The sequence below is a fragment of the Pogoniulus pusillus genome, chromosome 13 (assembly GCF_015220805.1).
Source record: "Pogoniulus pusillus isolate bPogPus1 chromosome 13, bPogPus1.pri, whole genome shotgun sequence".
NCBI classification, from domain to species: Eukaryota; Metazoa; Chordata; class Aves; order Piciformes; family Lybiidae; genus Pogoniulus; species Pogoniulus pusillus.
The window spans coordinates 497516-785873 of NC_087276.1; the positions used below are offsets into that span (position 1 = coordinate 497516).

A 288358-nucleotide genomic window follows, 5' to 3' on the forward strand; every position below is an offset into this window, starting at 1 on the left:
TCAACCACCTCCCTGGGCAACCCATGCCAGCCTCTCACCACTCTCCTGCTCAACAACTTCCTCCTCACATCCAGCCTGACTCTCCCCACCTCTAGCTTTGATCCATTCCCCCTGGTCCTGTCACTCCCTGATAGCCTGAAAAGTCCCTCCCCAGCTTTTTTTGTAGACCCCCTTCAGATATGGAACTTGCCTTTCCTCTGGTGGTCAGATGGAAGAAATATGTTTTAACTGCCATTTAAAATGGCTTTTCACAGGAAAATTATCTCTGGGAAAGGCCCAAAATTGACAATCCTAGTGAAACCTGTGTCTTACAGCAAGTAGTTCCTATGTGGAAAATACTGTTGTAGACTAACAAGCCAGCGCAGTGCAGGTTCATCAAAATGGGCCCAAATATCTAAACCAATGACATTGACAAAGTGTTGTAACCTTAAGGTGCTTGTTCAGAGGACAGCTCTTTGAAGGTCTGGGTGAGCAGGTAGGAGCCTGTGTGTAGATGATGTGTTTATTCATGATCTATTGATATTTTGTGCATTAATTATTTAGGAAAGAACAGAAAAAAAAGAAGTATTTTCTTGAAGTTCAGGCACAGACATACCTCCCACAGGGCATTGTCACTTCTTTGCAGTTATATTTGCTCTTGTTTGATAGCTAGAATGGGTGCAACAATGCAGGTGTAGGTGCTCAGGCCACGAAGAGATTCAATGATTGCCCAAGATCCGCTGCCTTTTCTCCTGTTGTACCACTAGTAACTAAGGTTTGGGAACCATATTTATTCTGGTTTTACTTGTTTAAGTCTCCTGTTTTCAGGAAAGTTTGTGTACTGTCAAAATTGGTCTTGTACATCTTTTTGTCAGTGTATTGTGGAGCAGTTAAACGAGAACACCTTGCCCTCTGCTGGCAGAGAGAAAGGAGGCTGTGCTCAAGCCTTGCAAGAGCTGTTAGGAGTATGAAAAGCAGTCTGCGGTATTGAAATACTGAAAAGTCAGCTGCAGGCATCATCACAAAGCTACCCCTGACAAGGGTCGGGGGAGCAACAGAATTAACGAGCTTTGAACATGTTCCAAACACAACTGATCACATTATGCAAATAATTTAAACAGCTTTAAAATGTCCAAGAGAAAGGTTTCAGTAATCCCAGTAATTTTGCTAAAGTGTTCTTTGTTACAAAGCAAAAGGAGAGACTCATAACGACAAAGGGCCTTTAACCTATTCCAGAAACCATACAAGTGTGCTACAGCACTGTTGTAAACAGGTTTCAGACTGGAAAAAGACAAGTTTAGCCAAATTCTAGCCAAGAGATTTATAGAAGCTTCCTTTGAAAAGCCTCACTCTGTGAGATTAATATGCTAATTTAGAATAATGTTAATTCACTTAGTCGAGCTCAGAGCTCAGCTACTTTACACTAGAATCATAGAATCAACCAGCTTGAAAGAGACCTCCAAGCTCATCCAGTCTACCCTATCACCCAGCCCTAGCCAATCAACTAGATCATGGCACTAAGTGCCCCAGCCAGGCTTGGCTTCAACACCTCCAGGGACAGTGACTCCACCACCTCCCTGGGCAGCCCATTCCAATGCCAATCACTCTCTCTGCCAACATCTTCCTCCTAACATTCAGCCTAGACATCCCCTGTGTCCCCTTGTTCTGTTGCTGCTTGCCTGGCAGAAGAGACCAACACCTCCTGGCTACAACCTCCCTTCAGGGAGCTGCAGACAGCAATGAGCTCTGCCCTGAGCCTCCTCCTCTCCAGTCTGCACACCCCCAGCTCCCTCAGCCTCTCCTCACAGGGCTGTGTTCCAGGCCCCTCCCCAGCCTTGCTGCCCTTCTCTGGACACCTTCCAGCACCTCAACAGCTCTCTTGAATTGATGAGCCCATAACTGGACACAGCACTCAAGGTGTGGCCTAACCACTGCTGAGCACAGGGGCAGAAGAACCTCCCTTGTCCTGCTGCCCACACTGCTCCTGTTTCAGGCCAGGATGCCATTGGCTCTCCTGCCCACCTGGGCACACTGCTGGCTCTCATTCAGCTACTCTCTACCAGTACCCCCAGGTCTCTTTCTTCCTGGCTGCTCTCAGCCACTCTGTCCTCAGCTTGTTATCTTTTAATACCTCTTCACATAATCATAAAAGCATTAGAGAAGCTCTGGGATTACTGACGTGCTGCTTTGCTACTGATGATGCTTTTGGCTTCCACAGCACACATAATTACCTTTTGCTTGTTCCAAAATATTTTCAGGCTTGAACAAGTCAGAGAACTGAGTTCATAGAACCATAGAATCAGTCAGGGTTGGAAGGGACCACAAGGATCAGCCAGTTCCAACCTCCACTGCCATGGGCAGGGACACCCTACCCTAGAGCAGGTTGCCCACAGCCTCAGCCAGCCTGGCCTGAAACACCTCCAGCCATGGGGCCTCAACCACCTCCCTGGGCAACCCATGCCAGTCTCTACTCTCATGCTGAACAACTTCCTCCTCACACCCAGTCTGACTCTCTCCACCTCCAGCTTTGCTCCATTCTCCCCAGTCCTGGCACTCCCTGATATCCTGAAAAGTCCCTCCCCAGCTTTTTTTGTAGCCCCTTCAGATCCTGGCAGGCCACAAGAAGGTCACCTGGGAGCCTCTTCTTCTGCAGCCTGCACAGCCCCAACTCTTTCAGTCTGTGCTCACAGCAGAGCTGCTGCAGCCATCTGAGCATCCTCCTGGCCCTGCTCTGGACACACTCCAGCATCTCCACAGCCCTCTTGTCATCACACAGTATCACAGTATCATCAGGGTTGGAAGAGACCTCACAGATCATCAAGTCCAACCCTTTACCACAGAGCTCAAGGCCAGACCATGGCACCAAGTGCCACGTCCAATCCTGCCTTGAACATCCCCAGGGACGGCGACTCCACCACCTCCCCGGGCAGCCCATTCCAGTGTCCAATGACTCTCTCAGTGAAGAACTTTCTCCTCACCTCCAGCCTAAATCTCCCCTGGCGCAGCCTGAGGCTGTGTCCTCCTGTTCTGGTGCTGGCCACCTGAGAGAAGAGAGCAACCTCCTCCTGGCCACAACCTCCTCTCAGGTAGTTGTAGACAGCAATAAGGTCTCCCCTGAGCCTCCTCTTCTCCAGGCTAACCAATCCCAGCTCCCTCAGCCTCTCCTCGTAGGGCTGTGCTCAAGGCCTCTCCCCAGCCTCGTCGCCCTTCTCTGGACATGCTCAAGCATCTCAATGTCTCTTTTAAACTGGGGGGCCCAGAACTGAACACAGGACTCAAGGTGTGGTCTAACCAGTGCAGAGACAGGGGCAGAATGACCTCCCTGCTGCTGCTGGCCACACCATTCCTGATGCAGGCCAGGATGCCACTGGCTCTCTTGGCCACCTGGGCACACTGCTGGCTCATGTTCAGGCGGGTGTCAATCTGCCCCCGCAGATCCCTCTCTGTCTGGCTGCTCTCCAGCCACTCCGACCCCAGCCTGTATCTCTGCATGGGGTTGCTGTGGCCAAAGTGCAGCACCCTGCACTTGGAGCTATTGAACTCCATCCCCTTGGACTCTGCCCATCTGTCCAGGCAGTCAAGGTCCCGCTGCAGAGCCCTTCTGCCTTCCAACTCAGTCACATCTGCCCCCAGCTTGGTGTCATCTGCAAACTTGTCATAGGGGCTCTGGAACTGGATGCAGTACTCCAGGCGGGGTCTCACCAAGGCAGAGAGGGAGAATCACCTCCCTGGCCCTGCTGGCCACACTTCTCCTGATGCAGCCCAGGCTCTGCTTGGCTTTCTGGGCTGCAAGTGCACACTGCTGGCTTATGTTGAGCTTCTCATCTACCAACACCCCCAAGTCCTTCTTAGGGCTTCTCTCCAGCCAGTCACTGCCCAGCCTGGATTTGTGCTTGGGATTGCCTCGATCCAGATGCAGGACCTTGCACTTGGTCTTGTTGAACCTCTTGAGGTTGGCTTGTGCCCACCTCTCCAGCCTGTCCAGGTCCCCCTGGATGGAGTTGCTGAGCTGCTGGTAAGCTGTCTGGTCCTCGACCCTTTGGAAGGGCCATGCCAGCACAGAGACAGGAGCTGTGTCTAGAGAGCTCTTTACAAACTCAAAGGTTGTTTCTTTTATGCACAGCTGAACACTAGCTGGTGCATAAAGGAAATGGTGTAGATGCGGCATTGACAGTGCATGAAGTGGTTGCAGGAGATCACATATGTGGTCACATCAGTAATTTCCATTTGCAAACCTGGCAGCTTGTTTGCTGTGTACTTTTTTCTACTGACACAGGTTGTCCAGAGAGATGGTCACAGGCTCACAGGATATTAGGGGACCCTAGGAGATCATCCAGTCCAACTCTTCTGCCAGAGCAGGACAATACTATCTAACACATATCACAGAGGAACACCTCCAGACAGGCCTTGAAAGTCTCCAGAGAAGGAGACTCCACAACCTCTCTGAGAAGCCTACTCCAGTGCTCTGTGACCCTTACAACACCCCCTTGTGTTGAGGTGGAACCTCTTTTGCTGCGACTTACACCCATTGCTCCTTGTCCTATCCCAGGGAGCAGTGAGCAGAGCCTGTCCCATCCCCTCCTGGCAGCCCCTCTAAGTCTTATCTTCTCCAGACAAGCAGCCCCAGGTCCCTCAGCCTTTGCTCATAAGCCATGCCCTCCAGTCCCCTTATTGTCCTTATAGCCCTCTGCTGGACCCTCTCCAGCAGATCCCTGCCCCTATTAAACTGGGGAGCCCAAAACTGAACACAGTATTCAAGATGAGGTCTCAGCAGGGCAGAGGGGAAGGAGAACCTCCCTTGATCTGCTGGACACACTCTTCCTAATACACCCCAGGATCCCATTGGCCTTCTTGGCCACAAGGGCACATTGCTGTGCCATGGTGAACTTCTTAGCCACCAGAACCCCCAGGTCCCTTTCCAGAGGACTGCTTTCCAGCAGATCACCTCCCACATGGTGTATGTCTCATCTCTGGAAGCATTCAAAGCCAGGTTGAATGGGGCTCTGAGCAACCAGATCGAGTTGTAGATGCCCCTGGTGACCACAGTGGGATGGGGCTAGAAAGGTCTTTTCCAGCCCAAGCCATTCCGTGATTCTTTTCAAGAGGAGTACAGGCTGTTAGTTCAACACGAGTTCCCTCTTTCAGCGCCAGATCGTGCCGAGCCAGCCCTCTCCAAAGAGAAGACAGAAAGAAATACTCGGGCACTGCGACTTTGGAGGGAAGCTGGGCAGGCAATGTTAGAGGAGCTTTGCTTTGCCACCGTCGGGGCTTCTGGGGAGCGCTGTGCTGCGGAGGGCCCCAGCAGCCACAGGGAGGCAGCGCAGCCAGTGCCGGCTCAGCCAGGGAACGCTGCAGAACGCGCTGTCTGCGCCGGGCACATCCTGAACGACAGAGGGCTTGCTCCTGTGCCTGTTGGTTTGGTTGTACATTTAAGAAAGATGCAGAAAAAAGGCTAGAAGCAGCTGCTCAGATGCCCACTGAAACATTGCGAGTTAGGGTGGAGTTGTTTGATAAAGCATAGCTGAGCAGTAGCTGTTGGGCAAAGGAAATGGCACGGACGGAACGAGGTGATGTACACTACGGTTTTCTTGGAGGCCACATAAGCAATCCTACTTAGTAATTTTCATGCCGTGACCTTCAAAAGGGATTTAAATGCAAGGATATGCAAGGATAAGCAATTACAAAGGATACTGGAGGGTGGGGGGAACTGTTTTCAGTTTTGAAGCTCTCTGTTCGAGAGGGTTGGAGCAAACAGCAAGTTTCCTCTTCAAACATTATGTAAACAATGACTTTTAGAAGTTACAGTTTAGTATAGCCTCCTCTTAGCTAAATCATTTATAGTCATTGCATTTCCAGTTTTAAATTGAACACAGGCCAAGATCTGCAGCACTTTCCTCTGATGACACTACATCAGGTGCCAGCTTTTCCAGAAAAGCTTCTCTCAGTCTGTTCTGAAATGACACCCCCACCTGATATTTCTGAGGACAGTGCTGTTCCATATTACAGCAAGGGTTTTTGCTTGCAACCAGGTAAGAATTGAGCAGAATCCACAGTGGTCTTCAGTTGCTTCAGTTCCCGTTTAATTTGATTGTTGGTTTGAGAACATGTAAATGTTTGGCTGAGAAAAGTCACTCTCAATTATCAGTGCTGGTGGTTGTGACAGGTCATTTTGCCTATACAAATGCCATTCAAAGTAACTGTTCACTTTTTTTTTTCCCAGGCTTGAAATACAATAGGCTCAACATGTGGCACTTACAGAAGCTGAGATCTTTATCTCATTAGCTAGTTAATATTATACTTCTAATTTAACTTTACTCCCACTGAGTAATGGGAGAAAAGTAATGAACTGTTCCCATGAGAGAATCCAACGCAACTTCAAGTAATGGGGTAGGATGTGTTGCACAATTGGCAAGGCAGTTTTGTTGTACCAGAGGACTAAAGGAATTGCTCAGTTAAGTTTTTCTTATATATTCCATAGCGTTTACTGTTTTTCTAACCTCTTATCTTTTCCCAGGCCCAAAAGGACATAGAAGATGTTTCATAAGGATTGCTGTTACACAGTAGCAGTGTCCTTCAAATCTGGGGTTGTTAAGGGAATTCTCCACAACATCTGGATCCAAATTAGAGCACAGTCATTTAAGTGTTTGCACACACAGCCTCCGTTCTTTCCAATCTGGTAAGAAGTTTCGTGGTGGAGGTACAAGTTGAGTGACTTAGGTGTTAGGACTGGTTTTAAATCAAAGTTAATTTTGCTTTTTCTAAATCCTCTTTCCGAAGTTGGTAACTGACCTTCCTTTACATGCTTTAGCTACCTTGAAGGAAGCATGAATCCTCCCAGTCTCATTAGAAAAACCATCAATAAAACCCAGATTAACAAAGAACGAATATAACCTCTACTGCTTCTAACCTACTGTCTTTGAAGATGGCTATTTACCCCAGTAAAAAAAAATCTGCCTGTCAGAAGCTCAAAACTTCTTATAAAGACTGATGAGTAGATTTTTCAATATATCTTTACAGTAAATGGTCCTTTAAAGCCTTTTGATGCTGCATCATTTCATTCTAAAAATGCTTCTTCACAGCCACTTTTGCTTACAGCATTGAACACAAAATAGAGTTATTTTGTGAATAACATTTATTTTACAGTGAAATCACAGAGTATACCAGAGGGCTTCAGAAAACACTGCTTTCCTCACCTGTCCTTGTCTGAGGACTGTGAGTTTCATGAGGTATCTACAGATTTGCCAACTCCTAAAATAAAAGTTTGATGTGGGGTTTTTTTGCAGTTTCATGTTTCTTGCAAGCTCCCTGTGTGTGTTTTCCATGCTCTACTCCTTGCTTAGCTTGGCATTCCTATGGAGGAAGCTGTTCATGTTTTTCTCCACGGGTAGCAGGAAATCAGGAGTCACTGTGAGACATCCACCTTCACTCGTTACTAGAAATCCGTCATGTTCACAGGGCCATTACTCTCTCAAACAAAGACATGGTTAAACAAGGAGAGGAACTTCACAGGGCTTTTTCTGCTTCATTTTCCACTCCCCTACTCTCAGAGCAACTCTGCTTTACAAAAGCAATTTGCTCAAATTCAGAGTTCCTGTTTTCTGCTCTGTTGGCCCTCTGAGGGGCCACGACATAACCCAACTGTCATTTATCCTCCTTTCCAGCTTATGGTTCTAGGACCTTTCAGGTTCAATATTCACATTTGCCTGAAGTCATTACTGCATCTGCTAAGTAGTGAATAATGAGGTTGCCAATAGACCAGCACTTTATTTGTTTCATGAGGAAAATCTGCACTGGCAATTAGCTGGGAGTCTATTTTGCATTTTTCTGACTATTGATCTATGTTTTGAAGTGCACCTCAGACCTTCTGTCTCTTGACCTGATCATAATTTTAAGTCCTTCATTTACCATGAATTAAAGGATCATTTCCTGTAAACCCAAGCACACCCCTGGAATGTTGCCCAACTTGCTGTAAAGTATTGTAGCTGCTGTTTTCAGAAAGACATTTAGTCTGAGAGGCTGAAAACAGAGGCTTGGGGCCAAATACTGACTTCATTTACCCTCTGGTAAGTCTAATTCCCCTTGTAGTGAAGCCCTTCTCTCTTGTTATTTTCTCTTTCTTTGATGTTTGAAGAATATTTAGCAGGAGTCATAACAGTTTCCCATGAAAACATCACCAGCAGCAAATCTCACTTGATTTCCCCAGTCTGGTCAATGAAAAGACAGATAAGTCAAGTGAGTTATTGCTTGGCCTCTAGTATCTAATGTCTTAAGATCTGTGCTGAATCTAGCATTTCTCAGAAAGAAACGCTGTCACCTACCTAGCTCCATGTTTAGACTCTTTCCTCATCCTCATTAGATTCTTATTTCCAAGAGAGAAACTCTGCTCAGAGAACAGAAGGAAAAGGGAGAGTTGCTCCGGACAGATCCTTAGCTGCATTCGCAAGTATGGGGTAAATGCCACTGAGTTTGAAGGGAAGTAGGGTGCTGGTATAGAGGGCACTGAGAAGTCAATGCACACATTACAATTCAAAGCACTCTTGTGTGTTTTCTGTCCCCCGAGACCAGGCCACAGATGGCTTGCAAGACAAACCTCAGTGTTTCGAATATGAAAGCAGAGCTGCCAGATGATGCTTTGTTTCCTGCTGCTGGTCGCAGAGTCTGGCTGGTGGAGGTCAGACAATCTTTGAACGTCAAATTGCCTGATATGCCTCCACCACATGCTTGTTCTTTAAACATACCCTCAAAAGCTCTGGTGCAAAAGCATCCCAGGTATTCCTTGGGCTAAGTCATTGCAGTTAGTGAGCATGGGCAAGGGAGATTGACTTCTAGGGGTTTGTTTTCCGTGTCATAAACACCATTTTAATTATATCTCCTGTTGCCAAGAAGCACCTAGAATACTGTGTTTAAACAAACATGCCAACTGGGGATTTAAAACTAATGTTTGTTAGCATTTGGACTTGTTTTCTGGCTTTTAAGTTGAGGATTTGCTCTGATAATATTTCAAAGTTTTGCTTGAAATCCACAAAAGCTTGAAAACTTTAGAAATGCATCACCTAGCTCCAGAATCTGGAGGGCCCTGGAACGAGAGATCAGCTGTTCAAATTCACATTGCTGCCCATGGATGTAATAATCATCATCTTTAGAAAAATACAGCTTTCAGAATCAGATTTTAGTCAGAAATTGGGTTGAACGAGAAAGGAATAGAGTGGCAAGAATAAACCAAAACAAAACAAGGTATTCACACATAACACAGCAGTAGACTAAGAGAAAGAACTTGCTTTAGGAAGAGAGCTATGCTGAAGGGGGAAGAATGGGCAGAAGAACTTTTATTTTTCCCATCCATCATAGGAACCAATCTAAGCAAAAATCATCCCTGTCTGCTGTAGTTCTGGCAACAGCACAATGGTAGAAGGATAAAGCTGCCATAGATCTACCTCTGTTGCATCTCATTCCAACTTGGCGGAGGAAGAATACTAGTTGGTGGCAATCCCTGCATGTGTACAGACAAAACAGGCTGCCAGGTTAGCAGGTTTATGAGATTAAAAGCATTTTGGACAACACTGAAAAAGATCATTGTTCTCCTTCCACAGAGAATAAAATGGACCATACAAAGTCTTGGATCTCCTCTGTGTGCTTTGGACCTGCCCTGAACAGTGTTAGTCTGCACTGGAGGCCTGGTTGTGCCTGGTCACCTCCCATATGCTAATGTTGGTCTGAAAACCCCAGAGAGCCTCACAGGGAATCCTAGCTACTGTCTGCCTACTTGGTAGGGAGGGACAGTTGTTACATGTCCAAAAATCATTGTAGACTCTGAGTTTAGGTCAAGCTTTAAGTGAAAATTTGGAAAAAAACATTGTACTGGAGTTGCATAAGGGGAGGCTGTGCCAAGGGAGTACAAAAAGAGCAGCTGAACTTAGGCATTTGCTTTTACCAGACAAAGCGACCCAGACAGGCATTTGGAAATCCCAAACCAATGGACTAGTCCTGTTTATGCTTTGGTTGTTCGAAATTGCTGATCACTTCCAGATTTGCTGGCTTCAGTGCAGCACTGTGTGTGAGTTCACTGTGTGTGAATCCATGTGCAAATACCTGTCTCTTCAATCCTGGTTTTCTAAAGCCCAGTTCTGTAAAATCACTGCCTTAACGCTTTCTTTGCTATCTTCTTTCCCAACAGTCCCCTCAAGAGGATCAAAATGACAGATGAAGAGCAATGAAAAGGTAGGAGTAATTTCTAATCAATCTGTTACATTATCGTAGTGTGGAATCCAAGAGGGTTAAGATGCTGCTACTACAGCCTAAGCTTGCTGTAGACACCAAAGTCTAAACCACATTAGGCAGGCTGCCTGAAGGGGGACTGAGCCCCAGAAACACATTCTGCCCTTCTTTATTGCTTTTCTGGAAGAATTAAAATCAAGGCAATTTTGGCAACAAGACTAAATAGCTGCATCTGGCAATTAGGAGAATTAGAGGAATGGTGGAGGGTCTGAAAGAAAGCCTGTTTGATGGCTGCATTCTTTACTGTTTTCATTGTGTAGCTGTTATGGAGACGGAGGCACAGTTCTGCTTAGCACTTGTTTACCAACTCAGATCCATCTGGGAAAATGCAATCAGTGCTCCCATGAACAGGAGGTGAAGTCTCTGGGTTTGATACACATCTCGCTTGAAAAGCACTGAAACTCTAAATTTCCACCTCTCAGAGGTATTTTCTGCTTCTCAGGTGGATGACACTAGGTTCTGACATCCTTTTGAAGGCCTCCTGCAGGAAAGATGACATTTCAAACCTTTGTCTTACCTGAAGCTTGATCACATCTTGTCTGCTATTGATGTATATGTCCAAAATTGCTTCCTTGTGAAGTAGGCACTCATCATGCATTTTAACTTCCTCTGAGAAAATTATTCAGGCCTCTGAGTTGCCTACATGAGTTATCTTTTATTCATTAGAAGCCTAAACGTTATTGAAATGTGTTCTTAATTATTCCCTGCTGAAAACAGTAGTGTTCTTGAACAAGTATTTTGCATTCGTTACGTCCTGCTGCTAGCACAGCTAATAATGTATATAATAATCAAATAAGAAACTGTCAGGGCAGAATAAGAAAACTGGTTAATATGATTCAGTTTGAGAGAATCCTTACTTCTGGTTTTCACAGCTTATGAACAACGTTGTCTGAATACTCCAAGCATGCTGAATCTTTGCTATAGGTTTAGCATAGAAATAGCAACATTGCTGAAATGTTGCTAGGGGGCCTGTGAGAAAAATGGGGACAGACTGTTTAGCAGGGCCTGTTGTCACAGGACAGGTGTGATGGCTTTAAACCAAAAGAGAAAAGGGAAATCCTACACACTTAGGGTAGTGAGACACTGGCACAGGTTTTTCAGAGAGGTGGTAGAAGTCCTATTCTTGGAAACATTCCAGGTCAGCTTGCATGAGGCTCTGAGCAACCTGCTCTAGTTGCAGCTGTACCTGCTCACTGCAGGGAGGTTGGACTAAAAGACCTTTACTGGTTCCTTCCAACCCCAAACCGTTCTATGAGTATGTGAAAGAGCACCTGGAAGGACACTGCCTGCTGTCCCTGCATCCACACCTTCTAAAATTGCTTACTGTAGTTAGTACTTAACTTAGTGGAATTGATGTTGCCAAAAGCTTTCAAAAGCACTCTTAGGACATATTTCTGGAATTAATGGCCATAATTCAAACTGAAAATTACAGCCCCTAAAAGTACTAGCTTTTCTTTGGTGTTTTCCCTGTGTTTCACTTTTCTCCATTGCTCTCCCTTTGTGTGCACACACACACACACACACACACACACACACACACACACTTTTTGTTTGCTTTCTCTCTATGGGAAACCAAAAGGTTTTTAAGAATGCAGAAACTGGTTCTGAAAAACTGTACAATATTCAGAGATGCTCTGTGTTAGGAAATCTAGAAGTATCAAAAGAGACAGTGAAAATTACAGCCTTTTGTTGTGTTTCTTGTGCAGCTGCATCCTAGCCCTTTGACTCACCACACAGCGTACGGGTGGTTTGCCAGCGTGTCCAGATCTTTTGCCTTAGTCATTTCCAGCTGGCTGCAATTCCTTGAATATATGGCATTGCATGCTGTGCAATTAAATATCATCCAGTTTCTATGCTGTCATCCCCAAGATCTTTCATTTGATTCTGTAGGTTATTTCAGGCCTCTCTGGTGTTGGTAACACAGCCCATATTGGACATTGACAAATATTACCTTTCACTTCCAGTGGCAAAATGAAATATTAAAGAGGTACTCCCAATTTCAGACCTTGAAAAGACCGGGAAGGAACCAAATTTCAGCCTGTTTTTTGGCACAAATTATCAGCTCCTTGGTTTAATCAGGTTCCTTTTGCTGCTTTGTTCTTGCTGCACTAAATGTTTTCCACAGACTGAAAAACTTAAAGTGCTGTTTAAACACAGCAGGTCTAAACTACCTGGAATTTCTTATCACTGAAGGTAGTAGATGATCTGAAGGATGTGCTGCTGGTAATTTGGTGCAGCATAGCACCTTAGAGTTCATTCACCACTGGGTCTTTATCCTAGTCTTAAAACCTGTAGATCATAGACCAACAGGCTCGTGATTGTTTAGATTGCTTTTCTTCAGCAGCTCCCTGCAGCATTTCATTCTGTGTCTAGGAATTATAACATCATAGTTAAATGGGAAGTCCAGAGATCATCTAGTCCAATTCCTTGCTTAAAGCAGGTGTATTGATACTGAGTTGTGCCAGCAAGTGTCCAGCTGAGTCTCAGTGTCCTCCAAGGAGGGAGATTCCACAACCTCCTGGCCAGTCTTCACCATCATGTGGTCATTTTCAAGGTAGAAATATTAATAGATTCATAGCATTGTTTAGCTTGGAAGAGACCTTAAAGGTCATCTGTAGCATCAGCTGCCCTGCCATGGGCAAGGACATCTTCCAGTAGACCATTCAAAACCTCATCCAACACAATCTTCCCACCTTCAGGGAAAAGGTATCCATGACCTCCCTGGACAACCTGTTCAAGTGTCTCACTAACCTCACCGTAAAGAATTTCTTCCTGGTACCCTCCTCAAGCTCAAAGCCATCCCTTCTCATTCTATCACTACAAGCTCTTGTAAAAAGTCCCTTCTTGGCTTTCTTGCAGGCCCCCTTCAAACACTGTCTCTCTTATACTGTGGAAACCAGAACTGGACACAGTACTCCAGTTGGGGTCTCATGAGAGCAGAGTAGAGGGGGAGATGCCACCAGGAGTACTGCATCCAGCTATGGTGCCCCCGCTATAAGAGGGACACCGAACTGCTGCAGCAGGTCCAGAGGAGGGTTGCAAAGAAGATTAGCGGGCTAGAGCACCTCCCCTATGGGGACAGGCTAAGAGTTGGGGCTGTGCAGCCTGGAGAGAAGAAGGCTTTGGAGAGACCTTATAGCAGCATTCCAGCACCTGAAGGAGGCCTACAGGAAGCTGGGAAGGGACTTTTTGCATTTTATGTTCTATTGATTACACTTTTCAGATTTTATAGTCTCCCTATATCTATCACTTCCCTATGTTCCAACTTGTGTGTTGTCTATCATCTTGTTGCAGTGCACGTCCAAGAAGAAATCTGTCTCCATTTTCTCTATACCCTCTAATCAGTTAGCTGGAAACAGCAGCAATGGGTGCCTGCAAGGGCTTTCATTTCTAGGCTGAAGAGGCTCACTTCTTTCTTCCTCCCTCTTACACCATATAAGGAAGATATAAGGAAGAAATATTTTTTGATGAGGGTAGTGAAACACTGGCACATTGCCTAGAGAGGTGGCAAAGGCTCCATGCCTGGAAACATCCCAGGTCAGCTTGGATGGGGCTCTGAGCAACCTGATCTAGTTGGAGATATCCCTACATGATGCAGGGAGTTTGGACAAGATGACATTTAAAGGTCCCTTCCAAGCTAAGCCAGACTAATATTCTATGATTCTGTGATCATGTTCTCTAACTCCTTAACTGTCTTGGTGAGCACCCACTGGACTCACTCCAGCATGTCAATGTCTTTCTGGTATTGGAGAGACTGGTACTGGGCATAAAATCCCAAAAAGGTCTCAAAAGTGCCATGTAGAGAGAATGACCACTTGACATACTGGCTGCACTACGTCAGCTCAAGCTGAAGGTAGCCAGCTTTGATTCGAGGGCACACTGCTCATTCATGTGAACTCATCTACCTGGACCTTCACACGTTTTTCAGCAGCTGCTTCCCAGACAGCTGGCCTGAGCCTGTGGGTTGCAAGAAGTCATTCCATCCTAGATGAATTTGCTTTTGTCAAACCTCACAAAGTTCCTGTCAGCTCAGTCAGCTCATTTATGTAGCCTGTTCAGGTCCTTCTGACAAGCAGCCCTACCAGCCCAAGTGTGACAGTTCCTTCTGTGTTCTCTGCAAACTTGCTGAGAATACACTCTGCCCCCTCATCCAAATCATTAATGAAGACATTAGACAGCACTGATTCCAACTCTTATCCCTGAGGGACTCCAGGAGTTGCTGACTGCCAGGTAGACTTTGCATAAATAGGTGTTATTGAAGCCCTGAATATGCTTTGAGCAATTTCAGTTCTGATTCCACTGCAATTGTGTAAATTGGCAGTTACCAGTTAAGTTACAACTTAATCAATCCTGCCTTTTCCTCTGTGACCTTTATTGTAGCCATTATTGAAAGCTCAGACAATATTCATATGTTTTAATCAGATAATATTCAAAGCACTCTGTATTTGGCAAATCAAATCTAGAGTGGTATTCTGTGCACAGGGGCTGTTTGTACTGGGTTATTTCTCTCTGCACATGCTCTCAGGATGTAATAAAACATATCACAGTGGTCACAGCATGATTGCTGTATCCATGATAGGTTTAATTTAGCTAGAGTAGTTGGAGTGCAGCAAGGATTTGGTGGCATGCTCTCCAACACACAAGAGCATCCATGTTAGAGCTCGCAATTGTCGGAGCTGGCTGCCACGTCTTCATGGTGAGCATTAGCGTAAGCAGAGCCAGCAAGGTAAGTGCCAGTGTAATGACCTCCCTGTTTTGCTGTATAGACACACTTTGGCTGCTTCTGTCTGTTGGCATTAAACTGTTCAGCTGCACCCAGCCTACACATGCCTGATGTTAAGAAGTTTTACCTTGTATTTTGCAACTTTGTGGAAGTAGGACAAAGCAGTTCTTCTATTTATTCCAGAAGTAAAACAGTAAACAGAGTGGCTGCTAAGACCTGACAGCTGCTCATCAGGTTACCAATTTCTTTTAACACTTTAAATGAATAAAGACTGATAGTACAAGACAGTTAAATCGATCAGCAGAAAACAAATAAAATCACTTATGGATGCAGTGGAAAAGATCTTTGGCACAGTTGTGTTTTTTTGATCTGCTCACATAAGTTCTGAGCAGAACTCCTGTCATATACCTCACTTCTTTCCATCATAGAACAGTCCTCTTTATTTCCTCAGATATTACTCAGCTCTTAAGATTTATCTCTCAACATGCCAGAAGCCAGTAATTCTGAGAGAGGTTTCTGTATCTGACTCAGACTTCCAAGGACATCACCAGTGCACAAGACAGATACAGCTGTCAAAAACTACTGATTACCAGCAGTTTACCAGTCCAATTTAGCTTGAGCACAAAGCTTTGAGGTTGTACAATTGAAGTATATTGGAAATACAAGATATTGGCTCAAACTGAAAAATTTAAGACTGAAGAGCTCTTTCCAATAATTACATCTCATGATCCACATGTATATTTTTTTCCAAACAAAATATGTACAATTAAAACCATTTAAACAGAACCCATCTGGAGATTATGGAAAAGACCATCAAAATAAAATATAGCACTGGACTAAAATGAAAAATCTCTTTGTAATTGGTAATACTAAATTGTTTAATGAAGGAAACCGATAGATACAAAGCAAGAAGCAAAACTGAAAGCAAAGAATATTGTGTCCATTGTGGGCACACAGGGAGCCTGTTGAAGTTATTCACGGCCAGAATAAGCGGCTGAAGCTGAAGTATTTGTTTGATAGAGCAACAAGAATCCCTAACTGCTTTTTTTTTCTTTTAAAATCAGCATTATTGAGTATGGCACCAGTGTTCTGTCACTAGTTTTGACAAGAGAAAACATTTACAGAGCTGAAACATGTTTGTGATCAGTTGTCTTCGAAAATCTTCAAGTTAATATTGTTTGTGTGGCACCAGACTGGGAAAAATGGGAGTGAACTTTTGAGAGATGCTTATATTGCATAGGAATAAAAAGTAAGTTCAATTCTTTTCTTATAATACTCTTTAACTTAAAGAGGAGTCAAACTTATTCATATTTGATATTATGTAATATGGCTGCCCTTTGTCTATTAATGTGTTATCTGAAGATACAGTTCTGCAGGATGAAATAGGTATGGGGAGTTTGCTGTAGGATTCTAGGTTAATAAAATAATTTCTTGGCTGTAGCTGTGACCTCTATCAGAAGAGAGACACATACAAAGAGAATCCAAAATCATTAGAGGTAAGGCTGCAATATGCTGAATTCAGCCTTTTGTTACAGTCTTTTTGAGAGAAAAATCTGTAAAACAGCTGTTTCAGAGGCAGTACCTGGGACCACATAAGATAGAACAGCAACCTTATGGGCAGATCTGTCTGACCTCATCATTTTCAAATGTTTAGAGCAGGCAGACAATGAAGACATCTCTTCCTCTTCAGGCAAGAATTTCCTCAGTACACTACTGTTATTTCAGGCCATTGGAGTCTGAAGCTTCATCTGTGTTCTATCAGGGTGCTCATTAATTAATGCCTTTGTGCCTACGTTCTGTTGACTTTGAGGGAGAGAGCAGCACAAAATTGCATGTGACAGGAGGGCTGCAACTCTGACAGGAGCTGGTCCTGTAATAACAATGATATGCTGAGGACAGGCATTGCCTTTCAGACTCGTTGTATTTGACGGATGCAGGTCTGATCCTTCTTCGATCTCTCTTAGGATACTTTTTTGGGGGGGGAGGGATGGGGGGTGGGGATTGCTGGCTTCCACTGCATTGTGTGCCTTTAAACCCACTTTACCGGATTGCTAGTCTAATCTTTATGTGCTGCTGCCAAATGACACATAGCAAAGTCTTTCAGGGGAAGAGATTAAACACACCATGAGTCTCCGTCTCTGAAGAGAGCTCCATGGGAACACCACTGGGATCCCTGCTACTTTGCTGCAGTCAGAGTTGTCTGAGCGTATGTGCCATCCCTTTGTGAATAGGGAGACAGCAGTATCACAGACACAATGCAGTGTATTCTGCTTTCAGGCTTTAGGGCATTCATAGCAAAGAATAGCAGTGTTTGCCTCTTGTCCTTAAAGCCACTTCTTTACCTACCTTTTTATTTTTTTTTCAGAACTGAAATGTTTACCTTTAAAACCAGAGAGGACACCTGTCATTTTTTTGTTTATCAGCAGTAGAAAAGCCACACAAAATCACTTCTCTTTTAATAAGCTTATTTGTTTAAGCACCCAGAGTGTTAAATGAGCTTTCTTATCCCTGTGTGGTTCAACAGTGCACCCATCTATTGGCTGAGAACAAAACAGACCAAACATAGCAATGCCTCCTGTGACAAGTGCTGTGATTAATTGGATCTTAAAGAGATCACGTTATGAGAGCCAGTATCACAAGGTTCTGAAATCTGTCTAACCCTGTCCATATTTGTTGTAAGAGCATATAACATGAGAGAGAGGGAAATGCATTTTTTAGGAAAAAGTTATCTTTTATCCATTTTGATGCCTACTTACCATTTTCATTAAGAAAGCTGTTAGGATTGTTGCAGAGGGGGATTCTCAGTACCTATGCCCATTTGGCGGAGGGGGGAAATTAATTGGGGCAATATAATTTTATATAAAATATAGATTTATTAAATTCAATATGCTGAACTCCCATAGAATCATAGAATCAACCAGGTTGGAAGAGACCTCCAAGATCATCCAGTCCAACCTAGCACCCAGCCCTATCCAGTCAACCAGACCATGGCACTAAGTGCCTCATCCAGTCTTTTCCTGAACACCTCCAGGGACAGTGCCTCCACCACCTCCCTGGGCAGCCCATTCCAATGCCAATCACTCTCTCTGGCAAGAACTTCCTCCAAACATCCAGCCTAGACCTACCCTGGCACAACTTGAGACTGTGTCTCCTTCTTCCATTGCTGCTTGCCTGGCAAAAGAGCCCAACCCCACCTGGCTACAGCCTCCCTTCAGGTAGCTGTAGACAGCAATGAGGTCACCCCTGAGCCTCCTCTTCTCCAGGCTAAACAACCCCATCTCCCTCAGCCTCTCCTCACAGGGTTTGTGTTCCAGGCCCCTCACCAGCTTTGTTGCCCTTCTCTGGACACCTTCCAGCACCTCAACATCTTTCTTGAATTGAGGAGCCCAGAACTGGACACAGTACTCAAGGTGTGGCCTGAGCAGTGCTGAGTATGCTGAGGATAAATCTTCCCAGCTTGTGGGGATATAGGTTTTCTCTAACCTTTTCTCCTGGCGAAGAGGTGATCTCTGCCTTTGGTGCTTCTGGCTCCTTCTGGACGCTGTGTCCAGGAATTCTCAGCTGACAGGATCTCAGGAGCAGGAGAAGAATATTGTGCTGTCTCTGGCACGGTTCTGCACAGCTTCAGGCTGCATGTGCAGACAATCCAGAGTCTTCTTCCTGCTTATCTCAGCAGCAGTGGCTTTTACCAGGCAATGACAGGCAGCAGGCATGCAAAGTGTGCGCGGCTGCAATGGGGTCCGAGCTGAGCACGTTGCTTACCTGTGCACCCCTATTTAGTGAATGTGGGCCGAGATTAATGGGCCCTTTGGCACCTAGAATGACCAATCAGGTTGGCAATCAGCCAAACCTTACCATAATAGGCAGGAGCTCTTGCCTGGACTTTCCCAAATATGGAGATCACATGGGTTTACCCCAGGGAGACACGAGCTGGGTGTGTGGGGGCTTACACAACCTGTTTACAACCAGGGGTCCTGGCAGAAAGACATGTCCAGGCAAGGCAAGGCATAAATAAGCCTCTTTTCAGGCTTACGGGCCCTCCATGACAGAATACTGAAGGCTACTACATGTAGTCAACGAGTTACTTGGTGTAAGGGGTATAAGGCTTACTAAAACCTACTACACCTAAGTAGTTTCCTCCCTGCAGGGAGTTTCTATTTGGCTAGAGTACAAAAATCCAGAAGAAAACAGATTTTCAATGCATTTTAAATAGGAGCCTCTAAAAGTTAAACAGTACCCTGAGATAAATACAGATGTAGTCTGGTAAGAAACAAGCATTTGCTCCTCCTGTACAAGACATCAAATGAGCAAATACCCACAAACAGTACAATCTCACTTTACTCCCAGAAGCTTTAACCCATAAGCCTAACTCGGGCTCATGCAGTGCTTTCACTCTTTTAAATACAGGCAGACAGAAAAAAAGGGCATTTAAGTTTCACAGCACGTCTTGCGTAGTGCTGATTTTAGTTGTCCTTTATTCCAGTTGCAAAGCTCCTCCCTAAAGGGCTGTAAAGCCTTAAAGGGATTTACCTGAGTTACCTGGCATGGTTGGCCTGTCTGCTTTTGATTGTTCCTTTGAGGCACCTCAGCCCATCCTTGTAATTCCCATCTGGCTTGGCTTTATTTTTCAGGCAGGGAGGTGAAGTAAATCTGACACTAGCGTAGTTGAGAGTGGGAAATAAGAGGCAGCTTGCTTTGTATCTGTGCCAAATGAGAGGAATTTTATTCATTTTTTAAAATGGTCTTTAAATATGTACCTAATATTAGCAGCAGTTCAGTGGAACTCAAATAAGTATTAGACATAAGAATGCTTTCTTCCTTCAGAACTTGCATTTGACTGTGGGTAAGAGGCATTCATTGCTATCTGACTTCTAAAAAGGGCTAGTTCTCCTCCTCTTAGTCATGCTGATGTAAACCTGAAATAACCCCACTGAGCTCACTAGGGAAATAGCAGAGTCCTCTTTGTGTGTCTGAAATCAGTCTACAAAAATAAGCACAGATAATATAGGCTACTTTAAAAACTGTGAATCTATTAAGACTGCCAGTACACTCAGGGCATCACTTAAATGTTGTTTAAATTTCAAGTTAAAGTTTAGAAATCAGTTTTTGAGGGGAGGAAAAAAAGAAAGGACACATTTCAGTGACTAATATTATTTTTCCAGCTTCCTGAATGTAATATCAAACTATTGGAAGTAAGGATGGGTAACGAAAGTCTCAAAAAAAAAAACCTCTTTTCACTTAAAGGCTGTCAAGAAAATAGCTCCCTGGTTTCCTGCAGCTGTGAAAGCAGTGAGAGCTCCCGTTAATGACAGTGAGAGAGGCAAGCTGCTCCATTTTCTCCTTTCTTAGGCTAAAGCTCACGATGTGCACAAATGTTTGGTGCTGGGGTACAGATAAGATTGGAACCTCAGTTCTTCCATAGCAGAGGAGGTTCTAAACTAGCAGATATTTGTAGACCATTGAACAAATGACAGAGAGAATATTCGCCTCTGCCTGTCTGCCTAGCTGGCAAGGTCCATGGTGTGTATTCCTTACCATGCTACAGGTAAATAAGCAGTTTGATAAATCCCTCAGGCCTTGATCCCTAGGCAGGACCTTCGATCCCTCAAGTATGATCCCTAATTCATATTTAAGGGGTGCTGCAGCTTTTCTGGATAGCAGTAGTAAAATTCTTCCTATCTCTCTTGTATCTAAATATCTTAACACTGCTGCAGCTGGGCCACTCTTCGTTTGGGACTGTGGGATTAATCAGTTTCTTACTGACAGCTCCATTGATAGGACTGTGTTTGTTTTCAGGCACGTCCTTGAGCTAATATGCATTTGGGCCGTTGCTTGGTTGATTCTTTTCATTACAGGCAAAATGATGCTCATGCATACAATCTGTGTTATTTAGCTGCTCTCTGCAGCAACTATCATCAAATGGTCTCTTTTTCACATCGCACAGTGCATAGCTCATTTGTCTCTCTCACATTCCTGTCTCAGTACCCTCTTGTCTTTCCCTGATCTTGTCCTGCCCTTGAAACACGCTAGTTAGTTGTATGCAAAAACTAACACGACAGAGGGATCCGATTTTCTGAAAAAACAGCCTAAGCCCATGAGTTCTCACAGTGACAATGACAAATGATTTATGGTGGCAGGCACTCCTCATGACTGCTGAATGCTGACAGTCAGTATTTGTGCTAGATAGGGGTGACCTCTGGGGCCACCATTTGGCCTCTTTTTTGTTCTTCCCGTATTAAAAATGACAGTATTTTTCACTTACTAAAAATGCAAATATTACATTTGCCCTTACAACGTGCAATAGAGGGGAATCTCCGAGTAGCCTTTTTAGTCCCTATCATTTTACAGAGCTCTTCAAAAGTTACGGTTCTTTCCAAGCAATCGTCAGACCCAGTAAAGTAGAGCTTCGTGCCGTCCCATTGCATGTACTGGATCTTCAGCTGTGGGAAGGTGTCATTCTGATCTACAATCAAATTTCACCTTAGTGTCCTGGCCCTTTGTCTCTTTTGCTTGTGTTTGCCACAGTTCACATCTATCTAACTGATAATGCTTAGCGCAAACTGTTGAGAGCCAGTAATGCTATTACTTTAATGCTATTAAAAATGCTGATAATACACAGCACAGCTCACTGAGGAAGGTGTCACTGGGCATGGCTGTAAACAAGAAAGGTGGCTTACATGGGATGCAAATATGAGTTATGGCCCCGAGGGCACTACCAGGCTTTAATGGTCCTGACTGGCCTTAAGCATGTGTTGTGGAGGGTCTGTAGGCCTGAAAAGAGGCTTATTTATGCCTTGCCTTGCCTGGACATGTCTTTCTGCCAGGGCCCCTGGTTGTAAACAGGTTGTGTAAGCCCCCACACACCCAGCTCGTGTCTCCCTGGGGTAAACCCATGTGATCTCCATATTTGGGAAAGTCCAGGCAAGAGCTCCTGCCTATTATGGTAAGGTTTGGCTGATTGCCAACCTGATTGGTCATTCTAGGTGCCAAAGGGCCCATTAATCTCGGCCCACATTCACTAAATAGGGGTGCACAGGTAAGCAACGTGCTCAGCTCGGACCCCATTGCAGCCGCGCACACTTTGCATGCCTGCTGCCTGTCATTGCCTGGTAAAAGCCACTGCTGCTGAGATAAGCAGGAAGCAGACTCTGGATTGTCTTCACATGCGGCCTGAAGCTGTGCAGAACCGTGCCAGAGACAGCACAATATTCTTCTCCTGCTCCTGAGATCCTGTCAGCTGAGAATTCCTGGACACAGCATCCAGAAGGAGCCAGAAGCACCAAAGGCAGAGATCACCTCTTCGCCAGGAGAAAAGGTTAGAGAAAACCTATATCCCCACAAGCTGGGAAGATTTATCCTTTCCCCTCAAGCTGGGAGGATTCCAGTCTCCAAGTCCGTGGGTAGAGATCCTCTGAAGTCTGGACATTAGGCACAGGCTGTGACGCAGCCCTGGAGGGTGATTAATAATTAAGAATTGTGAATAAAAGCTTCAATGCCTCTGTAATAGAAGTTGTCTCTGCCATAGAGCAGAATCAGTTTCAGCCTGCTCTGCTGGGCAAATAGCATAAAGATCCCAAACGGCACTAAGCCGCAGGGAAAACTCCTCTCTCGGTTTATAGTTTGAATGTTTGCTAGTTAAATAACAAATCCCTGTACATATTTTATCCTGAATTGTTTTCATAACTGTGTACTGAACATTTAATATTAATATACAGTGGTTGGGGGTGGCGAGAGTTCAGAATATTGAATTTAATAAATCTATATTTTAATATAAAATTTATATTGCCCCAATTAATTTCTCTCCTCTGCCAAATAGGCGTAGGTACTGAGAATCCCCCTCTGCAACAGCATGGGCACAGGAGATTATTTCAGCTCAATCTGAGACCTTCTGTCCAGGATCTTCAGTTCTAGTGTGAACTGGGGCATTGTGGTGCTGGTCTCTAGTTCAGCTACAGTTCTGCCTTGTCATGGGCCATATTGTTCTGTGATAGAAGAGGGAACAGCCTCCAGTTGCACCTGGAGAGATTTAGACTGGACATTAGGAAAAATTTCTTCACTGAAAGTGTTGTCAAAGCCTAGAACAAGTTGCTCAGGGAGTCCCCTTCCACAAAGGGATTTAAAAGACATGTCCTGAGTGACACAGCTTAGTGGAAACCTGGCAATGCTGGGTTAATGATCGGACTTGATCTGGATGGTGTCCTCCAACCAGTACAGTTCTTTGATTCTATGATCTGGACTCTGGCTTGACTTTAGGCATGCCTCGTCACTGTAGAATTGCCAATCAATCACTTGGCTTGATTCCAACCTCTTGTTTTACTCCCTGGCTTGACTTGGGACCTACTTAGAATCATAGAATCAGCCAGGTTGGAAGAGACCTCCAAGATCATCCAGTCCAACCTACTTCTTTACCATGAACTCACCTGAAGGTGTAACCTCTTGCCTTCCTTGCTTGTGCTGCTCCCTTTGAAACTGTATTTTCAAAGGAGAGGAAGAGAGTCTTAAAAAAGGAGTATGGAGACAACTCTAAGAAATAGTCTTAGAGTTCAGGGAAGTGCGAACACTCATGACCTACAAGGCTGTAGTAAAGTATTACTAATTCATTACCAAAACTTGAACGGCAAGGCAGTGTAAATGCCTTTTCAAATCATGATCCTTGAACCTCCCAATTCTTCTTTATGTTCTAACAAAAACAAAGACCTCTCTAGGGCTGTGTTAGCCAGGATTAGACCTATCATACTTTTTCTTTTTCTGATAGGAAAGTGATGTTGGAAATTGGTGTGGGGATTCACATCTAGGAGAGTGATATATTTGATAGTTTCTCAGATGCCCTGGGCTTCCTAAGCAGTGCTGAACATTCTGGCCTGTCACCTCAGTATTTAGGTAAACTTACTGTGATCTAGAAATTGGTTTCTAGAAGTCCATGCACCTGGATGAGTGCATGTTTTTTTTCCCACAGTTTCTGTTATATTTCAATTATATTGTCAAAACCTTGTTTCTTGGGATGAAGCTCTGGCTTTAATCCTTGAAACTTCAGCTGTATAGTAGCTGAAAATTGTAAGTGGAAAAGCAAAGTGTTCTGGTCTCTTAATTCCTAATCCTTTCCCTGCCATTGTTTAACTGGATAAAGAGTTAGTTAAAAGAGGTTGGTTTTTTTTCTTTCTAAAATGCACTAGGTGAAGATCTTTAAGAATAGGGGAAACTTGAATGACCTGAAAGGAATCAGGCAGTGCTACTATTGCAGTTTCCATATCAAGATGTTCTCAGAATCTGTGTCTTGCCTGCTCATCATTGGGGTTCACAGTGATGTCATCCAGGCTCAACCAAATACTAAACCAGGCTTTTTCTCCTCCTTGTCTGAAGGCAAGTTCTTCTACAGTTGGAACTACTGAATTTGTTCTTTTAGCAAACTTTAATGTAGTGAGGAGGAAATGAATATTTGAAACACTCATCCTATGTGGGTGTGAAAACAGAGAAGCCCAGCTTAGCTATACTGACTGCTTTTCCTCTGTCACACTGAGGAAACACTACACAACTCATTCACTTTACATTCTACCCACTTATTTACTCCCACAGCACTGGGGAAGTGCCATCTGTATGTTAATGCAGAAGAACCAAGCCCTAAAAATGAGGTATATCCCTGACATGAATATTAAAGACAGATAGAAGTAAATTATATTGATGTGTCTGGCTTTATATCTGCTTAGTGTGTGACTATTCCAGCCTTGGAGCAATTGTAGTTATTTGTACTGGAAGTTCATCTGATAGAGCAGCATGTGCACGCACGTGTGCAGAAGCAGCCTACTGCTGATTCACAGTGTATCAGTCACTGTTCATTTTAAGCAGCACGGATGAAATGTTTGGGAAGGTGGGTCTTGCAGTACTATTAATTTTACTTAAGCTAGGGCCTAGCCCCAGACTGTACATGTTTTGCATTCTCAGCCAGTGGATTTGTTCACAAAAACAGGGAGATAAGATACTGGGACACTTAAATCATTTGATGTTGTTCATATTTCACAGTATCACAGTATCACAGTATTATTAGGATTGGAAGAGACCTCACAGATCATCAAGTCCAACCCTTTACCACAGAGCTCAAGGCCAGACCATGGCACCAAGTGCCACGTCCAGTCCTGCCTTGAACAGCTCCAGGGACGGCGACTCCACCACCTCCCCAGGCAGCCCATTCCAGTGTCCAATGACTCTCTCAGTGAAGAACTTTCTCCTCACCTCCAGCCTAAATCTCCCCTGGCACAGCTTAAGGCTGTGTCCTCCTGTTCTGGTGCTGGCCACCTGAGAGAAGAGAGCAACCTCCTCCTGGCCACAACCACCCCTCAGGTAGTTGTAGACAGCAATAAGGTCTCCCCTGAGCCTCCTCTTCTCCAGGCTAACCAATCCCAGCTCCCTCAGCCTCTCCTCGTAGGGCTGTGCTCAAGGCCTCTCCCCAGCCTCGTCGCCCTTCTCTGGACATGCTCAAGCATCTCAATGTCCCTCCTAAACTGGGGGGCCCAGAACTGAACACAGCACTCAAGGTGTGGTCTAACCAGTGCAGAGTACAGGGGCAGAATGACCTCCCTGCTCCTGCTGACCACACCATTCCTGATGCAGGCCAGGATGCCACTGGCTCTCTTGGCCACCTGGGCACACTGCTGGCTCATGTTCAGGTGGGTATCAATCAGCACCCCCAGATCCCTCTCTGTCTGGCTGCTCTCCAGCCACTCCGATCCCAGCCTGTATCTCTGCATGGGGTTGCTGTGGCCAAAGTGCAGCACCCTGCACTTGGAGCTATTGAACCCCATCCCCTTGGACTCTGCCCATCTGTCCAGGTGGTCAAGGTCCCTCTGTAGAGCCCTTCTGCCCTCCAACCCAGTCACATCAAGTAGCAATGACTTTATACTCTTATTTAAATGTTGTTTCTGCTACACTCACCCATGTTATCTGTATCCTTGTATCCATTCTTTCCTGATGGAATATCAGGTTAGTGTGCCAAATACAGCTGTGCCAGCTCGCTTAAGTGCAAAGCAGTGTTACTGGCTAAAGGCTAGGGAGAGTGACGTGGCTTGTTCCACACTATTTTTTTGCCTCTCTGGTGACAAATGATACAGTGTCAATAATATTTGTACATCCTCATGAGCTTCTGTTTGTGTCTCCATTATTCCAAGGCTTTTCTCCTCTTCAGATTTTGGACAGCAGTGCAAGATATATTTGCTATATGAGTGCCCTTGATACTGATTTTAATAGAAGGACTATGACTAAGGAGGAACAGCCATCCCTTTTTGTGTCTGTCTGGGTCCCTCATGAGCAGATTTGAGGCATATCAGAGACTGGGGTAATAAAGAAGCTGTCAATGATAATGTCACTGCTGAGAGCTTTTTTCTATGCAGGTTTCCCTAATTAGACTTTTAAAATTGGCACTTTCCCTGATAACTAAATGCAACAGGGAAGTGTTATACTGTGGTTAAATTTCACTCAGCTTCATGGACAGCTCTTCAGTTCTGCTCACCAGAAGGGTCAGAAATATTTCCCAGAAAGGTACCTGGGCATTCCACAGGCACCAGGAAGCATTCTGATACTTTAAAGCAAATTTTCCTGGCATCTGACCATCTGATCCCAACTCACCCAGCAACAGAAGGGCTAAAAAGCTATCACTCTGCATAACTTTACTGCCTACCACTTCAGCAAGTTGAATCTGAATTTAACTAAAATTACATCTTGTAGAAAGAATATTTATGATCTAGGAAACCCTCCTGTGAGCATATAAGGGCAATGATATACACACACACTGAGACATATATACATCTGTGTGTACGTATTTCCACCCCCTCCTTCCTCCTATCTCCATATAAGCCGCACAGCAATGCAGCCCCCCTGGTTGCCTAGGAAGCCAATTGCTGCTCCTAAGGGATCTGTTTAAAATTCCAATCCAGATTCTAGTCAGGTTTGTGAGACCCTGGGAATGGAGCTCTTGAAGTGGTGGGTACTTGTCATTTTCCCCCCTCTCCTCTGGACTGAGAAGGCAGCTGTGCTACTTTGCTAGACAAAGCAGCTGGACTTGGTTACCCCTAAAACAAATTAAATGCTGTAAGAATAGTTTGCCTTATTCCAGGGAGACAGAAAGAGCTGATTGGGATCATAGATGACAGTGGAGAGTAGTTGCGTATGTATGCAGCTATTTTAAGGGTTGCTTTCTAAGCACCTGCTGCCTTTTTGGGCATTTGTGCTTTCATCTGAGTTGTTTGAAATGCAAATAAAATCAATGGTACATATTCAGACAATCTGAGACCTGGGTTTCAGAGAACTGTGCTAAACATTTCATGGAGTTCCTTTTCAGATGTTAATCCTAGTGGAAAATTACTAAACAGAGTTTTAAGTAGGTGAAAGAATATACTAGCCAAACAGTGCACCTACTAGAGTGGCAAGGGTGGGTGCTTTTTTCAAGTCTACTTCCATGTCATAGCTGCTGACAATTTGGAAGTAGGATGACTGAAGAGCAAAGTTCCTAAATATTTAATTTTGGTTTAAGGCTGTTGTTCAAGAAGTTGTCACATCTCCTTACACATGCCATTCAAACTTAGGTGAGTGTTCAGGTAAACACCTGGGTATAAACCTGTGACTAGAATCAGAGTATGATAGGTGTTGGAAAGGACTTCCAGAGATCATCCAGTCCAACTTCTGTGCCAAAGCAGGATCACCTAGGGCAGGCCACACAGGAATGTATCCAGGAGGCTTTAGAAAGTCTCCTAAGGAGGCTCCATAACCTCTCTGGGTGGCCTGTTCCAGTGCTCCATCACCTGCACCATGAAGAAATGTTTCCTCATGTTGAGGTGGAACCTTCTGTGTTCTAGTTGATTAACAACATAACTGATACTCATTAAAAGAGATCTTTGATGGCAACAAAAGCTAGAGCATGAGTCACTTGTTTATGTTCTCAAGTGAGTGTAGGATCTTATTTAAAATTGCTTTGAAGTGTGAATTACAAACAGGAGCCCTTTGATCAGAACTGATGTATCATGAGGCATTATGCCAAAACCAACCAACCAAACAAAAACAAACCCAAAAAGTCACTTAATCTTTCTTTCTAATGGCCCTAGTTTAAATTAGAGCTATGGTTCTCATACTGTATCTTAGGCTACATGGCCACTCCAGAGAAATTTGGCTACGAAAATGACTGCTGAACCTCTGTGGTGTGGAAAAAGGTTTTGGGGTTTCTGCTGGGGAGAAACTAGCAAAGCATGGTCTGGGAATTTCCCTAGCATGCTCATAATATGTATTTCTACTGCACACATTCCTCCACTAGTGTGGCTCCACACAGACTTCCTCTTTCAAAACCTTCAGTCCCAAATGTAGTTTGTGGTTTCTGCTGCTTGCAGTAATTGCTCCATAAAGAAGTGATAACAAGCTCTTTTCTTTATAAGATGGCACCCTGTTTGCACACTTAGTGAGCACAGTTGGAATGTGATATGCAACATTGCTATTTGGTGATATCCATCCCATGAATTTTGATACTACCTTTGTAGGTAGCTGTATTGTCGAATGAGTCGATTAACTGGTCTCTGTTATTCTGACATACACTGGCACTTCTCTTGCCAATGCGCAGGGCTCTGCTGGGATAAAATGTGGGCCTGCTGCGGTGAGATGCCTGGATTTTAATCCTATGCTTGGTACACATCCAGCTGTGTGACACACAATAGGAAGGAGGAGGAAGTAGCAGGCTAAACTTACTATTCAAATTATATTTGTTCAGAGATCCTAACTTCTGTCAGGAAACCCTGCGACTAAATCAGACGATTTTGTGATGCTATCTGGAAGAAAGAGGGCTACTTGCAAGTGCAGTCAGAAAAGTCATCTTCTGCTGTGTCTGTTTAATGCCACCTAGAAACCATGGAGAATTTGTAATTATTATTTGGCGTTTAATCAACCAGTGAATGAGGAAAAAATAGTGAAATATGTGATAATGTTCCTAGTATGTACTTTAATTGCTGATTGCTTGATTACTGATGAAACTGATGAGGCTGAGGGTGATGATATTATCAGGGAATTAAACCTGAGGGCAAGAAATGAAAACATAACGTTTAACATGAACATGATATGCTGCAAAATAGCATGCTTGAGAGCTGAATTGAGTGACTCCTCACAGAGGCAACTTAAATCCTGTAAAGCCATATATGTAGAAATGTGGATGAACAAGATAATAGGCAGCCTGAGGAGAAAACAGAAGCTGCAATGGAAGAGTCACAGAAATTTGGGTGAGTGGCTGTGACACCACATCCAGACCAATGGTTACAGCATTTTAAAAAGATTGCAGAACATCCAATGAGACTTGGAGTGAGGTAATTTAATGGCTAACGATATTGTCATCCCAGGATGAAGCCTGTTATGGGAATATAAGCACAGAATCCCAGCATTATGGGGGGTGAAGGGATCCTGGAGATCTAGTCTATCCTCCCCAACTCCTTCCTAAAGCAGGATTAGCTGGAGCAAGTTGCCCAGGATTGTGTCCAGGCAGGTTTGGAATCTCTGCAGCGAAAGAGACTCCACAACTTCTCTGGGCAGCCTGGTCAAGCTCTCCAGTACCCTCACAGGAAAGAAGTTTTACCTTCTGTTCAGAAGTACTTGTTGTGTTCCAGTTTGTGCCCGTTTCCACTTGTTCTGTCACTAGGAACCACTGAAAAGAGCCTGTTCCCATTGTCTTGAAATACACACAATCTATCAAGGGGCTCAAAGCTAAAAAACCAGAGCTAACTTTGTCAGGCATTGAATAGATGCCATATGACACTTGGAATGACCTGGGAATACGCACAAAGCAACTGGGTGGCAGCACACTGTAGATACCTGGGGGCAAATAGTGGGTATAAATAACTGTTTTAAAAGGGTCTTCCATACAGAACTGTCAAGCAGATTCTTTAAATACTTAGAAGCAGTAGGACTGAGACACAAAGCCTCTCAGTTTGTAATTAGCCAACTGCAACCAGCACTGGCTACAAACAGGGTACTGTCAGAAGCAACCATTTGCTAGACAGAGTAAGGAGGTCTTAAAGCATTCAGGCGTTTAGCTGAGAAATCCAGTCAGAGTCCAATAACAGAACTGAAAGAATGATTCAGTCCACTGAATCCCTACAAATGTAGGTCCTGAAACTGTTTGAGTGCAGAAGTAACCCTGGAATTAAAATACCTTGTTCAGATATTACCTCGTGAAATACTTACATAGTTAAGATGTAACATTGCTTATAAGCGCGAAGCTTGCCTGCAAAACAGTGACATGCTTCTCTCTTCCTGCTCACTTGTCCTTAAGTACTGTACTCTATCACTGTCACAGCTTTTAGGAGCATTAGCTGGGGTCTAGCTGCCATTTTTGGTAAAGTCTCTGGGCTTACTTCCTTATTCTCATCTCATGCAAAAGTATTAGCTGTTGGATGAAACAGAAAATGGAATTAATTTATGCTGTGAACCATAACTGTTTGTGTATTATGTGCACTAGAATTTGTCTGCAGAAGAGCTCTGATCCACCTCTTCTCCTAAGAACCTCCAATACCTCTGGCATACAGAAGGAAAGGTGACTAGAAATGAAGGATAAGGAAGAGAAAACCCTTCCATGCAGCTGGAAACTGTTGGGTTTTTGTTTTTTTTTTTTTTTTTTTTTTTTTTTTTTTAAAAAAAAAAAAAAAAAAGCCAGGACTAGGATCATGAGCTTGGACAACTAAGTAAACAGAGAATTAGAACTGTCCTCCCCAGGCCACGGGGCTGCATTTTGCTGTGGCCTATCCTCTATAGTTCAGATGTCAGTTTACCTCTTGGGATTAAAATCAGGTAGAGCAACACAACAGTGTTGATTGTAGATGGTCTCAGTAGCAGCTGGTGAGTGTCAGCATGCAAGTTCTTAGTTCTAATGTCCATACCTGGGGCTACAGTTTGGTTAATGCAGCAAAATATTTGTTGCTTCATAGCTAACTCAGTCTTCTGCAAGGACATCCTCACAATACTCACTGGAAGAGCAAATTCTGGTGATGGGAAGGAGTATTGGCACTGTGAGAAGCCCACTGGGTACATAATGTTATGTATAGGACAAAGTAGATCCAATTGACAAGAATATCAAGTGAGGTGATGTGGTAGGACTGTGCATAATTGCAGGTCTCCTCCAGAGACTCCTCCAGAGCTGCAGTTGCTCTGCCCTGCTATCTGGTAAATCATTGTTGCCATATTGAGATGATGTTTTTGTAATGTATCTATTTGGTTTTCTGGACAGGGAAAGGGCAAATCTCTTTGTACTGCTGTTGATATTACACAATCCTAACATGCCCTGAGGTGATCTAGTGAATAGCAGTCCAAAGTCCCACTCCTCCACACCCAGGGTCCTATAATTTGTCTTCTGCTCTTCTGCCACCCATTATTTTTCAGATGGTTGGCACTGCTTTTCTAAAAAATAGGAAGATCCTGATGGTGGATTAGCTCTAATCTGGTGTGATTAGGTATCAGGGAAGAAAAGCAGACTCTGTATTTGATGTGTAGCTGTCAGTTGGCAGGCCAACTGCCCTGCTGCTGGGCATCTGGGACTGTTTATCCTGGACAAGAGAAGACTAAGGGGGGACCTCATCAATGCTTATCAATATCTAAAGGGCAGGGACAAAAGCACGGGGCCAGACTCTTTTCAAAGGTGCCCAGAAACAGAACAAGGGGCAACAAACTGGAACCCAGGAGGTTCCATTCAAATGTGAGAAAAAACTCCCCTGTGAGGGTGCTGAAGCTCTAGAACAGGCTGTCCAGAGAGATTGTGGAGTCTCCTCTGAAGAGATTCCAAACCCATCTGGACTTTGTGATGCTAGGCAAGCTTCTCTGGGTGACTCTTTAGCAGGGTTGGTTGGACTAGGGGATTTCCAGAGGTCATATCACTCCCCATTATGCTGAGATTCTGTGATGTATGGATATGTTTTTTGCAGAGCAGCAGCTGGTAAAGGCTCCAGTCTGATCTGCAGCTGAACAACTGCTTCCTACATTATTGTGCAGCCTCTCCATTACAACTAGACTAGTTCCTACTTGTAATACCAAATGGAAAGAATATGGAGAATCTCAGTACATTTCTGGGTGAAATCATACCAATCAAGCCAATGCTGTAGTCCAGCTGGAAAAAACATCCCCCATCTTTTTGCTGGCTATGTTGACTCTCTGGGTGTACAGTATCAAAGTGAGCAAATCTGGCTCCATGCTGCTATTTACTGGGCAGTCACCACTGGTCACCCTGACCCAAGCGTAGAGACAACATTGATAGGTAACTTTGCTGGCAAGGCAGCATGGCAGAGCAGTTGGAAGCTGGCAAAAGTGCCCAGGGTTGCAAGCGGAAGCACAGGAGTATGTGAACCGCACATGCTCTTCGAGGTGACTCTAGACTGCAACACAAAACTCCTGCCAAAGCCACAAACACTGGTGCCAAGTTTTAGTGTCTGCTTTGATCACCCAGATTTGCATAGGGTCTGCATGGACATGTCAGTGGAGGTGTCTGAAGGAAATTGGGGCATTCTGCAACCTGCAGAATTACTTTTAGAACCCGTTTTCGGGATACATGAATATTTGGTGTGTTTGAAAGATAATCAGTTTGTAAAATTAAGTTCTCCTGATGGGTGAGCAGGATGGGCCCCGATGAGAGGAACAGCTGGTAGCTGGGAGCTGCTTTGTTGGCAACAAATCCTGGCAAAGACTTCACAAGTCATGAAACAGCCTCATTTGCATCAGATAGATGAGGAAATAGGTTTGGTTTTTCTTTGTATTGCAATTTGTGAAATTCTTCATTGACAAGGACTTAAAACTGGGATCTGGGACATGACAGCTTCCAGATGTACTTCCTGGTAAGCTGAGGAGAATTTGTGAGCAGAGTCACCAGCAGCGATCACTTTGCTACAGGAGATGTTTGTGCTTTATCTCTGGGATACTGACATCCAGCTATGTAAGCGCTGGAATCACAGAATGATTTTGGTTGGAGGGGACCTTTACAGATCTTCTAGTCCAACACTCTTGCAGTCAGCAGAGACATCTGCAACTAGAGTAGGTTGCTCGGAGCCCTGTCCAACCTGACCTGGAGTATTTCCAGGGATGGGGCATCTACCACCTCTCTGAGCAACCTAGGGCAGTGTTCCACTACACTCATTGTAAAACATCTCTTTCTTCTTTCTAGTCTAAATCTTCCCTCTTTTAGTTGAAAACCGTCGTCCCTTGCCACAACAGGTGTGCCGAATGCAAAGCTGCTGAGGGTGCACTCGATCCCACTATGTCACTGATGATGACAACGTTATCACTGGTCCCACTGCAGGGCTGACAGCTGCAGGCAGTTAAGAGCAAGGCTGCGACGGCGGGAGCCCGCGCTCAGTGCGGGGCCGCTGCCCCGGAGCCTCTCGCTGCTCTCCCGCAGCTGCGGCCACGCAGGAAGCCGTCTGCAGACAGCTGGAGCGGCACGCGGCCTCGACGGGCGGCAGCGGGAAACTCCACACCTGCCTGCGAGGGCCGCCTTGTCTCCAGTCGCGGAGCCGGACAGCGGCGGCGCCGGGCCAGAGCGGGCCGGGGCGACTCCACACCGCCCCGCTGGGCGTCACGGCGAAGCGGCCCCCTTCTCCAGGGCGGAGGCAGCGGCAGGGGGCGCTCGGGGGCGGCTCGGCGGGCGGGGGCGGTGCTGGCAGGCGCCAGCGCTGGGCGGGCTACGGAGCCCTAGCCGTGGCGTGGCGGCGGGCGGCGGCTTCAACCCTGCCTGCTGCTCCGGTTTCGGCACTGGAGGAGGCTCTGGGCGCGGCAGGGCAGGTAAAGGGGTGGCGAGGCAGGCGGGCGTGAGTGTCCCCAGGTCGGGCAGGTGGGACGGTGCTCTGTCAGGGAGCGCTCGAGCTGCTGCCCCGCTACGACCCGGCAGTGTCCGCGGTCTTTCCCTCCCCCGCGGCTCTGGCAGGCGGTCGCTGCAGACGCCTCGGGAGAGAACGGGGGTGCGGGCCGGGGAATGGTCCGTTGCGGTCCTGCCTGTCCCATGCACCGGGAAGTGGGGCTCGGCCGGCGGCGGATTGCCAGGCCGGCCGCCTCCGCGGATCGGCGAAGGGGCTAACTTTGCCTCCGGGACCGTCCCCTCAGGCAGGCACCGGGGTCCGGACGCTCACGGCCGTGATCTGGTGTGTGCGAGCGGTCCGGGCGGCTCGGCGGGTTCAGACCGTGCGTGCACCCCTCCCTGCCAGGACGGAGCCTAGAGCCGGCTCCTCGGCCCCTCAGCGTTCCTGCGGTGGGCGACTTCGTGTCGAGCAGCCTTGGCTGGCGGATCACACGGTGCTGTGGCGGAGCCCCTGCACTTCTCCGGTGGACTGACGCTTGGACTTCTATTGTGGGCTGATACAGTGTGGCTGGAGTGTAGCAACTTACTTTTTTTGGATGCCTGTCGTCTTTAGTGTATCTGAGAGAAGTCCCTTTCATTGTGCTTAAATATTTTTCGGGCCTTGAACAGACTTAGTGTATTTCTGTACTACAGCTTTCTGAAGAACCATCCTAAACCTTTTGAGAAACGTGGACTTAACATCAGAAGTGTGTTCTGACCAAGAGACCCTCCTGGCCTTCTTGCAGAATGTTTGCACAGAAATAAATGGAAAAATCAGTGAAAGTTTCAAAACTCTTAGAGTAAGAGGTTAAAAAAAGTATTTGTAAATACTATAACCTGGATTTGTGGACAGATCAGTTCACATAAAGGCCGGGACAATGGAAATGACAGGATGGGAGCAGTGCGTGATGACCTTTTAAGTCTTTTATTTTGTCTGGCATCGCAGTATGAGATGAGCATCTAGTTCAGACCTTACATGTTCTCTTTTACAAATACGGTTTAATGTGGATGAAAACACTACAGAATGAGTGGCTCTATCCTTGACTAACTACAAAAGCTGTCACGTATAATAAGTTATTGTGTCGGTGTTACAATAGTAATGGGATATTAAACCAACACATTTTGGCAGTAAGTAGCTGTAATGCTTATGCCCTGTTTTGACGTCTGTAGAAGGAGGATTAGTTCAGACAGAATTTGTAGTGGGAGGATGTGAGCGGGATGAAAAGCAAAAGCGGCTTAATTTTAATCTTCTCAAAAAGGTAACTAAAAGTAGCGCACTTGGTTCAAACACATATGCTCCTCTCTCTAATGGCTTTTCATTGTAGTCTCTTAAATATTTTCTGTACTAGTGCTGAAAAATTAATTTTTATAAGATTCAATACACACTAAACAAGCTCCCTGTTCTGCAAAGAAAGGAAGTATTGAGGAACAGGAATGGGGTGTGAAGGCCTGACAACACCCACGGTGGTGTAGCTAAACCTGCATATCAGTGTACCTGAACAGAGGTAGCCCTCTGGTTAGGCTTGAGGCCTTTAGTTATGTTGTTTCAGTTTCATAGTTGTGAAGTTGCTTTTTTCTGTCAACCTTCATTTGGTTTATGGTTTGGTGTGGGGATTTTTTTGGGTTTGTTCTTTGTTTGGTTTTTTTTTAGTTTAAAAAGTGGGCATTCCAGAACGAGCACAGGCAAAAAGCAGTGCTTCAGGGTGTGCAAGCCTGCTGTCCCTCATGACGTTTGCTTCCTCCAGTGGTTTTACAATGGGGTGTATATCTTTAGATACTTATCTTCCCTTCTCAGCTGAAAGGAACCTCAATCATCCTAGGAGGTTTCTTATGTAGGTCTTTATTCATTTTCCTAACCTCACAGGAGGCTTTTGAAACTAGACTTTGGTTGAACTTTTATGAATATTTTTTGTGCTGAAGCTGCATATTATTTTTTTCGTTTTTTATTATGAAAAAAAAAAGACATGTATCTTCATTGTATCTCCATCTTATTGCCCAGAACATGAATGATGAATTCATGTGGTGCTTAGCGTGGCTTTTATCTGAATTAATGTTCAGTTCTAGTTGAGTAGGCCACATGGCGAAGACCTCTCTTCAAGCCTCTTATTCTTTTTTAACTAATTTTAAAAAAAGGCAATTAATAGGCAAAAAAAAAAAAAAAAGATCACAAGATGTGTTTTGCTCACAAACATAAATGAGCATAGGAATTATATATTTAAGCCACCTACTAACATATGGTTTAAGATTCAGATGTGATTAGGTTTATGGTTTATGATGGATGCTACAGAGGAGGTGGTGAAACTTTAATTGCTCTCTAGAGTGGACTCTCAAGTCTGCCTCTACCAAAATGATGAAGGTGATGTCTCAAGGAGTATTGGAAGCACACATATACAATGCAGTGATCACTTTAAGTGTTAAAGGAATCGTTTGGTGAAGGAAGTGTGAGAGAGTTAAAGAAGGTGGAGTTTGTTATGAGTTAACACAGGAAGGATTGGGGAGTTAACTGGTAGAAGCAGAAGGCAAGTTACTGATAAGATGTCTGAAAGACAACGTGACAGCTCAACTGTCCTGGCACACACAGGACTAGCACACACAATGCTGCTAGGCAGCAGTGTTAGGGGTGAGAAAGATTTGTTTAAAAAGAACCTCATGGTCCATTTGTTGGACGAAGAGTATGATTTGGGCCCTAACTATTCAAGCATTATGTTGAGTTCGGGAAGTGTTTGAATGTAGCTGCAAATCTGAATTCACTGGGAGAGGGAGGCAGTAAACTGCATTGTCTCACATTTAGAAGGTTGTATTTAAAAATACTCTAACTTGGGTGGTAAACAACATCTAAAAATCAAGATATAAATTTTTGTACAAAGAAGGGAAAAAATTCCCAGTGCTTGGGAGGAGATTTTAAATGTAGATTTCGCGCCCACTTGGGTTGCAGTATTGTAGTAATTCTACTAGAATTGTACTAAGATATTGCAGTATTCATTAAAAAAAAGGTTCTGCTTTAAAGTACTTTTTTTTTTGGTCTTCTTTGAAATGCTTTCTAGGATGCTTTTATAATGAATGCAGGCAAATATGTGGTATAAATTACACAGAAATAGAAATGCAAACAGTTGATCACAATGCTACATACAGGACAATGATTACTTAAATCTTACATAGCAACTTTCCAGAGAGATACTGTAAATGTTGTATTGTACGATTATATATGAGGTATAGGTGTTCTACTGTAAAGGTTGTAGTGTGGTGGGGCTTAGTCTGTTCTCCCAAGTAACAAGTGACAGGATAAGAGGAAATGACCTCAAGTTGCACCAGTGGAGGTTTAGGTTGGACATTAGGAGAACTTTCCTCACTGAAAGGGTTGCCAAGCCCTGGAACAGATTCTTTGGGGAAGCAGTTGAATCGTCATTCCTGGAGAATTTAATATAAGTGTAGATATGGTGTCGATGAACATATTTAGCAGCAGACTTGGTGGTGTTATGCTAATGGTTTTGAACAAAATGGTCTTAAAGGTATTTTCCAGCCTAAACGGTTCCATGGTTCACAGAACCACAGAATGTTAGGGGTTGGAAGGGACAGCTCCTAGCCAAAGTAGGCCACAAAGGAATGCATCCAGGTGGGTTTTGAAAGTCTCCAGAGAAGGAGAATCCACAGCCTCTCTGGGCAGCCTGCTCCAGTGCTCTGTCACCCTCATTGTAAAGAAGTTTCTCTTCATGTTGAGGTGGAACCTCCTGTGTTCCAGATTGTACCTGTTGTTCCTTGTCTTATTGTTGGGCACCACCAAAAAGAGACTGGCATCTTCATCTTGACACCCACTTCTCAGATATTGTAGACATAAGATCTCCCTTCATATTTCTCTTCTTAAGACTAAACACTTAGTCTTTATTCATGGGAGAGATGTTTAAGTCCCCCAGTCATTCCTGTAGCTCTTCTGTGGGCTTTCTCTGGTAGTCTACATTATGCAGACCATGAGTGCTTCATGTTCTGTTAAAATCAGGCTGTGCTTTTGGGGAAACCCAAATAGAACCTTAAGCAAAGTTTTGCAAAGTATTTAGGGCAGAAAGTTATTGGTATTTTACTGTCTAAAAATTGCAGGGGAGGATATACAGGTTTTATGTCTGTGCAGGAGCATGTGGGCTGCAACCATGAGCTCCAGCATCAGGTTTAGATTAGAATTGAAAATTAGCCTTCTGGTTTGTTTGAAAGTATTAGGCAGTGTTTGATTACATCTGGCTGAGACATTTTCTTGCTTGGTGAGAAATAAAGAATGGGAAGGTGTACTTCGAGAATCAGTGTTTATGACTCTTTTCAAAAAATCAGATAATGGCTTTTTTACTCTGTTCATATAATCCCTGAATCATCGGTGTAATGGCTCATCCTAAGCAACAAAAAAAGAGCAGTTTTTTCATTGTGTGAGATGATAATAGGAGCATCTGCCAGGAGGGCAGCAAAGGTGATTGTGCAATAAGTGGTTCTGAGGACAGGCTAAAGATTCAGAGCAAGATTGACAGGCTATTTTGTATTGATTACAGAGGTAAACTGAGCATTGATAAGCTAGATAGCTGGCTTATTTCTGCACTGATTTTGGAAGCTGAAATAATTTGGCTTATTTGTTTGTGCCACATGAGAAAGGCATTTTTCAGAAGTGATGTTTGGAAATAATCGTCAGTGGCTGTTTTCCAGCTGTTTCATCCAGAATTGAGGGGAACACTGTAACTGATGACCAAGAAAAGGCTGAGGTCCTGAATGCTTTCTTCACCTCAGTTTTCAACAGTGAGGAGGGAGAAGGAGGCAAGTGGCCTCTTGAACTGGGGGATGGGGTCGGGGAGCGGTGTGTTCCCCTGGAAATTCATGAAGAATTAGTTCAGGACCTGCTGAGCCATCTGGACACCCACAAGTCCATGGGACCAGATGGAATCCATCCCAGGGTGCTGAGAGAGCTGGCAGCTGAGCTGGCCAAGCTGCTCTCCATCATTTTCCAGCAGTCCTGGCTCACTGCAGAGGTCCCAGGAGACTGGAAAATGGCCAACGTGGTCCCCATCCACAAGAAGGGTCGGATGGAGGAAGCTGGGAACTACAGACCTGTCAGCCTGACCTCAGTGCCAGGGAAACTGATGGAGCAGGTTAGCTTGGGGGTGATAAGAGTGCACCTGAGGGATGGCAAAGGGCTCAGGTCCAGCCAGCATGGGTTTAGGAAGGGCAGATCCTGCCTTTCTAACCTGATCTCCTTCTATGATCAGGTGACCCGCTTGGTGGATGTGGGGAGGCCTGTGGATGTGGTCTATCTGGACTTCAGCAAGGCCTTTGACACTGTCCCCCACAGCAAACTGCTGGCTAAGCTGTCAGTCCATGGCTTGGATGGCAACACCCTGTGCTGGGTTAGGAACTGGCTGGAGGGATGGACCCAGAGAGTGGTGGTGAATGGTGCCACATCCAGCTGGTGGCCAGTCACTAGTGGTGTCCCTCAGGGATCAGTGCTGGGCCCCATCCTCTTTAACATCTTCATAGATGACCTGGATGAGGGCATGGAGTCAGTCATCAGCAAGTTTGCAGATGACACTAAGCTGGGGGCAGATGTGACTGAGTTGGAGGGCAGAAGGGCTCTGCAGCGGGACCTGACCTCCTGGACAGATGGGCAGAGTCCAAGGGGATGGCTTCAATAGCTCCAAGTGCAGGGTGCTGCACTTTGGCCACAACAACCCCATGCAGAGATACAGGCTGGAGTTGGAGTGGCTGGAGAGCAGCCAAACAGAGAGGGATCTGGGGGTGCAGATTGATACCCACCTGAACATGAGCCAGCAGTGTGCCCAGGTGGCCAAGAGAGCCAGTGGCATCCTGGCCTGCATCAGGAATGGTGTGGCCAGCAGGAGCAGGGAGGTCATTCTGCCCCTGTACTCTGCACTGGTTAGACCACACCTTGAGTGCTGTGTTCAGTTCTGGGCCCCCCAGTTTAGGAGGGACATTGAGATGCTTGAGCATGTCCAGAGAAGGGCGACGAGGCTGGGGAGAGGCCTTGAGCACAGCCCTACGAGGAGAGGCTGAGGGAGCTGGGATTGGTTAGCCTGGAGAAGAGAAGGCTCAGGGGTGACCTTATTGCTGTCTACAACTACCTGAGGGGAGGTTGTGGCCAGGAGGAGGTTGCTCTCTTCTCTCAGGTGGCCAGCACCAGAACGAGAGGACACAGCCTCAGGCTGCGCCAGGGGAGATTTAGGCTGGAGGTGAGGAGAAAGTTCTTCACTGAGAGAGTCATTGGACACTGGAATGGGCTGCCCGGGGAGGTGGTGGAGTCGCCGTCCCTGGGGCAGTTCAAGGCAGGACTGGACGTGGCACTTGGTGCCATGGTCTAGCCTTGAGCTCTGTGGTAAAGGGTTGGACTTGATGATCTGTGAGGTCTCTTCCAACCTTGATGATACTGTGATACTGTGAATTTCTATGGCCACCTTAAATTTTTTGGTGTATGGAAAATGAAGTTGTTTTCCCTAAGAAGGCTATCACGAGATTCATAGCTTCTCTTGTGAAAATGGAAAAAACAAATACCGTAACTTGGTCGTAGTGTCTGCTGTGATAAATTCTACAATCATGTAGTGGAAGACACAGTGCTATGTTTTCCTGATGCTAATAGTTCTGGTGATAAAAATGGAGGCTCATTGAATACAGTCTGTCGTTAATGATTGTTTTAAAAGGACAAAGCAATGCTGATGCTGCAACTTGCAATTTGCCATGTTTTTCATGTTTTGTTCATCTCACTCGCATCCATGGATATGCTAAAGCAAGGTTGCCAAGGGCAGATTGTTCAGAATTGCAGTGTCCAGCAATTCCAGGTGGGTTTGGAATCTGTACAGAGAAAACTCCACAAACTCTGGGCAGCCTGGTCCAGGACTCCAGTATCCTCACTGGAAGGAAGTTTACTCTCATGCTGAGATAGAACTTCCTGTGTTTCAGTTGTGCCTGTTATTGCTTGCCCTGTTACTGGACACCACTGAGAGGAGTCTGGTCCCATCTTCTTGCTTCCTGCCCTTAGATATTGCTAGCTGTTGACAAGATCCCCTCTCAATCTTCTCTAGGCTAAACAGCCTCAGGTCCCTCACCCTTTTCTCATCAGAGAAGTTCTTCATTCTCCTCTCATTATCCTTATAACCTGTTGGACTCTCTTTGGCAGTTCCCTGTCTCTCTTGAACTGGGGAGCCCAGAACTGGACATGGTATTCCAGATATGGTCTCACTAGGGCAGAGTTATCGGGGGAGAAGGACCTCCTTCAACCTGCTGGTCACACTCTTCTTAATGCTCATCATTTCCCTTCTTGCCCACAAAGGCACATTGCTGGTTGAGAGTCAACTTGTCCATCAGGACTATCAGGATAGGAAAAAGGAGATCTCACATTAGGGCTGTAGTCAGAAGGAAAAATATTTTGGGATGAGGGCCAAAATACAGTCTGAGCATAATGAGAGAGTGAAAATTTAATAAGAACTAGCTTTGAGCACATCCCTGCCATGTTTGCTTTCCAAGTTAGTGCCAAAAGAAGGTATTTGCAGCTGGATACAACACCTGACAGTGAAGCAGAGGGAGACATGTTCATGCTTAAGAGCCAAAAGTCTTTGTGGGAAATGAGTGCAGAGAGAAGAGTTATATTAGGAGAGTGAGTCGTTCAGACAATTAAAACTGTCAAAAGCAAAAGCTTAACTAAAAAGTGTAACAATTCAGGCCCCTTAACTGCTTTGTCTTTGCTGCTCTCTGGAGTTGTGGTGTTATCTGATCAGCCACTGGCTTTGATCTGTGTGTGATGTGGCTCTATGCTTGTACAACTATGAGCATATGGCATTATCATTTTAAAAGTTTAAGTTTAAAATAATTGCATTCTGGGGCTGTTTTTAAGAATTATTTAATTAATCTGTATGTTCTGAAATGTTTTTGTTGGCAATTAAGAGATAATTCTGGCCTGGAGCCACCAAAATCATAAGGTTCCTTTCAAGCTTCATAATAATGTTAAAGAGAGTTGCTCAGTTTCCTTTAAGGAAGTAAAAGCACTTCCTATGTTTTTGATTTTACTTTCCCTGCAGTTCAGAGAGGTGTATGACCTATAATGGCATAGAAAAAGAAGTAGGAATCTGGTGACATTCCTGAAGTGGATGACAAAAAGTGGGGCTTGAGACAGGTTTTTGTAGACACTAAAATGTTGTTTCTGCAGGACCTCCAAAATGTCATGCTGGACTGGGAGGTTAGCACTGGGGGGTTGTTAGTGACTTCTGCTTTTTTCGTGTTTCTACTAAGTAACTTACACAGCTATAGCATGCTGATCTTATTTCCAACCAGAAAGCCTTAATCAAGGCTGGATGAAAGCACTTGTTGAGAAGCTTGTTTGAATGGAAGGAACTTTTGAACAAAAGGTTTAAAGTGACCAAAAGAAAACTGAAGTTAGGGGCACCTGTTCCTTGAAATATTTCATGTTTCTTTTTACATTTACTGTTCAAATGAACTGAGACCTATAAATCATCACAGTTGAAAAACTAAAGCTCAAACCAAGGAAACTTTCAACAATTCCTAAAATGAACATGAAAATGAGAGAAAAAGAATTAAACTAGCAAAGGAATTGCAGTAGTCTCAGTACTTGTGATTTGGGTATGCTATGAACTCTGACTTTTCTAAGAAGGGGAATGTTTTATGATCTAAAGTTACTTGAAGACTGTCGCGGAGGGGTATTCTGCCGCCTACGTCAATTGTGGTGAAGGGGAGAAATTAATTGGTGCAAGATAATATTCTATAAAAATACATATTTATTAACTTCAGTACTCTGAACTCTCACTACCCCCAACCACTGTATTTTAATATTAAATAGATCTTACATGGTCATGAAAGACATTCTAGGATTAATATCCAACCATAACTTATTAATAACTAGCAAACAATTCAAACTTTAACCACAGAGAGGATTTTCCCTATGGATTAATGCCGCTTGGGGTCTATATACTATTTGCCTAGCAGGTGGGCTGAAAGCTCTGTCTGCCCTATGGCAGGAGGCAATAGATATTACAGAGGCATTAAAGTATTCACTTACAAATTCTTATTAATTATCAGTCATCCTCTGGGGCTATGTTACTAGTGTCCGAACTTCAGGGGAGTCTTTGCCCATGGACTTGGAGGATGGAATCCTCCCGGCTTGAGGGGAAAGGAGAATCTTTCCAGTTTCTGGGGAAATGATACAGTCTCTGACCTTGTTCTCCTGGCTTCTTCTGGGCGCTCTGTCCAGGGACTATTGGCAGGACCTCAGGTGCAGAAGGAGCACGATGCCATGCGGTCTGAGCATGGTCTCATGCTGGCTAGCAGGCCGATCATGTACAGACAAGTGGAGTCTGCTCCTGGTTAACTCAGTGGCAGCGGCATGCTTACCAGGCAATGATAAGGCAGCGGGTGTGCAATAGGATACATGGCTGCACTGGAGTCTGAGCTCTGTAGGTAAAGGCAGGCAATACAGGATCTGGTCCTGATAACTCACCGCAGTGGCGTGCAGGTGTGCACAGCTGGCTGGGAGACTGTGGGAGATACTGTCTCTGTAAAAACTGCAAAGCAAATAGGCATAAGCAGCGCTGGTGAGTCTAAGTCTAATGAGTGAGTGAGCCTGAATGTGAACGATCGGGCGAGTCCTGAGCATACGTGTGTGCCCCTATTTATCAAATGTGGACTGAGATTAATGGCCCTTTGGGCACTAGAATGACCAATCAGGTTATGGCAGTCAGACAAACAATACCATAATAGGCAAAAGCCACAGGCCTGGACTTTCCAAATATGGTGAACACACAGGCCTAGCACCCGGCAAGCATGAGCTGGGTGCATGGGTTTACACAGACATGTTTACACAATCAGGGGTCCTGGGCAGGCCAGACTTCATGGCACCAGGCCTATTGTGCCACTTTTATCCATTTAATGTGTTTACCTCTGGTTTGGGCAGAAAAACATGTCCAGTCAAGGCATAAATAAGCCTATTTTTGAGCCTTTGAGCCCTCCACAACAATGACTATTTAAAGCTTTGTAATTTGACAGATTTTCTTATAATCTGGATTTAACTGACTGATTTAACAGTGAGGCTTCTCTGTGGTTTGTAAGGAAGTGGTCCATGCTATACTGTGCAGCTTCAAATTCAAACCCACATTCATCTTTGGAGTATCTGCTGCACTCTGAGAGACCTTATGGTAGTAGGCAACCTATGGGTTTCTTTCTGTTGAATGAAGTGATCTTAGTCTTCATTTAGGTAATCTGAAATGGGTAGGTTCCTTAGAGGTGGAGACATTTTTGGATTCAGGATTCATTCCGTAGCAGGCATAGTATGAAATAGAATAGACCTGATAGGCTGCATTGAGGGGAAGGAGAGGGTCTGGGGAGGGAACAGCGAAAGAAACTGATTCTTTAAAGCATTACAAAAACACGGGTGGCAGGAGTGTGTTCTTTGTTTTAAAGCTTTTGGTAGTAGAACTTCTTTTGTTAATGAGGTGCAAGGGCACGTTCCGAAATCTTTACAACAGAGCATCGATCTGCAGCAAATATATTTCCATATGAACCATGTCCTCAAAGTAGTGGCCAAACTGGCCTGTGTAACTTAGAAATTGTGAAGTTTTCTATTTGCAGATATTTTCAGGCAGAAAACAAAAATACTCCAGTGTTTCTCCAATTTTTTTTTTGTTTGCTATTGAAGGGCACTCTGTTAATCAGCTGTCAAAGATGCTTGTCCCTGTTGTTTAGTAGGCTTTCTGTTCTTTCTTTAATGTAATATGACCATAATAAATCTTTATCATATATTCATAATGAGAAATACTGAAAGCTACTCCCCACTGACCCTAAATATTTTCTACCGAAGGGCATAAGTGTGAAACCCACGGGTATATGAAAACCCGTGTTTTGCTCTCACGTTTGTAGAAATTGGTTGTATATCCATTACAACTTGAAAATTGACAGCAGTGGCGTAAATTGATTGTAACAAGAGCCGTGTTGGGGGCGTATTTGGGCTTACTGCCTGATCTCTGTAAACCAGAGCACGAAAACCCGCAGCTGAAGTCTGCTCCAGTGTTTTTTCATTCCTATCTTTGGTAGCTTGCTCGGCAGCATGCTGGTTTAGAAACAAGCTCATCAGGATAACCCAGATATATCCTTCAGCATCACAGCACCCGTCATCCTTCCTTTCCTGGATGCATCCTATGAATACAGTTTCGTAAATCCTGTTTTGGATCCAAACTTGTGTTGTATTTAGTGCTTGCAAGCAGTTGCACAAATACGGACTTCTAGCAAAGCGTTTTGCTGACCAGAAGAGGTTAAGGCTTGTTCCCAGTTTATGCACTTGTGGTACATTTAGTGAGTAACCAAGGAAAGAGAAATAATCCACATGTGTGTGTATGCATAATATGTATATGTGTGTGTATATATATCTATACGTAAAAAAATATTTATATACACACTCTCCTTTGGATAGGGGCATATATATATGATTATGTAGGTTTTTTGTTGTGAGTTTTGGAATATGTTTTTGTGTGCTTTATTTTAATATACAGCATTTTAATGTATAGAATTAATATACAGAATTTTTTTATATGCAGAATTAAGGTAATCCAGAACTTCCTAGCAGAAGTGTAAGTTATCAGTTGAGTAGGTGGAATTTTGAAATACATAGACATGCGGACTCTGTAAAAGGGACTAGATTAAATAGTGGAGATGGTTTGCAATGGTAGATAACAGAATGTGTCATCCTCTTTTCCTCTGGAAAACATCAACGGGAAGAATTGTGTGGCACCTATGGAAAGTAGGGGATTGCTTCTCTACAGCTGATGGAAAATCAGATTATGGTGATATTTGTAATTCAGAATGGAAGGGCCTCATGGGAGGGCAAGCATGGGAGAAGACAGTACTTGGGGACTGCCAACAGATGTCTCTCTGAAGGCCTGGAGTTTGCAGGCTCTTGTAGGTGCTGTGGCCTTCATCTGTCTGCTTCTGTGCATGTGGAGCAGAATTCAGCAAGACTGTGCTTGTCCTGGCTCGGAGTCTCACAGAGAGAAGTGGTAGGACAGAGCATCAGTGACTAACAAGTTTGACTACAAGTGCTAAGCAAAAGAGAGAGGATGTATGAACTGTCAAGTGTGAATTTTAATGCTCACCATCACTTTGTCGTCTCATCTAAACAGATGTCGGAGTCTGGTACAAAGTAGAACATAAACTATATGTTTATACATATATATAAACATATATATATATATATATATAAACATAAACTATGTATATATATGAAGGTGACACTTCACAATAGATGTTCCATAATTGTTTCTTTATGCTGTCCTGCTTTTCCTCTTTGTTTACCGTCTCAGCTAATTTAGGCTCTTGCAAGGTCCTGCAGGCAGGGGCGTGTCACCTCCATGTGCTGGCTGGTGGGAACACTTCAAGTTCTTTATAAACAGACTAGAGAAGCTGGTAGCAGAAAAAAAAAAGCCTCTGCCATCGGGTGCTGCCAGAGCCTGAGCATGATGGCAGCAAACTTTTGAGATGAGTATCTAAAGGGTAAATGTTCTGGGGAGAGGCAGAAAGGAAACTACATGTGAAATGTCTGTATTTTTAAGGAAAGGATGTGCAGGACAAAGAAATTATATTTGAATTGCAGCTGGTCAGAACTTCTCTCACATACAATGATAATTCAAATAGTATCAGAGAGACTGGAGAAGGAGAAGAGTGGTCTAGGACAATGGCATTATCCCAAAGGAATTAGACGTTTACAGTAAATTGTATTTTGACAAAATAATTTCCTTCTTTCCTAAGTTAGTTGATGCTTTTAAAAAAATTATTATTAATGCTTTAGGAACTATTGATTATACAGAAATAACTGCAGTACTGATAGCCTTTAGTGACTGCATGGCATAAGTTTATAGTGCTTTGTTTTGGTGTTCAGGTTTTTTGAAGAGTGATGTTGATGTGTTACTGAATCAAAGATAAATTTCCAGGTTACAGTTATGCTATTTCTTTCAGAAGATCTTGGCTGAATTGTCAGGCTTTAAACATGATCGGTGGTCAAGGTCCAGAGGAGGTAAGCTGGTACACCTACATGGTATTCTGTAAAAGTCTGTAAAAGATAAAAGAATCAAACCCTTCCTGACTTTTTTCATGCTTTTAAAAAGATTCCATATTTCTTTTACTCTCCCCTGCTCATGTTGTCCTTGTTCAAGAAAATACAGCCTCATAGTTTTACCAGAAAACTGATGCAAGTCTAAGGAAATTCCAGAAAGCAGGAGATTCCTGGCTGTTGAGTAAACCAACTTCCAGTGCTGGGAAATACATAGGGAATTGCATAAAGTGCAGTTGTAATGTTTTAATGTTGTGTTATATTAACTGAAATATTTATGCACTAAACAGTAATACAAATGTCTCTGCATGACTGTTTATTGCCCTGTTTTAAGAGATCCATAGACTTGTAGTCTAAAGAAAACAAGTATTCTAAATAAATTGTAGAATCATTTTGGTTGCAAAAGACCTTTGAGATGGGAGTCCAACCTTCATCTTTCTCAACCAAGTCTGGTGCTAAATCATGTGCTTCAGCACTGCATCTCTGCATCTCAGACACCTCCAGGGATGGTGATTCAACCACCTCCTTGGGGAACATTTCAGATTTGGACTGACAAAAATCAAACATAAAGCTAAACTATGTAAAAACTTATTCTGCTTGTATATCTTACCTGATCATCTCATAAAGCAAGCAGCTTGTAGTGGTGATTTGAGTAGTACAGAACTGAAAAGGTGGAAATTGAAGGACTTAATCTGAGGTTATAAACTGTATGACAGTTATGCTCAAACCTGGAAGATGATTAGGAGAAAGAGAAATTTTAAATGTTCGCTGTGTTACCTGCCTGTGTATCTTGAGATTTCAAATCTCAGAGTTAAGTGAGTCTTTTACTTTGAGAACAGTGAATTATGTTCAAGGTGTGGTCCCATTTCTGTATGGCTAATGCTCTCTTCGTCCCTTCAGAATGCAAATAAACTCTTCACCTTTACTTACTAAATCCAGCAGTAAATTTGCTGCACAGTGAATATAATGAGTGCTGTAGAGAGGGACAAAATTGTTTGAGTATAGACTCTACTTGATGCCTTAGCTTTAATGAAGTGAGAGCTTGTCTTGCTTGTTTTGATGGGCTGGGCAATACTGCTGCGCTGTTCTCAATAGCTTTTGCATGTTTCAAGACCAGCCAGGATGGTATGAGAAAAATTTAGATATAGGTAGTGTCACGTTCTAAATACTAAAATATATTAAACTTTAGCAACTTATTTGTTACTTTTTAGGAGTTATTTGTTTGTTTGTTTTTAATCAAATACTGGCTTCTAAAATGTTGAGTAACTTGAAAATATGCTTTTTGCTTCAACTGTTTTTTATAACAATCTGCTTCCCACACCTTGAGTTCTGCTGTGCTACTCTTCATTTTGTTGTGAAGTCAGAAGGTTTTTGTTCTGATGTTAAGTTTTACTTTTGACAAGAACAATAAAAAAGTGTGACCATCTCTGTGGTCATCACATGTAAGGCCACTCTTGAGAGGTGTTTGTTTTGTTAAGAAACATGAGGCTTCACCACAATCACCTGTTATGCGCACTCTTACTAAGTAGATTTTGTGTGAAGGCTCCTGCTGTTTGTTCTGCCCACTCTTAGACCTGCTGTATCTCAACCAAAGGAGCATTGTCTCTAGCATTCAGGTTCTTTCCATAGATGCACCCAGACAATATCTGATCACGTGGGACATGAAAAACCTTCTGCAATCATAGAACAGAATCATAGATTATGAGTTGGAAGAGACCTTTAAAGGTCATCTAGTGCAGCTCCCCTGCAGTCAGCAGAGACATCTTCCACTAGACCAGGTTTCTCAGAGCCCACTCCAACCCAATTCAGAATGTTTCCAGGGATTGGGTATCTGCTTCATCTCCGGGCAACCTCTGACAGTGTCTTAACACATTTAGTGTGAAAAAGATCATCCTTGTAATTTTCCCTTCTTTCAGTTTAAACCCATAACTCCTTGTTCTGTGGTAACAAGCCCCGTTAAAAAAGTCTGCCCCCATCTTTCTGATAGGTCTCCTTGGAGCCTTCTCTTCAGGCTGAACAGCCCTCACTCTCAGCCTTTCTGCATACGAGAGGTGTTCCAGCCTTTGTATAATTTCCATGGCTTCCTGTGAATATTCCTCCACAGGTATGTGTCCTTGTGCTGAGTGCTCCAGATCTGGACATGGCACTGCAGGTGAGGTCTTACCAGAGTGGAGCACAGGCAGAATTCTCTCCCATGACCAATGCTGCTGGGGATGCAGCCCATGATACAGTTGGATTCCGGGTTGCAAATGCACATTACTGACTCTTGTGCAGTTTTTCATCCACCAGTACCCCAATTCCTTCTTTGCAGGGCTCCTCTCAGTCATATCAACATGAATAGGTACTGTTTCCTGCTGTTTCCCTTCATAACTTTACATGAAGTGTTGCATGCTGCTTTTTTTAACCACTGCTTTCTTTACCATCACTTAGATGTTTTTAATGAGGCTGCTGACCTGTTTGAACTTTCAGCCAAGTTCCATTTTTCCTGTGGAATAAATCAAGTAGCTTTACTGAACAGATTTAGCTTAATTTCTTTCAATGATGAACTGGCTTTATTTTATTTATAAATGTCTTTAAAAAAAGTATGCCAGGTGATGTGACCTATTTCTCAGAAATGTTAAAAAAAAAAAGAATGCTTGTTTCTTTCTGATGGGGAAAATGAAAAATTTTGACTAACAGTGTTGCAGATGTTTGCTACTTAGTGATGCTATGCAAAATGCAACTTCAGTGCTGCAGGAATCAAGTGTCCAGTTTAAACTGCCGACATTAATCAGCTGCAGGGGTTTTGTGAGGGTTTTCTCAATGTGATGATTGCAAGCACAAGTAACGAAGCAGGTCATGCTGACTAGAGAATTAGTTCTACTGAATGTTGGCATTTATTCTCTCTTGTGATGCTTGTCATAGGTTGTTGTAGCACCAATTGACTTGGTCATAACTACAAGATCTCAGCCACAAGTTTACATTCCTGAAGGAATAAAGAAAGTCCTTTGAAGCACAAAAGGAAAGATTTGGCTTGCACCGCTTGCTGACACAACTGTTTCCTGCAGTTTTCATTTCAAGAGTATTAAGTTCTTTAGCTGTCTGAGAATGGATGCTGGACTCCTGGGGTTTAGTGGATGAAAAATGTACTGTCTGGTTGTCTGCTGCCAAATGGCTGGGTAAGAATTGATGGAGCATCATGAGTTAAATGAAAGTTAAGGCAGAAATCTTCATTATAATTGTATCAGGAGCTGTCACTATTTCAGATGTCTTCAAAACAGGTTTTGTCAGAAAATAAGCCTGCAGATGTAGGTAGAAGATAAAAGATGCATCAAAAAGCAATTGTGATGAAAAACTTTTGTCTGCAGTGTAGAGACACCAGACTAGTGAGCCCTTGTGTTCTTCTGTGACTGTAAAACCATCTATGAATATTTCTCCAGATCAACCTTACATTGTAGACTTTTTGCTGTCCTCAAGCTCTTGCTACAAAATGCATGTCTATCTGCCTTTGGATATATAGTTAGGTACAGACTTAATGCTACCTTCCTTATTAGGCAAAGTCACCATTACGCTTTGCTTGTTTCATGGTGACCGCTTTTGCTTGTTTGTGTTTCGGTAGACAATGTCATTTTGATGTACCATATCAGATAAAGTGAGTGATTTTATTGAGGCAGACTTAGAAAAGTACTATTGATTATTTATGTAGACATGCTATTTTAATCAAGTAAATTCATTTAAGCTGTCATGGTGAGTCAGTGTAATAATGTGCTTCTGCTTCATGCTGGATAGTAGGTTTGTATTCTAAACGGGCAGGGCTGATTTAAAGGATGTAGCAGTATTACTTGATTGGCACAGATCTTTGGCAGGGATGGTTTAGTGTCATGTCCAACCACACAAGCACTTAGAAAAGCACTGATGTGAAGTTATTTTCAGGGTGTGAATTAAAAAAATAAAACCCCAGTTTAATTCACCCTGCACAAAATGTCATCTTTGTGTTTTGCAGAGGAGGAGGGGTTGCCGGGGGCAGGTTCCATGTGGAGCACTAGTAAGCAATACCTAGCCAGTGCTCAACAAAAAGTAGGTTAGTCATGCCAGCTGCTCTGCTGGGAGTTGTGTGCTCAGCCTATACTCTGCAGCCATTCCACTCTCCTGGCATTGCTAGGGAGTTACTACATTTTCCACTTCAATGGCCTGAAGTGGAGAGTCTTACTTGATCAGATTTTTCCAAGAGCCTAGCAGAGTCTTCGCTATAGTGTCCTGACTCCCCAGCCTGGCCTACAATCATGACACTGTTTTTACCCTTGTATAAATGTGCAGTAGCCTGGCATCTTACACCAGCACAGGTTGACACCAGCACAGGTTGGCACCATCTTGTGAGATGAAGTGAGAGCTGAGGGGGCTCTAAATGCTGTGAGTCATTCTGGTGTGTTTTGATGAGTTGAAACCTTTGGATCCTGAAAACGTCTGTGGGTAGGTGAGCATGCTGCAAAATGTGGTTCAGGAATGGCCTTTTATTCTAGAGGGCTTTAAACTAGAATGGAAGGGGGAGGGGGTTAAACATGACAGCACCAGAGATAAATCAAAGGGAATTGAGGATGGTAGGCTAGAGCTAGGAGTAAAAGCAGCAGCCCAGCTGAAGTGCAGTACACTAATGCACGCAGTATGGGTAACAAACAAGAGGAGCTGCAAGCTCTGGTGCTGGAGGAAAACTATGATATTGTCACCATCACTGAAACGTGGTGGGATGGCTCACATGATTGGAGTGCTGTGATCAATGGCTACAGACTCTTCAGGAGAGACAGGCAAGGGAGAAAGGGCGGGGGAGTGGCACTGTATATTAGGGATGCTCTGGATGTCATGGAGGTAGAAATCAAAGATGATCAAGTTGAGTCATTATGGGTGAGACTTAAGGCAAAGGCCAACAAGGCTGATATCCTGGTTGGAGTCTGTTACAGACCACCCAACCAGGAAGAAGAGGTTGATTTATTACTCTTTAAGCAACTGGAGGCTGCCTCAAGATCCCCTGCCCTTGTTCTGGTGGGCGACTTTAACCTACCAGACATCTGCTGGGACTTAAACACTGCAGAGAAGAAGCAGTCTAGAAGGTTTCTGCAATGTGTGGAAGACAACTTCCTATCCCAGCTGTTACGTGAGCCTACCAGGGGAGCAGCCCTGCTTGACCTGCTGCTCACAAATAGAGAGGGGCTGGTAGGGGATGTGGTGATTGGAGGCTGCCTGGGGTCCAGTGACCACGGAATTATAGAGTTTTCAATACATGGAGAAACCAGGAGGGGCATCAACAGAACCTCCACACTGGACTTCCGAAGGGCAGACTTCAGCCTATTTAAGGAACTAACTCAGAAAGTTCCTTGGCAAAAAGCCCTTGAAAACAAAGGGGTCCAGGAAGGTTGGACCTACTTCAAGAAAGAATTCCTGCAGGCACAGGAGCAGGCAGTGCCACTGAGCCGGAAGATGAGCTGACGAGGGAGGCAGCCCTGGATGGGCAGGGAGCTGCTGAAGGGATTAAAGATTAAAAAGAGAGTGTATCACCTTTGGAAAAGAGGGGAGGTGTCCCAGGAGAAGTTCGATGAGGTTGCTAGGTCTTGTAGAGGAAAAATTAGAGAGGCAAAAGCCCACTTGGAGCTCAGGCTGGCCACGCCTGTCAAGGAAAATAAAAAGTGTTTCTTTAAATATATGAATGGCAGAGAAGGGCCAAGGACAACCTCCAGTCCTTGTTAGATAGAGAGGGGAATAGTGACAAAGGATGAGGAAAAGGCAGAGGTGCTTAACACCTTCTTTGCCTGAATCTTCACTAGTGGGACAGGTTGTCTCCAGGACAGCTGGGCTCCTGAAGTGGTGGATGGAGGCAGGGACCAGTACAGTCCCCCTCTAATCCATGAGGAAGCAGTAAGGGACCTGCTGCATCATTTGGATCCTCACAAGTCCATGGGACTGGATGGATTCCACCCTAGAGTGCTGAGAGAGCTGGCAGCTGAGCTGACCAAGCCACTCTCCATCATTTATCAGCAGTCCTGGCTCACTGGAGAGGTCCCTGAAGACTGGAAGCTGCCAATGTGATACCCATTCACAAGAAGGGTCGTAAGGAGGAGCCAGAAAACTACAGACCTGTGAGCCTGACCTCAGTGCCAGGCAAGGTCATGGAACAGGTCATCTTGGGTGCCATCTCAAAGCACCTATAGGATGGCCAAGGGATCAGGCCCAGCCAGCATGGGTTTAGGAAGGGCAGGTCCTGCCTCACCAACCTGATCTCCTTTTATGATCAGGTTACCCGCCTGGTGCATGTGGGGCAGGCTGTGGATGTAGTCTACTTGGACTTCAGCAGAGCCTTTGACACTGTCTGCCACAAGAAGCTCCTAGTCAAGCTGGCAGCTCATGGTTTGGACAGATTCACTCTGTGCTGGATCAAGAACTGGCTGGATGGCAGAGCTCAGAGAGTGGTGGTGAATGGTGCCACATCCAGTTGGCAGCTGGCACCAGTGGTGTGCCCCAAGGATCAGTGCTGGGCCCAGTCCTGTTCAATATCTTTATTGATGGTCTGGACGAGGGGATTGAGTCCAGCATCAGTAAGTTTGCAGATGACACCAAGCTAGGAGCAGGTGTTGATCTGTTGGAAGGTAGGAGAGCCCTGCAGAGGGACCTGGACAGGCTGGATGGATGGGCAGAGGCCAATGGGATGAGATTTAACAAGGCCAAGTGCAGGATTCTGCACTTTGAGCCACAACAACCCCATGCAGCGCTACAGGCTGGGGACTGAGTGGCTGAGAGCAGCCAGGGACCTGGGGGTACTGATAGATAGTAGGGTGAAGATGAGCCAGCAGTGTGCCCAGGTGGCCAAGAGAGCCAATGGCATCCTGGCCTGCATCAGGAACAGTGTGGCCAGCAGGATAAGGGAGGTTATTATTCCCCTGTACTCAGCACTGGTTAGGCCACAGCTTGAGTCCTGTGTCCAGTTCTGGGCCCCTCAATTCAAGAAGGATGTTGAGGTGCTGGAACATGTCCAGAGAAGGGCAACGAAGCTGGTGAGGGGCCTGGAGCACAAATCCTATGAGGAGAGGCTGAGGAAGCTGGGCCTGTTTAGCCTGGAGAAGAGGAGGCTCAGGGGTGATCTTATTACTGTCTACGACTACCTGTAGGGAGGCTGTAGCCAGGTGGGGGGTGGCCTCTTCTCCCAGGTAACCAGCAATAGAACAAGGGGACACAGTCTCAAGTTGTGCCAGGGTAGGTCTAGGCTGGATGTTAGGAAGAAGTTCTTCACAGAGAGAGTGATTTCCCATTGGAATGGGCTGCCCAGGGAGGTGGTGGAGGCACTGTTCCTGGGGGTCTTCAAGAAAAGACTGGATGAGGCACTTAGTGCCATGGTCTAGTTGATTGGATAGGGCAGGGTGCTAGGTTGGACTGGATGATCTTGGAGGTCTCTTCCCACCTGGTTGATTCTATGATTCTATGATACAGGATGCTTTAGTAACGATGGTCCTTCAGATTGTCTGGACTGTGTATGTGACTGCCTCTTTGTGCTCCTGCGGGCTGCTTTCTTCTTTAGTGTGACCGCAGTATATTTGATGAACTGAGTATAGCATTGTGTGCTCTTTATTGATGGCAGTTCAACTGTTTTATTAAATATGATTCCATTGCAACCCATCAACTGCAAAGGGGTCACTGGGTGATAGGGCAACTGCTGTAGTTTAGCCCCAGATAGGGACTAAATGTAGATTGTGACAGTCGGTTATAGTAATTTTGTGGTTTTGTAGGTCTGTCAAGTTCTGCATTCATGGAATTGGTTTAGAAAAGACCTTTCTAAAAGTTCATCAGTTCTAACTATTAACCCAATCCTGCCAAGTCTACCACTAAACCATGTCCCTCAGCATCATACCTATACATCTTTTAACTACCCCAAGGGATGGTGACTCCACCACTTCCCTGGGCAGCCTATTCAAGTGCTTCCAGTGCAGAAACAATCAAATGTAAACTTCCTCTGGTGCAACTTGAGCCTGTTTTGGTCTTGAGCAAAAGACCTGTTCTTGGGGATTAACAAAAATCACAGCTTTTTGAGGACATGCTAGATGCATTGCCAGAAACCTGCTGCTTCCCATGCTGAGTTCCACCTCTTCTGCAGTAGTGTGGTGCTTACTCACCTTTAAAAGCAGTAACTACCTGCTTTTCTCTGAAGCAAGGGCGCATACCTGAATATCAGTGAGGTGGTGTTATCAGTTTGATAGAGCTGACCTTTGAGAATCATCGTGGAGATGGTGAGGCAGGGGCATGACCTGCACTCTGGCCTCTGGGCAGAGAAAATTGGTAAAGATCAGTGTTCTCTAAATGCCAGGTTAGCAGCAGTTGCTCTGCAACACTGCAACCTCTTACACTGTGGTAGCATATTCTGAAGATCCAAACTCTGCTTTGCTGTGTTTTTTGTGATCCATATAAGAATAGTGTTGTGGGGAGATGAGGTTGGTTAGCTTTTTATGTCAATCTCCCTCCCCCCAGGCTCAATTTTATCTTCTTTAGTGCACAAATGTGTGCTCACAAGTGTGTGCTCGCAATGGATATTGTACTGCCTGCGCTTGCTATGTGCTAGCTAGGTGCTGTTTGTCCCTGCGAGTCCCTCATGTGCCAGCAAAGAGGAGCAGAGGTTGCAGTACTGTATTGCATACCTTCATCTGATTCCCAGCAGCTTGATGTGAAATAGGAGCTAGTGACAGATTATATTGACAGGCTTTTATTTCACAGCTACTCAACAGGAGATAGTTCCTTTCCTTGTAACTTGCAATACAGCAACATTTTTGTTGCCAAAGTATATTTAAAAGAAAAATCTTCCCATTTTCTTTGTAGTTTCTTGAATGTTGCATTTTAAACATGCAATGTGTAGAATGTGTGGAAGACAACTTCTTATCCCAGCTGTTACGTGAGCCTACCAGGGGAGCAGCCCTGCTTGACCTGCTGCTCACAAATAGAGAGGGGCTGGTGGGGGATGTGGTGGTTGGAGGCTGCCTGGGGTCCAGTGACCATGAAATTATAGAGTTTTCAATACATGGAGAAACCAGGAGGGGATCAACAGAACCTCCACACTGGACTTCCGAAGGGCAGACTTCAGCCTATTTAAGGAACTAACTCAGAAAGTTCCTTGGCAAAAAGCCCTTGAAAACAAAGGGGTCCAGGAAGGTTGGACCTACTTCAAGAAAGAATTCCTGCAGGCACAGGAGCAGGCAGTGCCACTGAGCCGGAAGATGAGCTGACGAGGGAGGCAGCCCTGGATGGGCAGGGAGCTGCTGAAGGGATTAAAGATTAAAAAGAGAGTGTATCACCTTTGGAAAAGAGGGGAGGTGTCCCAGGAGAAGTTCAAGGAAGTTGCTAGGTCTTGTAGAGGAAAAATTAGAGAGGCAAAAGCCCACTTGGAGCTCAGGCTGGCCACAGCTGCCAAGGAAAATAAAAAGTGTTTCTTTAAATATATGAATGGCAAGAGAAGGGCCAAGGACAACCTCCAGTCCTTGTTAGATAGAGAGGGGAATAGTGACAAAGGATGAGGAAAAGGCAGAGGTGCTTAACACCTTCTTTGCCTGAATCTTCACTAGTGGGACAGGTTGTCTCCAGGACAGCTGGGCTCCTGAAGTGGTGGATGGAGTCAGGGATCAGTACAGTCCCCCTCTAATCCATGAGGGAGCAGTAAGGGACCTGCTGTGTCATTTGGATCCTCACAAGTCCATGGGACTGGATGGAATCCACGCTAGGATGCTGAGAGAGCTGGCAGCTGAGCTGGCCAAGCCACTCTCCATCATTTATCAGCAGTCCTGGCTCACTGGAGAGGTCCCTGAAGACTGGAAGCTGCCAATGTGATACCCATTCACAAGAAGGGTCGTAAGGAGGAGCCAGAAAACTACAGACCTGTGAGCCTGACCTCAGTGCCAGGCAAGGTCATGGAACAGGTCATCTTGGGTGCCATCACAAAGCACCTACAGGATAGCCAAGGGATCAGGCCCAGCCAGCATGGGTTTAGGAAGGGCAGGTCCTGCCTCACCAACCTGATCTCCTTTTATGATCAGATTCCCTGCCTGGTGCATGTGGGGCAGGCTGTGGATGTAGTCTACTTGGACTTCAGCAAAGCCTTTGACACTGTCTGCCACAAGAAGCTCCTAGCCAAGCTGGCAGCTCATGGTTTGGTCAGATTCACTCTGTGCTGGATCAAGAACTGGCTGGATGGCAGAGCTCAGAGAGTGGTGGTGAATGGTGCCACATCCAGTTGGCAGCTGGCACCAGTGGTGTGCCCCAAGGATCAGTGCTGGGCCCAGTCCTGTTCAATATCTTTATTGATGGTCTGGACGAGGGGATTGAGTCCAGCATCAGTAAGTTTGCAGATGACACCAAGCTAGGAGCAGGTGTTGATCTGTTGGAAGGTAGGAGAGCCCTGCAGAGGGACCTGGCCAGGCTGGATGGGTGGGCAGAGGCCAATGGGATGAGATTTAACAAGGCCAAGTGCAGGGTTCTGCACTTTGGCCACAACAACCCCAAGCAGCGCTATAGGCTGGGGACTGAGTGGCTGGAGAGCAGTCAGGAGGAAAGGGACGTGGTGGTACTGATAGATAGTAAGCTGAAGATGAGCCAGCAGTGTGCTCAGGTGGCCAAGAGAGCCAATGGCATCCTGGGCTGGCTCAGGAGCAGTGTGGCCAGTAGGACAAGGGAGGTTATTCTTCCCCTATACTCAGCACTGGTCAGGCCACAGCTTGAGTGCTGTGTCCAGTTCTGGGCCCCTCAATTCAAGAGAGATTTTGAAGTGCTGGAACACATCCAGAGAAGGGCAACGAAGCTGGTGAGGGGCCTGGAGCACAAATCCTATGAGGAGAGGCTGAGGAAGCTGGGCCTGTTTAGCCTGGAGAAGAGGAGGTTCAGGGGTGACCTCGTTGCTGTCTACAACTACCTGAAAGGACATTGTAGCCAGGTGGGGGGGTGGCCTCTTCTCCCAGGCAACCAGCAATAGAACAAGGGGACACAGTCTCAAGTTGTGGCAGGGGAGGTCTAGGCTGGATGTTAGGAGGAAGTTCTTGCCAGAGAGAGTGATTTCCCATTGGAATGGGCTGCCCAGGGAGGTGGTGGAGGCACCGTCCCTGGAGGTCTTCAAGAAAAGCCTGGCTGAGGCACTTAGTGCCATGGTCTGGTTGACTAGGTAGGGCTGGGGGATAGGTTGGACTGGATGATGTTGGAGGTCTCTTCCAACTTGGTTGATTCTATGATTCTGTGATTCTAAACTAAATGTTTTAAAACTTCAGAGTTTACAATTAAGATTTAAGGCGAATGAAGCTTTTTCTCTGAAACATTTTGCTAATTTGAGCTGTGTATAAGCTCCTTTATTCCAATCTTGCCATTTTTCATTTATTGTGTCAACTTTTAAACGCAGCAGTAGTATTAATGAGTGGTGGCTGTGCTCGAGACCTCTTGTTCCCGGGAGATTTTTAATAGATTTTTTTACCTTCTCCTCCCTGCTAAGTCTAATTTTGCTTTTTCCTGTGGTTCCCCTTCTGTTCTTCCATCTGTCTGCTTTAAGTGCTTTATTCTCTCTCTGCGATGTTTTGTATACACTAATCCTTTTACTTTCTGCCCTTCAGCTTTGTTTAGTTTCAGTGGTTTAGTTCAGTTTCAGCATAGTTTTTCCAGTATGGAGTTCCGAGCGATGATTCTGTGTCACTGAGACTGTTAAAATCATTCCTTCTGTTTCTCTTTTTTTAAATGTAACTTTTATTGCTGCTTGCACATGCCATTTGTGGTGCTATTGGCATTTTGGGAAAATGCTGTAATAGCTCTGGTTTCTTGCTTCTTAGCAGCACCAGTTCTTTCTGCTTTCCCACTGTCTCCAAAAGCTGTAAAAGTAATTCTCCAAATAATGATGGGAAGACCTCAGTCCAGCAAAGCGCACATGTATGATTCATTTCACTTACTGCAGGTCTCACTGCCTTAATTTCTGGAGGATCACCACTTTTGTTCTGGGTCTTTGCTTCCTACTATGAAAGTCACCTCGTGCCAACTCGTAGATCCCATAACTCTTCTGATGACTGACCACAATAGATAAAGTATGTCCAGCAATTCAGGAGCAATTTTCAAATACTAATGAGAAAATTAATTGAGGAAGAAAAAATCCAAAGTTTTGAGATTTTTATCAGTTCTCAAGGACAGAGATTAAAATCTTGACAAGGTGGACAGTTTTTGCAGGGCAGAAGAGCTATGATAAATACATGTTAATTACGTGCATATGTAAGCCTTTTCATTCTCACAAGCAGGAAGGAATCAAGAGATATCTCTTCTGGTGAGCAAATAAATGCTAGGGCAGAAAGAACTAGTGGTGAGGGAAAAGGGTTTTTTTCCATTGACATGTTTTGGATGCGTGTCATAAACAGAGCTCAGTTCAAAGGATCCGGGAATCTCGGAAGATTCCTTTCAAGACTAATCAATTTCCTGCAATGCACTGTCAGTGCTAGGAAAAGGCATCTCTTGCATGTAACAGCAGCCGGTTGTTTGAAGTAAAGAATGTGTTTGAGAGCAACTCCCCCTCGCGCCCCCCACCCCAGGCCTTACACAGAGCTGGTTTCCAGTGGGAAATGGACATCTGTGAAAACAGGGCACTTGGGCAAATTCTTGTGCTTTGGGAAGTAATTCTGCAAGTAAAAGTGTGTTTTTAACTGATTGAGCTTCTTGTTTGGTATTTTCAGGAGAGGGCTGTGTTGGGTTTTTGGCCTTTTTTTTTTTACATTGATTTTAAAATATCCTCATCAAAACAGCTGTCTAAAAATATTATTACATGGAATTATTCCAAGTGTTAATCTTAAATCAATATATTTTTCCATTCTCAGCATAGTGACATGGGTAATTATTCTTACTTTTTATTCTCTTAAATAAGAATTGTGAATTTAGCTTCAGTGACAGGGCTACTAGGTAGAGAAACTAACTCTTAGCATGCATTTAGAAGTGTGTGTGTGATCTGATTAAATGTGTTATGGAATTATTTTGTTTCTATGGACGATTTACCAAAACTAATAATGTTCTTGTTAGGAGTTGTGTTGCACAGGAGCAAGAGACTTTTGTTAATGAACTGTTGACCATGTTATCACATGGGCGTTAACCCTGCATTAGCAGAAGAAAAAACCTTCATTTTAAGGAAAATGGCCTTTTGAAAAATTATTTACTTATAAGTTCTATCATGTGCAAAAACGGTTTATCTTATCAGCAGTGAGGAAAATTTATTGGTAGTGCTGCCACCCATTTGAGTTATTTCACATTTTTGCCTCTCAGAAATAATTTTGACACTGTCAAAAGGATGGTTTAGTTTTCTGTGCGTTAGCTGCCGCATTTGAAGTATATTCACCAAGGTTTTGTTGTTTGTAGGCACCACTGATATATGAAGATGAAACCATGAAGAGGAAGCAGAACAAATAATAATGCTTTTCCGAAACCGCTTTCTGATCTTGCTGGCTTTGGCAGCCTTATTAGCCTTTCTGAGCCTCAGTCTACAATTCTGTAAGTGTCCTCCCCTTTGCTTTTCTCTCTGTAGTGGTCCGTAGTTGTGTTTAGAATTGCTTGTGTTTGTGAGTCGCTCAGACATTTTTTCTGTATTTAAATATTTGGGAGTTTTAGTTTTGTTTTCAAAAACAGGAAAATAAATGCAAGAATAAAATTCATTTTTTGTTCCATGTAGGAATCCCTGCACTCTAAAGACACTTCAGATCAGGCTACCTCAGAAATAAAAGGCACCACACTTCATTTTAGACTGCAGTTAAGTAATTGAACGTGGTTAAATCCTTCCACGAAAGCAGACAAAACACATCTGAGTCAAAACTGCTGCAATTCCTACTTTGCATTGCATCAGACTGCCTGAGATTGAGAGAACTGCTGTGAGAGGGTTGAGTGTTGGAACTTCTCCTTATTTGTACCCTCATGTTAGGAAACTTTAACCAGTTGAATTGGCTCATCAGAAGTGGCCAGTTTGTTTAAGAAGAGATAAGTTATGTTGTTCCTCAGATTGGTTTATCATAAGTCAGTCCAGAGGGCTGTCATTTACTGATAACTGCACAGGAAGGTGGTGCTGGATGCAGGTTATTGTCTGTTGGCAAGTTAGCATTGTGCTATATGACAGCTCATCACCTGGATCATGGATGATGGCATTTGTGAGGTAAAGTGGTGTTGTTTGTAAATCTAATACATGCTGATGCAATTAGTTGCTGTTAGAATGTTAGTTAAAACACATATTTATAGTATAGGACAACAGTTCAGTTCTGGAGCCTTCAACACAAGAGGAACTGTTCAAGTGGGTCCAGAAGAGACCATGGAGGTGATCAGAGGACTGGAGCACCTCTCCTGTGAGGACAGGGTGAGAGTTGGGATTGTTCAGCCTGGAGAAGGCTCCAGGGAGATCTCACTGTGGTCTTCAGTATTTGAATGGGGCTTCCAGGGTAGCTCATGAGGGATGTTATACAAAGGCATGTAGTAACAGGGTGAGTGATAACCACTTCAAACTGGAAGAAGCCAGATTTAGATTAGACATCAGGAAGAAGTTCTTTGTCATGAGGGTGGTGAGGCACTGGAACGGGTTGCCCAGAGAAGCAACCCTGGAAGCGTCCAAGCTAAGATGAGTGGGGCCTTGATCAACCTGGTCTAGTGTGATGTGTCCCCACCTGTGTCAGGGAGCATAGAACTAGAATATCTTTAAGATCCCTTCACCCTAAACCATTCTATGATTCTGTGATTCTTTGTTGTCTTGCATCATGGTTTAATGTAAGAGTGTGGCCCTTCTGGTCTGTTTTTTTTTTGCATAGTGTAAAATAAACACCAATTGCTTTTCCAGCCTCCTGTAGGTACATGCCAGCGGGCCTGACTGCAGCTTGTTTTGCTCATTAGGCTCTGTATGACTCTATTCTCTGCATTATATGTTCGGTCATGAATTGTGTACAGGCGGAAAGCTTTATTTAGAGATGAAGAGGTGGGCGTACAGGAGAATGATTCACATTTCATCACAAAAGGAAGTTACTTTCATCTTAATTAGATGATAACTTTTGTGCAGAAGGAATTCCAGGAGATAGATGTTTGAGGGATGCTTTAAAAAGCACTTTGGCTCTAGCAAGCAGCCATCACAAAGCTTAGTGCCAATACCAAAATATGTAGAGCCAGCAAGAACCACAAGAACTGCAGTATGGGTGAGCAGGAAGCAAACGGTTTGGTATACAGATAGCCTGATATTTAAACTTCCCTCTTCAGCTTGTAGTGACTGTTTCAAACTCAGACCAAAGACTTTCCAAAACAATGACAAATGTCACCTTCTGTTACCAGTTAAAAGTGTTATAGAAAACAGCTAAAGTTTTGAGAATTTGAAAAATCAAAGTTAAAAAGCCAAAATCAGTTTTTCCCCTCCAATCACAAGGCAATATTGAGTTAGGGAGTCTACAAGTGCTTGATGAGCTGCTTTCATATTAAACATAGCTGTACATTTTCAGTTTTCTCCTAATTACACTTCCCAAGTGATTTTAACTTGTGTTCTCAAGTTCAGTTTGGCCATTGATAAATTAATAGAGTGCGAAACCTGGAGCAGATCAGCAAAAGAGGGAAACTGGTCAGTGCAAATGCCTCCCAGTGCAAATGCCTTCCCATTTCATACATGTTTTGATTTTTAAATACCACAGAAAAATGACAGTTTTAAAAGTTAAAACACCCAACATGTTCCACTACTGACTGGAAGCAGACTGTGATGACTCTGGTGGGTAATCACAGCAATGAAAGTTTTTATTCAGGGAAGCCCTTTGGGTGGGGTGACTGCTTGACTTCCAGACCAAATAGGACTGGCAGCTTAAAGTTCTATTGAGACTTGTCATTATTACCTTTGTTTCATGTTTGTGGCCAAATCTGTGCAAAAGAGTGAAGAATTATATTTCTCATAGTATTTATCACTCCATACATGGTTTTATTGTTTTTGTAAATGGTCATGGTTCTCAAATTATTTGAAATTTCAGTGTTACAGGCAAAAGGAGAACTGGTTTTGATGGACTTTTCAGTTTGACTGTTTGAAAATGGAACTACATTGTCCTTTTTTCTAAAATACTTAAGAATTTTGCTTTGTCAGGAAAAAATCTCTGTGGAAGAATGACCTGTGCTAGACTGTAGACTGTAATTTTGTCTCTAAATATTATCTGCAATGAGTAAAGCTTGGCAGTTTACTTCTGTGAAAGCAGAGCAAATGCAGGCTTGGGATACTTAATTCTTTTTTGCCAGATGAAAAGGTTGCAGTGGTTGGGGTATTCCTTCCTACTCTGTGCTATGTAAAATACTAAAGAGATTGCAAACACAGTGGCTGGGGGAGTTCTATAGCACAGGGATAGAGAATGGTAGCATGGCTAGATCCAGGTGTGTTATAAGGAGTGTGTCAGAATCCGGCTATGGTTGGTGTAATGCACTAGGACCAATTACTGGGCAAGCACAGAGATTCCAGTACATTAGAACATCTGCAGCTGCCTGCGGAAGCTTGGAAGTGGGTTTCCTCAGGATGCCTCAACTATTTATCTTTGAAGCTACCTTGAATAAACCAAACTGAAAGGAAACTTCAAAGTTAGTGGTTAAGATGCCAAGTATAATCTCTAAAGTTTACTTGACAATGAATGTTTATTTTTAAATTGAATTTGTGTAAATATTTTTTCAACAAAGTAAATACCTTTTGCTTATTTTTTTTTAATTTCTATTTACCAAAGAAACACTCAGCAGAAGAGGATTACAACTATAGTGGGAAAACAGCACTTTCGCCTTGATATTTAACCCTATTACAGATGGAAACCTTTCCTTTTTGAGCCTGCTTGTTTCGGGCACGTGCAGAATTTGTAAGTCCTGGCTCTCGGGCAGATCCTGCATATGAAGCAAATGGTTTGAACTTGTTTTCTCTAAATACTTTGATACTTTGGTCAGTGTCTCATACTTGTCTGAATTTTGGTATCTGCCAGTGTTACCCTGGCAGGCTGCTAGTTGGGGCATCTCTCTGATGAGGAAAGGCTGAGAGACCTGGGGTTGTTTGGCCTGGAGAAGAGAAGACTGAGAGGGGATCTTGTCAATGCTGATCAATATCTAAAGGACTGGAAGCAAGAGGATAGGGCCAGATACTTTTCATTAGTGTCCAATGCCACGACAAGGGACAGTGGGCACAAGCTGCAACACATGTAACTCTACCTAAACATGAGGAACAATGTTCCTTCTTGTGAAGCTGCTGGAATATCGGAACAGGCTGCTCAGAAAGGTTGTGGAAGTCTCCTCTGGACAAACTCCAAATTTTCCTGGAATCTGATCCTGGACAAGCTGCTTTGGATAACCCTGCCTTGGTAGGGATGTTGAATTAGATAACCTCCAGTGGTCCCTTTCACCCCCACCGTTCTGTGGTTCCCATGTGAAGTGTGGAGAGGTTTTTTTCTTTCCTTTTAGTTACTTTCTTTGCCTTGATGGTTCAGGCTTAGGTGTTGGCATTTCATCATGTCTAGAGATGACATTTTGCTTTTTCAATAATAATTTCCCTCTGCTTCCATCATCTTGTTTAGCACTGGAGGTTTTGAGTTTGCAGATGAATCATAGGAAACAGTAATCAGGATTCTCCACAAGGAAAAGCATTTGAGTTTTATTTTATTGGCTTGAGTGCTGCAGGCAGTTCTTATTTTACATGGATGGCAAGAGCTGCATGCAGCCTTGCCAGGATGTTGCCTGTAGGAGGTGATTGCTGTGTTGCTACCCAGCACCTCTGTTAAAGCCCTCTTTGCTTTAATAACCCCATCCCATCTTCTATGATTCTGCTGTTCACATCTCTGCTTGGTGACCCAATACAGGTGTATCAGAACAGCAATTGAAGCATTTGGGGCTGAGTTCTGTGTCCTCACTGCTGCTTGCTTCAGCTCCTCACTCCAAAGCCAAGTGGCTGCTGGGATGGCCTGGGGGGGGGGGATGCACTGGGGGTCGTGAGTCAATGCCAAATGCTCAGCAGGGTGGGAACAGAAGTGAAGACCAAGGAGGTGTAGCATCCCTGTTCAGCCCTTCCATTTGCAGAGCAGGGTGTTAAAATAGGAGAGATTCAGACTAGATATAAGAAAAATGCTTTTTACACTGAGGGTGGTGTAACACTGGCTCAGTTTGCTCAGAGAGGTGGTGGATGCCTCATCCTTGAAACCAGTCCAGGTCAGATTATATGGAGCTTGTATGAAGATATCCTTGCTTACTGCCGGGGACTTGGATGACCTTTAAAGGGCCCTTTCAACCCAAAGCATTCCATGATTTTCTGTGCTTCCTTAACTTGATAGGCTGCAGCTGTGGCACTGCAGAGCTGCCACTGCCCCACCATCTCCACCCAAACCAGAATGGGCACGTGAGCTGCACCCACAGTCTCTCACCCAAAGACTGCCTGATAGGTGCTGAGAGTATCTGGGATATGTGAAGTCTGTGGAAAAAAAATGGATGTCGGATTTTTCCAGAACTTAATTTCTGAAGGAGGAAGAAAAAAACTCCAAGGTTCTCAGGAAAATATAATAAAAGCTAGTTGGTTTTGGACAATGGCATGCATATCCCTGCCATCTTTCCAAGATGAATTCCTTGCCATCTCTTGCTTTTCTTTACCAGTGCTTTGTGTTTTGTTTTCTAATAGTATCTTCTTAGTGGAAGAAAAATTACTATATTGCATTTTGCTGATTTACAACTAACTGTATTTTGAAAGCCACGACGTTAGCATTCTTAATGCAGGGAACTTGTTTTGTCCTGTGCTACTAGCATACGAAATTAAATGTAGACTAGATATTTCCATTCCTGAATTTTGCCTTCAAGCCATGGCAGATTTTCCACTAATGAGAAGTCTCATGGGGTTTCTTGAAAGTACTAATTTAATCTGAATTTAAGATTAAAGGGAAAACCAAACCACAAATAATATATCCAAGGCTGTGTACATTTTACTAGTGAATGAAGAAAATTAGCTGTGCATTTACAGCACAGATTTTGGTTAAAGATTCTTTTTTTTTTTTTTTTTTTTTTTTTTAAATACTGTAACTGGAGATTTAAACAACTTCTCTATGGTCCTCAGAAGAGGTGTTATGGTGTGCCAGTGCAGAAACTAACCCCTGAAGACACACATTGACTACTTGAGAGTGATACTAGAGGACAGCCTTAGTTTCTCCCAGAAAAAAAATGGAATAATCATTTTAAAAGGTATCCTTTAAATATAGGTCAGGGTAAGTTGCTTTAGACAGGATTTGAGCAGTAGAAGTTCAGGCTACTGAACTTCATGAATCTTCTTTAAGTATATGTTTTGGCTTCACATATGATGCTTGAACTGTATTTAAGTAGAGATAATAAGAGCTGTTAAAACAGGTTGAAAGTTACTGTAAATAAAGTATAATATTTCATGAAATCCAATAGCAAGTTATTAGTGTTCTGCAAATCTTTCATGCAGTGTTGGGTTAAATTATAGAGGGAAGGAAACAAGAGTGGGAATTAAACATTTTAACATAATTTCTCTCAAAATGTGACTCAATTCTTGGTCCTAATAGCTGCAAGAATCTTTGAAAGGGTTGAAATATGTCCTTCAGTCTTTTAATAATTGTAGTCATTTTAGGCATATGAAAGAGTTAACAACTTCTTACAGGGACAGTCTCATGGGTATGTACCTGTCCTTCATTGTTTGAGTTTGGAATGGAGAGTAATAGCGAAAGAAAAAAATGAATATTCTCGTTAGGAGAAAAGAAAATGTTATGCCATCTGTTGTTTGCAATTGGATTCCTCATACATTAATGGGTTGCTGCCCTTTGAAATTTGTGTTCTTCATGTTCATCAGAAGAACATCCTGACACAAATCTCTCTTCCCTTGTTCGGAGAGCAGACATAGAGTCTGAGTTGGAAAGTATCATGGAATCCATCTTAAGATCGGTGGGTTCAATCTGAGTACTCAAAGGCCATCCAACCTGGCCCATCCCTGGGAGTGTCCAAGGTCAGGCTGGATGGGCCTTTGAGCAACCTGGTCTAGTGGAAGGTGTCCCTGCCCGTGGCAGGGAGATTGGAACTAGATGATATTTAAAGTCCTTTCCAACCCCAGCTGTTCTGTAATTCTCCAATAACACAGTGGAGTTCCCCTGATGCAGTCTTTAGGAAAGCTTGGATACCTACTTAAACTTCCAATTTGATGCTAGGTTTGTTTTTCTGAGCTGTGCCTTGTGCCTGCCTTCAATCTCTGCTGTGCTGCTGCAAATTGAGTTGAAAACCATTGTTTTTATGGATGTGCTGCTTCTCCCATATGTATCCCTTTCAGGTATACTTAACATTCTCCAGATAGTTATTGTTCATGTGTCTTCTTAGTCCTCTTAATTCCTCTTGCAATTTATCTTCCAGGCAGTTTTATTCTTTTGTCTGTGCTCATGCTGGGCTTCACTGCTGCAACGATGCAGTGCCTTGCTCAATCCAGAGTGCCTCATCATATGACTGTGAAGATCTCTGACAAATTTATTGTGTGTTCTTGAGCTTGTGCATCTTCTGTGATTAGTAGCCTTAAGATGTGCTGATTTTGAAGATTTTAATGCCTGCAGGCACTGTTTTATTACTTTTTTTATAACTAAGAGTAATCTCTGCTTCTGAAATTACTTCCCTTTTGAATTTTCAAAGCTCATTCACAGAGAGAAAAGCAGTGCTGGCACACACTAAATGGCATTGTGGTTTATGAGTTAATGAGATGGGGTCTGAGTAGTTTGTATTTAAAAGACTGAGGCTTTTGTGGACTTGCTGCAGTGAAATATGAAGTCTTTGAAAGTGGAAGCTATCTCTCTTTATGATTTTTATGAGATGCTTGGATTAAAAGAGATGGAAGCACCGGGTACATGGTGTGAGTTTGGGGTTTACCAAGTGTGTGCATCAATACTGGACAAAGACAAGAAATGAGATTGACCGTCTTCCTCCAAGATGGCTTATGGCAAGTGTCCTAAAGATGATTCTCGGATTCAGAGAACACTGTTCTGAATTTCAGAGATTAATGCCTGTGGCTGTCATGCCCAGCACAAAAATCTGTCTGTCTGGACTGTATTAAATACGCTGGTTAGGGTGCTGCTGCTAGCAAATCCCTGGCAGCTTTCTGTGCCCTGTTGTTGACAAGGACAAGCAAGAGATCTGGATTGGCTTGGGTAAGCAGTGGCATATGGTATTGAGATCACTTCCCCAGGCAGGTCAGTTTGAGGACAGAAAACAGTTGGGGTTAGATGTGAAACAGAAAGGTGCTAATTTAATGCAGTAGTTAAAATATTGATTTGAATTTGTAAGGCTTTTTATCTTGGAAAGACACTGATGTAGAGAAGTGCCAGATGTCTGTGGATTGTGTCTGACTGATGACATTAACATATTAAACACTTTGTGTCCTGGGCCTTCACTCAGGCTGAGCTGTAGACATGGTGGGCTGGGTTTTCCTGCCCTCTGGGTGGTGGCCCTTTGAGAGAGATTACTGTGCCTGACCCAGACACACAGATAGTGCTGAACAGTGCAGGAAGTAGATCTATGGAGAGGTGACAGAAAGGTGCTTTTATCAATGATCAGATGTACAGAACTTGTTGCAGCTCAAAAAGCCTCTGGCTTGGTGTTTGGAAACCAGAGCAGCAGCACTTGTTAGGATGCAGTGGGAAAAGCAGAAGTCTGCTTTTAAGTCCTTTAATTTCTTTGGCTTCACCTATGTATTTTGTGATTTCTATTTTGACTTGAATTTCATAAGCCATTCTGAGCATTTTGGGGTGCTAAGGACAGCCCTAAGGAAAAGGAGGAATGACATGCACCTGAGACTCTAGATGACTATATGCTTCTATCATTTGGTCTCTTAAAGGGAAAAAAAAGGGGTGATGGAAAAGAATTGTACACACTTCCTTTTCATTTCCATTTGAGGAGCTAGAATTGGTGAATTCTTTGAAGTATAAGTAGAGGAGGGTGTACATGTTCCAGCAGCAAAGTTCTCATGCAAGATGTGAAGTGTTTACTGCAGACTGATAGTGAACTGACCATGAGGAACTGTTGGACTGTCCTGAACTCCGCTGCATGAGGTGTGTTTTTCTATCATTCTCAGCTGCTATGGATGAATAGATCACTGAAGCCAGGGGATTTGCAGTCCATGTTCCTGAGAAAATACTTTTTGCTGTGTTTTTTCTGCTGTGTTGAACACTTAGTGTAGTTGGCCTCTATGTTTGTGTTCAGTTCACATGTGAAATTTGTGAAGTGTCTTTTCAGTCGTGATCACTGCTGCAGAGCTTCCCACTCCAGTATTTGTGAGATACAAAAAATCAACAGGACAAAAGCTAAAAACAAAGGTCACCGCGCAGAGGCTAATGATGGCAGTGGCATTCAAGACATTGTGTCCTGCAGTTACCTTTTCATGCTGACCTTCATTTTGAGATAATATAATGGAAATGGGAAGATTTGCCAACAGCTACTGAATACAGCTGATAAAAGCTGTTTAGAAAATCTGTTCCAGGCCAATTCAGCTGGATTAGTTCATTTTCTGGTTACTGAGTTGTGTAGACAGAAGCAGGACACAGCTTTAAAATCTTATTGTAGCACTCACGAATCTTGTCAGATAAGTAACAATGGCTGGACCCACCGTATTTATAAAGTCATGCTTTCAGGCCATAAAACCCTTACTTAGTCCTCGTATACTTAAGCTTTGTATGTCTGGTCACCAGCCAATACCAGTTCTTCTGGTGGCCCTTAGGACTCTGATTTGGTATCATAGAAGGATGGGGAGTGGAAGAAATCCCAGAGACCATCTAGTCCAACTCCCCGTGCTAAAGCAGAGTCACCCAGAACAGCAGGTTTGGAGTCCCCACAGAGAAGGAGACCTCACAACCGCTGTGGACAAACTGGGCCAGTGCTTTGCCACGCTCACATAACTGAAGCCATCTCACAGCCTGAGGAGATGTGGCTGCTATGCAGATACATCTATAGGAATGATTTCATTTGTAGCGTCATGGTACAGTTTATGTAACACTTTTTGTTTGTGAATCCTAACGAGCCTGTGGGTAGGCATGGGACCAACATAACTGCTTCATTGTAAGCAGTGGTGAAGCTTTTTTTTACATCTTGTCACTTGTTTATAGAGCAGGAAATCTGTTTGCTTGTCTAGATGTCTAGCAGGAGCCTCCTCCATCCCTTTCAGATCAACTGGAGAGCCAAGTAATGAGGCAGTTAGTCAGAAGCTGGTAAGGAAAAGCTTTATTGTGCATACATATTTTATTTAAAGAAAGGAGTGTGTTTAATTGATACATTTTTTTCCCCCATGTTAAATAATCTAGAGCTTCAGCATAGAGGAAAATAGAACAAAGCACAGAGAGTAATTTTTGACTCTGGGAGAAGTGGGAAACTGGGAAAAGCTCAGACTTGCACTCAGCATTGCTGTGTTGTTGCTGTCAAGCTGAAAATCCTGGAAGCTATTTAAGCAGTGCCATATGCGCTTCTGAATTGTCAACTGAAAAGCAATCGATGGGGGGGACCTCTAAAACTATGTAAAGCTCTTTTCAGAGCTACATCTGGACTCAGTAAGTGAAAGCACCCATTGTATATTTTAATGTGTCTGGTTTAAATTTGGCTTCGAAGCCATAGCACTGCAAGGTCTGCCATGTGCTTTGGTGCATAAAATATTTCCTTAAGAAAAAACGGGGCAGGGTTTGCTGGAAAAGAGAAATTTGTGCTCAGAAATCCTGGTCTGCATTACTTAGACCTGGCAGAGCTACCATGCACGGTGGTTGTGTGTAGTTCTATTTTGGTTTTGGACATAAACACACACAAGGTAACTTGGCCTTTCCCCCTGAGTCTGGTAAGGAACAAGGCTCTGGGTCACACCTGCAAGCTATAGCAAGAGGCTACGTTTGGCAGTTGCCCCAGGATGAGGGAAAGCTTTAAAGCTCTCACCTTGTGATCTAGAAAACAGGCAGACAAATAGGCCTTAACCCACTCATGGAAAGGGATAGGGGATTAGACAAGTTCTGTTCAAGTCTGCGAAAAACAACAGAGGATTTATAATACTTCCAAAACGCTGAGAGAGATTTGTGTAGGAAACTTGGGAAATCTGAAAAGCAGTAGGCTGAAAGCTCAGTGTTAGATTGAAATACAAGGTTTTGGTTGCATTTCAGGCTGTAAAATTATATCAGTATTGATTAGTGCAGTTAAGGTACACTTAAAAGTTGCAGCTACTTTTATGATTATGATTGTTCTGGGGAGACAGAAGAGACTGTGTTGTGAAAGGTCATACTAGGGATTATGAATAGACTTTGATTTTGTAGCCAGTCATTCAAGGGAGAAGATTCTGCTACTCTGCTTTGCTGAGACCTCTCTTGGAGTACATTATCCAACACAGGAAGGACATGGACCTCTTAGAGTGGCTCCAGAGGCAGCCACAAAAATGACCAGAGGGCTGGAACACCTCTGCTTTGAGCACAGACTGAGAGTTGGGGTTGTTTAGCCTGGAGAAAAGAAGGCTCTAGGGAGCCTTTCAGGGAGCCTGTAAGATGTAAGATGGTGTTAGACATTTTGCCAGGGCCTGTTATAATAATGGGTGATGGTTTTAAACTAAAGAGGGAGATTCAAATTAGAGGTAAGGAAGAAATTTCTTATGATAATGTGGTAAAATTGTCACAGGATGCTCAGAGAGGTGGTGGATACCCTATCCCTGGAAACACTCAAGGTGAGGTTGGATGAGGCTCTGAGCAGTCTGCTGTATCTGAAGATGTCCCTGCTAACTGCAAGGGAATTGGACTGGATAACTTTTAGAAGTCCTTTCCAACCCAAACCGTTCTATGATCATGTGATTTTGTTACACTAAAATTTATCTTTATTATCTTTGAGTTCATGCATGGCAGGAGAACACTGTGAAATCTTTGGGCTTGTGGTTTTTTTTAACTCATGTCCCAGTATAAATGATGTTTTCCTAAAAACACACATGTTAAAAAAACACTTCAGTGCTCACACTTGTTCCTTCTCAATCTCATCTGACTTCCATTAGATTAGCTACAACCACTAGATTAACTACAACCACCCTGCCTTCCCGTGTTTATTTTCTGTCAGTAAAGGGCCTGTGATATACAGGATGCTTCTGAAAACTTATTTTCCCCAGACTTTAGCAGTAAGATAGAATGTTTATTTACCTTAAGTAATTAAAAGTGACTCAGACTTCTAGGGGGAGAATTGCCTTGCCATACCAAGAAGTTATTGCAAAAAAAAACCCAAAAAAACCAAACCCAAAACTAATCAAAGTTTAAGGAATGAGAAAAGAAAAGTGGACAGTAGAAAACTTTAGCTATCATTTATTTAAATTTCTTATTTGTAGTGACAGGTCCATCTCAGCCTTAGACCAATCATTTTCCTCAGGTTACAATGAAAATGCAGCAGGCATTCACTGTGAGCTGAATAAGTTGTGTAGCTGAGATCTAAAGGATTAACCAAAAGGGAAATCCGCCCCTTGTCTGCATTAAATCACAAAGAGCAATTTGGGAAGGAGGTGGAACTCTAACTTCTGTGTTGTCACTTTGGAACAGAGGATGTCACACTGCAGAAGAGAATTGTAAAAGCAGTACTTTTCTAATATTGACCCAGGTAATGCAGAAATTCACCCTACCAGCATCAGTGCGTCAGCCTGGGAAAAAAAGAGCAACCAGCAAACCAACTCTGTGAATTTAATCAATTCCTGTTGGCAGGTTTATAGGTAAGAATTGAAAAGATGATGTTCAGTTCCACATGTCTGCTGCTGCATTCCTCATTGTCTCCCAAAGTAATTGATATTTTTGCTGTAGAAAGGGAGATGTCTGTGTTTGCTTGATAGGATCAATAGCACTATTCTAGCAGCCTGTAACTTCTGGTGTCAGAACATGTTGTAGTGAAGGCTAGTGCTGAAATCTGCTTCTGCAGTCGGAGGTGCCTGTATTCGAGGCTGCCATAGCAAGCATTTGGCAGTGCTTTTGGTTGGAAGCACTCCTGGAAAACAGCTTTTATTCAGTGAGATCTCTGCTGTGATTACTACACTTATAAATACTTCCCATGAATATTTTCAAGTCCATCTCAGAACTCAAAGCAATAGGTGCTGGCAATAGGGTTGTGCTCTAAGTCAACAAACCTCTTGAAAATTCTCTCTCAGTTGCTGTGATCTCTTACAGAAGGAAGAACAGCCGCAGCGGCAACCCAGAAATGGGATATATATTAAATAGATTTGTGTGTCTGGGCACATCTTGCCACTAGTGCTTCATGTTTGTTTGCAAACTCTGGGAAACTCAGAGGAAGGGATCTGTGTCTCCATTCACTGTTTGCTCCCATTTGACAGCTCAGTGAATACTGTGAGATTGGAAATTCCTGCTCATGTCTTCTGTAATGGTCTATGAATCTGCACTCTGGGTCATCCGTTCTCAGACCTTTGGTTTGATGACATTTTAAAGTATATAGCATAAGAAGGGAAATGGCTACCTCTGCTGCCTAATTGCAAGCTGTACCTACGTGACCTGGAAACACATGCTATTGTTAGGCTGACGCATTGTAGCGGAATCACACTCCAAGGAACCTTCTGTTTGACTCTAGCCCCGTAGTGTTCTTCCTTGGAACACTGGAACAGGCTGCACAGAGAGGATGTAGAGTCTCCTCTGGAGAGATTCCCAGCCTGCCTGGATAACGACCTTGGGCAACCTGAGTTAAGTGAACCTCAGGTGGCTTGGACTAGATAATTTCCAGGAGTTCCCTTCCAACCCCCACCAATCTGTGGTTCTTTCTGTACCTACCACCCCCAGAGCTCCCTTCACTCTTTTTCTTTTCTTTTTTCCCTATGGAGTGGTGCTCAGAGCAGGTAGCAGCACTGGGGGAAGAAAAACTTAAAGCTTGGAGCCAGCTCTGTAGCAGAAATGGCAGCAGTTGTATGGGAGTTGGATGTGAAGAATACAGCTGACCTTCAAGTTATTGCTCCTGAGTAAGAAATAGGCACAGCAGCGGTAGAGAACATGGAAGGGCAAATGCAATAAGAAGCAGTGGAGTGGTGGAAGTGCATTCCTTTTCGGTTTGTCTGGTTACTCAGCACTCAGATAACAGAACATCAGTGGTAGTGGCATTGTGTCATGGATGAAGACCCTCTCTGTAGCACAGGTTTTACCTTTGAGACTTGCAAAGTCTTTACTGAACTGTAAAACAGAATGAACTGAGAAAGGTGGATTGTGTGTCACACAGGCATATTTGAACTTCGTCTGTGTCTAAATATGCATTTGTAATCAAAGCAGAGCTCTAAAAGTGACCTCAGTGACACATGATCCCCAGCAGTAGCTCAGCTTCTGCAGCACCAAGTTTGAGCTGCCTCATGTGCACACTGGCAGCCTGCACCTTCCCTGATGCTCTACTACATGCTCTTCAGCCCATGTGTGCCCTGTCTGCTGCTTCCAGGTAGTTTGTCTTGCTGCACACATCTTCACCTTTCTCTCCCTTCTCAGCTGTTTTGAAGCATTCCTGCCTTTTGCTGGTTGTATTTCCCTACCCTCCTCTTCTACCTTCCATTTTTTTTAAGAGGGGAGAGCAACTAGAGGAGGCATTTATGCTCTGCATCAACATTGCAGAGGTCTGAGCGTTCTCTGTGTGAGGCAGCCTTGGTAGTGTCCTGCTAGGAGCAGAAAGGAGAAGGGATTTAAAAAAAAAAAAGGTAGAAGAGGAATGAATAACTTTTTGTGCTGACATGTGTGCTTGCTTTTTTACCAACTAGCATAAGGTCACCTACAGTGAGGTGGTTTGTTCTGTTTCCATTTCTGTGCTGTGGCTTCATTTCCATGTGACCATTTTAAATAATATGTTTGCATGGGTCTGAAAGAACTTTCTGTTTATAAATGATGAAAACCTCAGGTCTCTATTTAGTCAGAAAATGGAGGCTAACGTGGCTACATGTGCTGCTGCTTCTTGGGCCGGTTGGACCTACAAGGGAAAGCTGAAGTGGAAAATTATTTTATTGCCTGTGTTTCTGCTTCTAGGTAAACTTTTTTTTTTTTTTCACAGATAAATCTCTTTCTTCTTGGTAAACAGTGGTGATAACTTTTGATTTTCAAGCTGAAACTAGAATTGCAGGAGGGAGAGAAACTGGTGATGGAGTGATTTAGCATTTTTAATTTGGTGTTTCATCCACGTGAACTGTGCTTTACTTCACGCTTGTTTTTCTGCTGTACTGAATTCTGCCAAATCCAAGTTGATTTTGTAGTCCTAATTCATATTAGACTGGCTCCCTGCTAGGGCTTCTGCACACAATAGCTGATTTTATAAACTTGACATTGTTCAGAGGGCGTTAGTTGCTATGCAGTAATTGTTACAGCCACTATGCTGAAGGCACTGCTGAATGATTGTCTTTCTACCTTAAAAACGACTTGTCTAATAATTGTCTTGGTATGTTTTGTAGCATTCGGAGATTGAGGGTGGGGTATGGAAGCTGGGTGAATTAGCTTCTTGCTCTTTAAATAGGTTATATTTAATGTACACTGAGAATAAAACATATGTCATATTTTGGAGGCAGTTGATTTTGTTCATAAAGACATCTCTTAGTTGAAGAGTTAAGTGTGAAAATTCTTGCAGGAGTGATTGCACAGTAGCATTCAGCTGTTCCTCTATGTGCCTTGCCCCTTGTTGTCTCTCATAAGACAGCATTTGCTGTTTAACTGTTTAGTCAGGTTTTACTTTTGTCTGATACCAGCCCAGGCATTTAGTTTTACTGCATGTTTCAAACCATTTTAACTTGCTGGGTCACTGAGGAGAGTTAAATTGAGGTCTGCTTCATTTTATTCTTGCAGTAAGCCTTCTGCTTTTCCCCCCCTAGATACAATTTTACTAAAATTAATATTTCTATTAAAAAATTTCAAAGTAGCTTCCATGCATCTTCTTCACTTTGTAAAATAAGATTATGAATATTAGAAAATAAAATACTACTACTTTCTTTTTTGTTGTCAAAGTACCTCTGTGATACCGTGTATGCACCCTTAATAGTTTCAGTGTTGGCAGAATTTCCAGTTAGATCACCAAATGTGTTTCAGATACATTTTATTAACTGCCTTGGCGGTGGGAAACACACATAAACATCATCTGTCTCATTTCTGGTTTACATTGTTGTATTCCTGTTGTAGTGAAGCCGGAGCTTTGAAAGACACAGCAATATAAAAAAATTCTGTTCTGAAATGCCCTTAATCAAAGATTTAAGCATGACTAGATACATATTCACAGGCTTCTGTTTTGGGCAAGTGTGTCTCTGAACTAATAGAGCAAATAGCATAAAGTAATGTCCAACTATAATAAGTTGTGTGAAAAGTACCTAATGGAATTATGATGCCATAATGGTTTACACCTGAAAAAGCAGAAGAGAGTTTGGGAAAAAAGGTTGATTTCATATTGATTTTCCATACGTCAGCCCAATACTGCTTGTAGGTGTGCTGGGTAGATAGGAACACTACTATTTGTTGTGAAAGTGACTGGAATTTTCTAACCACCTCAATAATTTTCTTTGACAAACCTACAAGAATTTGGAACATTTAGATCAAACCATAGAATGTTTTGTGTTGGAAGGGACCTTTTAAAGATCATCTAATCAAATGGGACATTTTTTACATGATCAGGTTGCTCAGATTTGTTCAGAAACCGAGAAAATATAGTTATAATACCCCAGTTTCAGTCTTAATATTTTAAAGGGAGCAAATTCTTCTCTTTAACATTTAGTGCTTTTCTGAATTCATCAATTTGCCTGACAGTGTTAAAGTCTTAGTTTTATTGGAAATGAGACTTGCTATCTGCAAAGTATTTGGCCCCATGCATCATAGGCCCATGATCTTAATAAGAAAACATACATGTCTGTCAGCTGCTTCAGTTAACAGTCTTAGTGCAAGCTGAACTTCAGTGAAGTTTTTTGTAGTTAAAACTACTTTTAACAAAATTTAGATTCCTTATTTTGCTTTTAAATCTTCTCACCAAGTTTTACCACTGGAGTTTGTAGCTGTTTTATTGGGATATCAGAGAAACATCCAGGTTGGAAAAGACCAGGATCACCAAGTCCAACCTATAACCCTACTCTACAAGATTCATTTTAAAACATTGTAGTTAATCTGCCAGGCTTCATCGTACTTGTACTTTGACCATTGCTCACAGTACCATAAGGGCTTGATTTGCTTAGCCTGCTTAATAGCGGCATGAATGTCACAGTCACATATGACCTGGGTGATAGCGTCCATGGACAAGTCAATTGACCTATCGCGAGCCCATCGGTATGTTGCATCTCTGCCTTGATGTCCAGATGAGTCATGGGCCCACCGAGCTAGGAACAGTTCACCTCGGTGTTTCCAATCAAGGTCAAGATCAGAGTTTGCATCAACTTGAGAAATCTTAGCAGCTTGGTCTGCCTGCTGGTTGTGTTGGTGTTCCTTAGGAGCTCTGCTCTTGGGCATGTGTGCGTCTACGTGCCACACCTTCACTGGAGTTCTCTCCAGCCGTGCATCAATGTCCTGCCATAGATCAGCACACCAAATAGGCTTTCCTTTCCTCTGCCAACCTGAACCCAGGAGTGTGTAGTCTCCAAAATCCCACTGCACCCGAGAAAGACAGAGTGTCCTTCTTATTGGTGGGAACTGCCATGGTGGAGACTTTGTTGATCACATCCTGAGGAATGTGACAGTGACCATCCTGCCACCGCACTCCCAGAAACTGAATTTCTTTGGCAGGTCCTTTGACCTTGTCTCTCTTAATGGCAAAACCTGCTTGCAACAGAATGTCAATGATTTTGTTACCTTTCTCAAAGACTTCCTCAGCAGTTTGGCCCCACACAATGATGTCGTCGATGTACTGGATGTGCTCTGGAGCTTTACCTTTCTCCAGTGCATTGTGGATGACTGAATGACAGATGGTTGAGCTGTGTTTCCACCCCTGAGGCAAACGGTTGAACTGGTACTGGATTCCTCTCCAGGTGAATGCAAACTGAGGCCTGCACTCCTTTGCTATGGGAATAGAGAAGAAAGCATTAGCAATGTCTATGGTTGCATACCATTTAGTCTCCTTCAATTCCAGCTCGTACTGGAGTTCCAGCATGTCCAGCACAGCTGCACTCATGGGTGGAGTCACCTCTTTGAGGATAAAAAAATAAACTGTGAGTCTCCAGTCTCTGTTAGGCTTATGCACAGGCCAGATGGGACTGTTGAAAGGTGAATGAGCTTTCTCGATGACAGCCTGACTCTCCAGTTGATGAATCAGCTGATGAATGGGCAACAAAGAGTCACGGTTAGTTCTGTACTGCCTGTGGTGCACAGTTTGAGTAGCAATTGGCAGCTCCACATCCTCTATGTCATGGTGTCCCACAACTGCAGATTCATCAGAAAGTTCAGGTCTAATGGACAATTTCAATTTACCATCCTCAGTCTCTACAGATGCTATTCCAAAAGCCCATTTGTGACCTTTAGGATCTTTGAAACAACCTTGTCTCAAAAAGTCAATTCCCAGAATGCAAGGCACATCAGGACCAGTTACAATAGTTATGTTTCTTCCACTCTTTACCAGTTAAACTGATCTCAGCCTGTATCTTAGTTAACTCTTGAGATCCACCAGTGATTCCAAAGATAGAAATGGACTCTGACCCTTTGCAATTGGATGGCAACGAAGTACACTGAGCACCTGTGTCAACTAAAGCCCTGTATTTCCGAACTCTTGAACTGCCAGGCCACCTAATGAATACATTCCAATAGATTCAGTTCTCTCCACTATCCCTTTCCTCCTCCTGGCTGGAGGCAGGGCACCCCTAATGCTGAACATGGCATGTGGGGTGTACACAATGGTGTTGTTGTGACAGAAATTGCAATTGTTGGAATAATTGCAGTTGCTCTCGGGAGCTGAAGAAGTGACAGCTACTTTCCTGGCATTGTTGCCTGTTTCTGCCACTCTGCAGTTCCATGACTCTCTTTAAAAGAGCTGAAGTAGGTTGACCATCCCATTTGTTCATGTTCTCACCAACTTGGTCATGCAGAATTATCCACAGTGACCCACGTGATTGCTGCTGTCTAGGTGGGATTTGTCTCCTTCTGGGCTGGAGTTGCCTTGCAGGAGGTGGGCGTCTGTTCCTGACTGCAGAAACATGCACCCATTCAGATGATGCAGGAACGGTATCCCTTGCCAGGTTAGAAATGGAGGTTTTGATTTCCTCCTTTAGTTCTTTTATGCTATCTTTAATGTCATTCTTTATCTCTTTCATCTCTGTCATCATAGTTTTTATAGCAGAGACTAGGGCAGAATGTGATAAGCTGTCCCGTGTTTGTCTCAGCTGGTCAGTGAATTCACCAACAGTGAAAGACCTTCCATTATCACTCCTTGATAGAAATGTGCTAGCCAAGATGTTAGCATAGGGTGAAGGAGTAAACTTAATGAGCTTCTTCATGAGACTTGTTCCAAGAGGAATGTCATCAGGCTCAGGTGTGCCATGATCTCCATAGAGCACTTCCTTCACAGCAAACTCCTTCAGAAGCTTAATTCCCTGCTCCATGGTGTTCCACTTCTTGGCAGCCCATGGCAGATCATCTCAGGAAGGATATCTCATAGCCACAGCCAACAGAAGGTGTGTCCACAAGCTAACCTTACCAAGAGGACTTGCTAGGTATTTGTCCACTCCACTCTCCTTGGTGAGTGGTCCTAGCTGCTTGGCAGACTTGTCTCCTACCTGCAGGGCATTGGCACCAATGCTACTACATCTCACCAGCCAGCTTAGGATTGGCTCCCCTGATTCCCTTGAGTATTCCTTTCTAACTTCCCTGACCACTTTTAGGGGATCATTGGAATCCTGGATGTCATCTTTCTCCTCTTCCTTTTGTTGTTCTGGTTGCCCCTGGCCTAGAACCAGAACTTTCCTAAGAGCACTCTTAAACTACTTGGAACCTTCCTCTTTCTTGGCAGCCAATCTCACAATGCTCCTTTTGTCAGAGTACTGAGATCTTTGAGATTTGGCCAACATACTTAGACTATACTTCTCCTTTTCCTCCTCTTGTGCACCAGAGGTCGCCTCCCCTAAGGCTTCTTTTGAATCACTTCTTGTCAAATGTTGTGTCTTAGCCCAGGCTTTGGCTGAAGCCATACTCATTTGAGCTGAAATGCACTTTGACAACCCCTCTAGCGGATCTGAATTATTTGGGGTCTGACCTGAGGCCTGTGAGTTTGAATCTGGCTTAGGGTTAGGGGTTTCTGCTGCCTGAGGATTTGAGTTAGTTGAAGCCACATCAGAAGCCTGGGCAGCTATCTCTGTTCCATGGGTCCCTGCCATGTTATTGTTATTACCCAGGACTTTGGCAGTTTTCTCAGAATCTAGGGGAGGGGGAGTAGTGGTGCCCCCTCCTTGCTCTCCCTTTAAGCCGATATTATTATTTACATGGTCTGAGATGCTTATCTCTCTCTTTTTGGTCAAGGATACCTGCCTCTTTTTCTGGCTCCTTAAAGGCACTACACCCGAATTTCTCATACGTAATGCCCAAATTAATATGAAAGTCAAAATTACAAGACCTACAATTATACACAACAAAAGTGCCACAGTCTCACATGAATAAAGTTCAGAGCAAGGGTTAGGTAACTGGATCGTAGGCAAAATCACTCTCATTAATGCTGTTGATAAAGCAGTAGATGTATCATTTCCTGAACTATTGATGGTAAAAAAACCCTGTAATGTTCAATCCAATATATCCAAGAATGTAACCTCCAAAGTCCAAGAACATTGCCTTAATCTTTTTCTAAATTAGATTAAACAAAAGGTAACCAATTTGGGCTGTCAGCCAATGGTAAAAGAAAAAGTATAAAATTGGCCACACAGCAGCCTTCACTAACTAAAATAGCTTCATTAGCTTCATTCTGATTTCCAGAGTTATTAACAATCAATCAAATTTAATTTGCCCCATGTTGGAGTGCCAAAATAAATGATGTGATGACCTGGGTGTTACCCATGCCCCCACACTTTGGAAATCACCCAGACTAGACTCAGCAGCTCTGGAGATTGAATGAAGCTTTACATTTACAGCTTAGCACAATATACAAGGAGATATTTACAATCTATACAGCTCTATACAGAAATATACAGGTTAAAAGGTAATACAGGAACACTACACCTCTCCCAGAAACCTGAGCCCCCAGGAGGGCTCTCAACTGCCCTTCCACCTTTCCTCCCACCCTTCTCTCTTACCCCAGATCTTGCCTTATGCCCATGGAAGATTGGAGGGTCGGCTATGGGAGGTTAGGAAGCAGGTGGATTAATCAGAGACATGGCAGGTTAGGTTAGAGAGAAATGCAGCTCAAAGCCCAGGCAGTGACTGTCTTATCTATATTTACATTTTTGTTCTTATACATCTCAGCAAGCCTATGAGTGAAGTAGACATGACCATTGTTTCCCTTTCACAGCCTGTAAACTAGTTCTTCTCACCAAAACATTCTAGCTAGTTTCAAACTAGCACAACCATATCTCCAAGCACCACATCCAAATGACCCATGAATATATGCAGAGTTGATGACTCAACTGCCTCGCTGTTGTCTCTCCTGTCTTCTGAAGCCCTCCTGGGCCAAAGCTGAATTGGGTTATGTTACCTCCACAAGTATTTAAGCTGACTCTATGTTTTTGTGATGCTAAGTAAGTAGCAACAGCATCAGGGGTTGCTCTAAAGAAAATTGTTAACAAAAAGCTGATGGCTGTTGCTCTCTAACCCTTTCTGGATAGGGAATTTGACCAACAGAACTATAATTTCACGTTTATACTCATTAGGCAACTACCCTCTTGTAACGCTGTTTATGTGCAGAGTCCAGCAACTGCTGTAACATCGTAAGCTTTTGGATTATACCCCAAATACTAATTTGCTGCAAGCCCCCTTCAGGTTATCAGCTTCATATAAATATTGCCAAGGCTCTGTGTTACTGCCATTTTCCATAGCATGGTAGGATTGAAGAAATGAATCTGATGGATAAATGCTGAAATGGCAGCTGAGCTCTGCAATTTTAGTGGCCACAGGCAAAATTACAGTGGGATGTTCTTGCCAAGCACAGTCCTGTGGGCAGTTGTGTGCAAAAACTGAAAGGGCTGAAGGAGAAGTTTAAAGTCACTTCACTTTGTGGGTATTAGCCATGTCAACAGCACTAGCAAGGGCATGGAAACTGCCTAAGTTCTGGTTTTGGCAGGCAAAGACAGAAATATTTGAAGTGTTGTGTATTGTACTATAAGAACGAAGAGTCTGTGTTAGATTAATGGCTGTGTGTTCTTTGTGTGTGTCACTTCAGTTTGCTGTCTGAGTTGGTTTTCCTTGTACAGCTCTATAGTGGAACAAATTCATCTCTTAAGATAGGACTGGCAGTCAAGGTATAGCTGAGCAACTGACCTGCAAGAATTAGGAAATTTTCTTTTTCTTCCCCTCCCTCTCACCACAGAAGATTAAGAAGGGTGAAAATATGAACACTTTTCCTCATTTTCACCTCTAAATTTTCTGGTTCAAATACTAGAAAATACCAATGGGGAAAAAAGTGGGCATTTGTTATTACAAGTGTAGTGTTGTAAGACTCATGTTAAGTAGTGCTTTCACATCAAGTCAAGGTAAAAAGACATCATCAATACAACTCTGGTCTTCAGATCTGCTTTAGCACGGTTTTACATGTCAGAAGACTTGGTGGTGGTGTTTCTGTTTGTTTCCCTGCTGTTGTGTAAGCTTTAGCTGCATTTCTTTGTGTTTGACACTTTTCATGGTACTCTTGGTTAAATTTCAACAAGCATTTTGTGTGTATTTCCTTTAGATAAGTCAGACTACTTGATGCTTCTGAGGTAGCTGTGTAAGAGTGGGGTTTGATAAGGGAAATGGTAGGCAGTCCAGCCCCTTCAATCTTGACTACTTTGTCTTCCCAATGGTTTTTAGTGCCATCATCACAACTGTCCTGTGTCTTTTGAAGAAGTCCTTCAACACCAGTTTTTAAGCTAAAGTGATGAGGGACCACTGGACCATTTATGGCCCTTTCTCTCCTATGCACGTTCTTAGAGTTTCATGAGAGACTGACAGAAAAAGCAGCTTCAAGAGGATATCTCTGCAAAAGGCAGAGTTCTACATTCAGATGTACTCCTCCAGTCTTAGCATTGACTTTAAGAAAGAGCTGTCTGGGATTGCCTTCTGAACTGTGTGAATCATAAAAAATTCACAGCAAAGATCTATCCTGTAGAGCGACATCCTTTTGTGGAAACCATAGCCTTTGTGCATAATTACTTGAAAAGGAAAAGAAAAAGAAAAATAATCATAATCCTGTATGTCCTTAAACTCTCCTAAAGGCACCTGACACATATTTTCTCTCTTTTAGTGCATTTAATCCCAGTAAACCCCATCCGGGAAGGTGGGTTGAACGCTAAGAGCCGAAAGAGAATAATGCCTGATTTGCTGACGGAGCCTCCTGCAATAGATCCCATTTATGAAGCTCGTGTTTACTGCAATATTCCCACCATTGCTGAACGCAGCATGGAAGGTAGGCTTGGTCAATGTGAACAGTGGTTTAGTTGCTTCTTTCTATGTGCTGTCATTGAAAACAGTAACTGTGCATTGTCAGTTCTTTGATGCTTGGAGAAGTACAGCAAACACCATCTGGCTGCTGAATTACAGAATTAATTAGGTTGTAATGACTTAAGATTATTGAGTCCAACTGTTAACCCATCATTGCAGGGCACCACTGAACCAATAGACATAGTCTAATGGCACATTTGCATTCTTCACCCTGTAGTGAATGCAGCAGCAAGCTGGTCTGAATGTACTTCTTTCTTACCATATCCCATTAATGCATATAAAATAAATTACCAACTGCACTATCAAAAAGCTCCAGATTGGACATGCTGCAAAATTCTCTATTATGATAAGAGGTCTGGAGGACATGTGTCATAAAAGTGGAGTGGTCTTACTGTGTTGGCAGAATTCAGTTCTTGTCTAACTGTTGCAGTTAGATAGACTATGGGGAATGTGGAAACTGAGTCTTGTGCAAGTTATATTGCAAAATACAGGCGAGATCTTTTTTCAGACAGTAAGTTGTCATTTCTTATCAGAGTTTTCTCTTGTTGCAGTGCCAAAGCTATCAAGCTGTTTACATGTGCAAGTAGAAACATTTAGATTTACTTAACTTTTTAAATGTGCTTTTTTTTTCCTCTTTTCTTTCATCACTTCAGGTCATGCACCTCATTATTTTAAGCTAGTGTCAGTTCAAGTGTTGATTCGACATGGTGATAGGTATCCACTCTATGCCATTCCCAAGACAAAGAGGCCTGACATCGACTGTATGTTGGTGCCTAGCAGGTAAAATTCTTGTCTTTTATCAGTGTTAAGAAAGTGCTCTGCCTAATAAGCATTTTGTTCCCCTTCAGAAAACAATTTGTGCAGCTTGATGTGTACATTGTGACTTCTGATCTTTGTGTGTGTTGTCATGGCGTTCAAAAACAACCCCTGTGTCAGTGGTATATGGTATTTCCTTTGAAACAGGAACCTCTACCAGTGCTGGCCAGAAGAAATTTTTTGTATTTAAAAAGCAAAGCCTGTTAAATTGAACCTTTAGTGTAATGTTCCTCTTATCTAAGCTTTTACGCAGTTTTTGAGCACGTCTCTTCCATTTCAGCTGAGCATCCTTTCTTTTGTGTGAAGACAAAGAAGTCTCAGTTCATCACTACTTGAGGAAAACTAAGATTTTAGATTTTAATTTATTTTTACTTTTAAGAAATGCAGGTTATCAAAGTACTCTTGAATTAATGTATCAAAATTCAGGAATAAAACTAGGGCTGGCTGTCCATTTAACTATTAAATCTGTTTAAAATTGTCTATAAGAAATTTGTGTCTGACTGCTGTTAAAGCACCATTTCATTTTCTGGTTTAGTGTAGTGTGCTCCTGCCTAACAGTGTGTCTTTGTAGTTTGCCTATACTTGCCTTCATACCTGAAACAGTCTGAACTGTAGATAGGGTTTGAATTTCTTCTCTTCTTTGTAGAAGAACCTTTGCTCATTGCTGAAGATGGGTTACTATGCAGAGCAGTAGAAATAAACAGTGATGATGTAAAAAACCAAGTCATCGTCCTTTGTCTTTGCTTGCATGCATTTTTTTCCTCCTTTTGAGTAGGATCTGTGGTGTTGGGTTTATAGTTTTGGTGTTTGCTTGGGATTTTTTGTTTGTGGGTTTTTGGTTTGGGGTTTTTTTGGTTGGTTTGGTTTTTTTTAATTTGGTTCATTGGTTTGGTTTGGTTTTCAAATTGAGGACTTCCAAGTGAACCTGTTTAAATCTTACAGGTGAAAGAAAAATACCAATAAAAATTATCAGATGTGTTAGCAAAATCTCTGGGCAAATCTACACCTTCATACTGCTGCCCACTCAGCAGGTATACAAAGCAGTGTAGATATACCATAATATAGCATGGGATCTCCTCTGTTCCTCTGCATTTAAAGAGATGATGTTTCTTCTTTTGTGGTGTAGAATTACTCAGAATTGGCTTTACTCTGCCATGCTAAGAGTGTTAACATCAGACTGAAAGTGCTTTTATCACTTGGGTACATCAAATACACATTTCTTGGTTTGGTAGGTTCCTGGACTGCATTCCTTTAGATTTTAGTAGCTTCCAGTCATCAGTAGTATTTGTGATTTTAACTTTGTTGGAAATTCTCTGTCTTTTCAGTTTTTCCTCAGTGGGCTTTTAACAAAAGAATCTCTCTGAAGGAGAAGATGGATTATGGTGTCCTTATAGGTTTGTGATTAGCTGACCTGTGGCAGTTCCATTTGAGAAAATGGACCCATTTTCATATCTGGTCATCACTTTTCAGCAGTAGCAGTATTGCACAGTAGGAATGTTGCTAAAATATGCTGAAGTGGTATGAAAGAATAGCTGAAACTAAGTATAGCTTCATCTAATACCTGTGATGGTAAGCTTGGTTTGTCAAGCAGTGGCATTCAGTGGTCTTACCTAGCATCCTCCAAGAGAAGTCTGAATTCTCTGAGAGGTGCCCACCCCCATCAGTGTTCTGTGTCTGCTGCATACCAGCTGTCTTTCTAAAATTAGATGCACAGCCTTGAGACTGCAGACAGGAGGCCAAACCCCAGATATCTCTGCCATGGAATTGTGTAGGCAATTAATTTCTTTTAACAAGATGAAAAATGAATAATTTTCTAATAGCTATGATAACACTTTTAATGACCTGCCTGTAAGGAGTGAGTTTATTTTCAGCGTGAAATGCTAAGAAAAGAAATAGATGCAGATTCTTTTTTGAGTTCTTAAAGGCTCTGAATTCTGATCCTGCTCAATATCTATCATAGAGTGTGCCTGAGGGATGCAAAGATGTCAACTGCAAGTGGTGAGTAGCTGCATTTCTAAATATTACAGTGCCACACAAGAGCTTAGTTTTGCATTTGTCAGAGAAGGTTCTACAGCTATTTCGATTTCAGTTTTAGGTCAGGAATACAATGTGGAGGCTTTGGAGTCAGAGAAAAGTGTCCATAGAAGGCAACAAAGTAGTGCAGCTTTTGACACTGCTGACAGAATGATCATGATAAGCAGTTAGGAGGGTATAGTGTCAGGATTTGTAGATACCCTTGGCTGTTAGTGATGTATGAAGCATTAGAACATAAATGTAGAAATACATCCACTAACTACCATTCACAGCCACTAAAAACGAAGTGGAGAGCCAAAAGGACCTTGTCTCCTTAAGAACTAAAGTTCATGTAAAATAGAATCTCCTGGCCAGCTTGGAAAGGGCAGCAGGAAGTTTAAAGGAGTTGGCTCTGGACCGTGCTGTCCAAATGAGTTGAAGCTGACCTTTCTGAATAACGCTGGAATTGTTACTGTTTCTGCTATTGTTTGGGTGGGACATTTATTACTTTAACATCAGGAAGCTATTTGCTGCTTCTGGCTGTTTGTGATGTAAATGTGGTGCTTGGTTGTAAATGTATTTATATTGAGAGTATTAAAAGGTGTGTAATTGCTGTGCTGTCTTTCAACAGAGGGTTTCTTGATGCTGAGGTGTCTCATCAGAAGTCTGGCTTGTTTAAGCTTTCTGGACTTTTGTTTCAGATCAGTATGCTGCTCATATTCAGTCTGTTTTTTATTTGACTTGGCACTCAGCTGATGGAATTCATTAATTAAGCAGATTATGCTACAGCCCCATGGACCTCTCATGGGTATGCAAAGTAGCCTTGAGGTCACACTTCAGTATTGTGAATTATGAATTGTGACTCAGACATTTGGAGTGAATATAAGCAAATGGATTAAAGGTGTTGGAGATTTCTTCCACCTAAGACTTCAATTAATATTACTACTATCATTGTTCTGGATGCAAATTTCCAAAGGGAACTGAACAATGTATTTATTTTTTTCCTTAAGAAAATTAATTGAATTATGATGTTATGAAAATCCTTTCATTGTAGTGGAAGAAGAGCAAAAATAATTCATCTCCCATTTATTTTTCCCTTTGTATCTTACATCTGTAGTGTCAACAGTAAAATCATATGCAGTGTTTCTTCACTCAGTTTGTATGTGAGACAGAAGAAATGCTTTTTTCAGGATGCTAAGATGATTTCAGAAGGCTACTGTAATTTGATAGTATGCTAGGTTAATTGGCATATGCTCTAAGGCATTTTGAAAGGTGTTGACATTAATCATAAGAAGCTTAATGGCAAATATTTGAATTTTTCAGCCCTATATACATGTCTTGAAACCAACAGAGCAATGAGAGGGAAAAGTGTGAGAAAGGCAAGTTATTGTCCTGTGAGCTGAAGGAGGAATAGATTTGACTTGGAGTGAGGTCAAAGCATGATTCACAATCAAGTGAAGAGGAGACTCCTGAGAAGTCTTCTCTGATTTCATTAATGACTCAGAGCATCGAAGTAGACCAGATCACTATAGAGTTTGCTATAAAAATGTAAAAGCTGGAAGAGCTTTAGAAAAAAGTCCCAACAGTACTGATGCTGTCTTAAGGGTTACTTGTGTAGACTCTTCTAATCTCTTGTCGATTTTAGTGGTGCCTTCCATTCATTTACCTTCTGAAGAGGAAACAGTGTGATCCTTTGATCTAATGCTTTTTTGTCTACTTGAACTCATGGAAAACACATTTCATTTGTAATTCGAGTTACAGAGTATTTTTAAAAACTTTTTAAATTAAGAGAAAAGGGGCTCATTTTTGGTGGAGTTAGCAGACAGCATCTGGTTTGAAAGGCAAAATTTATTTGTCAGATGCTTGACACTCACTGAGTGTCACATCAAGGGTTCCGCAGCTCTGATCCTCTTGGCTTTTGCAAATTCTGCATTTTCTAATGCAAGTGACGTTTGCATAGATAAAAGCTGTTTGGGAAGCTAAAAAAAAAAAAAATCAGTATCTCGTTTGTATCTATATCCACCTCTACAAGTTCCTGCCTGGGGGATATAGATCTGCAGAACTAAAATGCTGTGAGAGGACAGCGCTGTGCTGTAACAGATGAATACGAAGTTTACCCCTCCTAAATTCTGTGAAGCATCCGGAATCTGCTGTTAGTTTTGTACTTGATTAATTATTCAGTTTTAACTGTTAAATAAATGACTCTTAGCAATTGATCTCAATAATGACAGTGTTTCTTTTATCACAGTTTCTCATTTAATCATAACCTTGACCAACACATTTTTTGTCTACAGCTTCTTAAGTTATGGTGAAAGCACGTTATTGGTGTCACTCTTGAATTTTTATGAGCATGTAAATTATTAAAATTTAGTTACAAGCAGTATCGTCAAGATAATTACTTTTCACATCTGTTTCTTAGATTCTGTACTTCACCTTAATTAGATCAACTTTGTTGACATCCGGCTGCAGATTTGTAGGTGGTTCAAAAGAGTATTTGGTTTAATGAGTCAGAGGATAGGTTCAATGCTGTGGCTTGTTGGCTGTCTGCATTGGTGCAATAAGTGTGGATTGCACTGTACTTCATTTGACAGCATACAGAGGCAATAGTTCAGTGGTCCAGCAGCTTAGATAGGAAAGACTGCTAAAGGAATCTCAACCCATTCCTATCATGGAATTAATTTTGGTCAAAAGCAGTCCTTAAATTAATAAACAAAAAGATGGAGGGGTGGGAAATCATAACCAAACCAAAACTTTCCTTTAGATCTGATTTCTATTTATGTTTTAATAATTTTATAAACCCAGTTTCTGCTCAGAAGAGAATATTTCACAAGCTGACAAAACAAATCAATAGCATTATGTTCCTGAGTGGTCCTGAAACAAGTAGCCCTGAGACGGGAGGATGATTTTCTTTTTGCTTTCCGAATTACCTATCAAGTCTAGCAATGGTCTTCATGCTGTGATCTTTGTTGTTGTTGTTACAAAGGCAATTAGCTCAATGATGTAACCTCTTACAAAAAGAGGCTTTCATGCACTCAGAGAGTCTGAGCATCACTTTTTCCAGGGACAAAAAGCCCCAAGGTCTCCCGTAGCATTTCTGACACTCTGACCTTGAAGTCTTAGGTTCAGTTAGTCTCATGGGGATGAGGTGCAAAAATGTCCTGTATTGAAGTTTCTATGCTGCTGTGCAGGATTTGAGGCTTTGCTACATAACATGTTTGAATTTAATGCTAAGCTGCATGAGTTGTCTTTTGTACCTTTGCGTGTATGTAATCGGTACACTAAACGTGTTTCTTGCATCTTTTTCACACAATATTTTGTGCCATTAGAGTTCAGCCATCCAAAATCTCTCAGCAGATTTTCTGAGGTATTCTGTGCATGTGACCACTCTGGTACTGTATTTCTCACTTCACTGAACTAATTCAGAACAAGCAGCAAGTTAATATTTGTTTCTCATAGAAAAATTTAAATGCCTTTGCAGTTTTGTATCTGAACTCCTCAAGGAAGAAGGAAAATGTGACTGAAGGATGTCAGCTCAGTTGCTGGCAGCAATACACAAATAGCTCATGGATCTACTGCTTAGAGTGCAGGCATAAAGAGATGATATTTTAGTATTTAAGCGTTTTAAGACTTTTATAAATAAGACATTTAAATGTTGAAAAAGGATTTAAGCACTGATCCACTTTAATGCTAGTGTGTGAAAACTGTTCTATTAGATCTGGGATCCGTTATCCCAGTGTTTAGTTTGTAAATAACAAACACAATAAGCTGAAGTCATTATCTTGAGGAGAAAAGCATTCTCAGTTTTGTTACTGATAAAAACGATTTTGCAAGAATAAAATTAGCAAATTATCAAACAGTAAAAGTTATCAGACATTTATTTACCATTTGCAATGTTGAAAATTAGGAGGAAGTTGCTAGTGGTGCTAAATGAGAAGCCATTCCATCTGCAGACAGGATTTGAAGTATTTATGCTCTTAATATATTTCCCAGGTTTTGCAGCTTATGAGCAAATTACAGAAGAATATCATTTTAGCCCATTTTTATTGTCTGTTTGCTTTTATGGAAGTAAAATTTTAAGGCTATTTCAGTCTTTTCAACTACACAACTGAGTAATTTTCTTTGCTTCCTGCTCAAACAGCCCCAGCAGTCTGAGTGGTGTTGCCTAGATACTCCATCTTCTGCGACATCTGTAAATTGGCCAATTCAACAGGAGGATTCATATTCTGAAGAAAAGAGAAATGGTGGGGCGGGGAGGGAGAATCATTTGTTAACTAGTAGCCTGTGTGGTGCTGTCAGTTTTGCTGTTGAGAATAATCAGATTTTATTGCCTCAGTTGTATGGGGTTAATTGGGAGAATTGCTGGAATGGTCAGAATTTGGTTACGGGAGGAGTCATCCAGGACAGAAGTATCTTAATGTCTGTCCCTTTCAGGCAGAAGGGCTTTTGTTTATATTGTTTGATTTTTAATTTTGTCTTCCCCTGGAACATATTTAAAAAGCAGTGAGCTTAGAATCTATATTCAGAAATATATCTAGCAGTCATATTCACCATTCACTTCTGTAAGCATGTGCTCAACTTATGCTGCTTTGAAAGTAATATAATCCAAAGCCGAGTAACTTGTATCTGTATGTGTATGCAAAGAGCTTTTTTTCATACGCTTGTGTATAACTTCATCACTGGTGTATAACCTGCATGTTTACAATGCCCATCATTTTTTAGGTAAATCTTTTTGCAAAGATAAATAAGATAAATACTTGCCTTTCTTCCTTCCTGCAAGTGATTGCTTGACAGGTTTATTGACACAGGTTTGATTCTGGTAGAATTCACATCTTTGTAAGCAAAGCAGCAAAAGCAACAGAAAGGGTACTGTAGTTCTTCTACTTCTTTTTGCTCATCTATCTACAGAAGTTGCTAATGAAATAAACAGGTTTCAAGGGGCAGGGCTGGGCCAGCTACTAAATGAGTGACAGATGCTCTCTATGAACCCCTCTATCTTCCCAAAGGGAAGAGAAGGGAATAACGGAGAGAAACTGATGGGTTTGGAAAGAAAGCTAAATCAGCTTTAATGGAAGTAGCAACAATAACAAGGTGCAGATATATGCAAATTAATATTGAACTATGATGACAATGACATCAACTGATGACAGTGATTATCACCATCACCACTGATGCCATGGACAGGAACTGGGGAAGTCACAGACTGGACTCTGTTGCAGATGGGAACTGGATTCAGGAGCTCATGGATCAGGATGAAAGGCAGAATGGACAGAGTTATCCTTACACACTAGCTATTGAAGAAGAGAAAAAGAAGGAGAAAGAAGAGCTTGACTTTTGTGATCCCTCAGCTTTGTATTGAATGTGAGATGTATCGAATGGAATACCTTGTTGGTCAGTTCTGCATCACTTGTCCTGTCTGCACTTTTCCACAGGTGCCACCTCTTACTGCACCCCAACATACTACACCAGATTTAGCAGTGACCTTGGTGTGCACCCCAGTCCTAACTCTATCTGTGTTGTCACTGCTAGAGGCAGCCCCTGTCTATAAGAACATGTCATGATCTTCAGGAAGGGCTATCACTGAGAAGAGTCTGAGCTGAGAAGTCAAATCCCTGAACAGAATTAGTGCTGGTTTAGCTCAGACCAGGACAACAGGGTTTAAGGAAGACTGTGATTGACAGTTTATTCATGTTTAGAGTTTTTTAAAATGCAAAGTCTAGAATATTGGTAGCTCACCCTGCTATGTCTGTAATAAGCTTGAAAAGCTATTTGCTAGAGGGTTTAAATTTCATTTTCTTCACTTAATTCTTCCATTTTCAGATTGCAATGCTGGGCTGTGAAAATAGTGCACTGAACAGAGTTCTGTTTGAAATTCTCATTTGCAGCTGGATTAGGCTTTCCCATGCGTGCTTAGCACAACAGGAAGCCTCCATTGCTTTAGGAAGAAACAAAACGTCTTCCATGTACTTCTAGTTAAACATGGATCTTAGTTTATGTTGGTAAAATTACAATGTACAGATGAGGCAGTTGGTGGCATGGTCTAGTTGACTGGATAGGGCTGTTTGATAGGTTGGACTGGATGATCATGGAGGTCTCTTCCAACCTGGTCGATTCTATGATTCTAAATTCCATGAAGTTAGGAATTTAAGTCATAAATTTACTGGGTTTAGTTTCAATTTGAAGTATAAATGAAAATATTATTTTGATATTTTGTTCTCATCTTGCCTTTTTTTTTCCTTACTGGCACTTGTACTATGATCTATCACAACATTTTCCTCCCGAGAGTTTGTTTATTTTTTTTTATTCCTGAGGATAAATTAAATATTGGAGAATTCAAGTTTTATGAAATGCTGTGACAATGAACTCCCCCTCTATTGACAGAGGCGCTCCTCTGCGGAGACCTTCTGTAGAGGCGTGCTGTGAGCAGAGCTTTGCTGGAGGTGCTTTCTGACATTTAAGAGAGTACCTCAGTGGGCTCTTTTATGTCAGCACACTGCCTTTGCCCTGCTCACTTGCGAGTCCAACCGCTCCTTCATACCTCGGTGTTATTGCTCCCTCTTGTGGTCACTGCTGCTATGGAAGCTTGTCCCGGGTTAAGGCAGATCTCCCCCCCAGGGAAAAATAAACTCACCACAACACAGACCTTTTTTGAAAGTCAGGGAAAGATGAAATTGTATTTCTAATAGTATAAGTATAACAATGTAAAGAGAGATAATAACTAGAGAAGGAAGAAAAAAAAACAATACAATAACCTTAAGGGAGATGGGGGAGGGGTCAAGCGGCGGCGAAGCAGCAGAAGCAGCAGTAGCCAAAACAGCAGCTGGGGGCGATAGGCGAAGCTGAAGCAGCAGAAGCCAGCAGGAGAAAAAGGGAACACAAGCTGTGCTTCTAGACATTAAGCTCTTGATGCTCCAATAAAAGTGTATTAATTTATGTATTGTTTCCATTATGTGGCCTATCCCTGGAGTGTTCATCTTTCCCCTATGTCTGAGCTAGAGGATCAGCTCAAACGGCCACAATCCACCCCTTTAATATAATTTACCATTGCAGCATCAAGTCATTCTATGTAACTAGGGATAACATCAGTATCGTAGATGGTAATTTTCCAGGCTTCAAGCATCTTTCATCAGTTTTCGGTCATTCATCTTCTCATTTCCGTCTGTCTCAGGCATTGGCTGGCTCAATGGTTTTTCTAGAACAGTCAGATGTTTTCTTCAGTGAGTGGAATAGAGCAGGACTCTTGGCATTCTCAGGGTTCATGCTCATGGATAGCGGGCTCTTCATGGCTTTTGGGCACCACAATCATCTGCAAAAGAACTCATAACAACCTATCTACATTCTTTCTGCCAATGTCAGATTCTTTTGTGGTACACATTGTATTTCACCGTTTTTCTGCATAACCCAATATGTATGACCAGGTCCTTCAGCAGAAATAAACTCTCGGACAGTGAGGCAGTTGGGAGTTTTCTCAAGAGACAATGGCATAGATAAGCACTTAGGACATCTCGGTGGCAACTCTAACCTCTGGTCACACGTATTGACAGCTGTGGTACTGCGGGTTGTGCTGCGCCCACAGCTCACACTGCGCGCCTGGGGCCTGCCGCTGCTCTCGGGCTCCTTCCCCCCCCGCCACCATCGCGGCTCGGGACGCTCCTCTCTGCCTCGCAGGTGGCCCAGGATGGCCGAGAGACTGGAGGACCTGAACCTGCCCAACGCCGTCATCACCCGCATCATCAAGGAGGCGCTTCCTGATGGTGTGAATATCTCCAAAGAGGCTCGGAGTGCCATATCCCGGGCAGCAACTGTCTTTGTGCTTTATGCCACATCATGTGCAAATAACTTTGCCATGAAGGGGAAGAGGAAGATGCTGAATGCTGGCGGTGTCCTCTCTGCCATGGAGGAGATGGAGTTCCAGAGATTCGTAGCCCCTCTGAAAGAATCACTGGAAGTTTACAGACGTGATCAGAAAGGGAAGAAAGAAGCAAGGAAAGATAAAGACAAGAAGACAGACTCAGAGGAGCAAGATAAGAGCCGAGAGGAGGAGAATGATGATGATGACGAGAGGATGGAGGAGGAAGAGCAAAATGATGAGGAGGAGGTGGACAACTGAGCCTGCTGAGGCATGCAGAGGGGCTGGGTGTTGTTTGGAGAGCTGTAAATGAGCCTTGCTGTGTTCCCTCATCTTTCCAGTAGAGCTTCAGGCTGTACCTCTGCAGCCTTTTTGGCTTTGACCTGTACATAGAGGACTTCTGCTCACACTTTCTCCTGGAGGAAGGTGTCCTCCGAGCTCACAGGGCTTGCCACTGGTTCTGGGCAGTCTGGGCTTTTTATACTGGGTTGGCTGTGAAAGAGAGCGGAAGAACCATCAGGTACTCAGTACAGAAGCAGCCAGAAGAGAAACTGGAACAAGCTCCTTAAACTGAGTCAGGAGCTGGATCCAACATCATTATTAACCCTTTGGGGTTTAGAACCTACACGATGGTGTTGGCAGGCTGGGAAGCTGAACACTGAAGCTTTTAATCCAAGTGATTTGGGTTTTTACTTTGTTTTCTTGCATTCTGGCTGTGCCTTCTCTTCCTACTCCAGCTGTGACAGTCATCCTGTGTCCTTCAGCCATGCCAGCTGTGTGCAGCTGTACGAGGAGCTGTGGGCTGCTTGGCTGACTCTTGCCCAAGTCAACCTAAGACAGGAAGATTGCAGCACTGGATGTAAATTAAATACCCATAGAGCTTGGTATGTGTCTTGAAAGGCATGAGAGGTCCTTCTTTGGCCTCTGACAGTCATTCCAGAGAGGTAGGCAGGCCCCAAGAGGTTGGTGACGAGAGGAGGCTCCTTCCTAGGGCCAGCCTCAGACTCCTGGTTTGCAGAATGGCTGCTGCCAGAAGGTTGGGCTGAAATCAGCTGTTTGTGTTCCTAGGGCTGGCTCAGTTTGTTCTGTTATACTTGAACTGGTGGTTCTGATGCCTTCGTTTCTCTTCTCTAAGGAAGTATCTATTAGCTAAGCTCCCTTGGAGGGGAAAAATGATTTAGTGTTTGATCTTTTGTAACACTGAACACTTAACTCTGAGCTTAACCAAGGGCTGGTGAAGGAATCCTGAGGAGAGCTTTGGGTCCATTTCAGTAAGCCCCACATTGGGCGCCAAAATTAATGTCCCGGGTTAAGGCAGATCCTCCCCCCCCCGGGGGAGAGATAAACTCACCACGACACAGACCTTTTTTGAAAGTCAGGGAAAGATGAAATTGTATTTCTAATAGTATAACAATGTAGAGAGAGATAATAACTAGAGAAGGAAGAAAAAAGAAATAATACAATAACCTTAAGGGAGATGGGGGAGGGGTCAAGCGGCGGCAAAGCAGCAGAAGCAGCAGTAGCCAAAACAGCAGCTGGGGACGATAGGCGAAGCTGAAGCAGCAGAAGCCAGCAGGAGAAAGAGGGAACACAAGCTGTGCTTCTAGACATTAAGCTCTTGATGCTCCAATGAAATTATATTAATTTATGTATTGTTTCCATTATGTGGCCTATCCCTGGAGTGTTCATCTTTCCCCTATGTCTGAGCTAGAGGATCAGCTCAAACGGCCACAAAGCTTTTTTGCCTCCTAAGTTTTATGATTCCAGGAAAGCTCAGATTCCTACTGAAGTTATGTGACCAAATTTATCTTCACACACACACACACACACACACACACATATATATATATATTTGTTGTTTTTGAGCAACAAACTATTCACCATGTTCAGGCTGCAAGATGTATTAAAAGAAGACCCATCTGAGGCTGAGCTGAGTTACCGCAGTTTCCGTACCCTCATTGCATGCTGGCGTGGAACAAAAAATCCCTACATCAGTGATGTATTTCTGCTGCAGGAGTGTGATCATCATTTATTTTTTACAGGTGTCAGTCCCTTTTGATGACGGAGTTTGGGGACTCTCTTTGTACATATAGTTTCCTGCACAGCAGTAAGGCAGTAAACAGTCTTTAATGTATGTGAAAATTCCAGAAAAATTTAGGAGCTCTCAGCATTCTTTCAGTGACTTGAATTCTGTTTTAGTACATGAAACTGGACTTTTCTTTGTGTGTCTCTTCTCCAGTTGTTCCTTCAGTGCAAGTCACTTCATTTTACAGCCCACAGAGTAGAAATAAGGCAGCAGTTCAGTGGTACCATAGTTTTGACTGTTATAGGAATCTCATCCTGTTCCTGTCAAGGAATTACTTTTGATCCAAAGCGATCCTTAGATTAATAAACATATGGATTTGAGGAGTGGGGCATTTTAACCAAAATCGACTTTGGTCTGATTTGCAGCTCAGATCTAAGGGAGGAACAAAATTCTTCTCTAGATCTGTCTTGTATGTATGCTTTAATTCTTTAATAAATCAGTTCCTACTCACAAAGATTGCAAGAGAAGAAAATTGCATGAGCAGACAATATGAATCAATAATATGGTGTTCCTGGGTGGTTCTGTTACAAGTAGCCCTGAAAAATGAGGACGGTTTTCTTCTTGCTCCCTGAATTATCAAGTCTAACAATGGTCTCCATGCTGTAATGTTTCAGTCAGCATAAAGAGCTAACCTCTTACCAGAAGAGCTTCCCACACACTTGGAGAATCTTAGCATCACTTCATCCAGGGCCAGAAAGCTCCAGGGTCTCCCATAGAAGTTCTGAAATACTGACCTTGAAATATTGAAATCAACTAGTCTCATAGTGGTGAGAGGCAAAAGCTTGTTAATGCCTTTGGCTGTGGTGTTAAATTCACAACACTGTTAGTGATTGCATTCAAAACAATCCAGAAATAGCTTTCAAAGTGACTGAGAGTTAGTATAATTTCAAGATGACAAAATATCAATTTCCCTATGGCTTTTGGTAGTTAGGGAATAGTTAGATTTCTTTTGCGTGTTTCTAGAAGTCCTGACTAAGAGCAGATGTTGTCTCAGTGAGAAATAACCTCATACCATAAAATTTCTGAGCTGACATGCATGGAATATTTGACTGTCTTGAGCCATTTTCCTATATGCATATGGAAGTTTTCATGTTTTGCTTTACCTCTCTAGGAAACCTTCTCATACTCAGCTTGAAGCTTTCATTAAACATATGTCCAAAGGCTCTACAGCCCAGCTGGATGGTTCCCTGAGCAGCCTGCCACGTTACCCGAGTCATTCCTTGTGTGAAATGGGAGAGCTTACACAGACAGGTGAGTTTCCATAGCAGCTCTGTCTTGTCTTTTGCTCCATTGAATACAGTCTGCATGAGAAGGGATCTTCTGTTTTTCTTTATATTGAAATAAAAGCTTCCTATAAAACCAGCATTTATAACATTGGTCATTATTAAAGACAGCGGGTCCAGAGCACTGAGAGAAGGGCTGTGAACTCTGCTAGCGAATATATTGCTTAGTTTATCTGTACCCAAAGGGTGGGAAAGATGTCAGGTAGCTGGAAATGTAGTCATCAGGGATTTGACTGTAAAAGAAAGTATGCAGAGAGGCAGGGTGTATTGTGCTGCTGGGGTATTGGACATAGTAGAGACAGAGTTTGGGATTGGAGAGAGAAGCTGGAAGTAGTGCTAGATAGGGCATTTTAGAAAAGATCTGGAACTGCTGTCAGCAGGCAACAGAGAACATGAATGGAACCAAATGTAGGAAGACAGAAGCAGAGGAGTAAAAGGTAGAGAAGACAGATGCATAGAAACAATTTGCCAGTTTGTAAGGAGCAGACTTTTGGAGTGCTTGGAATGGTGTTCTCCACCCATAACAGCCACTTGAACCGCTGCGAACTGAAGTGTGTGTGTTTGCACTCATTTTGCTCATGCATTTATGCCAATGCATCCAAAAGGAAAATAGACAAGTGCTTTCCTACAAATGTGGACATGTGCTACTGCACAACAGGGTAGAAATGTGGTTGTGAAGAGTTAGACATGTTGATTTTTTTTTCCTTCAACATTCACTAATTTGAAAAATCAGTCATACTTTTCTGTTCAAATTATAACATTGATCCATTCCATTTTATTCCCACGTCTAGCTTTTACCTATGCTGTTCTTTTAAATACCAATTACTGAAAAACACACGTTATGGTGGATCTGGGTAGTCAGTGGTGTGTAGACTGACTAATTAAAAATGAGAGAGCGGTGAAGATTTGGGAAGTCAGTGTCATTTTTGTCTTGCCAACAGCCTTTCAAGGAATCCCCTCTGTTATTTAGTCTAAGTCTTGCTTGCCAAGTTCTTATATGTTTTGGGATCCTGTCAGAAGAAATATTTGTGTTAGGCCAGTGTCAAGTCTTGCAAAGTGACATCAGGAGAAGTCTAGTTAGGCTGCCAAGAAAGCCATAACAGCATGTCGTGTGTGGAATTGATTCCATCACTGCACACAGCTTGTAACTGAGAAAGTATTTGGGACTTCTGTAGTTATTCTAATGCACAAAGGATTCATGTGTGTTGTTTTGCTGCGATGGGAGGATAGCACAAGCAAGATGGATTCTGAAGTAGAGGTTTTGGCACATGTAGAAGGACACACACCTTCTACCTTTTCAGATGGATAAAAACAGAACCTTAATGTAAAAATTACCAAGCACTTTGAGTACTTCCTGAAGGAAGACAGAGAAGGAAGTCTTTGTAATTCCTCCACTTCACCATGCTGATTTGTGAGTTCACACACTAATTTCTGTGTATTCATTTCCTCAGTGCTGGTAGTTTTGCTGGCTTCCATAAATGCACAGGAAGAATGGTATTCACTGCTTCTCTGAAAACCTGACTCATGTACAGTCTGGATCTGTTTTCATAACTGTCTTATGTGTTAGATCCATTCAGTCTGTGTCTAGTACAAAGAACAAATATTAAAGTTTTTAAAGACACCAAGTTTTTTAAGAGCTTTTATGGAACCAGCTTTTTCTTTCTATATCATAGAACAATTTTGTTTGAAAGAGATCTTTAAGATCATCAAGTACAGCTGTTAACCCAAACCATGTCCCTCAGCATCACATTTTCACATCTTTAATCTCTCCAGGGATGGTGACCCCACCACGTCCTTGGACATCCTGTTCCAGGGCTTGACAAACATTTGAAGGAAGAATTTTTTCCTAATATTCAACTTAAAATTATTCTGACACAACTGGAGGCCATTTGCTCTTGTTCTGTTGTCTGTCACTCAGCACATTGACCCTGACCTTGCTAAAACATCCTTTCAGGTAGTTGCAGAGAGCATGAAGGTCCCCCTCAGCCTCTGTTTCTCCAGGCTGAACAACCTCAGTCCCTTCAGATTCTTCTTATATCTCAAATTGATTCCTGGAATCCAAGAGGTACTGAAGGATAGCAGGTAGCATATATTTCATACAGTTTCCTAATAGGCAAGCACAAGTGGTTTAGTTTTGAAGTTTGTAACCTTTCAGCCAATTGTTAATTTCTCCATAATACTTTTTAGCTGTGTTCTTTTGGTTCTCCAGACCTAAGAAGATTCTAGTCATGTGTGGTAATTTCTTTCCAAATTCTCTTTCAGGAGTTGTGCAGCACTTGAGAAATGGACAACTATTACGAGAAATTTATATAAATAAACATAAACTGCTGCTGAGTGACTGGACAGCAAAGCAGCTCTACTTGGAGACAACAGGGAAAAGCCGAACCCTGCAGAGTGCTTTGGCGCTGCTCTACAGTTTTTTGCCAGATTTTGACTGGAAGAAAATTAATATGAGACATCAGTGGAGCACCATTTTCTGCTCTGGAAGCTGTGACTGTCCTATGCGAAACCACTACCTAGAGGAGGAGCAGCGCAGACAGTACAGTTTACGGGTGAAAAACAGTGATTTGGAGAAAATCTATGTGGATATGGCCAAAATAGTGGGCATTCCCACCAGGCAGCTGAGGGCATCCAACCCAATAGATTCTCTCTTGTGCTATTTTTGCCACAATGTCAGTTTTCCGTGTACCAAAACTGGCTGCATAGGTATGGAACACTTCAGAGTCATCAAAAGACATCAGTTGGAGGATGAGAGGGAAAGACAGGAAAAGAAGCTTTATTTCTTGTATGCGCTGTTGGCTACTCATCCTCTCCTCAACCAGACTGTCAATCGGCTGCAGCGCATTGCAGAAGGCAAAAAGGAAGAAATATTTGTTCTTTACTCTGCACATGACGTGACATTGTCACCTGTTCTTAGTGCCTTGGGCATTACAGAGGCCAGATTTCCTAGATTTGCTGCCAGGTTAGTTTTTGAACTGTGGCAGGATGGGAAGAGACCCAAAGAACACTTCATCCGTATCCTCTATAATGGCGCCGATGTCACATTCCAGACCTCGTTTTGCAAGGACTATTATAAACGTTCCAGCAAGCCAATGTGCCCACTGGAGAAACTGATCAGCTTCGTCAAGAGGGATATGTTCTTAATTTTCAACAGCACTAGTTACTATGACGCATGTCGTAGAAGACCACTGTAGAGAAGCAAGGTGGAAAAGAAGCAATGCTGATTTGTGTTATCAGTTGAAGTCTGTATTCTGGTTGAGGCACAGTTCAACTTTGTTACTTCTTGTCCTTGGATGTATACGTACAAGAGGATATTGCTTGAAACAGCCTTCAAATTGTTTTATTTTCATTCAGGCTGCCATTGGTCTCTAATAGAACAAGTAATGAGGGAGTGTCTGTGTGTGCTCACATATGCTGTGTTACCTGTAGTGATAAATCCATGGGCTACTGTACCCTGGATATTGTTTGATGAAAAGTGAGAGAGCAGAGACTTTTGTTTCTCTGTTTTCCAGAGGAATACTTGGATGCCAAAAGTTCAAAACCATTCCTTCCCCTCCCCACTATCTCACACTCATTGCAAGCAGTTTGTATCAAGATCTTGATGAATTCCAGGCATCTGCATTAAGCTATTTGTGAGGAATTCTAGAAGCTCCCTACTCAGAAAGAAGCATGTTAATGTTTAGGGGCAGGTCTTTGAGACAAAGTGCGTGTGTGCATATGTACTTAGCATGTCCAAATGAGCCTGTGCCTTTTTAACCTCACAGACCTTTGAATACCTGGCTACTGTTGCCAGTGCCAGAGAAGGGTATACTGGAAAATGGATACAAATCCCTCTTCTTTAATCACACTTTCAGCACTTTGAATAGACCAGACACAGTCCAGAAATATGTAAAATCTTGTGACATTACAACAGATAGCAAACACTACTGTTGCCACTAAACCTGAGGTTAGGATTAGAAATCAGTTCTGTGGTGAAGTGTTGGCTCTTTCCCATTGTGAATGTGTTCAAGCTGCTGTGCTGTGGAACAAATCAGTGTTTTAGGAGTTTAACATAGTGACTGCTTGAGTCAGCCTGACTAAACACTACAAGAGTTAGTATTTTTATGGCCTAGGAAGCTCTTCTTTTGTAAGGTCAGACCTGTACATATTGTACTGTGTATATTTGTAACACAGTAGATCTTTCTTACTTCTTTAGTCAGTAAAGACTTGTGAAACTCATTTTTAGACATTTCTTCCCCTTGATCAGAATGTTTAGATTTAAGAATAAACTGTCTTTTATGGATGACTTGATATGGGTAGAGAACTTGAAACTGCTTTCATTGCTTTTGAAGAAGTAAATTGAGAACCAATTTTTTAATAGAACTAGGAATTTTGTAATAGTGAAGGTTTTTTACACCTCTAGGAATTATATAGTCTGTGACTTGTGATTCGATGGTGCTAGTTCATCAAAGAAGATATAACTCAGCCTAAGTTCTCTGACTGTGGCCCTTCCACGCTGTCTTCAATGCTGCATTTCAAAATGTTTCTTCAAATAAAACTTGGGGGACTCTTTGTATATTTCTGTTGCATTCATTCTGACTTCTTTTGCTGTTTGCAATAACAAGATCTGTTGGAACTTTGCTGTTTGGTGGCCATTTGCAGGAATGATGCTGGAAATGTTGTCAAGGGTGGTGTTTCAAATTAGAAAATGTGAACCCTTCATAGCACCTGCAAATGCCACTCCTGGTGTCTCCGAAAGCCAGTACTAGGAATCTCACCTTGCCTGTTTTGAAGACAGTCTATAGAACTGTTTTGCTTTGATTTCCTTCTGCTAACAAGATGTGTTTTGTTTTAAAGGTTTAGAGATGCAGCCATGAGTCAGAGGAGATGTGAGTTTGGCTTTAAAAAAATCAAGATCCTAGATGTTGTAGCTGTTTTACCAGCATGTAGCTTAACTTGTTTTGTAGAGAAGCAAAAGTGCACAGATTTGATGGGCTGTGTTCTGCTTGAAGTATCAAGCTGACTTGGGGTAAATCAGTTAAGTCTGATGCCAGGTAATGTGTTCATCTGTAGTCAATACATGAAGAAAAAAAGTGAGGCAGATTGTCAAGGGTTAGGGCTGGGCCATCCATGAAACAAGTGACAATCTCTATGAACCCCCCTTCTCTCTTCTCAGAATGAAGAGGAAGGGAGTGAGGGAGAGAGACTACTTGGTTGGGAAAGAAATTAAACCAGCTTTAATAGAGCTAAACTCATCTGCTGTCAGTGTCATGTATAACAAGTTAGTGTGAGAGCCTTGGATTAAAGGCAGAAGGGACAGAGTCCTCCTTGGACACCGGCCACCGAAGAAGAGACTTGACCCTGGTGAGCATTCAGCTTTATGCTGAATATGACACCCATGGAACAGAATCCCCCGTTGGTCGATTTAGGGCCACCCGTCCTGCCGGCTCCTCCCCAGCAAGTGGTGCAGTCTCCTTCCCCTTTTGTTTTAGTTCTGATAGGTACAATGGCTTTAGTTTCAAATGCTCCCCTCAACATTACGAATGCCAAACACCTTGGTTTCAGCTATTGTATTCTAGTTTTGTATCTGGAAATGCATGAGAATGCATCTAATTGCAAAATATTTGGGTGCAAAATGCTACAGAAAGATTCTATGAATGTACTGAGAGCAAGAGATTTGAAGAAAGAAATCGGATGCCCTCTTGTGGCGGTTTTCTGTTGTACAAAAAGGGAAAGGAACCTTAACTGAATTCAACTTGCAAGGCTGGGGGGGTGGAGGGAGGAGGGAACCAACAAGAAAAAATAAAGCCCAATGGCAAACAGCTTTGTGCTGAAATTGCAACACCGCAGAAAAGTGTAGCTAAACCCAGGTAAGTTGTAGATGGATTTTATCTGTCAGTCCAAAAAAGGGGCCTCCTTCCCCAGTCCAGTGACTGGCTTGAGAGCAGACCTGAAAAAAAAAGGACTTGGGGGTGCTAGTGGATGAGAAGCTCAATATGATCTGCCAGTGTACACTTGCAGTTCAGAAAGCCAATTGTATCTGGAGTTGCATCAAGAGAAGTGTGGCAGCAGGTTAATGGATGTGATTCTTCCTCTACACTGCTATCATGAGACCCCCACCTGGAGTACTATATCCAGTTCTGGAACCCCTATTACAAGAAAGATCCAGAGAAGGGCCATGAGGATGGTCAGGGGGCTGAAGTGTCTCTCCTATGAGGACAGGCAGAAAGAGTTGAGGTTTTTCAGTTTGGAGAAGAGAAGGCTCCAAGATGTTGTTGGGTCCTTCTAGTATCTGAAGGGGGCCTACAAGAAAGCTGATGAGGGACTCTTTAGGGTGTCCGGTAATGAAAGACTTTGGGAGGGAATGGATCCAAGCTAGAGGAGGGAAGGTTTAGATTAGACATTAGGAAATAGGTCTTCACCGTAAGGGTGGTGAGACTGGAATAGGTTGCCCAGGGAGGTGGTGGAAGCCCCATCCCTGGATGTTTTTTAAGACCAGGCTGCATGGGGCTCTGGGCAACCTGGTCTAGTGGAGGGGGTCCCTGCCCATGGCAGGGGGATTAGAACTAGATGATCCTTGGGGTCCTTTCCAACTCTGATAATTCTGTGATTCTCCATTGTTAAAGAGAATGGGTGTTTACTTACAGAAAATGCTCAGAACCTTGTGGAGTGAAATAGCAATCATGACGAGAACTGTGATGGCTCCTGAAGGAATTGGTTCATGTTGCTGCACAGAGGTATGTTCTCCAGGTCACTGCAGCTTACTGTCCTCTGTATCAAATTCGATTCTCCTACTTTCAGCAGAGTAGCTTTTGAAGTTACTGCAGTATATGGGATTATAAAACAAAGTATTTTTTTAATCCCTGTTGGTTTGCTGGTTTAGTCTCGAGTAGTTTGCCTTGTGGTTTGGTTGCTTTCCCTTTGCCACATAAAGGGAACTATGCCACATGTGCATGCTATGTTGTTACTTAAGCAGTTGAGATGTGACAGAGTCTGGACTTCATAGAGTTATTCAAGACTGAAAATAAATGCCATTAAGCCCTCTCGGGCAGCCATTTTCAAAAGTGATTTAGAACTCAATGGAAGCTATTCCTTTAGGATCCCTAACAAAAATAATCATTAAAAGTTTTTCTTCTGTTGAAAGTAAAAAAGAATGGTGAAAAAAGAGTGATTTGAAATGTAAAGCAGTCCAGATCTCATTCTAAGAATAGTCTTTGTGGTAGAGGGGGAAAAATACATTTGTGGGGAGAAAAATCTTGTGAGCTGAGGTTGTTGTTGCTGAAGGTCTTTGCAAAACAGGACGCACAAGATAGAAGAAAAACAGGTAGCAAAAATAGAAAGTGTGGCCTCTTGCAAATTCTGGCACTTATCTGCCCTGGAGCAGATATGAACAAGCAGCTATTTTAAGCATACTAGTCAGGAGACTGAGGATCCAGGATCATCTGCAGGACCAGTGAATGTCTAAGGCCAGTTGTAGGGGTATCCATTGTGCATATGTGTGAGTGCTGCCATGTATGCACAAGTGTAAGAGGCAGCTTGAAGATTAAAAGATTTGCAGCCAACTGCTTGGTAGACCAAAGACTTTCGAGTCACTGGCTGGGCTTGGGAAGGCAGAGCTGCAGCAGCCTTGCTTCTGTAGAGCTACTGGATTGGTCACAGAATCACAGAAACACCCAGGTTGGCAAAGCCCCTCAGGATCACCAAGTCCAACCTAGAACCCTACTCTACAAGATTCACCTTAAACCATATCCCTAAGCACCACATCCAAACAACCCTTAAACACATCCAAGTTTGGTGACTCGACCACCATTCTGGACAGTTCATTCCAGTGCCTGACCACTGTGAAAAACTTTTCCCTAATGTCCAGTCTCAGTTTGGGGCCATCCCCCCTAGTTCTGTCTCAAATCACCTGTGAGAAGAGACTTGCAGGCAGCCTCTCCCTAACGTCCCTTCAGGTGGTGGTAGACAGCAATGAAGTCTCCCCCTCAGCCTCCTCTTTTTCAGACTAAACAGGCCCAGCTCCCTCAGTCAGTCTTCATAAGATTTATTCTCTAGGCCCTTCACCAACTCTGTGACCCGCCCCTGGACCCGCTCCAGAACCTCCACATCTCTCTTGTATTGTGGTGCCAATTGTCAGCTCCAAGCAATTTTGTCAGCAGAGACAGAATGATCTAAAAAGAGATTCTGCAGATTTAGATGATGGAATGGTTGACTGTAATACTGCTAAAACTGTCTCTTCCTCCAAAAAGTCTTTCTGCTCCAAGAGCAGTGAGCAGCTGTGAAGGAACTAAGCCTAGTTTCTGATGAACAAATAGTGGCCCGCTAGTTGCATTCTCCTTTTGCAGCTGGTCACATACTCAGTGTTCTCATTTGACAGTGCTAGTTGTAACAGGATTCTGACTATTTCAGTGCATCTTTAATTTGAAACCAAACCAACTAAACAAAACAAACCCAAAGCCCCAAACACCTTTGTAAGTGACAGGCTGAAGTGCTTTTCTGCTACCTCCACACATGCATAGTTCAGGCTGCAGAAGGATGATTACTGGCTACTGGCATTACTTGCTGTCAAGTGGGAAAAAATAATGTCTTGAGTGTGTTCTTATGCCTATCTCAGGTGCCATAAAGATATCTTTTTGCTTAGAGCTCTTCCACAGGGGTTTAGATTATGTCCATTACTACATAAAAGATGACATTTGTCAGCAATTATTGTGCACTCAGCTGTGTTCCTAAGCCTTTAGATGTGAACCCACAGTTAAGTAGGTTTAAGGAAAGTTTGAATTCTTAATTATTAACTTCTTCACTCTGCAATAAGGTAATTTGGGTTTTGGTAAGAAAGAGCATTGAAATGCATCATCTTGCTGAAGAGTGATAAAAAATACTTCTGTTTTTTAATAGGGGCCTGGAATCAGGTGGTTATGCTATGAAGTGGTGGGTGTAAGAAGGAAGGCAGCCAGCTTAAACACTTGGAGATAGACAGGGTCTCATTAACTGCAAGGGCTTGTCATGCATCTGTGCTACTTCTGCCAGTGCTTGTTATGAGTGGCATAGAATAGGAGCTAATTGTCACAGCAGTATCCATGTGTCCTGATATCTGTCTGAAACCACAGGCTTTGACTGAATCTTGCCTTTTCATGACTGTTTGCCATCCTTAGTTTTTGTAAAGCACTCTGTGAGGATGTGAGTCTTAACTTCTGTGTGTTGGGCCAGTAGCCTGCTAGGAGGAAAATTTGCTGCAAATCCTGGAAGCACGTGGCATGAGAGAAAACCTCATTTCTCTGTCCTTGACAGCTCCTTGGCAGGGCAGTTTTCCATGCCACAGGTGTGAGCCTCTGCTGTAGCCATTAAAGCTATGATTTGCAGCAGCTGCTGGGGATCTAACCCTCCATCTTCACTAGCTGCGTCGCTGTATTTGCCACACTCCTGTTGGCGACGCAGTTAAAATCCATCTTATTTCCCACTGTTAATTTCTGTAGCCATTCTCCTTTTAATTTCTGTGATGCTCTAATAATTGTGTGGGTCCCTGAGGTAGGGGAGTGGGGTTTTCTTACCTCACGGGATAGCTCTTTAGCAGAGCTGAGAGAAGATGGCAGGCACCACTGGGGCAGGGCAGGGGCAGGGGCAGGAAGGGAACGCTGCTGCCTGTACCACCTCAGCTCTCACCACTGCTCCTGGTTGGTACTCTGTAAATGCAACCTTGGAAGTCCTGGACTGAAATGGAAAGAGAGAGGAGGAAGTGGCAGCCACCCCCTCAGCTAGGTGAGTGATGAGATATGAATTATTATTGATATTCATAACCAGGCAAAAATATTGACAGAAGTATTAGTATTACATCTCACCAGAGAACTTATTTACCAGGTACAGAGGCATGGTTGTATTCACAAAGGGAATGGGCAGTTTTAGCTGCTGAGCAAAAGCCCAGCAATGCAAACACTACTTTACCCTGGGGAGAGACTGGCAGCAGTAGTTATGGCACCCCTGGGGGTGCATGGGAGGAAGCTGTCCGCTGCGAAGCCACGGTCGCTGGACGCACAGACCTTTACAAGAGACTTCTAAGGCAGAATTTGCCAGGGCTGCTCATGGCCAGGCTGCTGCTGTGAGGGGTGTGCAGGCGAGCAGGTGGTGCAGGTGGCTGGCAGGCTGTGGCTTGGGCTTTCCTGCGGTGCTCAGGGTGGCTGCCAGGGCGCATGGTGAGGCGAGCAGGTCTGGAGCACCTCTGGTCCCTGCAGCTTTTGCACAGCAGCTGTATAGCTGCATGCTATGGAGGGTTCTTTTAGCTGCAGCCTCAGCAGCAGCTCTTGTTTCTCCAGGCAGTACAAGGCAAGGCTTACCGAGGCCTTGTATTTATTGTTTGGCCAAGAACTGGTTTGGCCAGCAAGGAATCCCAGCAGCCAGCACAATCAGCCAACAGAATGGCGTCAAGCCAGGCCTTAACCATAGAAGGTAAAGACATGGGCCTAGCAGGAGTAAAGCATGGCCACTACACGTACCTATTGCTTACCACAAAGGGAGGGCATATATCTTGGACCCAGACATCATGGCTCCAGGCCCATTTGTCCTCCACCAACACTCCCTAGACCTTGACAAGAAGGAGGAGGGGGGGAGGGAGATTGCATCCAGACCAGCCAGAGCCTAGACCGGGTTTGAGTAGGGCTCATGTTTGCCTGTTCTGGCCTACCACAGCAGTGAGGCAGCCCCACACCTGCCTCTAGTGAGACAGCCCCACACCTGCCTCTGGTGGCCTGTTGCCATCAGCACCGTGTCAGGGATTTGACCCTGCCAGGAAACAAAGGCTTCATAGTGTGGGGAATGTGTGGAGAGAGTACATTTGACAACAAAATGGTGTCAGGACAATAACCTGACCTAGTAAGAAGCATCCCTTCAAAATCACTTTTTTGACATGTCAGTCTGCTTTCTTGGTGTTGAGAGAAGAAGCAATTTCAAACAAATGGAGAGGTCCCTGAAGAGTGGAAGCTGCCAATGTGATGCCCATCCACAAGAAGGGCTGGGAGGAGGAACTGGGAAGTTCCAGACCCTTCAGCCTGACCTCAGTGCCAGGCAAGTCATGGAACAGGTCGTCTTGAGTGCCATCACAAAGCACCAACAGGATGGCCAAGGGGTCAGGCCCAGCCAGCATGGGTTTAGGATTTTTTATGATCAGGTTCCCTGCCTGGTGAACGTGGGGCAGGCTGTGGATGGAGTCTACCTGGACTTCAGCAAAGCCTTTGACACTGTCTGCCACAAGAAGCTCCTAGCCAAGCTGGCAGCTCATGGTTTGGACAGATTCACTCTGATGAGGGTCAAGAACTGGATGGATGGCAGAGCCCAGAGAGTGGTGGTGAATGGTGCCACATCCAGTTGGCAGCTGTCACCAGTGGTGTGCCCTAAGGATCAGTGCTGGGCCCAGTCCTGTTCAATATCTTTATTGATGAACTGGACGAGGGGATTGAGTCCAGCATCAGTAAGTTTGCAGATGACACCAAGCTAGGAGCAGGTGTGGAGCTGTTGGAGGGTAGGAGAGCCCTGCAGAGGGACCTGGACAGGCTGGATGGGTGGGCAGAGGCCAATGGGATGAGATTAAACAAGGCCAAGTGCAGGATTCTGCACTTTGAGCCACAACAACCCCAAGCAGCGCTATTGGCTGGGGACAGAGTAGCTGGAAAGCAGTCAGGAGGAAAGAGACCTGGGAGTACTGATAGATAGTAGGGTGAAGATGAGCCAGCAGTGTGCCCAGGTGGCCAAGAGAGCCAATGGCATCCTGGCCTGGATCAGGAACAGTGTGGCCAGTAGGACAAGGGAGGCTATTCTTCCCCTGTGCTCAGCACTGCTCAGGCCACAGCTTGAGTCTTGTGTCCAGTTCTGGGCTCCTCCATTCAAGAGAGATGTTGAGGTGCTGGAACGTATCCAGAGAAGGGCAACAAAGCTGGTGAGGTGTTGTGGAGGCAGGAATTAATGTGTGGCCGAGTCGGGAATTTTATACAAAAATAGTTATTTTATTTTCCCAAAACCCACCCCCAAAACTATATATACAAAGATTAATTTAGTTTAATTAGCAGATTGAGTTGCATGAGAATTACCTACAGGGATACCATCAATAATCTGACTATTTTGGAAGTGAGAAGTTGGAAAAGGCTTTACCTATTAATTAATAGTGGTTTTCTTACTAATGAAGTTGAGCCAAAATAACTCATGATCAGGCTGGCTTCCTGGTGAGGTTTGTCTCTCTCGTTCTCCTGCAGAAGCTGTCCGAGAGTCATTAAGAGGTGTTCAGCTCTTACAAAGGTGTCAGTGGGGAAGCAATCCTTTGACGCTTTCTGTATTCACCTTAGGCGAGCAAAGGGGGGGGGGGGGGGGGGGGAGTCTCAGGCAGGCACGAACGTCCAGGCAGTTACCAAGTCCAAGGCAGGAACCCCCAAAGGCAGGAAGCCCCCCCAGTTTGTACCCTCACTAGACAAAGGGCAGAGTTACTACACCTTAGGCGTGAAAGCACACAGCCAATCCCAGCCAGATCCCAGCGCGGGCACTGCACAGGGCACTCCTCATGTGGGCAGGACCCCTTTGCTCACCCCCTTCATGCCTACGGGGCAGGTGACGGGGGGGAACCAGGAGGCTTTCCCCTTCCCATTCAAGCCATGGAGAGAGAGGAATTTAGGGGTACACAGGACTTCCAGGACATGAGGGACCTGGAACTCAGCCCTGTGAGGAGAGGCTGGGAGTGTGCAGCCTGGAGAAGAGGAGGCTCAGGGCAGACCTCATTGCTGTCTACAACTCCCTGAAGGGAGCCTGTAGCCAGGTGGGGTTGTTCTCTTCTGCCAGGCAAGCAGCAACAGAACAATGGGACACAGTCTCAAGCTGTGCTAGGGGAGATCTAGGCTAGATATTAGGAGTAAGTTGTTGTCAGAGAGAGTGATTGGCATTGGAATGGGCTGCCCAGGGAGTCACCGTCCCTGGAGGTGGTGAAGAAAAGCCTGGATGAGTGTTTCGGAGGGGGTTATCAGTACCTACGCCTATTTGGCGGAGGAGAGAAATTAATTGGGGTGATATAAAATTTCATATAAAAATATAATTTATTAAATTCAATATTTGAACTCTCACCACTCCAACCACTGTATATTAATATTAATGTTCAGTACACGGTTATGAAAACAATCTAGGGTAAAATATGTACAGGGATTTGTTATTTAACTAGCAAACATTCAAACTATAAACAGAGAGAGTTTTCCCTGTGGCTTAATGCCATTTGGGATCTTTATGTGTGCTAGTTTGAAGCAAGCTGGAATGTTTTGGTAACAGAACTAGATAACGGGCAGTGAAATGAAAACAATTGATGTCAACTTCTCTCACAGTCTCGCTGAGAGCTCTGGGAAGAAGAAAGACTTTTTCTCCATTTTGTTTCTCACTCTTGCTTTTGCCTTAGACCTGGTCACATCTCATTAACCCTGCTCCTACTAACCTTGCTCCCTAACCTCTTGGCTGCACCTCTCTTCTTCCTGAGAACTGGGGTAAGGTTAAGAGGGCCGGGGGAAGGTGTTGGGGTGGTTTGAGAGCCCCTCCTGGGGACTCAGGTTTCTGGGAGGGGAGTTGTGCTTTTGTATTGTTTATCCTTTGTATATTTCTGTATATAATTGTAAATAACTGTATATATTGTAAATAGCTGCTTGTAAATTCTGCTAGCTGTAAATAAATTGCTTCATCTATATTCCCAGGGTCCGTCTGAGTTAGCTGGGGCAAATACAAAAGTGTGGGAGGGGCGGGGTAACCCCCAAACCATCACATTATGCTATTTGTCCAGCAGAGCAGGCTGAAACTCTTTCTGCTCTATGGCAGAGGCAACTTTTATTACAGAGGTATTAAAGCTTTTACTCACAATTCTTTATCAATTATTAATTACCCTCCGGGGCCGCATCAGAGCCTGTGCCTAATGTCCAGACTTCAGGGGATGTCTACCTGCGGACTCTGAGGCTGGAATCTTCCCGGCTTGAGGGGAGAGGATAAATCTTCCCAGCTTCTGGGGAAATAGGTTTTCTCTAACCTTTGTTCTCCTGGCAAGGGATGATCTCTGCCTCTGACGCTGCTGGCTTCTTCTGGATGCTGTGTCCAGGGATATCAGCTTGGCAGGATTTCAGGAGCAGGAGAAGAATATCAGTGCTGTCTCTGGCATGGTTCTTCACCACTTCAGGCCATGTGTGCAGCTGCTAGGAGTCTGAGCTCCGTAGGTAAAGCAATGCAGGATCTGGTCCTGATAGCAATATAGCTTGCAGATGTGCACAGCTGGCTTAGGAGGCTATAGGCTCCTTATATATATATTATGTGCAGGCTTAAATGAGCTCTGCATCTAAGGTACGCAGGCAGATAAGCTGCGAATAAATCAAAGCATGAGGTCTGAGCCTCTGAACATCAGAGCTATGCAATAGCATCCGAGTGTGTGGGTCTGAGTGGCTGAGCACTGCAAGTGAGGGTCAGAGCTGTGTCTGAGCCTTGCAGGTGAGTCAGAGCAGCAGGGCACTGCAATAGAGTCTGAGCTGAGCTGCGTGTAGGTTTAGAGCAGCTGCGGGTAGGGTCAGAGCATGTTGTTTTCCTGTGCACCCCTATTTATTGACTGTGGGCCGAGATTAATGGCCTCTTTGGCCAATAGAATGACCAATCAGGTTGGCAGTAAGCCAAACCTTGCCATAATAGGCAGAAGGCTCTTGTCTGGACTTTCCCAAATATGGGGATCACATGGATTTGCCCCAGGGAGACACAAGCTGGGTGTGTGTGGGCTTACACAACTTGTTTACAGCCAGGGGTCCTGGCAGAAAGACATGTCCAGGCAAGGCAAGGCATAAATAAGCCACTTTTCAGGCCTACAGGCCCTCCATAACAATGAGGCACTTAGTGCCATGGTCTAGTTCAGAGGTGCTCAAACTATGGCCCGCGGGCCAGATATGGCCCCCCAGGGTCCTCAGTCCAGCCCGATGGTATTTACAGAACCCCCCCACCAGGGGCTGGGGGGGAAGCCAAGCAGCCACTTCCTGCCACTTAATCCACTCGCCGACCTCGGCAGCCCCCAAGCAGCTGCTGGAGCTGGGCTGGAACCAAACTATAGTCTGACCCCCAACAAACTATAGCCTGACCCCTGACAGTGCCTGAGGCACAGTGAACCGGCTCCCTGTTTAAAAAGTTTGAGGACTCCTGGTCTAGTTCATTGGCTAGGGCTGGGTGCTAGGTTGGACTTGATGATCTTGGAGGTCTCTTCCAACCTGCTTGATTCTATGAACTCTTGCTGTAGGTGTCACCATGGTATCTGCATTAAAAGATGATAGACGCCATCCACCTGATGGGTGCTACCAATAACGGCAAATGTGTGTGCCCCCTTTCCAGCTATGAACCACGCTTTGAAAAGGCTCACCTGCACCTGATGGAAAATCCTGAATTCATTCTAACAGGCAATGTCTGTCAGGAAACTCTGGCTGAGGTTACGATTCCTTCATGATTTTACCTACTACCGAAACTGCCAGTTGAGTGAAGACCTGTCAATCCAGAATAAAAGTGACTATAGGGAAACCGTTTTAGTAATTAAAATTCTACAAACTTTTCCAAGAAGTAGTGAAAGGAATTTTACCCTTGTCCTTTGGGTGGAATTCCATCTGCAATTATTTTGGCTCTGAACTCCATTTGCCATGGTCTAGCCTTGAGCTCTGTGGTAAAGGGTTGGACTGTGAGGTCTCTTCCAACCCTGATGATACTGTGATACTGTGATACTGTGATAATATAGCAAGCTGTTCTGTTTCAAGCTGTGGCCTGCTGTGTAGCTGCACTGCTCAGTGTCAAACAGGTGCTAGAGTTCACCTGAGAGGTAAATAATAGAATGTATATAGTTTACACAGTGCTTTGTTACATTTTTCAAAGCCTCTAAGATTCTTCAGGATAAAATACACATCAGAAATTAGATGTTATTTGACTTTTATTAACATGGTTGATCATGGGGATACTATTTTTATGCTTAATTGTGTGTTATGATAAAATATAGATACACTATACATCTGATCAGTATGTACATCATTCCAGTATGTTGTAGCTTAGGTCAACTCTCCTTGTAAAAGTAGATCTGCAAAATGCTTTTATTGGTTAAATAGAGAATCTATGCTATTGTGGACATTTGTGGTGTAAAGTGACTGCTTTGCATGGTAGATTGATGTTTGGCTCTACCACGTTTTCACAGTTTGTTTTTTTGGAGGATTTTTCTTCCTGCAGCTAGTTTGTAATTTGTGGTGTAGCAGAGTTAAGAAGTTTACATTACTTCATTTTTAAGTAGTTGTTCACTGGCATTTTGTGGTGGAGGGGCTGCAGCCCAAAAACAGAGGCCTCCCTGTGCCTCTGCATGCCTGGACATGTTTTCCTGCCAGGACCCATGGTAGTAAACAGATTGTGTAACACACACACACAGAGTCTGTGTATCCCTGGGGTCTGCCCATGTGATCCCCATATTTGGGAGGGTCCAGGCAAACAGTTTCTGCCATTAAGGTAAAGTTTGACTTACTGCCAACCTGATTGGTCACTTTGGATGGCCAAAAGTGCTACAAATCTCAGCCCACAGTCTATAAAGCGGGGTGCAAAGGAGCATCACGTGTTCAGTGTTCAGAGTATTCAGACTCAGCTGTTCAGACTCAGCTCTCTGACCCTGCCTGCAGCTCAGCTCAGCTCTCTGATTCACATAGCAGCATCCTGCTGCTCTGACTTGCTTGCAAAAGCCCAGACATGGAGTCTGGCCCTCGCTTGCATGTTCACTGAGGCTCAGACCTCTTGCATTGATCTCAACTCGTAGTTAGCCTGTCTGCGTACCTTTAGAAGCAGAGCACATTCAAGCCTGCACCTGATACATATCTGGGGAGCCGATAGCCCCCTACGCCTAGAGCCAGCCATGCATACCGGCCAACTATCTCGATTTGTCTACGGAGCACAGGCTCCCAGCTTAGCCTGGTAAGAAGGATCAGGCTGGCAGACCTTCTAGATTGTCTGCAAACCCACAAACACAGCCTGCTAGCTGTGAAAGGACCGTGTCAGATGCTGCACAGACAAATCCTTCTGCTGTTCCTGGAATCCTGCCAGCTGACCATCCCTGGACATGAAGCATCCAGAAAACCAGCAGTGTCGAGGCAGAGACCACCTCACACCAGGAGAAAAGGTTAGAGAAAGCCTGTTTACCCCAGAGACTGGGAACATTTATCATCTCCTTGCAAGCCGGGAAGATTCCAGCCCTACGGAGGTCCAAACACTGGGCACAGGCTGTGATACAACCCTGGGAGGGTGATTAAGAATTAATAGCAAGACTCATAAGTAAGCTTTAATTCCTCTGTAATATAAGTTATCTCTGCCTTAGAGCAGACACAGTTTCAGCCCCTGCCGGGCAGACAGCATAGTTCTTAAATAGGCATTAAGCCTCAGGAAAATCTCTCTCTGTCTATAGTTGATGATATTTAACAATTATTAACCAAATCCCTGTACATATATCATATGCAAATTGTTTTCATAACCTTGCACTAGAACTTATTACACAGTAGTTGGGGGTGGCAAGAACTTGTAAATATTAATTTTAATAAATATTTTTTATAAAAAATTAATACTGCCTCAAATTAATTTCTCACCTCCCCTTAATAAGGGAGGAATAGAGAACCCCCCTCCGCAACACATTTTCAAACTGAACACTACTCCTAATAGAGCAATTCACAGGAACTCCAACATCTATGGCCTGAATTGTGGCATTATCCTGGACATGGAACATTACAGACAGTGTTAAATTCTTGCAGATCGAAAGGCCAACTCCATCCTGGGTGGGTCAAGCTGCTTTCTATGAAGAAAGACAAGAGAGGGGATGGATTCTCCCCTTCTACTTGGCGCTGGTGAGACCCCGCCTACAGAGCTGTATTCAGCTCTGGAGTCATCAGCAAAAGAGAGAGATGGATCTGTGGGATTGTGTCCAGAGAAGGCCACACAAATGATCTCAGGGCTGGAACTCCTCTGCTGTGCGGATAGGCTGAAAGAGTTGGGATTGTTGAGCCTGGAGAAGAGAAGGCTTTACAAAGACCTTATTGTGAGTGTTCGGTACTTTAGGTGGTCTATGAGAAAGGGACAGACTTTTTAGCAGGGCCTGTTGTCCTGTTGCCCACAGGATAAGGGGTGCTGAGTTTGAGCTAAAAGAGAGGAGATTCAGATTAGAAAAAAGAAATATTTTTATTCCAATGAGGGTGGTGAAACACTGCCCCATTTTGTCCAGAAAGGTGTTAGATGCCACATCCCTGGAAACGTTCCATATCAGATTGGATGGGGTTCTGACCCACCTGCTTTGGTTGAAGGTGTCCCTGCTGACTTCAGGAGAGTTGGACCAGGCAACTGCTAAAGGTCCCTTCCAACCTGTAGCATTCTATGAACTTCTTGTGTGTAAGTCAAACAATTTACTGCAGACTGATGGTATTTGGTTCATCATTAATCCAGCTTGCATGATGCTATGAATGATAATTGGAGTAGCTGACTTACAATAGCCTTTTTTAATGTAAGTATTTGTATTTTTAGACATTTGATGCCACATGACATGTAATCTAAAAGATGGCCTTTTGCCAAATGGAAATGGTTGATGTGCTTTGGCCGGATAGTGAAAGAAGTCTCATCTGTCTGATCTTTGCCAGAGCCTCAGCTATTTCCCCTTGTGCCACTTTGGTGCTGTGTAGTCTACAATGCAGGAGCAGCTTTGAAGTGGCTGTATTAACCCTGGCGTTCCGGTTCTTGCACCAGCAGTATTCTAACATTAAGCTCTATTGTTACTGCTTCTAGACCAAGCCTCACTCTGAGGCTAGTACTTGCACAAGAAAATGCTGAGGAGTTTATATTTTTATGTAGCCCCCAAACTGTAATTCACTCTAGAATTGATTGAAGTGACTGGAAGGCAGCTACTGAATTTAATCAAGACTTTAACATGTGTTATATAATAATGACGATCTCACTTCTCCCTTGGAGTATTTCACTATTCTGTTAATGCCTGTGTAAGAAAGCGCTGTGTGTGCTGGGGTGAGGAGGGGGAGATTAAACGATCCGAGTAGAACTTCTGACACTGTATGATGCTACTCAGTGTGAAATGACAGCTTCAGCCCGCAGGTGATGATTTAATGTTCAAGTACCTGGAGGGAGGGAATATTTTCCAGTTTGCCTTGGGCGCTGAGAACCTTTGTGCTTAATACATCTTAGAAATTGTCTCTGCAGAGTTTCTGAGAGCTGCAAGAACGTCCCAGGAATTGCAGTGCCTTTCCCTTGCTATTCATTCCTGCCTTGAGGGAAACTGGTTGAACGCTCCTTAAGCCGTGAGGAATAATAGTTTGCCTTTGATCAGATACAGCCTGAGCAGTGTGCTACTGCTCTTTTCCTCTGATGACTGCTTCTAAATTGTGCTGCAGACTGGGAGAGGTACCTGGAGTTTGATCATTTCTGTTTTATAAAAATCTTGTCATAGCACTGTGAGGCTGTGCTTAGAAGCTCTCTAAACAAGAGAAATACATTACCAAAGACAAATAAAATTCCAAATTCACATCACTGACAAAACTAAGCTGTGATGACTTCTTTTCTTCCTCCTGCTCTTTTTTTCCATCTAATTAAGATACAAATCCACAGTGTCCAGATCAGAAACTTCACTAATCCCACTTTTTTTGCATAGCAGACAGTCACCTAATGGTGTAAAAATTAGTCCCCTGGGTGTATGTTCTGTGGTATCATATAGGAGGCCAAGCTGCTCATCTGGGGGTCCTCTACTCTTTCATTTTTGGAGGCTGCAATCAGCCAGGAACTTAGGTTTTGTCACACTTAGTTACTGGTACCACAAATTCCTGCTCTATTTGCCTGCTTTTAAGAGGCGATCTATGCACAGGCAGTAATGTGTTGATTATTATTTTCAGGTTGCTTGTGACAGACATCCCTTTAAGAAATTTCACAGCCTTAACTTGTGTACGTTTTACAGATGATGTTTCAAACAAACATGAATGGATCAGTGAGAATTATCATAATCCATGAAGATGTGAAACCATGTTAGAGGTGGGAAGAGGACATGTCTAGGACTTGGACTTGTGGCTAAAAAAAATGACTTTGTGTTTCAGTCTGAGCTACTTTAATTTTTAACTTTAGGAGCTAGACACCTGAAGAGTGATGTCTGTCAGATTCAAAGTAATGTAGTTTGAAATGGAGGGAGTTGATCAATCAGTGGGATCTCTTCTGTGGGTGATCTGAATCAGGGTAAATTTGTTTCATGACTGATTTAATCTAGATATTCTTCTCCACTGCAATTGTAATACAGCCTGACAACGTTAATGATTTAAATGTGAATTATTGTTCTGAAGACTACTATGTCTAACAGTATCTTTATCAGTCCTGGGAAGAATGTTGTGTGTATCAAGGGAGAAAAAATTCCTAGTTGCTGTCATTACATGAAGATTTACTGTGGTCATTTGATTTCAAACCTCAGGAATATCACTGGTTTCCTGTTCTTGAATTTACATGGCTGGGAAAGTGTGTCTGTTTCTCCAGGAGAGGGGGTCCCATCACTATGGGCCACAAAGATATTGCACACTCCGGGCTTGCACTTCCTTTGGACTACCTTTTCCTGTGCTATCTCTCAGCCAAAAACAACTTGGAGAAGTGCAAACACAGTAAATCTTAGCAAAAGAACAATGTGCTTGAAAAAGTTGTTGTAAGAGTCTATGCATGGCTTTTTCACTCAGCTTGCCCTGACACCCTAATGAGCACAAAACGTACTCAAATGTGCTGGGGGAAATCATGCCTGCTGCAATTAATTTTCCTTTACTGTTTATGTGTTGCATTAAGTCCTCACTGAAATCTAACACCTGGTTTGTGGGCCGTATTTCTGTCCCTGTCTGGTTCTGTTTTCCAGACACAAGGTATAATCTGTGTAGTAACTCATATTCTATACGCCTACTCTGTGAAGTACCTTTGTTTGAATTTTAGCTTCCTCTTCACCATGAAAGCAAGATGCCTTTTTTACTCTTTCCTCTTTAAACAGTGACTCATTATTCAAATGTAAGGCAGCTTTAATGGAAGTTTGCATGAGACTGTAGAAATCACTCTGGCTGATGGGAATGGAGTGAATGTGTACAAAATTTATTTGGGACTTCAAGATCTTTATCATAGTTTTGGTTGTTGTTGCACTTCCAAAATCCTGGCAGCTGAAGAATGAGAAAAAGAATAAACAGAGAGAGGATCAATAGCAGGAAAATTAACTTCTAATATAAAATGACAGCTTGACAGCGAGCGTATTTGTCATGAATTGCAAATGCAGCAAAGTCTGGGAACGATGATCTGATTTTTTTTCCTGATTTTGTCTCATTCTTTTATAGAATGTCTTATGTGTATTAAATCCATTGATGTCATTGGAACCTTAATATAATGGTATATTGCAAACGCCTTCTCAGGGTAGGTAGAATTCTCCCACTCCCCTTCAGTGATACTTGCATTTAACTTTTGCAGCAGTAAATCTTAATTTGGGGGGAATCTGCATAAATTCTAAATCAAGGAAGTCTTCTTCACTTGATTGAGCCACCTCATAAGAATAGATAATCTCAAGACTTCTGTTCTTTGGTCCTTGGATATCATGGAAGTAAGTTAAATAGAATTGATTCAAAGCACCTGCACTGGCTTGGCTCATGCATTGTACCTAGTAATCATATGTCAGACTCAGATCTTTTGATTTAAAGGGGGTACTGATGGCAGCATCTGTGTTGTGTTGAATTTCTCATTGTGCACTTGACAGTTGTTTCTCTAAATGTTGTTGTGTAGTGTTTTGGGCTTCTCCCCAACCTAATTCTAGCTCTGTTTGCTTGATCACATCCTTGCCCTCCCTGTGCCTTATAATAGCCAACACGTCTTGCATCATATCAAGTGTGAAGTAGCTCTTGATGGACTCCTCCTTTTGTGGGTTTTTCTCCCCAGTCTCTACTCTTGTGGCAGTCTCAGAGGGACACATGCAGAATGTTTCTTCTGATGTTGCCCAGAAGAAACAACTACTACTTCTTTCAGATATTTCCCATAACTGCAGAGCCCTGTTTTGAACAAAACAAGCTTGACTGAAAGTGTGTGTGAGGGTTAGCTTGAGAAGCAATAAAAAGGGAATTGTCTCACCTAAAATAAAGATACAACTAAATGTGGGTTTGTGGTATGGCCTGTGTTACATCTAATCTCTACTCGTCTTTTTAGAATCTGTACGTTGTTTTGGCTGGAAAAAGACCTTTAAGAGATACAGAGTCCAACCATCATCCTAATGCTACAAGTCTGCTGCTAAACATGTCTCTCAGCACTACATCCATATGTCTCTTAGGTCCCTTAGGGATGATGATGATTCAACCAGAAGCCTGTTCCAGGGCTTGACCACTCTTCAGTGAACAATTTTTTCCCGTGTCCAACCAAAATCTCCCCTGGGCAGCATGAGGCTGTTTCCTTATGTCTTGTTACCTGGAAGAAGATTTAAGTCTCCACCTCCAATCTCCTTTCAGATAGTTGTAGAGATGAAAAGGTCTCCCCTGAGCCTGCTTCTCTCCAGACTAAACAACCCTAGTTCCTTCAGTCACTGCTCAGAGGAACTGTGCTCTAGACCTTTCATTGGCTTCATTTCCCTTCTCTGGACCTCTCCAGGATGCTGATGTCTTTTTAGTAGTGAGGGGATAGGGAGGGGATTTAATAGAATGAATGGCTAAGGAGCTATGGTATACAACATTCTTATGCTTACATGTGTCCAATGGTAAAGATGACCTGGAGGTGAACATTTCCTAAGAGAGTTTAGTACCAGTTGTCTGAGAATGCCCAGGGAAGTTGTGGAGGCTCTGAATTGTGGAAGTGTTCAAACGTGGGTTGGAAGGACCTTGTGAAACTTGGTGTAGTGGGAGATGTACCTGTCCCTGGCAGAGGGGTTGGAACTAGATGATCACCTTTAAGGTCTGTTCCAACCCAAAGCATTCTGTGATTCCATGATGATTTGCAAATCCTGTGTATTATGGTGATTCAGATCTTCATTCACAGCTAAACCAGACCCATTGGTTTTAACGCTACAATTTAAGACAAGTGGTTATTCCCTCTGCTCCCCTGCTTGGGAATCTTTGGATATGATCACAGCTTCTGTACTTGGACCATTTTAATTTCTTTGCTTGGTGGATACGAAAGATCATCAGCCAGTTCATTAGGAGAACTGTGATGATGTCTCTTCCAGAGGTTTATTCACACTCACTCAACAAAGTTCCCCAGCATGCCTGTATCCTTTGGAAGCAACAACCAGATGGCCTGTAGGGTGTGTAGTATGTGTCTGTCAGTAACACCAAACAAGTCTCTAACAATTGTATTCTTCTCTTGAAAAATGAGTGTGGATTTTCTTCCCTGGCTTTATGTCATACACACTTTATAGCACTACCAACACTTGCTGTACATAAGAGCGTGCATAAGCTCTGTCTACTTGGCATACACAGCCTGAAATGAGACAGTGTTAGTGTGCTTGCTCATGTCCAAGATTATGCTGGTTGTTGTGCCAAGTTAGAGACATGAATGTCAAACCATTCCACAGGCCTGGAAGGGGTAATAAAAGTATTTATGAATGTCACAGTTTTAACTGTTGCATTTTTTAAGACCTCCACAGCCTGGACTGATTTATGACTGTTGAGCTCTTTAAAAAACAAAACAAATAAACAAAAAAAAGAAATCCAAACAGATTACATACAAAAGAAATCAGGGAAGCCAAAAGCTACGCTTTCAAAGAACTATCTAAAAATAAGAAGTACAGCTATAAACTTTAATATCCCACTGAGCAAAGGAGAAAGTTTTTCTTGTAGGCTGTAGGAGCATTTGCAGTTTTGCTGAAATGCAATTCTCATTCTGCCTCATACAGGCTCTGTGGAAGTAACTGCTATTTTTAGTTTAGACATGGGCTTTTTAATTTCCTTATTTATGTTTTCATTCTCATCATAATGGATGTATTGTAAGTGTTCCCTGCATCATGCACGTTTAACCGTGACATGCAACACTGCTGGGTTGAGCTGTGGCAGCTGGAAATTTGGTGCAGCAGATTTGCAGTCCCCAAGTGTGTAAAGGAAGTTGAATGACAAAAGTACAAATTTCACAACCAATTACAAAAGGCATTCTTAGGGCTGAGCTGGGGGTGTATTACATCCACATCCAGGCTGTTCTGATGCCCTCCGTAGGTTTAGTATTCTTGTATAGTTGGGGGTCAGTATTATTAGCTAGTGTGGCGAGGGTTCGATGGTACAACATTTGTGTCCAGATGGGAAAAGATCATGTCCAATTGTGGTGCATGTAGTGTAGTTCTTTAGAATTGAAAGACGTGTAATAGAGGCAAAACACACTTTTGGACAGCCTAGAATACCAATCACTCTGAGAAGGCTTCTGGGAGTCAATTAGAAAAGTAAAGCAGTAGAATCATGCAGCGGTCTGTGTTGGAAGGGACGTTAAAGATCATCGAGTTTCAACCTCCTGCCACAGGTAAGGGCACCTCCTGTTCTAGACCAGGTTGTTCAAGGCTTTGAACACTTGATCCAACACTTCAACCCAACCTGACTTTGAACACTTTCAAAGCTGGAGCCTCCACAGCTTCTCTGGACAAACTGTTCTAGTGCCTCACCACCTTCACAGAGAAGAATTTCTTCCTAATGTCTAATTTAAATCTGTCTTCTTCCACTTTGAAGATATTTCCTCTTGTCCCATCACTGCATGCCTTTGTAGTAGAGAATGAGAAACTCTCTACTGGAGTTTTGACTCTAGTATTCACTCTAATAGATTGAGAAGCTAGTTGTTCGCCCTCAAGTGCTTTGTGTTTTTTCTGATTCTCCTGAAGAGAGTGTTGTGGAGGGCCTGTAGGCATGAAAATAGGCTTATATATATGCCTTGCCTTGCCTGGACGTGTTTTTCTGCCCAAACCAGAGGATAAACGAGGACAAAGGGACACAACAGACCTGGTGCCACAAAGTCTGGCCTACCTAGGGTCTACGTTGTATAATGTGTTTGCAAACATGTTGTGTAATGTGTTTGTAAACACATTGTGTAAGCCTCCACATGCCCAGCTCGTGCCTGCCTAGTGCTAGGCCCATGTGATTCCCATATTTGGGAGAATGCAGGCAAGTGGCTTTTGTCTATTATGGTAAGGTTCGGCTGACTGCCAACCTGATTGGTGTTATGGAGGGGTTTGAGTCTGTGTTTGGGGTTAAATATGAGGCAAATTTTTGAAGTTTTTAAAAAATAATTTAATAATATATACAATGAGAATTTCCCCTAAACTTCTGTACAGTTAACCCACACAAATTCTTTGTACGCAGTTAGTGAAACTATTCTACAGAAAATCTATTTACAGCAGGATTAAGCAATTTGGTAGAGGTTTGGAAACGTTCTGGTTAGAGAGTCTTGTGGCATAAAGTGCCACTGATAAAGTCAATGAGATTTCTTAGCTACTCAAATCGAGAGAGTTCAGTTACCCACTAATTAGAAGTCACAGTCCCTGTGGTCCCAAATACATGTAACGAAAGCCACATAGTTGACCCCCATGGATCTAAGTAATTCAGTCTACAAATTTTTGGCATCTGAGAGATTCCCATCCGATCTGCTGAGCTGCGCAGCTGAGCAAGTGGCCACCAGGAATGCCTTGGTCGATTGCCCAAGATTGTGCAAATGGTCGGAACAAAGATCATAAAGGTAGTGGCCCTACAATGAAGAGCTGGAGAGTGAGTCAGAATGTGGCAGAGGCAAAGGCCACTTTGTTTTAATGTCCTATTTTTTAGATTGGCTGAGATTGATGTGTCCTTTGGCCAATCATTAGCATTCACCATACCTTACCATGAAAGCAAAAGCACTTGCCTGGACTATCCCCAAATATGGGGATCACATGACTTGCCCCTGGAGCTCGAGCTGGTGTGGTGGCTTACACAACTTGTTTACAACCAGGGTCCTGGCAGAAAAACATGTCCAGCAAGCTGACCTGTGAATAAGCCTATTTAGGGCCTATGTGACCCTCCACCACAACTGGTCGTTCTAGTGGCCAAAGGGCCATTAATCTCAGTGACATCTAATAAATAGGGTACACAGGTAAACAACGTCTCGGACTCTCCCCTCCATAGCTTGGACTCCCACATTGCTTGCCCTGCCTGCGTACTCACTTGCTGAGCTCACTTAGAGCCTGCCTACATATATATGTGAGTCCATAGTCTCCCAGCAGGCCGTGCACACTGTGCACCCTGCTGCCGTATCATTGCCTGGTAAGTGCCATGGTCCGCCGAGTTACCAGGAAGTAGACTCCAATTGTCTGCATGTGATCATCCTGAGAAGCCAGTGTTACATAATGCTGAGACAGCACGACATCCTTCTCCTGACACCTGGAGGTCCTGCCTATGTATCCCTGGACAGAGCAGCCCAGAAGAAGCCAGGAGAACATGTTCAGAGACTGTGTCATTTCCCCCAGAATCCGGGAGGATTCTCCTTTCCCCTCAACCGGAGGATTCCAGCCTCCAAGTCCATGCAAAGTCTCCCCTGAAGCTTGGATGCTAGTAATAGGCTGTGAACATAGCCCCGGAGGGTGATTGATAATTAATAAGAGTTTGTAAGTAAATGCCTTTAATGCCTCTGTAATATCTGTGGTCTCTGTCATAGAGCAGAAACAGTTTCCAGCCCACTCGGCTGGGCAAATAGTATATTAAACCCCAAGCAGCATTAAGCTGTGGGGAAAAAACTCCTCTCCTCTGTTTATAGTTGTGATGGTTTGGGTCTTTAACCCACCCCCCACACTTTGTATTTGCCCCAGCTAACTCAGACGGACCCTGGGAATATAGATGAAGCAATTTATTTACAGCTAGCAGTAATTTACAAGCAGCTATTTACAATATATACAGTTTATATACAATTATATTCAGAAATATACAAAGGATAAACTATACAAAAGCACAACTCCCCTCCCAGGAAACCTGGAGTCCCCCAGGAGGGGCTATCAAACCACCCCAACACCTCCCCTGGCCCTCTCTACCTTACCCCAGTTCTCAGAAGAAGGGAGGTGCAGCCAAGAGGTTAGGGAGCAAGGTTAGTAGGAGCAAGGGTTAATGAGATGTGGACCAGGTCTGAAGGCAAAGGCAGAAGAGAAAGGACAAAATGACAAAGTTTACTTCTTCTTCCCAGAGCTCTCACAGATACTGTGAGAGAAGCTGACATCAATTGTTTTCATTTCACTGCCCATTATCTGGTTCTTTTACCAAAACATTCCAACTTGCTTCTAACTAGCACAAGTTTGAATGTTTGCTAGTTATTAACAAGTTACTATAGGTATCAATCCTAGAACGTATTTCATAACTGTGTAAAATCCTTTTATATTATTATACAGTGGTTCGGGGTGGCAGAGTTCAGAATATTGAATTTAATGAATATATATTTTTATAGAATATTATTTCACACCAATTAATTTCTCCCCTCCGCCAAAATCTGCATAGGTGGCAGAATACCACTCCCAACAAGGGGGGAGTAGTTTCCATCTTGGAGAGAAAATTCTAGTTGTTCCACTGTCCTGGAGTCCTGTGTAGCCCTAAATTCCTCTCTCTCCGTGGCTTGAATGGGAGGGGGTAAGCCACCTGTTTCCCCCCTCCGCCCCCGCCTGCCCCCGCAGGTGTGAAGGGGGGTGAGCTAAGGGGTCCTGCCCGCACGAGGAGTGCCCCGTCAGCACCCACGCTGGATCTGGCTGGGATTGGCTGTGCGCTTTTGCACCTAAGGGGTGTAACTCTGCCCTTTGTCTATGAGGGTATAAATTGGGGGGCTTCCCGCCTTTGGGGGTTCCCCGCCTTGGGGTTTGTCCCTGCCTGGACGTTCGTGCCTGCTGAAGATCTTCTTCCCCCCTCCCCCCCCCCCTCCTCCCCCCCCTCCTAAGCTGAATACAGAAAGCTTCAAAGAATTGTTACTGCCATTGACAAACTTTGTAAGCCTAACGACCTTTAACGATCCACCTGCGACTGCTGAAAAGGAACGACAGAGGCAGGACCGCAGGAGGAAGCCTGACCGTGGAGTTATTTGACTCAACTTCATTAGTAAGAAAAACCGCTATTAATTATAAGCTAAAGCCTTTTCCAACTTCTCACTTCCAAAATAGTCAGTTTATTGATGGTATCCCTGTAGATTAATCTCATGCGACTGTATCTGCTAATTAAACTAAATTAATCTTGTATATATAGTTTTTGGGGGCGGGTTTTTTGAGGGAAAACAAATAACTATTTTTGTATAAAATTCCCAGACTCGCACACATTAATTCCTGCCCTCCACAACAGTGTGGCACGGCGAATGCAGGGTAGTTCAATTGTAGAATTCCTCCACAACATCCACTAAGTCTGTACTGGCAGTGTGAGGACAAAATGATAAAAAGTTTTTGTTTCTTTTCAATGCATACTTTGTTAAATGATGCCTCATTTTATTTGCCATGATGATGGCCGGTGTGAGGAGACGTGAAATTTAGCATTGATGTTCTTGGACGTAGAGCATAGAAAGCAACAGAGGGGTTTGGCTAGCCAAGACATTCCGGCAATTTGGAGAAGTCTGATTTTCAGAGAGTGTGTTAACAACTGCTGAGAACGAGACATCAGAAATACAGTGAGAACAGAATTTGTACCACTTCAGGTGTGAATTTAGAATCCCACGCCGGCAGTTTTAGCCTAATATGTGAAGTAAACAACATTAATATTTATTTTAAATTGATGCATTGATGTCTTGCAAGAGGTTGAATTCCTGTGTTCATTTGTAGAATGTGCAATTCTCAGAAAAATAACCAAGCTTGCTTTCATATTTTTTCCTTCTTTTATTTTTTGTTTCTTTTTCTTTCTTTTTTCCTTTTCCCCTTCTTCTCCCCTTTTCTGTCCCTCTTTTTTGTTTTTTGTCCCTCCTTTTTACTTTTCTGTCCTTTTTCAGTTTCCCCCATTTTTCCTCTTTTTCCCTCCCCCTCCTTTTTTTTTTTTTTTTTTTTTTTTTTTTTTTTTTTTTTTTATGTTACGGAGTGGACTCACAAATAATCTACTACTGACAAGACCCCACATTTGCAAAAGGTTTGAGAGAAACAACTAGGGTCTTCACCCCTAATCTCCTCTTCCCAAAGGAAAAAAACAAAGGTTTTAAACTCACACTAAAGAAGTTCTATTACAACATATCCAGGATACATAATTTCACAACTTCTTCAAAAACAAATGCATATGTTCAAGCCAACTAGCATGTCAATAGAAGAGTTTAAACAGACATGTTCACTCCTCTGCCATTCCCATCTTTGCCATGGTGGTAGAAGGTACATCCATGCTTCTATGCCTAGTTCAATTCATTTAATTGTTTTATGGATTGCAAAAAGTTCTGTTCAACTCTCAAAAGTTTTTCTAACTGTACTTCCATTTCTTTCAGTGTGCATTTGTTTGTGTCAAATTTGAGTTTCCAGCTTTGTGCTGTAACTCACTCAGAAGACCATAATGACATGGCTAAATAGCTATTGTGCTGCTCTACAGTGACTCATAGTGAAATGATTTCAACCCCATGGGTCCTCGTACAGCTTTTACCTGACAGTGTGGAAGAGGCTCTGGAGGGACAGCTGTGGGTAGATCCAGTTGTGTCATTTCTTAGACTGTTGATATCTGTGGTTATGTCCCATCAGTGTTTGGCAATACTTTATTTCGCTTATTCCATAGCAACATCAGATTATAGCATAATGTTCTACAATAAAAGCTCATGACAAATGATGCAATTTGCAATACTTTTACTATTCATATCCCTTATCCATCCTCAAGTTTGCTTTCTTTAAACACTCTTGCACAGTGAACAGAGATATCAATTGATAAGAGGTGTTTGTTCTTTCCTTCCTGAGTGGTTACAGTTATTTTCAAATCTGGTCGTTTCTTGTATTCAAATGTTAAACTGTATTAGGCAAGTCCAGAAAACTACCCCTCAGGAATGTAAATGACACTCTTGAACCCCATAAAACTACCCCTCAGAAATATAATGACACTCTTAAACCCATCGCCCCCATCCCTGAAAACTACTGGTAGCCTCTTCTGGGCGAGGCATCAAAAATCAAAACCATATGAAAGGCTTTGGAGAGGGGGAAGGCCCTCAAACCACTCGAAACTGGAAACCTAAGGCATTATTGTGGCTCCTTCGAGGTGCTGATTCTCAGTGAAAGCTGAGCTTTGTACCAACTTGCTGAAAGTATCTTTTAAGCCATTAACACTTCATCATAATTCTGTAGGAGGCTGAAAGAGAGGAAACAAACCAGGAACGTAGTTTTCCTGGATATAACTTGATCTACTGATGACAGTATGTTCTGAATGCTGTTTGTGTAGCTCTCAATACCATTGTGCCATTAGATAATTAGTTATTTAACAAGGCTATGGGCAAAGCTATGTCACTGCTTTCATCACAAACAGCAAGTATTTTAGAGGTCAAGAATGAATGGCAGAGTCAATGAGGTCTTTTTGAACTCATTTGCCCCTTTCTTCTTCCATGACTCTAAAATCTGTACTCCTTTACCTCCAAAACGTCTGCTCAACATGACTGTATCTCAGTTAATACATGTATTCTTAGGTTCAAATAACCTCTGCTGCCCTCTTTTCCTCTTTGTGGCCTCACTGGGTTCCACTTCAAGCATTTCAAGCTCTCCAAGATGTAGTAGCTATTTGTGGAAACAAATCCATGCTATTTCTTCTTTTGTGGTAATTGGCTGGTTGGCTCGAATGTCTTTTGTCAAGTCTTGTAGTCTGTGGTCTGGATTCTCATCATTTAGTTTTTCTGGTGTTAGTGGGGCTTCTGCAGTGGTTTTAATTTTTCTGTACATGAAGGAAACACTTAAATTTCATTCTTCTCTCTCATCAAATTCGATGCAGTTCAGTGAAACTATTGACTCTGACTAAAACAGAAGAAGAAAAACAGAACTTCTGGATGATGTATACTCAGTGTTTGATCTGCAATGTCCAGTCATTATTTTCTTTTCTTAACTTTATGATAAGTGATGGCATAGCATTCCACATTATCTCTAGATCTATCTCCCTTTTTTTCCCTCATGACTTTATAGTGTTTTGTCCATGTTGGTTTTTTAATATGAAATGTTTGTTTACTTGTATTTTATTCTTCTCTACAGTTGGATATTGGAACTGAAGGGATTCTCAGTGTCTTTCTCTCTTATTTTTCCTTCTTCTTAGTCTAAGACTGCATAAGTTTTCCATTTCTTAGTCCTTCTCCTAGGTGTTGTTACTTTCTGAGTGTAGGCATTACATTCTTTTTCCCCTTGGATTTTCCTGTGCCATCAGTCCCATATGTGCCACATTTTCTGATGGGCTCTCCTTCCCCCTTGGATTTTCCTGTGCCATCAGTCCCATATGTGCCACATTTTCTGATGGCTCTCCTTTTCTTGCACTCCAGCTTGCAGCCCTGAGGGACTTGGGTGTGCTGGTGGATGAGAAAATCAACAGGAGCCAGCAGTGTGCACTTGCAGCCCAGAAAGCCAAGCAGAGCCTGGGCTGCATCAGGAGAGGTGTGGACCAGCAGGGCGAGGGAGGTGATTCTCACCCTCTGTTCTGCTCTGCTGAGACCCCACCTGGAGTCCTGCATCCAATTCTGGAGCTCCCATTACAAGAAAGATGTGGACATGCTGGAGTGTGTCCAGAGAAGGGCCAGGAGGATGCTCAGAGGGATGGAGCCAGCTCTGCTATGAGGACAGACTGAAAGACTGTCTGTTTCCTGCACTGGCCTCTCTGGTGGAACAGAAAAACATGCCTAGGCAAGGCAGGACATGTACAAAGCCTATTTGGGGCCTATCAGGCCTACCACAACAAGGCCCAGGCTGGATGAGGCTGTGGGCAGCCTGCTCTAGGGTAGGGTGTCCCTGCCCATGGCAGGGGAGTTGGAACTAGATGATCCTTGTGGTCCCTTCCAACCCTGACTGATTCTATGATTCTGTATCTCTAGCTGCCCCTTCAAAGAAAACTTTCTTCCTCCTTTCTTTCTGAGGGTGGCACATAGAACCTCTTCTTTCTTTACACTTTCTGGTCCAATAATCTTGTGCCTGGTTAATGTAATTAGTAGAAACAGAATTCAGTGACTCTGCTGAAGACTAATAGATTGGCCTGTGTGCCAGTTTGAGGCTAACTGGAATATTTCAGAGCTTATTCCTCAATCTAAATTAAATATTCAACTAGTCTCTTGGATCTTGTGGATACCAAGCTCGTCAGCTCAACTTCAAGGACTCTTCTCTGTGTTTCTGCGTGTGGAGAATCTGCCTCCCTGACAGTTGACAGAGCAAAGCCTGCTCAGGCATGTGAAGTTGCTCACATTGCTTCTGTTTTTCCACTGTTTCTGTGGATTCTCCTGATGTGAGCACTGTTTCTGCCTGTTATTGCCATTACTATGGGTGCTCATGTGTGAACCTTGAGAGGGAGTCAGTTGTATTTTTTCTGGATTTTGTACAAGTTTTTAATGTGTTTTTCTCATGTCTTTTCTACTCAGCAAACATATTCCATCATATTCCATTGCATTACAGTCTCTGGGACTAAATAGCATGAGCTCAGGGCGTGTTTCTTTTATGACACTTCAGCTGAGAAAACAACGCTTCTCCAGTTTTCCACGGTCTTTCATTCTCCTCAGATCAGTTGCTGGGTTTTGACTTATCCCACTTCCTCTTTAGCCCTTTAATACTCATGTTATTGGTAGAAATTGGAGTCCTTTTTCATCTTACTTGAACTAATTTTACACCTGTATATTCCCCAATAGCATTGCTTTAATTTACTGTGAAGTGAATGAACTCAGGATCAGGACCAAGGAATGTGTAAATCATACTTGGATTTGGAGGTATGATTAGCTGTGAATTGTTTCATGGTCATTTTGTCTGCAAAGAGGAGTACAGTGACACACTGTTGGATACTCGGCGACAGCCCACAGGAGACAGACAGCAGAGCTTTCTAAAACAGAGAGGTGACAAAACAGCAAGTGAGAAGAAGAGAGAATGTGAGGACTGATAGAAGAGTGTGTGAATGGACTGATGAATGATGAGAGAATTTGCAGCTGAATTAAAGAATGTGTCAGCTGATAGATGGGAGATTTGCCAAGCAAGTAACACAACTAAGAACACTTGGAGTGTTGATGTTCCAAAGAGGTCAAAAAACCAAAAGCATTTCACAACTGGCCTGGTAAACATTACGGTGAGGCTTGAAGGAAACTAAGTGACACCAGTATGGCAGGACAAGTCTCCTAACAAAGATTTGATTCACTCTTTTGAGAAGCTGACTTTTTACTCTGGGACTGGTCAGGATGATTTTGAAGACCTTATGTTCTCTTTGCCTTTGTGCATATTACCTTGGATGATATGTGCATATTTCTTTCTCACTTCAGGGCCTGGAATGGGAGCCTACCCTTAACTGGTTGCCCAAAGAGGTGGTGCAGTGTCCCATCCCTGGAAACATTGTAGTTGAAGATGTCCCTGATGGATTGCAGGGGCTTGGGCTAAAGGTTTAAAATGTCCTTTTGACCCAAACTTATTCTGTGATTCTATTCTGTATAGGTGTAGAATCTTCAGAGCTCTTTCTATACTTCTGTATCCATGTACCCTGAAGCAGCCCTCCAGCTTGGGAAGAGTTAAGATCTTAATTCTGGCACTGAAGTCAGTTATCTCTGAACAGGTAATGTGAATTTCCCAGGTTATGAGATAGAGCATCTTCAAAATATGGAGCCAAGAGTGATCTCTTCTGTATCAGCTTTAAGTAGATTAGCTAGATTCAGTACAAGGGACTGAGACTACTCTAAGGACAGAGTAGTGTTCCTAGTGTCCCTAGCGTAGTCTTTTCTCTATTGCTTGGTTATATCCTTGCTTTACAAAGGCTTAGCATGTGAGAAATGGTTGTGACAACCACCAGTGTCTTCTTTACATGTTTTGCCTTGAGACCTTTAGATTTAACAGTGAGAGCCATTCAGGATTAAAACTGAGTGCTATTTCTGGCATGTCAGAGCCACTCCTTCAGAGAAGAAATGTTTCCTGATGTCCAACCTGTGCAGGGTTAACCCTCCTGGGGGAGTGGTCTTGAACCTGACCCCAGGTGGTCTTGAGCCCTCCCCAAGGGTTGGGTCTGATCACTACCCAGGTGATGGTGGTTAGCCCACTTACCCTTCCTGTCTAAGGTCTATAAAAGCAGGGGGACTTCCTGTTTGTCGTTCTCTCTCCTGCCTTCCTGCTCACCTGAAATCACCATTCCTGTTCTCCTGCTGCTCTTTGTTACACCACGTGGTCAGCACCCATGAGGAGGACAAACCCATTGCCATCAAATTTGGTTGTATAGTTACCTATTTTGTATCTGGTCTTCCCTTCATCTTTGTACCTTCCCTACCTCATATACCTTCTATTTATTGTTAAAACTTTTCTCTTTTAACTTCCAAATTGCAGTGGGACTATTTATTTGGATCTACATACCTTTCCTCTATCTCCATCTAATTCCTTTTCTTTTGGGAAAGAAGGGGGAAGAGGGAAGGGCATCCTGTAAATTGTTATTGGTTCTAGCAACTATATTTGAGTCTCTGGAAAATTAAAATTAGAACCTAGACACAACCTAAGCCTTGTCTGGCACATCTTGAGACTGTTTCCTCTTATTCTTTCCCTTGTTAATTGGTTAAATAAGACTGATCTCTGCCTCACTACAACCTTTTGGGTAGCTGTAGAGAGTGAGAAGGTCTTTCCTAAGTCTCCTTTAATTTCCCAGACTAAATAACCCCAGTTCTCTGATCTGTTCCTCATAGGACTTGTTCTCCAAACCCTGGGACCAGCTTCGTTGCCCCTCTATGGACCTGTCCCAGCACCTCAATTCCATTATAGTGAGAGCCCAAAACCGAACTCAGGATTTGAGCTGTGGCCTGTTTTGCAACATAACCCACTGGAGGAAGGAGGAGGGTGGGACTCTTCTTTGGTGACTGTCATGCAGCATGCCCTACATGACAGTGTAAAACAGCAAGAATAAGGAATATGTGTGTGTAAGTGGTTTCATTATCTTTTACTGCATGGTAAATGTGGGATGTAGCTTGTTCTGACCATCTGATTCCCCAAGGCAAAAATCTTTCTGTATTATCTCAACACAAAGCAAATTCATTGTACCACAATGCATCCACAATATATCAAGATTTGCAATCTATGCACATTTATTTCTCTTTATAATTCATGAGCATTGTTTTGCCAGAATAACTGATCTTTTTTTGAGTTTTGAAGCCATCCTATGTGATTGCTGAAACTAATCAATATCACTAAAAACATGAACATGTCTCACTGATCATTTGTAAAGCACAACTTCCTGCAGGTTTTCTTCTGGCAGAGCAGAGCTGTTGCATTTTTAAAGCAAAATTCAGAGTGTAAATATTAAAACAGAAAAAAGGTGAAATGTACTGTCAGAGTTCTCAGAAAAGGTTTTTTTTAAAGTACATTCCTGAAAATTCTGTTCATTTCTGTGACATGTAATTACTCTGGTGCGCTAAGAGCTTTGTGACTCAGAACTGCTTCCTCTCCACCTGTATATGAGAACACACGTCCACATGTGCAGTACTAGGAGACAGACTAAGGCATTGACTGTCTGTTGATGACTCTGTGAAGCTTCCTGAGCTCAATTTTCTATAGAGAGAGATAGTATTTTTGTCTATTTTAGTTTTCCTAGATTAATCATAAATCTATGTAAAAAAAGGCACAAATGTAACTTCATGCTACTTTATTAAGCTTTTATTGATCCAGTAGGCGTTGATCTTTTCACCTGGAAAACAAAGCTGGTGAACAACAAATGTAGGATGTTGGTCCAGAATAAACATGGCAAACACATTTCGCTCCAGGGAGACGCATGATGTGAATTATGGGAGTACTGTAGAGGTGACATATGAGATATGTCAGTGAAGATGATTTGGTTTTGGTACAGTTCTTAATATTAAGTTTTAAGTAAAAAGTACAGAATCTGTATTTCTGCTTTCCAAATTAAAAAGGTCTGGTATTGTCACACCTTCTGTGACTTTGGAAACTGTCTGTAAAATAACTGAAATAGATCAGAAAAAAGATCAGTGCTGATCTGATGGGAGGAGACACTTGTCCTAGAGCCCTGGATACCCCAAAATTCCTCTCCTTCCGTGGTTTGAATGGGAGAGGAAAGGTGTGAAAAACCTATTTCCCCCCCTTGCCCTGCAGGTGTGAAGCGGGGGTGCAAAGGGCCCTTCTGGCACCAGGGGTGCCCTGTGCAGATGCCCGCACTGGGATCGGGCTGGGCATTGGCTGTGCTCTTCACGCCTGGGAAGTGGTAACTCTGCTCTTTGTCTAGGAAAGGGATAAATATTGGAGGTCACTTCCTTAGAGTTCTCCCCCGCCTGGATAGTCCCTAAAGAGTCCCCTGGCACTTGGAAGGACAAGCTCCTGAGGGACCTGACCGTCCCTGCTTAGGACAGCTTCCCATCATAAGCACCCTCTGTGCAAGCTTAGTAGGCCTAAGGACTTTCGGCTGTCCTTTGAAAGAGAGCGAGCTGGAGCTGACAGGCATCTGGGCTGCCCTTTCCCTCAGCCAGCCTGACTCACCTGTGCGTAAACTTTCTGCTCAGCCTGACTGACACTGGGAAAGCTGTGCTTATAGCTTAGCCTTTTCCATTTCCTGACTTCTAAAATGTCAAATTTATCTGTGGTATCCTTGTAAGATCTTCTCAATCAAACTGAGTCTGCTAATTAAAGTAAATTAATTTCTGTATAAAGCTTTGGGGTGGGGTTTCAGGAAAATAATTCTCTTTCTCTATATATTCCTGACTTGGCCACGTTAATTCCCTGTCTCCACAACAATGTTACAGACATTCTGATTAATAATCTATACATCTTCCACTAGTCATGCAAACCTCTGTGGTCATGAAAGATTAAAGGTCCTGGCAAGGTTAATAGCAGCCCCAGGTCCTCACTCAGTTTTTATCTGATCTGCTGACTGAGAAGGATTTGTAAGGAGCACCCTGACACAACTGAAAGTCAATACAGTGCTGAGCTGCAGTTCAGTGACGAGGGAGAAAGGAGCTAGGACTCAAACACTCCAAGACCTTATTATCTATTTGTTTTTGCAAAGAGAGGAAGCTAGTGCTACATGTTTGACCTCATATAGGATCTTATACAAAACAAAGTGGTGGAGTTAGATTGATGTCTTATTGTTCTGGTGAACTCTTTTCTGAATAGTTCTCTGTCATGCTTTTACTGGGCTTGTCCTTTTATGCTTAGCAGTACCAGTGTATTAGAAATTAATAATCTGTTATGAATTATGACTAATAATTTCTGTATGGATCTTATTTTAATTATTAATATTAAAAAATAGGGGGAAATCCCTGAGGTTCTTTGGATTTTCAGTCGGCAAGAAGCAATTACATAGAATTAAACAGTTTAATCAACCAGAACTTGGAAAACAAGAACACGAGAACAGGAAAAATTCTAATGCCTGTGGAGACTGAAAATTCACTCCAGCATATACTCATGATGCCTTTGATCTCTGAGTATGTCTCCTGTATGAAAGACACTTTTAAAATCGTGTTGATCCCGGGGTTAAATACAAATAGGCAGAGGAGGAAGAAGATGCTGCTAAGCCACTAGTGTGAGATGTAACACGTGGGTGCCTGTTAATGAGCCGCAGAGGAGGAGATGCTCAGTGCAGACAAAGGCACAGTGCAGAAGGGCTACACGTTGAAAGGCAGCTGTAGAAAGGCACAGTTTTATAAATCATCCCCCCTTTATATACTCAAATTTGAAATTAAACTGGCCAATAGGCACTAGCACCATTGTTCTGGCCAATGAATTCAAAGCTTCCTGCCTCCTTTGACTATGCAGGCATGGTGAGGGCAGCACAAGACATCTGACATGAGGTGCTAAGCCCCTAGCCCTCAAGGCTTTGCCCGGGCAAAATCCTTATTGTTTGCTCAATCTACTCACTCCCGGACCCCAGCGCAACAGGAGGAGGAGAGCCAGGGTTAAACCTGCCTGGCAGGATTTATGCCCTACCAGGACAATCAGCTCCTGAGAACTTTTGAATGACCTGATGAGATTTTGACCCCTTTTCTCATCACTTAAAACTGGGCAAGTTTCTCCTTATTCCATGGTTACAAATTCTAGTGGTTGGTGGAGTACTTCGTGAAGTGTTCCAGAGAAGATCACAGTATAATTATTGTATGAGAAGTTTCTGAGGACAGAAACACACTGATGTTACTATTGCAGAGTATTGCTCTGCAGCAGTCCTGACAAACTTTGCAGGTCATAGAATAACCTAGGTAAACCAGTGACTTAAGATTGATCATGTCATAGACTGGAATTTTTATCACGTGTCTGTACTGTACTGCTGCAAGACAAAGCAGGAAACAAAGGGACTACAAAGATGAGGGAGACTTGAGCATCTCCCTGAGGAAAGGCTGAGACCTGGAGCTGTTTAGCCTGGAGAAGACAAGACTGAGAGGGGATTTTCTCAATGCTTATAATCAGCTGAAGTGTCAAAGGAATGTGGCCAGACTCTTTTCAGTGGTTCCCAGTGACAGGACAAAGAGCAGCAGATAGAACCTGAAACATGAGAGGTTCTATCTGAACATGAGGAATAACATTCTTGTGAGGGTGACAAAGCACTGCACCAGGCTGTCCAAAGAGGTTGTGGAGTCTCCTTCTCAGGAGAGATTCCAAACCCATCTTGATGTGATCCTGTACAATCTGATCTGGATAATCCTGTTTTAGCAGAGGGGTTGGACCTTGTTCTAATGATCTCACAAAGTTCCTGTCAACTCCTACCATTCCGTGATTCTGTGAAATGTTAGAAGAATCAGATTAGTCACTGAGAAGCAAATGGGCTTGCAATAAATTAGGACACAGAGTGCAGTTTGGGACAAAAGTTAAATTTCTGTGCTGCACTACAGACACAGGAACTTTCATAGAACTGCAGTGTGTGTCAGTGGAGTAGCATTTTGTTGTGCAGTTAATCACTAACACACACTGTGATAGCTTTGGGTTAGTACAATGCCAGCCAGGCAGGAGTCAAATTCAGTTATCATGAAAACAACCTGATTGTCTGTTAGGAATGATGTATTTATCTCCTGAACTCTGTGCAATACTATGTTCGTCATGGTTATGTTAGATTCTGCCAGTAAGGCTTCCTTTAAACTAACACTAAAGACTAGCTGTACTGCTCCCCACCAAGATAGATGTTAAACTAGCTCATGTGGTAGGCCTGTGTTTCTTCTACACACCTGCAAAGCAAGGCAGTAGTCAGTAGCTTAAAAAAATTATGATGGATAGCAGCAATTATAAACCAATAATATACGGGAAACAGAAAAGATTGCAAAGAATTTCCTGCCATATGCATTCAGGAGGCATCTGGACTACATCTGGGAAAGCACATGCTCAGGGAGCTGCAGCTTGCTGGAGGTGTGTGTCTGTGCTATCAAGAATAATGATGAAATGGTGCTCTTCATCTTTACTTCTTGATGTGTGGAGGGGAGGTGAGGAATACTCAGTAGGAAGCATTTCTCCAAGCAGATGGAGTACAATGCTGCATTAATTGGCCAAGAGGTAGGGGAGATCACCTTGTGAGCTGTTTGCTCACTTTCCTGCTTAATCATGTTCAAGATGATTGATGACATTGCTTAAAGAGTAAGGTACTGGGATTGCTATTAGCATAAGTGGTGACATGTAAATATGACCGACCTCAACATTTACATTTTGGCTTATTTGCCATGGGGACAAGCTGATGTGTAGGAATGCATGTTGCTAATGAGTCATTAAAGAGGAGAAGGAACGGACCCCACCGGGAAGGTGTACTTGCTGATACCCCAGAGCACAGTAGTTTCTAAAAGAGATTGGGATGTCTGCTGGGAAAATTGCGGAAGGAAGGAAAATTTTTTTTTTAGAGTATTTTATAATGTGTGGAAAAATGGTAGGTGGAATGTTTTTTTCTGCATTTTTTCATTTCATCAGAAGGACACAAAAAGAAAACTGTTCCTTAAAGCTCCTGAGATGATTTTCTTAAGGGCTCCTGGAAGGTCTGGGTCAACTAATCTCTTCACTTTATATTCACTATCCAACAAAGGTTGAAACAACTTCTAGTTTTCTGTGTGGATATTTAAAAAGAATGAAACACCCAAACTATCCCAGATTCCTAAGACTGGAATGAATTTCAAACAAGGTGTTTTCCACCAGTGGACAAAGATGTTTTATCCTGACCCACTTGTACTGTCTGTCAAAGAGGAAGCTTGAAGCTCACTTGATACTAAATTACAGTAAAATTTTCAAAGGCTTCCATGCATCTGACCTCTGGTTGCCTTGAGGGTCATGGTAAGGTACTTCTCTTACACCCTTTAAAGTTCTAACCTTCAGCTCATAAATTTGACTTTGTGAGTACAGTGAGGCAACAGTCATGACTTGACTTGCATCTTTTACACAGGCCCTAGACTGATTCTTTGTTCCATCAAAAGCTCCTCTCTTCTGGACGTTACTGTAAAATATGTCTCTGTTTGATCTTCCAGGGCTTGCTATTACTCTCGTATTTTCTTTTGTGTGTGTAACTGCACAAAGACTGATGAGCACAGAAAAGAAAATGCTTGTTCGAAAGTGAATTCATTTTAATGGAGATGAGCAACAATATGTGTCTGATGGATGTGTAACAAGATGGATTATTCCAGAGCTTCAGACGTGCCTTGTGGGGGTCTAAAATGCCAGCATGAGATTGGGAGCAAAATGCTGTGTGCTGCAGTTAATCCATATCTGTCAGGAAATAACTGTGACTACACAACACAGGTCAGCTGCTGGATCCTTTAATAACGGAGGTGTTACATCAACACTCATTATATCTAAGACTTTCGTACTCTGTAAGTGTCCAGTCCTGGAAAGGATTTAGAATAATTATGGACCCAAGAACAATTCTGAAGCTGGAAATTATACACTTTTTACTATAAAAGCCACTTTTTTTTTCAGTAGGGTAAAGATCTTTTATATCTGAAATCTGTCTGTCATGGTTTAGAAGGCTCAGTTACCTTTCTTTTTTTCTTTCTTGACAAACTCTCCCCTAAACACACTGCATTTTAGTCAGGCTTGATACTGGGTTTCAGCTGTAGCCTGCCTGTGGGGTAGTGTGGTTGAAGATCTGCCTTATGATTCCTCTATGAAGAGGTTCTCTATAAAGAATCTCAATGGTTCTAGGGAAAAAGTAGTATATTTAAAGGGTGTTTTTTTTCCTTGCATCTCTCTGTGGTGTTCCCATTCGGTAGAGTGCTTGCAGGACTCTGTAGCCAGTTCCTACACAGTGCTCAACTGCATCTGAATATAGGTCAGAAAGTTGGACTGTATGCATTTCTGCTGCTGTGAATGGATAGGTAGCTGGACATAAATATTTTAGTTCTTTCCTATTTTTCTGTTGGGGTAAAGAGCTTGAAAAGCTGGATGTAGAACCACAGGTGTTAGGGTGCCTGAAGATTTATGTACAAAGCATGGACTAGTTATTCTCGCTCCGCTCTCTGCTCTCTGCTGATCTGACACTGGTTTTCTGGAGACTAAAATGAAAGTTGGTGAATGAGATGATGTGAGCCTGTGTGTTGCATCCTAGTACCCAATATGCTTTCTCCAGAGGCATCTGCAGATTCCAGGAGAGAGCAGGATACTTCCATGGATATATTCAGCTTCTTTTGGCCACAAGAAAGCAGGTGGCTGGTCACATCTAAACACAGATCTCAGGAGCACAACATGGCTGGTAACACTTTCCATTAGGGCCTAGAGAATGACATGAAAGGTGAATTATGGCTAAAAGTAAATGTCAGTGTTATTTAAAAATAAAGCATTCTGATTTATCAGCACGATGAGATATGCATAGGCACCTAGAAAGCAGGTGACTTACTGTCATCAGAAGTGGAAACACTGCCTCACTATGCAAACAGAGTTAATTTTCCCCTTTCTTCTCTTGAGGCCTGTTGATTCTTGTGCACTGGGGAGACTGACTCTGTACAGATGTGCTTTCAAGTGAAATTAAACAAAGAAATTAGGAATTCTGATGCTTCATTATTGCCTTTCTCCACCTTTTCTGACTGTGGGATTTTTTCTTTTACCAGCACAAGAAGAGTGCCCACAGGATAGCTGGAGAGAGATTGTATATAAAGGCTTGTTGTGACAGGAGAAGTGGTAGTGGCTTCAAAGTGGAAGAAGCGTGATTTAGATTGGACACCAGGAGGAAATTCCTCCCTGTGAGGATGGTGAGGCACTGGAACTGGTTGCTCAGAGAAGTTGTGGAGGCTCCAAGCCTGGGACTGTTCAAAGGTAGGTTGATGGGACCTTGAGCAACCTGGTCTAGCTGGTTGTTGTGGAGGGCCTGTAGGCCTGAAATAGGCTTACTTATGCCTTGCCCTGCCTGGACATTCATGAAGAATTAGTTCAGGACCTGCTGAGCCATCTGGACACCCACAAGTCCATGGGACCAGATGGGATCCATCCCAGGGTGCTGAGAGAGCTGGCAGCTGAGCTGGCCAAGCTGCTCTCCATCATTTTCCAGCAGTCCTGGCTCACCGGAGAGGTCCCAGGAGACTGGAAACTGCCAACGTGGTCCCCATCCACAAGAAGGGTCGGATGGAGGAACCTGGGAACTACAGACCTGTCAGCCTGACCTCAGTGCCAGGGAAACTGATGGAGCAGGTTAGCTTGGGGGTGATAAGAGCACACCTGAGGGATGGCAAAGGGCTCAGGTCCAGCCAGCATGGGTTTAGGAAGGGCAGATCCTGCCTTTCTAACCTGATCTCCTTCTATGATCAGGTGACTGCTTGGTGGCTGTGGGGAGGCCTGTGGATGTGATCTATCTGGACTTCAGCAAGGCCTTTGACACTGTCCCCCACAGCACACTGCTGGCTAAGCTGTCAGCCCATGGCTTGGATGGCAACACTCTGTGCTGGGTTAGGAATTGGCTGGAGGGGTGAGCCCAGAGAGTGGTGGTGAATGGTGCCACATCCAGCTGGCAGCTGTCACTAGTGGTGTCCCTCAGGGATCTGTGCTGGGCCCCATCCTCTTTAACATCTTCATAGATGATCTGGATGAGGGCATGGGGTCAGTCATCAGCAAGTTTGCAGGTGACACTAAGCTGGGGGCAGATGTGGCTGGGTTGGAAGGCAGAAGGGCTCTGCAGCAGGACCTTGACTGCCTGGACAGATGGGCAGAGTCCAATGGGATGGCTTCAATAGCTCCAAGTGCAGGGTGCTGCACTTTGGCCACAACAACCCCATGCAGAGATACAGGCTGGAGTTGGAGTGGCTGGAGAGCAGCCAGACAGAGAGGGATCTGGGGGTGCAGATTGATACCCACCTGAACATGAGCCAGCAGTGTGCCCAGGTGGCCAAGAGAGCCAGTGGCATCCTGGCCTGCATCAGGAATGGTGTGGCCAGCAGGAGCAGGAGGTCATTCTGCCCCTGTACTCTGCACTGGTTAGACCACACCTTGAGTGCTGTGTTCAGTTCTGGGCCCCCCAGTTTAGGAGGGACATTGAGATGCTTGAGCAGTGTCCAGAGAAGGGCGACGAGGCTGGGGAGAGGCCTTGAGCACAGCCCTACGAGGAGAGGCTGAGGGAGCTGGGATTGGTTAGCCTGGAGAAGAGGGAGGCTCAGGGGAGACCTTATTGCTGTCTACAACTACCTGAGGGGGGTGGTTGTGGCCAGGAGGAGGTTGCTCTCTTCTCTCAGGTGGCCAGCACCAGAACGAGAGGACACAGCCCTCAGGCTGCGCCAGGGGAAATTTAGACTGGAAGTGAGGAGAAAGTTCTTCCCTGAGAGAGTCATTGGACACTGGAATGGGCTGCCTGGGGAGGTGGTGGAGTCGCCGTCCCTGGGGCAGTTCAAGGCAAGGTTGGACGTGGCACTTGGTGCCATGGTCTAGCCTTGAGCTCTGTGGTAAAGGGTTGGACTTGATGATCTGTGAGGTCTCTTCCAACCCTGATGATACTGTGACATGTTTTTCTGCCTGCCCCAGAGGTAAACACATAAAATGAACACAAAGGGGCACAACACACCTGGTGCCATAAAGTCTGGCCTGCCCAGGACTCCCTGATTGTGCAAACATGTTTGTGTAAGCCCACATGCCCTGCCGGATGCTAGGCCCGTGCGATTCCCATATTTGGAAGGTCCAGGCCTGTGGCTTTTGCCTATTATGGTAAGGTTTGGCTGACTGCCAACCTGATTGGCCATTCTAGTGGCCCAGGGGCCATTAATCTCAGCCCACATTCAATAAATGGGGACATACAGGTAAACAACGTGCTCAGACTCACTTGTTCAGGCTCCCCCACATTGTTCGCTCACTCGCTTGCTCTCAGTATTAAGCCTGCCTGTCTATACGGAGCTTAGTCTCCCAGCCAGCTGTGCACACTTTGCATGCCTGCTGCCGTATCATTGCCTGGTAAGCGTCATTGTCGCTGAGTTACCAGGAAGCAGACTCCACTTGTCTGCACGCGGTCAGCCTACGTAGCCAGCGTGAGACCGTGCTGACACTGCACGGCATTGTACTCCTTCTGCACCTGAGGTCCTGCCTATGAATCTCTGGACAGAGCACCCAGGAGAAGCCAGGAGACAAGGGCAGAGATTGCATCTGTCATCAGGAGAACAAGGTCAGAGACTGTCCTTTCTCCAGAAGCTGGGAAGATTCTCCTTTCCCCTGAAGCTGGGAGGATTCCAGCCTCAAAGTCCATAGGCAGAGCCCCCTGAAGATTGGACTTTTCCATAGTCTGTGACATAGGCCCAGAGGGTGATTGATAATTAATCAGAATTTATGAGTAAATGCTTTAATGCCTCTGTAATTTCTATTGTCTCTGACATAAAGCAGAAAGAGCTTTCAGCCCACCTGCTGGGCAAGCCACATATAGACCCCAGGCTGTATTTTGCTGTGGGGGAAAAGTCCTTCCTCTGTTTATAGTTTGAACTGTTTGCTACTTATTAATACATTATGGTTTTATATTGTTCCTGGAATATCTTTCATAACCGTGTAGAACAGATATTAATACTAAAAATTCAGTGGTTGGGGGTGGTGAGAGTTCAGAATATTGAAATTAATAAATCATATATATTTTATAGAATATTGTCTTCCACCAATTGATTTCTCCCCTCTGCCACAATTGGTGTAGGTGGCAGAATACCCCTCCAAGACACGGGTGCCCCTGTTTATGGGTGGGGGTTGGAACTAGACGATCTTTAAGATCCCTTTGAACTCAAAACATTCTATGATTCTGTGATGTTTTGAGTCTTTCAGCTGCTGACCAGCGTACAAAAGCAGATGTAACTGCTGACTAATGTCATCTCCCAATGCATGAGTTTGTTGTCTGTAAATCCCATATGCTGCTATAGCTGAGAACTGACACTGACATAGTAGGTCTCAGTTTCATCAAAGTGGGCTGAAAAACTGGAAGTTTTTCATGGGCAGCTTGGCTCCTGTGTGTCTATGCACTGTATTCCACCACAGCTTAACAAACAGCAGTCACACCAAACTTGACAAATGAAAAAGTTGTTTATTAATTTCTAATGATTTTCAGTGGAAGGGTTATAGTGAAGCAAGAGGCTGGAGCTTTTTCTCTCATGAGTACTAGTACACTGATGACAATTTTTCCCATGCAAAATTCTTTCAAGGGAGGACAAGTCACAGAGTCATCAAAGCAAAAGCTGTTTGACTGGTTGGGTTTTGTCGCAAGCTGTGTGTGGCCTCTAAGCATCTTTTGATGTTGTGCAGATGATTTCTCATAGCTCCATTGCTTGAGTGTGTTGTGATTTTCTGGTGATTCTTCCTTTGCAAGTGTGAGTTCCTAGCTACTACTCTATCATTCCAAAATGGTTCGGCCTTTGTATTCTGAGCTGTCAGCCCTTAAAAAGTCAAGAGTTAGAAAGAGAAGTCAGCTCCAAGAGTACCGGAAAAAAAACACTGTGTCAAATGAAGGAGATATCCAATGCCGGTAACTGTCACCTTAGAACCACTTGGACAGAAACACAGAAAGCAAATGATGACTGCAGTAAGCTGACTGTGTGGGGAAATGGGTCAAGTGAAGAGAAACAAAGTGTACAAGTGGCTGTGTGTTGCAAAAATGCTTAAGGTGCTCTTTTGTCTTCTAGTTTTGTGTTCTATTTTTTTTCTGTCTGGTGTTCTAGCTTACAGCTATTGTGAAAGTTAATGTTTACTTTTGCAAAAGTTTAATTAGAATTACATCTTTGAACACACAAAGCTGATGAGATTCCAGATTCAAATGATCCCCTGAAATGCTGGAGGCAAAGGGCATAAAACTGAAAGGGAACATTTGAATATTGGCAAGATGCCCCTACCCAATTCGTTCCTAGAACACAAAGAAAAGCAATAAGAAATAAATCTTCCATGCTCTGCAGTCATTAATGTGGCCTCTCACAGAAAGCTCTTAGAATTTGAATAACTGAAGAGGTATTAAAAGTTGTGAAAAGTTGTAGAATGTTGTTTCAAATGGTGGAGAGGTTAGAAATGAGAATATTGAACATACTGCCTCTTTCTGTAGCTCTTTGAAGGCTTGAAGGTGAAGACAATCTTTTTAGTGACAGGATGAGAGGCTATGGTTTTAAGCTAGGAGAAGGGAGATTTAAACTAGATAGAAGGAAGATTTTTTTTATTGCAGTCAGAGACACCAGTCCGTGTTGCCCAGAACAGTGGTAGAAGCCTCACTCCTAGAAACATTCCAGGACAGATTGTATGGGGCTGTGAGCAACCCTGTCTAGTTGAAGACGACCCTGCTGACTGTAGGAGAGTTGTACTAGATGACCTTTAAAGGTCCCTTCCAGTCCAAAATATTTCTCAAATTCTAAGGTGAATAGCACTTATCTTTTTTGTTGTTATTAGAAGTTAATTTGAGGTATTTTGAGCCACAGGCATATACAGAGAATGAGGACTGAGAGTAGAAGGACAACGTTATTTTGTATAGTTACGCAACTTCAGGCAAATCCCATTTCCTTGTCTCTAGGTTTTGATGCTTCTTTCTCTCTCTGTAATTGCACAGGGACTCTTTCTGCTGGTGGTGGTGGTATTTTTAGTACACTGACCTCATAAAACGGGTTCCCCTTTGTGGATCTCTAGGTGGACTCTCATTCTAGTAATAGCGCCCCGTCTAGTAATAGTCTACCCATCAGTAGAGCAAAGGAGCACAGAACAAGGTTCTTCCTACAGCAGCTGTATCTCCTGAGCATGCTGATATGACTGATTTCTCAACCAGGTTGCTCTTCTGAGTGACATTTACTGCTGGTTCTTCCCTGGCTTGCAGTGGCAGATTTCTGTCAGAGTCTTGCAGTAACATTTGGTTGTACTCACTAAAGGTAAGGTAATTTCTGCTGCCATTAGCCAGTCTGGAGCTGTGTAACATGCTGTGAGGAACTCAGTCCTTGCCTGAAAAACCTATTGGCCACTACAATAAGCAAATCTAGCAACATGTTGACAGATCGGGAAGGACATGATACATTGTTATTCTATACATTCCTAATCTACTGCTGTCTTAAATCTTCTGTGGTATTGATTTCCTATAGTATATCTTTTTACATTGATGAACTAAAGTAATACTGCCCAAGGGAGGGCAGCAGGTTGAGAGAGATGATTCTGCCCCTCTGTTCCACTCTCACAAGACCTCACTTGCAGTGCTGTGTCCAGCTGTGGAGTTCTCAGCATGAAAAGCACTTGGAACTGCTTGAGCAGGTCCAGAGCTGGCCACAAAAATGATGCGAAAGCTGGAACCTCTCCATTGCGAGCAGAGTCTGAGAGAGTTGGGGTTGATCAGCCTGGGGAGGAGAAGGCTCCAGGGAGGCCTTATTGCAGTCGTTCAGTACTTAAACAGGATCTGTAAGAAAGATGGGCCCAATCTTTTTTAGCAGGGCTGTTGCGACAAGACAAGGGGTGATGATTTTAAACTAAGAGAGTAAATTCAGAGTAGATAGAAATAAATAATTTTTTACACAGAGGGTGTGAAACACTGGCACAGGCTGCTCAGAGCGCTGGTAAAAGCCCCATCTCTGGAACCATTCCAGGTCAGATGGGACAGAGCTCTGAGCAATATGCATTAGTTGAAGATTACTTTGTTGACTACAGGTCGGGAGATGCTGGGCTAGACGACCTTTAAAAGTCTCTTCCAAGCTAAACCATTCTCTGATTGTGGGACTGATTTTGTGAAGGCCTGGCCTTAAAGTCCATGCAAAAGCCTATACTGATGTCCATGGATCCAGCAGTTGCCCTTTTTTCTATCTGGAGCCATATAATATCAGCATAAGCCTTCAGAACACGTGTATTTTGCAGCCTTGTCCTGCTGGCCTGCAGGATTTGCAAGTCTGCGTTGTATTGGGTTTGAGTCCTCTCTGCTGGCATGAGAAACAGCATTTCAGGGATGTGTGTTGGGTTTGATGGCCTCTGTGGGCTGATACAGCCACACCTTCCGCAGCACAGCCAGCAGAGAAGGCTGGAGCTGTTCTGGCTTTCAGAGGAATGTGTAAACTGAACCAGCGGGTAGCTGTGCAGTGCTCTTTGTGGTTTGTCCTGAAACCATAAAGAGCTCTACCGCTTCGCCCTGACCCTGCAAAAGCCTCAGAGCCTGGGCCAAGAAGCTGCCTAAAGCTGTAGTTAATGTGGTAACAGAAGGGTTTAAACAAAAACAAAACTGAAGATAGCATCAGTGGAGAATGTACAGTGGATAGCAGCTTGCAGCTGATGAGATTAGAATGGCCTCATGTTCCTGTCTCTTAAAAAACTCTTTAGCAAATAACATATCCTTCAAGCAGGTGAGAAGTGTTGTGGATTTCATTACTTTAAGACTACTCATTCTTTCTTCAAAAGCACTACTAAAATTGTTTATGTTGGCCTCTGAAATAATACACTAAAGGAGAACTTACACTGTTCTGTTTTCTTTTGATTCTTCGGTTTTGGTTGTTTTCCCTGAAGCCAAAATGTTCAGTGGAGAAGTTGTCAGCTGTTTGGTTTAGGCTAAGCCTCATCAGTTTCCCTGCACTGGGAACCCTGTCTGTGCAGAGTTCTCTCTCTGTTGTCCTTGCAAGCTGCTGATCAAATTGCTTCTTGAATTTTGAACTTTGACTGTCACTTCAGGAGGTGTTGTCTTGAAGTAGTAATGAAAAGCTTTTTCCAGTTTCCATTTTCCAAAATTCCTCTATATATGAATATGGTTTTGGAAGTCATCTAATTGCTTTGTGGAGCAGCAGAGACTTTGCTCTTAGGTGCTTAAAGTTTACATTTCCTGTAACGTGCACCTACTTGGGTTTTAAATGTTCTAAGGTGAAATCTGTCACTGCATGAATCCTTTCATTTGAGCTATTGATCTATTAAAAATTATTTTATGATTCACATTACTCCCTTCCCACTTAATTCTCCTCTCCTTCTGCATTGCCACAATAGTACATTGAAACTGCTGTCAGGAGGCTGAGCTAAGGCAATCCTGGTGAACTACAGACTCCATTCCACCATGGTTTTTTACTGGATTTACTGTGCAGTTGCCACTTATTTAAATTTCTACATTACTTTCACACTGTACTGACTGCCTGGCAGGAAGTGTAGCCAGGAAACACATGGAGAGCACAATATGCTGAAGTGCTTTATAGACAAGTGTTGAATGTGATCTGATGTGCAGGTGTTGTGGAGGGTCTGTAGGCCCGAAAATAGGCTTGTTTGTGCCTTGCCTGGACATGTTTTTCTGCCCAAACCAGAGGTAAACACATTAAATGGATAAAAGGGGCACAATAGGCCTGGTGCCATAAAGTCTGGCCTGCCCAGGGTCCAGGTTGTATAATGTGGTTGTAAACATGTTTGTGTAAGCCCGTGGGCCCAGCTCATGCTTGCCAGATGCTAGCCTGTGTGTTTACCATATTTGGAAAGCCCAGGCCTGTGGCTTTTGCCTATTATGGCAAGGTTTGGCTGACTGCCAACCTGATTGGTCATTCTAGTGGCCAAGGGGCCATTAATCTCAGCCTACATTCAATAAATGGGGGTATGCAGGTAAACAACGTGCTCAGGACTCCCCCGATTGCTCATGCTCACTTGCTCACTCAGGCTCCATTGCTCACTTAGACTCACCAGCACTGCTTCTTGCATATGCCTGCATACCTATTTGCTTTGCTGTTGTGACAGAGACAGTATCTCCCACAGTCTCCCAGCCAACTGTGCACACCTGCACGCCACTGCGGTGAGTTACCAGGACCAGATCCTGTATTGCCTGCCTTTACCTATGGAGCTCAGACTCCCGTGCAGCTTGGGCACCCTATTATATTCCCGCTGCCTTATCATTGCCTGGTAAGTGTGCCGCTGCCACTGAGTTAACCAGGAGCAGACTCCACTTGTCTGCATGTGATCGGCCCCTGCTAGCCAGTGTGAGACTGTGCTCAGACTGCATGTACTCCCTCTGCACCTGAGGTCCTGCCTAGAGCATCCAGGAGAAGTGAGGAGACAAGGGCAGAGATTGCATCCGTCACCAGGAGAACAAGGTCAGAGACCATCCTTTCCCCTGAAGGCAGGAAGATTCTCCTTTCTCCTGAAGCCAGGAGGACTCCAGCCTCAAAGTCCATGGGCAAAGACTCCCCTGAAGTTTGGACACTAGTAATAGGCTATGACATAGCCCCGGAGGGTGATTGATAATTAATAAAAATTTGTAAGTAAATGCCTTAATGCCTCTGTAATTTCTGTAGCCTCCTGCCATAGGGCAGACAGAGCTTTCAGCCCACCTGCTGGGCAAATAGTATATAGACCCCAAGCGGCATTAAGCCACAGGGAAACTCCTCTCTCTGTTTATAGTTTGAACTGTTTGCTAGTTATTAATAAGTTATGGTTTGGTATTATTCCTAGAATGTCTTTCATGACTATGTAAGACCCATTTAATATTAAAATACAGTAGTTGGGGGTGGTGAGAGTTCAGAGTATTGAAGTTAATAAATATGTATTTTTGTAGAATATTTTCTTGCACCAATTAATTTCTCCCCTTCACCACAATCGGTGTACGTGGCAGAATACCCCTCCGTGACAGCAGGTGACTTCACTCACATTTCTTGGGCCATCATGATATACATTCCCACCACAAGCAGTCAAAATGAAACTGGAGCCCTCTCTGCTGCTCGGTGGGGGTCAGCACCATGATCCCCTCAGGTAGTAATGACCTCAAGTGCTGTGTCAGCAGCTCTTACTGCATCGATGCAGATCTTGCTGTGTACCATGTGTATTTGCCAGAGGATGCAGGATTTTCCAGCGACTGTGGTAGATATTAATAATTGGTTATGAAGTATTAATATTAATGTTGATACAAATATTATTTTTATTAATAATATTTTAAAATTCAGGGGATATCCCAGCGATTCTTTGGATTTTCAGTCTACAGGAAGTATCTGCACAAAGAGTAAACAATCAGAATTTGGAAAAATAGGAAGGCAAAACCAGGCAAATTCTAACTATGCTTACGGAGCCTTAGCTTCACTCCAGCAGATGTACTCACGACGCTTTGGCCCTTGAGTAAGTCTCCTGTACAAAGACACTTCCAAAACTCACGATAATGATCCCGGGGTAAAATACAAACTGTTCCAGGCAGAGGGAGGGAGAGAAGAACTGAGTTGCAGCTGCTGAGCTGCTAGTGCTAGCTGCAAATACATGGCTGCCGTGACTCCTGGATAAGGAGCCGCAAATGGGGTGCTGCTGCCGGCAGAGGGTCAGTGCAGAAAGGCAGCTTCTAAACCAGCCCCCATTAAATATCTCACTTTAAAAATGAAACTGGCCAATAGGCACCATTGTTCTGCCCAATGAATTCAAAGCTTCGTGTCATATGTGGCCACACAGGCACGGTGAGGGCAGCACAAGACACATGACATGTGGTGCTAAGCCCCTGGCCCTCAAGGCTTTATTGGGGCCAAACCCTTCATTGTTTGCTCATTCAACTCCCAGACCCCAAAACAGGAGGAGAGCAAGGGTTAAACTGGTCTGGCAAGATTTATGCCCTATCAGGATATCCACTCACTGGATTCAAATGTAGAGAGGTTTTTTTGGTATGTTGTGCGTTTTTCTTGTTTGTTTGGGGGGTTTGTTTGGTTTTTTTTTGTGTGGGTTTGGTTTGATTTGTTTTTTTCTTCTTACCTTTGGCACTAAAGCTACTCCAGATTTATCAGAGTCAGGTTACACAGTACTCCACTTCTGAAGTGTGTATCTGGACCTCTCTGGACAGTAAAGACTTGATTCTGAAATCACTGGAAGGGGTTGTCTCTAGAGTCATTGTACCACCAGTCAGCAGTGCCTTGGTGCCTACAGGACAGAAGCTCCTAGTCCCAGCAATTTGGGATACATACAGCATTGTTACCAGAAGCCTCTATTGCAGACTACAGCAGCTCCAGCACTACACAGAAGACTCCTTTTATCTGAACAGTCTGGTAGCAAAACACTCAAATACCCTTTAGAAATGTCCTTTGTCATTGGGGCATATTGTGAAACCACAATGAAACCCCCAGGATAGAATTTCACTCAACATAAGTCTGGCTTTTATCTGAAGGCTACAGTCACAGTCAGTGACCAGGATCCATAGCCTCTGCCTGGGTCAATACAGGGTTTCTGGAACCTCTTTTACAGATGTTTCAGGATTGCAGGTGTGCCCTCTTGCAACAGGGGCTGTAAGGAATAAAATTTCTTCTTTGCTTACTGATATCAAGTTCTGAGAGTATGAGAAGAAACAGACCCCTTTCTCCTCCCTGTTCCCCATTCCCATCTTAAATATTTTATGATTAGCACTGATTTTACTCTAATTGCCAGGTATGCCAGACATATTAATTTATTCTTTCTCTGTACACACAATGATTTATGTCATGCTGTCCTGAAATCAACCTGGGATATTTCTCAAGGGCATTATGCCTGATCCAGGGATTTTGGGAAGGTATTTTGCTCTTTCTGATAATGATGTGGTAGAAAAAAAACCTCAAAAGTTGCAGCTGAATTTGTAAACCTGTCTCATCATAGTATTCTGGTCCCAACTATAAAATAAATAGATACATTCTAACTTACTTGTAGGAATTACAATACAAGGAGGAAAAAAAGCAGTAATACTACAATGTATGCGACAGAACTTACATGATGTATAATGGAGTCCTTAAGCCTAACCTCCATGTATTTTCACTTTTTGATACAGTTAAGGCTTAGGGCTGAACTGGCCACTAAATGAGTGATAGATGTTCTTCACGAACCCCTCTCCTTATTCCCAAAGGGATGAGAAAAGCAATAATGGAGAGAGACTGGTGAGTTTGAAAAGAGAACTAGGACCAGCTTTAATGAAAATAAAAGCAATAAAATCAAATTGACACAAATAGATACAGACCCATACTGAATTCAACCTCTGATAGCAATTCTGTCACTCTGGGCAGGCTCTGGAGAAGTCCCAGACTGGACTCAGTGGCCAACAGGAACCAGATTCAAGAACTGGATTCTGGAACTGGATTCAGGATCCCATGGGTTGGGATCAAAGGCGGAATGGACAGAGTCCTCATTAGACTTCAGCTACTGGGGAAGAGACGTGACCACAGTGATTTCTTGGCTTTATACTGAATATGTTGTCCATGGTATGGAGTCCTTTACTGGTCAGCTTAGAGTCACCTGTCCTGTTAGCTCCTTTGCTCTGGGAAGGTGCACCTCTTCTTACTGCACCCCTATGTGGTATACAGGTTTTAGCAGTGACCTTACCCTGCACAGGAACAAGCATGAGCAAAAGCCTTTCTGCAACCCCATCCTTGGTAGTAATTCTAAGCATCAGTGTTATCACTGCTGGAAGCAGCTCCCATCTGTGAGAACATGCTGTGAACTTCTGGAAGTGCCGTCACTGAGACTGAGCTGAGAAGTCAAATCACAAAACACAATTAGTGATGGTTTAACCCAAACAAGGATAGATATGAATACTGAGATAGAGGAAATACATTGTGATTTTTAGGAAATGGTTGATAATGTTGCAGTATTTATGCCAAATTTCGTCTTGGCGTGGTGCTGACATTACATGAAGTTAAACTTTGGAGAACACAGAAGACAGATGTTTCTGTCTTGCCCTTTGTTCATGTTTCCTTCTGTCCCTCTTCTGTTTTTTGATCCTCAAGTTCCATATTGAGAATGTGATAGGTTGGATTCTGGCCAGAATTTGGGAAGGAATTGTAATGCTTAAGCTTAAATTCCAGTTTCTGCACTAGTATTATCAGACAATTTATATTCTTGAAAGGTGAGAACACGTTTTTTTGGCACAACTACATCTGCTGAAAGTGAAGGGTGAATGGTAAAATGAATACATGTTTGTTCCTACCTGAGGAGAGAATGCTGGAAGAGGATGGACTTTTCCACAAATGTGTTTGAATATTTGCATATATGCAAAATCTTTCTTGGTTAGACTTATTTGTCCTATCAAGCTGCTTTTCTTCTTTGTTTGTCTGATAGTTTGACGTATGAGAGAGTTTTATCAGTGAATTCAGTAAACCCAGAAATTCCCTTGAGTTCCATAAACTTGAAACAAATGGCTAAATTCTAGGAATTAAATACCTTGAAAATACACATATTTCTAACCAGACCAGAAACTCATCAGCAAATTGTGTGGAAACAAAGCAAATCCTCAGTACATTAATAAATGCCTGAATTTATTCCATGTTTTAAATGTGGGCTGACAGACAAAACATTATCCAGTTAATTTCACCAGATTGCCTCTTAATTTTGTGGTTTGTGTGAGACAAGACATGAAGTTTCTTGTCTCTTCCTCCCTGCAGAAAATCTCTGCTCTTGCCCACACTGCTTCTGCAAACCAGCCATCATCTGACTGACCGGGCAGGGGCTGCATTCCTGCTGTTACTTTCACTGCTTTAGGACTGAAATTCATTAACGGCTCCTCTGAAGTGAAAGCATGAGGCTGGAAGGAGGATCAGGCAAAAAGCTCTCTAAGTTACTCGTTAGTTTACTGAAAACTAGCATATATTTTGCTGGAGGATGTCCAAAGAAAGGCAAAAAAGATGGGGAATTGTGCCAGGAGAGGTTTAGGCTGGACATTAGTAACAGCGTCTTCTCCAGAAGTGTTGTCAAGCCCTGGAACAGACTACTCAGGAAAGTGATGTAGTGGCCATCCCTGGAGGGATTTAAAAGCGATGTTGATGACATGGTCTACTGATGACTTGGCAGTGCTGGGTTAATGGTTGGACCCAATGAGCTTTAAGGTCTCTTTCAGCCTAAACTATACAATGGTTATCACAGAATCATTGAGGCTGGAAAAGACCTCTGAGATCAACAAGTCCAGCCTATAATCCAACACCACAACATTATGATGCTAGTCGTATAATGTGCTGGAAAATGTCTGTGATTCTGTGATGTCCAGCCTCTCACCATTCATTCAACTTCAAGAAGAAAATTCCTGTCATTTGGAAGTTCAAGAGAGTCTTACTCTAGTTTTGTTGCAATGTTCTGTGTTTAACGTTTTGCCTTTCAAACAAGCAACCCTGCTCTTATCTAATGTCACTGTGCTCCATTTACCAGGCTCAGAGAGGCTCAGGAGCCAACTGAAGCATCCTAAGTCTCCATCATTGCTTACTGATGTTTTCTGGTTCTTGTGCTTAAACTTGTGGGGGTGCCTCTGTGCCATTGTGCCTGCCTGTGTGTGTGGCTCAGTCAGCTGGATCCCAAGTGTTGCCATGGAATAAAATAGCACTCCCAAAGCGTGAAAGGGTTGTTAACACAAGCAACAGTGAAGGCCAAACAGTTCCTGTGAACTGTAGAGTTGATGAAAGTTGATTTTCTCAGGATTTATGCTCTGTGTGGGACCACTGGGGTAGAGCACCCAGTATCCAATAGCAAGCTGCAATCCCCTTTGTAGTCTATTTTGCCACAGAACTAAGATACTAAATGTATCTTTCCCTATTTTACCCATTTTTTTTGTGTAATTTTAATAAAATGGCAGTATTTGGATTTCTACTTCTTGTCAAATTGCAAACTGGCCAACAAATTCATCACTTCTTAGTGCAGAAACAGATAGAGAAGTGTGTCTGGAGTACGATTGTAGAAAATGTTTTCTTTTTCTTTAACTGAGGGTCAGAATATTTTTAAATTTGAATCAGCTAGAGCTGTCAGGTGTAGGAAAATCTGCAATGTGACCTACCTTGGGTGTCATTACAAATGAATATGTGAGAAGGAGATAGCAATACAAAGACTCAAAATGGAGAAGGAAAGGAGTCCAACGTATTAGTGGCTGCAGCTGCCAGTTCCACAATGTCAGTGATTTTTACTCCTGGTTGTATATTACATGATTGCAAAGAGCACAGTTATGTGGAAGATGATTTGAGATTAAACTTGATTTTCTGAATTGCCTGCAAGTAAGGCATAATGCAGGGCATTTTTCTGCAGGATAAACGGATGCTTGCTCCTGGCTTTGGTTTGTTTTTGCAGGGTACTGAACTGTGGCAGTCAGTTTAAGGATATTCTAATTCTGGAAGTATATTTTCAAGCATGCTTTTTTTACATCTGTATTCTTTCTGTCTATTTCGACGTGGGGAAATATGTATTTATATATACATGCATGTAAATAAAGCCTCTTTTAGGCCATTCAGCAGAGAAAATCGAACTTTGCTTACAAAATCTCTTTCATGGCAGCAAACACCTTCAAGTGAACTAATTTTATCAGTAAACAAAAGCTCATGGCTGGCCCCAGAGGCATTATGCTAACATGGCAATGCAGCTCTTAAAATGATCACATCTTTTGATTTGAGACTATTGTTTATTTCCCCTCCACCATCCAAGCAAACAGTAATAATGAAAGACCGAAGTGATCAGTTGGGTTTTTTTTTTGGCTGTGTGTGCACTCCGACACTGCCTGCTGTGTCTCTGAAATTCCCACACAATCAGCACAATGAAATTGCTGATATTAGCCAAACCCAGGTCCCTTCCATGCAATTTAAATCAGTTCTAGGATCTATAAAATGTGGTGTCCTTTTGGTATAATTTTTGCTTTATCTGTGGGGATTTCGTAGATTCTTTGTGTTGTTTCAAGGACTGTGTTTTGGTGTGGGGTTGTTTTTTTTGTTTGTTTGCTTGGATTTTTTTTTTCCCCAATAGTAGCACAAACTGCATATTTCACTGTGCTAGTATTTGCTTTCTTTGAGTGATGAGCTTATTCACAGGATTTTAACTCTAATCTAATCCTAACATGTGCCCGGTTAGCACTCCGCTGGGTAAAATGTGCTCTCCCTGCCTCCCATGTGGTTGTTTTTTTTTTTTTTTGTTTTTTTTTTTTACTTGTAACTTTTAATTTTCAATTAAGAATTGTTTTAGAGAATAAAGACCTGGAATAAAGCCAGTTTAAGGCCATTAAATGTTTTTTCATTGACTGCAGTGGGCTTTGGATCAGACTGTGAGTGTATTAAGAAATATTTATTAGTTGGTTGTGTGTATAGCACAGTCATTTAGCACAATAAAACCAGTGGCCATCCAGTCCAAATGAGACTGAAATCTGCATTACTAACCCAAAGGGAAGCTAGGCTGGTTGCAGGAAATATTTTTGACTTAGTGGTGCACCCTCAAAGAGAGAAAGCTTTTCTTGTTAGCATCAGTGTAGCCTGGTAAATATCGAAGCATCATATTGACAGTTTAATTACCTTGGCACAACAGAACCTTAATCCATAAGTACCTATCACAGGAGTATACCTGTTGAAACGAGACACTTGTGCCTGCATCAAACCATTTGCTGTAATACATTGGTGGGTAATGCTTAAATTACTACCTGTCACAAGATGAAGGCTGTAAAACCTCTTGTAAATCAAATGGCAAATTACAATAATAGGTTTAGCTGTTTAGGGAAAACATACATTAATCTACAGCATGACTAACCTTTTATTTGTAGGTTTTATAAAAGAAAAATGTATAGGAGAAGATTTGAAAGCCATCACCGCCCTGGTGACTGGCTCCGCAGACGCCTGGCCGAGTCAGGAACATGTTATTCTGCGCCGGGATCACTAGATGGCAGAACAAGATAACCTTGCTCGGGCCGGCAGCGAGGCAACAGCGTCATTCCTAGGCGTTCAAACAAAAAAATACACCCCCAAACCGCTGGAGTTACAGTGAAACGGAACAATTTGTGATGAAAGGAATAAGAACGTGAAAAAGAGAAAGTTTGTTTCCCCTTGATTAAAAAAAAAAAAAATTAAAGAATTAAGAAATGTAGAACCTTAAACTGCCATTCCAACAAGTACAATGCAGTAATGGCTAAATTGCACATGCTGGAGTGTGGAAAAGTGGAGTCTTTATTTCAGAGAGACAATGGAGCACATCATAAAGCAAATAGCTTGACAGTAATTTCTCTTTGGCTGTTTTTAGTAAAGATCCATGTGTTTGAATAAGAACTTTCTTCATTGTCTATCCACTTCTTTGTCAGATAACTCACTGTATTCTTAACCTTAAAGCTCTGCTCCAAGAAAACTCATCATGAGAAAGAGAGATGGAAATGGCCCTTGGGGTTGTATTTTTATCTCAGCAACACTAGTGTTAATCCAGAGTAAGTGTGAGCAGTATCTACCCCATAATGTAATGTAGTCCATTCCCTTTTCCTGTGGGAAATTTCCTAGCCGTTTGTCTAGCAGAGATTTTAATGCCACTAGGCAACTAATTTTCTGACTATTCCTCTGTAAGACTAGTCTATAGACTTCACTCCAGGAACAAGTACTAGTAAAATGTGATTTCAGCAAAGCACATTTTTCCCCTCAATCCATGAACATCCCATTGCATCTGTACCCCACTCTTCACCTTCTTAACACAACTGTCTAAACAGCAAATACCTTGACTGTGTCTGTATAGAGAAAACATACCAGAGCACATAGCCCCAGGCCCAGAGGACAATATTGGGCTGTGAATGTCTTTGGCTTTTTGAAATTGAAAAATTAACTGCTTCACAAGATTTCCACAGGAATTCTAAATGAGTTTTATTTTGCATTCTGGTAAACTTGTGGTCTGCTGCAGCCCGCTCTGATCAGATAAGAAAAGTGAGTAGGAAAAAAAAAGAATTTATCTTCTAAAAAGTTTTACAGTGATACACCTGAGTCAGAAAAGCTACCAGTTAAACTATGAGCAGGGTTTGAAGCTATGTCTGTCAACCTGCTTTTACATACTGTGAAGCTGTTGGGCCAATAACCTCCATTTGGTAGCTTCAGTGTTTCTGGGATATAGAATTACACAATGGTTTGGGTTGAAAGAGACCTTAAAGATCATCTAGTTCCAACCTCCCTACCATGCGTAGGGACAACTCCAAATTGCTCAAGACCCCATCCAACCTGGCTTTGAACAACATGTGTGTAGAAGGTGGAAACTGCAAAGCTGCACAGGAGATTTGAGTTCTTATTCCTTCAGAAATGAAAGGAAACCCAGGTAACACCATTCTTTACCTGTATTGTTGAGTTTCACCCTATTTCTGAATGCTTCTATTCAACTTCGATGTGAGACATTTATAATTTGGATCTACTTATTTTTACAGGTAAACAATATGGAAAGAGAGGAAAATAGAAAGGGCAATTTCCCAGTGGGCTTTATGTACATATAGCTATAGAATACTGTCCTGTTTGTGAAAATCTCTTTTGCCTGCATATATTAATACCACCACTGACTTACATAGAAAAAGCAGGAGATTTGCATATAAATTGCTGTTTTCCATAATGCACTCAACTCTTCTGGGCTGTACATAGACTGAGATGTAGACTATAGGTAGGAAACAAGTGGTGCAAGGACAAAGATTTTACATTCTAAGAGAACAAAGCTATTTTGAAACAACAATTGAAGTAAATATTGTTACAGACATTTTCCTCCAAACTGGCTTGTGACTGTTCTTATGGTTCAACCTGTCTGGTTTGAATCCTTGAAGGACTGAGCTGCCAGCAGGATTATACCAAGGGCTGACAAATATCACTTTATTCTTTCACTGGCTGAAATTGCCTTTTATGTTCTAGCAATTCATGGATGTCTTCAGTTTGGCAGTGGCGAACAATCACATTCAGTATTCAGCTTCTGCTAAATGTTCTTAATACCTTGTAAAGTTGTAAGTCTGTTAAAGGAATGTTATGGAGGGGATAATTAATTAATGTAAGATGATATTTTTCCAAAACTAATACTGTTTATTAATTTTGACAGTCAGGAGTCTTGCCTCCCCCCCCTCCCCCCCCCCCCCCCCCCCAGCTTTAATAATAATCGGTTCTTCTGCAATGATCATGGAAACACTGTACAACGGAATGATTAGCTCTGGAAATAACTAGCAAAAATATATAAACATTGATTGAACTGGAAGAGAAGGTTCCTGCAGTCAATACACTGCTTGTGGTCAATATGCTGTTTGCCCACTAGATGGGCTCAAGGAGCTTCTTTCTGCTTATGGCAGAAGGCTGTGGTGAATTATAAGAGGCTTTAAGTATTTACACACAAAAATTACCTCCCAACTTGTGGGGCTAGCTACAGCTTCAGACAGCACCCAAACGCTCTCAGGAAATTGTTACTGCCTTGTCAGCTACTGAGACTTCTGATTCTTCCCAGGCTTCACAGAGTGCTGGGGAAAGCAGGCAGACAATCTCTAACCTTGTCTCCTGGCTCCTCTGGATGATCTGTGTATCTTGAGATCTCCAGGACTTCCCGTCTTGGCTGGGGTGTAGCCAGGATGTCTTGCAGTGTGCAGTCTCAGCATGATGTCACGCTGGCTGTGGAGGCTGATCATGTGAAGGCATTTAGAGCCTGTTCCTGGTAAACTCAAGGCAGGCAGTTTCCAGGATACAGTAAGGCAGCAAGCAATGCCAGCAGGCAAGCAGCAAGCATGAATATAACGGCTGAGCACATTGAGGTACCTGCTCATCTATCAAGACAGCCTGAGACTAATGGGCCTTTGGACACAGAATAGCTAATCAGAATGGCAGTTAGCTGACCTTGATCATAATAGGTGAAGCCATAGGCTTGCTTTACCCAAATTTGGGAAAAGCATAGGCCTTACCCAAGGCAGGCATGAACTAAGTGTGTGTACCTTGTTTACCACAGAAGCAAAACAAGTTTGGGAAAGCCAGAGTCCTTAGGCTCAATGGCTCCAGGTTCTTTGGTCTCTTTCTTGCATTTGCTTCTTCCCATAGCAGAAGGAGGGAGAGGAGAAAAACATGTCTGGGCAAGCCAGGACTATTTTGGCCTATCAGGCCTACCATGGCAAGGAAGTCTGGACACTTGTGGTTAATAGGTTGAAACCTCTGAAAACTTAATTCTGCTTGTTAAGCTTCAGTGTTGGTAAACGACTTTTTAATCACTTGAGAAAAATATGAATGAGTGGAACCAAATGACATCCTGGAGTAAAGACAAACCACCTGTGACACACCACACAACCCCTCAAGAGTAGCTAAGACAATTGTCATGGCCAGAAAATTCTCAACACCTCTAGGTGGCCATATCTGCAATTTTTGTCTGGCTATCCAATACATGTAGAAAGCACTGTAAAAGTCACAAGTTCCTCAGAGTGATCCAGCTCTGCAAGTGAAAAAATATGTTGGTTAGACATTTGAGAGAATTTGATGCGGCAATGGCAATCCAGCCCTGAGTTTAGACTGTTATTCAAGTGGCAAGTGATTTCCAATCTTCCTAGCAGTCCGTTGTGTTGGTTGTGCTAATGGGGTGGTGAGATTTTAGTATGGTTGCTCTCCTCCACTCCACTCCTTGTGAGTGAAAAAATTGTTACCAGTGCACGGAAGAGTCATAGAGCAGCTTGAGCAGAAAACAAAGACTGGAACACTTCTGAAGAGAAAAGTTTACATATGCCATTTGAATTTCAAATACTAAGACTGTACTTAAGCCACAGCCTTAATGGCCTAAGAGAAGTGGGTCACAGATTGAAAGGAGAGTTTCTCATCTATATGTACTTCATGTTTATTTATAATCAAATAGTTAAGTGGAAGTTGGAATCTGAGTTCTGAACATTGACCCTGTTTGAGAAATTATTTCTACAACAAATCATCAGTTGTTTATATTTCTCTTGTGTATGTGGATCCGAGACCAGTCCTGATAACTTCCTCTGGGACAGGAGACTCTGTTGTACTGTTTCACAGAACTATAGAATGTTTTGGGTTGGAAGGGACCTTGAAAGGTCATCTAGTCCAGCTCCTCTGCAGTCAGCAGGGACATCTTCAACAAGATCAGATTGCTCAGAGCCCTGTTCAACGTGACATGGAATGTTTCCAGGGACGGGACATCTACTACCTCACTGAGAAACCCGGGCTAGTGTTTCACCACCTTCAGTGTAACAAATTTCTTCTTTCTCTTTATGCTAAATCTCTGCTCCTTTAGTTTAAAACTATCACCCTTTTTTCTATCACAACAGGGCCTGCTGAAAATTTTGTCTCGTTCTTTCTTACACGCCCCTTTCAGTACTGAAAACCCATCATGTCTCCCTAATATTTAATAGAAAATCATGCTTAACACACCCTAGCTTTAATTTGTGAATAATTATATGATAACTCAATTATCATCCTGTTTTTGCAGTGTTTTCAGGGATGTTTGTGTTGTTATTGTCTGTGGATAAATGCGAGTGTCAGAATGATGTATATCAACATTTAGGACTAGACATGTTTCACCAACTTATTCCATTTATTTAAATGTGTAGCTTCAAGGGCAATGGGCAATTTATAACAGAGGTAATAGAAAACAGTCAGGAGCACTAAAAATAGCTGTGGTGGGAATGATTTTGCTGTGTGATAATTGACAAGAGCTGTAGAAGAAATTACATAGAATATTTGTGATAGAATGTACCATTATGTGAGACTGTGTTGGATTGTATTGACATGCAGACGTGGTTTATTTCTGTCCACAGGCCTACGAATGTTTCAACTTCAACGGCTCTACTCTCTCACACCCAAGGGAGTTCAGCTTTTGTTCCACAAGTTGAATCTAGTTTATGGAAATAGCAATGGAGATCTGCCATAGAAATATCTGTCATTTTTGAAAGGCAACTCTGGGTCACATTAGACCAAACATTGATGATATACTGAAGGCCATCCCTGATATGTCACAGCAATTCTGAGGGCAATGGAGTAAAACTTGAGAAATGTTGCTAGTAAGTTGTTGTCAAGGGTTAGGGCTGGGCCAGCCACTAGATGAGTGACAGACACTAGATGAAAGACTGAGCTGAAACATAAGTTCACTATAGAGAATTACTTTTTTCCTAGCTCAAACCAAGACAGTTGTCTTGTAACTACCAAAAAGTAGAGGCTTTAAAACCTTATTTCTTGGGTGATTTCTAATATATGAATGAATTCTTTTAACTGATTAATGAGTTGTTTTGTGGTAATAAAATCATCAACCTGAAGCCCAGCTAACAGATATTGTTGTTACTGCTGCTCACCTGCGTGGATTTCAACGTGCTTCCAAAGGTGAGTTCTGATGGGAGAACCCGCAGCAGTTTGAGACAGGCTGTCACCGTTCTCCTTGCCCAGTACACACCAGGCAACAACAGGAAATTGAAGATTAATGAACACAAAAACCAGGTTTTGAAAAATGTTTTTCTCATCTTTCTTCTGTAAGTTCTGTTGTGCTGCCATATCTGACAGGCTCTTTCTTTGAGTGACAGAATTAATCTGGTTCCAGCTCTGCCCCACCTGGGACAAGCCTTAAGATTCTATGATCTATGGGTTTGTAATTACCTTTGAAACTTCCGCTCCTTTTCTGTATTTGGTTTAAATTAACTAGCAAATTCAAAGGCTGCTGGCAGGAATAGACAGCATAATCATACAAATTCTATTTCATTAATAAGCCAAGCTCAAAAAAAACCCCAAAACATAACAAACTGACTTGAACCAGTTTAATAATAAAAAAAAAAAAAAAAAAAAAAAAAGGCAGTTCACATGCATTAGAATTAAAGGATTTAAAATCTTAATCCTTTTCACTTGTCCTATTTATCCAGCCTTTTCCCTAACAGAACGTCCTTATAGCTTGCCCTAGAGATTAACAGAAAGTTATCTCTGCCAGGATGTATTTGGCAACATGATCTGGCAGGAACGTGGAATATCTGGCTCCAGTTCCCCCCGGCTAGAGGAAGTCATTTTACCTCGTGCACGTTTGTGAAATGATGATAATGGTTGTGATGGCCTTTGAAAAGATTTTATTTATTAGAAGTCCTTTACAAGCATCAAATATTATTGTACTGAAAGCTCTCTTCAACAGTAACTATGTTTTTTTGAAAAGTTGAGGAACATAGAGTCATAAAATGGTTTAGGTTGGAAGGGACCTCAGGGATCATCCAGTTCCAACCCCCTGCCATAGGCAGGGACACCTCCCACCAGAACAGGTCACTCAAGGCCTCATCCAGTCTGACCTTGATCATACCCAGGGATGGAGCATCCACAGCCTCCCTGGGCAACCTGTGCCAGTGTCTCACCACCCTCACTGCAAAGAACCCTTTCCTAACATCTAGTTTAAATCTCCCCTCTGCCAGTTTAAACCTGACCTTGTCAGTAGTCCCTCCCCAGCCTTCAGATACTACTGGAAGGCCACTCCAAGGTCTCCTCAAAGCCTTCTCTTCTCCAGGCTGCAGAGCCCCAACTCTCTCAGCCTGTCCTCTCAGCAGAGCTGCTGCAGCCCTCTCAGCATCTTGGTGGCCTCCTCTGGAGTGGCTCCAACACTTCCATGTCCTTCATGTGCTGAGAGATCCAGAAGTGCTCACAGGACTGCAGGTGGGGTGTGAGGAGAGCAGAGCCAAGGGGCAGAATCCCCTCCCTTGCCCTGCTGCCCACACTGCCCTTGCTGCAGCCCAGCACAGGGTTGTGTCTGGGCTGCACTCACACTGCAGGCTCCTGCTGAGCTTTGCATCAGCCCAGAGCCCCAGGTCCTGTTCCTCAGGGCTGCTTTCAACCATTTTCCACCCAGCCTGGAGTTGCACTTGGGATTGTGCCCACCCAGATGCAGGACCTTACACTTGGCCTTGTTGAATGTGACGAGGTTGGCCTGGGCACACCTCTGCAGCATGTCCAGGTCCCTCTGGATGGATGTCTGTCCTCTAGCAAGTCCACTGTGCCATCTGCAAGCTTACTGAAGGTGCATTCGATTGCCCTGTCCATATCACTGACAAAGATGTTAAACAGCACCTGTGTGAATGTGGGCACTGAGGAAACCCTGAAGATCCTTCTAGACTTCCTGCTCATGGTTTTGTGATCTGATGGCAACAACAATGAAAGGGCTAAAATGAGAGAGCAAGGCTGGTGAATGCAGTCAGCTGGCTCCTGGGCTTTACAGGCTCTGCTTTTCTTGTTCTGGCTGGGTCAGGAGTCGACTGCCTTCTTATATCTTCAAGTTCCAAAAGGCTGCAATCCATCACTGGTGTCCAAGAACTCTTCTACTAGAAGTCATATTAAAAAAAAAAAAAAAAAAAAAAAAAAAGGGTGGGGTGGGAATAGAAGCTGCTGAAATGGCTTTCTTCCTTGTGCTGCACACTGCAGTTGTTCGCAGCTTGGTGATAGATTTGCCACTTCCCCACCAGGAAAACTTCTGGAACTGAGTCAGACACACTGGTCTCCAGGTGAGGGAAGATGTGGGACACTGACTCTTTCCATCTTTGCAACCCCTCAGGAGTTTCCGATTCCCTTTTTCTTCACTCTCCAGGAGGTCACACAGTTGGAAATGGAGAAAGAGAGTTTGCCTCACAGCTCTATTTAACCCTAAGCCTGGTTAGTGGAAATAGCATTCCTCACGGTTGCAGGATAATGTAGCTTCATAAATAGAGCTATCAAGATTGTCAGGCAGCCTTTGTGGTTGTCAGAGCAGCGATGTTAAAAGAAAAGGTTGAGGTTTTTTGTTGTTGTGTGGTTGGGTTGCCTTTTTTTTTCCTGAATAGCTTTCCTCAAACTGTCAGGAGAGCACCCGCTGAAACGAAGCCTCAGCTTCTGTGTAGCTTTTGTTCTCAGAGAAGGTTTAAGTAATAAATATGATGAAATAATTACATAGAAAAATAACAACTTCATTTCCATCAGAACACCAAGGGGTGGTTGCGATTCTTCTAACTGTCTTGAACACTTGAGGAAATAATTGCAGCTGGGCTACAGCTGAAATACTCTGTGCAGTGTCCCCAGTGCCTGTGGATAGTAGAGGCTGTGTAATACCTGAGAAAAGCAGGGAAAGGTGAGGGTTAGATGCTCATGCTAATTACTTCGGAAATGGTTGATTGGGAATGAATCGCCTCACATCTCATTAGCATTCAGAAGCATAACTGCTGGGTGAAAAAGGAAACATTTGGAATTGCAAGGAGAGGCTAAAGAGCTGCTTTTTCTGTGGATATAAATCAGTGCAGTGGGGTTTACAAGGAATTCACTGGAGTTTGGGATGATTTATGCCTGCTAAGGACCTAGCCTTGAGGAATCAGCTGAAAAAAAAAAAAAGGCACTTAAGGGGAGCTGCAAGATGTCCCTAAAACCTCTGCTAAACCATGTAGTGGGTTCCTATCTGCCAGTGGCCCACCCACATCTGTGTCTGATTTCCCAGTGAATAGGTCATTTGGTTATTGTTTTCTACAAAATTGAGGGTAGAAGACCATAAGACTCTTAAATCCCCAGTCCTAGCCCTGGAGCTAGCTCTTAATTCTCCCTGCAGGAAGTGTTTGTGGCTAAAGAAACAGCAAGGGTAGAAACATGGTGCTTAGTATAATCACTAACTACAGCTGCCCTGTGCTTTATTATCTCTACCACAGCTTTAATGTTTTATGGGAATGATTCTCACTCCCTCCACCCTTCTGTCTGCCCCAGAATGCTGTGAGTGTAAAGCTGGTGGGGAAGTTCAAGAGCAATGTTAGAACTGGGGTAAAGGTGCAAAAGATTTTATTTTGTGAGGAGTGTGTTTCTCCCCAAGGCAGTTGTCAGTACTAAGTATGCCTTTACCCTTTCTCCTTGTATGTGCACAGAGGCTAGGAAAAAAGGGTCTTGCTTTGTGGCTGGAGCTTGTACATGCTACTTTGACTAGCAATGAATGAACCTCTTGCTGTGATCTGCTGTTCTTGGGTGCAGCTTGAGGTGACCCAAAGGATTTGTAGTATGCCAGAAATGAGAGATCTCAACTGTTTGATATTATTCATAGTTTTGTTGTTATTGTTTGGTTTTGTGTTTTAGCTGACTCAGCACTGAAGCCCTGTGGAGCTATGTTTTGGTGACTTGGAGTAGTTTTCTGGTTCCATAACTGCTATTCTTATTAGGCTAAAGACTAAGGCAGACTGTTTGTGAATAGCATAGGGTGTTGCTGTTGGCATAAAATACAGCAGGGCATAAATCTGGTTTACAGAGTTGTACTAAAGGGCAGAGAAATATGGCTGACCTCATTACTATCAGAGAAGTTTGTCTCCATGAAGTTTATAGTGGTAAAATTTGTTAGTAAAACATGGGATACTTAGTATATTAGGGCAAGACAATGAATTGTTATGAATGTTTACTCACTGAGAAGAGGTGTAGGATATGTGTACACTGCTGGAGGAAAGGCCATGTTTCATGAGTTCCAGGTGGTTTCTGTGTGACTAACAGAAGAGATAGTTCTGTCCTTGACCTTTTCATAGCTGACACAAAAGAACAGCTCACACTCTCAAGGCTCAAATATCCCTTGTAGAGCAGCCACTAGCCTCTAAAGAAGCCCACAGACTGATGAGTTATGAGACAGGTGGAGACAGTTTGGTGCCTTGCCACATAGACCAGCTAATGTGGAGCCCAAATTCTTTTTATTAGACTTTCTTATTTTTTTCTGCAGTTAAAAGTAGACTTTTGTTTGCTGTCCTGGTTTCACAAAGTCAGTTCCTCCTTTTGTTAAAAGTTGCACGTAGTACAGCTAAGCCTGAGAGATTTGTAGGGCTAGGAGCCTTGTCGGAGGCTAACACAAAAATGTCAGGAACTTAACAGCAGAGTGGTGAGTGATATGATGCCTAGGACAAATGCTGTGACCATTGGAAGGCACAACAGCATCCTAAATAGAAATTATTTAATTGGGAGAAAGAGAAATCAAACTAATTCATGTGTCAGCTGATATTCCTGGTTTCTTCTGCTAACCAGCTGTAATTTAGTATAATCTACTGGAGTGAAAGCAATAAAATATGAAGGCTTCTTTGTATCCTTTCAACATCCTTCATGCTGAGGCCAGTGAAGCTAGTGGCTTTGTACTGATGGCAGAAGGCTATAGGAGTGAAAATATTGCTGTTGATGTTTTGCTACTAATTAGATGAATCCAAGGGCTCTTCCTTTAAGAGAAGGAAATCCTTTCCTGAGGATGTACATTCTTAATACAGGAGAGGTATTAGTACATTGTCCTCATTCTTCTGGTTTTTTTTCCTCCTCTCTTCTTGCAGTTCCCCCTGCCAAGTTCTTTTGTGCCTTCATTGTGTTTGACAGTGACTTCCTCTTCATTCAAAATACTGCTTTTCTAAAGGACTTCTTGATGCTAATATAACCTTGATTTCCACCATTTGGATTAGTTAAGTTTTTATAAGGGAATGGGAATTAAGGTGAAGGTAGGATTTTAACTGCACAGAGAAAGAAAAATCAGTTTTAAGGGATTTCAGGAGATGGAGCTGGTTTGTAGTTTAAAACACCTCCCACTTGATGCCTCAATGATGTAAACTCCCCATGTTACAGAGGAATGCACTTTACTCTCTAACTTTTGGTTGCTGCTTCTAGAAATTATGAATCAGGGGTTGGGTGCTGCCCAAACATAGTCTCTCAATTACTGTCATTGCAGCTGTGGAGCATTTGTGGTGTTCATCTGTCGGTGCAGCAAAATAGTAAGAGGAAGACCTTGCCATCAAGTGTATCCAGCTGTGGTTTGATGCACAAGTCTGTGCTTTCTTTGAAAATGTATTTTCAAGAGGATAGTTTCTTACTGTGGATGATATTTTTTGTCACATTTGACATGTTCTTCTGTGGGAATGGATGTGCACAATGTTTGTAGAGAGGTGAAATCACTAGAGTAAATGAAGGAGAGCAGATCTGGCCTGTTGGAAGGGGTCATACACATTTCCTGTAAAGCTGCACAATTCCATGTCACATGTACAAATAAGCAATGTGTGGCAACACAACAACCCATACCTGAGAAATCACAACAATAAAATGCTGTTTTTAAAATTAGGTGGGTCATTCTGACTCTGGGAGTGTGCTTACACAGGAATGGTTAAAAATGACAGATCAATTGTGCACTGAAAATGTTTGCCCTGCTCTAATCCTCAGTTCTTGAGTATGTAACTCTCAAGAATGAATTCTTATGAATTATTCTTGCACATTTATAAATGATCATACTGCTTGAACCCTGGGCTGTAGCCTTCAGCAAGACACCAGCTTAAGGACTGTCAGTTCTGCACAGTTAGCTCTGCGCACTTCTCATCGTAAGGTAAAACTCTTGTTCCTTTAACAATCTGTGCATTACATGCTAGTACAATACTCTCACTCATTCAACAGTGGGAAATAAGGGAGTAGGGAAAAAATGGCTGACTGCAAATGCTGTTATTTTATTGGCAGCACAGCAGCAGCTTGGATTCCAAACTCCTGCTATCTTCTCTTTTCTCTTGTGGCTATATACAAAATCTACTGCTCCTTCAGGCTCCTCAGGTGAAATGATGAATGGTGGCTGTGGACTTCACACTGGATACATGCTGGGTCATGAAGTAATAGAGTGGTGATGGTATGATTAATAAGACATCAGGGTGAAAACAGGAAGATGGGAATGGATTGGTCTTTGGAGCTTGCAGAGAAGGCATGTGCTGTAATTGACAAGGTCTAGTGCCTCAGGGTTTTAGGCACTGTTTCCTTATAGGGCAGACATGAGGTTTGAGCTGTGATATGGAAAGTACAGATCTCAGTGCCGAAGTGTGGAACTAGCAAATGGGTTCCTGGTCAGTAGACTCTAAATTAGTAAAGATCCACATATCCAGGTTGGATGAGGCATTGAGCAACCTGGTCTAGTAGCAGGTGTCACTGTTCATGGCTGTGAGTCGGAACTAGGTGATCTTTAATGTCCTTTATGATCTAAACTATTCTATAATTCTATGATATTCTTTCCCTCTTGTGGTTAAATAGTAACAGAGAATCATTCCCTGACTCCTAGGTGCATTACAAGTAAGCTGTGAAATATATTCTTTATGCTTGATTAGGGTTTTTGGGTTTTTTTTGATAGAACAGTTTAGTGTTCTAATTAAAATTGCAGAGGTAGAAAGTAAATTATTGTAATTTGGCAAATATTTGGGAAATTTGAAACACTACAAGACTTCACAATTTAAGCCACTTTGAACCACACTCACTATTTGTTGCTTGTAGTTTTTGTTGAGTTTAAGAAACAGAAAGAAATGACATTTCCAACCTTAATATGGTGAAGCAGCTGCAAATTGCTAGGCAGCTTTGTAGTTTTATGTGTATTATGTCACATCACTTTAAAGGCTTTCTTAAAATCAGAAATAGCTTTTGAGAGGTTACCAAACCAGTTCTGGAGTTCTAAATGAAAGCTTAAATCTGATCTGGCAAGGTCATCTTTTATTGCAGTGATATCAAAGAATGTTTCTTTCTCTGTTTTAAATTCATAGTGCATATAATTAGTGAATATGTTATGGGGAAGACAGTACCCTTTGCTTTTTTCCTCTAAGATGGAGAAATAAGTAGCTCTCCTTCTGGTGGTTTTATTTGCCTTTTTTCCCCCAGTAATATTTTCTTTTGCTTTAGTTGTAAGTTTTGCTGTTGTTGTTTTGGGTTTTTTTTATCTTGAGGTGGTTGTTAACAAAACGTCAGACATGAGAAATTTGGTGTAAGAATAAAAGCTAGGTACTGAATGCAGCAAATTTTATGCTGCACTTGAAGAAACATTTAATGACTTTTGAGGAGGATGTGAAATGAAGCATGGTTGGGTGGTTAGCTCAAAGGACTGAGTCAGGACTCTTTAGCTTGTATTTCAGAGTGACGGTGACTTTCTCTCTGACCTTGGGCCACATGCCTAGCTGCATGAAATTAGGTACTTGGAAACTGCTCCTTCAAGTTCACACATAATGGCTGGCTCCTGCAGTCACACAGGGCCCCACAGACATTAGTTCCCATAGAATAAAGATCTATATTTTGTAGTGTTTCTTCCTGTGTGACAAACTACTGTGAGTCATTGCTGCCTGTGCCTATATTACACTTTCAGCAACAGGCAGTCAGATAAGCAGACAGCATTATTACAGAGAAGGGGGAGAAGGCATTAACACTGAGTTATAAAGCCTTAATGTTCTAAAATTGACATAATTAAAACTCTCTTGTGTATATATGTGTGTGTGTGTGTTTACACACATGTACACATACATCATGTGTGTTTTACAGTTTCTGGGTTGGGCTGAAAACTACTGGATTCAATTTGAAATAAAATCATTCAACAAAATATTTTATCAGCTTTGAAGGGCTCACATAGACTACTCAACAGAGAAGACCTCACTTATTGCTGTGTCTCGGGTGAGAGTTTTGAAAACATTTCAATCTCTCCATTAAATTCAGTGAGGAGGGCTGAGCCATGTATGCCAACTGGGATAGCTCTTGGTGCACATGAAACAATATCACATAATGGAGGGAACCTCTGGGGATCATCTAGTCTAAGCCCCTGCTAAAGGAGGATCACCCATTGCAGGCTGCCCAGGATCACCGTATCTAGGTGGGTTTGGAATCTCCCCAGAGAAGGAGGCTCCACAAGCTGTCTGGGCAGCCTGGTCCAATGCTCTGTCACTCTCAAAGTGAAGATTTTTTTTCCTCACGTTCAGCTGGAACTTTCTGTGATCCAGTTTGTACCTGTTGCCCTTTGTCCTCTTGCTGGGCACCACTGAAAAGTGTTGGTCCTTATTCTTTTGATGTACTGCCTTTGGATATTGATGAACATTGACAAAGAATCCCTCTCAGTCTTCTCTGCTAAGTAGCCCCAGGTCTCTCAGCCTTTCCTCATCAGAGAGGTACTTCAGTCCCCACATCACCCCTGTAGCCTCCACTGAACTGTCTCCAGCATCCTCGGTATCCCAAGCTCCTGTATTCTAGTCTTGCTGTTTCGTCATTAACTTAAATCCTGTAGTCCTTTCCCTGTGGGAGGAAATGGCTCGACAACACTACACTGATGTCTTGGAATTGAGAGGCTCCACATTTTACAGTAGTGCATCCCAAGGTAAAAGTTACCCCAGCTATTTCAGAGAGAAAGAGGAGAAATCTGACAGAAGTAGGTGCTAAAAGCACAAGTTTGGTCTCCAATGACAGCCACACTGCCTAACTCCCAGTGTGTGCTGAGAAGGTAAAATGGAGAAGGGGAGGGAGACTGCTGAGACCTGCCGGCTTAGAGGAGGCAATGCCTTGTCAGTCTTTCAGTAGGACAGCTGGAAATTACATCAAAGCCCAGCAAACACTGGCAGGTATTGACAGTAACTTGTCACAGCCCCACCACCAGGCTTTCAGTTCTGACTCCAATGTTTTCGTCGCTGCAGCTCTCCCGAGTCCTAAGAAATGTGCAAAATACATGCATGGGAGGCCAGCGTTTGAAAGCACACACAGAGAATAGAGGACATCATAATTACCTGAGGATAAGCTGCCAGGTGCTGTGATGGAGTATTTTAAGTAGACTGAATCCATGAACTGACAAGCCTAAGTTGCTGATCCCATTTCACATGAGCATAAATTCTGAATGAGTGTCTCCTGTCCAAATTTACACATCCAGAGTTCCCTTATTTCAGAAGTGTACTGTAAGGTCCCCTGGGAAGGAACGTGATTAAACTTTGTCCTAGAATGAAACACAAACCTGTATGATCTCTTCCTTGAAAGGTTTCTCTAACCTCAGGACTTCATCGTGGAGCTAAATTTAGACAGTCTGGACGGCAGCAAAGGCAGTGCCTGTTTTCTGTGGGCAGTGACAAACAGTGCATTCTCTGTCACTCGCCCAGGTCAGAGTGCAGCTTTCATCCTCGCCTCTGGTCAGAGGCTGGATGGCATCCTGAACAGCTGGCTCCTTGTGGTTTATGGTACCAGCTGACAGTGGAGTGGTTTATTTTATGATCTACAGCCTTTAATTGCCTGGAGAGATGTGGAATTGACAATATCTGATAAGTCATTCATGATAAAAGAATAGCTGCTACAGAGAAATGGAGCAAGAGAGGTGGCAACACAGGCCACAAACAGATGTTGTGTTTATTGTGGGAGCTCTGAGTGTGATTCAAGTCTGACCTGGAAGTACATGATGAAAGGAATTAGAAAACAGATACATCACTGCCACTGTAGAGGTCCCTATCAAAAGGAAACCTAAGTTTTCTGGATTTTAGGGAATAGCACTGTGCTGAAACTCAATTATCATAGAATGGTTTGGAATGGTTGGAAGAGACATCAGGGATCATCCAGTTCCAATCCCCTTGCCATAGGCAGGGACACCTCCCACTAGAACAGGTCACTCAAGGCCTCATCCAGCCTGATCTTGAACACCCCCAGGGAGGGAACATCCACAACCTCCCTGGGCAGCCTGTGCCAGTGTCTCACCACCCTCGCTGCAAAGAACCCTTTCCTAACATCTAGTTTAAATCTCCCCTCTGCCAGTTTAAACCCATTCCCCCTTGTCCTGTCATTACCAGACCTTACCAGTAGTCCCTCCCCAGCTTTCCTGTAGCCCCCTTCAGATACTACTGGAAGGCCACTCCAAGGTCTCCTCAAAGCCTTCTCTTCTCCAGGCTGCAGAGCCCCAACTCTCTCAGCCTGTCCTCTCAGCAGAGCTGCTGCAGCCCTCTCAGCATCTTGGTGACCTCCTCTGGAGTGGCTCCAACACTTCCATGTCCTTCATGTGCTGAGAGATCCAGAAGTGCTCACAGGACTGCAGGTGGGGTGTGAGGAGAGCAGAGCCAAGGGGCAGAATCCCCTCCCTTGCCCTGCTGCCCACACTGCTCTTGCTGCAGCCCAGCACAGGGTTGAGTCTGGGCTGCACTCACACTGCAGGCTCATGTTGAGCTTTGCATCAGCCCAGAGCCCCAGGTCCTGTTCCTCAGGGCTGCTTTCAACCATTTTCCACCCAGCCTGGAGTTGCACTTGGGATTGTGCCCACCCAGATGCAGGACCTTACACTTGGCCTTGTTGAATGTGACGAGGTTGGCCTGGGCACACCTCTGCAGCCTGTCCAGGTCCCTCTGGATGGATCTCTGTCCTCTAGCAAGTCCACTGTGCCACACAGCTTGGTGTCATCTGCAAGCTTGCTGAGGGTTCACTCGATTGCCCTCTCCATATCACTGACAAAGATGTTACACAGCACCGGTGGCAGCACTGACTCCTGAGGGAGCCACTTGGCACTGGTCTGCAGGTCGACATTGTGCCCTTGATCACCACTCTCTGTGCCACCATCCATAGAACCATAGAATCAAGCAGGTTGGAAGAGGCCTCCAAGATCATCCATCCCAACCTAGCACCCAGCCCTAGCCAATCAACCAGACCATGGCACTAAGTGCCTCATCCAGGCTTTGCTTCAACACCTCCAGGGATAGTGCCTCCACCACCTCCCTGGGCAGCCCATTCCAATGCCAATCACTCTCTCTGTCAATCACTTCCTCCCAACATCCAGCCTAGGCCTCCCTCAGCAGTGCTTAAGACTGTGTCCCCTTCTTCTGTTGTTGCTTGCCTGGCAGAAGAGCTCAACCCCACCTGGCTACAACCTCCCTTCAGGTAGCTGTAGGCAGCAATGAGCTCTGCCATGAGCCTCCTCTGCTGCAGGCTGCACACCCCCAGCTCCCTCAGCCTCTCCTCACAGGGCTATGCTCCAGGTCCCTCACCAGCTTTGTTGCAGTACCTCAACATCTCTCTTGAATGGAAGAGCCCAGAACTGGACACAGCACTCAAGCTGTGGCCTGACCAGTGCTGAGTACAGAGGTACAAGAACCTCCCTTGTCCTGCTGGCCACACTGTTCCTGAGCCAGCCCAGGATGCCATTGGCTCTCCTGCCCACCTGGGCACACTGCTGCCTCATCTTCAGCTACTATCTACCAGTACTTCCAGGTCCCTCTCTGCCTGGCTGCTCTCAGCCACTCTGTCCCCAGCCTGTAGCGCTACTTGGGGTTGTTGTGACCAAAGTGTAGAACCCTGCACTTGGCCTTCTTTAATCTCATCCCATTGGCCTCTGCCCACCCATCCAGCCTGGCAAGGTCCCTCTGCAGGGGTCTGTTGTGGAGGGCCTGTAGGCCCAAAAGCAGGTTTGCTTACGCCTTGCCTTGCCTGGACATATTTTTCTGCCAGGACTCCTGGTTGTAAACAGGTTATGTAAGCCCCCACACACCCAGCTTGTGTCTCCCTGGGGTAAGTCCATGTGATCCCCATATTTGGGAAAGTCCAGGCAAGAGCTCCTGCCTATTATGGTAAGGTTTGGGTGACTGCCAACCTGATTGGTCATTCTAGTGGCCAAAGGGCCCATTCATCTCGGCCCACATTCAATAAATAGGGGTGCACAGGTAAACAACATGCTCAGCTCAGACCCTCAGGCACAAACCCTGCATAGCTCAGCTGCTCAGACCCCCACACTCGGATGACATTGCATAGCTTCGATGCTCAGAGGCCCAGACCTCTTGCTCTGACTCACTCTCAGCTCACCTGCCTGTGTACCTTTCTTGCAGAGCTCATTTAAACCTGCACATATATACACACATATATGAGGAGCCTATAGTCTCCTAAGCCAGCTGTGCACATCTGCACGCCACTGTGTTATCAGGACCAGATCCTGTATTGCCTTTACCTACAGAGCTCAGACTCCCAGCAGCTGCACACACTTTGCATGCCTGCTGCCTGTCATTGCCTGGTAAGAGCCACTGCCGCTGAGATAATCAGGAAGCAGATTCTGAATTGTCTGCACACACACCCGGTCTGCTAGCCATGAAAAACCATGCCAGAGACAGTACCGATATTCTCCTGAGATCCTACCAACTGAGTATTCCTGGACAGAAGCATCCAGAAGAAGCCAGCAGCACCAAAGGCAGAGATCGCCCCTTCGCCAGGAGAAAAGGGCAGAAACCTACTTCTCCAGAAGCTGGGAGGATTTATCCTTTCCCCTCATGCCGGGAAGATTCCAGCCTCAGAGTCCATGGGTAGAGATCCCCTAAGGTCTGGACATTAGGCACAGGCTGTGACACAGCCCCAGAGGGTGATTAATAATTAATAAGAATTGTGAATAAAAGCTTTCATACCTCTGTAATAGAAGTTTCCTCTGCCATAGAGCAGAAAGAGTTTCAGACTGCTCTGCTGGGCAAATAGCATATGACCCCAAATGGCATTAAGCCGCAGGGAAAACTCCTTTCTCTGTTTATAGTTTGAATGTTTGCTAGTTAAATAACAAATTCCTGTACATATTTTATCCTGAATTGTTTTCATAACTGTGTACTGAACATTTAATATTAATACACAGTGGCTGGGGGTGGTGAGAGTTCAGAATATTGAATTTAATAAATCTATATTTTAATATAAAATTATATCACCCCAATTAATTTCTCCCCTCTGCCAAATAGGCATAGGTACTGAGAATCCCCCTCCATAACAGGCTCTCCTACCCTCCAACAGATCCACATATGCTCCTAGCTTGGTTCATCTGCAGACTTACTGATGTTGGACTCAATTCCCAGGTCCAGATCATCAATGAAGATGAACAGCACTGGGCCCAGCACTAATCCCTGGGGCACACCACTGGTGACAGCTGCCAGCTGGATCTGTCACCATTCACCACCACTCTCTGGACCCAGCCCTCCAGTCAGTTCTTGATCCATATCGGAGTGAAGCTATTGCTGGTTACCACCAATCTCCTCTGCTTTGTTTTCCATTTGCCTTAGCAGAGTCTTCAGGAGGATCTGCTCCATGCTCTTGCCAGGTGAGACTGACTGGTCTGTAGTTCCTGGGGTTATTACCTAATGAATTAACTTTCCTAAGTTGAGAGAATCAGCAGTTGCATAATATATTACAAACAAAGTAAACCTAACAGCTTCATAGAGTGAAAACTAAGACAAGGATGTTAAATATCTACTTATTTACACTGCAGCCACCTTCATGGCTCAGGAATATTGATGTCAAAATGAGTGCCAAACAACTTGTTTTCAGTCTCCTTTATAGCATCCTTGCTATGCTGATGGCTCAGGAGACAAACAACATGCACAGGCCAGCAGCCAGCCTAAGTTAATGGTAAATAGCAAACACAGCAGTCCCTAGGACACTTTGACTGTACTTGACATAAGCTGGACCTCAGCTGTATGAAACCTGAGCCTTTCACCTGTTGCTCGCTAAGTTCAGAGGGCAGGTGTTTAACCAGAAGGACTTTTGTTATCAAAAGGAATACCATGAGAAGATTTCAGACTTCATGGTGTTCTGGGTTAACCTTCAGTTTTGAAGGAGAATCCCTAAAAATATAAATTTAAAATGAAATCTTACCTATAAAAATAAAATAACCCTGAAAGCTGACAAATAGATCTGAGGATAGAAAGCTGGGGCTGCATTCTTTCTTTTATTCAGAGTCAGCTTTTCAGGGGTAAGGTATCGGCTCTTGTTTGTAAATCCACCACGGGTGGTTCAGAGGTGCCTTTCCCTACTCCTAGGCATTACTCAGTGGCTCTGACCTCTCATTAGGAAATCTGGCTACAAAGCTTAAAGAGCTGACTGGCAGTGCTTTTTGATTTACAGCTTATCCACATTAACAGTGCTTTGGGTAGGCAGGGTCATAGCAGAAGAGAGAGAACACTGTCATTCAGTCTCTGGGAGAAAACGGAGATTTTTAGCACTGATTTTGCGTGTCAGATTAGCAAGATTTAAATGTCATTACCAAAAGTGACCTGGGATGGTGATTCTTTGAAATGAGGTTTTATCATTGCTGTGAGTTGAATGAAAATTATTATACAGAAGAGCTGCTAAGGAAGACAGAGCATTTGCAACTGAAGCTGTTTAGTGGGAGTAAGATTTCTGCCCCATTAGCCTCTCCTATAGCAAGACATGGATTTCATTGCTGTGCTTGTACAGTATCAGTGAAGCATCACTAACACTTTAAGACATTCAGAATGAATTATATCCTATTATTTACATTAGAACTACCATTGAGCTCTGAGAACCAAATACACGGAGTACATGATCCAGAGTAAGTGATGATGAACAGATTCTTAAATTCTAGGCTTGAACGTTTCCTCTAGATCTGAAAGAAAATGCATCTGGATGCAGATCAGAGATTTATAAGTAGAAAATGGTGTGGAACAAGGAGAATCATCTCTAAAATGTTGTCTCTTTTTGTCATAACTAGTGGGAAAGAAGGCTGCAACAGTTTCTATAGTTTCTGGATCAATCAACAGCCAGTGCTAAAGTGTCTGTACCACCTTCTCCAGACAGATATAAGTTTACTCTGTAAAGAAGCCATTTACCTGCATCTAGGCTTTATACTAAGCTATTGAAACTGCTGCGAGGTAGCTTTATTAGTAAGAGATTTAGTGCAGTAATACTATGGAACTTCTGACAGGCTTGGAGATGGAAGAAACAGCTTCAGCTTTGTCTCCTAAAGCTACCTTTTCCCACTTAACTTCTGGGCAGTAGACTGGCCTATATCCCTTATGTTGTACATCTGAAAAATGTATCAGCTGGTGTATGTATCCTGAGTTTCTCTGGGAATCAATTATGACCTTTCCTCTTTAAGAAGTCCTCCATGTTCCCCTGAATTGTTTGCAACTTGAGAATGTGAGGTGCATTAAGAAGGTTGTGACCAGCACATTGAAGAAGGTTCTCCTCTCCCTCCACATGGCTTTAATGAGTCTGCATTTGGAGTATTGTGTCTAGCGCTGGGCTCCCCAGATTGAGAAAGAACTGCTGGAGAGCATCTAGTGAAGGCTAAAAAGATGTTGAGCAGACTGTAGAATCTATATGATGAGGAAAGGCCAAGAGACCTGCAGCTGTTTAGCCTGGAGAAGAGAAGATTTAAAGGGAATCCTCTCAATGCTAATCAATATATAAGGAGTGGGTATGAAGAGAATAGGGCCAGACTCTTTTCAGTGGTGACAGGACAGAGGACACAAACTAGATCACAGAAAGTTTCACCTAAACATAAGGAAAACCTTCTTTCCTGAGAGGATGTTTGAGCTTTGGACCAGGCTGCCAAGAAAGGCTGTGGAGTCTCCTCTGGAGAGATTCCAAACCTGTCCAGATGCTGTCCTGGGTCACCCTGCTCTAGAAGCTGAGGGAGGAGGAGATGTTGACTAAATGATCTCTACAAGTCCCTTCCGACGTCCACCATTCCATAATTCTGTAACTGTTGAAGTTACGTCTTTAGAGTTCTAAATTGTTGCTATAAACAAACCCTAGGGAAAAGGACACTGGGTGTTTGGAAGGGCTGCTTTTACATCCTTGTATTAAATGTGAAAAAAAGAGATAAATGCACCATAAAGTCTGTGAGATTCAGGACAAAACTGAAAAGAAAGACAGCTTTCCCTGAAAATATACAGTACACTTAACAGTGTGATAAGCAGATCAAGAGCATGGAAAATTTTTAGCCACTGTTTAGCAAACAATTTTAGCCAGTACTTGAGCCTGAGGCTTACACTGTCACTTGCACTCTCTACCAGCAACTTTCACAGAATCACAGAATTAACCAGGTTGAAAAAGACCTTTGAGATCAAGCTCAACCTATCACTTAACTCTTCTAATTAACTAGACCACTGAGTGCCTCATCCAGCCTCCTCTTAAACACCTCCAGGAATGGTGACTCCACCACCTTCCCAGGCAGCCCGTTCCAATGGACAATCACTCTTTCCATGAAGAACTTCTTCCTGATGTCCAGCCTAAAGCTGCCCTGATGCAGTTTGAGACTATGTCCTCTTGTTCTGTCACTGGGAGAAGAGACCAACACCATCTGGCTACAATCTCCTTTCAGGTAGTTGTAGAGAGCAATAAGGTCTCTGCTGAGCCTCCTGTTCTTCAGGTTGAACACCCCAGCTCACTCAGCTGCAACTCGTAGGCTGTGCTCCAGGCCCCTCTCCAGCTTTGTCACCCTTCTCTGGACACGTTCCAGCACCTCAACGTCTTTCTTAAATGGAGGGGCCCAGAACTGGACACAGTACTCAAGGTGTGGCCTGACCAGTGCTAAGTACAGAGGCAGAATGACTTCTCTGGTCCTGCTGGCCAAACCATTCCTGATGCAGGCCAGGATGTCATTGGCCTTCTGTCCTGATAGGGCATAAATCTTGCCAGACCAGTTTAACCCTTGCTCTCCTCCTGTTTTGGGGTCCGGGAGTTGAATGAGCAAACAATGAAGGGTTTGGCCCCAATAAAGCCTTGAGGGCCAGGGGCTTAGCACCACATGTCATGTGTCTTGTGCTGCCCTCACCGTGCCTGTGTGGCCACATATGACACGAAGCTTTGAATTCATTGGGCAGAACAATGGTGCCTATTGGCCAGTTTCATTTTTAAAGTGAGGTATTTAATGGGGGCTGGTTTAGAAGCTGCCTTTCTGCACTGACCCTCTGCCGGCAGCAGCACCCCATTTGCGGCTCCTTATCCAGGAGTCACGGCAGCCATGTATTTGCAGCTAGCACTAGCAGCTCAGCAGCTGCAACTCAGTTCTTCTCTCCCTCCCTCTGCCTGGAACAGTTTGTATTTTACCCCGGGATCATTATCGTGAGTTTTGGAAGTGTCTTTGTACAGGAGACTTACTCAAGGGCCAAAGCGTCGTGAGTACATCTGCTGGAGTGAAGCTAAGGCTCCGTAAGCATAGTTAGAATTTGCCTGGTTTTGCCTTCCTATTTTTCCAGATTCTGATTGTATAAACTGTTTAATTCTGATAAGTACCCTTTGTGCAACTACTTCCTGTAGACTGAAAATCCAAAGAATCTCAGGGAGTTATTCAGAATTTTTGAATATTACTAATAAAAAATAATATTCATATAGAAAATATTATTAATAATTTATAACCGATTATTAATTTCCGCCACACTTCCTTGGCCACCTGGGCACACTGCTGGCTCATGTTTGGTCAGCTGTTGACCAGTAGTGCCAGGTGCCTCTCTGCCTGGCTGCTCTCCAGCCATTCTGTCCCCAGCCTGTAGCACTGCAAGAGGTTGCTGCAGAACACAGTGCTTGGACTTGTCAAAACTCCTGGCACTGGACTGTGTCAAGTGTTCAGCCTGTCCAGGTCCTGCTGCAGAGCCCTCTTGCCCTCTAACAGATTGACACATGTTCCCAACTTGGTGTCATCTGCAAACTGAGCCCAGAACTGATCCTTGGGGCATACCACTCATGACTGGCTGCCAACTGGACATGGCTCCATTCACCACCACTCTCTGGGCCTGGCCATGCACACAGTTCTTAACCCAGCACAGAGTGCCCCTGTCCAAGCCAAGGGTTGCCAGCTTGGCCAGGAGTTTGCTATGGCAGACAGTGTCAAAGACCTTGGTGAAGTCCAGGTGGACTTCATCTGCATACTACATACTTTAAAAAGTATCTCACAAATGCAGGGAAGTGTTATTCCTATTTTCTACCTGAGTAAGCTGATGCAGAGTTGAAGGTTGAGGTTTTTCAAACTTGAGTGTCCAATGGCAAATCTCTTGTGGGAGCCATAGATGTTTAACATTTCAGGATTGCTTCAAATGATATTCAAGCCAAAACCTGCTAACTTGCTTGAGCATCACAGCAGGTCTTTACCTTGGTGCTTCATAAACACAAAGTATTGTCATTATTGTGTTACAAAAACCTCTCTATCCCACCAGAATTAAAATTTCAGTAAAATTTAAGGAAAATCACCTGACAGTAGTTAAAACAATACTTTCTGACCAGAATAGCTGAACGTGCCATTGATTTAATGATCCTTGGCAGTGACTGTTTAGCTGGATTTACAGGAAGCTTCACATGACATTTCATTACTATCACAGTGAATTAACTTTATAGTGGTGTAATGCTTAATCCAATTTAGGCTTGGTATTATTAATGATGCTACTAGGGAAATAGTTTTTAAGGCAATTAAACACCAGTATGTAATGTCACCAAGCATCGCTACTGATATCCGATGGCATCACAAAATAACACATTTTAAAGGGGAATTGAAAATGGAAAGATAGCACTTCCTGGTGATTCAATCCTTTGCACTTGGAAGGCTACCAAGCCACATAAAAATCCATTCTAGAAGATCAACTTTTGAGGGTGCATTAGTAAATACTTTCATCTTTCTACTTGCTAACAGCTTGAGCCACATGCAAAGCATGTGTTAACTTCAGCAAATGTTGCTTTGTTTAAAAAGGAGGGCAGAAAAGTACTCCTGGCTCTAGAGATAAAAATAATGGCAGATTAGGGCAAATCAAAGCTATACAAACTTTACATTGTTAAGTATCAGAACATATATCCTCAAGCTCATGCTGGTATGAATTATTGCAGGCTCACAGTTTTGGGGTAATGACTGCATACCTTTAGATATCTGAAGTCCAAAATTGACTAAACGCAGGGAGGAAAAAAAGGTCAATCAGCAGGTGGTGAGGAGGGTGTAACTGACTCATGAGTTTGAGAGAAACACCTTGCAAGAAGGTAAGAAGCAGCTGTTTGTGACTGTACATCCTTCCTTTTTCACAAGTGTAAGCCAATAGTAAGGATGTGGTCCCACTTCAGCCGGTAGAGTTCACTGCCTGTAGTAAGAAGAGCTGAATGGGTGCTGATTTCAGCTGCAATACTGAACAGTGAACTTCAATATCTGAGGACACTATCTATTACTTTTTCACAACTATTATACTTCAAACCATTTGGCTTGGGCCATAGTTAGGACCAAGAACTTGTTTAAGTACCCTGTCTGAATCAAGAGCTGAAGGTCATAGTTTGAGCTCCAGCTATCTCATTGCTTTTTTCCCATCTGATTCAACAATATGACTGTCTTAAATCAGCCCACGAGACAGGCAGGGACCTAAAGCATCACCAGCTTCTCAATAACATAGGTCTATAATCTTATTTTCCCCTGTTTTTCTCTCCCTTTTCTCCATGCAGATAATTCTGTAAATCTCTTTCAGACTTGGAAGTCAATAGTGACTTCAGATTCCAGGAGAAAATTTTGGGAATAAAAAAGTGACATCTTTAATTGTGTGCAGCCTAAAGCTCATTGAGACTGATTAAAACCTGACTGAAATTCTTGAGATTAGGAATGGGAACAGGTGTTACTTTCGGGGGATATTTTTTGTGTTGTCATGGAGTGTTCTGATTTTGTGCAGTTTTGTTTACTTATTCTAACTTTGGTTTGTGTGAGGTAAAACAGGACATGAAACTCCAGACTCCTTTCGATCAAAATACCTCCTTGCATCAATTGTGACTTTGCCTAATGTAGAATAGCACCATTAATTACTAATAACAACAAGGAACAGTGAATTGAACTAAGTGAAGTGACAGGGGCATTTTAAGAGGTCGTAAAATCTCCATTTCCAGATATCCTTGTGTTAATACCCTGTGACCAATAACCCATACCATCATATACAACATTTTTCTTATACTCTAATTTATGAGGTGGTCTGCATTGTGTGGTGGGAGCTAAGAGACCCTACATTTGCATTCTGTTGCTGTTTAGCACAGAGAGCAGTCGTGAGAAGAAGGAGATGAGGGCTGTTGGTTCATGCTCAGTATGAGCTGTCAATGTGGACCTGCAGTATAGAAATCCAAGTACTGGGCTGCATCAAAAGACATGTGGCCAGCAGCTCAAGGGACACTCTATTCACATGTGACCCCACCTGGAGTACTATGCCCATCTGTGGAGCACCCAACACAAGAATGACATGGAGCTGTTGGAGTGTATTGAGAGGAGGCCCACAAAGATGATAAGAGATCTGGAGCACCTCTCCTAGGAAGGTAGTAGGAGAGAGTTGGGGTCATTCAGCCTGAAGAGAAGGATCCAAGAAGGCTTTATAGCAGCCTTTCAGTATTTGAAGGAGGCCTCCAAGATAGCTGGAGTGGGACTTGTTACAAAGATGTGGAGCAAGGGTTAACCGTTTCAAACTGGAAGAAGTTTGATTTTGACCAGGCATCAGGAAGAAATTCTTCCCCAAGTCAATAGCAAGGCACTGAAACAGTGTGCCCAGAGAAGCTGTAGCAGCTCCAAGGCTGAAAGAATTCAAAGCCAGGTTGGATGTGACTTTGATCAACATGGTCTAGTAGGAGGTGTCCCTGCCAAATATAAAGTCTCTCAGACTGGAGAGTCCTTGCTGCACAAATTGTTCTGAGTGTTGGAGGATGTTTTGGTGCACATTTGTCCTGTTCTGTACAATTGCATTGGTATCTATTGTGTTTTGGGATGATCCAATCTGTCTGCTCACATGGCCTGTAAGTTTTTATGAGGTAGCTAGACTGAAGAGGGAGAATGTGTGAAATATTTTTAAGCCAAAATGAATTGAACTTGCTGCTGGAGACTAATGAAACTAATAATTCTTCTCATTCCCAGTTCAAAGGCTCTCCAAAAAGCTGGTGCAGACTTTGCTCACTCTTGTTCTGTACACCATTCTGTAGGCAGATATGAAGCACAGTGACTGAGAGATGGTTGTGATCTGTGTGCACTTGCAGTAATGCAATTGATGACATAAGCATTAGACTTTAACAGTGAAGACCTGGAGAGATTGAGTGAGGTACTTGGAAGTGGAATTTCTGCTCATCAGGTAATATTAAAGAGAGTATAATTGTGTACAAACTCTCAAGTAAAGGATTCTGGGAGGGTCTACTTACACTTTGGACACTCCAGACTTTCTCTTCTTCCCCCAGTGTACAAAGTGTGATGTTGTGGAGTTTGTTGTGAGGGTGCTTCTTTGGGGAAAGAATAAGACAAGCAAGGAACCAAAGAAATTACCAACAGCATCTTAAGACCTCATAAGGGATGTTAAACTTCTCCCGTCACACAGTAAGGCTGGGGGTAGCCTTCTGCAGAAAGGGGCAGAATTTTGCTGTCTAATGCTCCTTTCCTCAGATGATCAAAATTCTGCACTTTGGAGAGTTAACCTTAAGAGTGATTGCAATTCCATAATGAGTTCTGTAAAATGGCTTGCTTCTCTTTGTACCTCTGGAAACACAGCTTTTATCAGCCTGAAAGTTGTCATAACACGAATTGAATCCTTGAGTGAGGTTAGATAAATAGTGTGTTAATAGTGGTTGATTAATGTCTCAGTGCAGCACAATAAATATGTTGTCTGATTTCATATGAAAGAAACATTGCTCCCTTTCTTTGTGAAATGCTTCCCTTCTTTTAAAGTCAGAATTTTTGTATTGAAGAATTTTTGTATTGGCTGCCATGCTGAACCCAAACTGTGATTTTACACCCCACTTATATATGTTGACATCACTGGACATATATGGGACATATCTGAGGGGTTGGACTCAGCAAATTACCCTCTTGTAAGTTTATTTCACAGGTACACTAATGCTGCTGCACTTTTCCCAGAGAGGTCTGTGGTCTGTAGTTGATTTAAGGGTGGGAAGTTGTTGCAACCTGTTGCCAGTTTGGCCACAAAATTTATGAATCTGAAATCCCTGAACAGTTACAGAATCCTAGAAGCTACAGCTGGAAAGGGACTGTGAAGTATTATTCAGAGACATGCGCCAAAGCAGGATTATATTGTGTAGTTAACTCTCTGATGCTTTGTCCAGACATATTTTGAAAAGCTGTTAGATGGTGCTCAGTCAATGCTGGGGACTATTGTATTCCATGTCACTTAACAGTATGCTTCTTAAAGCCAATGGAAAGAGAACGTGCACTCACATCACACACATTTTTCATATGGGTGAGCCATTTTTTGTTGCTCTCCAGAAGCCCTATTTAGTACTGACAAACTTCTCTCAGGCATCTGTTGTTGGATATGGAAGTGGAATGATATTTGAAACTGAAAGCCTTGGAATCTATTAACACTCAAACGATCATTTTCCTGGAGTATTTTAAAGCTTGTATTTCAGATTCTAGGACTGTGAGGAACTAACCCTTTCTCTTTCATAATATCTTGGAGACTTAAGAACTAGGAGCTCACAGAAAATGCACACAAAGGAGGAGAGAGAGAAAAGAGACAGTGATATTGTCATGGAGGGGATTTCTCTATTCCTCCCCGGTTAGGGGGAGGTGAGAAATTAATTTGAGGCGGTTTTGATTTTTTTATAAAATTATTTATTAAAATTAATATTTACAAATTTGTACCACCCCTAACCACTATGAAATCCGGTTTGTTTGCAAAGTTATGAAAATAGCTTGGCATATATTTACAGGGATTGATTATTAAGTGGAAATATCAAATTATGAACAATTATAGACAGAGAGAAATATTTTCTTAGGCTTAATGCCTCTTAACAACTCTAGTGTCTGCCCAGCAAGGGCTGAAACTATGTGTGCTCTTTAGATAGAGGTAACTTATATTACAAAGGAATTAAAGCTTACTTAGATGTGCTGTTCTTAAGTAGTAATCATTAATCACCCTCTCGAGAATCTGTCTCAGCGTGTGCCCAGTATTGGGGTCTTTGCAGCTGGAGTCTGTCCCGGCTTGCAGGGAATTGATTAGGTGTTCCAGTCTCTGGGTTAAACAGAATTTTCTCTAACCTTCTTTCCTGGGGTGAAGTGGGCTCTGCCTTGGTGCTGCAGCTTCTGGATGCTGTGCGTGTCCAGGGATGATCAGCTGTCAGGAATTTCCCAATGCAGGAGAAGGATTTGTCTGTGCAGCTTCTGACATGGTCTCACAGCTAGCAGGCTGCGTTTGCAGGTTTGCAGGCCATCTGGAGAGGGGTCTGCTGGCTCTGGGTCTTTCCAGAGTTACAGAATAGCTGGCAAACAATATCTATGCAGGCAAGCAGGGTCTATGCTGTGCTGCATGGAGGCAAGCTCCGTAGATTAATCAAGATAGCTCTAGGCTTAGGCAGGGGGTTCTTGGCTCCCCATATATGTATGGTGCAGGCATGAATGTGCTCTGCTTCTCAGAGGGCTCGCAGGTAGCTTGACTGCACCTTGAGATCAATGCATGAGGTCTGAGCCTCTGTAATGCTTGCAAGTGAGTAAGGCCTGATCCTGTGTCTAGGCCATGCAAGCAGGTCAGTGCAGCAGGGTGCTGCTGTGGATCAGAGCTAAGTGCTCTAAGCTTCTGAACACTTTGAACCTCTGAACGGACTGACTGTCTGACCACGTGGTGCTGCTGTGCACCCCTCTTTATGGACTCTGGGCCGAGATTCGTGGTTCGTTGGACATCTAAAATGACCACTCAGGTTGGCCATAAGCCAAACCTTGCCCCAATAGGCAGTAGAGACATGCCTGGACCTCCCAATAGGGGATTACCTGCCTGGACCCCCGGGGTACCCGTACTGGGGGTGTGTGTGTTACACAATTTGTTTGCTGCCTCGTGGGTCCTGGCAGAAGAACATGTCTGGGCATGCAGAGGCATGGTGAAGCCTCAGTTTTGGGGCTGCTGCCCCTCCACCACAGATATGAGATACCTCTTCCTTCACAGACTTTTCCTGGGTGGCAGAAGCAGAAACAGTACAGTAGTTAGGATGCCATTTGTGAGTAGGAATGAAAATTCAGAGGAATACTCTTGCAGCTGTAATCCTGTTTGAGTCTCACCTACATCTGTAGGTTTTGTTTGCCTAAATGGTAACTTGGATTTTATGTTCTCTGTTATCAATGCTTTTGAAGTTGATAGAGTCAAATTCTGCAGCTTACTTTTGGTACAAAGACCAAGAACTTCCTTCACCTACAGAATATTTTTCCTCTACCACCAAAAGAGAAGCTGCAACTGTTTTGTTCTGGAAGCTGCACATTCCTTTTCTTTGCTGCTGGATTATTCACAAAAACATTCAAGGTCTGATGTTCAACTTTGTGACTGAGATTCAGACTTCAGCCTGTCTCGTTACAATAGAACTCAGCAGGTAAAATATTTTGCAAAGTAGTAGAAAGACCTTTTTGATTCTCTCCATTTCTGAAACCAAACATCAGTGTTCAAATGCTGATCTTTTTAATGTGCCAGATTGCTATGAGCTTCTGTTTTGCATGAGTTGTTTAGTCTCCCTAGCCATTCAGTTAGCACAGAAAGTGCTAGAATATGCAGGTGCTGCACATGGAATGTGTAAATGAGTATGAAATTCAGTCTTAATTCATTCCATTGTCTTCAGCTAGATTTTAGTTGGCTAAATGAGTACACATAGCTGAACTCAAATATTTAATCAAGTAAAATAAGTAAGGTCACCATCCCACAAAATAAGAATTGTATTTCTGCGTTGGTCCATGGAATACCTGAATTACTGATTTATATGGTTTCAACTAGACTTGCACCATATCAGACACTTTAATTGAATCAACAGGTCTTCAATGCCACTGTGGCCTTTTTAAGGGAACTTCAGTTTGTGAACATCTCAGTGGATGAGAAAATGTCATGTGTAGTAGGAAGGTACAGTGGGAAAATGAAAGACTAGGAGACATGGAGCTGTTTAGTCTTCAGAAGAGAAGGCTGAGAGGAGATCTTATTAATGTCTATAAATATCTGAGAGGTGGGTATCAAGATGAAAGTGCCAGTTTCTTTTTGATAGTGCTCAGTGGTAGGACAAGGAACATCACATACAAGACAGAACACAGGAGGCTCCACCTCAACATGAGGAGAAACTTTTTTACAGTGAGGGTAATGGAGCACCGGAACAGGCTGCTCAGAAATGTTGTGAATCTCCTTCTCTGGATACTTTCAAAACCCACCTGGATGCATTCCTGTGTGGCTTGCCCTAGGCGATCCTGCTTTGGTGTGTGCGTGGGTTGGACTAGATGATCTCTGGAGTCCCTTCCAGTCCCTAATGTTCTGTGATTCTGTGAATATATGTATAACTTTGTGCTATGTAGGACTGCATAAAAATCCAAGACAAGGAGATGTGGCACATAATTTCAGGCGCTTCTTGCATTAGGAGCATCATTTCCTCATGCTCATTTTGTCTTTTGTTGTTTCTGTTGGGTATTCAAAAGCAGACGCCAAAATATCTGTGCAAGAGCCTGTTCCTTTAAAATTCACAAAATTGGTTATATTGTTCCATGTTTGAGAACTGCCTCAAATATTTCCTAAAACTTTGTGGAAGAGGAAGAGATGGCTCTAGGGAGCCAGTAAGGAAAGGGAAATTAAAAGTTGTTGGATTTTTTTGAGAACTTCAGGGCAGGAAATGTTGCAGAATAGTTACCGTACTCTTTTGATTTACTCAGGCTCTTTTCCAATTGAGATTGGTCTAAGAGGGATTAAGGCTGTGATTAAGTTCTTGCATGTTGCTCTTACAAAGAGGTTAATACAGAGTCCTTTGGGAATACTACAGGAGGACAAGCAAATCTGAACTCCTGAGTTAAGTGAACACTTGAGAACAGTGAGCCTAAGGAGAGGAGAACTGGTAGATGTTTTTATGGTTTAGTGAAGTAGTGAAGTGGTCAGAGGCAGAAAGAGCAGGAGAGCCAAGACAAGTACACTAATGGAGAACACCTAATTCAGCAGCTCCATTCACCTCAAGAAATCCCAGGACACAGAAGAGAGAAAAGATATAATGAAAATGACTCACAATAATTTACAGGATAGAAGGATTTTGCTTTACAGTCTCTAGGGTGTCTGTCATGTCCCAGAAGCCAAGGCACAAGCAGATTGTGTGCATGTAGGATAATTCCAGGATATAATGTGGCCTGAGGCAGCATTTATTCTTGTGAAGGCGTTCAAAATATACTCTTCCTGAGTAGGGAAGGGACGATGTAAGTATATATAGAGCTTCGTCATGGAAAAGCAGTTTGTCATCTTAAACTTCAGTTTCTTGCCAGCCAATTTGAACTTTAGCATGTTCAGAAAGTAAACCTCAGAGGCTAAATTCTCACCAATATCTCCATTGTAAGGGATCATCTTACCTTTTGCATGGAGTTAGAAGTAAAAGAGGAGTTATATTTTGTAGGCCTGCTAGCGTCTCTTCTTCAGTTCAGAGAGGAGAAACTCTAAAGTGATAACAGCATCCTATTACATCTCATGTATCTGTTCTCTTTTCAAGAAGCAGGAACTAAGTAGCCTAACTGTGAACATACACAGTCCATATAGGTTCTGAGATCACCTAAACCAATGGATTTTAGTGCTTAAGCAGCAGGCCCGGTGAACAGTGTGGAGAGAGAGAGGAGTTTCAGAAGCATGCTGTTTTGCTCCCATGCCTTTTTAACAGTGCTTGCTAAATGCACTGAGCTCTCTGAAAATGCCATTGAGTATGCAAATTGCTTGTCGGCATAAGGGCTTGTGTAATCCTCTTTCCATTAGAGAGGCATCTTCTGCTGCAAGAATGCTAGGGTGAATGGGTGACTGGATGATACCTGGAGCTGAGGACTAGGCAAATAAAAGGGTAAGACCACTTCTTAGTGCATTTTCGGGATGGCTGGGTTGAAGGATGACTTCATGAAGTTATTTTTGGATGATGACACAGTGAGGTACCAGAAACCCATAGCAATAATTGTAGACTTTTTCACTACCTAAATACCCTTTTATCTGAGAGAAAGCAGGGATTCATTCCCCCTCAGACCCGTGGGACAAGGAATCTCTCATGTATCACACTATGACAGATACTTGTTCCAAGATGAGACACAAGTACCAGACAGTTTGGACACTTGGACAGAGCAAGGATTTTCTGCGGTGAGTTAGCATTGTGTTAGACTGTAACAACAAACTTTGTGCCCGATTAGCTGTGATGAGCAAGCCATGTTTGTAACTTCATCTGTTTCAGTTTCATGCTTTTATGGGTTCTGCCAGTAAACTAGTCTTTTAGCTATGATGTTACCTGCCTCCCCACTTTGGAAATCACCCAGACTAGACTCAGCTGGCTCTGGAAATTGGATGAAGCTTATATTTACAGCTTAGCACAATAGACAAGCAGATAGTTACAGTATATACAGTTATAGACAGAAATAGACAAGGTAAAAGGTAATACAGAAATATACAAGGTAAAAAGGTAATACAGAAACACAGCAGCCCTCCCAGAAACCTGAGTCCCCAGGAGGGGCTCCCCACTGCCCCTTCACTTTCTCTCCCCTCTCTCAACTATACCCCAGTCCCATGGAAGAATGGAGGTTCAGCCAGGGGGTTAGGAAGCAAAGTGGATTAATCAGAGAAATGGCAGAGAGGCTAGAGAGAGAAATGCAGCTCGGAGCTCCCCATCCAGAATGATTCCCTTATCTATGTTTGGATTTTTGTTCTCATACCTCTCAGCAAGCTCATGAGTGAGGTAGACATCACCATTGTTTTCCTTCCACAGCCTATAATCTAGTTCTTCTCACCAAATCATTCTAGCTAGACTCAAACTAGTACATATGGGTTCTACCAGTAAACTAGTTTTTTAGCTATGATAACTTGAAGCAGAAGTTGGTTAAAGTGAGGGTGTGTATGCTGAACCCTGCTGCAAGGGTAGGGCACAGAAGATGTCACAGGAAGAAAGCAGGTTTTCCTCATGGTTTGAGGTGTCTTGAGCTGACCTTTCTCTGATGCCCTCCAGCAAGCTGAAATTATTCTGTGGTACATGAGGAATAATGGAAAAGAAACTCCCCAGGCTGCAGGGGACTAAAAGTGGCTGGTGTGCCTGCATGTACTCGGTGGTCTCAGCCTCTGGCCCAGGTACACCCTTTGCAGCCTTTGTCCCTAGCAAAGAGACAGAGTAGCTGGCTGCATGTGTACAGAGATTGCCTTTGCTCTTCAGGCAGTTTTGAAAAAGACTGTTTGCAACTTGGTGAGGCTCTTGGAAGAACCTGATCGTTTGGGTAGTGTTAGTTTAAGGCATATCTTCCTTTTAAGTGGGAGTTTGTAACAGCTGCCTGCACACTGGATCATTTGGTTATCTTTAAGGTCTTTATAAAGCTTAAAGAGAGAGAAACAAAGCAGAAACGTTCATCGTTTCCTTACTCCTGGGAAGTCACAATGATTTACAGAGTCCAGTTAATTTCTCTGTAGAGACTAACTTGTATGTACTCCACAGAAGCATCCAAGAGAAGGTGAAGGAAGCGCTAGGCTCGCCGAAGTAAATGACAGTGCTCCCACTGAGTTCAGTAGGGGGGCAGTGCATTACCTAAAGAAAGTACAAATAAGCAATATGCTGCCTGGGACTGAAAGAGAGGTGGGAAACTCGGACTGTAACACTTCCTATTCATCTCCTCAAACTCTAATTCTTAATTTAGCTCACTCAAACAAAAGAAGAATACAAAATGCTGCGTCTAGTTATTCAGAGAACCTTTCTACTGAGGGGATTTGCTAGTTTCACAATCTTTCCTTCCAAACAGAGTTCTCTCAAGCTTATGTAGAAAAATGTCAGTCTAAAAAGAAATAGAAAAGTAATGGCAGCAGAGATCTGTTTTTGCCAAAGACCGGAGACTACCTCGTGTGCAGACATGCAAATACGAGATTCACCCCACATACTTCTGCAACTTCCAGACAAAGTTCTCAGAGGTCAGGAGGAGATGTCTCAAGAAACTGTGTCAGAACTCCCACTGACTCCAACAATACAGTTCCGAGTCCTTTGGAATTAGAGTTATTTAAGAGAGAACCGAAAAATTCCTGCTTTGCAAGACCTCACACTCCTCCGATTTCCCTAGACTAGGGGGGGCACAAATAGCACCTGCAATAGCAATAGCCCTGGGCTGCGTTCCTCCGAGCGCTTTAGGTGCTACGGGAGTCATCGCATACAATGGGCGACACAAGGTCCCTACAGCTCAGCTCTGGCAGGTAAAGGCAAGGAGTTTTCAGGCTGTGTCAGTCTTTCCCCCCACCCTGCCCTCTGCAATCTATTGCTTTAAACAATACATGTTCTTTGTTAAAGACTCGAGATCTTGACAGCTCGTTTAGCGTTAATTATTCCTTATTACACTGCAGACAAACCGAAGATGTTCATGCTAATAGAAAGGAAAAAGCAAAAAATAATTGAGAGAACCCCTCTGGAAGGGCTGTAATTCTCTAAGGAGGGTTTCAAGCTAATTTTTGGAATTCAATCCATTTCAGTCTTTAAGCCTGAATTTTTGACAGAAATGTACAGAGTGCAAATAGTTGGGAGTGTTCTGGCAGAAGTGCTCCTGGGAGCAGACTGAGGGCGTGAGTGAAAAAGGTGAAAGACTGGCAAGGGCTGGTGTCATCAAAATGAGCCTAATAAAAGAAAGAGAATAACGAGAATGAGAGGGAAAAGGAAAAAGAAATAAAGGCAAGGAAAGGCAAAAGAAAAGAAAACAAAAGGAAAAAAAAAGAAAAGAGAAGGAGAAGAAAAAAAAAAGAAAAGAGAAGGAGAAGAAAAAGAAAAGGGAAGGGAAGGGAAGGGAAGGGAAGGGAAGGGAAGGGAAGGGAAGGGAAGGGAAGGGAAGGGAAGGGAAGGGAAGGGAAGGGAAGGGAAGGGAAGGGAAGGGAAGGGAAGGGAAGGGAAGGGAAGGGAAGGGAAGGGAAGGGAAGGGAAGGGAAGGGAAGGGAAGGGAAGGGAAGGGAAGGGAAGGAAAGGAAAGGAAAGGAAAGGAAAGGAAAGGAAAGGAAAGGAAAGGAAAGGAAAGGAAAGGAAAGGAAAGGAAAGGAAAGGAAAGGAAAGGAAAGGAAAGGAAAGGAAAGGAAAGGAAAGGAAAGGAAAGGAAAGGAAAGGAAAGGAAAGGAAAGGCTTCAGGCCTTCAGGTTCCCAGAAAACAAGAATTTACTTTTATTTAAGTGTCATCTCCATCTGCAAATAAAATGCCAAATATATAGAAACAAAATCCTTTGTTCAGCATATAAACTGGAAATAGCTTGTGCATTCCACTGATCTAGCCACAAAGACTGGGGAGACCACATCCAATCACTCACTGATTTCTACTCCATTGGTGGAGACTCCAGTTTCATTACAGATGGGAATAGGAAATGGAAATAGTTTGTCTCTAGCAGAGGCATTTTTTAATATGGAACTGGTGGCAAAACTAAACTCTAGTAAGAGTAAGTTCTTTTCAGAAGACAGATCTATAATGGATTCTGGTAGGAAAAAAGTGTTAGTTTATGGTATTTTGCTGCAGTTTTACAAGAAGGTCAAGCACCTGGATTATCTAATCACTTTCTATGATGGGTTGAAGATTTTTAATTATCAAGAAATGTCTGATTTTGCAAAATACCTCCTGGCCAAGAAGTGAAATCACAAAACCAGCTGCACCATCTGTTTCATTCCTATTGCTCTACTGCAAAGACCTAGGTTTTTCCTGTGTGATTTTTAGACTTCTATGCAATAGCCTGGGAAGGAAATGAAAGATGCCTCTTCCCTTCTTTTCATAAAAGACTAATAGCTCAGCCTGGTAATTTCTCTGACTGCCACCCAGTGAGAATTCTGCTTCATGGCTCTGGGCAGTATTTTTGTTCTAATCAGTGCTCTCTATGCTTGACATTTCCAAGAATACAGTGCATCCCAGGCTCTTTGCCTTGGTTTGCACAGTTAAATCATGAATGGTGGTGGGACATAAATGATAGACAAACTGATAGAAACTGATCCTTTGTGCCCAACTGTTTTTTGCATGCTTTTCAGGCAGAGTCCTCTCTGAGAGCTGGCAGCAAAGAAAAGAATCTTGGCTTCAGATCTTACTACTGCTTCCATGTCTTCCATCATTAAAACCCAGAACATTACTTCACGAGGATCCTGAAAGTGAGCAATAGAGAGAGAGAGAGGAAAAAAAAAAAATCAGTATTCAAATATGTTCTGCCTGGCCAACATGACCCAAAGGACTGAGAGCAGCATGATTGATGTAAAAATGGTTATAGATGGATGGCCAGCAATCTGGGTGCCTTTTTTGAAGCATGTGCTTCCCTTTCAGCCAATCTCTGTTTCATTATCAGTGTTAAAACAATATAACCATAAATTTTTGTGCCTTATCAATTAGCTCAGTTTCATTTTACATTTCTATTCTTCCATTATACACTGCTGAAGTGGTAGTGGCCTGTCTATTGTGTCTGAGGTGTGAGAGTCTGTTGACACCTAGTTTCTTCCATTTGCAGTTGACTGTGGCTTTTGGATTAAATCTTCCCTCCTGCTGTCTGTAATGAATTAAACTCCTGGGTACTAAAGTGAAAAAAACCAACAAAACATTTAATATGTGCATATTAGCCACTCTTCTCAAATTACTGTCCATAATCAGTAACGATCAGTGATAGCATTTTGTCTTTTATCTATTATTCATTTCAAATCACATCTACAAAAGATAGGCAAATATTACACCAGATGAGGCTTGGCAAAAGCTACAGTAGAGGTAGCTAAATATGGGCATTTTTCAAGCTTTTACTAATATAAGTGAGTTACTTTTTGATATCCCAGTACTGGGAAGAGCCTCCAGAATGTACTTCAGAGAGAGGAAGATAATTTAGTTGTTCTGCCTTGGCCTCCAGACAAACCTGTCTTTTTCCCTTGAGTGCACAGTGAAGCAGGCTGCCTAACTTGGATTCCTAAATCATACGCCTGAAAGCACACAGGCAAATACCACTATCCCACAGAGTGATAGGTTTGGGATAAAGTTCAACCTAAATCCCATCTCCCAGCTTTTACCAGTAAAAAGGTTTTTTTGAAGTGAGAGTTGACCCTTTACAGAAAAAACAAAGCAAGCAGCCAACAAGTCTCCCTCAGCCTCAGCTCCTGAATGCCAGCTCTTCTGCTTTTCACTACCTTCTTATTGAGGTAGTCCTCTCAGTCATCTCTGAGCAGCAGAACTGCCTGTGCTGATGTACTGTCTGGAGAATAATTGTAGAACTATAGATCTCCTAGAGGCTAAAATACCTAGGTAATAGGATTGCATTAGCTAATCCCAGCTGAGGATGTGATTCTGTTGGATGCCTTCTCTCTCTTTTTCTAAAGATTTTTTTTCTTCATTTAAGTGATCTTTTCCACGTATGAGTTGTTCAATGATTTCCTCCACAGCTAACCATGTAAAGAAGGCAGGATGGTCCAGTCACAGCTGCTGATCATAAACCCTATGAGACCGGAGGCCGTGGCTGGAAAGTCCAAGCTGTGTTCTGCTCCTGAGTAGAAGTGTTCAGACAGAGACAAAGGGGTCAGAGACTTAGGAGACCATGCTATGCAGGCCATTGTCACATGTTCTCCGAGTCCAAACAAGTTATTCCAACCAACTTGAAACCCACAGGACATTTTGTGGAAGAGAAACAATGAAGTCTGAGCCCAGATTCCAATAAAAAATCCTTTGGGGAAGAGAATTGCCTCACAATCTACTTTAATCTTTTATATAGAGGTACCAAAGTTTCAGGAAATCTGTTTCCTGGCTCCTTTGGCCATGCCCTTTGCCATTCTGTCTGCATGAAATAGGCTGGATGGCCAGGCTTGTGACCACCTGAAATTTGTTTTGCTTGCTGCAGATTGTGTTAAAAAAAAAGCCAATGTATTTTTTTTGCAAATTTCCTGTGCAGCATGACTGGTGGCTGACCAAATCCATGTGCACGCATGGGAGGAGGCTGCAATGCATGACTCTATAGCCAAGAATTTTTTAGAGGGTGGAAAAACAAAGCTGGAGTTTTCATCAAGTTAGTTCTTTTTAGAGGGACAGCTGTTTTAGAACATCTGCAGCCATCTCGTGTCAGCTGATCAAGTCTCTGAAGAGGGGAAGAGCTTTGGCTTGACTGGCAGCAGCAGGTTTCCAGATAACATTACTAACATCTGGAGCAGGGTGCAATCAGTGTTTCCGCTGTGATGAGGTTTGGCAACTTTTTGCTAATCGCAGTCTGATGCTTGTTAAGCCTAACTATGGTGCTTGAAGGGCTTTCATGTTTGTGGCCTTGCTGTTTGATAAATTGCACTAATTTAGTCAACCTTAGCACTTTCCTTAGACAAATCCTGATAATTTTGAGGAGAAACGTGGATGCTTTGTTCCTGACTAGCCTATTGATCCTTTTTCCTAATCATTGTATGCCTGTTTTCCACATATTGCCACAAACCCTTTGAACTGTTCAGTAGCTGGAGAGACTTCAGATATGCTTTTGTCCAGTTTTGTCAGCAGGAAAAGTGTCTTCAGACAGCAAAGCCTGAAGTATGTGGTGCTAGGCTTCTCTAAATATGCCATGTTTGCCATAGTCCAACAGAAGAAATTAAAGGAATGGAGGAAATGGAAAGTCAAGAGGAAAATAAATTGCCACTGACTTCCCTGGTTTGTGTGGCCTAAGTGGAGCAGTTTGCATGGGATAGAGTTATTGTTTTGGGCTGGATGCATATGTGGATAAGATTTCTGTGCTGGTTTTGCCCCATTTTCCAAGAAGCAGATAAGGCAATTATATTTTCCTTGAAGCCTACTCCTTACACTTTGCCTGTGTAATTATATCTGCTTGTTTTAGCATGTCATGTGGCAAATAAACTGAAATCAGCAATTAAAGGAAGGGGTTTTGTTCAACGTTTTGAACATGAAGTGAAAATAAGAGTCTTGAGCAAAGAAGAAAGTACCAATACCTTTCTTGTACTAGTTTCTGAGATTCCTCTGAATGTATTGACTGCACATTTCTGTGTTACTCTCCTCTGGACTCAGGGGACCTGGCTCCAGGGCTTTCCCTGTGCTTCTCAAATATGCTTGGCTTCTGGCAGGAACACCTAAGGTGAGTGAAGATATTATTAGAATTGTCTTCACAGGACTTTTTTGCCATGATGGGTTTAGTCTTTCCTTTGTCTCTCATAGATGTTGTAAGGTGTTATTTTCAGAAAGCTGAGCTGCTCCAGACTTAGATAATACCCTTTTCAGTTGGACAGAGGATCCTTGGTAGCTAGTTCATTATTGTAGACTGGGAACCTTGCCCTCAACAAACGTATTTAATACACATAACAGTGTCTCTTGGCTGTGTGCACTCCTGGCCCATCTGCTTGAATGGCATGGTGCCCGCTCCTTAGGGCACAGGTTTAAAGTGATGATGGGTTTAATTTGGCATGTTCTGTGACAGTGTAAACACCGTCACCTGTTCAAGAGGTACTTCCCTGTGAGCTATACCATCTCTTTGGAGAAAGTCCAGCAGAGAATACAAAGATGATGAGGGAATAGGAGCATCCCTTTGATGAGGAAAAGTTGAGAGACCTGGGGCTGTTTAGCCTGGAAAAAAGACTGAGAGGGAATTCCTCTCAATATTTATCAATATATAAAGGGTGGGTGTCTAGAGGATAGGGCCAGACTCTTTTGAATGCTGTCCAAGTGACAGGACAAGGACCAACAGCTACAAGCTGGAACACAGGAAGTTCCACCTAAACATAAGGAAAACTTCTTTCCTGTGAGGATGCTGGAGCACTGCACCAGTCTGTCCAGGGAGGTTGTGGGGTCCCCTTCTCTGGAGAGGTTCCAAACCTGCCTGGACATTTTAGTCCCAGGCCATGTGCTGTGAGTGACCCTGATTTGCAGAGAGTTGGACTAGACCGTTTCCAGAGGTCCCTTCCAACCTTCTGTACTTGTGTGATCTGGTCATTGAATCCACTTTTGAAGTTATTTTACCTTCTCATACCTCAGACTCTTGCTTAAGGACTGGGAAAAAGGAAGGACAGAATTCAAAGCCACTCATTTAGAGTGATGGTAATAAAATTTATTTTTGTAGACATCAGTTAAATAAAGTCCTCAGAATATGAAACCTCCAGGCCCAAGTGTCACAAGAATATCCATGTGATGATCACCTCAGGGGAGAGAATTGCTCTGGAAAATCTCACTATTTCTCTGGGTACTTCATCTTTTTTTAGGGGGCTTTTTTATTTTGAATTAAGTGTCTTGAAAAAGTTAATGAGAATTTTCAGAGAGAAGAACAGATCTGAAGGTAAAGAAATCATGAGTGAGACATACAACCTTGGCCAGGAAATGAGTTGCCAATGATAGAGCAACAAGTTAGTGTTTCTACCTTCTTGGTGCGTGTTAATTATTCTTTGAAAATGGATAACATTTTAATGCAATTTAGATTGCCTTATTCTGGAGGTCAGTCTAATATTGTATTGCATGATGCCAAATTACTCTTCTCACAGTTAGGGGATATAATTAAAAGCACAAGCATGCTGGTTTTGATTAAGGGAGCTGAAAAGAGTTTATTTTCTTACTAAGAAAAATTGAGTTTCATGGAGATAATTTGGGGGTTTTAGTTATGCTGTTTCTTAACCTTTTCTTTGCCACTAAGCTACTTGTGTGTGGCTGCTTGGAGCAGTAAACGTATGGGCAGACCAGATACAGATTCTGTTTCATCTGAGCGCCTTTTTAGCATCTTTCCCAGGAAATACCTTGCCATCCAAGGTACTTTATGAGACTCAACTGGTAACATCAATCGTTTGGGACTTTCTGCAAGAGAAAGAAGTGGAGATTTTGTAGTTATGCCTAAAGTTCATAATTTCTATCTATAGGAATGCAGTAATTTTTACACAATTAAAACATGTGTTGAACTATGCAGTCAAGCAGAGGAACGAGAAGCTCGATTGTTCCTGTAAGGATATCCTCCCCCAACATTCTCGTCTTGTTCCATTCATTATTTCGTTTGTGCAAAAAGCACAAAGGTCAAAGCCTAGGCAGAACTCTCTTCTCTCACACCTCCAGTTTTTGAGTACTGGCAGTTAGCATCTCTGCCGTGGTCCCCTTCCCTGGAGTGTGTGATTGCAGCAGAATCTCAACTTTCAGTGAAAAAAAAGTAAAATAAAGGCAAAATCCTTTTAGCTGATATTGCCATAGGGGAAATGGAGCTTGAAATGTGATCCAAGTGGCTTAACTACATGTAGGGAAATAACAGGAAATCCATGCTATTTTAATTTTGTAGAAGTCATGCTTCTTAAGCCATGTTTAGAATTCCTGGGGATCTGGCTCATGATTTGTGAATGCATCAAGCTGGCAGGACTGGGCTGTTTTAAGTAACTTATATCTCACAGAGTTGCACAATGTAGTTGTATGTCGCAGAGAGCTGTTTTCCTGTCCTGCTTTCTCTTCTTTTGAGTTCTGATCTGGGGCTGGATTAATTTCACATTTTCCAGTGAAATAAGCACTTCAAATCTTGTGATGGAAAACTTACTAGTGAGGTACCACTTAAATATATATATATATATATATATATATATATATATATATATATAAAATCTAGATTTTCTATCTGTATACACTTACATGACCAGTGTAGCAAAAATTATTAAAACACCATGGCATATAATATCCTGTAAGAGACAAGTAGGTGTACAGTGAATTTTCTAGGTAGTGTTACATTTAGAACTACAAGAAATATTTGAACTGTCAATGGAAGTGGCTTCACTGCTCTACACTGGCAAAACACCACCGGGAGTACTGCATCCACCTCTAGAGCCCTCAGCAGGAGGCAGAACAAATGGTTTTACACTGAGAGTGATGAAACACTGGCTCAGGTTGCCCAGGGAAATGGTAGCATCTCCATCTCTGGAACCATTTTGAGTCAGGTTGTTTGGGACTCTAAGCAACGTACTCCAGTCGAAGATGTCCCTGCTGGCCTTTAAGGATCCCTCCCAACCTAAAGCACTCTATGATTTTGTGATTCTGTGTTTTATATCAGCTCCTTTGTAGTAGCAGAAAAGATCTCATGTGATTCAGAAGCCACTGGGTGAGGACATCAGGGTCAATATTTTTTCCTTTCACTGCTAATTGTTTTCCTATGCAAGATACATATTCCTGGCTGTTAAGTAGCAACTGGTGAGATCAATGTGGAGATGCTCAAGTTTCTCCCTCCAACCATACAAGGAGTGGTGCTTCTGAGAGGATGGTAAGTGGGTGGATATATGCCAGAGATACAACAGGTCATAGTGTTTGTTGGTCTCTGCATGTGAGGCATTTCAAACTCGCCAAGCTGCAGGAAATTAGTTTGGTGAGCCAACATCTCTGAACTGTACTTTGAAGGTTAAAAAATACTTTAAAATGCTTTCCGGGGTGCAGAAATATTGCAGCCTGTTTTGCTGCTGAGGCAGGTTTGGAGGGGAGCCAAGAAAAATTCCTGTGGCTATTGACTGTGTATGAATTGAGTTCAAAAGAGAGATCACTTATTCTAGTGCACTGACAGGTATTTTCATTTTTTTTCAGCATTATTTCATTACTCATAGTTACCCAGATTTATTTTGTCCTGCTGGAGGCACTTACTGGGCACAGGGGTAGATTTAATTTCAATAGAGGTTTGGACCTGGCTGTACTTATAGTACTATTAGTCCAGGACTGAGAAGGGAAATCCAACTTGGATTGTTGATTTGCCTTTTGGCTGAGAGCTTATCAAGAGGGAAATAAATTTTCAGTAATAAAAGCTGTTCTTGACATTCCCTTATGCACTCCCTAGGCAAAGGTAATGATTAAATGGAGGTTGCACATTAAAACTTCATAGCCAGAGGAAAGGAGGAAGGACAGAGCAGATGCCCATCTGTGCCATTGAATGCTACAAGCTTGCGGTGTTTGGCTTTATTATGGACTCCAAAGAGTTTGAAGATCATCTTTCTGCTTCCAACGGTTAGGATACGTGGTGCAAATTTAAATTGCTTGTGAGTTTTGATGATTCCTTCAGTTGTGAGATTATGAAGACCTCCATTGTTAGCCATTATGCTCTGATTCGGATTTCTTCCCAGTCACTGGGATTAAACAAGGCGGTAGAGTCAAATAAAGACGTGGGCTGGAACCGGCTGTATTTTCCACTCATTCTTGTGCTGAAGAGAAGAACATTTTGTTAGAAACTTTGTAATTTGCACACAAACTCCTCCTCTTCTTTCTTTCTTCTTTTCCTTCCTTCTCAAATGAAATTCTTTAGGTTTATCCTGCAAACCTAGGCTGGTGTAGAAAAGAAATAAGGACTGGTTATGCACGCATAACTAATAGATTTGTTCTTATAAAGGCTACAAGTGCTGCACAGAAAATCATCATCTTATGCAGTGTGATGTTTCAGGTATCAGTAAAGTAATACTAAAGGCCCTTTGACTGCATTATTTCTGCTGTCTTGTGATAGTTTGGGTGTTATCTGTCCTCCCCCCACTTATGTAAAATCACCCAGACTCAGAGGCTCTGTAAATTGAAGAATGAAGCTATATTTTTACAGCTTAGCACAATATACAAGCAGATACTTACAGTATATACAGCTATATACAGAAATATACAAGTAAAAAATAATACAGCAACACAACTCCCCTCCCAGAAACCTGAGTCCCCAGGAGGGGCTCCCAACTGCCCCTTCCCCCACCCCTCTACCTTACCCCAGACTTTGCCTTACACTCAAGGTGAGTTTGGAGAGTCGCCCAGAGGGATTAGGAAGCAGAAGGATTAGTCACACAGACAGCAGTGTGGATGCATTTCTTGCTGACAGAGGACATGATTTGACAAACATGAGCAGCTCGTGCTGTGAAGGGTGTCCTTGCAGCTCATCTTGGAGGCGGGAACTAAGGTGCTGAAACAACCTCCACATCCAGCTGCAAGGGGCAGGATCTGCTGACCACAGGAGGCTGGCCCCATAAATGTTTGTTTATGCCTTAACATATCTGTGCCTTCCACATGTACCAATCTTAATTAAGCCAGCTGAATATACCTCTTCTAAGTTTGGCCTAAAAGACGCTGTATCACCACAACAAATGGAGGATGATTTAACCACATTGGTACCTGTCGTTACTCTGGATGCAGATTTTCACTGACAAGCAGGTTAGAGAGAGAAGTTCGTGCAGCCCTAGACCCCAGAGAGACTCCCTTATCTGTATTTATGTTCTTGTTCTTATACATCTCAGCAAGCCTATAAGTGCAGCAGACAGCACCATTTTTTCCTTTTCACAGCCTATAATCTAATTCCTCTCACCAAAATATCCCAGCTGTGCTCAAACTAGCACATATCTGAATCTCAGGCTATGATAAGCCAGTGTAGAAGAGGCTGATGAATGTGTGATACATATGTGAGACAACTGGCCTGAAAAAAAAAGTTAAAACGACTGAATTTCCTCTTAGAAATGGCCCAGAGGGAGAGCAAGGTTACAACTGTCATGTTGAAGGGTACATTTATGTACAAAGGAGGCCTGTGTCTTTTGTTTTACAAGGTTGCAATTCTATGCTTTTTGCTTTTCCTAATGTAAGCCATTAAATATCAGGACTAATTCTTGCAGTATCTGACAAAGTTGCATGAATGTACAGGAATATTTATGAAAAGAGGGAAGCTTAGCAAATAATACAGCCCAAGAAACTGCCCATGATGTCCTGCTTTAGTTTTTTGTCTGATATATCTGTCTTGAAAGATTACCCATGATGGGTACTCCAGAAACTTCTGAAGCAACGTGCTGTTTGGTTTCTGGGTTTAGAAATCTTTGCCTGGTGTCTAATCCTTTTACTTAGCGTTTTATACACAAACCACATGGAAAATACCATATTCCTTTCCCTTCAACAGCCCTACTTGGATGTTAGTTTCACAAAGGCCCTTCTCTCTTCCAGAATAACCAGCTTTGGTCTTTCAATCATCCCTTACAAGTCATATTTTCTAGAAGCTAAAAGATAATGTACTATCTTGATGAGTTACATGGGAGGAGGAGAAGACTGCCAAATGAAACTGTGTGAGAAATTATTTATACTCTGAGATGTGCTAATGAAATATTTCATACCTTCATTAATATCAACACCAGCATGATGTCCTGTAGATTTCTGAGAGTTTGCATTCCTTCAATGTGATTTCCAATGAAGTTTGTTCCATTGTGCATTACAGCAAAAATTAAATAGGCTTAAAGTCTATGTGCTGGATATAGTCATAACTGTACCAGCAAACAGTACTAGGTGTGGTTGTGGCTCAATATTCAGCTCACCAGGGCATCTGGCTCTGCAAGCTGTTCTACTGGTTCTACTGTTCTAACTGTTCTACGTGTTCTAACATGGTTCTACTGATAGGAGATGTGCCAGTGTCTCTTTCTACCATCACCTCCACCCAAAGTCTATCTTTCTTATTACAACTCTGTTGATGCCACTGGTGATGCTGGGTTTGAAGTCTTAACTGTCCCTTCAGAATTCAAAGGAGATGACTTGAAATGTTTTATTGGAAAAAGGAGACACTTCTAACAGTTTTACATTAGCAGTTGGTCCCAGGTCTTTGCCCTTCTCACAAGCTTTTTTCCAGTGTTATCAGTGATGTTAATGATGTGACAGGAGTCTAAGTCCTTTTTTCCTTTTTTTGCTCTTATGTCAGGACAGTAAATGATGATCAGATGCCTTTCCAGCATAGCATGAGAACATGCGGTATTGCCTTTGTTCCCATCTCTTCTTTTGTCTCCTTGTTTCTTTTCCTTCATCTTCCTTTCCCTCTTTCTTTTTCCTGTTTCTTTTCTTAACCCATAATAGTTGCTACCTTACAGCCCTCTGGGAATGCTCTGAATTTCAGTAATTGGATAGAGCCTCTCCAACCCAAGTTCTGCCATTGTATAATGGTCTCTTTTTCACCCCTCAAGACAGTCAGAAGAACCAACAGGACTATAATTTGATCTCTGTAGAGAAATGGAGATGAGCTATTGCTGTAAAAACCTTTTCCCCCTTTTTTTCCTTTTCTTCATCCCACATACCATATGTAGTTGGTAGCTAGAGCAGGGTCTTGGTATTTTCTCAGTCAAGAACAGCTGTCTCTGTAATTCATTTCATGACTCTTTTGATGCTTCCAGAGAAGGAGTGGAGAGTCTGGGTGAGGCATGGAGACACATTCTCTTCGGATGAAAGAAAGAGGAAGCACTCACTGTTGTGATCTTAAACGGCTGGGCCAAAAGACTCGTCTGTTAGCAGATGCTTATCAGATAAACTCAGCTATCTTCTTTTCTCTGAGTACAAGACTTGGTACTAACATGTTATGTCCCTGTGGCTGGTAAGTCTAGCAGAAGTTTCAAAAGTTAGTTTCAGAGGTAAAAGTACTCTCATGTCTGAGGTTGTTGTGGAGGGTCTGTAAGCCTGAAAAGTGGCCTGCTTATGCCTTGCCTTGCCTGGACATGTTTTTTGCCAGGACCCCTGGCTGTAAACAGGTTGTGTAAGCCCACACACACCCAGCTCGCATCTCCCTGGGGTAAACCCATGTGATCCCCATATTTGGGAAAGTCCAGGCAAGAGCTTCTGCCTATTATGGTAAGGTTTGGCTGACTGCCAACCTGATTGGTCATTCAAGTGGCCAAAGGAGCCATTAATCTCGGCCCACAGTCAATAAATAGGGGTGCACAGGTAAGCAACATGCTCAGCTCGGACCCCATTGCAGCACTTTGCCACTCTGACTCACCTGCATGGCTCAGACACTGCTCTGACCCTCACTTGCAGTGCTCAGCCACTCAGACCCCACTCTTGGATGCCATTGCATAGCTCCGATGCTCAGATCCTCATGCTCTGACCCTCAATTGCAGCTCACCTGCCTGTGTACCTTAGATGCAGAGCTCATTTAAGCCTGCACATATATATATATAAGGAGCCTATAGCCTCCTAAGCCAGCTGTGCACATCTGCATGCTATTGCTATCAGGACCAGATCCTGCATTGCATTTACCTACAGAGCTCAGACTCCCAGCAGCTGCGCACACTTTGCATGCCTGCTGCCTGTCATTGCCTGGTAAGAGCCACTGCCACTGAGATAAACAGGAAGCAGATTCTGAATTGTCTGCACACATGGCCTGAAGCAGTGAAGAACCATGCCAGAGACAGCATGATATTCTCCTGCTCCTGAAATCCTGCCAGCTGATAAACCCTGGACACAGCACCCAGAAGAAGCCAGCAGCATCAGAGGCAGAGATCATCCCTTGCCAGGAGAACAAAGGTTAGAGAAAACCTACTTCCCCAGAAACTGGGAAGATTTATCCTCTGCCTTCAAGCCGGGAAGATTCCAGCCTCAGAGTCCATGGGTAGAGATTCCCTAAGGTCTGGACATTAGGCACAGGCTGTGACACAGCCCCGGAGGGTGATTAATAATTAATAAGAATTGTGAGTGAAAGCTTTCATACCTCTGTAATAGAAGTTGCCTCTGCCGTAGAGCAGAAAGAGTTTCAGCCTGCTCTGCTGGGCAAATAGCATATGACCCCAAATGGCATTAAGCTGCAGGGAAAACTCTCTCTGTTTATAGTTTGAATGTTTGCTAGTTAAATAACAAATCCCTGTACATATTTTATCCTGAATTGTTTTCATGACTGTATACTGAACATTTAATATTAATACACAGTGGCTGGGGGTGGCGAGAGTTCAGAATATTGAATTTAATAAATCTATATTTTTATATAAAATTTATATCACCCCAATTAATTTCTTCCCTCTGCCAAATGGGTGTAGGTACTGAGAATCCCCCTCTGCAACAGAGGTGTTTCCTGCCTTTCTTTATCATATGTTCTCCATGATACTCTGCTTAAGAGAAATGCCTGTGCTGCTTCTGCTGACAGGTTTGAAGAGCCTGGAAAGGGCTTTGCTATCCTTTTTCAAGGCTCCTAGCCAAATAGTGACTGTCAAATGGATGACTGGGCACTGAGTTCTGGCACTGCACTTGGTGCAGGCTTCTCCTATGTAGCCACGATGTACATGGACAGTTCAGCTATCCTATCCAAGCAAAGCTGAAGTTGTGTTTTGAGCTTATTCATGACTGCTGTTCCTTGCACAGTGAGGGGTTTAACTTACGCATCTCTCACAAGGAGAGTTTAGAGTCAGAAAACTGCTTCAAACTATTTGAGTCTTGTTCCCAGTGGGATATATTTTTTATGTGTTAATTCCTATTAAACTATCCACAGGCAATAGACAAAAGAGTTAGGAGCACACGAGGAGATTGATGCAGAGCTCTGTAACTGTTCCTGTTATAATTGATTTAGAATAATTGAATCATTTTCCTGTAGAAGTCTCTTCTTCCACAGAACACTATTATATTCTGCACTGCCTTTTGTTCCTTTAGTTAATAGAGCTATATAACAAACGCAAATCTGCGCTGGCAAATGCAGGCCACTTGAACTCTAAAATATTAATTTTAAATGTACCTATGGCTATTTTTAATAGTAATTTAAAATGGTCCTAAAAAGCACATGTTGAGATAATGAGAACCATAAATATTAGTTGGCATTATCGATTCCCATGTATTGCTTCCGTAGATTACTTCCATTTTCCACATTTCTTTTCATGTCTATACTAATCAGGGGGCTGAATTTCAAAGGTATTTATTTATGCCAACCCTTATGTAAATACAAAGGTCTCCATTGGGAACAGATTAGGCCAGCATTTGTCACTGTGGAAGAACTGAATCCTTAGTTTTTGTTAAAGATTAAAGGGAAGTGTTTAATTCAATATATGAGCAGAGAGGAAGTAACTTCCTCTATTACAAAAAACTTGGGGGGGAACATTCCTTATTTTCACATTTTTTTCTGGGAAAAGCAGGAATTCTGTAGGAATGAATGAAAAATAATTTTCAATAGAAACAAAGCAAGCTGGTGCAGGCTCATCCAAAATAATGTGTGTGCCTCAGCTTCTGTGAGAGAGCACAGTCCTCTAGCAGCTACGGGCTGTGATCAGGGCATTGGAGTTGCAGTTATTGTCCTTTGGTGTCATATTCTGTTTTCCCTGCCTCCTTCTCTTCCTCTATAGTTTATCCAGGAAAAAATGTGGTCTTCTGAAAACCATGAAATAAGAATGGACCTGAGCTCCCTTGTGAACCTGAAGTGATTCAATCATACATGTTGCTGTAGGAATGCTGTTTTTCATGTTGGGGTGTTTTTGGTTATGTGTAAACCTTTCCCAAAATGGTTTTGAGATCATAAAAAATAGACTCTGGTGAAAGATGGCTCAGTCAAGGGTCAACCTGAAGTCACTTGTGCTGGCTGTTCTGTGTTAACAAAGTGCATCCACTCTAGAAAAAGTGAGCGCATCCTTGCCTCATGGTGGTTGGAAAGAGTCATCTACCTTTGGATAAATACTTGTGCAGAGCAAGCAAGTTGTACAGGCGCTCTGAATGCTGGACGGATTTAAGTGCTGTCATGTAAAGTGCCATCAACTTTGCTGTCACTCACACCTTTCTGCAGAAGAACACTGCAGACAGAACAGAGGGGAGAAAACCTGACATTTTCTTCATTACTCTTTGAAACCAAACCTATTTGTCAGACTCTTTGGCTGACTGGTTGGATGATCAAGTTAATTCTGCCAGAGTTTTATGGTCCAAAAGTATTTCTGTATTATACAAGCTTTACATTCTCTCAATTCAGATCTGCTAAAATGTGTCTAATTTGTATGACTACATAAACAAAGCACTCCTTTTGCTTTTATTTTTTCTTGTTTTTTATAAGAAAAACATCTTGCATTCTATGCTATGCTGCAAACACAGGAATGAAATTGAGTTCTAAGTTAATTCAAGTTATTTATTCTTTCATTGTTTGAGATTTTTGTTTTATTTCTCATAACTCTATGGACTGAGATCTCACAGAATCCCAGAATGGTGGGGGTTGAAAAGAACCTCAGGAGATCATTTAGCTGAACATCTTGCTAAAACAGGATCAGCCCACATCAGGCTGCCTGGGAGCACATCCAGGCAGGCTTTGAAAGTCTCCAGGGAAAACATCACAAACTGCCTGGGCAGCATGGCCCAGTTCTCTGACATCCTCAGAGGAAAGAAGTTTTCCTTCATGTTCAGAAGGAACCTCCTGAGTTCCAGTTTGTGCCTGTTGCCCTTTGTCCTGTCACTGGGCACCACCAAATAGAGTCTAGCCCCATTCTCTCGACTTGTGCCCTTTCGATATTGGTGAGATCCCCTCTCTACCTTCTCTTCCCCAGGCTAAACAGCCCCGGGTGTCTCAGCCTTTCCTTGTCAGAGAAATCCAACCAGTCAGAATTGAATTGCCCTGACGGTGTGACTACTCTGGTGGGCAGTGGGATGGATTGTTTGATTGTGCTCTTTTCAATGTTTCATTTTCTTTTTTCATGTAAGGGGAGTAATTTCATCCAGAATTAATCTCTGCTGTGTACTTCTGCTTTGGGATTGACAGGTTGAATACCTCGCAACAAATATTTTCCATTCATAAAAAAAAAATTCTCACTACAGTAAAGGCAAACATAGTGGCAAATCCTAGCTGGAAGAGGTGATGTGTCAGCATTTTGTTTTATCGGACATCGATGATGCAGTATATCACTAAAAGCAGTTTTAGAGCCTAGGAAGCAGCACTATTGATCTCCTGGAGTCCTGTTGCCAGAAGTTGTATTAAAAAGCTTAACACTATGATGTGTAGCCTCATGGTATCAACATAGCTAAGAATGACCTTTCTCAGAGACCAGCAAGCTGAGAGTCACTGTGATATGGTGAATTCTCTGTTGTCTATTTGCTGTCCTCCTGCAAACCAAACCGTTGTGTACCTGGACAAGACTTACAAGTTTTCACTGTTTTCAAAGTAGTTATCCAGAGGTAGAACAATTTATGCACTGTTGCACACCTCTCCTTCTCTCTCGCTCCTTTTTGAGTGATGTGAAATACAAATTCTAGTTTTCTGTTTATCACCCACTTTTAGAAAGCTAAGCTATGGCAGATGAATGCAAATGTGTGCCAAGATTTCAATTAAATGATGGTTGGGTTTGTCAACACTGGAAGGAAGCAGCTTGTCGGGTTTTATTTGTATTACTGGTTAGTCACCAAGATACACTGTCACATGGCAGATGAAAAATTAGTCTCTATCAGTGAAGTGAGTTGTTCGAGGCTTACATTTGCATTTCTAATACAAAGCGTGGAATAACACTTAGAGAATTTTGTGGGGTATTTTTTGCAGCTGATTTTTTTTAACGTTTTAATAGTTTAAAAATAGCACTACATTCTATTGTTTAAATGCAGATTTTAAGTTATTTAATATTGTATGAAACTTTAAAGTATTTACATGTGTTCAGTTTGAGGCCCCTCACTACCTTGAAAGACCTTGAGGTGCTGGAGCAGGTTCAGAGAGGGGCAACACATCTGGTGATGTGTCTGCAGAACAGGTGTGGAGTGGCTGAGGGAACTGGGGCTGTTTAGTCTGGAGACAGTGAAGCTGAAGGAAGACCTCGCTCTCTACAACTACCTTGAAAGGAAGTCATAGTGAGGTGGGGGTTGGTCTCTTCTCCCTAGTGAGAAGTGATGGGACGAGAGGAACCAGCCTCAAGTTGTACTGCAGGCACTTTAGATTGGACATGAGAAGAAATGTCTTCACTAATAGGGTTACCAAACACTGGAAGCGGCTCGCCAGGGAGATGGTTGGGTGACTGTTGCCAGAGATGTTGAAAGACATGATGTGGTGCTGAGGTCTATGGTTTAGCACCAGACTCGATAGAGTTAGATAATGCAGGATCTTGATCTTAAATGTCTTTTGCAGCCTAAACAATTGTATGGTTTTGTGCTGTATTTTAGATACATGTCCATGAAGAAATGGTGTATAAACACATGCAGATTTGAAAGGGTATAGATAACTTCACAGTTCAAGTCTCAGTTTGAAAAAAAAAAGTATGAGAAGCTGACTTAGCTTCTTAAGAATCCTGCTCCATTCTTTTCTAAATAGATTTGGAGTTTTGTAGTAATGTGGGGCTGGATTTTCCAAACATGTAGTCACCTGAAAAAAAACCCCAAACCAAAACAAACCCAGGCTTTTCAGAAGGTCTTTCTTACACTCCTGACCATGGGTATCTAACTTGAGTGTTTTTTAACTCCTTCAAGACCTGTGTTGGCATCGTTAGGCCTTAAGGTCTATCTGCAGTGTCTCTGAAACATGATTTTTTAGCTACTTTAAAAAACATTGCCTCGTATCAGCTTCTGAGCATCTACCTGTTGCAAATGCAACATTTATTTCCAAGCAAGCATTTTTCAGTCTAAGCCATGTAAAAGTGAGTAGGAAACATGCTTTTATTTTCAGACATGTCAGTAATATAGCTCTGCTCTGCTCCTGTGTACTTCACGGACTGGAAATTGTTGCTAGTTCTCATGTCCTTATGCAGGGAGGAATGTAAGTTGGTAATAACTGGAGATGGGCAGTTTGCTTAGGCGCCAAGCTCTTAGGTGTTTAGTATTAGTCACTGGTTTTGTTAGCTTTACAGACCACTTCATTTTTCAAAAGTCTTCTTAAATGGGGTGTCATTATTTCTCTATGCTTGGTCCTTTGTTTCCATTAAGAGCTTAGGAAGGGAACAGGTACAAGAAGCAAAAGATTATATTTAAAAACAACGTAATAAAATCTGTTGTAGTTTCTCAGTTACGGACTTAGACTACTATAGAAAGTTGTTGTTATTTCTTTATCCCTGTGATTTTGCTTTTTTTCTTTCTGTGGTAGTGTTTCTCCTGTAATAAGCATGTGTTCTTGTTATGTGCATTCATACAGCACTTAGAAGCTATTCTGATTTATAAAGCATCTGTCTTATGACTTGTGACTTGTCTTTCCCATGTGCCTGCACATCCTTTTTTACAGGGGACAGCATAGCTACAACATGGGTGGAAAACATTTGAATATGACTTTCTTCCCAACACCTGCTGTGACTCCTATTCACAAGCCAATGTCTGAACCTAAATTACTGCTCTATAGATTTCAGCATTTCATCTCTTTAGTTTTCATTTTGTTCTGCACTGCTTAAGGAAAACCTCCTGTATTTCTGTTCAGAGAACAAAACCCTCCACATCTACAACTCAGGTCTACCCCTAATAACTTGAGAAGTGGGAACTCTGATGTAAGTTGGTGTTATTAATAATATTTAAATATGCAGCAGGGCTTTTTCAGCAACGATCTCTGTTTGCAGATGGTTGCATGCAGTGTTTTAACCAGGCATTCAGCTTGTTGTTGTTAGACTATTACACAGAAAACAGAATGTGAAACAACAATGAGAAAACTACTTTTCTGAAATAACCCAAATCGAAGTAAAACCAAAACCCAACCCAAATCCACCCTCAAAAAGAGTTGTTTCAGTAGCAGAAACATTCATGAAGTACTGTGGCTGCTATTGCAGCTTTACATATAGAAAGTAGCAGCCACATATTTCCATTTATACTTCTCAACCTCTTCTCCTCCTCATCTCTTCAAGCTTTGAAATGTGTGTTTTCAGGTTACACAACCAAGGTGGTGTTTCTGAATTGTCTCTCCTCAGATGAAACTCAAGAGTAGATTGTGTCAAAACTAGTCTAAGTCCTTAGATGTAGACAATTTTGCCCTATGGAACTCAGGCTTGGCCTTTCGTTTCTGTGGGCATAAGCAAGGCTTTAGCATGGAAAGGGACCACAGCTTTGGGATAGACAGCCATAGCTGTACTCTGCATTCAGGCTGTTCTGTATCCTCCTCTCTCTGTCCTACAAACTGGAAATGTGTTAATCATGTCTGTTGGTTGTTTATTTGTAATTTTAGATGGCCTCCAAGCCTTTGTCCCAGATTTACAGCAACAGGGTGTGCTGCTGAGTTCTTACAAAGAAGTAATCATTGCTAAGAGATGGGACACATATACAAGCAATTGGTAGGGTGAGTTGCGGTTCTGTTTGCAGCCATCAGAGAAATGGCAAAAGATGGTGGTGAGGTGCAAAGTACCACCTATCAAATGTATCACCTCTCTTCTGGACATGAAGAGCGACTTTACAGTGCCCAGTTTCACTGCTGTAAGGGGTTATGTCTGAGGTCTAAAGGCAAGAAATCCTACAGGCTTGCCTTGAAAATGTCAGCTTGGCTCTTTTGTCAGAAAAGGTGAGAAGTTGCAGCAATCAAGGCACTATTCCTTCAGCCAGAGTTCTGTATGTGGCTCTTGCTCTTAAAGAGATGAGATTTTTTTTTTTTTTTTTCATCTTGTGTAGGAGAATGGTGCTGAAAAATTATCTTGGTGTGCTGGCCCTGCTTCACAAGACAGAAGTGTGACAGGAAGATGAGGAAATATCGTATCTCTTCAGTCCCGGTTATTCTGGGGTCTGTGCAGTCTTAGCAGCCCACAAAAGCATGACCCACTAAGAAAGCCTGTTGTGTGGAGTGCATCAGCTGATGTGAAAACTCCTCACCTGGCATGGAACACTCTGGTTTGGGCAGAATCACATGCAATTGTGACCTGATTTTGAAAGGTTTGGGGAGTATTTGGGAGAAAGTTGAAGATGCAACAGCCATGGGTAGTCTTTATGGAGATGAGGCATTCACATAATGTTGCAAAGAATTAAAAGTAATTACCTGCAGCAGTTATAAGGACATTTATTTGACAGTTTCCCCTGGAACTGTCTATATGATTATCCATGTTACAGATGTGGCTTCTAGTCCAACATTTTGGCTGTCATGATCAATTGACCACAACAGATGAGGTTCCTAGTATGCTGTTTAAACCAAAGAAACCAGGCAGTTAGCCTCTGTGCTGCTAAGATAACCTTTGAACAAATGACATGAAGAACAAAAATGCAGGTAGCAATATATTGTTTCCTGACTCTCATGGCTGTGCTTGCTTATTCCTTTCCTTGAACTCCCTCCTCCTTCCAAGACAGAAATATCCATACAGGGCTTGGCTGAGGCACAGCCAAAGACTTATCTTGAAAATACAGGGAAAATAAAGTGCTGCTTAATTCACTGCAGCCTTGGTGCATAAGCAAGATGTTATGCTTCATGTTACATAGTGTAATCACTGATCCCTGGAGACATCACACCTTGTGTGTTCTTCCCTTTCAGACTGTTAATATTTTACCAATCCCAAGTGAATACATAAGCCTGTGGAACATTTTGACTGTGGTGCCATTTTAACACAGAGTGTGTGTGTGGGGGGATTGTATGTGAAAAAAAAATACAGATCTTTGTCTCCTGTGTGAAGTTCTAAGATCTGGTCTAGGTCATGATCTGGGGCAAAATCACTGTAAGACATTTTGCCAAGAAGTGGGCAGAGCAGACTTCTGCAGCCTTCCATAGTCACAAGGCCACACATATTCTTGTGTTGACAAGTTTCAGTTTGTAATGGAAACCTTAAATTTGGCTCAATTTAGAATAGTCACTGCATTGTCTCCAGGCAGTATCTCCATAGCCCTTATGCCACTTCGCAGTTCGGTCACTTATGATCTATGTGACCTTCCTTCATGAGGGTAGCTTAATTGCTGTTTTGTTAAATGGGCCAATTTTCCATTCCTTTTAGTGTCTTGAACTTGGATAAGAAGTTGCTCTGCAGGAAAAGCAAACAGGGGACATTCAAATGAAAATCCTGCAGGAACATAGTCTCCTCTCCTAGCAAGAAAATAGTTGCAAACCTGGTATGTTGTTTGGAACAGAGTGTTTTCTTGCTGATAGGTTTAGACTAAAATTTTCAGCCTCATAGGTCTATAAGATTATGAAATTTAGGAAGATCTAGAATTAGTGGCTTTGCTTTTTGATATATTGCAAGTAATATTGTAGAGAATTAGGCATTGCAGGCATGAACATCACAAGCCATGAGCATTCTGAGGATCATCTATGAAGCACTCAGTCACATTTTTGACATCACGAAACAGAGAGGATGTGCAGTGGGATATCAATGTCTTCACTTTCCTATGAATAGTAGTTCAAGCAGAGAAACGAAAGAGTTAATAGAGAGAAAGACATTTCTGTTTTAGAATCATCTTCTAATGGGGTGATCAAATGACACTGAACTTAGCACTGAACAACAGATTTGCTGTATAAACAATCCAGCTATGCTGACTTCTCTGGCTATTTCACCTAATTTTACAGAACAGAGATGTTGTTTTGTTTCATAACAACTTTTAGATTCTGTTCAATCTTTCTATCCTCTTTCCTGAAGCCAGAACTCATCAGTTTCTTTGATACATTCCCCACTTTCTCTGTTTTCATACTGAAGTTGTGTCCAACTCTTCAATTTTATAGAATTGCCAAAATATCTGCATTCTTACCTTGCAGCCATTTTTTATCTGTATAGCACTTTTGACTCAATTAGAATAGCTCCAAGTGCAGGGTGCTGCACTTTGGCCACAACAACCCCATACAGAGATACAGGCTGGGGTCGGAGTGGCTGGAGAGCAGACAGACAGAAAGGGATCTGGGGGTGCTGATTGATACCCACCTGAACATGAGCCAGCAGTGTGCCCAGGTGGCCAAGAGAGCCAGTGGCATCCCGGCCTACATTAGGAATGGTGTGGCCAGCAGGAGCAGGGAGGTCATTCTGCCCCTGTACTCTGCACTGCTTAGACCACACCTTGAGTGCTGTGTTCAGTTCTGGGCCCCCCAGTTTAGGAAGGACACTGAGATGCTTGAGTGTGTCCAGAGAAGGGCAACGAGGCTGGGGAGAGGCCTTGAGCACAGCCCTACGAGGAGAGACTGAGGGAGCTGGGGTTGGTTAGCCTGGAGAAGAGGAGGCTCAGGGGAGACCTGATTGCTGTCTGCAACTACCTGAGGGGAGGTTGTGGCCAGGAGGAGGTTGCTCTCTTCTCTCAGGTGGCCAGCACCAGAACGAGAGGACACAGCCTCAGGCTGTGGCAGGGGAAATTTAGGCTGGAGGTGAGGAGAAAGTTCTTCACTGAGAGAGTCATTGGACACCGGAATGGGCTGCCCGGGGAGGTGGTGGAGTCGCCGTCCCTGGAGCTGTTCAAGGCAGGATTGAACGTGGCACTTGGTGCCATGGTCTAGCCTTGAGCTCTGTGGTAAAGGGTTGGACTTGATGATCTGTGAGGTCTCTTCCAACCTTGGTGATACTGTGATACTGTGATACTGTGACTCTAATGCAAAGATGATTTGAACTAGGCTCCCAAACCAAATTCTGACAAACTACAGCTGTGATTTATCAGTGTACGTAGAGAAGATGTCTGGTTGTATATGTTTGAAACACTTCTTGTCCTGTCCAAAATCTTCACCAAGTGTCAAGATGTATGAAGAATTATCATCAATAACCACATTTTGTTCTGGACACTGAACACATTGGAAACCAAGCCCCTCCCATCTTGATCAGACAGCTAGATCGAGAGATTGGTTTTGGCAGCTCTCTAAGAGAGGTAGGTGGTTGTATAAGGGGATTCTTGTGTATAATGGTGCTGATAATTGATCCGAGAGAGTTACTTCTCCTTCCAAAAAGCTTTCACTGCTCAGCTCATACAAGTGTATGGTTGGCTGCTTCCTTGGGTGCCTTTTGGGGAGACATGTCAGCACTTCAATGAAGTGTTGATGTTTCTGTAGAGTGTGTTTGGCTGCAATAGGATTTCAGCTGAAAGAGTGCTGTGAACCTGACTTCCAGTGACCAAAGCAAAGAAGTCTGATTTCTGGTCAACAGCTTCTCTTTTTCTGAAAGTAGTTTTCACTTGTGCCAAGTCTTCTGTGTCTGCTGCATCTACAAGCACCAGAACTTCAGCTATTTGTAAATCAGGCACTATACTGTGTCTGTCAGCTAATGTGGAAAAGATCTTATTAAAATCCTCTTATACCTGCTGCTTCTGAATAACAAGAGCAAAACTCAAGTGCCATCGATCTGGCAGTAGACAGCAAGAATGAAAAATTACTCAGCACTGAACAGAGATATCTTAAGGGACCATATTTACTTTCAAAGAATAAGAATAAGCATTTTGGTTTTACATTGTCTTTTTCATCAGTAGTTCTCAAAGCACTTTTCATAAAGAAGTTTGGCATTACTGTAGTGTCTTGACAGTGGGAAAACATATGGACACCAGAAGATTTGGCACCAAGATCACTTTGTAGCTGGGTGGCAACTAGAGCTTAGCACCCTCTTCCAGACTCAAATGTTCTTCTCCTTTTCTTTCTCTTGGTAGCTTTGGAGTGGCAGCTTTGGATTGGCAGTGTATTTATTTGGGAGAGGGTAACCTGACTTCACTGACATTAGTGTCCAAATGCTCAGAGAAGGATGTTATTTTTGGAGTAAAGTCCACTCGTATCTGGAGCTGCCAAGGCATTTGCAAGCCAAAAAGCTTATTGGAGCATTAAAGCACAGAGAGGCTGGTTTTGTGCGGCATTGTGAGAATTATCTGCACTGCTGTTCTCAGCTGGAGCTGCTTATTGCTACCCTCTCCTGAAGAGCGAGCTTACTTTTAAGCATCTGAGATGTTCTGAAGGGAGCTGTGCTTTTGAAAATGTGATCTGGCATAATAAATATTTGAGCATTAAGGGTTAGAGTGAGGAAAGTGGTAGAGGTGGATCTATCATAATTGCTTTCATAAAATATGGAGACAAGCAGTTCTTTTAATCCATTATTTACTCAGTGGATGGTATATAATTACGTAGGCAATTTTTAAAGTCAGTAAAAGGCTTAGCCAATTCCAAACTATATTTTGACTCATGCTGAACTCTGTTTTGTCTGAGTAAAACATGAAAAACTTTGACTCTTCTGGGTAAAATACCTTCCTGTTGTCAGTGAGAGCTCTTCCAATTTAGCCACTTATAATTCTGGGAGAAAGAGAATTAATTAAGTATGGTGCTTTTACAGTGCTCTTTTTACTGGTTCGTTCCATGCTGTTTCTATTGACTGCTGGAAGCTGTATGTGGAAATCAAAGATACAGAAGCCCATAGGGCAGCTTTGCATCCCATATAACATTCCTTCTTCCAGTTAAAAAACTATTTACACAGGCTGCAAATGATCATGCCCTAGTACTACTAATAAAATACAGTTATCAGTACAGTGACTTGGGCACAAATAATTAAGTCTTTACTTTCCTCTGGTTTCTTTGTGCTTATAAAAGTAGGCTGTGGGCTGATGTTTCAAATGTGTCAGATAGACTTAATGTAGTTTTGAGCAAGAACAGTCTTGTAGCCCTTGATGCTGCTGAGATTAGTCTCAGGACTGCCTTAAATTGCTCTAGCTAGTAGCTTAATTGTTTCCATATAGAACAATTCCTAGTATCAAAGGAACTCTGAATTAGGGTAAATTTGTTGTGTGATAGAATAACAGATTTAATGATAAGGGTGTTCTGCTGCATATCTATATGAAGAAAAACATTTATCCTAGCAATGAGCTAAGACTCGTGGTTTTTTATTCCCCTATGTTTTCAAACATTTGGAATCTTACTTCCAGATTTGACCTGTTAAAGTTGTGGTGGTCTGACAGCTGTGGGCTACAAGATTTGAGCTAGAGAGCTGCACACATCAGAAATGTTAGAACCCAGGGTTTTTTTCAGACCTGCCACTGTTTAACGTTTATTAATTTATTAAGTGTGGAAAAGAATAATCAAAGAATAATCCAACCTGGTTGATTCTATGATTCTACAAGTAAAGTTTTATGATAGCAACACTCCTACCACTGATATAATAAACAAAAAAATCTAACCCAGGAGCATTATTTTCATCTGGATTTTTTTTTATTTTATATTCCAAAGTAAGTCTGTGTGGCTCAGGAGCACTGGTGTAAATTACAGGAGCAACTGAAGAGTTTGACCTATTGTAGGAGAATAATGCTACGCAGGCACACATCTGTCACCCAGAGGATTGTTTTGTCACTCTGGAAGCAAGGGGAAGTTACAATGACATACCCAGCTCATTTTACCTGAAAGTTGTGAAGCATTTCACAATAGCTACAATTTCTCAGTATTTTGTTAATTTTCCAGTCTGTATTGTACTGGCACCAAGAAGAGACAAGTCTGACCCAGGAATGCAGCTATAAAACTACCTTGACTGATGTTATTAATTCTAAAACTCTTTTTACTTCCATCCATTATCAGCTTTTCCCCAGTTTTGCTGGGGGATTGTGTTGGCTTCCATTAAATCATAGAATCATAGCATCAACCAGGTTGGAAGAGACCTCCAAGATCATCCAGTCCAACCTATCCCCCAGCCCTATCCAGTCAACGAGACCATGGCACTAAGTGCCTCAGCCAGGCTTTTTTTGAACACCTCCAGGGACAGTGACTCCACCACCTCCATGGGCAGCCCATTCCAATGGGAAATCACTCTCTCTGTGAAGAACCTCCTCCTAACATCCAGACTGTACTTCATTCTCCATTTGTTTGCTGTTCCAAAACATTTTTGGTTGCTGTCTTCTTCATCCCTTTGCTTTCCTCTTCTCTGGATTTTTTGACGTTCCATTATTTGCCAAACTTAACAATAAAGCCTTAGACTTCCACAGGTTGTTTAGTTTTCTTCTGGGAGGAAATTACTTTATTTTTCAGAGTTAAGATCATCGAGTTACTTTTAAGCATCTTTTATGTTCACCAAGAAAGTGAAAAATAGTGAGCATAGTGCCTTGTGTTTGCCCAAAGGTCATCTAGTTCACTTACCTGCAGTGAGCAGGACATCTTCAAATAGATCATGTTACTCACAGCCCCATCCGGTCTATGGATGAGGCATCTACCACGTTTTTGGACAACCTGTGCCAGTGTTTCACCACCTTCAAGGTAAAAAAACTTCTTCCTTGTATCTAGTCTAAATCTTTCCTTTCTGCTCTTTTTCTGTTGCCACAGCTCCTGCTAAAAAGTCTGTCTGTCTCCCTCTGTCTTATAGCTCCTCTTGAAATACAGAAAGAATTTGCTTTTCTGAATTTCTGTGTAGTTTTCCTGTACCAGTATCAGCTGAGTGCTTTTGAAGAATGCCAATGACAGTGAGGAAGATCACTAGTGCAGAAAAACAGGATTCTTTTGCGAGTCATTCCAGTGTAATTGTCTAAGTGACTGACTTCCAGGCTTGAAGACCAGGCCGAACTCCACTGACAGTAATATTGTTGCAGGGTAAAACAGCATATGTGAACTCAAAGTTGAGCCCAGATCAAATGTGACAATGAATGGTCTGAAACAGTCTGAATTGAAACGAATTCATAACCGCTGTAAGTGTCTTAACAGAGGTTAAAACTGTAAGCTGTGAGAACTGAAGTTTCAGATTTCACTGTGTCTAACAGCTGGCTAAATTTGTTGAACTGACACAAAATCATTCTTGATAATACAAAATGAATCAAAGTATAATCAACTTATTTTTTTTCTGTTGTTGATGACTCATCTAAGACTCCTTCTAAGCACTGTATGACATATTTTACTATGTGCAGTGACGGATGCATAGGTGCAGTAGCTTTTAGGAGCCTTTGGGGTTTTAATTTAGGATAAAGATGTTTCTTAAGGCCCTTCAAACAACTATCATTCATATAATCCTTGTTATCTTTAAGGTATGATAACATTCCTTCTTGTCACATCACACAGATCTTAATGAAAGGGAGAGATTAACCACCTGGTTACCAAGGTCCATTTACTGCTAAATGATAATAACTGCAAATCAAAGTGAAAGGCGTTGCACACTTAAGCCTGCTACATTACAGCAGTGACTTCACTTAACAGATACACCCATTATCACCTTAATCCTCTGGGGAGTGTGAGCATGAGAAAACTTGTTCAACCCATAGTTAAGCAGTAACGGTGGTTTACCTAATTTTCTCATTCCTGTAGATATCTACCCAGAATGTTAATGACAATTTTTTTTTTACCCATTTTGCCTGCTTCTCAAAAGATAGGCTGCATCTAAGCACTCCCTTTAGCCCTTCTCAAATGGATTCCTTTTTATCCTTTTTTGTTGTTGTTGTTGTTTGTTTGTTTAATTAAATGCAACTTTTTGAAAGTTGATGTTTCTTTTCAACAGTATTTTCCAAGACTTAAAGCTTTAAGACCAACAATATTATTGCATCAGTCAAGTTCCAGCAGGAAAGTGTCTTAAAAATGAAGGGCGGGGAGTCTATAATCCAGCTTGACTAATGTTTGTCAGACCTAAGAAAAGGAAAATTTAGCAAACAGAGTTTTTAAGGACTGGGGATGGATGGGAAGGAGAGAGAAGGATATTTGATAAAGCTCAGGAAATTCAAAAGGGCTTGGAAAAGTTTTGTGTTTTTTCTCCAGCTGTTGTAATGTGAGGAGGCCACATGGTAAGTTTGTTTGTAGAAATTCTGTTTGCACTGATTTCTGTGCTTCAGAAAGGACTTGTTTTGGTATCTGTTTCCATAAACAGCTTGAATTAAATATTTCACATATATCAAGTGCAAATATGTCGAAACAAGAATAACGTAAAGGCAGTTACGAAAAGTAAGTTTCATTGTTCTAGTAGGTGCAACATTCTTCCTTCCATTCCGTCCTTTCATAGAGGTGGGCAGATGCCCTTGAGGGCTCTGGTCTTTGTCAGCATCAGGTGGATAAAACAAGAGGTGGGATTGAGCCTTAAAATAAATCCTTCCAGAAGCTGTGTGGGGAAAGGAAGCTATTGGCCATTCTGATGGGGAGTGCAAGAATCACAATGGTCTGTCGGGGAGTTTGGTAATGTTAAAAGCAGTTAAATATAGAGAGGATATGGCAGAAAGACCGGAGCTTGCACAGACCCAAGGATACTGAGGTGACATGGCTTGGGCTGGTAATAAAGCTCTTTAACTGTGCAGTCAAGAGATTTCCTGGAATGGGAAATGTGGGGAGCTGTAGTTCCCATTCGTCCTGAGTATCCCATCAGAAACAGTGTTTCAGAGCAGAGCTGCAGGTGGAAGGTGCATGCTGTGGGCCTGGCTGAAGAACGTAATGACAAAAGAATGACAGGCAGCCTTGCCAGATGTCCTCACTTGTACAGCCTGCATGTGCTGTCTAAATCATCCCAACGATGTCCTCGGCAACCACTGCCTGCTCCCTCTGAGCCTTCTGATACACTCAGCCTCAGTGCCAATCAAGAAATGGAAAATTGCACCATTTTCACTTGCTGTGAAAATGTTGCCTTGTGTATTACACTGCCAAACATGATGGCATGGCTAAGTTAAACAAATGATGATATCCACTTAACAGAAATTAAGAGACTGCATCTTGTAATTTTTTTCCAAATCCTGTTATTTTTATATCACTTACATTATCATAATACCCCAACATATTTCTGTGATAAAACACTTTCTGTGATAAAAATCTATTTTTTCCCAGGCATTTGTTTTAGTAACTTAAACAGCAATCACATGGTGAAATTACTTCCAACTAGCAGCAGAGCTACCTTCATTTAAAATTCAGAGCTAGCTAGCTAAAAAATTAAGCTGACAAAAGGCTAAACATTTCCACCCTTCCTGTGTTGCTCAAGCTGCAGGTAAAAACAGATCTTTCTGTTCTTTTTGTTTAAACAACACTAATGAACAAGTCTGGATTCAGTAGCATGGTACCCATCGGTAGACACTTGTCTTTTACCCAGGGATATATATAAAGGCAGAGGCCTGTCGTGGAGGCAGGGAATTATTGTGGCTGAGTCAAGAATTATAAAAAAAGAATGATTTTATTTTTCTGGAACCCCACCCCCAAACTATATACAAACCTTAGTTTAGTTTATTGACAGATTCACTTCAGTTGGGAATTTCTTTTTTAAAAAAGTAATAGACAAATGTAGATATTTAGGAAGTCAGGAAATGGCAGAGGCTAAGCTATAAGCACAGCTTTACCCCACTATCAATCAGGCTGAGCAGAAGATGAAGGGAAGAGCAGGTCTTACTCACAGAGGTGAGACAGGCATTCAGCAGTGACCCCTTGCTGGATTCCTTTGTGGAAGAAGCCTTCTGACACTGCAGGCAGTATCCAGTAGTGTATGTCCACACAGCAGAAGCCTGAGGCGAGTGGCAGAGCTGCCAAAATCAGAAATGTCTTGAGCACTTCTTTCACAAATGGGATGATCATGGAATGATGCTGCCTCAGCAGTGGCAGGGGAGACCCAAACTATTAGCATCTTCCCACCTTGGAATAGCAGCCAGGGTCTGAGAGCAGCCAGTCTGGGTATTGCTGTCAGCTCTCTCAAAGGACCGCAGGGCTTGCCAAGCCTGCAAGTTTGCACAGAATGGTGCAAAAGTGGGGAGAACTGCCCAAAAGCAGGGATGGGGTAAAAAAGAGAGCCATGCAAAAAGGTAGGTTCCATCCAAAAGCAGGGATGGTCCAAAATGGGAATTCCACCATGACAGGAACCTGTTCTGCCAGGCACTCTGTCAAGGTGAGAGCTCTTTCAAGACAGGATCTCTTAAGGCAGGAACACTTTCCCATTCTCCCTTGCTCTATTTAAGCTTTTCTAGACAGTGTCCATTTACCATTTATACTGGTTGTGAAAACCCAGCCAACCACCAGCCCAACTCCAGTGTGTCGTGGGTCAGCCCACATATGGAGAGGCGCCTTTGTGCTGTTTCCCCTCAAGCCTGCAGGGCGGGGTGGGAAAACCAGTCTTCGTGCTTTCTTCTCCCATTCAAACCTGCTGGGGGAGGGAGAAGAAAAGAATTTCGGGTACCCTGGAACAAGGCCATGCTGGTTTGTTCAAAAATGCTGTGTAATTATGGAAATAAAATGTTAGAACAGATGAGGCATTGTCAAGTGTATGTGCATAGCCTTTGTTTTCTGAGAAGTCATTTGATCTTCTCAGAGCAGAAATCCTTTACTAAGGAAATTGTGAAGCTTCTTCAAAAGCATGATCTGTTTTTTCTGTTTTTTTTCAAGGCAAAGAAAAATGGACAAAAGTTCCCTATAAGGTGTGTTTTTCAGCATGGTCAGTACTGCATACTTTACAAAGCGTCCTTTAAAATCTTCCAACCCCTCCAACTCTACCAAAAATAAACCCCATAGCAGCTCACTGTGCAGTTTCCTGCTTCCAGGACATTACTTTCTGCAGAGTTATTGTCACATTTTTATGAAACAAGACAAGAGTTTCTCTTTCTGTCCTTCACTGAACTTGCCTTGCAGACATATTGTACCATAAGGTATATTTCATTAGAATTATTTTATGCTGCTTATTTGTTGTGCTTTATGTTGGGCAGATACTAGCTGAACAAAATCTGGGGTTAGGAACCTATGTGTTAGCTCAGGAAACACTTTGGAAGTGTTTTTAGAGCAAAAGTGCCTAACATCTGTGGCTGACCTATCTTGTGATAACTCGATGGGGCACCTTTCTTTCTGAAGAGGTCTAAATTGCTTTAAGAAGCATGGTTTGGTCAACTTCTGACTATTTAGGGATAAAAGCAGCATAATCCTAAAACTTCTGAGAGGGAAGGGGACTGAGAGGACTTTAATCTGTGTTTTTCAAAGGATTAGACAAATAAACTCTGAGTTTAATTTTTAATTCCTTGTTGAGAGCCATAATTCAAAGAGATGAAATGTCATTGTGGCAAATAAACCTGTAAAGTGTGGGGAAAGGACTCAAAAAACATAAAACCCTGTCCTGAAACCAATTCTGATTTCAGGAAGATTGTTGCTGTTGCATAGTTATTAAGGGGCTCAGTGGGAGGCCTTATGCTTTTTTAGAAGCCTTAGATATCCAGGCTTAAAATGATGTAGCAGTCCTCTCCTATCATCTTCTGTAAAGCCTGATAATGCGGTCCAGCACAGAGAGCATTTCATCGCACCTAATGTCTGTGATATCTAAGGAAGTTTGACCCGCTCAGCTTGAAAATCCCACACAGGCTTGTCCTAATTACAGCTCCCGTGTGCCCATACTTTAAAATGGGAAGAGCTGGGCACCTGGTTCCGTCGGTGGAAAGCCTGACGGGCAGCACCCTGTGCCAGAGCTGATGGAAAAAGCTCCGTCTTAGTGTTTTTCTGTTGGCTGCTGGTGCTGCTTCGATGAAGCAAAACTGTTTCTCAGCGTCAAGATCAGATGGTGGTGCTAGGAAAGAGATGTGGCATAAACTAAGCTCAAGTTTCAAGGCTCAGATCAGACGTTACTTAAACTTCCATCTTCCGCATGCCGCCTGAGTGCTGCAACCAGCAGGCCATTACCGGGCTGCCATTGTGTCTTTCTGCAATGATCTCAGTTCTGTCGTGAATAGAGCGAAAGAAGTGCTAAACTCTCATTATTCCCCCCGCCGCCCCCGCCAATGGAATTGTTCTTTTCTAGCCAGCCAATTCCCCAATTACTCTCCTGCTGAGAGATTCAGTGACTTGTCAAAGGTCTCTTGCAAGGCAGGAGCTGAGCCAGGTTCTGTGTGCCAGCAGACATCAGCCCTGCAGCAGCTCCTCGTTTCTTCCTGTTTGCCTTTCACTGCAAGATGTGGTGTGTCTGATGATAGAAAGTGGACAGCATTGTCCATATTTTCTGAATTAGTAAGTAACACACTTAAAACATTGCTTTTACCGTTATTACAGGATAATAATTGCAAATACATCAGCGAAAAAATGCCAAGCATCCTTATAAAGCTGATCATGCCACGCATGCCAGTGAAAGTAGCGTTTTCCTGAAAACTCAGACAGACATTTGCATTACCTGGTGCAGTGCTAAACCTATTCTCCAGGACAAAACCAGACTTCAGGGCACGAAATGGTCACATTGAAATGGGAGACAGAGTTTAAAATATTCCCCTTCTTATCAATACTTCTCAGTAGAATTTATGCTTTCATTGTTTGCTCTTTTTAATAAGAAATGTTCCTAAATCCTAAGACTGGAATAAATGAATATTTAAGTTAAGTAGAATGGTAAACTATCCAAGAGTTTCTGTATGCCTGGGAGTGTTCCGCTGGTTACTGCGTCTCTCAGAGTTCCCTACGAAGCACATAGTAAACCAGCAAACATTTCTTTGAATGTTCTGGCCTGCTATGCAGACTCACTGTCTGACACATAGGCTCATCAGCTGGCTGGAGGGACAGATTTGGATGTCTTCATGGTCTGCTTAGAAACACAGCACAAGTCAGCAGAGCAGTTCTTTACTGGTGTGAGAGAAGCAGAGCGCCAGAATCTGTGTTTTCAAACAGAAACAGGTCATATGCCGCTCATTGTCAATTCTCATTCTAGATGCACTTCTCTAACATGACTGCTGTCAGCAGATGATCTCTCAGCTTCCTATGTTACTGTAAAAGCTGGATGTATAATCAAGGAGGACAGGTTGAGAGAGCTGGGGTTGTTCAGCCTGGAGAAGAGAAGGTTCCCAGATAGCCTTTGAGCAGCCTTCCGGGATCTGAAAGGGACCTAAAGCATAGCTGGAGAGGGACTTTTAACAAGGACGTGTAGTGACAGGATAAGGGTAATCGTTTCAAACTGGAATAAGATGGATGTATGTTAGTTGTTAGGAAGAAATTCTTCTCCATGAGGGTGGTGAGACAGGGTGATTTGAGCTAGATGAACTTTAAGGTCCCTTCAAACCCAAACTATTCTATGATTCTGTGACTCTAGGAATATTATCTGCCTCAGTGTAAATGATTGTTGGAATCAGGGGTTTCTTTGGGACAGAAGAAGGATAAGCGCTTGTTGTACTACAGTTTCTGGACAGAAGAGCTGGAAGGAGGAGGTGGACTCACATATAGGGGTGAAGAACATGATTCTTCACAGTAAAAGTCAGACCAACAAAACCGTCACAAAGTTTCAGGTTGCTTCTGGGAATGTAAAGCAGCAGGGGGAGGTGGTAAACCAGCAGAGTGCCTCTAGGACAGGAGTCATGCCAACATCACAACTGCTGTGCCCTTGAAATGCAGCCCTCTCTTATTCTGAATGCCTAGGCAAGAGTAGTTAGTAAGTACAGACTGTGGGGTGGGGAACTCGGTTAGGAATTACCGGAATTAACTAACCCGTGAAAAAAAATCGTTTCTAAACTACATTTAGCTCAGCTATCAGAATGGCTTCTGCAAGCCAGGTTTTGACCACATTTTTCTTAAGTAGCATCCTGGTATGTTGTGTTAATAATTGCTGCTCCTGTAGTGCCTTTCCTTTGTTCATTTGTTTGGTTTGTTTCTTAAAATGACACAGAAGTCTGTAAAGACTAATGCGATGTTGTAGCTGGAGACACGAATTATACAGGTTTCTTTTTTGCAGTTAAAATATTACTCCCTTTGGAAACAACATTCTTGCAGGGGTTTTGATAATGCTTCTTGAAGTGTTTACAAATCCAGGTGTTGAAGTTCAGCTTTTTGATGATTGAGATCTTTACCAAAATTTCTTCTCAAGACACAAGAAAATATTTAGAAGAAAATGACCGGTATCTAATTTTTGGTGCCGACCACACACTTCCTCTTCGCAGCACCTGGGAGGTGGAGCAACTCCTGCTCTTGAAGAATGTTTATTTCAAACACATTTACTGCTGGATGAGGACTTATCTCTTTCTTCATTTATTTTCTTTGTGCTATCATTTGTCCAGCCAAAGAAGATGACATACAATATAAGTACTAATTCAACTGTCATTTTTAATTGGCTCGGTTACAGTGCTGTATTTCAGACAAAATTTTGCCTCTTTCTGTGAATTTGTTTTGGGAATTGTGAAAGAAAACCAGCTCCTGTTCTTTCCTTATGAGAAATATCATATATATCCATTATGGAACAGTTACAAAGATAATATTTAGTTGCTGAGTGAATGACTCCTTTATGGTTTCTGTTCACTATGTAAAATAGTGTAATTATAATCCTCCTGATTAAAGTAGGAGAATTCCCTTGATTTCAAACGTAATATTTCTTTCTAATTTTATCTTCATTTTTAATTTAGACTAATCTGTAAATTAAACATCATTTGGAAACAAAAGCTCAACAAAAGGTTTGTTGAGAATCATTCTTCTTGAATTGTCAAATGTAAAGTAAAAAAAAAAAAAAGAAAAGAAAAGGGTTTTGTTTGACTTGTGGACAACCGACACCAATTTACTCCTTGTCTGGGAGTTTCAAAGTCCTTTTAAGTAAACTAACTGCTAATAACAAATGGAATCATGCCCACTTCTCCCCCGATGAATTAGCTGAGGGGGTGGATTCTGTGTATAGAGTATAGAATCTTGCATGGTCCGGTATGACCTTCATTTTGAGTTGTAAGGAACTGTATTTTATGAAGGATGAACTGCTCCTGTGCACTGCTGCAAATGGGGAAAAAAAACACAGCTCAAGACTTTGCCAGCTAAAAAAACTGATCCCTGATGTTTTTGGCTTGTGGGTTTGGTTTCTGTTTATATGTTGTGGGGCCGTTTTGTTTGTTTGTTTGTGACTGTTTTAATTAGTAATGCCATTTACTTCAGAAGTCTTTCTACTCTAATCCTCAACCTCTGCCAATATGTCTGAAGTTTCTCTCCTGATTTTATTTTATTGCATGTGAAGGAAGGGTAGCACAGAAGCCCTGTAATCAGCAGAACCTAGCCAGGAGGTAAAGCCTCTTTCAAGGACTGGCATCTCTGTTCTGTCACTGCTTCTCAGTGAGATTACAGCAGAATGACGTTTCACATGATCAGTCAACCCTGACAGGTCTGTGGTAGAGCTGGTTACAGAATCTATTGCAGAGCCTCAGCGTTTCTGCTTAATTCCAAGCACGGAGATGAATCAGAGATACTCTATCTGATACTTGATTTTAGCTCGTTACGGTTTCATGCACATGTCAATTTTCTGTGCTCTGTAATGGTAATCGATAGCTGAGGAAAAAGGTAAAGTTACACAAAAATTATTCATCAAAATGTTTGTTATACAAACTGTTCTTTCCTAGGCTTGCATCACCAAATGATATTTATTGGCTTTAACTGGATCTGATTGCATACTGCCTTCTAGGCAGAACATTTTTTTTGCTACTATCTGCCTCTTTATTTGCTTTTCAAATTAAATTTTCTATACCAAAGAGAGTGAGGAGGCTGCTTAACACAATGATATTTATTCAGAATACTGATTATGTAGCATTCTCTGCTTCTTTCCCTCTTGGAGACATTTAATTCCCTGACAAACTATTCCAGTAATAAAAGCCATAAACTGTGTTGATAGACTTCATATAAGGAAAAGCACCATATTGCATAGAATCATATGGCTGAAGATGAGCCAGCAGTGTGCCCAGGTGGCCAAGAGAGCCAATGGCATCCTGGGCTGGCTCAGGAGCAGTGTGGCCAGTAGGACAAGGGAGGTTATTCTTCCCCTGTGCTCAGCACTGCTCAGGCCACAGCTTGAGTGCTGTGTCCAGTTCTGGGCCCCTCAATTCAAGAAAGATGTTGAGGTGCTGGAACGTGTCCAGAGAAGGGCAACAAAGCTGGTGAGGGGCCTGGAGCACAAACCCTATGAGGAGAGGCTGAGGGAGCTGGGGGTGTGCAGCCTGGAGAAGAGGAGGTTCAGGGGTGATCTTATTACTGTCTACAACTACCTGAAGGGACATTGTAGCCAGGTGGGGTTGGTCTCTTCTCCCAGGCAAGCAGCAATAGAACAAGGGGACACAGTCTCAAGTTGTGCTGGGGTAGGTCTAGGCTGGATGTTAGGAGGAAGTTCTTGCCAGAGAGAGTGATTGGCATTGGAATGGGCTGCCCAGGGAGGTGGTGGAGGCACTGTCCCTGGAGGTGTTCAAGAAAAGCCTGGATGAGGCATTTAGTGCCATGGTCTAGTTGATTGTCTAGGGCTGGGTGCTAGGTTGGCCTGGATGATCTTGGAGGTCTCTTCCAACCTGCTCGATTCTATGATTCTATGATTCTATTCTATGTTTGGCATTGGAGGGCCCTTAAATTTCATCTAGTTCCAGTCCCCTTGCCATGGGCAGGGGCACCTTCCTCTACACTAGGCTGCTCAAAGCTCCATCTGCCCTGGTGTAAACACGTGGAGAGAAGGTGGCATTCACAGTCTTTCCAGGGAATCTGTTCCAGTGTCTCACTGTGATTGTAGTGAAGAATTTCTGCCTTGCATCTAATCTATCCTTTTCCAGGTTAAAGCCAGATCAGGAATGGGTGAAAAATGGAAATGTTCTTCTAGCCCTCTTCTTTCATAGCATCATAGAATCAACCAGGCTGGAAGAGACCTCCAAGATCATCCAGTCCAACCTATCACCCAGCCCTGTCCAATCAACTAGACCATGGCACTAAGTGCCTCATCCAGGCTTTTTTTTAACACCTCCAGGGACAGTGACTCCACCACCTCCTTGGGCAGCCCATTCCAATGCCAGTCATTCTCTCTGTGAAGAGCTTCTTCCTAACATCCAGCTGATTTACTTGGTAATACTGCTTTAAGGCAGATATACCAAACAGGTTAGCAGTCATTGCTCATCACAAGCAAAAATAGGGAAATAGGAGTTACTTAAATCTTACTTAAACCATTCATTATTTTTCCTGAACAACCAGGGGTACACTGAGAATGGAGGGATAGAGCATTTAGGGAGAAGGAAATGAGAAAAAAAATACTTTTTTTTTTCTGCTCAATTATCCAAAATACAAAATGCATGATGTACATTGCCACCAGTCAGAAATGTAAGTAATTTAGGCATCTTGACCATCAGCTAAGAAGTTCTGTCAGTGTGGATGAAGACTGGACATTAGCCTTGTAGAAACAAGTGGATGCAGCTACTTTCTTTCATTGTGATAGACACAGACATTAGGACTGAAATTAAGAACCACCTCAGGGATGTATTCTTTCTTTCTCTTTATCTCCTTACATGACTTGCTTTAGTTATTTTAGCACTACAAATAAAATGCATTGTTTGTTGTATGTGGCACTATGTTAGCATCAACCCTCCAGCTACAGACTTCATTGGTGTGCTGGGTGCATGTTGCACACTCAGACGTTAGTATTTCAACTATGGACACTGAAAATGGAAGCGAAAAAGTGGGCAGGTTTTTCTCATTCCCTGCTTCTGTAAGCAAAATTCTTCTCTAACTATATTTAGCACTACCAGGAAATGCTGTTAAGAGGTAGGATTGTTGGAGAAAGTGTGATTTCCTATTTATGCTGACACTGTGCTCCACAGCAGACAGTGACATGAGAAAGTTCAGTCGCACCTCACAGGTAAAAAATAATGCCAATACGCAAGAGCCCCTTCTCTGCTGAAAAACCTTTCAGTCCATTTCTAAAGGATTTTATCGGCAAACTTTGGTTCTGTCTGGCTTCTTTGTGGCTATGGAAGGAGAGGAAGTGTAGCCACTGTATTGCTTTGTCAGGAATGGAAGTCCTCAGGTAGGGGTTTGGACCATCTGACCTTTAAAGGCCCCTTCCAACCCAACTGCTCCATGATTCTATGAAGGTGTACATGGATTCTTTCTCCCATGTTTCCTGGAAGAAATCTATATTGTCCTTGCAATGATCTTAGAGAGGGTAGAGCTGTAATTTCACTAAAACATCCTCCTGAGCAAGGATGAGAAGCCTGGGACTGAATCGAAGTCTCAGGCTGACTTCTAATTAGAGGTTCTCTTATGCTCTGAAGAGTGAGCTTCCTATGCCCTAAGATTGCCCTAAACTTCATATGTGCTTCTCAGTTTTGTAGGTTGCCTAATCCATAGCCATGGGATTTACTGTTTGACATGCAGCAGCTGTTTGCACACTTTGTGAAGAACTTGGTGCAGCATAACTCCAGCATGTTCTTCTGTTGGAGCAAATAATGGCCTACTCAGACAGGCATTGCTTCTTGAAGGCAGTGTTAACTGCTTCCTGAGAGTGGTTGGCTTAGCAGAGGAAAGGGCACTGCTTCTGGAACTCACCACTGTGTCTTTCTTGATGCACAGCAGAAATTTCTTGAAGCAAACATCAATATTTGGAAAGTTTTCCACCTAGTTCTGTTGCGCTGTAATGTGGAAAGCACACATTCCAATTCTGTTAGGAGAAGGCTGCCAGGGCAGAATGTAGTGGTACAGTTGTGTGGCTACAAAGTGGTTCATAGCTCAACATTCAACACCTTTCTTTGTACTTAGGTCAAATTTGTTATTTGGAAATGTAACCTCATTTGTGATCTCAGAGACCCTGGTGTTACATACTCCATTGATCTGGAAGTTAACACTGCTTTTGGCTATTCTGTATTTCCTAACGTAGGTCTAATACATGGATTGAGTATTGTTCCAGAAGGGAAAGAAACATAAAAGAGTTTATATTTTATTAAGCCCTTTACAGTTATTATGTATTTATTTTTTATGTTTTTCAGGCTAGTGCAGCTCTGATTTTTCCTCACTTACTTACAATATGATAAAACCAGAGTTGGATTGCAAATTTTGACCTTTATCCCTTAATAGTGGTGTGTATTACTTAATGTCTTTAAGTTCTTCTAGTTAGGGATGAGTTAGCTGCAATTAGGAAAGCTCCTGCCAAATGCACTTGACAGCTTAAAACTTTTCAGTTGGTGTCCTCAGATTCTGATGTGCATTTTTGTTCTGCTGTCTAATTATAGCACTGTAAGGAGAGTGTGCAATATGTTCTATGCCATCTTCCTGCAGTATGGTTGTCTGTGTTTTGCCACAGCATCTTGATGGCGGAGGAGGATACTACAGAACACCAGGAGCTCTGTCTTACTTTTTTAGCAGAACAGAAACTATCTCCACTGTGCATTGTCATAGAAATGAATCTGAGGCTCTGTTTCAATAATACTTGACAAGAAGCTTCTCTAAAAGGAGGAAACAATTTAATCTTAGTTATAATTTCTCACTCCAACATTGCTGCTTAATACTATATGTTATTTTTCCTGGCTGCAGGTCTTTAGAATTACAGTACACATCCTCGTGCACTACCATCTCAACTTCCAGACAAATAATCATTTTTATTCCATGTGATTTTCACTAATGAATCCGTAAATACACTAAAGTGTTTCTAGTGAAGACACATTTCACAGCTTCTCCACATTTGTCTTTATGCTTAATAGGTACAACCCAAGGAGAAAACAGAACTGAATCAACTCCTGTGCAGGAATTAAGACAGAAGGATGTCTGAAGGGTGGCTGTCAAATACTCTTTTTAACGGTTTAGTTTATTTTCAGCTACTGGTGAGTTGAAGAGAGGAAATTAGCTGGAACCTAGATGATGATTTGAACTAAAATACTCACCTGCTGAAGGTCATGTAAGAAAAAGTTTAGACAAAAGCATCTTGTTTAATACAAAATGTATCTATCCAGACTAATCCATGCGGATAACACATTTAGGATTCTCACTGACAGGGGGTCATATGCCATCTGTATTTGATTGAATAACATCACATCAAAGTCAACATGTGCAGGGCCCACCAGAAGTTATCAGAATTATCATTTCAATTAAACAGATGGCTGAGGAATCAAATGAAGAGCCTTTGAGTGATGGCTACAGAATCAATAACGCCTTTCTGAGCTTTATTGATTTATCTTTGTCCAGGCAGCAGAATTGATTTATGTCTCCAGCTTTATTTTGATAAGTCAATGATAGCTCAACTATTCCTAAATTAATGTCTTCTTTTTGTGGGGCTTCACATTTTCTTTTTTTTTTCTCCTAGTGGAGAGAGAGAATTTTACATCAAGCCAAACTGATTTTGCTAAGTAATTCTGTGGCTAACACAGTATCATAAATCAAGCAGAAGGATGGTCTCTGAAGTTTCACATGGGATGGATGACTTGGAATTGTGGAAAAGGCATTTATTTATTTAACTAGTCAGACGGAATTGCATTTTTGCCTTTTTGTGCTAACAGACCAGTTGCCGTTTGTAAGCAGACAGGGTTCTTGCTGTGAAGAATGCAGTAGTGTGAGGATTGTAATGTCTTTCCACAAACAAGAGTTGAAAAAGAGAATAAAAATGCTTTTGTGTGTAAGAGGAGAAGAAAAAGAGAGTCCAACTCCACAAATAAGCTACTTTTACAATACAATGTGATCCAAATGTATGTGAATAACACCTGGAACTCATAGTCTTGTGTCTTGTGGTTAATGGAGCCTGCTGTGATACCAGCTCTCTTTTAACAAACCTAGATCCTAGTCTCGGTTTTGCTGCTGCTAGAAATGCCCATATTAGTAAAAGTTTTCTTTTCCAGGTCATTGGAATATTGATAATAGTTTTACAAGCAGTGTTCACAGCTGGTTCCTTGTGTTTTTGGTTTTGGAGTTTGTGCCATTTAAAATTCCTAGGAATGGTTATGGCTTTTCTTTTTCAAAATGTAGAGATTTTGAATCATAGACTCATAGAGCGATTTGGCTTTAAAGGTCATCCAGTCCAACCTCCCTGCATCTTCAACTAGATGAGGCTGTTCAGAACCCAGTCTAATGTGGCCTGGGACATTTCTAGGGATGGGGCTTTTATAACCTTTCTGGGCAATGTGTGCCAGTGCTTCACCACTCTGTCTGAAAATTGTCCTTCTGTGTAGTATAGATATCCCCTCTTCTATTTAAAAGCATAGCCCCTTCTCCTGTCACAACAGCCTTGCTAAGAATTCTGTTCTTGTGTTTCTTAATGACCCCCTTTAAGTGGAAAAGCTGGAAAGCTGCAATAAAGTCTCCCTGGAGTCTTCTCTTCTCCAGGCTAAACCTAACTTCTTTCAGCCTCATCTCACAGGATAGATGTTCCAGTCCTCAGACAATGTTTGTGACAACAATAGCTAGTCCCTCCTTGTCACGATCTCCTGGCTGCTCTTTCTCAGTGCCAAATCCAGGTAGACTTCTCCATGGAATCTGAGTAAGTGAAACCCATGGGCAGATCTGATGGTAAATGAAGCTGGAAGCTTATGAGAAAAAAAATCAATATGGCTAAGACTTTGAGTTTTTACTGGTCTAATAGATTGTGGTAGTTCTTACAGGACCTAGCCAAGCTGTACCTCCCTTTAAAAGGTTGTTACAGCCTTGTATAATTCAATAAATTATATAGACCCTTAGATGATTTATCTTTGTGGTGCTTGTCTTACACTGAGCAGAACTTGGCTGCAAGTTTCTGCAGCTATTTTAGTCTGTGTGTATTTTTCAGAAATGGAGAGTAAAAAGTGACATTGAACTGTAGGGTGTTTGCAAGGAACATCAAGAGACCCAAGTCATCATTCTCATGCTGGCTAGCTTGAGTATGCATGTATCTGACTTCATATCTCCTGTCTTCATCAGTGATTAAAAGTGTGTGTATCACAGAACCATAGAACAGCTTGAGTTGAAAAGGACTTTAAGATTGTCTAGTTCCAACACCCCTGCCTTGGTCAGGGACATCTCCTACTCAGACCCAGTTGTTCAAAGCTTCATCCGGCCCGATCCTGAACAGCTCTGGGGATGAGGCATCCACGACTTCCTTGATCCAATCCGTTCCAGTGTCTCACCATCCTCATAGTAAAGAACATCTTCCTCATGTCTAATGTAGTAGTTCCAGCATGGCTGACTCCTACCTAGCTTTTTAAAATGCCTTTAGTTCTGGCAGCAGCTTAGGGTCTGAATTCCCTTGAGGATGTAGGCTGCTGCCTTTGCCAGGGAGAGTTTTGTGCTTTCATTCATTCTAGGTTTTTTGAAGATCATAAATTTGAAGCACTGTGGTTGATGAGGAGGCAGAACAGAATTTTCACATTAAAAAAATGAACTTTTGAGGAGAAGAGAAGCTAATCATGTAGCCTTAAAAACATATAATAAAAGAGAAAATACATGAACAAACTAAAAAAAAAGTATTGAAATGGAGAGATTAGAATAAATAGCACTTTTTCAACCCAAATGCTTGCCTTTCCATGAAAGTCAAGCCACTGTGTTGTCTTATTTTTGATTGATTACTCATCATAATAATCACTAAGTGGCATTTGAGATTCGTGTTACTCAATATTCCAGATTATCTTTTCCATGAAAATGTAAGCAGATAACTCCAATCAGAAGCATCTAAAGTCAACATAAACATTATAGATCAGCCTACACTTTGCTGTAGCATTTAGTGCTCTGTTACTGTTGAATGTTTACATACTGGAAACATAAGTTTCCTATCTGGGACAAGAAATATGCATATATATATATATAAGCACATGCTTTCAAAGTTTTGCTTTTTAAGAGATTAAATTAATGACAGCAAAGAGGCTCTTTAAAGGGAGACATCACCTAAAGGTGGTACAGCTCTTGGCAGTTTTAAATATTGTCTGTATTTCATGTATTTATTGCCCTCACAAGTCCACACTCTGAAAATAATGCCTCCTTTTGGTGTAATAAATGGCAAATAAAGATTGATTTGAAAAAAAAGATCCACCTGGAGGTGTGTGTGTGTGTGTGTTTGAAAAGATACATTATATGGATTTAAAATGCAAGTCAAACAATTGTCTAAACCACTTTTTTTTCTTACAGCACTATGGGATGGTCAGCCATGTTTTTACTTCAGTAATGTTACAAAGTTATGTAGCAATACAATACCAAGAGCAGATAAAAGCATTCCAACTGTCATTTTATCACTTCAGTCAGAATCCAAGCACAATGTAGCTGCACTGAACTATGGTTCAGCATGCCAAGCCATTGTCTGGCACTAACATCTGCAGAGCTGCTATTGTTTTACTGGAGCAGCTGCCATTCAAACCTGTGATGGAGTAGGTGGCAGGCATGCCAGAATTACAGTTGCATTGTGCTACACAAAAGAGACCTACTGGGATAACTCCCCCCACATTTTTTTAAAAGATTTGTATGACTTCAATGCAAGAAATCTTTTATTTGAAATATTGGACAGGCTGATAAGCAGGATCCTGGAGATGAAAATTACAATACAGAAATGTCTATAGTTAAAAAGATCTGTGTGACAGAGTATGGATGTACAAGTTGTACTTCTCATCATTTCTGCTGGTGGGTGGACATCAGGCGTCTAAACTGGAAAGCTCCTCTGGTTCTTTATAGAGATATTTCATTCATATGTGAGTATTCGGTTATGCATGAGGGAAATTAAATCTGTTCACCTTGAGAGACAACGAATATATTCCTGCAACCTTCTGTATTCAGACTATCAGAGAGAAAGACAGTGCAGGTAGTTCATAGGATGGGAGATGTAGGTCTGAATCCAGTGGGATGGTCAGTGTATAGCAGTCAGCATGAGGTAGCTGTTAGGCTAATGGGAAAGAAGTTGTTGGTCTCAGCTGAATCCTTAAAATGTTGCAGCCTTAGTTAGGATTTTCATTAGTTCATTAGAAGTGAAAGGACATTGTGGAAAGGAAACGAGTTATGAGAGGGGCTCAGCTTCCTCCCTCTGCCCCTCCCAGAAAGGATGTTGTTTCTCGACTGGGACTAAGGTTGCATGGATTCCTGAACCCCCCCACATTCCATGCTTGTTGGTGGCAGCTTATGTGACAAGCACTGAGTGGCTATGGGGGCAGCCTGTGCTAGAACCTCTCTGAGACTGGTGGAGAATAGTTGAGACAAGTTTTTCCACCAGAGCTTTAGCCTGAAGTTAAAGAAAGTCCCACATGTTGAGAAAGGTATCCACAGCTCTAGATTGTGGATTCATTCATGCCTCTATGGAGCCTTTCTAAGCTACCTAACAGTCTCAAGAGAGACTGCTCTGCTTGTGATGGCTCACCAACTTGTTTTTTTTGGTGGCAGTCTGTGTGAACTTAGCTAAACTTGTGGTGCTCAGGTAGCCTTTGATATACCCCTTAATGCCTCTTTTATGTAGGAGCATTAAGTATAGAAAGGATATAAATCGTGCCGTATGCCTACTGTAATCTAAAAGCAGCATTTAAGATAAAATACCTATGCTAAGGGGTGTGTTTAAGTTGGGTCAGGATGATGCTGGACAGTTGAGGTTAGCAAGGAAAGAAAAGGAAAAAAAAAAGCTTGTTTGCCAGATGATCTCTCGAGCTTCTTTGCATTCTGCTGCTCTTGTCTTCTCTGGAATTTCTTCTAGCACTATTGCTTTAGAACATTTTCCCCTTTTCTGGACTGTATTTTATCTTTGCTTGTGTTTGGGGGTAGAGAGCCCCAACCCTTCCTTGTCTCCGAGCATTTGTCTTGTATATATTTTTTTTTACTTTCTCATTAGTAGCTCCAAACATGCAAAACAACTAAAACTGCACATCTCTGACCAAGGACACATTGCAGTTTTACTACTGTAATTCTAAAGCATTTGACTTTGTAATGGGAAGAATAGTTCTTGGTCATGTGTGAGAGGGAATTCTGTGTCATACACACGATGCGAGGCACAGCACTGCCCCAGAATCTTGCTAATTCTGCACTTGCCAGACCCACTGAGGGATAGGCCTCCTCCTTCTTGTGAATACTCAAACATAAGCAAGGATTGTAGGGCCAAAAATGTGGTTTGCAGCAATCTGGAATTAAAAGGAATTAAAGCAATCTGGAATTAAAAACAATTTGTTTACACTAAGTAATTGTCTTTAAAGTGGAAACTGTTCCTAAATACTTCTATAAAGGTTACTTAGTTGAAGTAGAAAACAAGCAGTGGGCATAAGTTGAAAGAAAGGAAATTTAACTTAAATATAAGATAAAACATTTAACTTGGAAGAGTTGTCACACTCTGGAGGAGGGCACCCAGAATTGTGAAGTTTACTCATCTTCAGCTACAAGGGGTCTGTTGAATCAGCAAGAGTTTTGGTTTGGCTTTTTTAGTGATTTCTCTTTGGTCTAGATCACATGGAGACAATCAGAGGTAAACAGGAGAGACTGCATTATATCCAAGCCTTATTATTAAGGTTAAAATGAGATAAATAGAATATTGATAGATAGACATTGATAGATAGAATATGGATAGAATATAGATAGGTAAATAGAATATTGGGATTTTAATTTCCGTCCTTCTTTATCCTGCTTCCTGAAAGGAAAAAATGACATTTGTTGTCATACTCTGTAAGAGTATCGTAGGCAAATATTAGATATGGCAAAAGAGACGAAGGAAGCAGCAGTGCTTGCTTGCTCTTTGAAACAGAAGAATTTGTATTTGTATACCCGTAGGGATTATCGGTGTTTTGTGATTTAACTGACGTAGGGAAGAGCAATTGTGCAGCTTTCTTGAGCTGGGATGGTGAGTTTGCTTCTTTCAGAAGCATTCACAAAAACCCTGAGACCTTCAGTGTTTGAATGATTCATCTTCTGTTACAGTCAGTGCTGCAGCTCTGTGCAGTGCAATGGAACTGATGTGCCTCTCCCACTCTGCCTGCATCTGGACATGCAATCCTGTGATTCTGTTGATATTCTTTCTAATCAGGTAGGAAACAGGAAAAAAAACCAAAGCAGAAGTATCAGTTGTTAAAAGGTTGTTATCAAAGCAAGGAAAGAGAATTTCCATGAGCTGAGTGCTCTTTTCCTGCTGCCCCTTACTGTTAACATGCAAGTGATTTGTAAGCTAAACACAGTGAATCCAGGCGCAGTCTCTAACTGGTAGCTAAGTTGGTAGCTAGCCACCAGGTGGCAAACACAGAACTGGTTTTATAAATGCAACTGGGATTTCAAACCATGTGGCTGCCTGCATCTGGGTAAGCTCAGGCTCAGCCATTAATTTCAGTGCCTGAATCACATATTCAGGGTGTTTGTGTGTGCACACACACATATACAGTTTGGAAGGATTTTCTAGCTTTACTGAATTCAGTCTGAGCAGGTGTTTGATGTGGTAGTTTGAGGCTGACTTCTCTTTTTGGTTTCCAGTCTTTGCTCTTACAAAGTCATTCAGACAGACTTGAAGACATCAGCTTCTTTTCACAGTGCGTCCTGTATTCTGAGGGTGCTGTACCAAGGCCTTTCACAGCAAGGCAGATTCATTGCTGTTAAGTGTGTTTTTGGTGACTGGCAGGCAAGTGACTGACCAGGGATTATACATCTGATTATCCCCTTGATTTAGTTAGAATAAAAGCCCAGTGACATTGCCAATGACCCAGATGTTCGAAAAACCCACAGATTAAGATATTGAGGCCTTTACTTCCAAATCCCACAATATTACATTAACATACATTCAGAAGCTTCAGAATTGGATTTAAATCCAGCTCTCAAACCCCTGTCTTGATCTCATTTTGTATTTGAAGTGGTGAAAATAACACTAGAGTAGCTGCCATAAGAGTGACTATGTGAGCATTTTTCACGTTAGAAAGACATTTAGTAAAGTAAAAGTATTTTAAGTGCAGAAGCCTCTTTCTTCACTTTCTTGCAGCCTTAGTAAGAGGGATGAAATGTTGAAGTGTTGTAATTCACCATGGGCTGGAGACTGGTGTAAAAGGAATACAGTCTTTGACTAGCAGTGTAGTACAAGCTTCACATAAGAAAGCCTCATTAAAGATTGATGATGTTTACATTGTCTGTGGTTACTTTCCATTTTTGTTGCACATATGACTGTCTGATGGCATTACAGATGAAGATCATGAGTGAGAGCAGTGATTACATCAATCTCATTTTTGATTCTAGATGCTTCCTTAAGAAAAGGTGTAGGGAATAATAGCTCCATGTACTTATAAAGATAACCCTCCTGAAGAGGGTTAGTATATCATGTATTGAAATTCCTCAGCAAGGGTCATTAATAAATGTAAATGCTATGGCTTGCATCCAAGTCCATTTTGCCACAGTGCAGGCTTGGCACACTTCTTGTAAATGTGATGAATGGGCACTGGTGTAAGAGAATGGATGCTTAGCAGTGTGTGCTGCAGACATGCTTCTGGGGTAAGAGCAAGTGCTAAATCAGATGGTGCTCCATTGTGACTCTCCCTGCTGATTTACCTCCTGATGGCAGACTCAGAAAATGGGGGTTCCAGTACAGGTGATCCTTTTCAATGCTAATATACCATCTGCAGGGAACAGGTGGTGCTTCTCTTTGAACGTGTTTCTATTGTACATAAATGAAGAGATGAATTTTCATTCCAGGACGTTTTGTTGAAAGAGAAGTTAATAATCTGCAGATTTTTCAATGGGTATGGGAACATGCTGTAGAATTACAGCTTAAGTAAAGAAGTGGTTCATTTACAGCAGCTGATTCACTTGCAGCATAGGAAATTAGTTTAGAGAATAAGGAAGGGGAATTTCCCAATATTACCATTAATTTATTCCCCTTCTCATGCTCCAGATGTGGTAGTTAATTTTTTTTTCCAGGCCTAAATCTTGAGATAAAATACTGAAAACAAGGCCATGATTTAGGTGATTTTCCACCCAAAAAAACCCAAACCAACAAGCATCTCTTTTACAGGCTGTTGTTTTCCTGGTAGAGGACACACAGAGGTAGAAATGGGGATTAAAGATCATCTGTGTGGTTATGTGTTACAAAGCCTGTAAGCACGGAAAGAATTATCCGTGAACTGTGGAGAGGGAAGGTCAGCTGCTCGAAGTCAGGTCTTGCTACATCTAGCAAGAGTTTGGAATACATCACTTTTTTAGAAGTTCTTGGCTATTAGGGGTCATTTCAGCTAGCTGCTGAAGAGGCTGATCTTTCTACTCTTGGTAAGACACTGGAAAGAACAAAATAGGAGAATGAGGTATTTATTTTTTTTTTAGCTTTTGCTTGATTTATGACCTCTTTCATCTGTTTGAAACAGAGAACTCATCTACTCCCTTAAGAGAGAGAAAGTGGAAAGAATTTGAACATGCAGAGGACTTCCCTTCTGTGGGCATTTGAAGAGTTTGGCCAGAGAGCAGGGGTGTATGATGAATCCGGTGGGATTCTTGGGAGTGTATGGATAGCTTGGAAGTCTTGCTTGGCTTTGCTCTACCCCAATAAATTTGATTTGTTTGTTTGTTTCTTTGTTTGTTTTCATACACACATCTTGAGTGCTGAGATGCAGCTACTGGAAGCATACTGGAGTGGACAGCTGACCTGAGGAGCCAAAAAGACACTCCAGCAGTGCACAATTTCTTCTGACTGTGCCCTCTTCCTTTCCAGAGGAGATTAAGTGTGCATTGCACTTGTATTATATCTTCACCTGGGCAGTTCATTCTTTTATTCACTTCCTTCTAATGTGGATTTTCTCTTCAGTGAACAGATATTGGAAATGGAGATATGAACAAAGAAAAAGCAGGACTGGCAGTGCAGCATCTTTGTTCTTCCTGCATACCATTTTGGATTAAGTTTCATATTTTGTTTGTGTCTGTAGCATGGAATTTGTGCTAATCCGAAGTGAGCTGTGAACCACTATGTGTTGTCTTTCTAAATGCAGATATGATACAGGTCGTGGCTTCTGAAGAATAATATACACGAAATCTCTCAAGAGGTGGCAAAATCTACTCCCTTAATGCTTGCATCCTGACCCATATTACTCAGAGAACAATTTAAGGTCTGAAAAAGACATTTCTTTTCATCCTGATATTCTTTTTCTCAGTGTTGTCTGTCATAACTCTTGATATCCCTGTTGAGGAGTAAATGACCAATTAAGTGTCTAGAAGGCCAGGTAATTAGTTTCACAATCACAGACAGATACACACTAAGCTCAACAATGGTCTGCCTTTAGTTTGATAAATGCAATTTTCTTAAGAGATGTTCTTCCCACTCAGGAATGTAAAAATATGGAGATTTTAACCCCCTGGTGGATAATTCCACTAAAAAGCCATCCAGTCAAAACACAATTGTTTTTTTAGAATCACAGAGAATCATCAAATTGTTTTCATTGGAAGACACCTCTAAGATCATCAAGTCTACTCGTTAACCCAAAACTGCTATGCCAACACTAAACCATGTCCCTAAGCACCACATCAATCTATCTTTGAAGGACAGCTTCTTTTTATTGCAATTTTACTTGTGTCACCCTTAACGTTACAGTAACAGTATTTGTGTCTACTCAAGCTTTTGATTAATACTTGAGGACAGTAGGTATTAGGGAACTGTTTTTACAGAAGAACCAGGAACTGTGTCCTTTTAAAGACTCTTCCTGTCCATTACATTAGCAGTCAGTAAGATCTAGAAGGCCTCTTATCTAGCTCACAACTCCACTTCTGTGGGCTGATGTGAAGGGACAGTGAATCTGATACATGTCAGAACTCTGCCTTTCTCATTTAAGGAGAAAAGGTCTTCAGAGACTGTGCTGCTGTGAAGGCAGGAACTACCATCTCCTGCTGGAATGTTTAGCTTGTGCCAGCTGCTGATGGGCAAAAAATTTAGTTTTAAACCACCTACATCCAAAATGAGATCTCTATTAATGACTTTACCTATGCACTGACAGTCAAACTCTTATCTAAATTGTATCTACAGCACTCAAGGTTGGTGTTAGTCTATCTTTTTTTTGTGTGTGTAATTGGGATTTTTTCCTTCACATGGGGAGTCAGATGAGACTCTTAACGCTTGTACCAGGACCACAGGCACAGACAGAGATGGTGTGTTGTGTGATTTACTTGTAAATGTTTAATCCTGAGTACATGGAAGGGATTTGGTTTTAATAAAAACGTTACTGACTTTTACACTTTCTCTTCCCTAAATTTTTTACAGTGTTACAGATGGTTTTAGTATTGTAGGTTTTTTGGGTTGACAATTAATTACATATTTAATAGTCTACCAGAATCTATTGCCTGATTTTTAATTCTTTCAGTCTGGATATTTGTCCTGCACTACTTATCCAACTTTCCTTCATCAAAGCATTTTCATTTGTTTCAGTTTAATTCATTGGCAGATGATTTAAGTTGGTGTTTACAACAATTTATTTAATCAAACACCACATGGTGATTAAAAATAATTTAACTGTTTCTCCTCTGAATTGGAAAGAGGTATGCAAACCGCACTGTGTGCGGAAAGTGCCGCACCACTTCAGAGACGTCTTCCAGAGTTGTTGCTGATTCCTCAGGATGTGCTGCTGTATGTGTGTGGTTTTCTAATATCTAATGAATACACTACAGAATCCCTGACAGCGCTTTCAGAGTGAAGATGACAGTCTCCCATTGGGAAAGAGTCACTGTAACTGTGCATTTTTCTGTTCTAATGGGATCTACCCTTTAAAGCGCTGTATGATGCATAGACCCCACTGTGCTTTACACAGTATGGCAGGAGTTGTCTTAATTCCTTACCTTCTTCCAGAGTAAAAGGTTTTATATTGTGAAAAAACTTGTCTCAAACTCAGGAATATGTTTTAGAGCTGCTGTTACCAGGATACTAATAGGAAATGCATTCACTCATTCAAGTAGCATCAGAAAGCCTGATGAGACCTTATAATGAAGTGCAGTTACACTTCTAACTCCTTATGACTACTGCTCTAAAGCCCACTACTGATTGATTAAATAAATGTAAAACAACCTCTTTTGCTGTCGGATTTTTTAAACACAAATCAGCAGCGCAACTGAAAGGCTCAACAGCTGCTCTTGCCTGAGGTGATGTATGCTAATGGCTTTGTCAGGGCACTTCCAATCACTTGCAAAATACTGTGGCATCAAGTAAAAAACATAGTTTGAAGGAGTTTGGGATTCTATGGAGTCATCTTCAGAATTTTCTAGGTGTGGATTAAATTATGTGAGAACTTACAGAAGTACATAACTGGTGAAATTCAGAACACGGACTTGTACTGTTTTACTTTACATTTAACTTGTGTAGTTAGTGGGTCTTGGAGAGATGTTCTCAATGTAGTGCTTTAGGAGCTATGCAAACCTCTGGAAAGATGTGGTGAACAAAGGTTTCCCAGATAGGTATTTAGATTTCTTTTGTAGGTATCTTTGTAAGAAGTTTGTTGGAAACTGTTGAATTTGGTAGGAGCTTCTCCACTGAGTCCAATGGGATTTGAGTCAAGCTTTTGGTGTTTCTGGGATTCTGTTTCAAAGGTAGGAACAGTCCTGCTCATAAACTCATATTAGTTGTTTCTTTTAGTTTATTTGTTTCTTTTTCATTTATGAGGTATTCCTTCCCGCTGGAGATCTCCTAAACCTGTGGTAGTGTAGTGTTATTTCAGTGGTTGTGTTGTTAATCTCATTTAGGAGTGGTGGAGAGCAGTTGCATGAGTCAGGTCACAGATGAACTCTTCATTTGCTGTGCTTGGCAGTTAATTTTTCATGGGGGTCTAGATGTGTTTTTTATCCCTTGCAGAGATTTATCCTTTTAAAGATGCTCATTTAAACACTGTCTTTTACTTTTGGTATTTGTAGTGAATCTGTAACAACTGAAGTCATAAAATGATTGAGTGAAAATAAATGTTCCTTCTGATGATGGACTCAATTTTCTGGCTTGTTACTGACAACATTTTATTAAATCCTTAGCTGCCTGAAGAAAATACTGCTGCTCCAAGTGCTGTTACACTGGCATGTGTGCGGAAAACTTCACAGCAAGTGAAGCCCATTTTACTCTGCTAGCTATTGGGCCTTTCTGTTCATCTTTAATGGACAAGTCTGTTTCTTTCAGTTGCAGAAAAGTGTGTTAATAGTCAGAAGCCCTAGACCTAATGTTATTAAGTTATAGAGTGTATATGCAATTGTTAACAATCAGGAGCATGGTAAATAAAGACTGTTGCCCTTTCCTGCCTCACTGGAATGTTTGTCTCACTCTGAAATCCATGATACAGCACATTAAATATATGGCTAATTACCGTTACCTAACTCTGTTATGTAGTTACGCTCCTTAAGGATTGGGGTTTTTTTTAACCACTGTAAGTGTGAAAAATTGCGGTTAAGTGACTTTCTTGCATGTAATTTGGCTAGACTGGGTACTTTAATCTGTCCCAAAGTCAATGGAAGTAGTGTGTATTATCTGTTTTGAATTGGTATGTTTCTGCTTGCTTCAGTGTTGGTGAATTGGCACTGCCTGAGGGGAAACACAGGCTTTTGAGCAGCCGGCTCCTCGCAGAATTTCCATCTGGATTTGCATTAGAAAGCAGCCAGGGTAAAAGTCAGAAAATCAGCTGAGTTACTCTGTGAAAAAAAACCCAAATCTCCTGCAGTTATTACCCAAAAATACAGCTGAAATCTCTTGTTGCCGGGTGTAACTTGCCTGCAAAGCCTTGGTTATTATGCTTGCTGCATTGGCTGTGCCCATCCATTAGAAGTGGTGTGAGCACACCCCATTGCGGAGAGGAGAGGGTGGGCGTGCGGTGTGTTACTGCGATGTGGCTGACAAACTGTGGCAGCTTGATGGGGTCTGGTTTTCCTTTAGGTAGATTACTTAATTCTTCCAGTCTCTGCTATGTTGTGTCAGGTGAGGGGGTTTTTGTTGGGTTTATTTTCCCAATTGGTTTCCTATTGTCTGGTTTCATTAACAGTAAAAGAAATCTCTCTTTTTTATTCGGTGCTTTCACAAGGCTTGAGTGTTTGTGTGCATAGATGGAGGAGAAAGGGAGGCGGGAGGAACATACAGAGCACGCAGCATCAATGACTTTTGTGATCCAGTGTTCCTGTCTCCAAAATTTGGACTTCAATATATGGCTTTCAGATAAAAGCTTGATGATCCAAGACACTGGGACTAGCTGGAAGACTTTAAATGGAACAGATGGAAAAGGCAGTCAGTCTAGCTCGAGTAAATAGGTTGAAAGGCAGGCAGCAATTCCACTCAGTTCAGAGTTACAACTGCAATGCTGCAATTGGTAATTGCTACAGTTGGTGGTGATGGTTCGATATAGTGGTGTGTTAATGAGTTAATTCTTCCACACCAAGACCTGATAGTTGTTAATCCTAGAGCTATTTTCTGAGGTATAATTTCCAATTACAGTACTATCTCTGAATTTCTAGATTGCTAGCAAATGCTTTTGCCACTTACTGTCCTTGAAGTGAGCAGTGAAAAATAATGAAAGTAAGGATGGTCTGTAACTGATTTAAGGTGCCACCAAAACAGAGGCTGCAAAAAATTGTGCAGGGTCTTGTGGGGTTTCTAGTTCACACAGTAAGAGGGGAAACCTCTTGTGCAGAAGAGATCTTGGAGGAGCCTGAGTTTAGTGTATGGAGAAAGTATCTTACAGCTATTTTATAAATGGAGCAGTGACAGAGGGAAGAACACTCAGTTGTAGTTATAACCCTGTTTTCTGCTAAAAGGCAGGGCTGTCCAAACTCTTCAATCCTTAAAGAAGACATTGAGCTGTTGCATGTCTTCAGTCTCCCCTTATGAGAACACACGACATGCAAGAACCTGCAGAGGCTGAAAGAATGCCAATGTCATATAAAAAACTAATTTTAACAATAATAATGATTATCAAAAGAGAATTTCAGCAAAAAATTGCTCTGGTCTTTTAAAGGGTAACGAAATATTCATGCATCCACTTCCACCTCATGGAGATAGTATGGAGAGGGCTGTTTTACAAGGACATGTAATGACAGGACAAGGGGTAATGGCTTTAAAGTGAAAGAGGGTAGATTCAGATTAGATGTAAGGAAGAGGGTCTGCACTGGTAGCAGGACATTGGAACAAGTGTCCCAAAGAGGCTGTGGATGCAACATCTCTGGAAGTGTTCAAGACTAGTTTGGATGTGGTTTTGAGCAACCTGCTCTAGTGGAAAGTATCCCAAATCTCCAGTCATGGGGAAGATCTTGATGGTCTCTAATGTCTCTTCCAACCCAACACATTCTATGGTTCTGTAAAATGGGGAACCTATGTGGTTCTCACACTTTCTCTGGGTCTGTAATCCACCACCGCCAAGCCTTTCTGGGACTCACCACCCATTTCCATGCAGTACATACAGTTCTCTCTAGCAAAGCAGAAGCTGGAGCAGACCAAAATCTGGACTTTCAGATTTTAAGGAGGAGGACAGATTTGCAGGAAATATGAAGGCCTGAAAAAAGGGTTTCAGCCAAATTGCTTTGGCAGCACTTTATACCGGCTCTCAAAATCTCTTCACACTGAGCTGCGCAGCACTGGTGGAGCAGGTGGTGATGCTGTTATGGGATATCACAAAGCTGCCACATCTTGTGCTGTAAGAGCCAGTGATTTTCTCCCATAAAACCCGTTACACAGTGGAAAGTGAAATTAGCAGCCTGGCTAATTGCTCAGAGGGTATAACAACGGGGGGCACCAATCAAGGGGCAGCAATGCTGAACAGGCAGGCACTGGAGTGCAATGCACAAAGCTCTTGTTGCTGCAGAGCACAGAAGTCAGCTACTGGCAGAAGGAGAGAGAAAGGGAGGAGAAATAGTAAGACAATAGGAAGAGAAAAGGGAAACTTTGAGTGGAGACTAAGGAGTTTGAGTTTCTATGTTGCTTGTCATCTGGCTTTCAAGTCAATGTTTCGAGGAGGTAACCAATGTTCTGTTAAGGTGTACAGTGTCCTTTATTTCTCTTGTCTCTCTCCATCCTGTCACAGAATGCTGTTATTCTTTAATAATTGTGTTTCCTGACTCACCTATGCTTTTCTAGATCTGACTATCTAAGAGTATCTTCACTTAGAAATTAGATAAATGCAATTTAGCTATGCAGTTCCTTTGAGACACCCCCCCCCACCACCACCCCCCCTTCAGTCAGACTTAGGAAATATGTTGATCTTGAATGACATTCTGGATGGATTAAATAAAGAGAACCAAGCTTCTTTTTAGCTGCGTAATGTGAGTTACAAGCTAACGTGTTCATTCTAAACAGGCAAGTGTGAGCAGCACCTCCAAATAGGAACAAGAGGAAAAACCCAAGGCTGCTACTGTTCTTCAGCTAGGTTAAGCATTTTTGTCTTCTCTGCACACCTTTTACAGGCCAATAATTTGCACTAAATTAGCTATCCTATCAATTAATGTCCATTAACAGCATAATGGCTTTTCTCTCTTTTTTTCTTCATACTAATTTGCCTGTGGAAGTCAGCTGCCAGATTTTTAATGGCTTGGTCTGACAGTGAGGAATACACTGAATATGTTTGACTCATCCATGTTGTGTAATTTGCTTGCTCTACTGTTTTTGTTTTCTTCCTCATTAATCTTCGAAGCCTCTGTGGAAATAGCAATCTTGTAAAAAAAAAAAGGAGAAGGGGGGCAACATGCAGCCTCATTGTACCCTGAATATATATGAGTGCTTGAATGTAGAGTGTACAGGAAATCAGGAGTCTGAGAAAGGGGTATTAAGAGCAAGTAAAATCACTGTGGATGCAACATGTCAATTTATTTGCTTTAAATTTCTTATAGCTTGCTTGCTTGATTTATAGGTAGTTCCTTATTATTGCTTATAGTCTTGGAGAAAGAATTGACTTGCTCAGCTAACATCCAGTAAGGCTGCACTGCCTGTGAGGCTGACTGAGAAAAACTCCAATGATAGAAACTTGGCCTCCTGTTGGATTTGGATCTGTGACCTTCAGAAAGTGTAGTCAGTGGCCAAAACATGTAGCCAGTATAATAGCAAAGTTTCTTTGAGAGAGCGATTGTTCAGAGCTCATAGAAGCTTGCAAGCCTACATATCAATTTGTCTAACAAAAGCTGGTGGCTGAGGTTAACTCTTGGATTCTGTTTATGTAAGCAAACCTCTGGTGTGAAAATCTACTGATATTAATTTTGACTAAGAAACCACGTCGAGGGTTTGATGCACTGAAGATGTTTCTGGAAAACATTAGAATATCAAGGTATTACCTCCCTCTGACAAAGAACTTACCAAATGTCAAACACATTAATCTAGACGCATTGGTCAATAATGGCCAGAGCCACCTAAAAAGTAATTACATGAATGCAGTGATATCACACAGAAATCCTTTGAGACTGTGCTTATAGCTACATCTGCAGTGTATACAGGCACTTTCTAATATGTCCTAGCAACATAACCTCTCTCCTCTTGCCCAAATGTACACAGTTGTAGAACTTCTGTAACCCTGTGTCGTGTGCTGATGGCAATATACCTGTGGTTGTGATGAACAGTCCTTCAGCCTTAAACTCAAAGGGAAAGAGACTAATGCCCAAAAGATGTTGTGATAGCTTAGATGTTATTCCCTCTTCTCACAAACCATAGAATGGTTTGGGATGGAAAGGTCCTTAAAGATCATTTAACTCCATACCCCCTGACATGAGTATGAACACTTCCTGCTAGATTAGGTTGATCAAGGCTCCATTCATTCCAACTTTGAACACTTCATGGGTTGGAATCTCTGCAACTTCTCTGGGCAGTCTACTCCAGAGACTCACCACCCTCCTGGTAAAGAATTTCTTACTAATGGTGAAGAATTTCATCCCAATCTCTATCCAATATTTAGTTTCATCCATTTTGGAGCCATTACCTCTTATTCTGTCACTACATGCCTTCGTAAAAGGTCTCTCTCCAGATATGCTGTGGGTCCCTGTCAAAAAAGACAATATGACCTCCCTAGACCTTTCTTTCCTCCAGGCTGAACATCTCAAGCTCCTTCAGCCTATCTTCATAGGAGAGGTGGCCCAGCCCTTTGATAATTTTTGTGGTATCCTCTGAACCCTCTCTAAAAGTTTCATGTCCTTCTTGTGTTGAGGGCACCAAGTTGGACACAGTACTGCAGATAGGACCTCAGGAAAGTGGGGCAGAGAAGGGAGCACCCTCCCTTGACCTTCAGGTCACTCTTCTGGTGCAGCCCAGGACACAGGCCAGGATGCATATGTACTTTTGGGGGTGTTTTGAGTTTTAGGGTTTTTGTTTGGTTGGCTGGTTTGGTTTCTTTTGTTTTCTTGTTTGTTTGCTTTTTTAATGAGACACAGAACCTCTGTCTCTAGTCGTTGTCATCACATGCTTGCAAAAAGCCAGATACAAGGCAGATCCTGCCTTTCTAACCTGATCTCCTTCTATGATCAGGTGACTGCTTGGTGGATGTGGGGAGGCCTGTGGATGTGGTCTGTCTGGACTTCAGCAAGGCCTTTGACACTGTCCCCCACAGCAAACTGCTGGCTAAGCTGTCAGCCCATGGCTTGGATGGCAACACTCTGTGCTGGGTTAGGAACTGGATGGAGGGCTGGACCCAGAGAGTGGTGGTGAATGGTGCCACTGTCCTGGAGTCCTGTACCCGTAAATTCCTCTCCTGCCCGGACTTCGGGGGGAAAGGGGAAAAGCCGCCTGGTTTCCCTCCCCCTCGCCTGCCCTGCAGCCGTGAAGGGGGCGGGGACTGCCCCGTGAAGGGGGCGGGGACTGCCCCGTGAGTTCCCGCGCTGGAGCCAGGCTGGGATTGGCCGTGCGCTTTCGCGCCTAAGGTGTGGTAACTCTGCCCTTTGTCTAGCCAAGGTTATAAATATTGGGGGTCTTCCCGCCTTTGGGGGTTCCCGCTTTGGATTTTGCCTGTGCCTGGACGCATGTCTCTGCCTGAGCTGCTCACTCTCCTGTGCCTGGACTGCAGAGAGACTAAGGATTTGCTTTACTGTTAGGCACACCTTTGTCTGCCTAACGACCCTTAACGACCCTTAACGACTCCTGCAGCCGCTGGAGGAGGAAGACAGACCGCACGAGCCAGCCTGAGTGAGTTATTTGGCTTAGCTTAATTTAGTAAGAAACCGCTATTAATTAATAGCTGAGGCCTTTTCCAAAAACTGACTTCCAAATATATATAGTCAGATTATTAATGGTATCCTTGTAGATTTCTCATGCAACTCAACCTGTTTATCAAACGAAATTAATCTTTGTATATATAGTTGTGGGGGCGGGTTTTGTAAAAATAAAAAATATCTATTTTTGATAAATTTTCGACTCGGCCACGAATTAATCCTGCTCTCCGCAACAGCCATACCCAGCTGGCAGCTGTCACTAGTGGTATCCCCCAGGGATCAGTGCTGGGCCCCATCCTCTTTAACATTTTCATAGATAATCTGGATGAGGGCATGGAGTCAGTCATCAGCAAGTTTGCAGATGACACCAAGCTGGGGGCAGATGTGACTGGGTTGGAAGGCAGAAGGGCTCTGCAGTGGGACCTTGACCGCCTGTACAGATGGGCAGAGTCCAAGGGGATGGCTTCAATAGCTCCAAGTGCAGGGTGCTGCACTTTGGCCACAACAACCCCATGCAGAGATACAAGCTGGGGTCGGAGTGGCTGGAGAGCAGCCAGACAGAGAGGGATCTGGGGGTGCTGATTGATACCCGCCTGAACATGAGCCAGTAGTGTGCCCAGGTGGCCAAGAGAGCCAGTGGCATCCTGGCCTGCATCAGCAATGGTGTGGTCAGCAGGAGCAGGGAGGTCATTCTGCCCCTGTACTCTGCACTGGTTAGACCACACCTTGAGTACTGTGTTCAGTTCTGGGCCCTCCAGTTTAGGAGGGACAATGAGATGCTTGAGCGTGTCCAGAGAAGGGCGACAAGGCTGGGGAGAGGCCTTGAGCACAGCCCTACGAGGAGAGGCTGAGGGAGCTGGGATTGGTTAGCCTGGAGAAGAGGAGGCTCAGGGGTGACCTTATTGCTGTTTACAACTACCTGAGGGGAGGTTGTGGCCAGGAGGAGGTTGCTCTCTTCTCTCAGGTGGCCAGCTCCAGAATGAGAGGACACAGCCTCAGGCTGCGCCAGGGGAGATTTAGGCTGGAGGTAAGGAGAAAGTTCTTCACTGAGAGAGTCATTGGACACTGGAATGGGCTGCCCGGGGAGGTGGTGGAGTCGCCGTCCCTGGAGCTGTTCAAGGCAGGATTGGACGTGGCACTTGGTGCCATGGTCTAGCCTTGAGCTCTGTGGTAAAGGGTTGGACCTGATGATCTGTGAGGTCTCTTCCAACCCTGATGATACTGTGATACTATGATATTTTGGGACAGCCTGCAGGAAAATCCTATTCAGTGTGCCTTCATCAACTAGTCTCTTTCCATCTTGGAGGTCTCTTCCAACCTGGCTGATTCTATGATTCTATGATCTTCATTTATTGTCTGTATTGCAGAGCCTTATTTTGATGTACATGCAGTGACTGTATAGAAAAAAAATCTGGGGTTTATTTTTTTTTTTTCATGTTAACAATTTACTAATTTTTGTCTAATTCTAAGGAAGTGATATAAAATTTCCAGAAAATTAGAAATGGGATAGCATAAAGAGGAACAGAGAGAAAGAAAAGGAAGGTCTTTACTTGTATTAGACAGTTTAACATGGTCTGAGGCCTTTGTGGAGCCTGTGCATCCTGCTAGAAGATGAAGTTGAATTCAGTTAATAACACTCCTAAAAAGAATCTAACCTGTTAAGGTGAAACATTACCTAATCAGTCAATACCAATGAATTAAATAATATACAATGCCAGTGATTCTGTCCTGTAATGGAGGAACGTAATCTAGATTACTCCTTGAGGCTGCTAAGAAGTCGAAACAGGTCCTGTAGACTATCTGATGAGGGAAGAAATAGCAAGCTTACAGCATGGCTGAGTCACTACTATATGAGATCTGCTGCACAGTTTGCTTGGGAGAAGTCTGAGAAAAAACAGAGATGCTTATGTAAAGCACAGATGCCGTTTGTAGTACAGAGTTCCAGCACAGAGGTACTGTTCTTGACCAGCAGCATTCTCAGCTTTCATCACTGCAGAGAAAGGAAAAAAGTATGTTGGCAGAAGTAGGCAAGGAACAAATCTGTGTGTGATACCCCGTGATATTGCCTGTTTTCTTTGGCTATTGTTTTGGAGAAGATTAAACTGGTATCTCCTATAATCAGAAAAAGAACATTTGCTGGGAAACCAGGACCTAGGGGAATTAGCTAAATGATAGAAGACATATTTTTTTTATGCCATCCTAACGTCTTCAAGTAAAACTGCAGTCAGTTGCTTGTCGCGTCTGGAAATAGAGCATCTTCCTTCAAGTGCATATAGCTTGTCTTTGTAACATAGAAAAGTAGTGTGTATCCATCAGCATTCTACTACAGCTTCCCTCTGCTTTCCTAGCTCTTCAGTGAGAAGGGCAGGGGAAACACTTGTTAAATTCCAGTCGAAAGCTGAGTTATTTTATTAGTGTTTGACTAGGAAAATAAATTGTAGGGGGAAAGAGCGAGTAGAGATAAGGCATTATGCTAGCTATGTGTGCCAAAAAGAGTAAAGTGATACCAGTAAACTTTCAGTTTAAGCATTGTCCCTGGATGTAATTTCAGTGACATTCAGTGTACATTGCACCGTTTCCTAGATAATTCCTTTTATCAGTTGCAGAGCAGAAACTCCTTTGCCATGGTATCACTCAGATAGTATTTGACCTCATCATCAGGCTCCAGATTCCATTTATAGTGCTGCTGTTTGCTTTTGCAGTTTTTTTGTAGCTGATCTGTAAACACGGCTGGAAGCAGTGCTCTGTGAATGCCAGAGAGTTACTGGCGGCACTGGGGCATTATTGGGTGAAGATGTCACAGTGAGAGGTCACTGGCATAAAGGAAATAAAGGTATGTAAATGAAAGCAACTAAAATCCTTAACCACGAGAATAAGTTTCTTTCCTTACTCTAGTTCTGAAAGAATGTGCTTATTTACAGCTCCTGTAACTCATAACACACTCATTCTTTATCTCAGCACCGGTTGTAAACCAAGTGTGAAGACTTAGCACTGCTTTTGCTTCAGTCCTTTGTCTGCTTGTAATGAACTTGTAGGTCACTTACTCATTCCTTGACCCATTTACTTAAGACTTTTCAATTGTTAGGTTGCAGTGGTGCAGTTGTGAATAAACATTCAACCAATAATGCCGAGGAGAGATGTAAGAATATACAGTCACTGTCCATGGCAAAACGACAACTCATTTAAAAAAGCAAAGCTGAAATATTCAATAAAAGCTGTGAGAAACGTAAATGAGTTGCTAGGAAACATCTTTTCCTCTCCCCTTGTTCACCTTGGTGGTAGGTTTTCTCAAGTCTTCTATCAAGGATGAGAAGAGGGAAAAAAGAAAATCTTCTAAGCTGGCTCTTGTCCTCAGTTAAAATGAGCTGACACTGTTTCTTATCAGTATTCTGCTGAGGCACCCAAGCCTGTTCATTTCTTTCTTTAACAAATGATTGATCTGGACCTGAGAATTGAGGGAACCTTGTAAAGTGCTAAAGCAAACAAATGGAGATAGAGGGATTGATTGTGCTCTGCTGCAGTGATTTTATGCAAGTGTTTTTTATCCTTAAGAGACTTCTAGCTTTTGAATTGAAAAAAAAGGTTTATATAGGCTTGAATCATTAAAACCTTTATTTACTTTCAATTAGTGATGTGCTGAACTGTTCAAGGAAAAGTTCTGGGATAGAAGAAAACTTTGTGTATTTGCGTATTGGGGTGGTGGTAGCTGGCAGCTTGGTTGTCAGGTTTGCAGTGAGTTTTAAAGAGGATTGTAACTGTAGGAGCAAAGATTTCTAGGTAGAGAGTTTGGGTAACATAAGTCAAACTGTTCTGTCAATACCTCTAGTGCTGATGAAGCACTGAACATTGTATCCCACAGTTCAAGGATGCACTCGCTGTGGCCAAGCAATGTGTGTTGTTGCAATAACCTCTTATTCTTGACTGCCAAGAGCAAAAGCTATTGTAGCTTTTAGACCTGTCAGTATGCAGGACTTGCTTTAGACATTGTTTAATTCTGAGGATTCTGAGACCTAATGACTCTTCTTGCTCCTAGCAGTTGGAAAGCCATGCTGTCCTGCAAAAGCTCTCCAGAAGTTGTGGCCAGAACAGGCTGGCAAAGAAGGGAGACTGAGCAGTCTTTTGGAGGATCTTTCATGGTTTTCCTCAGACGTTGTCCTATTTTATATTGCACTAAGGAAGAGCTAAACCCAGACTTTTATGTTCAGTGTAAAGTTTGTAGGAAAATTCTTGTTTTTTATTTCTACTGTAATAAAATGCAGTGTAGTATCTGGGAGACACCTTAAAACCACATGATAGAGATGTGGTCAGCCTGCCCAGAGGGGAAATTAAGTAATGAGTCAATAAGCTTATCCTTACCTTATCAACTTAAATTAGTCTTCCAATGCAGTTTGCGAAAGTTCCTGACATATTAGGACAGTACCTGCTCTTTCTTAGTAAGTCCTTGCAGAGATTTCTTGGTGTTTGCTGACCTTGCATAGTAACTACTGCTGAGGTCAGTTGCGGATTTGTACAGTAATAGAGGAAAATGTGAAGTTGGAAAGTGAAAGAACAGGTCAGGGCTGAACGCAAATACTGCTTGTTTTCACAAGTGAATTATACAACTGGAACTGGAGAGAGGTAAGCCATTTTCCCATCACTTTGGAGAAAAGGAGACAAATCCTATTCCACGGGCACGGCAGCTTCTTGAAAATTGAGTTGAGTCATGATTGCTGTTTGCACAGCAACAACTTGGACTGATGTCATGGTTTAACCCTGGATAGAGGCTGAGCATCACACAGCTGCTTGGTCATTCCCTCCTGGCAGGAATGGGGAGAGAATAGGAGAGGTAAACGTGAGAAAACTCGTAGGTTGAGATAAAGACAATGTAACAGGTAATGCAAAAGCCACATGCATAAAGCAAAGCGAGGAAATAATTGACTCCTTTGGGTCAGGTAGGTGATCAGCAATCTTCAGAAGAGCACAGATGCCCCATGTGTAAGGTTACTTGGAAAGTAAAATGCCATCACTCTGAACATCTCCCTTTCCCTATTCCCTCCCCCCCAGCTTTATATGCTAAATGTGACATCATATAGTATGGAGCATCTCTTTGGGCAGTTGAGGTCAGCTGTCCAGGCTGTGTCCCCTCCCAGCAACTTGCACACCCTCAGCCTTGATTTTGTATGAGTGTTGCTCAGCAGTAGCTAAAACATCCCTTTGTTGTTATCAATAATGCTTTCAGTATAAATCCAAAACATAACCCCAGCCAGATACTATGAAGAAAATTAACTCTATCCCAGTCAAAACCAGTACAACTGAGTATGTGTGGCCAGTAGCTTCAGAGAGAGATGTCAGAGAAAGAAGAGTTATATTTAGTGTGTGTAAGGAAGGATTGAATCACATTAATGGAGTGACTATAGAGGGAAAGAAGGCAGGATCAATGTTAGCAAATGAAAGAATGTTGTGAAAAAAAGATATGAAATGATCCTTGAGGTTCAAAGCTGCCTTTCCCCCCCTTTTTTTATCCTTTTTCCCCCCTCTTTTTCCCTCACTATGGATTTTACTTGCTTATACAAAAATGCATCTTTTCAGTACGCTCAATATAAATCCCCAAACAATGAAATATCAGTTGACAGCCCCAGTAAAGCATCCCATCTTGTTTATGTGTGGTGTAAGAGAAGTCCTTCCAGTGCACTTGAACTGCAGGTTAGGTAAACTGTGAAGTTTGGCCCAAAAGCAAAAGCATTTTAGAGCTTTCATTCTTAAAAAGCAGTGCAAAGTCTGCAGTACAGCAAGCGGCTGATTTGCTTGTGCAGTCCATATGATATTTTAAATAAATATTTGAGTAGTTTATGCTCATGAAGCTCTTCTTGGAGTATGAAGCCTTCAGCTAAATCTTGAATCTGAATCTTTCTGTTTCAACAAGGGTATGAGCTGGTGTTCCTCATGTGATCTCATGATTTTATCATTGCTAATCATTAAAATTAAACTGCCTAAATCAATGTTCTCATTAGGATTTTAGTATCCATGTACTATGCAATGGTGTCATCTAGTATCTTGCATTTTGTGGTGAATTCTGAGGCTTAAGAACTAGAAGGCAAAAGTATTTTACCCTAAACCTTTAATGTTTACCATATAGAAATCAGAATAACAAGTAGTTGGTGTAAAAATTTATTCTTGAATATAAAGATCACTGTTAAATATCAGTGCAATCTTGCTAGATCACTTGAATGAGAGGGGTGCTTTAAGACAAGGTTTATTTAACTACCTGTGGTGGTAGGCCTGTGTTGTGGAGGCAGGGAATTAACACAGCCAAGTCAGGAATTCATAGAAAAATAGAGTTGCTTTATTTTCCTGAAAACCCACCCCCAAAACTGTATGAAGAAATTAATTTAGTTTAATTAGCCGATTCAATTAGGTTGAGAAGATCTACAAGGATACCATAGGTAATTTGACTAATTTTGAAGTCAGAAGTTGGGAAAGGCTAAGCTACTAAACATAGCATCCCCCACTCTTAATCAGGCTGAGCCATTAATGTTTACTCACAGGTGAGTCAGGCTGGCAGAAAGAAGGGCAGTCTAGATGCTTGTCCCCTCCTCTCTTTCAGAAGCTGTCCAAGGATCGTTAAGAACTATTGAGCCTGCATAAAGGGTGCTAATGGTGGAAACCATCCAAGGCAGAGAGGGTCCTGTCCCTCAGGAGCTTGTCCTTAGGAGCACCAGGGGACTCTCTTGCAGAATCTATCCAGGCAGAGGGGGAGAACTCCAAGGCAGGAAACCCAAGGCAGGAGGTCCCCCAATATTTATATTCTTCCTAGACACAGAGCAGAGTTACCACTGCCTGGGCGCGAAGACCACAGCCAATCCCAGCCTGATCCCAGCGCGGGCACTGCACAGGCACCCCTCGTGCTGGAAGTGCCCCTTGCTCCCCCCCTTCACGCCTGCAGGGCAGGGGGGAACAGGTCTTTTCGTGCCTTTTCCTCTCCCATTCAAACCACAGAGGGAGAGGAGTTTAGGGGTATACAGGACTCCAGGACAGCCTGATAGGGCAGACATGGGCTTATCCACATTTGTTTGCCCAGACATGTTCCCCTTGTTCCCCTGCTCCTCCTTCTGTGCTGGGGGAGGCAACTGTGGGAGAGGAGGGTGAAAGCCCTGGCTTCTCCTAATGTGGTGAAGCCTGGCAAAGCACCGTTCTGATTGGCTAATCTATGTCCAATGCCCCATTAGTCTTGGGATGGGTATTGATAAAAGGGATAAGCAGGTAGCACAGGGCTGCTGCTACCTCTTTTTGTATCCTGAATTTGCCTGGAGAATCAGGGTATAAATGTCTCCGTGTGATTGGCCTGCATAGCCAGCGTGACATTGTGCCAAGACATCCTGCCTGCACCTGAAAGTCTCCTGGTGATACACAGATCATCCAGAGGAGCCAGGAGACAAGGTCAGAGATTGTCTGCCTCCTTTCCCCAGAAGCCTGGGAAGAATCAAGTCTCAGCAGCCAACAAGACAGAGTTCTCTGGGAGTGTTTGCGTACTGCCTGGAACTGTGGCTACCCCTGTGAGTCAGATAATAATAATTTTGTGAGTAAATACTTGAAAGCCTCTTCCAGTATAATATTTGTGTTTGCCACTTTAAGAAATAAATTTTGCCTGTTCCCTGCATGTATAGATTTCCAAACTGTGCAGTCTGAACCTTGTGATTAAGTTCTCTGGTGAGTTTTAATGTTAATAAAAAGTTTTCATAGTTATTAACAATCATCACCTAGATATCAAAATTAATACAGATCATTATTTTTTGCATAATCCATCACACTATCATTCACATGAAAATCAGCAGCCAGCCAGAATTCAAGAGGTGACTTCCTTGCTCTGAAGAGATGACTGCAGATGTTGCTTTCTAGTAATCGAAGCTGTGCTCTGTAAGGCAGAGGATATTCTGGCAGAAAGAAATTGCAACCTAAAATATCAGCAGTGTTTTCCAGGGAGGATGAGCAGAATTTATCATGTGTCCCCTAAACTAACTAGCCAAATCAACATACTTAATTTTGCTGTTCTGGTTGTCATTCATCATCTTTATGATGGGGGAGCTGAATCCTATGGATACACATTTTTATACAGGAATATTAACTCGGGGAGCATTTTAATTTAACTGATGTTCAGTCTCTAAGAACCATACCTAGCTGTCACATCAACAGCAACAAGAATTTAGACTGACAGCAGTTAATTTTTTTGGTGCCTTTTAAAAAATATTTTTTTTTGCAGTGTCATTAAACCCAGATGAAATTAAAGCTTTGCTTTAAAGGATCAGTCACTGTTTTCCTGCCTGTTACAGTAAAAGCTGTAAATTCAGACTCTCTACATTTATTTGTAGAAAAAGCAGAGATAGTCCTGAGAACTGTTTCCCATGACATTGTGCTGCAAATCAAAGTCAGCGTAAGTTGGTGGCAAGGAGTAACAATAAATGCTGGCAAGACATGTAATACTTCTTTTTTTTTCTTTAACCCAGAACCTTCTTTGTTTATTAGATTGCCTGCATCTTTCCCATTCTACAGTCTCAAAACATTTATACTGAACTCTTTTCTCTCCTCTCTTAAGAAGTCTGAAGGCTTTCACAAGCATTAGTGACACAGACCTTGGCATAGTTCTGTCACTGTAATACTGTCCACAGAGAAAATTAAAATACAGAGGAAGTTAGGGTCAGAGTGAGAAGAGAAGCCAAATTATTTTACTATTCCTGCAAAGCTTTACTCTCTTGGCATCCTTGAGTTTACAGTTTTACTAAGCAGCCCTGAGGAAAAGGACCTGGGGGTCCAGGCTAGTAAAAAGCTCGACATGAGCCTGCAGTGTGAGTGCAGCCCAGACACAACCCTGTGCTGGGCTGCAGCAAGAGCAGTGTGGGCAGCAGGGCAAGGGAGAGGATTCTGCCCCTTGGCTCTGCTCTCCTCACACCCCACCTGCAGTCCTGGGTGCAGTTCTGGAGCCCCCAACGCAAGCAGGACATGGAAGTGTTGGAGCCAGTGCAGAGAAGGACACCAAGATGCTGAGAGGGCTGCAGCAGCTCTGCTGAGAGGACAGGCTGAGAGAGTTGGGGCTGTGCAGCCTGGAGAAGAGAAGGCTTCCAGGAGACCTTGGAGTGGCCTTGCAGTATCTGAAGTGGGCTACAGGAAGGCTGGAGAGGGACTATTGACAAGGTCTGGTAATGACAGGACAAGGGGGAATGGGTTTAAACTGTCAGAGGGGAGATTCAACCTAGCTGTTATGAAAGGGTTGTTTGCAGTGAGGGAGGTGAGACACTGGCACAGGTTCCCAGGGAGGTTGTGGCTGCTCCCTCCCTGGAGGTGTTCAAGGCCAGGTTGGATGAGGCCTTCAGCGACCTGTTCTAGTGGGAGGTGTCCCTGCCTATGGCAGGGGGTTGGAACTGGATGATCCTTGAAGTCTCTTTCAACCTAAACTATTCTATGAAGCTATGATTCTGAAGGAAAAAAACAGTTCAATCAGAGCTTTTTTTCTCCTCTCTAGGTTCCATTTTAATATCTTCTATTATGGTTATTAATGTCCTCTTCCTTTCATTTGCCAAGCTGTGACACCTTGTTATTCAATATTCTACTCAAATCTACCCTACAGACAGAAGAATATTCTTCCATTTTTTCCACAACAGATTGAAAAAAACTGTTCCTTTCCATTCTTTGCTGTGTGCTGTCCTTTGTGCTGTAGTTTCCTCTCTGCTTTTGTTGTTTAATACAGAGGGTTTGCTGAGCCTTGTCTCTTCCAAAGCACGACAAAATTCCACCTCAGACTGTCCATTTTATCTTCTTTTCCAGTTGCTAATGAAGGCTGGCTTTAGCTATATTTCACACCAATGGTAAGACACGAGGAAACACATTCAAGGGTTATCCCCTATGTTTCTCAGCAGGAGTCAGCTCAGGCCTGCAGAGTGTAAGCATCCCATGCAGCGTACTGTGAAGACCATTGTGTGAAGTGCTGTGGACAGAAGCTGTGAGGAAGTTGCAATCCCAAGACAAAAATAGGATATGAAGAAGGTAGGGTGTTGTGGAGTGCCTGTAGGCCCCAAAGCAGGCTTATTTACGCCTGCTCTGCCTGGACATGTCTCGCTGCCTGCACCAGGGATAAACCAGCACAAAGGGGCACAACAGACTGGGGCCATAAAGTCAGTTGCCCAGGGCACCTGATTGTGTAAGTCCCCACATGCCCAGCTCGTGCCTACCTGGTGCTGGGCCCAGGTGATTCCCATATTTGGAGTCCAGGCCTGTGGGTTTTGCCTAGTATGGTAATGTTTGGCTGACTGCCAACCTGATTGGTCATTTGAGTGGCCAATGAGACCATTAACTCTCGGTTCACAGTTAATAAATAGGGGTGCACAGGCTCACGTGCAGCCTGCCCCACATTGCTTGTGGCTCTGCCACGTGCTTGCTTGCCTGCCTGCGTACTTCCTTGCAGCTTTATGCCTGCCTTTGTATGATTGCCTGGTGTGCACATTGCCATGGGTTGCCAGGAGCAGACCCACCTGTCTGCATTCGATTGGCCTGAGGAGCTCAGACTGCACGGAATCCTGCCTCTGCACCCGGAGATCCTGCCTGCATACTACTGGAGACAGCAGCCAGCAGGAGCCAGCAACAAGGTCAGAGGCTCTTATTTCCCCTGACGATGGAGGTTTCCAGCCTCAAAGTCCACAGGCAGAGACCCTGAAGAATTGGACACTTGCAATAGGCTGTGACATAGCTCTGGAGGGTGATTGTTGATCAATCCGAATTGTGAGTAAATAGTTGAATGCCTCTGTAATTTCTGTTACCTCTGCCATAAAGCAGAAAGCAGATTATAGTGTAAGACCCCAGGCAGCATTAAGCGGCAGGGAAAGCTCTCTCTCTGTTAATAGTTTCAATGTTTGCTAGTTATTAACAAGTTTCTGTAGATATATATCCTAGAATGTCTTCACAATCGTGTAAAGAACAATTTAATATTAAAGTTCAGTGGTTGGGGGTGGTGAGAGTTGAAATATTGAAGTTAATAAATATATATATATATATTTATAAATATCCTCTTGCATTAATTAATTTCTTCCCTCCACCAAAATTGGCGTAGGTCACAGAATACCCCACCCGTGACACAGGGATACACATCTGAGTTCTCAGGAGAGTTCTCAGAACTCAGCCGAAACAGGATCTTTCATTTATCAAGATCCTGAAGGTTCCAGGATGAGAATGCCATGAAAATAAATAGAGTCTTCAGGGTGCTCGTTATAGGAACATCTTTTGAGCTACTGCTTCATAGAATCGTCTTGGTTAGAAGAACACATAATATCAAGTCCAACCATTAACCCAGCACTCTCAAGTTCACCACTACACCATGTCCCTCAGCAGCATGTCACCTAGAGTACATCATGCGCAAATGTATCCAGGTGGGTTTTGAATGTCTCTAGAGGAGGAGATGCCACAACCTCTCTGGGCAGCCCATTCAAGTGTTCTGTCACCCTCACAGTAATAAAGTTTTTATTTTCGCTTAGGTGGAACCTCCTATGCTCCATCTTACACCCATTGCTCCATTGCCACTTGTCCTATCACTGAACATCACTGAACAGAGCCTGACTCCATCCTTTTGACACTCACCCTTCACATATTTATGAACATTCATGAGGTCTCCCCTCAGTCTCCTCTTCTCCAAGCTAAGGAGACCCAGCTCCCTCAGCCTTTCCTCATAAATTGTTAGCAAAGAAAGACCAATTTATTAGTGTCAGCTATCCTGGAGGCTTTACTGCACTGTTCCTGGCACAAGACAGACCTAAGAAAACAAGTCAAACAATCATGTGGTCATAAATACACATTCTAAAGCTACTAGAAAGCCAATTCTAAACAGTTGTTAGAAGGAATAATACATTTAAATACACCCACATAAAGAAAATACATAAACTTCTAAACAGAAGTGGAGCAATAAATAAAAAGCTCAAATTTAACAGGACATCACATCATAAAGGGCAGCTAAAACCAATAAACAGTTTCAAGCAATCTTGCCAATACAGGACAATCTATCTCTTGCTGTTTCACAAGTGAAGTTGTATTTGTGAATTAGTGAGAGTCCTCAAGATGCCAACAAGCAAGTACTTAAATAAGCCTCCTGTGAATGGCTACCACTTGCCTTCCCTGCTCTGTAGCTTGGGATGGATACTCTTAAAAATGAGAGGCAAACTCCTAATTTAACATTAAACAATGTATTCATGTAAAATTGCATTTTGTATTTATAATACTCCATTTACATTTTATCTAAACAGTTATATTTTAGTTAATTTACAGTGTTTGCATCAAGTTCAGCAGTGCAGGTGGATTGTGTTATTCATGATTTGTCTAATACAAAGTGAAAATTAGAGGAGGGGAATACTTAGCCGACTGAAACTTAATGCTGATGAAGTGTGGAGATACCTGCAGAGAGAAGAGCAATATTTTTATTTCCAAGCAGTGATTTTGTGATCAGCATCAGCCAGTTGTTGTATATCAGGCTCAGGATGACATTCCATGCGCTGCTGACTGAGAAGCAGGAAAGCTGAGGTGGTTTGGTGCCTCCAGTTCTGAACCAGTTACTCTTGTCTGGTCAGAGCGACCACTCTATGTCTGCACAGAGTTAGGTTTCACCACACAAAAAAACTACTTTTAACTGAACTCTTAACCACTTCAGAACTTCTCTTGCTCTGTAAATTGGTATATGTTGCTGCAGGAATGAGGTTTGCCAAAGACTCTCAGTAGAGTCATTCTGTAGCATTTTTCTTTTCTGTATAGCATCCTGTATTTGTAAGGTGGATTTTAAACAAGGAAACAAACCTAAATCACTCCATTCTCTCACTGAGTTATCTGCTCATCTGGGATGAAACCCACAGAATTGTCATTCATAAGCATTTTTAAATCCTCTTCAATATCTGACAGAATTTGATAGAACTGTTTGTGGATGCACCAGTGTTGTTTCAGTCATCTTTCCAGTGCGGTTTTGAAACTAACTACTCCTACATATTTTGATGCTGTGTGTTTGAAGTGTCTGTGAGATTAATGTGGCATTCCAGAAAGGTCTTACTAACAGTGCAGAGATGTTAAAGCAGCCAGAATGTCAAATTGCAGGACTACCATAGTAACTTTACATGTTACAGAGAGCTAGAAATGGCTAGAAATTTAGTTTGATCATCCATCCTCTTGTCATAAATAACAGCACTGCTGTCACAAATAGTTTCAGTTGCTGTAAGAACTGTACTCAGCACTGGTTAGGCCACACCTTCAGTACTGTGTCCAGTTCTGGGCCCCTCCATTTAAGAAAAACGTTAAGCATGCTTAAATGTGTCCAGAGAAGGGCACCAAGGCTGGTGAAAGGGCCTGGAGCACAGTACAAGGAGGAGCTGGGGCTGTGCAGCCTGCAGAAGAGGAGGCTCAGGGCAGATCTCACTGCAGTCTACAACTACCTGAAGGGAGGTTGTAGCTGGGTGGGGTTGGTCTCTTCTGCCAGGCACCCAGCAACAGAACAAGGGGACACAGTCTCAAGCTGTGCCAGGGGAGGTCTAGGCTGGATGCTAGGAGGAAGTTATTGCCAGTGTCCTGGAGTCCTGTACCCGTAAATTCCTCTCCTGCCCGGACTTCGGGGGGAAAGGGGAAAAGCCGCCTGGTTTCCCCCCCTCCTCGCCTGCCCTGCAGCCGAGAAGGGGGCGGCGACTGCCCCGTGAAGGGGGCGGGGACTGCCCCGTGAGTTCCCGCGCTGGAGCCAGGCTGGGATTGGCCGTGCGCTTTCGCGCCTAAGGTGTGGTAACTCTGCCCTTTGTCTAGCCAAGGTTATAAATATTGGGGGTCTTCCCGCCTTTGGGGTTCCCGCTTTGGATTTTGCCTGTGCCTGGACGCATGTCTCTGCCTGAGCTGCTCACTCTCCTGTGCCTGGACTGCAGAGAGACTAAGGATTTGCTTTACTGTTAGGCACACCTTTGTCTGCCTAACGACCCTTAACGACCCTTAACGACTCCTGCAGCCGCTGGAGGAGGAAGACAGACCGCACGAGCCAGCCTGAGTGAGTTATTTGGCTTAGCTTAATTTAGTAAGAAACCGCTATTAATTAATAGCTGAGGCCTTTTCCAAAAACTGACTTCCAAATATATATAGTCAGATTATTAATGGTATCCTTGTAGATTTCTCATGCAACTAAACCTGTTTATCAAACGAAATTAATCTTTGTATATATAGTTGTGGGGGCGGGTTTTGTAAAAATAAAAAATATCTATTTTTGATAAATTTTCGACTCGGCCACGTATTTCTGCCCTCTGCAACAGCCAGAGAGAGTGATTGGCATTGGAATGGGCTGCCCAGGAAGGTGAAGGTGGTGGAGTTGCTGTCCCTGGGGGTGTTGAAGAAAATCCTGGCTGGGACACTTAGTGCCATGGTCTGGTTGATTGTCTAGGGCTGGGTGCTAGGTTGGACTGGATAAGCTTGGAGGTCTCTTCCGATCTGGTTGATTCTATGATTTTATGGTTTATTTATTGGAAAGGTTATGTGATAGGTTGGACTCAATGATCCTAGAGGTCTTTTTCCAACCTGCTTAATTCTGTGATTCTGTGATTTCAAGGAGAAATAGTAAGGAAGTGAGGTTTCACAAACAAATCGCCAGCAGCATCCTGGAAATGCCATTGCATTTCAAATGCTTTTATTTGACTAACTCAATAAAACTAGCAGAATAGCTTTCTGAGGAAAAGACTCACTGCAAGTCAATACCGTGGTAAATACAGGGGATCTCCTGATAAAAAGAGGCAGGTACTCTTCTGGAATTGTCTCAGATACTGTGCTTGCTGTACTGAATGGCTGTTTCAGTTTTTCATTATGCTTGTTCTTTGGGGTGAGTGGGTCAGGAATTTCAATCTTTTTGGTCTGCATCAGGTTTAGGTCAATGAAACCTTTGAGTGACCTGACCCAGCCATGAACTAAAGATCATCCCAGAAGTTTCCCTTGAGGTGGAAACTGGACTCCCAATGATGTTTATCAACTAGTGACACTGCATGGCTTTCTAGATAACAGATGACATAGGGGGGTGCTGATGATCACAGACTCTCTTGTGGATAAAACCTGAAATGGACCTTTTACTGAATTTGATAAAGTTACAAGCCACAGTGTCATTTGCTTTTAGTTTGCTTCAATGGGTCTGGGAAACTATAATTTTTACAACGTGTTCCAAGGCTTTTATCTCAGGTTGATCTATTTTTAAATGGTTTTTATTTTCACAGCTAATTTGCAGATTCTCAAAGTATAAACTTACCATCCAGGACCTCAATGCCATGTAGCTTTATGGTTTCATTGATTAGTTTCACCATATTATCTTTAATTTATTAGGAAAAAAAAAAGGTTCTATATGCCACAGGTCATATAATTGGGATCAAAACATCAAGGATAAGAGCTGCTGCCACCTTATGAAAAAAACACAGTCAAGGATTATGTGTGCATACTCTGTGCACTATTGTGTGGTCCAGTTTAGCCTTAAGAAAATGAGTTTTCTCTCTTGTTCTCTAGGGGACTTTTTGTGTTTTTTTCCCTACTCTGATCCACACCTGAGCACTAAGATTATCATCAAAAATCTCCTGAAATATTAGCCATATATTATGACATATTGGGATGAGTGAGGAGCTATTGAAAATGCAGGTAACATTATTCAAGACTGTAGAGATTTGATATCTGTGAAGCTTCTTCATGCTAAATAGATCTTAGTAATGAGAAGGCTGAGTAGTGTCCATCCTCATGGTAACTTTAACTGATGTTATCAGAATCATTATGATAACGTAATAATGCACCAAAAGGCTTAGCATATCTTTCCTACTTAATCTCCACTTCCTTATTTCTTAGTTTCCTATTACTAACAGCTAGAGTTTGTCTGTTGGTATGGGGTTTCCCTTCAGCTGCATGGTTGGTTGTGTGTCTTTCTGACCAATGCTCTGCTCGCAGGTATCTAGCATGGCCAGTTAATTTGGCTTACTAACAGAATTTGCCCTGTGGTCCAGGTCATGCTCATCTGCAGATCTGTGAAATCTGTAGAGTGCTGGGGACCACTGGCAAACTTTGATGGCATTCTCCCTTTATCTCCCACTGGCAAGGATATTGCATTTCATTCCTCATGCTTGAGAACGTTGCAGTGGCAGAGCCTTCCTCAGCTCTACACAACTTTTTTCTTCCTCTCCCCTTATTTGTGTATGGTCAGTTTTCAGAGGCAGGACGGTGCCGTAGGCTGCCCTGATGTGGGAGAGTTCTCCTATTCTCCTAATTCCAAACAGTGAAGAAGTTGAGGTTGGTATTGTACAATTCACACTTTATGTTCATTTGTGAGTGTAAAGAGTGGCGACCGTGGCCCTCCTCACCCTCACTCTGGCCCTGCCCTCAGCCCACTGCCAAGAACACCCCCTCAGAGAGCTGCAGTAGTGCTAGGGGTGAGAAATCAAGGTAAAGCGTGACACCAAGGCTCTCTTGTGCTTAAAGAAATGAAGGGAGGCACAAGGGCATAAAGGGGTATGTTTTATCTCTTAACAAGGTTATTTTTTGCAAAGCCTGCCTTACCGCAGAGTCCGGAGATTGATAGGCCTTATCACCGCTAACCCAGTTTGTAACCTCTTTCCCTTTTAAATTCATCCAGATCAGACATTAATAATAAGACCTGGAAGATAAATAGAGATGGATGTTTTATTAAGATAAACAAGATGGATGTTTCAGGACAAAGCACTGCAGAACAAGTTTCATTCTGGAATGCAGCACAGTTTGAAACTCTTCCGGCTATGGTCAGAGTGCTTTAGCGAGCATTGCATTAAAGAATGAAGGCACTTGGGGTGATAAATAGGAAGAACTGATGGCTTTGATGGGAGATACGTGGAACTGCACCTTCTTACAACATGTATTATTGAACAGGCCAAAGACAACCCACCAAAGCCGGCATGTCATGGAACAAAAGGGTTTGCTCTTTAAGACCCTTATCATCTTATGTGCTGTACATGGCTTGATTTTATCCACAGTATAAACTGCTGCTGAGATACACCTCTCAAAAAAGATATCTGATCATAGCTGGAAGACATCAAACAGTGGAGAATCTCTTGCCGGTTTCTCCTACTGATATGCCAGCCAAACCATTCTGTTTCAAACAGTGAGGTTGTCTGGCTTCTGCTTCCAGCCAATTGTTTCCCTGTTAGGCCTTGCTACTAGATACAGAGCACTTAAAGCCAGGATTTCCTTCCCCATGATTGTCATCTCTCAGTCTTTTAGATAATAGGAGGTGGAGCTATTCATGTCTTTCACACTGAGGCATTATAGGGTTGTTTTTGCTGGCCTCATATCTGTGGCTTTTCTGATATTTCTTTCCTAGCAGTGTTTATTTGCTTTATTATGCACAAAACATCTTCATATGTGTTACACTTGTGGAAAGTACACCAATCTGCCAAAATCACCTAATAAAATGCATTCATCATATACCTGAACCAGAGAAGTGCTGTTCCAGATGTATAGGCTTACCAGAACTGTGAGGCCAGCTAATGTGTTTGAAGCTGGAGGCTAGTGTTCTTGAAAATGATTTAATCTTTTTTGTGCTCCTGAGCAAAACCAATGAATCTCATTCTTGACTTCTTCAGAACATTTTTTCTGACATAACTTTGTGAGCCAGGTTTTCAACTGGGCTAAGTCAGTGCAGGTCTGGCGCTCTGACCTCTGACTTCAGCATTTAGCTGGAGACCCGTAGGAAATTAATATTTTCTACACTGGCATCTTAAAGATAACTATATTTTTTTGATTAGTAAAATGTAATACTGACTGATTCTTGTTCCAGATTATATCAGTAAAATATCTGGTAGCCAGTCTCAAACAGATCTGCCGAGTTAGTTGTTGCTCAGTGTGACTCAAGGCTGCTGCTGTGACCTGACATTCGGCAGCAGAGTGCTGGCCTGGTAATAGGTTTAGTGTTCAGCTGAAGGAGCCACCAGCCAGCTGGAGCAAGCTGATGGCCACCTGACTTTTAAGTTGCTTGAATTGTGAGGACATTCAGAGCTGAAAAAGCTCAGTCTTCCAACACACAGGAAAACTTCTGTGATCATCCAGAGCTTGTCCTTCATTATAGTGTCACAAGCTGTTTGCTGCAAAACAACAACATCTAAAGGGAAGTTCTCTGTGTGTCCCTGTTATGCCTCTTTTCCATTATTATTTCCATCTGTGCTTAGTTCATTGTATTACATAGTTGCTGAGGCACTTTCGTTACATATGGCTGGCTAGAAAATTTATTGTCGTCGGAAATTACAAAGTGAGTTTTTGGTGTTGCTTTCTTTTGTTGAAGTCAGACTGAAGAGAGTTTTGTGTGTGTTCTCTGTGCATTTTTTAGCAATGTTGGAAGCCCTGAGTGCTTTCAGGCTTAAGCAGTTAAAAATGTGTTTCCTTCAGCTAACTGAACTGACCTAAACCTCTGTGTATAAGGTGACTGAATTTGGCAAATGGCTTTTCCCCTGGCATGGGCTTGGATTGACCTGGACCCACACAATTTAGGCGCCTCATGTTTAAGCTCTATATGAAGTAAGATTAAATATTACTGACTTTTTCTGTTATTCTCCAGAACCAAGAATTAACGGAACACCTGGGGTATTTACCGGGCTGGGTGAGAGCAAAATAACATCACTCTGTGCTTGCACAGCTTGTTTGACTTCATCAACATCTTGAATGTTTGAATTAAATCTTTCTACACTTAATTAATTATCATTAGGTAATCCAACAAAACAGAAAAAGCAAGTCAAGTCTGATACTTCTTCCCAGGAGACCTACAACAAAAGTCTCAAGGCAATAGAATATATTACATCATGGCTTCTTGTGCTGAAAGTTAACTTCTCTTGGGGCCTATAATCATAGTTCCAAATTTGAACATAGGAATTTATATATATATGTATGTATATGTGTGCGTATAATAAATATGTATATATTTTTTTTTCGCATTGTCTTATGTGTTCAGTATCCTGATCAATTCTTACTGGGAAAGCAGGTGAAGAGATGTGCATCATGCATTAATAGATTAGGGTTTGAATTAAAACCTTCTGGGGTCAATGGCAGAAATTTGTCTCATTTTGGATATGGCCTTGATGTCCACACAACTGGAGCAGAAGAAAGTTCAGAATATGCTTTTCTGATGTAAAGATGAAGAATGTTTTTCTTTGGTTGGCATAAGAACAGCTTATGTAGCATAGCCCAATATAGTCCGTCAGTTGCACCAATAAAGCTTAATTTTTGTAGGCTGAATATAAATTTGGCAACTCTAATTGCTTGTAAAAAATTACCTTATTTATCCACCTGTAATATGGGTCAGTTGGCTCATTAACTACTCCTTGAACAAAAGTTTCAGAGTTTAGCAATACAATTTAGGATGAGCTACAGGGTTTCAAGAGAGAGGAAAATAGTTACTATTGTTTTGTGTATACCAAATGTGCTTTGTTTCTAAAAAGATGCTAAAATATGTAGACCTTCTTTGTTCCATTATTTAGAATGTTATTGGCCAACTGAGTCAGCACTGCCCCTCCGGTGCGCCATTCAAAACAGGAATAAAGGGGGGTGCATAATAATTGCTATGAAGTAATAAGTGACAATTGTATTTCAGGCAGTTATTTTCTCCTTTTGGTGTGGAAATAGCTGTGTTTTTAAACAATGCATTGTTGTGAAGGGGTTTTGTTTGAGTTTTGGGGGGATGAAATATGAGGCTGAATTTAAAAGGGTTTAAATAATCTAATATTATATACACAAGGAATCCCCCCCTTCCCCGAACTATATGCCGCTACCCTACACAAGTCCTTTGTATGCGGCTGTGAAATTACTTTACAGAATGTCTATCTACAGCAAAATCAGGAATTTAGCAGAGGTTTTTGGAGAGGTTTGGATAGGGAGAGTCTAGTGACATAAACATGCCACAGGTAAAGTCTGTAAGTCTATGCTGCTCGAATCAAGGCTGCTCAGTAACTCACTGGCTGGAGTCAGTCTTGGGGATCCCAAAATATGTATAGCCAAGCTACGTTTTTGACCCTCATGGGCTTGAATAGTTCAGGTCAGGGATTATTGGGGCGTGCTGCCTGAGGGACTCCACGGGCACGATCGAGCTGGGAACGGCAGGCTGGAGCAGCGGCTGGCCAGGAGCGCCTTGGTCAAATTTTCCCCTGGACTGGTGTGATGTGCAGTGGGTTGGAATGCAGCGGCAATCGTCCCAAAAGCGGCAAAGCGGCTAGGAGCGGCGAGTGGAGGAGGGTGGCAGGAACACTGAATTGCCCCTTTTATGAGGTCTGACCCTGAGATTGATGGTCCTTGGCCACAATTCTGTCCAATAAGGGTCTGGCAGCAGGCCAAAACATACCAAATAAGGTGAAATCCATGGGTCCAGTACCGCCAAATATGGAGGGGGCTCAGGCGGATCCCCACCCTAGGCGTGTGAGCTTACATAAGGTGTTTACTTCAACCTTGAAGAATGTTTGAATGAAAAGACTTTTTTTGTCTTGTAGTATGTTTTTTTTGTCCATCTGCCTACTCACTGGAGGTGGAAGAAGCAATATTGTAATCTAGCAGCCTTAGTTCCAGCTATGATGTTTCTGTTATCAGTGTTATTTGATGTATATCTCTCCACTACACATTTTAATTAAGAGAGCTTTTCTATGTATCACTCACCATAATGTGCTGGTTGCTCTCAAATTAAAGAAACTGACCTCTGACCTTAGGTATAACAAAGGAAATGCATCCAGTTTCTGTAGATGTGCTTTTCAACTGCTGGATTTGGGTCAGGGTCAGCGTGAGAAAAGCTTGGAAGGACACTGCTGGCTGTTGTCTAGGCAATGCAGTCTCTGTCCAGAAGGCTGTAGACCCATGCCCAGAGAGAGAGACACAAGAAACACTCCCTTGTCAGGCAGTTATTTTCCATTCTCTGGATTATTTTCCTGGAACACTGATGTCCTTCTCTATTTTACTGTAAAACATGATCCTCTGTAGCCTTCACCAATAACAGAGTCTCAGTGAAGTGATGATAAGTAATAAATATCTTTTATTTGATCCACTTTTTCATTGCTGAATATAAAAGAATAATGAAATGTGAACATGTTTCCAGAATCTGGAATGCCATATAAAAGCCAAGTTGGATGGGACATTGAGCCACCTAGTCCAGCAAGAGATGTCCCTGCCCATGGCACAGTGTTTGGAACTAGATGATTTTATAGGTTGCTTCCAACCAAAAACATGCTGTGATTCTACAGTATCCAAATAGTGTGAAAAAAAAAAAGATTTGTGAGTGCTTTAGAGCTCCTGTTTTATTGGAAATACCTTTTGTGATATTTATGGAGAACACAGGTGTGTAGTAACACTGCTGGAATGCCTGAAATTCAGTGGTGAGAATTCACTTCTTCTTTTTATCTCCACTAAAACTTTTCAGCAGGCACAACGAAAGTTGCCACTCTGATAGAGTCAGTTCAGCAACCCATCATGATGGACAATACCACCAGCAGAGACCAGTTTTCTGTTCCATTATCGAGCCAGAAGTCAATAGAGCAGCACTAGATCGAGTCAACAATTTCATTCTGTTACTCTGCCAGAATCATTACAGTGACAACTGTAGTCCAAGGACAGAAGATTTCTTGCATCCTTACCTATTTCCACATCTATGTGTAACCGATGCTAGCATGAAATGTGGTGGGCTCAAGAATGTTCTTCTGTTCTTCATCTCCTTTACTAAATTAGGAAATACTGGCCAATGATTACCTGGGGCTATTGCTTCCACCAAAAGAGCAATAAATGTGCAAGGAGCATAGGACAGTGCTATACACATGCTGTTGAACTATGATACATTCCCAATGTAACTAAACATAGCTTATGATTTTATAGAAAGCTATGTCTGTACATACTACCAAAAACATTTGCTGAAACTCTTCTCCCTGTTTAAATTACACACACAATCTATTTCAAACAGGCAAGTTATTGTGTACTATAATAATTGGCAAGAAATTATCTGTGTATTTAAAATATTGAGTGGGCTGAAGCATCTGTCTGATAAGGAAAAAATCAGAGACCTGCAGTTGTTTAGCCTGGAGAAGACTGAGAGGGGAACTTATCAATATTCATCTATATGTAAATAGGAGGTGGCAAGGGGATGCGAGCAGACAATTTTTCAATGGGGTCTAGCAGAGGCAACTTATATTACAGAGGAATTAAAGATTAGTTAAAAGTCTTGCTATTAATTATTAATCACCCTCCCGGGGTTGTATCACAGTCTGTGCCCAATGTCCGGACTTCAGGGGATCTTTGTCCGTGGACCCTTGGACGCTGGAATCTTCCGGGCTTGAGAGGGAAATGATGAATCTTCCCAGTCTCTGGGGTAGATAGGTTTCTTTCTCTAACCTTTGTTCTCCTGGTGAGGGACAGTCTGCCTCGGTGCTGCTGCTTCTTCTGGATACTGCATCCAGAGATGATCAGCTGGCAGGATTCCAGGAGCAGGAGGATGTCCGTGCAGTTTCTGGCAAGATTCTCTTCACGGATTCAGGCTGTGTGTGTGTGGGTGTGCAGGCAATCCAGATTGTCTGATTCCTGGTTCTCTCACCAGGCAAAAGCAGTGGGCATGCAGTGTGCCAGGCTTCTGGGAGACTGAGCTTCATAGATAAAGCAAGATCAGCTTGCAGATATTCTATTGCTGAGTTCTAGTTTAGGTTTAGGAGGCTACCGGCTCCATGTATGTATATAAATGGGTGCAGGCTTGAATGAGCTCTGCTTCTAAGGTACGCAGACAGGTTAGCTGCTAATTGAAATCAATGCATGAGGTCTGTGCCTCAGTGAGCTGCAAGTGAGGACCAGACTCTGTGTCTGGGCCTTGCAGGTGAGTCAGGGCAGCAGGATGCTGCAAATGTGGGTCAGAGAGCTGAGCTGAATCTGAATACCTGGTGCACTTGTGCACCCCTCTTTATAGACTGTGGGCTGAGATTAGTGGCCCTTTGGCCATCCAAAGTGACCAATCAGGTTGGCAGAAAGCCAAACCTTACCATAACAGGCAGAAGCTGTTTGCCTGGACTCTCCCAAATATGGGGATCACATGGGCGGACCCCAGGGATGCATGAGTTGGGTGTGTGTGCATTACACAACCTGTTTGCAACCAGGGGTCCTGGCAGAAAAACATGTCCAGGCATGTAGGGGCATAAAGAAGCCTCTGTTCAGGCCTACAGGCCCTCCACGACAACAGGAACTTTTACTTAAATAAAAGGAAAAAAAAATTTCATCTGAGGGTGGCGGAGAACTGGAACAAGCTGCCCAGAGAGGTTTTAGAGTCTCCTTTCTGGACGCTTTCAAAACCCACCTGGACACATGCCTGTGCAATCTGCTGCCGATGATCATGCTTCATCAGGGAGGCTGGACTAGATGTGGTTCATTCTGTGCAGTGCCAGTAAGAAAAGTCTTCTAGTGTTCTGGTTGGAGAGGTACATGCATGCTAGCTATTTAAGTAAGGCTTGAACAAGATGAGAACCAGATCTTTGGCATTCAAAGCCATTAGTGTGCCATATAATAGTTTTTATTTCAGTCTTTTTGCATCAGCTACCCAGAGAAGAGGCTCTGCCAGATATGGTGAAGGTGCTTGTAATTGCCAGATAGTCCTGCATTATTATCAGGAAGAATTGTCTAAAGCTTAAAAGTAGAAGGGAGATATTAAAATTAACCAGAAGCAGTGATTGGTACAAAGACAGCTGCCATCAGGAGAATGCCAGGACTTTGGAGTTTTACCTTTTTTCTCCTCAAGGCTTGCTGTTAAGTCTGAACTGAAGGCTTTAGAAGGCACATTGATGGAAATGTCAATGACTTTAGTACAGAGAATATTCACTCTGTGTAAACAGCTTCTCTGGTTATTTGAAAAGTTGTATTCACCTACTAGGTCGGTGAATTTTAATCTATACCTGTGTGTTCCTATGTCATGCTTGTAAAGTATTATTTATTAGGGAAGTGTGACACTTTTCTTCCTGTTTGTCCCGTTGGTGAGAGTTTGCCTTCTTGACACAGAGCAATATTGACATGGCTGACAGCAGTGTAAGAAAGACACAGAAAGATCATGTGGGATAGGAAGTGGCTTTCATCTCTGAGGCAGAGGGATGCATTCAGTTAACTAAATTCCTCCAGGCCCAACTCAAAGTCAAAGCTTCTTGTCCATCAACATGAACTAGTGGTGTGAAGTTTGTAAAGTACTCCCATTACATGCAGATCAAACATACCCTTGTTCAGAGCAATCTAGACTTTTCTGCCTCTTTTCGTGTCTCTCTAGACTTAGATTAAGCACACTTGGGTATAGCTGGTTTTCTTTCCTAAGGATATTACTAGACCAACAGATGTATTTTTGCTTTGTATTTTTCCCCATCAGAAAAAATGCTTCTTTGTTTTATAATTTGGCAAGCTCACTAAGCAATGCATGTTCTTGTGCATATATACTGTAAATTTAGCTAGCAAATGTGTGCAATGTATTTACTGCTCGTAGAGAAATACTTCACCTACCTCCTAGTAAAACAAAGACATTTTTCAATTTGCTGTGCTGCATGATGTAAAAGTATGACTTTGTAATCAGAATGAAAAACAAAAGCAGCTGATGCAGTGGAGAACACGTTAGGCTGTATATATTGAGGTGCAAATAATTCAGAAGAAGTAAAGGATTTGAAGCATGATCATAAATATTGCACCCATGTAATGCATTGCAATCTTTTTGCAGTGTAGCATGCACCTATTAATAATGCATGTGTAATTTATGTTCTGGGGCTTCCTCGTGGAATAGCTGCAGTCACTAACTTCTGCTTGCAGGCGTAGGAAATGGCATTGCTCACATCAAGGAGGTGAGAGACTCCACTGGATGAGGGATTTGCTGTGAAAGACAGAATAGTAGTGTGGTTGGAAGAGACCTCTGGAGATCATCTAGTCCAAACCCACTGCTAAAGCAGGGTCACCTAGAGCAGGTTGCCCAGGATAGTGTCCACACAAGTTTTGAACCTCCTCAGAGAAGGAGCGTCCACAACCTCTCTGGGCAGCCTGGTCCAGTGCTCCAGCACCGCCAAAGCCAAGACATTCTCCCTTGTGTTTAGGTAGAACAGCACACGCACTGTGTTTTCAACATACGGTGGAAAAGGCTCTCTGGTATTAATAGAGCTTTAATCTAATTGCAGAGTCAAAAAGAGGATATTGCTATTTTAAATTATTGACCATTAATGATGTTAATTGAGTTTATCGTTAGCTGTGTATGTGGTGTTTTGATTTTGCGGCATTGAGAAGAGCTGGCGGTAATCATTTGAGTGATTCCTTTAGAGAAGAGCTGCTTTCTTTTAATGGCCACTTGCAATGCTGTAAGCTGAGAAGCTACTCCCTTTGAAAGAATAATCTTCTCCATCTCCTGATACTTAATTTGTTTTCAGAAAGGAGTGTCCTGCCATTGAGGTTTCTGCATAGTCTGAGCAGAGACTATTCTGTTTCTACAAAAAAATCTAACCAGAGCCAGAATCTAGGTTGCAGTAACATCTCTGAAACTGTAAGCTGTAGCTCTTGTAACAAATGCAAGGCTACAAATAGGTCATGAAAGCTCTCAGAAATCTCATAGCTGAGTCATGTAAGCTAATAGAATAAAGTCTTCAACCTGCTGAGCAGCATTAGGTAGGTACTGTATTAAATACCCTTGTCCAAACAGTGGTGCAGTGCACTTAGGAGAAATGCTGTCAGAAATACACATGCCAGAAATGGTTACGTGGGCTCATAAAATGCTCTGAAAACCCTCAAGTACTATGTTTCATGTACTTTGTCTTTCATTGTCCTGTAATAAAACCTCTTTTGTTAAGACTTGTTTAAAGGAGAGTAGGGGAAAGGGATTTATTATGAAGAAGAGTTAATTCACTTTGTTTTTCACATCTCCTGCTATAAAATGTCAATCCTAGTAATGAAGTCCTTTAAGAACCTTGCAATGCAACAAAAGATTACTAGAAATTTATTTATAATATATTTTAAATATATATTATATATACATATAAATGTATATAAAGTTTAATTAATTGGAACAGACCAGGTCAAATCAGTTATGTTTTAGTTATTTCCATTAAATTTGATGTCTACAAGAAGTGAGGGGGTGGATTGACTTAGATTTAGCAATGATTCATATGTGATACTTAATAGAGTGAATATTAGGGAAACTTTAGAAAAACAAATGAAATCATCCTTAACTGAAAGGTTAGCAAAATGATTTTCTCACACACTGAGCAAAGAAATAAAGCCACACTTTCAAAAGGGAAGTTGGAAGCCACTAATTCAGAAGTATCAAAGGGAAGGTGCCCAGAGATGTCTGCAGCTTCGGATATAGAAAGACTTCATTCACTTAATCTTTCCTTATATAGTTGCACGACTGCTGTTCATAGACACCCTCCATCAGAGCCAGGCATTGACACAACCTTACTAACCATTGTAATTTCTTGTGTTGAAACAAAAGTAACTATGAAGTTAGTTTGCCTTTCATTTTGCATTCATCAGACAGTTTAGAACACAATTCCATCTAGTATCCAGGTAAATAGGGCACATAGCATCGGTTCGAAACTACCACGGGAGGTCCATACTGGACATTAGGAAGTATTTCTGTTCTGAGAGGCAGTGGAGTGTAAGACTACTTTACTCAGACACTGGAACAGGCTTCCTAGAGAGGCTGTCAATGCTCTAAACCTGTCAGTGTTTAAGAGGCATTTGGACAGCACTCTTAATAAAATGCTTTATCATGATCAGCCCTAAATTGGTCAGGCAGTTGGATTAGAGGATTGTTCTAGGTCCCTTCTAACTGAAATATTCTCTTCTGTCTCTCTCCTCTCTTTCCTCTGACTTTTTCTAAACCAGAAAGGTATAATCTGCCCTGCATGCAACTTCTTCACTCACTGAAATGCTTATTACTACAGTTGGTAATAAGGCTGGATGGGATTCATACAGCAGCCTGTCAACATGATGAGTATCTTCTATATTAACAATGACTTTCCTAGGATTTATCCCACCTGTGAAAGGTGCTATTGGTGAAATATTGCCCCATTACTCCTACGATAACCTCTTGCTCCATGAAGAGTTGTCTGAATTGCAACAAAGACAGTGTTTATGTCCTGCCATTTTGCCAGAGCATCTCAGGATGGTGTTCTGGTGTGAGCTGTTGCTGTTGCTCTCCCTGACAAGTTCCTCAGAGCCATTCCTCTCATTTTGGTCAGTAAGTGCTATGTTAGGAAGGACTTCCTCTGTTCAAGCAGTTGACCCATGCTGCATTCTGAAATCCAGAAGAACAGAGTTGAAAAATCTCACTGAATCATTTTGACTAGTGTTACTATTTTTATAGATAGATGCACCTATGCTTTTGTTACTTGCTCATCTCTTTGCTAACCTTGCTAGTGGCCAGGTTGCCAGCCCTGGTTAGGAAGCATCTGTCTATGCTCTATTTGTTAAATTTGTAAATCATTGGAGGGAATGTCTTTGGGAAATGTATATAATCTTGTGTTTCACATATTACAGGCCACAGATGGTGACAACTGGCAATAAATCCAGAACAAATCCGAGCCATACAGAACTTGTAATTAGTAACTGCTCTCATTAGATACTTTAACCTGGCTTCCTTCAAAATACAGCACTTCATACATTCACTGTACTTTCATCAGACCGTTCCCAAGAGGGTTAACGCACTCTTTCGGCTGATTGTAAAGCAAGTAAATCTGATTCTCCTCTGTGTCAGAACAAAACCCAAGAGTCACTCCATCTAAAGACAAGGGATTATACAGGAAAAAATTGTTGTGAAGGGAGAAGAAATCAAGTAAAATGTAGATATGTATATTATTTACATAGCATGCAAAGTGTAACTAAAGAGGAAACCACTGCCTTGGCATATCCGACCGCATCAGGAGTTGTGATTGACTAGTTTTGGCTGGATCGTACACAGCTGAAAACAAAGAAATGCTAAATACTCTTACAGTGAGAAATTGAAAGCAAACAATGATGATTAGGCATGTGTGTCACATCTAAACATAGTAAAAATAGGATGTGTTTTTTCAATTAAGCCAAAATGAAACAGCTTGTGTGACACAGTTTTCAGATAGGAAAAAACCAACCATTTCTGCTGGGCACAATAAAATTCAGATAAATGAAAGAGCTGCTTTAAGTAATCCTTTGTCTTACATATGTGCATAAATTAAGGCATGATGGACTCTTTTGGTAATTCATTCTAGCCATGAAAATGTTTCTCTTGGTTTCTTTCTGGTGAGAGATCAGAAAATAGTTATTTCACAGGAATAAGGATTTCATATTGGACCACACAGCAAACTGACAGTTTTACAAAAACAAATCCCACATGTAGACTCTTTTGTGTTGCCATGTAAAGACATTAGACTCTTGTTTGGCCACCACATGTGGAAAGTGTCCACTCAACATTTTGCTGCTGGAGTTGTCAAACTGAGAATTCTGCACAAAACTATATAGTGACCTGGTCCTGATTTTGAAACAGAAAGAATGATGAGCAGAACTCATTTTTGCCCTGCTCTTTTGACATTTCCTGTAGATGGTCTTACAATGGATATTGTGTACTGGCCTGCTGGATGCCACCAAACCCTTTTATATCCAAAGAAGGACTAGATAAATCTACCACTGAAGTTTATTTTTTGCTAGGGATGGAGATGAGAAGTTGTATCTGTGCAGTGGCTAAAGTGACTTTATTTTTCTAGTGTATTTATTAAACAAAAATAAGACTAATTATTTTGACCAGAGTTCATTGGCTTCATGTCTTGTATTAGAAGTTGAGCTGTTTTCTTTGACTATTCAAAAAATCCTGTAAGGCTTAAAGCAACTGGAGCTCCTTATCACATTCTTAAATGATTTTACCTAGAAAAGCGAACAGGAGAACAGCAATGGAAGTGCTGTCTTTCAGGCTGTGTTTCAGAGGGGCGTAGAGAAACCATCCCTAAATCAAGGAGTGATAGATGATATTTCTGTATTTCTTCATCTGGGTCTCCTGAGAATTTCCTTCCATGTGTGTGAGCTCCAAGTTCAGGTTCCTTCTCTCTTTATATAGGAAAGACAAAGATTTTGGCTTCTTGCATCTGGTTTGGTTAGGTCAGAGTCATATTATTGTATCCATACCACGTTTCCAGAAGCAGTATTTTCTGACACTAAATGTTTTTTGCTTTTACTTTATTGATTTCTGATGTTGCACTTCTATATTGTACTCTCTTACTTGAGCTGACCAGCCAGTTCTTCGTTTTCAGACCATCAACATCTACTCTTTCTGTATCTCTCTCTAGGTAGTCTGTAGTGTGAGCGTGTCTGAACTACCAAACACACATAAATCATGTCTTAAGGTCATCTTTATTACTTGCTTCTGCTTCCTTAGGAAGTGCATCATCAATCAGCGTTTGTGAGCCTGCATCCCTGTCATCCCTGTGGCAGGCGTGTCTGACTGGTTTTAATGCTATAGAAAGGAACAAGGGAGCCTGGATTCTGAAATGCAAAGGGTAAAGCCATGAAGGAGAACTGTATAGATTCTGCTGATGGAGTGGAAAGAGACTTAAGTAAGTACCAGGAGTGTTGTCAGATCAATGATGTCCTTGCAGTTTTTCCACTCTCTCTCTGCTAAAGATATTGTCCTTGAAATAAGCCCTAGGCAAAGTGCTAGTGGTGCTGAGGAGGCATGCTGAGCTAATGGGCATTTTACATTGCTTTGTCCCTGGGTCTTTGTATTTTGAGCTGACTCTGTGTATAAGTATTTGGTAAATTCAGTGCAGTTCCTGGTACAGCACTGGTTTACTGCTGGGTAGTCTGTTTTAACATCAGACAGGGAGTAACAGTGTGTGAACATTGGGGGAAGAGTGATTTATTAAATTGCCTGAAGATACATGAGAAATTTGAGTATTTTTTACTCTTGGATCATAGAATATAGTCACAGAATCATGTAGTTTGGAAAAGTCCAACCATTAACCCAGTGCAGTCAGGTCACCACTAAACCATAACCCTCAGCACCACATTAAGGCACTTGGAAGAGAAGAAGGTTATCAGGAGCAGTCAGCATGGATTTACCAAGGGGAAGTCATGCTTGACTAACCTGATAGCATTCTATGACGACATAACTGGATGGGTAGATTCAGGAAGAGCAGTAGATGTAGTCTACCTTCACCTTAGCAAGGCCTTTGTCACTGTCTCCCATGACATCCTAGTGAGCAAGCTCAGGAAGTGTGGGGATGGAAGAGCAGGCAGTGAGATGGATTATGAACTGGTTACAAGGTAGAGTTCAGAGAATGGTGCTAGGTCCAGCAGGAGAGCTGTGACCAGTGGAGATCTCAGGGATCAGTGCTGGGTCCGATGCTGTTCAACATCTCCATCAATGACATTGATGAGGGCACAGACAGACAGACTCTGCTCAGCAAGTTTGCTGATGACACCAAACTGGGAGGCTTGGCTGATTCAGCTGCAGGCTGTGCTGCCATCCAGTGAGACCTGGACAGACAGAGCTGGGCACAGGGGAACCAAACGAGGTTCAACAAGGACAAGTGCAGAGTCCTGCAACTGGGGAGGAATAATAAACTGCACCAGTACAGGCTGGGAGGTGACTGCTGGAGAGCAGCCCTGTGGAGAGGCACCTGGGAGTGCTGGGGGAGAACAAGTTACCCATGGCACAGCAATGTGACCTTGTGGCCAAGAAGGACGATGAAGAAGGTGTATTAAGAAGAGTGTGTCCAGAAGATCCAGGAAGGTTCTCCTTCCCCTCTACTCTGCCCTGGTGAGACCTCATCTTGAGTACTGCCTTCCATTTTGGGCTCCCCAATTGAAGAGGAACAGAGATCTGCTGGAGAGGGTCCAGAGGAGGGCTATGAGGATGATGAGGGGACTGGAGCACTGCCTGCTGAGGAGAGGCTTAAGGACCTGGGGCTTTTTAGTCTAGAGAAGAGAAGAATGAAAGGGGATTTAATAAATGTCTATAAATATCTGAGGGCTGTGGGTCAGGAGAGGGGGACAGGCTCTGCTCACTTGCTGCCTGGGATGAGATGAGGAGCAATGGATGGAAGCTGCAGCACGAGAGGTTCCAGCTCAACACAATGAGGAACTTCTTTCCTCTGTGGAAGTCCCAGAGCACTGGCAAAGGCTCCCCAGAGAGATTGTGGAGTCTCCTTCTCTGGAGACTTTCAAGGCCTGTCTGGATGCATTCCTCTGTGACCTTGGCTAGGTTGTGTGGTCCTGCTCTGGCAGGGGAGGTGGAGTCTATAGTCTCATTGGGTCCCTTCCAACCCCTGACATCCTGTGAGCCTGTGATCTATGTGTCTTTTAAATCCCCCCAGGCATGGTGACTCCACCAGTTCCCTGAGCAGCCTGTTCCAGGGGTCTCCTAAGATCCAGTCTAAACCTCACCTGGTGTAATTTCAGGCTTTTCCCTCTTGTCCTATTGGTTGTCATTTAGGAGAAGAGACTGACCCCCACCTGATAACAATCACTTTTCAGGTAGTTGTTGAGAGCGAGAAGGTCTCTCCTGAGACAATCTGGAGAAGCATCCTTGTTGTGGATATCTCAAACAGCACAAGCCTCTTTCCTAGAATGCAGAACTGATCTGTGTAGGAGAGATAACCTGTTGCATCTCATTGTATCTGTGATCAGTCTTCATCTCACCAAAATGAGCAGGCTCATTGAATTGTTTGCCTCTTAAAAATGTTCTTGTGTGGATAAAGTTGCAGCACATGTCTCCCTCTCAGCCTGCTCTTGTATCACCTCAGGCTATGTTCTGTCAGATACTATTAAGAAAGATGGGCTCAATCAGTGTTAACATAAGAAATGGTAAAAAGAAAACTTACATGGGATGAAGTATAGTTGATTTCAAGGCTTTTTGTCTGAAGCAGTTCTCATTCAATCCTTCCACCAATGCCAACTAGCACATTGTTGTTAATTAGATGTAAAACTCATCTGGAATATTGCAACAGTTTTCAATTAATCTTTTCTTTAAATTCCCATGGTTTTATGGGCAGTCATTCCTGTCCTCTGTTAATTTTCTGTGGCTTGTCTCTTAAACAATGCTTGAGGGTTTTTTCAAAGCATGCAATATTACTGATACGTTTCTGTTGCATGGGCACTGGAGGAAACCCAGAAGTTTGACTAGGAGGAACACCAAAAGACTTGTGAATCACAGAATCAAAGAGTCAATCTGAGTTGGAAGAGACTTCTGGAGTCATCCAGTCCAACCTATCACCCAGCTCTGGATTGAGTCCAGCATCAGTATGTTTGCAAATGACACTGAGCTAGGAGCAGGTTTGGAGCTGTTGCAGGGTAGGAAAGCCCTGCAGAGGGACCTTGCCAGGCTGGAAAGGTGGGCAGAGGCCAATGAGATGAGATTGAACAAGGCCAAGTGCAGGGTTCTACACTTTGGCCACAGCAACACCAAGCAGTACTACAGGCTGAGAACAGAATGGCTGGAGAGCAGTCAGGAAGAAAGGGAAATGGGCAACCTGGGTGGATAGTAGCTGAAGATGAGGCAGCAGTGTGCCCAGGTGGGCAGGAGAGCCAATGGCATCCTGGCCTGGATCAGGAACAGTGTGGCCAGTAGGACAAGGGAGGTTATTCTGCCCCTGTGTTCATCACTGCTCAGGCCACACCTTGAGTGCTGTGTCCAGTTCTGGGCTCCTCCATTCAAGAGAGATTTTGAGGTGCTGGAAGGTGCCCAGAGAAGGGCAATGAAGCTGATGAGGGGCCTGGAGCAGAGCCCTGTGAGGAGAGGCTGAGGGAGCTGGGGGTGTGCAGCCTGCAGAAGAGGAGGCCCAGGGCAGAGCTCATTGCTGTCTGTAACTACCTGCAGGGAGGCTGTAGCCAGGTGGGGTTGGTCTCTTCTGCCAGGCAACCAACAATAGAACAAGGGGGCACAGCCTCAGCTTGTGCTGGGGAAATCATCTAAATCTTATCTGTGCCGGCTAAGATTTTTGTATCCAGTTGAACTCTCACACTTTGGAAACATCTTCTCAAGAAAGTAGAGAGATTGGTCAAAAATCTCGAGAGAGGAAGCTTCTCTGAGATCTTTCTTTTAGGTCTTGTTTCCAATCAAGAAGTATATACAATCTTTTCAAGGTATTTTGACACTTGGCTTGATGATCTTTGCCAGAGCCCAGAAGGGCATGAAAAGGAATAACAAAAATAAACTCTGTTAATTGGGCAAATCTCAGTCCTCAAATCAGTTTGATTTAAGGTTTGGGAAAACAGTACATATTTATTTCCAGCGTTTCCCTTCTCTGTGCTGTGACCCCTCCTAGTCTTCTAAGATTTATTTACAGAGCTGGTTTTAGCTTTTGCTATCACAGATAACAGGGTGATGTTGAGTCAGTTGCCATGTATTTTGATAGATGAATGCCCCAACACGCATCAAAATGATTTGTGCCATCTTTAAGCGTCAAAAAGAGTACCTATGGAGGTAGCACTTAGGAATGTACTGAGAGCGACTCGCGGTCATAGTATTCTTTGAATAATGACTTCTTGCTTCCTGACACGCTGATATTCACATTTTAGGGGTGAAGAGAGGTGTCTGAAGTCTTGATAAAGATGGACTTGTGACTGATGTTTCCTGAACAATTCTCCTTTAAGTGCATTTTTGTGATTGTTTTCATCATGGAAAGAGAAATTGTCTAAGGTTTGATGTCACAACTTATTTAGCATCAGTTTAAGAGCACAGAGAAGGGATTCTGTGCATGCAAAAGTCTCAGCATGTAGTTCCTATGAATAATAAAAGAACTAAGGTTAAAAAAAAAAGGTGATACCAAGCAAGAATGTCATACTGAAGGAGGACAGGGAAAGATCTACATTTCTGCACAGACCGCACTGGAAAATTCATAGAATCCTAGCACTCAAAAAGACATTAAACATTTTCTAGTTCCAAGCCCCTTGCCATGGGCAGGGATACTTTCTAATAGAGTAGGTGACTCAAAGCACCATCCAACCTGATCTTGAACACTTCAAAACAGGTGAATCACAGCCTTTCTGAGCAACCTGTTCCAGTGTCTCACTTCCCTTGTGGTAAAGAACGTCTTCCTTACTTGTGATTTAAATCTACCATCTTTCATTTTTAAGCCATTACTTCTTGTCCCATCACTACATAATTGTGTAAAAAGTCCTTTTCTTATAAGTACTGAGAGGCTGGAATAAGGTCTCCCCAGAGATCTTATTCTCTAGGCTAAACAACACCAACTCTCTCAGTCTCTCAGTAGAGGGGGTCCAGGTCTGATCATTTTTGTGGTCTCCTCTGGACTTGCTGTCAGTGTCCACCAGGGGCTCCAGAGCTGAACACAGCACTGCAGGTGAGGTCTCACCAGAGCAGAGCACAGCAGGAGCCAGGATCCCCTCCCTTGACCTGTTGCTCATGTCGCTAGGGATGCAGCTCAAGACATGGATGGCTTCTGGGCAGTCAGCTCACATTACAGAATCGACCAGGTGGAAGAGGCTTCCAAGCCCATCCAGTCCAACCTATCACCCAGTTCTATCCAATCAACTAGACCATGGCACTAAGAGCTTCATCCAGTCTTTTCTTGAACACCTCCAGGGACGGTGCCTCCACCTCCTCCCTTGGCAGCCCATTCCAATGCCAATCACACTTTGTGAAGAACTTCCTCCTAAGATCCAGCCTAACATCCAGTTGGAGGAGACCTCAAAGATCATCCAATCTGACCTTTGACTCAGTTTAGTGTCAAAGTATAAGCCGTGCTGGCTCACGCTAATCTTCTCATTAACCAACATCCCCAAGATACCTTCACTTGTTTCTGAAATTGCAGTGAAATATTTGTTACTGACTGGGATGGGTTCATTTTGGGATCCATTAATTAATCCATCCACTGAACTAAAATGTGGTTGAGGAGATGAAGAAAATGGCTTGAAAAAAACACAAACTATGAGCAAGTTATCACTTTATTCTTGCATATTATTGTGTGTATTCTGATCCTTCATAGGAATGTTGAAGCAAAGGAATAATTTGCATAATCTTATCATTTAGATTAATTATTCTTTATAGTATGTGTCTTAATACATCTCAGTGAAATGTTTTAAAGTTAGTAACTTGGTTTAGTGTCACAGTATTATTAGGATTGGAAGAGACCTCACAGATCATCAAGTCTAACCCTTTACCACAGAGCTCAAGGCCAGACCATGGCACCAAGTGCCACGTCCAGTCCTGCCTTGAACTGCCCCAGGGGCGGCGACTCCACCACCTCCCCGGGCAGCCCATTCCCATGTCCAATGACTCTCTCAGTGAAGAACTTTCTCCTCACCTCCAGCCTAAATCTCCCCTGGCACAGCCTGAGGCTGTGTCCTCTCGTTCTGGAGCTGGCCACCTGAGAGAAGAGAGCAACCTCCTCCTGGCCACAACCACCCTTCAGGTAGTTGTAGACAGCAATAAGATCTCCCCTGAGCCTCCTCCAGGCTAACCAATCCCAGCTCCCTCAGCCTCTCCTCGTAGGGCTGTGCTCAAGGCCTCTCTCCAGCCTCGTCGCCCTTCTCTGGACATGTTCAAGCATCTCAATGTCCCTCCTAAACTGGGGAGCCCAGAACTGAACACAGTACTCAAGGTGTGGTCTAACCAGTGCAGAGTACAGGGGCAGAATGACCTCCCTGCTCCTGCTGGCCACACCATTCCTAATGCAGGCCAGGATGCCACTGGCTCTCTTGGCCACCTGGGCACACTACTGGCTCATGTTCAGGCGGGTATCAATCAGCACCCCCAGATCCCTCTCTGTCTGGCTGCTCTCCAGCCACTCCAACCCCAGCCTGTATCTCTGCATGGGGTTGTTGTGGCCAAAGTGCAGCACCCTGCACTTGGAGCTATTGAAGCCATCCCCTTGGACTCTGCCCATCTGTCCAGGTGGTCAAGGTCCCGCTGCAGAGCCCTTCTGCCCTCCAACCCAACCACATCTGCCCCCAGCTTGGTGTCATCTGTAAACTTGCTGATGACTGACTCAATGCCCTCATCCAGATCATCTATGAAGATGTTAAAGAGGATGGGGCCCAGCACAGATCCCTGAGGGACACCACTAGTGACAGCTGCCAGCTGGATGTGGCACCATTCACCACCACTCTCTGGGTCCAGCCCTCCAGCCAGTTCCTAACCCAGCACAGAGTGTTGCCATCCAAGCCGTGGGCTGACAGCTTAGCCAGCAAAGTAACTCAGAAGTAACTCAGAATTAACTCAGAATTAAGAATTACTAAGACCGTGTCAAGTTTTTTGGTTTTTTTTTTTTTTTTTCCTTTCTTTTCATTACATGGATAAAGACTTGTGTCAGGAGAAAGGCAGCTTCTTATCTTACCAGATTCCTTCACTTTGGTCATTTGGACTCAGAGACAGGAGTTGAAAACTTGACTAAAGGCTCAGTTTTAACACCAACATTAAAGAATGCTAAAGTGGACTGACTTAATTCTTCTGCAAGACTACTCCATTATGGCTGTAAAATCTAGAGTAGAGTTCATTCCTAAAATGGCTCTAAAGTTTTACAAGCTGCTCCAAGCTTATAGCATAATTCTTCAAAGAATTTTAATTGCAGTGTGTGAACAATCTCAGAGAAGGAAATCTCAAATGTGGTTTGAAAGGTTATTTCTTAAAAAAATAATCAATACAAAAGTATCTGTTCTGTTTAGGAGTGAAAACTTGTCCTAACTTGTCTTTAGCATTTTGATGGCTTGTGTTTCCCATTATTATTATTATTATTATTATTATTATTATTATTATTTAAAATGAATGACCTACTGACTGTGAGAGGTAAAAAGGTAGGATACAGAGATACTGATCTTCCGTATGTCATAGAACTGTCACTGGAGTTGACTACTCTCATTTTCAGCAGCTGAGCATCTTGATCTGTATCCTCACCTCAAGATTTAACTTTAGATACATGTTTTGTTGGTTTCAATGACATGAACTTAAACGTAGCTTTCATGGAAATGATACAGCTTTTAGGCTTTTGTTGCTGTTTTCTTCTTTTTTGAGCATGTGGTGCTTTTCATCCATTCCTCAGTAAAATTGCTTTGAGTTTCAGCAGTGTGACCTTCCACAATCCACCTTGTGCACCACATTGTTAGTATGTCTGTTGTTAACTTAGCAAGCGATTGCTGTGCCTTGTCTCCAACACCCAGCAAGGCAGCACTGGAAGAAGGAAAGTATTCAGCTCAAAACTGTTCCCTGATTGCAATTTCCGCTTTAAACCTCCCCCTTCTGAAATCCCTTATCAAAGTTGTTTAGTCTCTTTCCAAATTTGTTCCTGTAAGCACTTAAGCACCTGAGTATGGTTATCATACAACTGGCGCTGCTGACTCAGAGCAAGAAGACTGCAGTGGGGGACTGCTCTGAGAGGAGGAAAGAGCACATGTGCTTGGCTGCTGGCAGCCTTGTGATTTATAGAGTCAGCATTTACGCTGTCTGTTGCAGGCACAGATGATAAGAAGAATGTGAAGGCCTTTAGGGTACCTACCGGTAGTGCTGGACGTGCTGTCAGTCAGGGCTGACCTCCATTCATGTCACAAAAGCACTGTCTTCATCTGCAGGTTTTCAAAATCTGTCAGAGCCTTCTGCTTTTAGAGAGCTCAGAATGTCAAGAAGAGCAGGACACTGTCAGGCTGAGGAAGGCAACGGGACAGAGTGCATGTGTGTAGCTGTGTATACAAAGGTGATGAAGTGCAGATGTTTGGAGCTGACATCAGGGCAGTGTTACAGCAGTCTCAGTCCCTCTGAACCAACCAGATGTTACATCCTTCCTTCTCTTTTGCTTTCATCCCTCAGCCTCAGTTTCTCTCACTGTCCTGCTGGCTAGTTCTCTGCCTGGGCTGCAGGACTAACCTCTGGTGTCCTGTTTAACAGTGATTCTGTTTTGTGATAACTGGGGCATGTTTGGGTTTTTGGTTGGATTTTTTGTGGTTGGTTTTTTTTGTTTGTTTGTTTTGTTATGTGTATTTGGTTTGTGTTTTGTTTTGCTTGTTTGGGGTTTGGTTTGAGGATTTTTTGCTTGTTTGGGGTCTGTTTGGGGTTTTTGTTTGTTTATTTGTTTGATTGCTACACGTGTGCACAGGGAATCTCACCTTTCTTCCAGATCAGAGCAATTGGAGACAACTCCTTACATAAGCCAGCAGAAAGTGATACAGAATCTATTACACACCAGACATTAGAAGAGCTTACATTCAGTAATACAAGAGAAACTGCTCTGAATGAGAGATCTGCATATCTGAAATAGATAATAAAATCAATAATCTAACCTACCCAATTATAAATGAGATAAGCCAGTTTGGAATAAAACTAACCAAGATTCACATTGACTCAGCTTTTGGTCACAAAGGGTAAAGTTCTTAAGCTACTGTGTTTTAAAGAGATACTGCCAACCAGGTCAGTCCACAGAATTCCTCTCTACACTCGATCTTAGACAACTCTCATTTGTGAAACAGGCTGTTAGATTAAAAGTCTTATTTGCAAAGGCTGTGGGTAAAGAGCAAACTTCACTCACTGCTGTGACTCAACTACAGCAGGTATTTTGTTAAACTGGAGTAACTGAAGCAATTACAGCTGTGTCTGTCTGTCCAAGTTCTGCAGTGACATGGAGATAACAGCAGAGAGAGATAGAGGAAGATTAGACCTGAATTCCTAGGTTTAGTTTGAAACTCTAGTATTCTTTGCAGGAAACTTAGGCCAAAGTCATGATCAGCACCAGCTACTTTAGTCATGTTCGTTTTTTACCACCAATCACAAGATTGTTTCAGTTGGAAAAGACCTTTACAATCATTGTGTCCAAGTGTCCACCTGAGACCAGCACAGCCATTAAACCACATCCTCCCTTCAGTCTCCTCTTCTCCAGACTAAGCAATCCAAGTTCCCTTAGCAGCTCCTGATACAACTTTTTCTCTAGATCCTTCACCAGCTGCTTTGCCCTTCTCTGATCACGCTGTAGCACCTCAGTGTCTTTCTTTTAGTGAGGGACCCAAAACTGAAGACAATATTTGAGCCATGACATGACCATCTGTCTTTATTCCATAAGCATACTTCTAAGCTGTCTTCTGTCTTCAGTATTTGCTAGGATTACATTTTACTGATTACATTATAGAACTGCTTATACCTTGAATTGTGGAATCTGGATCTCTTATTTGCTGTTTGTGTCTTTCTTACGGTGTATCATGAAACAATCTATTCAGTATGGTTTCTACTTCACTTGCAGATCCCAGTGACATCTGTAGTTAACAAATATTCTTTAATGCTATTGGGAAGGGTTCCCGTGGTGCTGGATTTGTTTCACAAGGCCTTATAGAAAGCTCCTTGTCACTTTTGCAGAGGAATTTTTCCCACTGGCTACTGCTGTTCCCCACAGGCTCATAATCAGATAGAGCAGAATGAATGAAACTACATGATGAGGAAAATATTTCTGTATGTCTGTGAGGGTAGCAGAAACTGGCCTCATGGGGCAATAAAAATGTTAATCTCCAGTTGTTTGTAAAGTTGTGTTTGCCTGGGTCCTTGTATCTAAAAATTCAGAAACATAGGCAAGTCAAATCACTTGGCAGAGGGCTATCAGCAGTTCTGCTGCACCACTGGTCAATCGGCTCTCAGCCACTCGGATTTTCAGTGGGCACATCTCCATCCTTACATCAGGAGACTGCTTTGTCTAGGGCTGTAAAAACTCATCATATTGGACAGTGCTAGTCAAGAAGAAACATGCTTGGGGTTGAATTATTAGCATATTTTCTTAAAACTATTTGAGAAGCCACTGAGATGCAATCATCTAATAGCTTTCCTGTATGATAGTAGCAGTTCTGCAGATGTAGAACTGCTTTTTTCCCAGGGCATTTTTGAGACTTAAAGCACACATTTGATGTGCCTGTTTAAATGTGTGTGTGATTTTTATTGTTTGCACTGTACTTTCTTTCCTGAAATCCCCTGAAAAGCATGCAGTGATATGAAAGATTTTGAACCAGTGATTGAGTTCTAAAGCATTTTTCTCTTTACGTTTTGAAACATATCTGATTGCTTGAAAAGGTCCAAATCCTACATAAAGTATGCACAAGACCTGTTAGCAAATGCAAGTTTGACTTGTGAAGCCTCCCACTTACTTCATACACAACTCTCACTGAATTGGAGTTGATGCTTTTACGTCTTTTGTTTTCTTCTGGAGAGAAAATCTTAGATTTGTGATAGGAAAATATAGAGATATTTTTTTCCTGTCAGAAGGAAAACCTTCCTCTGTGCACTGCAGTAGTGTTACTGTCTTACCGATTCTTAAAGTTCATCAGAGTGTAGCAGGCTGTGGAGAGGCAGAGAAATGAGAGTGAAAAATACGGTTCTTAGAGTGCTGGCAGCTTGACTAAGGACATACTTGTTTTATCAGCCAGTTGTGCAGTTCTTGGTGCAGACAATGAAGGCTCTACAACTACCTGAAAGG

General features: G+C 42.7%; 2 protein-coding genes across 6 annotated transcripts; both read left to right on the forward strand.

The window, feature by feature from the left end:
* Window positions 1–33372: 33372 nt before the first annotated feature.
* PXYLP1 (2-phosphoxylose phosphatase 1) lies at window positions 33373–102007 on the forward strand. 5 transcript variants are annotated; one of them, XM_064152756.1, is made up of 9 exons: window positions 33373–33754; window positions 46145–46334; window positions 48878–48994; window positions 49795–50048; window positions 60256–60387; window positions 83212–83373; window positions 84062–84188; window positions 97281–97420; window positions 99715–102007. In XM_064152756.1, the coding sequence occupies exons 5-9, from the start codon at window positions 60309–60311 to the stop codon at window positions 100644–100646; spliced, it is 1440 nt and encodes a 479-aa protein (XP_064008826.1). In that variant the 5' UTR covers window positions 33373–33754; window positions 46145–46334; window positions 48878–48994; window positions 49795–50048; window positions 60256–60308; the 3' UTR covers window positions 100647–102007. The 5 variants fall into 5 exon arrangements, with proteins under 5 accessions (XP_064008826.1, XP_064008829.1, XP_064008824.1 ...); XM_064152759.1 differs by lacking the exon at window positions 46145–46334; XM_064152754.1 differs by lacking the exons at window positions 46145–46334; window positions 48878–48994.
* LOC135180395 (DNA polymerase epsilon subunit 3-like) lies at window positions 93883–195408 on the forward strand. Its single transcript, XM_064152760.1, has 2 exons — window positions 93883–95049; window positions 195398–195408. Exon 1 carries the CDS (start codon window positions 93913–93915, stop codon window positions 94342–94344), a length of 432 nt encoding a protein of 143 aa, XP_064008830.1. The 5' UTR covers window positions 93883–93912; the 3' UTR covers window positions 94345–95049; window positions 195398–195408.
* The last annotated feature ends 92950 nt before the right edge of the window (window positions 195409–288358 follow it).

Coding starts and splice junctions, on each gene's coding strand:
- PXYLP1 (XM_064152756.1), top strand. CDS start 60,309: ATGCTTTTCCGAAACCGCTTTCTGATCTTGCTGGCTTTGGCAGCCTTA. Junction 84,189..97,280: donor TGTATGTTGGTGCCTAGCAG/GTAAAATTCTTG, acceptor TTACCTCTCTAG/GAAACCTTCTCATACTCAGC. Junction 97,421..99,714: donor GGGAGAGCTTACACAGACAG/GTGAGTTTCCAT, acceptor ATTCTCTTTCAG/GAGTTGTGCAGCACTTGAGA.
- LOC135180395 (XM_064152760.1), top strand. CDS start 93,913: ATGGCCGAGAGACTGGAGGACCTGAACCTGCCCAACGCCGTCATCACC.